Source organism: Dermacentor silvarum, chromosome 2, assembly GCF_013339745.2.
Source record: "Dermacentor silvarum isolate Dsil-2018 chromosome 2, BIME_Dsil_1.4, whole genome shotgun sequence".
Classification (NCBI taxonomy): Eukaryota; Metazoa; Arthropoda; class Arachnida; order Ixodida; family Ixodidae; genus Dermacentor; species Dermacentor silvarum.
In genome coordinates, this window is record NC_051155.1 from 231,860,523 (window position 1) to 232,103,022 (window position 242,500).

At 45.4% G+C, this 242,500-nt stretch overlaps 3 protein-coding genes and 1 pseudogene across 4 annotated transcripts; 3 read left to right on the plus strand and 1 right to left on the minus strand.

Moving 5' to 3' along the window:
* Window positions 1-10,168: 10,168 nt before the first annotated feature.
* Window positions 10,169-77,375, minus strand: LOC119442867 (importin-11). The gene is made up of 26 exons (XM_037707911.2): window positions 77,155-77,375; window positions 75,927-76,027; window positions 72,948-73,020; window positions 70,982-71,185; window positions 68,979-69,108; window positions 65,876-65,983; window positions 63,646-63,719; window positions 63,423-63,522; window positions 57,616-57,708; window positions 56,522-56,677; window positions 52,989-53,029; window positions 50,016-50,154; window positions 49,144-49,249; window positions 45,938-46,101; window positions 42,513-42,553; window positions 41,895-41,960; window positions 36,006-36,161; window positions 35,208-35,409; window positions 34,335-34,414; window positions 30,738-30,818; window positions 26,982-27,077; window positions 17,794-17,907; window positions 17,230-17,351; window positions 16,510-16,602; window positions 14,123-14,198; window positions 10,169-12,271 (listed from the first exon to the last, which is right to left on the minus strand). The coding sequence occupies exons 1-26, from the start codon at window positions 77,287-77,289 to the stop codon at window positions 12,008-12,010; spliced, it is 3,015 nt and encodes a 1,004-aa protein (XP_037563839.1). The 5' UTR covers window positions 77,290-77,375; the 3' UTR covers window positions 10,169-12,007.
* Window positions 77,376-77,432: 57 nt separating this feature from the next.
* On the plus strand, window positions 77,433-112,077 carry LOC119442868 (zinc transporter 5-like). Of its 2 annotated transcripts, none has more exons than XM_037707912.2 (16): window positions 77,433-77,578; window positions 77,927-78,027; window positions 78,103-78,225; window positions 78,996-79,062; window positions 80,291-80,461; window positions 82,844-82,931; window positions 84,973-85,049; window positions 85,975-86,148; window positions 87,811-88,090; window positions 90,093-90,304; window positions 90,630-90,787; window positions 99,063-99,192; window positions 102,304-102,463; window positions 105,451-105,680; window positions 109,635-109,763; window positions 111,773-112,077. In XM_037707912.2, the coding sequence occupies exons 2-16, from the start codon at window positions 77,957-77,959 to the stop codon at window positions 111,956-111,958; spliced, it is 2,256 nt and encodes a 751-aa protein (XP_037563840.1). In that variant the 5' UTR covers window positions 77,433-77,578; window positions 77,927-77,956; the 3' UTR covers window positions 111,959-112,077. The 2 variants fall into 2 exon arrangements, with proteins under 2 accessions (XP_037563840.1, XP_049518384.1); XM_049662427.1 differs by having other exon boundaries at window positions 77,451-77,578; window positions 77,877-78,027.
* A 20,517-nt stretch (window positions 112,078-132,594) lies between these two features.
* LOC119440746 (uncharacterized) lies at window positions 132,595-161,996 on the plus strand. The gene is made up of 6 exons (XM_049663036.1): window positions 132,595-132,732; window positions 138,233-138,507; window positions 139,760-140,099; window positions 144,741-145,064; window positions 156,781-157,030; window positions 161,203-161,996. The coding sequence occupies exons 1-6, from the start codon at window positions 132,700-132,702 to the stop codon at window positions 161,994-161,996; spliced, it is 2,016 nt and encodes a 671-aa protein (XP_049518993.1). The 5' UTR covers window positions 132,595-132,699.
* Window positions 161,997-173,271: 11,275 nt separating this feature from the next.
* LOC125943587 (uncharacterized) overlaps window positions 173,272-242,500 on the plus strand; it is a 78,894-nt pseudogene continuing 9,665 nt past the window's right edge.

The following is a 242,500-nucleotide window of genomic DNA, read 5'->3' on the forward strand; positions in this document are numbered from 1 at the left end:
TTCACACCAGCTGTATGCACTGCTTTGCTGCTTCGTGTGATATTTTCTTTACTAATTGAATTGACAAAAAAACGCGGAAGCATTGATATCAGTTATTTCTGCCACAATTTTTGGGACATGCTAATATATTCTTTTATGAAAAAATACATATTTTACTTGACAGTGGGTAGCATTCAGTAGTTTGTTTGCAGTCTCTAATATACTATGACATTGGCAATGGCAATGTAGTGATCATTGATGTATTTGATCCCTCGATAAATTCTCTAAGGAGGAGGCCGCGCTGTAACGTGAGCCCCCCACTCTTCGAACAAAATTTCTGGCTATGCCACAGTGCAGTGAAGCAGGTCTTTGAACACTGACCAGTTACAGATGATTTTCTGCATTTACACCCGTCGCTTACCAAGAGCTTAGAAAAGGTGTTCGGCTGAAATGTAGCAAATTTTCTTTACGAAGCCACTAATTTACTTTGTTCACAGGAACCTCCCTCAGAAAACTGACGTCAATCCGAGCATTTGTTGACGTGATTTTACTCTTTGCGGCGTCGGCCATTTTCTTTACGGCGCGGTTTCGCCGAGGTCACTGCCAATGGCACCGAAAATATAGCAATGCACCTAAGGCTTTCGCCTTCGAAAAACAAAAATTCCGTGGCAGTGAACATAACTCGACCAGGCACCTGCACGCAAATGCGCAAATGGACTCGTAAGCTGAGGCCAACCGAGATTAAGGGTGTCAATCGTGCGACTGCATATCCTGAAACATGCGCCCATCGCGACCATTTAGCAAGCTTACATTATTATTTTAGAATCAGCTTTCGAGAAATGAAGCGACAAAAGGGCATTTTCGCTTTTTCGATTCGATCGGACAAAAAGTTGGACGAGGAAAAGATGGCCGGAAGGCGGGGGGGGGGGGGGGGGGGCGGAGGCCGCTCTTTCAAGATTCTGCACCCGCTTTCTCGAAGCGGGGCTGAGCCTCTAAACGCCCATCAATAGCAGCAAAACTGCTGATTCACAGTAGACTAGCTGGCCACTCGTCTTATATGCGCGGCGGTTATCAGATCAGCCGTTCCTGATTCGCGCTGGTCCATGCTCGACGGTGAAAGCTGTTGGCGTGGTCCTTTTTTTTCTTTTCTTGTTAAAACGTGTATTTTGTTATCGTCCAGTACACTTCGTGCGTCATCGCGCGAATTTTGAATCTTAAAGGTCCGTACGCCACGTGGTGTAAAAGCTGTGAACTAAAGGCGATGTCCGGAATTGCTGGGGTTGTTAAGTCACGCAGCTTATAGTGATGTTTCTTTGTGCGCGAAACTGTGCTCTCTCTATTTCTTTCTCTCTCTTTTCATCCCTATACCCCCTTTCCCCAGTGCAGGGTAGCAAACTGGACGTGCGTCGGGTTAACCTCCCTGCCTTTCCTCTCTTCTATTTCTCTCTCTCTCTTATAGTGATGAACTCTTACTCTTGCATTTGATTTCATACTAGCATCCAGACTTGGGCACACTGCCTTGCGCACTGTGCACCCATTACGCTTAACCCAACAAAGCCCAAACTCCATTCCACATCCAATAAAATAAAACAAGTTGTAAACGTTTATTTCTTGCCATGGAGAGTATATTGGTACGGGAAAAAAAACTGGTGAGTTATAATTTAGTAAATATTAATTAAATTGCACGGTTATTACTTAATTAGTAAATGATTTGCTTAACTCTCCACAACCGAAAACTCCCTCCATCATATCAAAACTAGTACTGTATCTACATTGTGTTTACAGCACTAAAATCGAGAGTTTTTGCGCATCAAATTCAGCATATGAAAAATGATATGTTGGGTTTTGTGCGGCTAATGGCAGTGTAACAGCAGCGTTCAGGCAGTGACTCGTCTTTTTCACCCTGCATCTCTTCCCCCGTGGGGGACCCGCCGTGGTTGCTCAGTGGCTATGGTGTTGGGCTGCTGAGCACGAGGTCGCGGAATCGAATCCCGGCCACGGCGGCCGCATTTCGATGGGGGCGAAATGCGAAAACACCCGTGTACTTAGATTTAGGTGCACGTTAAAGAACCCCAGGTGGTCTAAATTTCCGGAGTCCCCCACTACGGCGTGCCTCATAATCAGAACTGGTTTTGGCACGTAAAACCCCATAACTTAACTCCGCCGTGGGGGAGCCTGCTTCCTTTTACAGCGCAGCTCTTAGGCGCCCGTTCCTGTGGCGAGCATCGGCGTCCCTCGCAACCGAGCGAAGGATGAAGGATGAAAGCGAAGGACTGCGAAGGATGAAAGCTAACGCGAAGCGCTGCCGCAGATGAAATACGGCGATAGCGAGGAGGAAATCACAGGAGGGAGGGTGCAGCGGAACCATGAGGCGGAAAGCGGGGGAGGGAATGGCGAAAGCGTGGGCAGAAAAAGCGTAGTGCCGCGCAAGACCGGCTTTGCGGCGACGATGCTTACGAGATGGCGCTAGAGTAGCGTGCGTCATGTGTATGGAGACAAGGCGTTGCATGTGCGGAGGTCTGTCACCCACGCGCCACCTCTCGCGATCTCCCGATTAGCGACGCATTCGCGCCACACTTCGCTCCGTTTGCAACGTGCCGCGCCAGCCAATATATCGCGAAATGAAAACGTGCGTACAGCTGCGCTCGAATTTCGCATTAGAGAGTATCGTAATCGTCGGTGATTTTTTTTTTTTTTTTGAGCCATCTTCCATAGATTTGTACCGGGCAGATTACACGGTTCAATTTCGACAACGGGTCTATTGCGAAGGTTATGTTAGTATAACTCCTAGGCCTGAGGTCGGTAAGGGTACACAAAGAAACACAATTGTATTTAAAGGAACACAAAGAAATACTAAATCAGTTTAAACAGCTAAAGCATTCTTTGAAAGCTTTATTTTAATATATTTCGTGGATAGGTTGATTATATTATTGATTGTATTGCGTAGGTTGATTATTGGAAGAGAAAATGAATCGAAAGTTAGTTTTTGAATTTCGCGGCGAAAACCCAGAGTCGGTACGTCAGTGTAACGTCACGGATTTCCAAGTGTTATTTAGTATTTGAGCCGCGCTGGCTCAGTAAACGTTCCCATACTTGCCGTGTTCAACCTTTGGCTCCTTAAGAACGCAATGCAGTCGTTTTTTACCGATTAGCAATTAAGTAGGCCCAAGCAGGCACCGCCAAAATCCGTAATGTCATGGCGAGCTGGTGCGGGAATTTCAAGGCGGCGCTGTCACCAGTATTTTTTTCATTTATAATAGCATACAACTTAAAAAAAAAAAAAAGAAACAGCAGTTGGCAACAAATGCACACGGACCGCGCGGGGTTGTGTTACTCCGCCAGCCAATCACAGACGCAAGTAAAATCGTCGTCATGCGACTTTTTCAGAATGGTGTCGTACTTGATACAACTGTACTTGTTGTACTTGTACGTTCTACTATAATAGACGAGTGAAAACGTGTAAAATTACGCGCTTATAATTTTATTTTTGTGGTTACCGCCTTGTTTAGATAACGGGGAAAGTTTGACGTACGAACTATTTGCAGCCTCGCGGAGGAGCAGTGGCTGGCGGTTATGAGGGCGTGGGCGGGGCTTCACTGCATACTTAAGTTGTATCCGAGCGCAGCTCTTAATGGACCGTTCTAAAGCCCCTCCATCAGCTTACGCTTCAGTAGTAGTATGGAGGGGCTTTAGCCCGTTCTAGCGACAAGCGTCGGATGATGGGGTTGGATGATTTTCTTCGCAACCCGCGATCACACACCGGATTTTCTGCGACACGGGGCGCTAAGCGCCATCATGTTAAAATAGCATCGCGGATGCGAGGTGGGAAGGAGAGAGGCAGATAGTGTGTGGTAGGACGCGTAGAGCTGCTGCCGACGCCGACTGCGTTTCCCGCGTTCGCGCCGAACGCGCCCGGTGTCCGTAACTGCAGCCGATGCCTCTGATTACGGCGTACTAGAATGTACTCTGGTGGCGGCTCGGCAGGTTTCGACCAGAGAACTGGACACTCGTCGCTTCCGAAAGACTAAAGCGAGAGCTAGGGAAGCTGAAACCAAGCGTCGCAAAAGAGAACATCCCGAGTTTAGATTGAGGGAAGCCGAGAGTTCGCGTAGGCGAAGAAATGAAGAACCGGAGGCTCGTGAACGTGGCCGGTTGAATTCATCGCGATACTACGCAGAACATTGCGAAGAAATCCTGAGTGCCAGGAAACTAATTAAGTGTGTGGTTTGCCCCTACTTTACTAGGTTTTCCCCAGCTCCGCTGGTTTCGGGTGTTTGCGATAGCACTGAGCCACGCATATATTTTTTTTTTCGGTTACTGTTTTTCATCGGCTAACAAATGTCAAATGTTATCCCTCGATGCACGACACGCCTGCGTGTATCAGAAGTTTCTCCAATGTTATCGATAGTTCTATCCGTTGGCTGTTGTCACGAAAGCTTTTTTGTAGTCTGATTATATGCGTGACGCGAATTGTGTAGTGCTTTCTGGAAGCCACGTGGGCACCAGCGATTGACTGACTGACTGCGCGCACCCGCAGGTCAAATTATCGGCCATCGCCGACTCTGCTCGCCGCTATCGTTGTGCTTGATTGTAACTTGTGTTGCAACGCTTCGCTCCGTCTGCAAAGTGTCGTACGAGACAGATTGTCCGCGCCAGCCAATACATCGCGAAGTGAAAACACGCATAGAGCTGCGCTCAAATTTCGCATTTGGGAGTATCGTAATCGTCGGTGATTTTCTTTTTTGTGCTTTTTTGGCCTACCAAGCCTCTTCTCGCGGTAAGAGTGGCATTTTTGTGTTGTAGAGGGGCAATTTGCTAATCCAGACGAAAAAAGTTGTCGCAGTTTCACCCGAAAGGCGAAGCATCAATTGCGATAGCAACTTAGTAGAGAGCTATACGGAGTAAGGATAGTAGTTTTATCCGCTGTACAAACTTGGACATGCAGCAGCACCGGCAACACACAGCACTGTTGTCGACGCCGTCGGCGTTTTGCCCGCGTTCGCACAAAATGCGTGCGGCGTTGGTGACTGTTGCCGGAGCCTCTGATATAAATAGGCACTTGGTGCCGCAGCTAAACGTCGCCTCCCTTCCCTGCCCCCCCCCCCCCCACGGCCTTTCGTGCGTCAGAAGAAGGCGCGTTTCCTCTACATATATGGTGATTGTAAAGGAGGAAAGAGACGCCTACTTCTGCACCCCTTAAGGGAGCACGGCACAGAACGCGCGTTTGTTCTCCGCCTTGCGTTCACTCCCCGTGAAAGCGCGCGTCCCTCGCGCCCTTTCACTCGCACATACAGCGTTCGGCGGCGCGCGGCGACGATTTCATCTCCATTGACGTCATACGGAACCTCACGGCGACGGCAACGGCGACGGCGACGCCGACGGCAGAAATCTGCTTTGGAGTGTCCATATAATTGCTATCGCAATAAAAAAAAATAAAAAAGCTTAACCTTGCACTCGGCCGCGCAACGCTTGAAATAGCGAAGCTGGGAGATCGTATAGCCCAGCATTTTCCGGAAGTGCGCGCGAACTTTTCATCTTATAACTCATAATGACGATAATTTCTTTTCGCGCGTCTCGGACTTACGGCCGTCACTGCGCGTTGCATAGCGCAGCTTGCACACCGACACCACGTTCCAGGAGACCCGCTCCGTGAATGCGTCTCTCTCTCGCTCTCATAGCACGCAAAACCTCTTCACCTCGCAGAGCACGAGCGTACGAACGCGCCAGCTGCGGACGAAGACGACAACGCTCGAACGCAATCATATGGTTCACATAAATGCACGTTCTGCAAGCGTGGCTCTATAGCCTAGCGGTTGTCTTGCTACGCACCACAAATTACGGCTGGCTTAAACAGCTTCGCTGTAAAAATTTTTCCCTTTTTGTCTCTTTAAAAGTCCACGTGGCCTCCCGCTTACGGGCCACAGTAGTGCTGCTCTGTCAAGCCAAGGCCGCTGTCAAGCTGTGAATGAACTTCAACGCACTCTGTGGCTAATCCTGTGGTTGCAAATATTGGTGAGCCATTTAATTATGGTGTGGCTGCTAAATTGCTGCAAGGGAAAATCTTGCCCGAGTTGGGTTTATGTGATCGATGGATGGATGAAGAACTAAATTAGGGTCCTTTAGCGCGCGCGCTAACGCGCAGCGGGCCACTCCCACGTCGGGACAGAGAGGCCGAGCCTCTCCGCCGCGTCGCGGGCCCGTTGGACAGCCCATAACTGTTCTTCGAGGTTGGGGCTGCGTAGAACCGCATCCCAACGTGAAGAAGTGTTGCTTTCATCGTCGTGTAACGCGGGACACCGCCAGAGCATGTGAGGTAAGCTCGCTAAATCATTGCATAGTGCACATGCATTTGTTTGAATTTCGGGGTACATTTTGTGAAGAAGTAGGGGGTTTGGGTATGCCCCCGTCTGTAAAGCCTGAGGTTTATTGAGTTTACAATGTGGGAGGGGGTAGATCCTACGAGCCAAGTACAAGTGCTTAGTAATTTCGTTGTACGAGGAAGGAGAGTCCCGATTGTCAGTATCCCCAACGTCACGCTGCCCGGCACTCGTAGCTACGCGGTTGATAATCCCTCGCGCAGCATTGTGTGCCGACTCATTGAGGTTGGGCGGGGCACCCTCGATCTGTCCCATGTGGGCTGGAAACCAGATCACTGTGTGTGGTTTGATCTGCTTGCTTCCTAGTATCCCTAGGGCCAGCTCGGATATGGTTCCTTTGGCAAATTCCCGAACGGCTGATCTCGAGTCACTGTAGACTGATGTCCTCTTGTCGTCCAATAAGGCCATCGCTATTGCAGCCTGCCAGGGTTCGTACAGGTTCCCAAGGCAAAAATTCAAGGATATTCCAGGACTTTCCAGGACCTGTCACACGTTTTTCAAGGACTCAAAGCGGCATCCAAAGTAGGATTTCTTTACTCTAACATTTGCAAAAATAACTAGTTTTATTGCACTTACAATAAATAAATGTATATCACAATTATAATAAAAATGTCTAGCCTTGACAACTTCTCAAGATCACAACACAACATGAACGCCTACAACAGCGGCTGAGATTTCTCGGGTATAGGCTAGGTAAAGTTCACCAAAAATATTCAAAACATTCAGTATAGGGTTATTGCACTAAAATAAAAAGAAATAAATGTATATCCCAATGATGGCAATAATGTCTAGCCTTGATCACTTTGCAATTTACAACATTAATAAAAAAAAAGCAAAACACAATGAATGTTCCGAACAGCTACTCTGACTTCTCCAGTATTACCTGGGTTAGTTTACCGAACATTTCGAAACCATTCAGTGTAGTCTTGCTACACATCCATTATAACAAATAGATGTATATTGCAATTTTGTAAAACATGTCTTGTCTTGATCATTTCTCAAGTCCGCTATATTAAAAGTTAACACAATGAACGCTCACAACAGCTACTCATGTTTCTGCAGTATCAGCTGGGTTGGTTCATGAAATATTTCCAAAACATTCAGCATACCGTATTTTCCGGTGTATAAGACGCGTTTTTGTTTTCTGAATTTTTCGTCGGTGCGTCTTATAGAACGGTGCGACTATGTACGTTTTTTTCCCCGGAAGAATTGCCGCCAAAATCAGATCCAATGTTATGGCCACGCGAAGCGCGCTGGTTGACTTAATTGCTGCGGGTTCTGTGCGCACTATCAAGGTGCCGGGTTCTCGTGATAAAGTCCCCGAGCGCCGTGCGAAAACGATGGAGCAGCAACGCAAACGGCGGTAGGCCGACCGCAAGTCGCTCTACACCGAAGTCGTCCCATCTGCAGATATCATACAGCGCACGCCGCTGCGCAAACTACGCAGTTGCTACGAAAGTACAGGCAGCCGCCCCCCCCCCCCCTCCCTACACCTCCTCCCTTCCCGGGCTGCCTTCCCGCTTTCCTCCCTTGTGCGCGATTCAGCTCGCCGTTGCACGCTTTCACTCGCACACACAGCATACGACGCGCGGGGACGATGTTATCGCCCTTGGACTTTATACGGAACATCGCGGCAACCACAACGGCAGAAATGCGCCTGGAGTGGAAATATATGGCACCCATACGCTTGCGTGTGACCCGATTTCACGGAGCGAAACACCACTAACTTTTTTTAAATCACTTACCAAAAGAACAGGTGAGTCTTATACAGCGGTGCGACTTATATACGTTTTTTTTTTTTCAGAAACACTGCCGTTTTGAGGGGGGTGCGTCTTATACAAAGGTGCAAATTATAGACCGGAAAATACGGTAATGTTATTGCACTTATATTATCATAAATAATATAACAAACCTCCACCCAAAGGTACTGAGCATCAGTGGTAAAGTTGCTCCACTCTTTAGCTTCACCTAACGCGCAAGACTGAAAATGGGACAAGGCAGCCCCACGGGCGAGGAGTGAAACGAACACTAGGGTGAGGAAAACAGCGTACACACTGCCAGCTGAGCCAGCACCGAAGCGCGGCACGGGTCTCTCGCTCTGCTCGTTCGCGGTGATGCTGTTTTTTTTTTTTTTTTTTCGTGCAGTTCTGCAAAACGAAACCATGCGTGATCGCACCGGCGTATTGTTTCTGAAATGGGGAGTTTGTCAGATCGACGCCGATCTACCACAGAAAGGAGGTCGCAATGTCGATATCAGAGTGTATCGCTCACAAAATTCAAGGATTGTCAAGGAAGGAAAAAATTCCAGGACTTTCAAGGGCCTTGAAAACGCACTTTTCAATTTCAAGGGTTTTCAAGGATTTCAAGGACCTGTACACACCCTGCCTGCTCTGCGATATCAGAGGACGTCGTCCGAATCTAACCGCAGAGAAGGCCTGTCCATCGGCGTAGTGCGCTGCGTCTACGAAACTGTTCTCCAAAGCCCGTTCACGAGCTTTTTCCAGGAGGGCCTTCGTGTGTGCCCGACGTCTGGTGATAAACAATTTGTGATGGGCAAGTTACTGGGAACCAAGGCACATGCTCCACTTTGCTGTGTTAGGCAAACGCAAACAGCTGCACGTGTAGCGGCTATTTCGAGAAAGGCGACACATCATAATTATAGGCCCAAGCAGGCACATTATACTGGAAGAATTAGTTTGTATGCAGTGGGCTTTCAAACAGGACGCTCCACCAAGCTAAAATGTGTATGTGTGTCGATGCATGTGTCTGTACACACGCATACTTGTGGATGTGTTTAAGCATGCAGTGTTTCTCCATGTCTGCAAAAGTACCGTATTTGCATGAACATAACGCGGGTTTTAAAAATAAATTTCAGGCCTCAGACTGTGCCTGAAGTTATATTCTAGTTTGCGACACAAATATATTGCAATATCTTTTTCTTGTAATTTTACTTGCTCACCGTCCTCTCCGTGTGCACTGCCACAACACCTCACGCAAGAACGGTGAGCTGGGAGTTGCCACGGTGCATTATTCGCAGGCTTTCTCCTTCCGATTCTCTTTACAGTGTATTAATTGCAACCTTGAGGAAGACGATCGGAGCCGTTATGCAGGCGCGTCAAGTGAACTGTCTGCGATGTCACGCAGTGCATCACCACACACTTTGTGAAATGTTTTGCCGTGTTCCATTAAGTCACGGGCGTTTCTGAAGTGCTGTTTGTCCAATAACCTTAGTTGGGGTCACAGAGGACGACGCCGTTCTCGCTGACAGTGGCAAAGACATCGGCAATCGTACTTTCATGCAATTTTTTTTTTTTTGACAGCACTTCACAGTAACGATGAATAAAGCCCTACAGGCATCCACTTTTATGCTTCGTTTCCCGTTTCTTTGAGGCATCACTTTGCGCTATAATCGTAACATATATATATTGTTTCCTTTTTCTGAGTGACTAAATGTCCGCCCCCTTGCGTTATAATTGTGGTCACATTATTTATGAGCAAACACAGTGTGCTATGAGCTGCCTCAAGTGAGACATCAGAACTGGTATAATGTAACTTAAAGATTGCTTTCGCTTGATTCTATTCCATTTTTATCATCCACTACTTCAGGACCTCAATAAAGTTTACTGCCTACCTACCTACCTACCACTCCAACTGGCTGATCCAAGTCATAGAGTAGGTGGAGCGCTACTCGGACCACTGGCGAACCCGAGAAGAAATAGCATTGGCCTTTAAAGCTGCTCTTGCAATGTAAATATGTACTTGTGCAATGCATTAATCATGCACTAGTGTCATGCAGACAAATACAAGGAGTGTTGGCGTGGGAAACATTTATTAACAACCTTTGCTTTTATGTAACAAAAACAAGCATCTCTGTCATTGGCAATATAAACAAGAGTGCAAATAAAAAAAACGTGCAGCTTTTACTCAGATGTACTGAGAGAAGACAGTGTAAATCAGGATGTAGTTGCACCAATGCCAGTACAGGTCATTCCTCCAAACAAACAAATTCGTCATAAAATGACCACTTTTACAACAACAAAAAAAAAAAAAAAAGAAATTATGAAAGCCAAATGAGGCATCAGGAGTCAATTGCCAGAGCAGTGTTGCTGCAAGACACTAGTGAAAGAATTTTAAGTATATAGCTTCTCACACTGCATGGTACAATGCCTGTATTTTCTTTTATTCCCGCTTTGTCGTTGAATGTCATCATGCCCTCCATGCTCCAGCTAATAGACACTCTTGTGCAAGACTTTGTCAATATTAAAGCAAAGAACTTACAATTTACATCATAGAAGCGCTGCATGAATTGATCATTTCAAACTGAATGAAGACTATATAAAAAAAGTCATCATATCAACAAACAGCACAAAATTAAAGCAACAGAAAAATGCACATATTGACTGTAAGCCAAATGTTCTCCAACATCTGTATAGACGGTGTCTCCTTGAATAAGCTTGAATGTTGTGCCTCTCTGAGCGGGCAATCTAAAAGTACTACAGTCGAACCCGGATATACCGAATCAGAAGGGGATCACAAAAAGTTAGATATACAAGTAATTTGATATATAAAATAAATTTTTATACAAAATGTTCATGGGGATTTTACTGCTGTTTGTTATACACAATAATTCATTATATATGTGGGTTCGATATATCTGGGTTCGACTGGATGGAAATTGCAGGAAAAAGAAAGGCTATACAATTATGATAAAGTGTTTGAACAAGCAGATTAGTCATACTACTTCAGATGAATTTGGACCTAGCAAGAAAAAAAAAAAATAGTGCGGCCGGCTACTGTCTACAGTATAAAAGCTAAAAAAAAAAAAATCTAACTGGACAAACACGTAACTTAAAATATTTTTAAACAGAGATGCATTTGCGCGCTTTTTTTGTTCCCAAATGAAATAACTGCTCAAAAAGCAAAAAACATGCAAATGCAATAGCATATGTTCATTTCATTACTAGCGCAACAACAAAAAAAAAAAATACAAATTGTTTTCGTTCAATTGATCTTATACCGCAGGAAGAAAAGCTTAAAGAGCATAAAAACCTTGCAAGTTTCTCTTGCGCAGCTACAATTAAAGCAGCTTGAAAGCAGTTCATTATCAAAAAAAAGTAACCATGTCTCTCAACACACATCCAATCACTTACATTTAGGTAGCATCCAGGTTATTCGCAGTGTGACAGCCTCAAACATTTGCAAGTTCACAGTAACGACAAAGCATGTCATTCAAGTGCCAACCTTAAAGGTCAGGGGTCCTCTACATTAGCCACAGAGAAAAATATAAAGTGATAAAAACGTGGGCTGAACAGATTAAATGGACAATCAACCAATGCCAGCAATGTTACTGTCCTGCCCACACCAATCATAGCAGGAACATGTTTCTCCTCGTTCTTCCTGAGCCACAAACTGCTAAAAAAGAAGAAGAAAAAGAAAATGGCGACTTTCTCTTGCACAGTACTGCATCAACAGTGCTATACAATGTCATAAACTCTAGCCAGCATTTGTCATTCTCCACAGCACACCTCCATCCAACCAAATATATCTTTTTACACACAACCACTCTTTCATTTTTTTCTTTCATTATTACGAAAAAAAAAAAAGTTTAAGAGCGAGAGTGGAAGTGGGGGCAGCAGAATGGCTGCAGTCCATCAGGTTGGGTGAGTGTTAGAAGTGTGGAGGGTGGCCGTGATGTTCTGGTTGCCAGAGGCAAAGAGAGCAGCGTACGCTGCGCTACCCGCGTTGGTCTGGCTGTTTCCTTCCAGGTAGGTCTTCAGCTGCTGCATGGTCTCCACGTCGACCTGGGCCATGAGCTCCTCGAAGTTGCGTTCGCCGAGGGACTCGCGCAGGCTGCGCATCTGCGAGCAAAGGTAGTCCCGCAGGGCTACCGTGTGCACTGGGTCCTGCCTGGAAAGCTGCAGAAGTGCATCCAAGAGAGTTACAAAAATAGAAACTAGTTTAGTTTGGCAGATAATTATTTCTACGCACCATCCACACTTCTTTGGAGCAACATGGTCGACTACAGACACTTTTCGCGGAGTAGTTCACTCAAGAGGAATGCAATGGCGCTTACGCAGCTGTCTAAATGAATGACATCGTGTCCTCCATGCCCCAGCAATAGATACACAATTTTGTGCTAGACTTTGGAGATATTAAGTAAAGAACTTGCAATTTATGCTATGCAAGTGCTGCATAAATTATCTATCATTTCAAACTGAAGACCTTAAATTTAATTTCCACCACCTCATTGCATTTCCGGTCTTCCCATTCAATTTGTACTCGGTTGTCCGTATATATCTCCCTCAGCAGCTACATGCAACTGTCCTCTATGCCTTCGTGCTTGAGAATATCCCATAAAAATTCCCTGTTTACATTGTCATAGGCTCCCTTAATATCCAGAAATGCTTCCCACAAAGGTCTTTCCTGAGCTATTGGAATCCTTATGCATTGAGTTAGTAGAAACATGTCTTCTGAGTGTCTGCATGATCTGGACACATTACGTAGTTCCCCCAGGACATTATTTTTCTCCACCTACTTTAACAGCTCTAATTTTATGGCTTGCATTGCCATTCTACATATTACCGACGTTACTGTAACTGGCCTGTACAACCTCGTCTTATCCTTGTCACCTTTGCCTTTGTAGATGAGGCTCTCGCGCCACCCAAACGGAATCTTCATTTTAATCACTTACTTTATCGCCTTAGTCAGCTGTTATTAGTCACTTAGGTGTATTGGGATTTAGGTTCACATCCGCCAGGTCCTGCAGCTGTGTTATTAGGGTCATTTTATTTTGCCTTTTTCCAGTAAAAGCTTTCTAAACTAAATTTTAATCTGATGCCTATAAATCATCTCCTCATCATTGCACGTTGCCTCAAGCGAAAGCTCTCGAATGTGAAACCATTACCGTTTCTACAGTGCTACTGAGCGATCAGCTGTCAGAAATGCAACTGGGTGATCGCTGTTTTTCCATTCATGCTGCAAAATGTGGAACGGCAGAGAGAAGACGTGTGCAGTAGTTGGGTGCAATAATAGTGGCTGGCATATTAAGGAACGAAATGATCCTGTGTGGCCAAGTTCATGGACTGCTACTACACAAAAGATTGCCTATGTTGCTAGCCCTTCTCGATGCATGCAGGCTGCGCATGCACTGTTGCCGATGTTCGTCATCGTGTCAGCATTATGACACACCTCGTATCTGCTAGCGCGTTATTCCTGCTGCGCAGCAGCAGTTGTCTCACATGCTGCATCACGCCATGTCGACTCCGCGTATTGTTACAACACTGTACATTGATCGCAACGCTAAACCTTGCTATTGCTGCCAATACTTTGCCTTCACAAAACTGACACTTTTTTACAAGTGTGTATAATTCATTGTGTTTACAACATGAAGTGTACATAGAAGCTTTAAATAAGATGCCTTGCCAGTTTAACTTAGCCTTTGCTTCTGTTTTTGTTAGCTGTACACTTGCTATGTTGGAAAAACTTGTCTTTTTCAATGTTTTATTGTCACTGCAGTTTTATTGTAATGTTTTTGGATACACCATCTAAGCAATGATATTTTTAAGCACGTAACAAAAGTCTACTGGTGGGCATGGGCTGCAAAATTAGGCCCGTGCACTGCTCCATTTCTCCCCCCATGGAAACCTCCCACCGGGAATAAGACTAGCCGGTTAAAAAGACCACCACAATTAACACTCTAGGAAACACAAAAGTGATGTCCATAATTTCCATACAACTTGCACTTTAAATGTCTAAATTATTGTTACCTCTATCTTACGGCGATCATGTTCACTCTCTTCTTCATTCGGTGGAATAGGTTCATTGTCCATAATAACCAGTGAACTGCATACAGGAAAAAGAAGATGGTAATTAAGAACACACTTGTGAGCTATATCTTTGATAAATATACAAGGAAGATCCTAGTTTTTCTTCGTTTACTGATTGCTTGATTGAGTGAGTGACTCCGCCTGATCGGGTTTAACATTACAAAGAGGCTATGAGGGACATTGCGGAGGAGAGCTTTGGATTAATTTTGGTCAGCTAAGGCATTGCTCTGCTGAGCATGAGACTGTGGGATCTAATCCCAGCCGCGATGGCCACATTTCGATGGAGGCGAAATGCAAAAAGACCCGTGTGCTTGCGTTGTAGTGCACGGTAGAGAACCGCAGGTAGTCAAAATTAATCCGGAGCCCTCCCCTATGGCGTGCCTCATAATCAGAACTGGTTTTGGCACGTAAAACCCCAGAAAGAATGGATTAATTTTGACCACATCATATTCTTCAATGTGCTTCATTTAACCCAATGCTCGGTACAGCTGAATCTAGATTATACGAATCTCTAGGAATGCTGCAATAATCATACCACCCAAAATTCGTATCAGCTAATCACAGTTAACGATTGGAAATGGCCAACTTGCTCAAAATTTCTGATTTGCTAAATAATTTTTTTTCTGCAATACTGAGACCTTTATGTCATGATGAAATATTGGGAATAAATACGCAGCATAACTTGAGAAGATTGAGTTAGTCTGTTGTCTTCGCGAAGAAAATCAGGCTTTGAGAAGCGTTCCATTGACACATTGCCGCCTATCTTAGTATCGCCATAAACACGAGTGATCGGAGACACTGATAGCCGTAGTGTCATATTTCTTCATGCAGAAATAAATAAAAAACAAGCGCAACAAGGGGAAACTAGTGTTACGATTTGTTACTGTAGTCAAGTGGCGCGCAGAGAGCGCCCCTATTGACTGGCACAAATTTGAATTTTACCCACTGGCGTGCTTGTCATGCGAATATTTGAGCAGCAGTGAGCTGAATACCTCACAAGTTCCGATACTGACAATTTCAAGATCTGGGGACGTATGGACGTAGTGGATTGACCTTCGTGCTGTCTCGCTTCAATGTGAACGAAATGTCGAAAGCACAGCACATACGAAGCAATTAGCACTCCGTACACTTTGTCCACATCGCACATCGCATTCAAGATATGGCACCGTGCGGCCGCGGCATACACAGCAGCCCCAAAGTAGAACCCCTCTCCCCCGCCCCTTCTCCCCCCGTGCCTCACACGCGAAAGAAGAAGGCACGCTTCCCCCCCGCCTTCCTCCCTCGCATGCATGAGATTGAGCCACAATCGTTGGCTGACCCTCGCAAGCTTTCACTTACACATACAGCATGCGGTGCGCGACGACAATGTTATCGTGTTTAGACTTTATACAGAACATCACGGAGACGGTGATGGCAGAAATGCACTTGGAATGTCCATATAATTGCTATTGCAATAAAATAAACCATTGTCAGTAAACGCTCGAGTTATAGTTTTTTCTTGGTGTCCCTCTTCCGTTGTATTCCTCTTTTGTTATAAAAGCAATAGGGATGTGCAAATAGTTATTCTTGAGACCAAATCAAACACGAATCAAATAGTGCCAGAAGTGAATTGAATCGCATATCGAATAGTTTTCGAATAATGAACAGCCATTATCACAATTAATACAAAATGTCCACATCCTAGTATTCTTAGAGTGAGCAAGTTTCTGTAATTACATAGTACGTTATGCAGCATTGTTTATTAAAAGTACAAATAGAGCATTAGGAGCAAACAAATAGTTTTTCTGCCTGCACAGGACTCTTCAGGGAGTGCGAATGACAGGTGTATAGCCTGTGAAGTATGGCTACCTAAGTGACGAAGCTTGCTCCACTACGCAAGTTCTCATGTTTTATGTCTATATTATGCTGGAGGGGGTGAAAATTTACCGTACTTTTTCTCCAATTTTATGTTTCATCGGGTGCAGTTGACGTTTTGAAATATCTGAAATGTACTTGAAAAATATTCGCATTTATGAATAGTGACTATTCGATTTGAAGACTGAATCAACTAGGACACTTTTCAATTCGTTATTCGAAAGTTTCAAATATTTGCACACCCCTAAAAAGCAACAAAGGGCTTAAAAAAAAAGAAATGACCAGGAAATGCACCAGTCTTTCATTAAAGTACTGAATGACACACTACCAGATTTACATTACTTATTCCTTTATTTTTGCACTACAATCACCCTCTTCCTGCCCAAGAAGTAGCGCACATGCAGCCCTATCACAGCACCTTGCACATATTTCAGCTGTGGTCATGTAAAGCATTAATGTAAGTGCATACTCACTCCACTTGGGCTCCCAGATTGTCACACTTTGTGACATCATTCAGCACTTCCACAACAGCCAGAAGAATTCCACATATTCGTTCATACACGGCACTGGACCAAGAAAAAGCACAAGGAAGGAAGCACACCGGTAAGAGGAAATATGTTATAACAGAGTCATAGACTGCACTACACACACAAGTGAGAAGCATGAGTTTGCCCTCAAGCAATGATGACTCATAACATGTGGCTATGAACATCTTATCTCAATACAGTCAAACCTTGTTAATATGTAGTTGGCCGGGAACAACGTTTAGGTATGCACTAAACGATGTACAAATTAACCGCCAATGCCAGTTTAGCGGCTACTTACCGGCCGGAAAAGAACTACATCACCATGCTCTCAAACACACGCACTCAGACAGGCTTTATTTGTGGGTAAGCAGCAAAAAATCGATAATCTTCACTTGCCGCTACGACGGCAAGTGAAGACACCCAGTAGCGAGATTTAATTGCTGTAACTAGTAAGGCAGCACGGGAAAATTGCAATAAGTGTTTTTTTTTACCCACAGAACACACACATAAGTTCACGGTGCCGCAGATGCTCATTGCTATTTCTGATATATTGTTAAAACTGGTATTATTATAAGTGGATTTGACTGTATTGTGGTAAATAGTACAGGCACGCGACTGCTATCCTTCAAGAAAGCAAAAAAAAAAAAAAAATACTCAGTCACTTACTTAGAATTAGATGTTAGTATAGAAGTGAGCGTAAGGGCCAGAAGCTTCTCCCTCTCGACTGGGTTAACAAGAGGCATCTTTTCAATCCACTTGTCCAGCAGGTTCCCAAAGACTTCCTCTGCCTGCACGTATGGCATGGGCTTTTATTGAAAGAAAGCATTGTGAATTCTGGAATGATTACATTTTTGTCACACAACTGTGTCACATAAAAGTGTGCACCAATTAGGCAAATCAGTGAAAATCTACATGTTGAAACAAACTTTTTTGTGAGTATTCCCCTTTGGTGTTTTATATTTATGCTGAGCCATTGCTAAGTGCATCAAATGGACCACCAGCAGAAGCACCTCCTTTGCTGCAGTGAAGTATAGAACTGCATGTTACATCAGTGAGTAGTTGATAAACAGTTAATGAGCAAGAAAATCCACTATCTAAGGCCATTTCCAGAAGGGGACTTGACTTCGTCATGAAGTGGTGAACATTGCAGTGAAATTTTAGGAATATGGCTCAAAATGTAGATCCAAATGATCAGCAAAAGAAAGTAAAGAAATGGCTGCAAGAACTCACATCACAACCCTTGCCTTGTGCCTCTTCTTGAAGAAGCTTTGTAAAGCAGGACTTGCAATGTAAGATGACTCGAGAAATGATGGACAGGCAGACTGATGTCAGCATGGAAGCTTTCTAAAAACAAAAATAAAATCAAGGGCATTCACATGAGTCAGCATAAACAGAGTAAGCGGCAAACAAAAAGAAATACTACAAACAAACAAAAAAGAAAAGACAGTGGCAATTTACAGGCAAATGGGAGAGAAATGCATTGGCATTACATTGCACCTCTTTGAGGTACCGGATCCATGATTTAAACCACATTCACCATATTGCAAAGTGTCGTTCAGAAGCTCTCTTGACACACGTTCTGCCCCTTCTAGTGAAGTGCAACTGACGGTGGTCCAGAGCACTATATATATATGTACACAGTTGCCGAGCGATAATTAAGACTACACCGGGACTACCAAAACGTTGAAATTATTGGAAGTCTGAAAAATTGAATTCACCCAAAAATAACTGACTTTATTAAACAAGTGGCCAAAAAAGGTGTGTCGCATTCTCGGATCATCAATTTGGGAGTAGCGACGGCATATTTTGTGTGACTAGTGTAAGATGCATTTGCACCTATTGACACGTACTCATGTTTATCTTTCACCGGTGGCCGCTTTCAACATTGGCTGATAAATGTTAAACGTTATCGCTCGGCGCAGGACGCGCCTGCATTGGAAGCTTCTCGGACGTTATCAATGCTTCTATCCGTCGTCTGTGGTCACCGACGCCCATGTAATCTGATTGTATGAGCGACGCGAATTGTCTAGAACTTTCTGGAAGACACGCGCGTACCAGGGATTATTCTGGAACCTTCGATGACTCGGGTATAAAAGCCGACGCGTTTTGCCGCTGATCAGATTTCGACGATCGCCGACTGTGTTCGCCGCTATCGTTGTGCTTCAAGTCTAACTTGCTTTTGTGGGCACAGGTTCGCCCAATAAAGAATCAGTTTCGTCATTCCCAGTTTTACGACTGTTTGCTTCATCGTCACTACTACGTGACATCTGGTGGAGGTGCTTTTATGTCCTTGTACCGGACCCCCCCGTCCAGCCGTGAGCCAAGCCCACACCGTCTAGAAGACGTCGACGCCTACCCCGACCAGCGAGCTAGTCGCAGGCTACTGAACCTGCCACCGGAGTTCGAACCCCTACCTGAGAAGACCAAGAGAACAAAAGTCATGACCTCGGCAGCAGCTACCATGACAGCCCCTGTGCCAACATCTGCGGTCGTGATGCAACAATCCAGGGAGCCGCCGACTTTCCGCGGTTCGCCATGTGAAGACGCCGAAAGCTGGCTGGAGGCATACGACCGGGTCGCTACGTTCAACAAGTGGGACTGCGACGAAAAGCTGCGCCATGTTTACTTCTCTCTTGAAGATGGCGCCAGAACCTGGTTCGAGAATAGGGAACGTTCACTAACAACCTGGGACCTCTTCCGAGCCGCCTTCCTGGACACCTTCACGAGCGTCGTCCGTAAAGAAAGAGCTGCAGCCTTGCTGGAAAACCGTGTACAGCTCCCGAATGAGGGCATCGGTATGTACACTGAAGAAATGACTCGATTGTTCCGGCACGCCGATCCAGCTATGCCCGAAGACAAGAAAGTTCGCTTGCTCATGCGGGGAGTTAAGCAGGAGCTATTCGCCGGACTGGTACGGAATCCACCAACAACAGTCCAAGACTTTCTCTCGGAGGCTACGACGATCGAGAAAGCACTGGACATGCGCAACCGGCAATACAATCGCCGTTCGACGCCACACTACGCCGAAGTCCAAGGACTTTCCGACGACCTACGAGACACCATCAGGGCGATAGTACGCGAAGAGCTGCGGAAGTTGCTACCGTCGTCGCAGCCTCAAGTTGCTTCCATCGCCGATATCGTGCGGGAGGAAATCCAGCAATCGCTAGGACTTCCCGAATCGCCGCAACCCCAGCCGGAAGCGATGACATACGCCGCCGTCGCCCGTCGTCAAGGCCTCCCTCCGCGCTCGCGCCAGGGCCCCGTAACGCCGCAATTCCGTCGCCCAGCGCCGCCGCCGCAGCCAGCACGCCCGCCCGTCGCCCAGCGCAGCTACCCGAGAAAAACGGACATTTGGCGCGCCCCCGACCACCGCCCGCTCTGCTATCACTGCGGGGAAGCCGGCCATGTCTACCGCCGATGCCCATACCGCGAGATGGGCCTACGAGGGTTCGCCGTCAACGCGCCACGTCCACAGCTTGGCGAGCGACCACGTGACATCGCCGACTACCTCGCCGGAGCTCAGTGGCAACCACGACGACCCTCACGCTCGCCGTCACCAGGCCGCTACATCTCGCCCCATCGCCGTCAGTACACCGGTCCCACTCAGGGCCGATCTCCCAGTCCTTACCCGGGAAACTAAAGGCAGCAACCGATGGAGGTGCGGTTGCTGTACGACGCAATACCGAAGATCCTCCGCCGCCGACGAAGAAGATTCGCGAATCACCACGACGAGGTATCAGCACACCGCCTGGCAAGAGCCCTAACGACAACACTTCGCCGCCGAAAGAAGACCTACCGACGCGACGTAGCAGCAGCGGAGCAAGCCGACGCAGCCGTGATCCGACGCCACGACTTAACCGCAACGCCAGACGACGGTCTACCGACTTAGACGTGCTAATCGATGGTCATCACGTCACTGCTCTCGTCGACACTGGAGCCGACTATTCCGTCTTCAGTGGCCCGTTCGCCGCCAAGTTGAAGAAGGTGAAGACTGCCTGGCAAGGACCCGATATCCGTACAGCGGGAGGCCACCTAATAACGCCGGCTGGAATCTGCACAGCACGAGTCACTGTGAACAACCGCACTTACCCGGCGAGCTTCGTAATCCTGCAGCACTGCTCCAGGGATGTCATCCTAGGCATGGACTTTCTAAACCAACACGGTGCAGTCATCGACTTAAGGTCCAAGTCGGTAACGCTTTCAACGCACAACGCGATACCACCGGATACAGACATCAGTTACCATGCCTTGAATGTGCTAGAAGAACAAGTCACCGTTCCGCCTCGCTCCAGCGTAATGATTTCCGTCGGTACCGAAGTGCCTGCAGACATGGAGGGCGTCATCGAGGGCGATCATCACTTACTGCTCGACCGTGAAATTTGCGTCGCTAGAGGCATAGCTGAGCTACGTGCAGGGAAAGCAAGGGTGATGCTCACGAACTTCAGCCCCGAATACAAGCACATTAACAAAGGCACCACGGTCGCCTACATCGACGAAATAGTACAAGCCAGCAGTGCTTTCGCCTTCACGGATTCCAGTGCACCTGCAACGACGACTATAGTACCTGAACCAACTTTCGACGTCAATCAGAACCTTCCCAGGCATAGGAAAGAACAACTAAAAGCTCTGCTCCTGCAATACAAGGACTGCTTCTCGTCGTCGTCAAAAGTTCGACAAACCCCTGTCGCCAAGCACCGCATCATAACCGACGAAAATGTCCGCCCACTCCGTCAGAGCCCGTACCGAGTTTCGGCGCGCGAACGCGAGGCCATAAGGCAACAAGTCGACGAAATGCTACGCGACGACATCATCCAGCCGTCCAAGAGTCCGTGGGCGTCCCCCGTGGTGTTAGTGAAGAAGAAGGATGGAACCCTACGTTTCTGCGTCGATTATCGTCGCCTCAACAAGATCACGAAGAAGGACGTATACCCCCTCCCACGGATTGACGACGCCTTGGATCGACTCTACAACGCAAAGTATTTTTCGTCGATGGACCTCAAAACCGGCTACTGGCAAATCGAAGTCGACGAGAGGGACCGGGAGAAGACTGCCTTTATAACACCAGACGGACTGTTCGAGTTCAAGGTCATGCCGTTTGGTCTTTGCTCGGCACCTGCGACTTTCCAACGCGTCATGGATACAGTACTGGCAGGCTTGAAGTGGCAGACTTGCCTCGTGTATTTGGACGACGTCGTTGTGTTTGCCTCAAGCTTCGAAGAACACCTGCGGCGCCTTGAAACAGTTCTTCAAGCTATCAAGACCTCCGGACTCACGTTGAAGCCAGAAAAGTGCCGCTTCGCATACGAGGAGCTCTTGTTTTTGGGCCATGTCATCAACAAGTCTGGAGTGTGCCCTGACCCACAGAAAACGGCGGCCATCACTGACTTTCCTCCGCCCACCGACAAGAAGGCAGTGCGTAGATTTCTTGGCCTGTGCGCCTATTACAGGCGCTTCGTCAAGGATTTTTCACGGATCGCCGAGCCACTGACGTACCTCACGAAGGCCGACGTCGAGTTCAAGTGGGAGACGCCGCAAATCGAAGCATTTGAAGAACTGAAGCGACGCCTACAATCGCCGCCCATCCTTGCGCATTTCGACGAAAACGCCGATACCGAAGTCCACACCGACGCAAGCAGCGTAGGACTCGGCGCCGTGCTTGTGCAGAGGACTGACGGACTAGAAAGGGTTGTAAGTTACGCTAGCCGGTCGCTATCGAAGGCGGAATCAAATTATTCCACAACAGAAAAGGAGTGCCTCGCCATCATCTGGGCTACATCAAAGTTTCGACCCTACCTCTATGGCAGGCCCTTCAAAGTTGTGAGCGACCACCACGCTTTGTGTTGGCTAGCTAACTTGAAGGATCCTTCAGGTCGCCTCGCACGATGGAGTCTGAGACTTCAAGCATTCGACATCACCGTCGTTTACAAGTCCGGGCGAAAGCACTCTGACGCCGACTGCTTGTCTCGCGCCCCCGTCGAACCGCCGCCACAGGATGACCAGGATGACGACACTTTCTTGGGACCCATCAGTGCCGACGAATTCGCCGAACAACAGCGAGCCGACCCGGAACTAAGGAACCTTGTAGATTACCTGGAAGGCAAGGCCGTCACAGTGCCGAAGGTGTTCAGGCGAGGATTGGCGTCGTTTTTCTTGCAAAACGACATTCTCCTAAAGAAGAACTTCTCGCCTCTCCGAGCCAACTACCTTCTCGTGGTACCCTCAGCATTGCGTCCAGAGGTTCTGCAAGCTCTCCATGACGACCCAACGGCTGGACACCTCGGTTTTTCCCGCACGCTCGCGAGGATACAAGAAAAATACTACTGGCCTCGCCTCTCTGCCGACGTCGCCCATTACGTAAGGACATGCCGAGACTGTCAGCGACGCAAAACACCGCCGACAAGGCCAGCCGGACTTCTGCAGCCGATCGAGCCACCTCGCCGACCGTTCCAGCAGATTGGGATGGACTTACTGGGGCCTTTTCCGACGTCGACGTCCGGGAATAAATGGATCGTCGTAGCTACGGACTACCTCACCCGCTACGCCGAAACAAAAGCCTTGCCCAAAGGCAGTGCTGCCGAGGTAGCCCGTTTCTTCGTTGAGAACATCCTCCTGCGTCACGGTGCCCCAGAAGTCCTCATCACCGACAGAGGTACTGCCTTTACGGCAGAACTAACTCAAGCCATCCTGCGATACAGCCACACAAGCCATCGCCGGACCACCGCCTACCACCCGCAGACGAATGGCCTCACCGAGCGCCTAAATAAGACCATTGCCGACATGCTGGCAATGTACGTCGACGTCGAACACAAGACGTGGGATGCCATCCTTCCGTACGTGACCTTCGCATACAACACGGCCGTGCAAGAAACGACGCACATGGCGCCGTTCAACCTGGTCTACGGAAGGAACCCGGCAACGACGCTTGACGCCATGCTACCGGACGTCACCGACGAAGAAAATCTCGACGTTGCCACCTATTTGCAGCGTGCCGAAGAAGGTCGACAGCTCGCCCGACTGCGCATCAAGAACCAGCAGAGGACCGACAGCCGACACTACAACCTTCGACGACGCTACGTCGAGTACCAGCCCGGTGACCGTGTTTGGGTCTGGACTCCGATACGCCGACGAGGACTTAGCGAGAAGCTGTTACGTCGCTATTTCGGACCATATAAGATCACCCGACGTATTGGCGCACTGGACTATGAGGTCGTGCCAGACGGCATTTCGCAATCACAGCGGCGCCGGGCACGACCTGAAGTCATCCACGTGGTGCGTCTTAAGCCTTTCTACGCCCGCTGACAAACTTAGGTACTTTGTTACTTTGTTATTGTTTTTTGTTATTTTGTTTATTACGCATGGTTTTGTTTTCGCTTTCGTGTTTGTTTGTAGCATCGGGACGATGCTTTTTAAGGGGAGGGTATTGACACGTACTCATGTTTATCTTTCACCGGTGGCCGCTTTCAACATTGGCTGATAAATGTTAAACGTTATCGCTCGGCGCAGGACGCGCCTGCATTGGAAGCTTCTCGGACGTTATCAATGCTTCTATCCGTCGTCTGTGGTCACCGACGCCCATGTAATCTGATTGTATGAGCGACGCGAATTGTCTAGAACTTTCTGGAAGACACGCGCGTACCAGGGATTATTCTGGAACCTTCGATGACTCGGGTATAAAAGCCGACGCGTTTTGCCGCTGATCAGATTTCGACGATCGCCGACTGTGTTCGCCGCTATCGTTGTGCTTCAAGTCTAACTTGCTTTTGTGGGCACAGGTTCGCCCAATAAAGAATCAGTTTCGTCATTCCCAGTTTTACGACTGTTTGCTTCATCGTCACTACTACGTGACACTATGAGCAATGTCAGTCTTGGCACAGTGCCAAGCGTGCATCTTAACATAGTGTGGAAATGCTGCCACCTTTTTACACATCCAATGTTAGTCACATGAATTATCGTGAAAATTAATATATCTTTTGAAAGTGATCATCCAAAAATACGGCCCAAGTTTGTCAATGCGTGCTGCTGCACAAACATATGCTTGCCCTTGGCGTAGACATTAAATGGCCACGGTTTTCAAATGCCTTTTATGCTACTTTTCACGCTTTGTCAGCGGCCAGAGCGACGCTCCGCATGCGTTATCAATGGCATCAGCCGGCCATGACCAGTGGATGATAAAGAGTAGCCTAGAATCAAGCAAAAATCATCGCTACAACATCGCGGCTCGTATCTCGACAATTGTCATGCTGTCGCTACAGCTAGACGAAAGTACAATCAATACATGCACCGAATTCTCATCGGCGACTACTAGATCGACCAGGCTTCGCTAATTTCGGTTTCGCAGGTGGTAATTCGATTTCTACTCTGAATTAGTCGTATTCAATTTGAAAGACTTTTACTATGAAAAAAAAAAGACGGCAGATCCCACGCCCTGTGGGAATCGATGTTATGCGAAGCAATGTGCGGGGAGCCTATCAAGTTACCGAAATGACCATGAGAGCACCATGACGTAGGCAGCTCTTTCATGACCTACATGACACGCATGTCATGACATTCATGTCATGAGTCCTCAGGAGTCCCTTTAGCTACGCCTAAGAGACCTTAAGGCAAAAGGCTTAGTCATGCTCATGACTATGACTTGGACCATCAACCTTTAGCCTTTTCCTTCACTTTGTACCACATCCGAACCCATTCCGTTGGTTTTTGAGTGTTAATCTTTTTTTGCCTAATCATTGCAATTTTTGTTAAGTCATGCCCATGACTATGACTTCTACCACCATCCTTTAGCGTTTTCTTCACTTAGTACCCACGTCCGAACCCATTTCAGTGGTTTTTGAGTGTTAATGTTTTTTTGCTGAGTAATAGTCATTTTTGCTCAGTCATGGTCATGACTATGACTTTTATCATCGTCCTTTGGTGCTTCCTTCACTTAGTGCCTACCTAAGAACCCATTTCAGTGGCTTTTGAGTATTAATCTTTTTTTGCTGAGTCATTATTTTTGCTGAGTTATGCTCATGACTATGAGTTCGACCAGCATCTTTTAGTGTTTCCTTCACTTTGTACCCACGTCCGAACCAATTTAAATGGTTTTTGAATGTTAATCTTTTTTCGCTGAGTCATTATGATTTTTGCTGAGCTGTGCTCATGACTATGACTTGTACCATCATCCTTTAGTGTTTCCTTCACTTAGTGCCCATGTCCGAACCCATTTCAGTGGTTTTTGAGTGTTAATCTCCTTCGCTGGGTCGTTGTCATGACCTATATGACACGCATGTTATGACGTTTATGTCATGACCATTCACTTATGTTCGTCATACACTCCTGTCATACTATGCAAATTTTGGTACCTACCAAGTTAACGAAACGGCCATGAGAGCACCAAGGTGTAGGCGGCTGTTTCATGACCTACATGACAAGCATGTCATGACATTCATTCATGACATGACATATTAGTTCGTCATATACTCATGTCATAGTATGCCAATTTTAGTACATACCAAGTTAACGCAACGACCATGAGAGCACGAAGACGTAGGCGGCTAGATAGATAGATAGATACTGTCAAAGTAGCAAATGTTCGCCAAGAAATGCAAATGTTCGCCAAGAAATGGTGCGAGTCGTGAAATATCGCGGCGTGCAACCGCCCACGCCGGCCAACGCTCGGTTCCCGATAACGGCAGCAAACGAAACTTCAGGGAGCGGACAGTGCAGGATGGCGACCGTCGAAGGGGAGGGAGGAGGGCGGCAGGGAAGCGGATTTGGCCTCGGCAACTCCGCCGCTTCGGTGGCAGTGGCTTCGGAGGCTCCCCTCGCCCTATCTCTCAGCTCCCTCGCAGCTCGCTCCCCTTCGACTGTCTCCGTGCACGAATTAACCGTGCCGGCGCCGCCGGTACAGCCGGCCGGCGCAGATTAGCCCGCTGCCTGAAGTTTTGTTTTCTGCCGTTATCGGGAAGCGAGTGTTTGCCAGTGTGGGTGCCGGCGCCAGCTTAACCCGCTCCCTGAAGTTTAGTTGTCTGTCGTTATCGGGAAGTGAGCGTTTGCCGGCGTGGGCAGTTTCGTTGGCTGGACTGGGCCTCCACCGCTGCATTAAGGGGTCTCTCCTAAGCTTTTGCTCTATGGCAGTCTCGGAGCAATGCCGGTTGGAGGCACCGCCGCGTTATTTGGCGCGCTGCTGAGAGCATTGCCGGTCCGCGGTATATTCGAAGTAACCGTCACAAATGCTTTTGCGTTCGAATTACCGAGCGTTTTCGCTTATTGAAATACACATAACTTTGACGGGACCAGAGCGTCAGTTCGAATAAACTGGCAGTTCGAATTAAGCGTGTTCGAATTAACGAGATTCGACTGTACTATCAGAGCATCTGAACTACTTTGCTCAATGGTGTCCAATAACTTAATGTTCCATAATAAACACAAATGCTCACCTCCCCTTCCAGGCACTCCTCCAATGCATGAACCAGAAGAGGGTAGAAAAGCTGAGGGCCCTGTTCTGGGAATACCCGAATTACGAGTTCCACCATCTAGAACAAAAAAATTAGGATTTGAGCACGTTATGCAGCTTTTTGATCCTCATTATAGATCATGAGCGATGAAAGGAGCTCTGTACCCAGCACAGCGTATTTGGCAAAAGTGTCTTACTGAACTCATTTATATAAGAAACACTCCAAGCACATCATGTAGTACTTTAGCAAACAAGTTTACAGCGCATTGCTCGATACATAGTGCTGATTTTTAGCTTCTCTGCAGAAGCATTTGCATTACCTAGTTTTATCAGCAAAAAGCAAGCCTTCGCATTGTCGTTGTCAATTCTTACTACACCCTGTGAAAATTGCAGTCAACCATTCACTTGAGGCCAGAGGCACACAGCGGGAGAAGCCGAGTGTGGGGGCAAAAGTCATTGAAAATTTTGACTCCCTCGCTTCAGGCAATCAGTTGCCCCTTCCAACCTCACCTGTAGCCCCTTCTTACTATACAAAGTACCAGCTGAAACTTCATGGCAGAAGTCCCAACTGGAATTCAGGATGCCATGATGACTGGGCAAGACGCAAAGAGTGAGGTGATATGTGCACCCATGTGCTACGCACATGATTTGGCAGCAGTGACGACATCTATATTAACTCCGTTGGACAGCCTTTACATGGTAATGTTATTGCAACACCTTTGCTCAGCCATCAAACTGGCACTAAAGAGTACCACTAGTAGCTTCAAGAGTCATGGTCAGCGTTCAAAGGAAGGCCAATAAACATGCAAAGTACTAACAAATGTATTGTGGAACGTCGTGTTCTGCTTCCTTATTTACGTTGTGGTGAGGCAGAGTGAAATTGTACAGAAGCTGGTGCCCATACTTTGATCAATGTACAACCAGACAGAAATCCATTAGTGCTCAGTGGATTTGTGTCAATCATGTATGTTATTGAATTTATTCCATTCGCTAATTCATTTATTCATTCATTCATCAGACTGGTTGGCACATGGAATGCGACATAATGTATCCGATCGGGATCAAACCAACAATCGTGCATTTACAAGCTGAGCATTCTAACCACTACGCCATGGTCACAGTGTGCAAGCGAACATATAATACACTTCCCTTGACCACATACAGACACAGACGGAGCAGCCCTCGCATGGGTGACAGAGCAAACACGATCGAGCAAAAAATTCCAACAATTATTTGGCTCTCTGCCGTATTGCGAATTGTTTCGCATGGATCGAGGGAGTGCCGTGGGAATGGGTGATGTATGATTACGTGATACGCAAACCGCAAGCTCAAATCACAATTTGCTCCAATGCATGAATACAGCGGAGCAGAAGCTGAAGATTATCAGCATCACAAAAGAGGAGGGGGGAACAGAGCCACTGTCCGAAGATATAATGTGGACGAGTGGTGCATCTGTGGATGCAGACTGTTTTTACAAAGATTTAAGCATTGTTATATGCAGTTATTTCGGTGGGTTATACGCGCAGAACGAGACAAATGCAACAGCTTGCGCGACACCATCAGCAGAAGTGCGCCGCACAGCAAGACAGAGAGGAAAAAAAGAAAAGAAGGCAGGGCCCGTGACGTATGCGTCACGTGATCCTCGAGCTCCAGTATGGGAGAATGTAGGGAAGGAATTTCGCTGGAGGCTAGATGGGGCAAGTGGAGAGAGTGTCATGTTGGCGGTGAAGCTCGCCTCCAGAAAACATTGGTTTGCAGCACTGAAATATTTCTATCTCGGCTATTAAAGAACCAATTGAAGAATTCTTGCGGTAGAATGCTCCCTAGAGGGCCCCCATGTAACAATTTCCAGCATATAACCAAAATTTTCTATGTGGCTTGGTGAGAGGCCCGTCAGGTGTGGCTTCACCGAAACCTTGAGGCCAGGTTCTCCGCCATTTACCGTATTTATTCGATTATAAGGCAGTCATGATTATAAGGAGAGGGTGCAACTGGGGGGACTCAAGAAAAAAAAAAAAAAAAAAAACCCTTGAGTATGCGACCACTATAAGGCGATACAGAGTAGGCGACGAATTAGTGAGACTCGGCGGGTATCTCCTGAAATACTGTGTTACTAATGCAGCCAAAATGCAAAATGGCGACCATGAAATAGACAGGGGGAAGGGAGTTTCAATATGCGGAGTGCGGGTTATATGCGAATTTTGCCTTTAGGTGTGGCTTCACGGCAGCATGGCACGCACTGCCGTAAAGCCACACTGTAAGGCGAAATTCGCGCTACTGTGAAGACACACCTAAAGGCAAAATTTGCGTATGAGGCGGGGGGCAACTTCGAGGCTAAAGATTCTGGGAAGAAACCTCGGCTTATATTCGAATCAATACTGTAGTTTCACCTCCTAGGAAGCCCACCATCTCCCCATCCTTGCGTGTAGAAGCTCCCACCTCCCATCATGGTCGCCCATTCTCGTTCGTTTCATAAATCACCATTTTGCGTTCAGAAGTTAGCGAAGAGTGCACGCGGCGCCGACAAACTAGAACTCGGACCATTGTGAGCTGCACTGAATGGCCATTCTAGCGCAGCAGAAGCTGATGATAAAGCTTTCACACAACAGAGCAAATTGTGAGTTGAGCTGCGTATCACGTAGGATTGCATAAACGTGATATACGTATGACAACCATGCCCGCGGTGCGCCCTCGGTTCAAGCAAACGCTTCGCAATATGGTTTGGCCATGTTTGCTCTGTTGCCATTTCCCAAGCGACACCTGCTCAGTCCATGCCGTCATCCTTTGTGTGAATTCTAGCCGCGAAGTGAAATGATTCACGTCACATGTCCTGTGACTGATTTGTTCATGATCACGTCCGTTGTGTGAATTCAGCTTTATCAGCATTGCTGAAAAAGGCGGGAGAAGAGCCGCTGGCCGAAGATACAACTTGGACAAGTCGTGCATCTGCGAATGAAGACTTTTTCCAAGGATTTTAGCGGTGTTGTATGCAGTTATTTCCGTGAGTTATACGCGCAGATTCCTTTTTTTCCTTACCGGGCTGTTATAATTGGGGGTGTGGGTTATATGCGGCAGTAGGTTATATGTGGAAAAATACCATAAATGCACCATCACTCGTGTGCAACTGTTAAAGGAGCGACAATTACACTCTTCCACAGCTCAGTTTCGGTTTTCTGTGCCAAGCACACTGTCTTGGCACAGTGCCAGTAACGTTGTTGCCTGTGGATGCTGATGAGTTCTGTGCCGATGCCCACAAAAGTGACCAAGAATATTACTTCCGACATTTTGGAAAGGCTCCACGTGGTCAAGGCTTCTATTTCCGTGATTTCGCTTATCATGAAAACTTTTCATTTACAGCTTCGAGTTAATGGGGTTTTACTGTATAGGGTAATTGCCAAAAATAGGATGGTACTGAGCAAAGAAGACTTCACGGAAGGCTCACTAATGGGTGTGTCTCACATGTCCAACTTGCACTAGGATGGCACTGCAGACAGCACGCCTCTGTAGCTGCAAACAAGCTGCATGCTTCTTCTGACTGCAGGCTCCGTTTAAAGTGCTATACAGAAGTTTTTTTGTCGGCACTCAATGATTTCGAGGAATATGAAAATGTTGTTCTCAAGGAGTTGGGGACTCGTAACTGCTGTTCACGGTAATTGAGTTAAGCAAATGAAAGAGTTGCTGGAGTCTGGCCATCATTTACTTCAGGCATTAAAAATAAGGTTAAAATAGTCAAGCTCACCCTCATGACAAACAGCATGCCTTCACGGTTCAGATCATTCACGAGATCAGTGGTTGCCTTCAGCAGCCGGTCACCATATGTCTAAAGATAAGCAGAAGTGAAAAGGTGATAAGAATACACAAACTCACTTAAGTTGAGTACCCAAATCAGTGTAACGCAAGCAACAGACATAATGAAAGACTAAGTACAGTCATCATTATACCGTATTTATTCGAATCTAGGCCGATAGTTTTTTTCAAATAATCACATACGAAACTCTAGGGTCGGCTTAGATTCGAGGATTTTAAAAAACGCGCCAGTTTTTAACTGAAACCGATAAATATGGTGCATAGTTAGCGCCATCTAGAAAAGTCAGTATCGCAGCCGCTACTAGCCGCGCCAGTAGCCAGCTGAAGTACACGAGCGACGTCGCCATTTTGACCTGCGTCGTATCGGTAGTATCGGTATGGTGCAGCATCGGCGCGCGGTGTGGCGTTATCGTAATGGCACCAAATAGGCGATGCCACTATAGTGCCGCTTTCTAAACGAATACTGTATTTACTCGAATCTAACGCGTACTTTCAACACTACACTAAATCTGCGTCGGCATTTCAAAATGGCCGCCTCGCACGCGCGTCGTGCCTAGCTACCGTAGCATGCAGAAGCTTCCTCCGTGTGCTGCAGTACACGTGCTTAGGCAATATAGTCTACCGTCTGTCTTCACGTTCTCAGCGTCTGCTCTATCAGCATGAAGTACCGAGTTCATCACGATGCCGCATTTAAAAGGAAAGTGATCATCTGTGCGGAGACGGACGGAAATCGGGCCGCATCACGGGCGTTCGGAGAATCCGAAACTTGCGAGCGGGACTGGCGCAAACAGAAGGAGAGGATTTTCGCCAGCAAAGCAATGCGGAACGGTTTCAGTGGACCGAAGCAGGACGTAATCTGCGACGATCCACTCCGGCGATACGATCAGGCTTGGCCCTATCTTGAAAGCAATCTGCGACTGGTAAAGTCCGCCGCGCGCCGTGTTTTCGCCGCGTTGAAGCGAGAGGCATGCTAGCACGAAGGCGCGCTTCGTCTCCAGCGTTTTGACAGTTCGTTTCCGCGGTCAGCGAGCGAGGTGTGTTCATGTTTGCTTGAGCGCGCGTGACACCGTGCTTGTTAATAGCGGTCTACTAATTTGCTACCGCATTCGATGCATCACCTTTCGGGCGAAACTGCGACTTTTTTTATTCATCGCAGCATCAGTGCATCGGGAGGAAATCTATTTTACCAAATTTTTCCTCACGGAAAACGGGCGCGCGTTACAATCGAGGAAGCGTGAGAATCGAGTAAATACGGTAGTTGTGCTAGCCGTAGAGGCATCCTCAAACGTTCAAACCGGGCGGAACTTCGGCATCGGTCTGTCGTTGGCGGGGGCCACGGGAGATGGTTTTTGCGTGCGCCGCAACGTGCGCTCCTTCCAAAAATGCAGCATCTCTAATGCGCTGGATGGTACTGAATATAGCGCACTGTTTGAAGATGTCAGCAGTAAGGAAGATGGCGACGAGGCTAGCAGCGATGGTGACAGAATGAGCTCGGCATGTTCAAATTTAATAAATGCTGTTTCATTTTGCGATTGCTGTCCTCGCTTTTTCGTTCGGCCTACATTCGAGGTAAGTTTTTTTTTTTTCGGACTTCGAACTTTTAGGGGGTCGGCTTAGAATCGGAGTCGGCCTAGATTCGAGTAAATACGGTACTTGACATGAACACACCTTAAGCACCCTGTTGCTTCTCCTGTGGAGGGTGCTGTAGACTTCAGGTTGGGGTGCCTTGAATGTGCTAGCTTAACTCTTTCCCTACCATGGGGAAAATATGTGTTTTCTGTAGGTAACGGCAGATTTTTTGTTTTTTTTTGAAGGAGCTACTGCACTCAATATTTTATGTAATACATTAACAAAAAGCAGAATGAATGCACTCTTCACGCATAAAAGTTTTATCAATGAGATTATGCCATTAAAAAAATTATAAATTGCCAAAATCAAGATTCTGGGATAAAATTGAACAAAGTTCGTAAAGACACACTTGTATCTACTAAGAAAAAAAAATGTTACGAAAATTATGAGATATACAAGATGTATTGCCGTCTAATGGCACTATCTCCGAAAAAAATCTAAATTTTTCATTGAACAGGTACAAAAATTTAACTGCAAGCCCAAATGTTGGGCATGCCGGGCTGCGGCCGCCGATGTGGCTGGTTTGCGTCGTCATCGCTTTCAGATTCAAAGTCTGATGAAAAGTCAGTGTCCGCCGACTCGCTGCTATTTGATGCATCGATAGGATTAGCCGCAGAAGCAGCGGAATCGCGATATCTGTGATCTCCCGAAGCGCGCGTGCTGCTTTCGGAGCCGGACATTTTTGCGTTCTGCTTTGACGATCGCGAAAAACTTTGGAGTGCGTTTAAAAATCACCGCCTGGCAGGAAAAAAGCAAACTGCATAGAAAACAAAAATATAGTTTCTCCTCCTTCATGTCCATTGGCGCAGTGTGTCCTTGAGTGGCGCGGAAGGTCTCGAAAGTGGTGTTTCAAACCATCGATAGCTGGCTAATAATGCCCAATGGGAGCAGTACAGAAAGAGTTAATACTTCTTTCTTCCATAGTATTCGATGTTTGCTTTTCACAGCCTGTCTTTGTTAAAGTTAAGCCGCTATAGGTGTTTTCACTGCTCGGGTCCAATCTGACAGCGGCTCTACCTCTCTACTTCCAGGAACTCCTTGGCGAAGGAAATTCAGCAACAGCCCTTCATTGTTATTTTGTTTGATGTAGCATAAATTACTTTACATGCTAAGCTAGTGGCAACAGAGTTGCATCGCAGGTTTTCGGTGTTCAGGAGAATTTTTTTGCAGGATGAACTGGCAAAATGATTCAGGCTCGACGTGGTTCACCATCATGCTTGCGGTTGCAGCAAAGTGGTTAGAAAAATTCAGAATATCAAACGCAATTAACTACAATGAGGGCCACATGTCATTCGTAGACAGCGATAAAAAGCTATCTGAGATTGACGACAATGAACATAAGTATTAATAGATTTCCATTCTGTGAGGTAAACCTTTTTTTTTTTTACCTTCAAGTTTTAATTTTATTTGCGATAGACAAAATCAGAGGCATGCCAGCATACAATATTTGTGTTATAGAGTTGTTTACCTGTTAGGTTTTGGTGCTTATTGTTGTATACATGAACTTATACCAACATAGAGTATTCAAGGTGTATTAGAATTGGATAAGTACTACCAATTGAAGCAGCAGCGTGCAGACATTTTCTTTGGCCTCTTTTAATTCAATCAGTTTGATACATTGAACCATTCTTTCGAATTCTGTAGAAGGTCGAATTAACAGAAGTTGACTGCATATAACAGTTTCTCAAAGATCATGCTGCTTCCTGCTCACTTCGGACATGAATGCACAAGCATGTTGGTGTAAAATTATATATCCAGAGTTTGATCTCAACCCAATGCAACACAGCACTCAATTTTGTTAAATGCACTGCATTTGAAGGTCATGGTGGTTTGACACAAAGGCACACTTCAGCAAGAGACTGACCCCATATATGTTACAGCTATTGCTGCTATAACTTACTTGTAGGAACTCTTTAGGAAAAAGAAGGATGTAGGCTTGTACCACTTGCAGGCACATCTTCATGTTTTCAGAGCCAAGCTCTGTAAACAAACATCAGCAGCTTTAACTGTTACCTTTTGAAGAGGGACATAGTGAAGCAGCACAGTGCTAGCATTGTACAATAGTGGCTTGTTCACTGCTTTCAAGTACTCCCTGGCACCAGTCAAAAGAAGACAGCTTTACCGACTTTGCTCAGTGAATCCTTTTCCTGAGCAGATGGAGTGAGTGCATAGTGATGCGTGAACCCCTTTACACAAAACATGCACTGTCCTTAAGTGGACATGCAGAGAGTAAACAAGTCAACCTCTTTGCATATATGAAATGGTGCCGTGCAACACTTTCTCTCACGTTTGTCTGTTCTACTATTTGCATGCAATCAATGTAAAATACAATGTATAATCACATTTCCCTAGATGCAATGAGACTGGCTAGAAGTAGTCTTTCAGTGCAGTGAAATCGCAAAGCAGTCTATGTGCCATAAATTTCTTTTTTAACACCACTGTGGGAGCACCACCACTGATGGAGAAGGATTCTGGCACATAACGAAACACTAATGTGCAGCTCTAAACAAAAGTTCATCAGTTACATGTGATGAACAGTAGGTGAACAAGCGAATAATCAGCCCAGAGTCGCTGCTGCAAGGGACTTGTCTTTATCAAGGCTGTCGACATGAGAAAGAAACATTTCCCTGTCGAAACAGCTCTCAGCTAAGGCTTCCCTTGTTTGCCCATCATTGATCAGTTAAGTCACCATCTTTCACTGATTCCTGTGTTTTGTTTCAACCAATAAGAAGTGGCCTTCTAGTAGGTGAACGAGGAACAATGAAGAACTCACCAAAGAGAGGAAAGAGATACTGCGCCAGCTGCAGCAGCTCAACTGAAGTGGAGCGTGTGTTTGCCAAAAGTGCCCACCACAAGTCGAGACAATCCTCGAGCAGATAGACGTGCGGGGACTGGCGCACATCCACCCCGAACGCCACCACTGGCAGCAGAAATGGATGCAATCGCTCAGACTGTGCGCCGAGGCCGTTCACCACCTGTCAGGAATGTGCTTCTTGTGAATCTCTACATTTAAGTGAAAAAAACTCTACAGTTTGCATGCAGAACTTGACTTTTCCCACCACTTGAGAAAAATCTTACGAGTGACATCTAAGTGGCCTTTCACCTCAAGCTGTCTATGACATGTTATGGTATGGCAAGGCATCAAAGTGCATAAGCAAATAAATTCTGCAGAAATCTGTAAGGCAGTGGAAGTTTCATAAATAGGGAAGCGTTCATTCACCTGAACATAGCTAAAGGCTAGAAGGGAAAACTGTGCAAGTTCCTCAGAAAGGAGGCTTCATATTTGAAAAAGTTAAATCTTAGTCAAACGGTTGCAACCTGCACCAATTGGCTTTCAGAAACATTTGTTTTACCAGGTGAGCTAACCAGGAATCTAGCATGTGGTAGAAAAAGAGCGGATTGACAGACAACTCAAAGAGCAGGAATACTGATTAAAAGCGAATTAGTTCTGCAGAAATCTGCAAGGTGGAGTTAAGTAGTAAGAGGGGGAAAGTTAGCATCATTTGGCAAATTTTTTGCCAGAAGAGCCGACACACATGCAGATGGTACATTTCAAGGAGAGCAACCAAACCTGGACAAGAGTGGTGACGATGGCACAACGTAGCATGTGATGCTCGCCGCACGTTTCCCAGAGGAGGGGCAGGTACTGAACCAGGTCGCCCGCAAACGGCATTATCTGGCTTCCTACTCGTTCAATGATGAACGATGTCACGTGCAGGATACTAATCTGCACCACACGTAGAGAAATGCAGACACGTAAGTGAAGTGAGCAAAGCACAAAAGTGAAGTAACAGAATCCTTATAGTACTAATTAAAAATAATATGTCAGTTACGGTTATACAGTTAAACCTGGATATAACGTAATTGACAAATTCCCGAAAACTTTGTTATAAAGAGGATTTCGTTATATGCAGGTTCGGCACGAAAATTCGAAAAAGAAACGCTTAGCGTATTTACTCGATTCTTGCCGCTTACCGATGGTGTCGTAGCATCGTATAAGGCCCCGTTTATAGTCCGACGTTATTGGCGCGCGGGCCAGCGTTGTTTGCGGCCAGTCACGCTACGCCGGTTGCGCTGCGCCAGCCGAAACGCCATCTCCTCTATACTCCGACGCGCACGCCGTCGGCTGTTATCTGCAGAGCATGCGCAGAACGCGTGCCGCTTTGAACGGCTGTCTGCTACTATCAGCGAAGCGGCGTGGGCGCCTTTATTTCTTCGCACAAAATGGCATTGTGGGTCGGCGCAGTCGGCGCGACCAACGCGCGAATGGATCAGGAGCCAATTCGGTGCCAGTTACGTTAGCTGCACCGGTGCTGATGTAACGTGCGCGTGCGCGCTCGTGTTACGTCGGACTATAAACGGCCCTTACATAGTGTCAGGTTAGTGAAGTGAAGCGCAGAGATTTGCGCAGTAACCAAAAAGTGGCGCTGCCAGCCGGTTGAAAAAAAACATTTTTTTCTTCGGCAACATCAACTGGAAAAGGATAGTGCCGGCTTGGCGGGCTAGGCCAGCTGCAGCAAGCGGCAGCATAGGGAGGGGGAAAGGTCACGCCCGCGGCGGCAAGATCGCCGGGTCGAGGGATGCAGGCCCGCCTCGCACACGCTCGCACGCACGCACACGTACGCTCGCTCTCGCCTCGCAGTCGCCGTGAATTCAAGCGCGCTTGGCGCGCCGCCACCGCTTCGCTCTGCGTCGTGGCGGAGATGATGCTTCCGGTTGCTGCTCGCGCAAAAATGACAAAATTTGGGGCGAAATCTCTAGGTTGTCGGCGGGAAAAATTCGTTATTTCGAGGGTGTGTCCCGCTGCCACTTCGTTACGTAGAGGTCTCAAATGCATGTGCTTCTATGGAGTAACGGTGGCAAATAGAAAAACTTCCGTTATATCCAGGAATTCATTATATGGAGGTTCGTTATAAGCAGGTTTAACTGTAGCGCAGGCAAGCAGAGATAGTACTTTCACTTGTTCTCAACATGACAGCTTAGTGCACTGACACATATTTTTTAAGTCGTAGACAAACTACCACACACTTCTCATTTGTAAATGAAATACGCTTATATTAATGCTCTCATATATTTGGGAAACACCAATGCCAATTTTAATTTGATATGAAGGCTGGTCTTGAGATGGTGGACACTTGCCGATTGGCTGCTCTCTCCCTCCTGTTGTCACAAATTTTGCATACTGCCACTTTGTGATGTTGCAGCAAATGAGCAGAACGCGAAACGAACAAAGATCTCCGATCGCGCCCCTGGTGTCCAAATCCACGCCCCAGTGACGATTCTCACCGAGTAACAGAAACCATTCTCAAATGCAGTCAGCAATCTTTTGCTGACTGCACGCACCGAAAGCAATCACAGAGCTGGAATTATGTCATGGACGTGCTCTCGATCAAGTCACGTCATGTTTTGACTATCCCCTATAAGCAAAGCCTATATTGAGGCTGAATTATTGTCAGATCACTTCCGGAAACACATCGTTTTTGGTGTTAACTGATTGGCTGTAAAGGAGTATGTTTATCTAGGTCAATTACTCACAAGAGACCCTTGATCATGAGAAAGAAATTTACAGAAGAATAAAATTGCATCGGAGTGCATACGGCAGGCATTGCCAAATCCTGACTGGGAGCTTACCACTGTCGTTGAAAAGTGTACGATCATTGCATTCTATTGGTGCTAACATATGGGGCAGAAACTTGGAGGTTAACAAAGAAGCTCGAGAACAAGTTAAGAACCGCACAAAGAGCAATGGAACGAAAAATGTTAGGCCTAACGTTAAGAGACAGGAAGAGAGCGGTGTGGATCAGAGAACAAACGGGGATAGCCGATATTCTAGTTGACATTAAGCGAAAAAATGGAGCTGGGCAGGCCATGTAATGCATAGGTTGGATAACCAGTGGACCATTAGAGTTACAGAATGGATACCAAGAGAAGGGAAGCGCAGTCGAGGACGGCAGAAAATTAGGTGGGGTGATGAAGTTAGGAAATTTGCAGGCGCAAGTTGGAATCAGCTAGCACAAGACAGGGGTAATTGGAGACTGCAGGGAGAGGACTTCGTCTTGCAGTGGACATAAATATAGGCTGATGATGATGATTGGCTATACCACTGACAGCAGACACGTCACTCCAGTGAGACGCTGCACTGGGCATGAGGCATCCGCAAGTGATCAGCCGAAAATATGGGCTCTGATCAGCATAAGTGGATTTGGGCTTCAGTTGCTTTGTTGTATACTTGTAAAGGTTTTTTTGGAATCCGTGATACCCATGCCCTTTTGTTCCAAAAACTGGTAATTTGACGTACCTACATTTTCATACCGTATTTACACGATTGTAGGTCGACCCATTTTTTCAAATTTGGCAATCCAAAGTTGGGGGGGTCGACTTAGAATCGAAACCGAACCGTGTACCGCTAGTAACGGCAAGAGAAACGAGAAATCAGGGGTGCTACGGCGTGGTTACAACTTTGCACCTACGTTTTTATGGTTACGGTAGAAGCGTAGCGTAATAATTTACTGTATTGCATACATTTTGATTGCGCGCACCACGAGCGCACGGCTCTTGTGGGAGCATCGATCATGGAAGAGCCGCCGCTTAGGGGGTATTGGTAGATGGCGGAAGAGCCGCCGTTTGGGGGGTATTAGTAGCTGGCGGAAGAGCCGCCGTTAGGGGGTATTGGTAGTTGGCGGAAGAGCCGTCGTTTGGGGGGTATTAGTAGTTGGCGGAAGAGCTTTTCTTTGAGATACGATTGTTTTCGACGGCCGCGCGCATCTGTCACTTCTGCTGTTGTGCTGAATCGTCGCGCCTGTCATGAGTGCCAAGAACTTTCGGCGCTCGTTCTCAGCAGCGTTCAAACGGGCTGCTATCCTCCATGTTGAGGAAACTAACAACTGCGCAGCAGGACGCAAGTCTGGAGTCAGTGAACGTGTGGTGCGGCAGTGGCGGATTCAGCGCGAGAAAATTTGGCCTCACTGGCTACTGTGTGCGGGTGGGTCCTCTCTGCGTGGGGGGCTGTATCGCGCGATGTCGTGGTGCGGTCGTTCGCGAAGTGTGGACTCACTTTTGATGACGAGGTGCTGTGGGACCGCAGCAGCTATGACGGCAGCAGTACCAGTGAGGTCAACTCTAGTGACGATGAGTAGTCTTAGCAACCCCATCAATAAATTTCCCTTGTGTGAAATGCACTCGTGTGGTTTTTCTCCCCCCCATTTTTTTTTTTTTTTTGAGACATGCAATTTTGGGGGGGTCGACCTACATTCGAGTCGACTTACAATCGTGTAAATACGGTATTTATGAGCCTTCTTACACCGCCAAATTTTGACAAGGGCCAATCTGATACAGTCACTGACTGAGAATTCAGACATGCTTGGCGGAACCCCCACTGGCGCCATAGACATAATGTATAAGGACAACCGAAATTCCGGACACCTTACAGCAAGTCCTGGGATAATTCAGACTCTGACTGCACGACCATGTGCCAATTTGGTCACCGAGTCGAGCACAAATAGAGATAATTTCGTTTTGATACGTTGCTGGCATGGGCATCAGCCACGTCGCTGATCCTTTCTTGAAACTGAAACTAGCAAAGCCTAGTGTATCTAGTAGTCGCCGACTGCACTCAAACCGCAGGACGAGTCAAGCCACTTAATCTGTAAAGACTGCATCTGTGATTTATCGTGTGACTTATGTTCTTATCATCTACCGTTCATGGCAGGCTGATCCCTTTGATAACGCGAGTGCAGCATTGCTCTGACCACTGACGAAGCACGAAAAGCATGAAAAGGACTAGCATGAAAGTCATCCCTAGAAAATTATGGCGACGGACTGTGTAAGCCAAAGGCAACCCTGCCTCCGTACGCACAGCAGCACATTGACAAACTTGGACCATATTCTAAGACATATTTTTCATGGCTAGCACCAGAGGTGTCAGTGGATGGCAGCATTTCCGAACTGTGCTAAGATAGTGTGCTTGGCACTGTTCCAAGAATGCCATCACTCGTAGATGCCGATGCGTCTTGCACTAGTCAAGCGAAAGATAGTGTGCTTCGCACTGTGCCAAGAATGCCATTGTTCATAGATGCCATGCGTCTTGCTCTAGTCACGGCAAATTAAAGGAATCTCCAAAAGTGAGAATCCGAGAATATGGCAAACCTTTTTTGGCCACTTGTGGAACCGTCACTTATTTTCTGGCGTATCAGGCATTTCGGACTCCCACTTATTTGGACATTTTGGCGGTTCCGCATCGAGTATGAATTATCGGTCATTGACTGTACTTAGATGAACGTGCCAACAAAAATGCCCCTCTTTTTCCTTACTTTTATACCTTAAACGAACATGGAAACATATGCATGATGTTGATTTCAGATGAGTCACATTTTAATAGTGTTTCATTGGCTGAACTACATAATTCATTATGTCTTGTACAATTTTGAAAACAAGCTGTGCCACTTCTTTGGGCTTATTTGAGAGGGTCATTCACTCGATGGCCTGGACTCACATGACCACAACGGTTACGATATCGTCGTGCAAAAACAATCTTGCCATTGAGAAACCATCCATTCGTGCACACTAAAAAAAACGCATTGCATATACAGTCGAATCTCGATAATTCGAACTCGAAGGGGCCCGAAAACTTGTTCGAATTAAAGGAAGGACGTATTCTTGAAGTATTCGAGCACCATAGCACGATGCATGAACAGTGCGAGTCGTGAAACATAGCGGCGCGCAAGCGCATAGCGAGCACAACCGCCCACGCCGGCCGACGCTCGGTTACCGATAACGGCACAAAACGAAACTTCTGGGAGCGGACGGCGCCGGCATGGCGACGAGCGCGCGCGCGCGGAGACAGTCGAAGGTGAGAAAGGAGGGTGGCAAGGAAGCAGATTTGGCCTCGGTAACTCCGCCGCTTCGGTGGCAGTTGCTCCCCTCGCCCTCTCTCTCAACTCCCTCGCAGCTCCCTCACCTTCGATAGTCTCCGTGTGCGCGCGCAGCCGTGCCGGCATCGCCGGTACTGCCAGCCTGGCACAGATTAGTCTGCTCCTTAAAGTTTCGTTTTCTGCCGTTATTGGTAAGCGAGCGTTTGCCGGCGTGGGAAGTTTCGTTGGCAGACAGGGCCTCCGCCACTGCTGCTCTATGGCGGCGTCGGAGCAATGCCGGTCGGAGGTGCCGCCGAGTTATTTGGCGCGCTGCTGAGAGCATTGTCGGTCCGTGGCATGTTCGAATTAACCGTAGCAAATGCTTTTGCGTTCGAATTACCGAGCGTTTTCGCCCATTGAAATGCACATAACAAAGACGGGACCACAGCGTCAGTTCGAATAAACCGGCAGTTCGAATTAACGAGATTCGACAGTAACAGGGACTACACTACTCAAAATGCACGTCCCCTTACAACTCAATGTTGCTTACGCTAACTAAGGGTACAATAAAATTAAACACCCCCATGACATGCTTCTGATAGCTGCCTTACCTTTGTATCGCACTCTGTCACTTGCTGCAACAGCTTGTATAAGAGTGACACATAGGATTCCAGGTACTGAAAGAGTAAGAAAGCAGTGCTGTTACATACTTGAAATAAACAAGGGAGCAAAAAATTATTTTTTGAAAATTAGCACTTTCAGCGATCAGTAGTGTGCTAGAAAGACCAGGGTCTGCACTTGTAAAACTTCTTTTCTGTAAGTGCCTTACGCTATTGGCAACTGCCAGGATGATAATATGGTTGTTGCACTGACTGCTAACATGAGGGATGGGTGCCCAAACAGCGGCCAATGAGGACATGATTCTATGTAAGAGAAGTCTTGTGAATACAGGCCCTGATGGTTACGTTTTGGCTAAGACTTTCTTTCGTTTCAGTTGTATGACTGACCTTAACGCCTAAAAACTGCAGGTCTCAAAGATGCCATTCAGTTATGACAGACAAAAAAGCAGAGGGCATAAAACCAATTTGGGCCACATTTTTTATTGCGCGCTGGCAGTATATGAGAAATTTTTTTTTGCTGCTATTATTGTTGTTACAAGCAAAAGTGTGACCAGAATGAAAACTTTAAAGTAAATTTAAAGTAATAGCTAAACAGCAAACAATACTTACAGGAAGAAACTGTTCTGTGTTGAACTCGAAATCATCAACAGGTGGATCTTCAAGTCAAGGCCAAGTCAACAAAGAGGTCAGTAATGTTTCAGTTATCAGGTTTGCATAGCCATAGGTAATTTAAACTATGAAATATGAGCTCTACCATGAAACAACAATTAGCACTTTCATGTGTTATTTTGCCTGTGCTACCCAAACAGCAATTAGTAAAGTGGGAATCACAAGAGCTGCGCATTGTCAGTTAAGCTCAGCAGTAGAAGTGCAAGTGCTGGAACAATGAAAATTTTCCAGGCATAGCTGAGGAAAGGTAAAAAATACGTGCAATGCATTTTGAAAAGAGCACAATACAAAAGCAACGACATAGAGAAAATAGACGCTCCTTTGTTTCCATGTTTTCCCCACTATTTGTCTAGAGCATGAAATGACAACTAGGCCGCTTAGCCGTGCCACCATCTTTGCCGTATTTCTATTGATCACTAAGTAGGAAAAATGGGTTGCAATTTGTTACCAACAGCATTCCTAACGTGCCTAACCATTATGCTCATTAATGTTCCAGAATGCATGTTTACATCTAATTATAAAACTAGCATGCACTAAACATTCCTTTTGACTGAATTGCAACCGCAATATCTTCAGAGCTTTGATTAGATTGAATTTCTCAGTAAATAACCAAGAAGGAATGTTAAATGTTTAAAACCTTGGTACTTAGGTAGGAGCATCAACTCAAGGTCAAGTCTCGTACTATGTTGAGAACTGCTGGCATTGCATCTTTACACAAAAACAAAGAAAGAAGAAAAAGTAGTGCTTACAGCAAAACTATACATTATTGAGCTTTTGTTCTGCTATACGCTGCAGTAGCTTGGATTCGAAAACATGCCATTTCAGACACAGAAAGCACAACAGTTTCTCGCTTGGCAGTCCACAAGAAGAGCAGTTTATGAACGATTGCCAACTTTTATAGTGATGCATTAGTCTTCCTTCTTGTCCTTTCATGGTACTATCAGCTTCATTTAATTTAACCCAGACGGGACTGACAAAATAGATCGAATTATCCAAAGGGTCGAATTGAACAAGTTGCAGAAAAAAATGCAACACACATCACTCATTCATTTGGCAGTATTTGCCTAATCCTAGCACACCCCCAAATCAAATGAGCACCTGCTTTCTACGAGTCAAAAGTAGAAAACTAAAATATAACTGTCATTAGAGCTCTTAATCAAATATGAAATTTATCGCGCATCCGATTTTTTCACAAGAATAAAGGGCAAGGTTCCAATGGCGGTCAGTTTCCTAAAGTCAGCTTTGCCACACAGATTTGTTTGGTTTTGGCGGCTTCGCGGCAATACAGCCATGTTGTCCAGTAAAGCATACGAACACCATGAATGCAGTTTTGGTTTCGCATCTGACTGCACAGTGTAGGCAATTTTCGGTTCTGTTAGCTAAAAAAAAAAAAAAATAAATAAAAAACGCATTAGAATCATGACATACCATAATCGCATTGCGAGCTAATATTAATGCCTAAAAATCTTCTGAGAGCAGGCCAAAAATAGGCGTTTTCGATGGGAAATGACATGTTTAATGCATTCAATGTCCTCGAAGCTCTGCCGAGACAGGCTGCCACTAAAGGAGATGCTATTAGGGTCACCATGTCACCGTCCGCTTATGCATGCTGATGGGTCAAGTTCGAATTATCCAGCGAAAGCCAATTTTATGATCGAAGTAACAAAAGTTCAGGCCCATGTAAATGGCTAAGCGCCAGTTGGGACCTTTGGTTGGGATCGAATTAACCCTAAAATCGAATTACCTGAGTCGAATTAAAGTAAGTTTACTGTATTCACTCCATGAGTGATTTCATGCACCCTTTGTCAGTTCTGCATGTCAACAGCCAAAATTTTCCTTGGACATTAGAAACAAGCTTGGAAGTAACAAGGACAAGGAAGGACACAGGGTTCTTTATTTTGTTATTCGTCGAGGTTATTTTCGTGCTCATTTCTAGGGTCAATATACCGGGTGTTTCAGCGAACACTTAAAAAAATTGATAAAGGTTTCCTGTGGCAGATAGCACAAGTCTGGTTAATGAGCTGGTCTACTTGAAGAGGCGGACATTACTTGCACAAAAAATTGAAATGCGTAACCGACTAATTAACAAAAATTCACTAATTCAGTTCTTAACTAATTAGCTTTGTGGGATCTCACACGTGCTCTTGGGACAAAGGAACGACAACACAGTAGTACAAACAATCCAAAGGACATTTATTGCACCTTTCATACACTAATACACGCTAGCCGAATTACTACGCATAGAACGGATTCCCATGGGTGCGCGACAAATCGAGGAAGTCCGACTCACCACGACCGGATAGCGAGCAAATATGCTCGCCCGCATGCTAGACACCAATTGCCTAATCGTTCACGTGTACGGTCACGCGAGTGGTGGCGGGTTCGAACGATCCGTGTTCGTCTATTCCGGTGTCCTGCTCCTAGCCTCGCGAGACGGTCTCGCGAAGCGTGGATCGGTGCACACCCGGAACGTCCGCATCGCTCACCGATCCCACGTCCAAGAGGAACAGCCTTCTCCCTTTTGCGCCCGCGTAACCCCCCCCATCAGGTGGCGTTAGCAGCGCAACACTCGCGCCCTCTCTCGTAACATCCACGCCGACCGCCGCCGGCGCTTAGCTACGCGGAGAAGCCGGATTACAGGAGACTGGAGCCATGTGAGGAAAACAACATCAGAGACGCGCGACAGTCGCGCATCCCCACAGCTCGTGGCCCATATTGCAAAAACCAATTCTAGCCGTGGAGTTCACAAGGCAGATCCGCTTGAAACGAATTCTCAGGATTACACCAGTTTCGACATTTTCATTCCCGAACTTTGCGAAGAAATGCATTGGCATTCCAGTTACTTTTATGCTTCAATGCGTAAAACAAAGTTTTGTTAAGAAAGTAACTGTAACACCAATGTATTTTTCCACATTGTTCGAGAATTAATATCTCGAAACTGGTGTCATCCTGAGAATTCGTTCCAAGTGGATCCGCCTTGCAAACTGCACGGCTAGAATTTTCAAATTGCAATATGGGCCATAATGGTAATTAGTAAAAATAATTAATGAATTTTTGTTAATTAGACGATTATGCATTTCAATTTTTGTGCAAGTAATGTCCGCCTCTACGAGCAGACCAGCTCATGAACTAGAATTATGCTATCTGCCACAGGCAACCTTTAAAAATTTTTGAAAATGTTCGCTGAAACACCCAGTATACGTATGCCTTAATGATGCACTTGGCCAAAATACACTTTGCCGATGCACTTTGCTACACATCTTTTGCTTCTTGAGCTGAGCTACAGAATTCTCAACACAAGCCCTCTCATACATGAAATCTGCTTATATGTGTTTCAGAACAGGGAATGCAAATGCAAAGGATATCAGCTTTGACGGCTCCAGCTGCTGTGAGACGAACAACAAGATCTTCAGATGGATCAAGGGACTCAATCAGAGCCTTGTACAGGACAGGCCTCAGTTCAGGTGACATTTTGACACCAACCCACTGGCCAATTAACCAGGCTACACGACGACGCACAATGCGGTACCTGCAAGCAAATACATGTGTGAGAATAACTACCAACTTTCAACACTAATACAGCACAATCACAATGAGGGATGAGTGATTCATTCATTTTTCACACTCTCAACCAATTGTAACTGATAGTGATGAAACAGACTACACATATAAAACACTCAACTTCCGATAATTCAACCCCGCTGCCAAAGAGAAACCTAAAGAATGCATTTAACGTTTCTGCCAAGCTGTACCTTCAATTGCATTAACTGACGATATCAGTCTGCATCCTGCGTCTGCACTCAGATCAGAGCACTGTTGCTACTTGGAAGATTGAGTAACCTTAGGAGAGACGACTTTCTCATACAAGTGGTGTGGATCAGTCAACTGCTGTGATACTGCACAACTAAAAAATTTGCCTTCAATGCTAAGCTCTGTTGCTACGCTTTCACTCAGGAGGTTCCAAACGAGGCTGAGTGTTAGTGCGCCTGGGGGAGCTGATGTGTTTAAAGGAGTAGCCGCCACCGATTCTTGATTGGAAGAATTAACATTTTGCAGTTGCAGCGAATTTCAATGGCTGATTCATACCAGTTCCGAAGCATTATTTTCTCCTCTTCTTGAAATGAGACTGTTTGGTATAGCAGTCAACACAGCTCTGTCAAAGCAGCAAAGAGGGCAGGAATACGGGGACCACGGAGCAAGAATTTTTCAGAAGGACACAGCGCCCGCTCCGGCGTCCTAATCAAATCACGGCGGAGAGTACGGCGCTTACGGCGCTTACGTGCCCTCTGTCGGTTAAATCCGCACGTAGGGATTGGAAAGACGTGTGCGGCATGCTCGCCGCAGAAGCTAGCCCTTTCAAGGCCATCAAGGGCCAAAAACCGATGAGAACAAGAGAGACACAAAGCCTGCAAACCGCAAAGGAAACCACTACAGTTTACTTGTTGGAGCACACCGCACCCTCACTAACTTAAATTCATCGCAACTTTAGTGCATATCGAGTAAATCTTTGTTTTTCCAAATGAGAGAAGGTTGTATTTCTGTATAAAACATGAGGTGCACAGTACTGTAGAGGATTTTTTTTTTCTTTTTTTGGTCATGGGAATCGGGTTGCATGTTACAATTGAGGGCATGTTAAAATCGAGTAAATATGGTACTGTTGATAAAATGTCCATCACTTCTGTTTCGTGACATTATTGATTCAAATCTGTGGAAATTTACGAAATACTTGACAATATCAAAATTTTTGTGCGTCATGCCCACAGAAGAGCATGTAAACGACGGGAACGTACCTGCAGCATCATTTGTCGTGCTGCAACGAAAACTGCATTTGCTCCTCACCAAACCGTGACGCTACTGCACCGCCCATGCACGCTGTCGCTGCAGGGAAGATTCCCCTCCTAAAATATTTCTTCCTCCATGACCGGGACATTGACCAACTATACAAGGATGGCGGACTGTGTCGGTTGGAACTGCGCCCTGCTGTCCTGAATAACTTTGTCACGGGATTAGCATGTGCTTTACTCAACTCCTTGCTCTGGCACAGGGGTCTGTGTGGCAATAATGGGTTTCAGGGAATTACACTACATTGAAAAGGGGTGCTTGTGCTCCGAATCTGCAAGCGAAATCCTGCAAGTGAAGTCTAAAATTCAAAATCAAACTAATTAGACTTTCCCTGCACAGTAAAACATAAACACACATAAACACATGGACACACTTGAACAATGATGAATCAAGTGAGGAAGATTTCATAATTGTCATCAGTGTTGGCTTAAAATCAGAGGTTGAGATATCTGTTACCGACAAGCATGAAACTCAACATTAACAATGGCCTCATACATTCTCGATTAACATATTGTCTCTTAGTTTGGCCAACCACAACTAAATATAATTTATCATCACTTCAAACATTGCAAGACCGTGCACGACGTGCCATAGGAAACTTCTTACGTATGGAAAACACCAAACCATTCTATAGCAAATACAAACTATTGCCAACATCAAAACTTTGCACTTATAAACTATTCCTCGAAATTTTCCAGCGATTTCAGATAGACAAATCCTCTTTCCAAAAAAAAAAAAAAAAATAATACCACGTAAGAACAACAGGATATAATTTCAGAAATAGTCTGGTAGTTACACCACGCAGTAGAACCAAATATGGTGAACAAAAACTCGCCTTGCAAATTACTCATCTCTTAATCGATTATCCTCTGGCCACAGATCTATTCTGGAACCTCCAAGCAAACTTTTAGAAAAGTGGTCAGAAAATTATTATTTGCAGAAGAAGAAAACCAAAGTTAGGCTATCATGTATATTCCTACAAAACTATTTTTTTTTTTTGTTCTGGGCTACAAGTGTTTGCACATTACGTAATATTGTTTTGCTTACCTAACTTTTTGCTTGATCTTGGTGTACTGCTGTGTATCATTTTCTCATGTTATTTTTTCGCTTCAAATGCTTATAAGATGTATAAAGCTGTATTTGCCATTCATTTTTTTTCGTTTCCTTTTTTGAATTGTGCGATCAATCTGTTTATTATAAGTATAATATTTGATTTTCACATGTGTCTTTAAAATGTTCTGTACTGTCATACTGCTGCTGCTGCTGTATGGGTGGCATGTCCCAGTCAGGCAATGTATTGCCTTTAGCTGTGCCCCCTAGGACAATTCTTATATTGTCCTAAATACATCAATAAAGAAGAAAAGAAGAAGAAAATAGGCTGCTGCAGCAGCAGCTGCTTACAGGACAAAGGCCTCTTACATTACCCCCATCCTTTCTCATTTAATCTAGCCCCCCCCCCCCCCCCCCTACATCTGTGAATTTCAAACCCTCAACCCTTTATCTAATCAACAGCCACAGTCAACTGGGTTTGCTTTTCCTTGGAATTCATTCTGTTACTCTAACAGAACACTTGCTTATCTGTTCTACACAATACGTGACCTGTGCAACTCCATTACTGATTCCATTCCTGTAATATTATCAGAAGCTAACTGCAAAGTAAATTGACCTCTCCAACTTGCAACCAAAATGTCACAGACTTTCAGAATGAATTAAAACTGATGAGCATTACCTCGGCTCAGAAACCTTCAATTCCGGAATAAGGACGTGAAGAAACCAATTGTCAAAGTCCAATTCATCATGTAAGTCAAAGGCGGCGAGTCCAACAGCTGTGTACACTGCAATAAGAAGGCAAGTGCAAAGATGCAATATATGATGTACATCTAAAACAGTGACACTAGTACATACCAGGTGCTTCTGCAAAGGCTTTAAACAATTTTTAAAGAACTGCCTGTGGAAGATAGCACAATTCTAGTCCTTCAGCTGGTTTCCTCGAAGAGGCAGACATTACTTGCACGAAAAATAAGTTTTCTCTATTTCCGGGGCTTTCATACAGTATGTAGTCTCTAGTCAGCAACATGCTTTTCCAGGCTCTTTAATGTTGCTTTCTTCGGCGGTGCTCTAACCTCAGGTAATCTGCTAGCCACCTGAAGGCAGAATATATTCCTCTCCAGAATAAAAATCACCTTGAGATTCACTAAACTATGCAAGTTTTCTTCCGTAAAAAGCATGCAAAGAAAACGTTGCCACCTGCAGCGCTGTGCGCCACGAAAAAAAAGCATGAATGAATTCCGCCGAGTGTGTTGCTAAAAAAGGTGCTGTCCTTGCATACAGACGCTACAAAGTGCAAATATCCACGGTTGAAAAAGTTTTAGAAAACGGTGGCAACAAACACTAGCACACACGTGTTCGTGTGTGTTGACCGCTTCACGACATCTAACTGAACTAATGTTTTCGCATGTCGGGATGGGCCCGACACATGATCGCGAAGGGTTAAGCACCTCAAAGCTTAAGGGTTCTCAAGGTCTAGCTTGAAAATGGCGGTTGTTCTCAAGGATTGTTACGAACCCTGGCGTTAGAGTACGTGTAGTAGTACCCTCCCACCTGCATCCCTGTTGAGCATAGCCTGAAAGCTGATGGTGCCATCAGCTGGCTGGATCCCCTGGATCATCTCAAGCAGCAGTGGAGCCAATGTCTCCCGAAACTCATGAAAGATCGTCAGGAACAGGACTTCACTGCATTGCTGCAGATGGAATATGTAACAAAGATCACATGGGCTGACCTACACTCTGCACTTAACAAAACTCAAGACTAACAGTCAAGCCTTTAAAAGGGACACTTAAAGAACAGCACCAAATCTGTTAACAGTGATTGAGCCTTTATTTCATTTTTTTTCCAGAGCAGTAGCGACATTTACAAGGTAAAAAATCAATTACCAGCAGGAAAAAATGAAAACCAAGCTTCTTTCCTTACAGGCTAAACCTAAACTGCAATCCAGGTACAGTCGACTTCTGCTAATTTGACCCTGATGGGACCAACGAAATTGATCGAATTACCCAGCGGGTCAAACAAAACAAGATGCAGAAAAAGAAATGCAAAAACCACGGAGAAAGAATAACAGGAGGTGAAACTACGGGCCGGCATGTCATGCTGGGAGAGGAGGAGACGCACTGGTGGTGAACGTTGGCGTAGTGTCCCTTGTGGCGACGGAAGGAACTACTTCCCTTGCGGTCGGAGCGTCGCGCGCGGCCACGGAAGAAAAAAAAAAAGAAATTGCTCTCCGACGGCGCCCGGCGTCGTTTGCTACTGGACGCTTGCGCTGGGTTGTCGGATGACACAAAAAAGATTTGCGCCAGCGCGGTTTCTACTCAAGGAATAAAAGATCTGTAGACTGTCATGGTATAAATATTTTTTTTTTTCAAGATTTAAATTTAGGATCCCATGCTTTTTATGCGGCAATAAGAGCAAGAAATTAGAACACTTGAAGGACCAGACAATCTGCGATCGTAGCCAGGTGCGTATAGAAAGAGCAGACGATTTGCAACCATACCCACGCGTGTATAGAAAAGTGCACTTGGTGCTTTTTTCAAGTTTTTTGGTGTAACAATAAACGAGAATTTGCTTATCTTTATTATCATGCACCATAAAAAGTGCCGATCAGAGTATGCGATACATAGCTACCATGCGGGGAAACAAAATTTAATTATATTTCTGCGGCACGTTTGGAGAGACGCGGACAGATGGAACAGCAGAGAAGAGCAGAGTCTGCCGCTAACTTCGCGCAGTCAGAATCATCCCTTCTAAGTTCTGCAGTTCCTCCACTGCTCCTCTACGATGTAAGTGTTCGTTGTGTAAGCATTTACTGATTATCGAAAATTGGGCGCCGATGCTTCGTCCCAAACTGTAACAGCGAACATAAGTACTGCGTGGAAAACGCTCGAACTTTCAAAGCTCCAAATGACATTGAACGCTTGCAGGAATGGGCGAGAGCTATAGAAATCAAGGATCGAGAACTGACGAGAAACGATGTCTGCTAAAAACATTTCCCCAGCGGAACGCTCAGCTGGCGTAAATACTATGCTGACCTTGAAGGAGGTCCTTTCAGCTGGTCTTCTCTGACCAGCTGAAAAAGTCATTGCTGCTCCTTGGGGTGGTACTGGTCAGTCCCCGTCTCATGGCACTCCGGCCAGCATAGCGAGAACACGTTGTAATAGCTGCTGTCTCGTTTAGCGACAGGCATCGTGTTCAGCTAGCATACTTGAGCTGTAGCTACCTAATGCCAGGGCGGCGCACTGGTGTCAAGCATCTGCGCGCGAGCAGACAAGACCGAGCGACCCGGCCCCGCGCTCCCCGCATCCGCTGCATCGCTTCGACAAACCGTCACGTGACCATACGTCAGGTGTCTGGCGGTTGGTAGGGGGCGCTGTCATGATGTCTGCCGCCGCGCTCCTGCGTGACATTATGACGACGCGGGAAGGAGCGGAGTTGCGCCTCCTGAATTGTTCTTTCTCCGTGGCAAAAACACACCACTGATTCATTTGGCAGTATTTGCTCCATTCTAACCCGCCTCAAATCAAACATGCACCCGCTTTCTAAATGCCCAAGGTAAAAAAATAATGTAGAAATTTCATTAAAGCTCCTAAACAAAAGAGAAATCTAATTCACAACCATTTTTATCGAGAAAAATTGGCAAGGATCTAATGTGTGTTGCACAATGGTGGCCGGTTTCCTTAAGTTTCACCACATGATTTTTTAAGTCAGTTTCCCCACAATACAGCCATATTGTGCGATAAAGCATACGAACATTGTAAACATGGTTTTGGTTTCGTATCTGATTGCACCGCGCAACCAACTTTTGGCCCAATTTTCTTTAAGAAAGAAAGAAAAAAAAAAAAAAAAAAACTAGAATCCGGTAAATACTGTCAAGAAACATTATGAGCATACCGTTATGAAAACAGGCATTTCTGACAGGATATTTTCACGCGTGTTCAATCGATTCACTGTCCCTTAAGCTCCGCCGGGATGTGCTGCCACAACAAGGGTCACTATTGGAAACGAAATAGGGGCATGTATAGGGGCACGTGCATGCATGCTAACTGGTCAAGTTCGAATTATCCAGTGAAGGCCACTTTTAGGATAGGTATAACAAAAGTTTGGGACCATAAAAATGCATAGGCACTGGCCAGGACCTTCGGTTTGGATCAAATTAACTGAAAGATTGAATTAACTAGGGTCAAATTAACCTAAGTTTACTGTACGTCAAATGTGAGGCCACGAATTTCTGGAACTAAAAAAAAAAAAAAAAAGACCACATGCAAGGGCTACCTTGGTAGTAAATTAAGACTACTGATTTCGGTGCCACCTACTATACCGGCAAAATAGACATGGACAGTAGTTTTAAAGTAGGAAGAACAGGTTTGACTCATTACTGCTATTAAAAATAAGTGGTGGAACATGCAGATGCAGCACCATATAATATGTGGCACTGAAGCTCTCCTTGTTCAAGCATCACAAGTGATAAGACACAAATAAATGAAAACTGACAGATAATATACGCAGAGATATGAATATACCTACCCTTAGGCAAAATTTCCATGCTTCTCCACCTCCGTCTGAGGCTGTAAGAGAACAAAAGGCAGTCAACTCAGGTCTGAAGACACTTCACAAGAGAAAACATGGGCACATGCCTTTCCAATCAAATCAAATTGGGTAACAGTTAAACCTCGATATAATGAAGTCGATAAAATCAGCAATTTGCTTTGTTATATTGATATATCACTGTTTCGAAATTCGACCTTTTATGCAAATAAATACAGTCGCCGATCAATTTTTTTTACACGTAAGGGGGCCGCAGAATTTTCCGAATTATCGGGCAATCGAAAAAAAACAACCTTGAACGAGAAAACAATTCATCTTGATAAATCTGGGAGTCGGCGATGAATGATACAGTTTAATGCCACAATGATGATATCTTCACATTAGCAGTACGAATTAGGCAAAGCCAGCCACACTTTCATGTGCCCTCCACCCCCGCAGCTCAAAGCGTCACCTGCACTGGGATGACTCTATCTTGAAAAGCACTAGCAGCGGGGAGCGAATGATTCGTCTGCCTCTTACTCCAACGGGTCCCCAAAACTCGAGATTACACAACCTTCAATACTAAACGTGCGCGCGGGAAGACAGCTTACATGATGCCACGCTGTCTTGGCACACCCACTCTTTGCACATGCGGATGCACATGTGCTCAGCCGCGCTTACAGCCATGTGCAGCCACGGCCGACACATGCGCAAGAAATCAAGACGCGCGCCAATTTACCACCTCCCCCCCTCCCTCGCGCACACTTGATCACATTAGCACGAGCTCGCTCTCCTCCCCCTCTTTCCCTTTGCTCGTGCAGGAAGGTGGCACTCATAAAGCCACCATCTTGTCTCACCATCGTATGCTTTCACTCACACCTAAAGCACAAAGTGCGCGGAACTTGATAGGACCTTATTGCACTCGGACTTCATACTGAACGTGATGCGGCTCCACTTCGGCGGTCGCTCTTGTCGCGCCACTTGAAAAGCACATTTGCAAGCAGCCGCTTGTAATTCAATCATTTGACCATCTGCGTCTGCGGAAGTTTCCATTTATTGTCTCGGCATTCCTTTGAGGTGGCATTGAAATTTCGTTATATTGTAATTCCATACAAACACACTTCGTTATGTTAGGTTGTAAATACATGCTGTTCTTTGGACAAGAGGTTATGAAACGTTAAATAGTTCATTATGTTGAGGTTTAACTGTATTATCTTTGAAGAAGGAGGGAGCTGTCACAAAAAACTACAGATCTCAGCAGCTCAACAAGGTGGCAGCAACAGACATGGCACCAACAGACACATAATTTTTTATTTTATTTATGCAAAATAAACCTAAAGGCCCTGAACGTGGGTATTACATAGGGGGGGAGGTAATACAATAACATGGGAACCCCTTATACAGTAGAACCTCGTTCATACATTTTCAAAAAATACCCGAAAAATACACGTGCGATCCAGGATAACGTACGATCCGAATCCATTAAAAATTGAAGCTGACAAGCCCATTTGAGGTGCAAGAGCAGAAAACATTTATTTCTTGCAAAACATAGTTACAGTCGAATCTCGTTAATTCGAACTGACGCTGTGGGAGTCAAAGTTATGTGTATTCCAATGGGCGAGAACGCTCGGTAATTTGAACGCGAAAGCATTTGCGACGGTTAATTCGAACATAACCGCGCACCGACAATGCTCTCAGCAGCACGCCAAATCACGTGGCGGTGCCTCCGACTGGCAATACTCCGACACCGCTATAAAGCAAAAGCTTAAGAGAGACTCCTCAACGCCGCGCGGTGAAATAAAAAAGAAAGAAAAAAATACCGCGGCAAAAATTTCCTCTCAAATGGCAAGGTCGCGCTTCAGCGTCGCGCCGGAACATGCGTGTATGTGCCGACGTCTCAGCCAACGCAGCGCCTGCGGCGCAGAGGGAAGCAACGCGGGCAGTTTCGTGGCCCTTGCTCGCTATGTGATTGCGCGCCGCGATATTTCATGACTCGCACCGTTCGTACGTAGCGTTATGGTGCACAAATACGTCAAAAATAAGTGCTTTTAATTTGAACAAATTTTCGGGCCCCTTTGAGTTTGAATTATTGAGATTCGACTGTATTTTCTGCTGGTGCGTCACACCCTTGGACAGGAACAACTCCTTTTGCGCACATTGCAGACCCTTGTCCGCATTTTCGTTGTCTTTCGTGCGAAAGAGGCTTTGTAAGGCTTTCAGGCCAGCAAGGGCTTCGGCGAAGGTAGCTGGTGGGCGCAAGCCTTTGTTCTCGCCGCCGTCTTCAGGCGCCTCGTCCGCCACCACCTCCGCTACGATCTTGACAAATGAGAGCGCCTCGCGCCGGGCGCGCGCAGTGTCCACCTGTTTTTGCCGCTTAGTAGTTTGCGTTGAAGCGAGGAGGGGTGACGTATCGCAAAGGTCAATTCGCTCGCCGCTGCTGCCGCGCTTCGTCACTTCGGGCGAATGAGCAATGCAGAGAAGTCGCGGAGGGGGGGAATTGAGCACTGCAGAGAAGCAGCACGGCCGCTGTGTGCCGCTTAGCGCTTCACAAGCACATGAGAGTGGTCTTTTTGCACACCTGAATGATAATTTTTCGCTGCAGAACGTATCATACGACCGCAGTTTACCGCAATGCTGAACGTTGCTGCCGAGTAATCGTATGTTCCGGGAACGTATTAACTGGAATGTATTAACACATTCCTCTATGGGGTTATGTTTATTTTTCGCGATTGCGAACATGACGTTCTAGTGAAGTTCTACTGTATACTACTATGGCCGCCAGCGGATTGGCATGCGAGAACGCTGGTTCGAGGCTGCGAGATAATCAAAATGGTGCCGGTGGTGTCTTCAATTATTGATGTTTTGGAACTACAGCAAAAAGTCAGCAAAATCAAATGGCAAAGGATTTCATTGTCCGAAATTTCGAATGTCCTTGTACATTGATTCTATGGGCTATTCGGACGCGTTTGTGGCGGTGCCACAAAGGCGTCCGTATTATCAGGCATGTCTGAAAAATCGACCGTTGACTGTACTAGAACTGAGCTGTAGTCAATGCTGGCATACTAATTTTGACTTCCCTTTATTAAAAGCAGACCGTACAATATATCTTGATTTCTATGTACTTAAGTTACTCATAGCTTTCTACATTCTTGTTTGCCAATGCTACGAGACCCCCCGACTATTTGCAGCATCGTCACATCATGCACAAAATTTGTGTAAATATTTTGGGTAAATTTTATGATATAGAATATTTTATCTATATTTGGCATATTAGTTCTTCATTTGATAGTCAATTTGAAATTTACTATTCGGTATTCACACACCTCTAAAAACAAGTGAAGTCTTGCAAAATATTTTAGTGTTAAAAAAGCAGTGATAGGCTCACTCTTTTAAAATGTTGTTAGACTAAAAACACAAGTAAGTGTAGTTAAATCAAAGGTCAATCAATACCAAGCATCATAGCTAGCTTCCAGATGCAGTCCAGTTAAGCACTTACTCCTGAAGAAAGAAAGCTTTGATTCAGCTGCTCTCACCAAAACCCTCAGGATCGTTATCCCACGTAGCCAATTCTTCCTCAGTGAGCAAAAAATAGTGCAGCACTAGCCGTCGGCACATCTCCGTCACCGTAGAGTATGTGAAAAAGGTCATTTTTATCTGAGCAGCTTCCATCGTGGCAGGGTCTTGTACGTCTGCAGAAGGCATGCAAAAGCAAGGCAGAAGACTAAGTTAATTGCGGAATTCAAATGATACAAGCAAATTAAACTTCGAGGTTTTAAAGTTGCTCTTTGACTGCAAAAAATGCTGGAAGTTTTTAACAAAGTGGGCAATGAACAGTTTGAAATGTGCAGTGTGCAGTGTAGACACTCTCTACAGAACCACAGAACCTTTCTCCCTCCTCTCCTTTTTTCTCCAGGCAGTAGCAGTCGAAAAAAAAATTTATGAAGAGGTGCAACTTACAGCATGCCAGCTCCCAAGAAGGAACATTACCAAGGTTCTCAGAATGGTGCTAAAAGCACTGTTTCTGAGCAAATGGTACTAACATTTTAGCAAAAATATGGCATATTCCTCGGTACCAGGGCTACTAATGAGTATTTCTTTCTGTATTGTAGAGCCCAAAGATAGTATTCTTTGGGAAATAACATCCTATCAGAACTAAGAAGAAGGAGATTTTGCTAATATTAAAAGTTATAACCCTCAATTAACGGCTACCTGCACTGTAACATCTAATAGCAACATATACAACTATGACAGAGCACATCTTTAGTACATGGTACTGCATGAGCAACTGCCCAAGTTACTATGAGATTCTACAAAGCATGAAAAAGCTTGCATTCTTAAAATAAGCCATTTAGGGTGCAATTTTGTCATATAACAATGGTCGTCTTCAACCTTGTATTTACTTCCTGTCTTTAATGCTGTGCAGATGGTACTTTAACTAAGGAACACAATGCATTTCTGAATATCTCATAGCATTTCTAGGAGAGTAGTAACAGGTGCATGGTATAAAAGAAAGGAAATGGGCACAAAACTGATGACAAACATGCAATAAAATTACACCATAAATTTGTAAGTTTGTTAAAGTCAAGCAGTGACACTGGTCAGTCATGGGCAAAAATTGTCTACTAACCATCGGGAATCTTTGAAGGAGAGTACTCTGCGCACAAAACAATGGCCTTGATCAAGTTGAGGGACTGGACTATAAACCTTTCAAAAAGAAGACCTGTGACAACAAAGAGATGCAGGAGTGTGTAAAAGCAACAGCAACAAACATCCTTGCTATGAAACACGAAGTAAGGTTCCTAGGTAGCAAAATAGACTGCAATGCATAAACGAGAATGCATAGGTCTTTTTAGGTACACTGCATCTGTTGCGCCACCAACATTGTACATGTTTCTCATGCTCCTATACAGTTGAACCCACTTATAACGATACCAGTTTTACCAATATATGTATTGGATATAACAATAAACAGCCGAGCTCCATGAACATTTGTACGTGTTATATGGCGAAATAAACCGTTCACTACACCACTCGTATGCCCCGTTATAGGTTGGTATAACAATTAAATCAGGCTGCTGGGCAAGTGCACAAAAGCAAAATATATATATATGTATATATATATATTGAAAAAAGTCACGGTTTTGCCCTAAATGCGAAGCACTGATTGTGACAGCAAATTAATACGCAGTAAGGTTAGTAGCTTTATTAGCTGTGTAAACTGCTGTAAACATTTGCTTACTAACTAAATTAACAAGCACGGTGTCATGCACACACACGAAAACATGAACACATCTCACATGACGACCACGGACACTCGCTTTCAGAACGCTGGAGTGGTGAAGAGCGGCAGCAGCGGCGAGCAAATTCTCCTTCATGCTGCTTCTTGGTTCAACGCGAAACCAGGCGTGCACGAAGCCATCAGCTATCTTGGGTCGGCTAGCCATCGAACCCAGTTCAGAATACCTCCAGAATAGGACATGCATTGCCGAAGTAAAAGTGGAGATGTGCGTTACCTTGCCCCCCTCCTAGTGAGCACACCTCCCTGTTCCCCCCTTTGCGCGTGCGAAAGGTCGCCCATACTCTTCCCACATTGCTCCATTGCGCATGCAAGAAGATGTCATCACACCAAGCCACCATCCCTCTCGGCTCACCTTCGCATGCTTTCGTTTGCACCTACAGCATACAGCGTGCGGTTGCGATCTCATCGCACTTGGACTTTATACGGAACTTCAGCGCGACAGCAGCAGTTCGCATGAAGTGTCCGTATACAGCCGACTTGAGTTAATTCGACCATGACGGGACAAACAACATTTATCGAATTATCCAGCAGGCTGAATTAAACGAGATACGGAAAAAAGGCTAAAACACACCGCTGATTCATTTGGCAGTACTTGCCTGATTCTAACATGCCTCCGAAGCAAACGTGCACCGACTTTCTATGTGTCCAAAGTAGAAAATTAATGTAGAAATGACACTAAGGCTCCTAAACAAAGTAAAAATCTAACGAGCATCCAACTTTTTTAGCAAGGAAAATGGGCAAGGGTGTAACATGTGTTGCACCATGGCGGCCAGCTATGCAGTAAAGCATACGAACACTGCGAAGGCAGTTTTGGTTTTGTGTGCAATTGCCCTGCGCAGAAAACTTTCCACCCAATTTTTATCAAAAAAAAAAAAAAAAGCCCGCATTAGAATCAGTTAAATTCCGTGATCAGACATTGTGAGCTACGGTTATTGTTTTAAAATCTTCCTAGGGCAGGTCAAAAATGGGCATTTGCAACGGGAGGTGATGTGTGATCAACGCATTCACTGTACCCAAGCTTCACCGAGACAGACGTTGCCAGTAAAGGGGTCGCTATTGGGGTCACCGTAGGGGTCAGGCGCGAGCATGCTGGCTGGTCAAGTTCAAATTATTCGACAAAGGCCAATTTTAGGATCAAAATAACAAAAGTTTGGGCCAATAGAAATGCATGGGAACTGGCCAGGACCTACGGTGAAGAATGAATTAACCAAATATCAAATTAACCGGAGTCAAAATAACGGAAGCTTACTGTAATTGCTATCGAAATAAAATAAACGTGCCAGCAGTCACATCCGCCTGCATGCCCCATGCCTACGCCACATCTGCCTTGTGTCGCGCACCCCACACGGCACGGCTTCATTGTGTCGCCTTCGCATTGCTCCCTTCTCTTGACCCCCTTTCATGTTGGAGGGGTCAAAGGACTATTTCGATCCCTATCAATGCTTCGCCTTTTGGGTGAAACTGTGACATTCTTATCCGGGATTTCGCGCTTCTTTTCATTTCAGTGAAAACACTCAGTAGTATGGTTTATTTGTTATTGCCAATAATAGGGCATGGGAACATTGTAGTAAGCTGGTTGTTGTTACATTAGAATATTGTTAAATCCGGTAATGCTATAGGTGGGTTCGACTACTCCTTTTTGATTTATATATTTGAATTTTTGTCCCCTCTACTTTTTTCGTGCAACCTAGTTATAACAGTTATTGGTAATAACAATGGGATTTTCTTGGCACTTGAATATTGATATAATTGGGTTCGGCTGTATGAATGTGCAAAGAAGAAAATCCTCCTGCGGGCCATGTTTGAAATTTTTTTCGTAATACGCTGGAAGATTCTAACAACGACGTTGAAGGAGAAACTGAAATTGCTTTGTTCCATCGATGATAAAGCCAAGGCGACAAACATATAAAGATACTGTGCAGTACAATAACACACCACACCTGTTCATTTCAAGGCAATGATTCTAGATACCTTCTTTCTTCCTCCGATAAGGCCAAAGATGGAATGCTCACACGTTTCTTTCATTTTGTCGATTTCATAATCTTGAATTATCTCTCGTGTCATTCTGCTTTGGGCCCTACTTAGAATGGTCGTGTTTTCGAAGACTGGGCGCAGCCGCAATTCTGGCAGTAATGCCCAATTCCTAGATGGCCTGACACTGCTTCTTTGAAGTTGTACTGGTGCTCTTTAAGTCTCTGGTTGAGGCACTGGCCAGCCTGTTTGACCTATGTACATGTGTTTACACGACAAAGGTATACGAGGGCGGTCCGATAAGTACTTAGCCTTCAGAAGAAAAACGAAAATTTTGGAATGGTGTCGATTTATTTCTCAACATAGTCCCCTTTCAACTCTATACACTTGACCCAGCGATCCTCCAACTTCTTGATCCCATCAGAAAAATATGTTTTCTCCTGAGCTGCAAAGTAGGCTTCTGTGGCGGCGATAACTTCTTCATTCAACTCAAATTTTTGTCCGACGAGTGACTTTTTCAAGTTGGGAAACAAGAAGAAATCACTCAGGGCCAAATCTGGAGAATACGCTGGATAGGGCACCACTTCGTAGCCCAGTTCGACCAACTTGGCCGTGGCGACGGCGCAGGTGTGAGCTGGCGCGTAGTCATGGTGGAAGAGCACCTTTTTCTTCACCAAATATGGCCGTTTTTTCGGCGCCGAATCGGCCCAGTAATTCGGCGCAGTAAGGTCCTGTCACCGTTTTGCCCTTCTCAAGGTAGTCGACGAAGATCACACCTTGAGAATCCCAGAAAATGGTGGCCATCACCTTTCCGGCCGATGCGACAGTCTTCGCCTTCTTCGCAGCAGGTTCTCTGGGTGCAGTCCACTGTTTCGACTGTTCTTTGGTCTCTGGTGTGTACCAGTGGATCCATGTTTCGTCGACAGTCACAAAACGACGCAGGAACTCCTTTGGATTATGCTTAAACAGCTTCAAACACTGCTCTGAAGTGGTCTTACAGATGCGCTTGTTGTCCGGAGTGAGCAAACGCGGCACCCATCGCGCCGACAGCTTTCTCATGCCCAAAATTTCATGCAGGATATGACCCACGCGGTCTTTTGAGATGCCTACTGTCTCAGCTATCTCGCGCACCTTCAGTCGGCGGTCTGCCAATACGAGGTCGTGGAATTTTGCCACGCTATCGGCCGTGGTAGCCGTTTGCGGGGCCCCTGGGCGAGGCTCATCAAAAACCGATGTGCGACCACGTTTAAACTCGTTGAACCAATTTTTGACGGTCGCCATCGAAGGAGAAGACTCACCGTAGACGGCATCCAGTCGCTCTTTGATTTTGCTGCGCGATTTCCCTTCCAAAAACAAGAATCGAATCACCGACCGATATTGCTCTTTTTACATTTTTTAAACGGACACAAGAAAAATCACCTGCTTCCTCTTCCTCAAGCGGCCAAAAACAAAACCGAGAGCCTGATTCGACTTGACCTTTGCATGTGTTCCTCTAAGAGGGACACATGCAAAGTCAGTATATGTCTCATGCGATAGCGTCGCGCCCTCACGGTGAGGCTAAGTACTTATCGAACCGCCCTCGTAGAATATACAACACCCTGAATGCAATCCACGTGTTTTTCATGGTGGTTTATGGCACAATCGGCCTTCTCTCTCCTATCTGCATTAACTTTCTTGCAGAGCCCCTGCAACCGTTCGGGAGTGGAAAGCTTACATGACCTTTGTCATATGTTTGTCTCCTTGGTTTTATTATCGATCCGCTGTCATTGTATAAACAACACGTGCGATCAAATAAAATTTTTATATGAAAGTTAGCGCTGTGTATGTGTCTTCTTATTCTTGGTCCCTGTCGTGTTGCGCTGCTCCATGTCTATTATGAATTCAAACCAACTAGCCCGGCAACGTGCCCTAACAACCGTTGGTAATTATTGGTTTCGAAGACAAATCTAGTTCATTATACATTCATAGGCAGAACAATTTTACTTTGTAAAAACAAGGCTTCAAATACATGGATCTCTATGAGGCTTTCAAGGGGAATGGCATTTACTTCGTTATATCCATTATTTCTTTGTAACGCAGTTCAAGTGTACAGTCATCGACTGATTTTTCGAACGCCTGATTTTTAAGACACACCCAATAATTTGGATGCCTTTGCGACACAGCCACGTCCACATGGCATCAATGCATAAGAATGCCTGAAATTTTTGACGCTAAAGCCTTTCGTCATCCGATTTTCCGGACGTTTTGCTGTGACAGCAGCTCTGAAACTGCCTTAATAAAAGGCACCACTGCCGCCATTTGATTACGTCGCAGCATCCTAGAACCAGCGCTCTCGCACCCCAATCCGCTATCAGCTGTAGCCACTCCCGCGGCAACGCTATGCCTAGCTGTTCGACGTTCACTACCAAGCGCTCTCGCTCGCCGATTCACAGGCAGCTGTAGCCACCGTGGCAACGTTAGGCCTAGCTGCTTTGGCGTTAGCTACCAAGTGCTCTAGCATGCTGATCTGCTGGCAGCCCGCAGCCACCACTGCAGCAACGCTTGGCCTGGCTGCTTCGACATTCGCTACCAAGCTTTTTACTGCTCAGTGCCATCTCTTTCATTGAAAGTATTTGCCGCTGTAAATAATGGCGCCGACTCCTCCTTTGTCGCCTATGCTGATGGCTTCTATGCGCTGAAAGCACAGCAAGGGGGAAGCGTTGCATAATGCCGGTTCCCAAGTCAGCTTCGCTGCAATACAGCGGAGTTACGCGGTGAAGCACACGCAATGTATTGTGGTGAAGTTTATTAAGATCGGAAAGGGGCAACTGTCATGGCACATGGATATATTCCTCAATTATACACGTGTGCACCCGCTGTTTCCTGTCACAGTATGAGCAATGATATGCCTAATAAGTGTACTGGCAGGCCTTCAGAGCTATCTTCGCACGTGCCTGTGGCAGTTGGAGCCCTTGGCTTGCATTCATTTTTTCGGACTGCTCAATTTTTCTGACGTTCTTGCAGCCTCTAGGGAGTCCCAAAAATCGGACGTTGACTGTACACACGACAACTACAGGAAGCAGTGATAGGATGCACACAGACACAACTAAAAAGCCACGTTTGCTGTAAAAAGTGCCCACAGCATGCCAGTAGCATGCTACTTCAAATATTGCAAAAATACCAACCTTCTCCTGCTTCTGTGAAGCAAAGGGAAACTGCAGTCTCTAATGACGGCTTGATGAAAGGGATGTATGAGAATGGATGCAGCTCCAAAACATCGTGCAGCTGAGTGAGATAATAGGCAACGACATCATAATGTAAATACAGCTTACTCTACTAACCCTCATAACATGGCCAAGCATTTGTCACACCCCTTATACTCATTCAAATGACAGCATTGAAACTTACCACTTTGGTAAAGAGCACTACATACTTCTCACAAATTAGCCGAAGATTGGGGTTGATACACTTCAAGGTCTTACCTGCAATGAAAGGAAAGTTCTGATTGTAATAAGCTTATGTGCTTGTAATGTGTTCCTGCTTAGCGCTGCACAACTTGCCACACTTGTATAAATAAATGTTTCTAGATTGATCTACTATGAGCAGTGGTCCATCTTAACATAGGGATGCCTTTTCCTTTCACATTTTTTATTTGCTTCACATGATACTTACATCGTAAATATTACTGCCACATATTTCTAGAACATCTGATTGATTAGGCTGTGTTGTCATTCACATCATGATCAGTTCAATTACCTGGAAAAGTTAACATTTTTTAATAATTCTGCCTTTGTTGCTTACAGACATCTTATTAGTGAGGACCCTGACATAATGACAAATGCATAAGTTCCTTTAGTGCCGCATAAAGACATACCGTATTTTTCTACGTATAACCCACCACCGCATATGCCGCACCCAACTTACAAAAGCTCAGAAAGAAGAAAAAAAAAAATTTCGCGTGTATAAGCCGTGGAAGTAACTACATACAACAACGCTAAAACCCTTGGAAAAAGTCTCCAATCGCGAATGCACGACTCGTCCACTTAGTTTCTCTGACCAGCCTCCCCCCCTCTTTCGGCGATGTTGATAAAGCCGGATTCACACAATGAATGTGCTCACGGACAAATCGGTCACGTGACATGCTCCATGAATTGGAACACTTTGCAGCTAACATTCGCATGACGGAGGGTGAGCGCGTAGAAGGAGCAGCCCTCGCATGGGTAATGGCAATGGAGCAAACACGACCGAGCTGTATCGCAAAGCACTTTGCGCGGAACAAGAGAACATTGCGGGCATGGGTGATGCATGTATGATCACGCGATACGTAATCGGCAAGCTCAAATCGCAATTTTCTCCATCGTGCGAGAACTCTATCATCAGCTTCTGCTGAGCTAGTATGGCCATTCCGCGCAGCTCATCTGAGTTCTAGTTTGCCGGTGCTGCGTGCATTATTTGCTAACTACTAAATGCAAAATGGCGATTGATAAAGAGTAGGAGAATGGGCAACCATGGAGAGAGAGGGGATAATGAAACTGAATGGTGGAGAACCTGGCCTTACGGTGTGGCTTCACAGCAGCGTGCACCGCACTGTCCTGAAGCAAGACGGCAGCGTGCACCGCCCTGTCCTGAAGCCACAACTCCTGGTTAAATTTACATATAACCTGCACCCTTAATTTACTATTAAATTTTTGTGCATTTTTGTTGCGGGTTATACAAGCAAAAATATGGTACACAACTTTGTTTCCATCGATGTACCTACCATTAAAGTTGAAATAGTGCAGAAATACTTAATTTTTTTAGGACCTATCATGTTAACATAAATGTAAACTATTCTGAGCACCCCACACTCTTCAGATCATTGTATTTCAGAAAAATAATATGGGACTCAATGTACGGATGGTTTGACTTTAAGCACCCACTTCTAGTTTTGGTTCTCGAGATTCTAAACAAAAAACAGGGCACTTCATAGATTGATTAAAGACCTATTTACTTATGCATCACACACAAGATACAAACTTTTTAAAGCTAGTATTTCTGTGAGAGAATCACCTGTTGAAAGTTTCATAAAGAAGTCTTTCACCCACTTTACATAGTAAGGACCTCTCAGAAATTCTATGGTTCCTTTATTTTCACATTAAGAAGTGGCCACTATAATACTGAGAAGAATAGCTGATAAGATAAACTGACTGAATTCAGAAGTCCAAAGCATCACAGTGGCTATGACATGCTGTAGCGAGGGCTCCATATCAACAGAGTGGCACATGCTGCAATGTAAGTCCTCCACATTATTTTTCCTAAACTTCTTTATCGCGCACTAAAAGCTTAGTACATAAAAATTTTTTATTCCATTCCCATCCAAGCGTGGCCCGGCATGGTGTTCTGGGAACTGAACCCAGGACATCATGCTCGGGAGCAGACCACCATAGCTACCACTGAATGTAATGGATAAGACATAAAGAAGTTTCATTAATTGAAGTTAAGAAACAAGGGAAGGGTCACTGAAAGACAATGCTCAACTCGTTATAGATGTAGTCTTTTAAGTATATTATTCAAACAGCTTGCACAAACATTCAATAACAGGAAAAACAAAATTCTTGTTATGTCATCAGTAACATAAGAAAGAGTTAAGGAGACTCACGGCATTCCAGCATAGGCTTCATCCATTGGAATACAAGTGTGAGGAACATTGTTGCTTCGGGTACTCGTGCTGGCTCCTTGAATCCGTGCACCACCAACTTGCGAAGCACTGGCAAGGAAGAATATAACAAGCTGATATTACTTGCTAACATTTGTAATCAGAAGCTTCCTGGAGAAATTCTGCAGAAGGACATCTTTGACAGGATAAAAAAATCCTCCAAAAAATTGACATTTCTTTGGTGTTTAATTCAACATTGAAAGGGAACAACATAGAGAGAACCATTATTAAGTAAAACCAGATAGGTAGATCATACTTGTGAAATTGATAATAGGTCAGTCTGACAATAAGCAGACTTAGTAAATGAGAAAGAATGCAATAACAAAATAAATGCCATAACAATGCCTGGCAATGAGAACAGAGTACCGGTCAAACCTAGTCTTAATGGCAAAATGCCTATGCTGATAATATTTGTTACACATGCGTACCTGTCAACCTGTGATTATTAAAATTTGTAAACACCCCATGGACATGATGTGGAAGAGTCGGTGGAATAGGATGCATTTTTAATAAGCATTTCCTGAGCAGAGACTGACAAGCAACACATTGTTTTTAGCTCACAGTAACTACTTTAGCAACTTTGATGTTGCTAATTCTGAATGCTACAGGAACTTGTTCGAATAAACTTGCTTGAAACAGGTATCTTTCTGGTGTCTTTTCACCACCAGAAGACTTCTAAGAGTATGGTTCGAGACTAGAGAACAAAAATTTTTTGCAAACAGCACATTTTGTAAAACTTAATGCAATAGTATACTCGTAAAATCGTAGAACAAGCCTAACCTTTTTAAGGCGCTTTGGAGAGAGTGGGCTGGTGTGAACACCTTGACCCATTCACCATATATATGAAAATAATTAGGGGTGTGCGAATGCCAAATAGTAGATTTAAAGTCAAATATCGAATCGAATATCAGAAAACTTAACACAAACTTTTATGCCTCCAAACCGTGTGCGAAAAACACAGTGCTGCGCATGCCCAGGAGGCTAATCACAGTACTTAACAAGAATCTTGCTAGCTATCAGTAACTTAGGTACCTATAAATCGAGATGTATACAGTAACCCCTCATTAATATGTAGTTGGTGGGGAACATAGATCATGTATGCACTAAGCGATGTACTAAACCGACAGTGGCAGATGAGCGGCTACAGACTTACAGGCCAAAAACATGTTAATTCTTACTGAAACACACGTAGATAAGTTTGATTTGCGAGCAGGCAGCAAAAGGCTGTGATTTGCACCTGCTGCCACGGCGCCCTTGCAACAATGATGATATCCTCAAACTCAGCAAGGCTGCGAGCCAATTTCTCCCTCAGGTCCCACTTCCTGCGAACGCCCTCATAACGGTCAACGCACTAGCTGCGTCGGATACGGAAGGGCCATCATCCACGTCGTAATCCATGACGACGACATGGAAGCACTAGCAGCTATGGGAACAGGAAACACGTGATGGCTACCATGTTTTGACGTCACTATCGGTGGCGACAGCAGTTCAGGAAAGGTCCCTGCGCCACAATTTCACTATCTATGGTGTGCGCGCATGGCATTTTGCAGATTCCACACTTGTACACGCCAAGAAATTAACTAAATAATACGCATTAACTGTATGGCGAGCGTTAAGTGACTATGGCTTAAGCGGTCAGCCAATACATTAGACTCAACAGAGACAGGGCGGGAGATTCATCGTGACTATAATTAAACTGGATTTACTTATTGAGCAGGTACGTATTAACGAAGTTTTACAGTAGTATGCTCTACTCTTATTAAACGGGACACCAAATTAGTACGCCAGCACTTATAACAACTCAGTTCTTATACGAAGGTCTAGAAAGTATTTTTTATTGATTGCTGTCAAATGTCTGTCAAATAGAATTAAGTGCTTTTTTTCACTCTGAAGCTGAAGAAAGAGCAACATTGTCCTAAATACCAATGGTCTTTTCAGTTTAATAGTGGGCCATACAGTGATTAATGGCAGTCTTCTATTGTTTAGAAAGTGTGGCTTTCCAGTTTTCTTCCAGAAAACAGGAGGTTTTTTTCCCGTCTTTATGGCAGGTGGTCTTTGTGGGTTAAGATCGTTACGGCCAATCTCCGCGACTGAAAAAAAAAAAAAAAAAAACACAAAAAAACAGGTACATATAACGTCACTTGGAACCGCTCCGCACAGTCATTGGCGCCATCAACCTGCCATCCGTGTAAATGCACCTGCAGCCGGGGGTCACTCGAGGCTACAAAAAGAGACCGTTGTGAGCCTACGAACAGCTTTTGGAATGAGGGGCTACCATACCATATTTCGCCAGGATGGCAGCAGTGAGCATCCAACGGCCATTCCGTGCACTCGCTTTCGTTGGCGATCTGATTTGTCGGCTTTCTGTGGGTCGTGCGACAGATGTGACTAGATTTCCATTAATTTGGTAACCGTAACTTTAGTCGCTGACACCTGACAACGCAGCTCCGATTAGGCCTAACGGGCTAGACAGTGTGGCCAACTGTGAGGCCATGATGAAAATTTGCCGCCCACCAATGTGATGACGGACCGCAAACCGTAGCGGAAAGCTTGTTGCTAAATATCCTATGGATGGCTCATCAGTGATCAGTCACAAGATCATGCATACAAATTAGATTGATGGCTGTTGAAGCGGTGTTCGGGTGCGCAGTCATCCAGCCGGCAAATAGTACAGCAAGCACGCATGCCACACAATACTAATGCTTCCGTGCATTCCACAAGAACTGGTTTTGTTGTTCCCTCTGTTTGCTTAGCGCTAGTCATTTAGATCGGTCCGGTAGACCTGGTTGAATCTTGTACAGATAAAGATCACACATCGTGGGAATGCTGCGCGCGTCGAGGGACCGATCACGGCCAGGTCATTCACCGAATGTACTGATAACTGAAAATCGAATATTAGATATTCAATTCACAAATCGAATTGTTCAAACGTTCACTATTCGATTCGAAATCGAATATTCGAGTATTCACACACCCCTAAAATAATCATTGAACGAAAGATGACAGTACCGGAAAAATAAGCATAAAGGTAATAAAGAGTTGTTACCTTTGAGGCAGAGATATGATTTTTCAAGCATAATGCCCACATTGTTCGGGTTGTTTGCCATTTGGTTAAGGAAGGCTTCTGTCTGGTTTGTCCACAGTTGCAATATAAATCCAAAGATATTGCTGGCAAGCTGCAAAAATGAATCTTGTCATTTTGTGATAAAGATGCCAGCAACTCTCATCATTAACACTTGGTTAGAGATACTTACATATTGTATACAGATGAACTGAACACAAACGGCCCAAATTTGAAATTTTGTGTCGGTCACACCATTAAGATGCTGGACATTGTTACATGCTGCCTGTCTTATGCCTCAGGAATAAAGTACAGAATAAACTAAAACTTGTAGCTTAGCGGTTCTTCGAAGAAATAATTGTTTGCTCTTTCAAGTGAATGAGCATACCTAACATAAAAGCCCAGCACCTCTAAAATCAACAAGCTCAGTGAACTCACAAAGAAAAGAAAGGGAATTATGTGCTAGCTCAATAAAGCTAAAATATGCTGCAGTAGCCATCTTGCCAATTTTGGAAAGAACCTTCACTGCTACACTTGAAATCTCCCCTTTACGTATGATCACGTAACTGTGATTACAAGTTATTTGCGGAAAGATGTCTGTGAAGAAACAATTGTATTCTAGCCAGCACGTGCAGTCTAAATACGAAAGACATGGTGTATACTCCTCCCATCACCCCCACACAACACCCCTGAACTCCTGGCTCAGTGAGGAAGCCATGTGAAGTGATCTACAGTGGTCAAACAAGGAATCCGGCTGGAGCCCAATGTTTTGACAAGTGCACTTGTCTTCGTTAGGCAAGTCCCCTTGTCGAAACGTTGGCTACAGCGACATAATTCCTTGTTCTACCACTGTTATTCACTTGAAGCCTCCATTTTCCTGTGAACCTTTATCTTTTGGAGCCACGTGAAAATTTACTTGCCTGATGACTAAATACTCCAAAAACTTGTGCGGTCGCCCAAACATTGTTGAAAAGACTTGATCTCTGCAGTTTGGTTTCTCGTTACCCAAGCCATTCACACACATAAACACAAAAAGCTCACTACTTCCTAAAATTATTCACATTGATTTGGCTCTTCCAAGTCAGTTTCCCACGAAGGACGAAGCATTGACAGCTATAGCAGGGTATTAGAAAGGCTCATAATTTTACTGGCACTATAAACTGCGGTACACATTCACTTTAGTATAACTAAAGTTGTGGTACCCGACGCCCAGAGACACACATAAAGAAAGTTAGTTCAATGACTGTGAGCACTTGTGGTTACAGTGCTGGCATGGTAAGGAGAGCCAGCAATGAAGAATGTTCCATGATGCCACCCCTTTTACCGTTTCGCCTGTGCAGCACCTTCAAAACTCAGCAGATCATGCAACCTTCCATAATGGGGGCGTGGGAAGACAGTGCGCATCAAGGCACCAGCCTTTTCATGCTAAATACTTGCCCTCACTGCTGCACTCATATGCTTGCTCCCTCTCACTCCCACAGCAGGTCACATGACTTCAGACACTTGGCATATGGGCTGTGAATACTAGTCCAACCCAGGAAAGCACACTCATGGCAGTGTTGCCATCCCGGTTTAGTAGATTGAGTAGATTCTTTACGCTGGCAAAGGACGAATTTTAAATGAAGCTTTTGCAGGAAGCAATCCAGTGCTTATTCTTAGTTCTAAAATGTGCCATCTGAGAAGCAGTGACACAATACAATGACTTCCAAAATTCTTGGTGCAATGCATGGTTTGAATAATCACATGGTGTAGTGTATCTTTTAATACAGTAACTATTAAAAAGGGGTGCCTTGTTCCAACCTTCATAATAGATTTGGAAGGGCCTCAGGTGACATCACGTACCTCCAAGTCTGAAGTGTTGAGTGTCTTTTAAGTGTCTTTTAAACTATATTCTATTAAAAAAAAAAAAAAGAGGCACATATTGCTTATGCATGGCAAGACCCTACAATTGCTGTCACAATAATAAGGTGACATAGTTAAGAACTGACCTCTTGAAACACCCTTCGGTCCCCAGCAAGGCGTTTTGATGCCAGCGATTTTGTGACATGATGAAGCACGAGCAGGCTCCTCTGTTGTGGAAGATCATCTGGGTTTCGGACAACTTGTAGCAAGGTTGGCACAAGCTCGGGCCACTCAGTCGGGCAGTCAAAGCGGGCGACTTTTGACACCAACACGGCAAGTTGTAAGGCAAGCTGCAAGAAAGCCGCACTTGCAGTATTTTCAATTTTGCTCAGACAAACATTGAATGCGTCAACCAATTTAGCAAATCCCTCTTATTTTGCAATATCTTAACTTTTGTGGATAAAATCACAAAGCCTGAGGGGAGTTCCTATGAAGAGCATACTGCTTGAACTATGAGGTGAGTACACTATGTGACAATGCTCAGTTTCTGCGCACAATGCTGTGTTTGATCAACAGTGGGCGAATAAGAGAAGCTCCACACTAGAGCCAACATTTCGACAAGAGGGCTTGTCTTTCTGGTGGCATGGGTAGCCCTAGTTGAAACTGTTAGCTCAAGCATAAGGCTTCGCTAGTTCCCCACTTTGATAGATTCCAAGTCTCCACCTTCAGTGAACTTTTCATCTTGTCTCCACATTGAGACTAACACGCAGTGTGACCACTTAATGCTCCCATTAGACACTGTGGGCCATTTTGCATGGCAGTTTCGAATCCCAGCTAAACTCTGCCGACGCGAAGCTACCCTGCTTTGTCGAATATGGCTAGAAGTGGCCTTCACGAAGACTTTTGCATTCTGAATTGGATGGGTCGACGAGGCCTCGTGTGATGACTGGTGGCAAGGAGACTCTTCAACTCTTTGACTGTCCTCGCCACAATTTACAAAGACGATTGCTCGCAATTGCGATAGCGCACTTTGACCAAAGACCTTTAACTGAGGAAATAATTTTACAATGTAGAAATCACAAGCCATCGCAGCAGAGGGCGACGAGGACACTGTTGCAGTTTTTAAGGACAACAGACTTGGACAAGTGGCTGTAGCCTGAACTGATGTTTATAGTCCTACAAGTGCTACTGTGCTGTGCGGTCATAGTAAGCGGTGACAGTGACCGACTGTGATTGTGTATTTGAGCTCCCTTTCTTTATCTATACTTTCCTGTCACTTTACCTCTCCCTCTCTCCCCAGTGTAGGGTAGCAAACCAGATCTTCCTCTATGGTTAACCTCCCTACCTTTTCCCTTTCTTATGTCTCTCTCTCTTGGCATGGCAGGGATTAGCAGCAGAGCCATTGCATCACATGAGAAGACATAATAAGAATCCTTCCCCTAATCGTTTTGATAAGTCCCCGGTAACACAATCCTTTGTGGCATCCCTCAATTTATGAGGCCAAAGTATTTTACACAGTGCAATCATTTTCCACCAGTAGATGGAGCAACTGCCACACCTGTGTTGAAAATAGGCAGTGTCCAAAACTATGCTCCAGTGCTGGCGCCCTCTGGGTTAAAAATGCGGATCTCAAAGGCTATGCTTTTGCTGGGTGCATGGGTGGAAGTGATTGCGAGAGCCGGAAACATGTCATAGACGTTGAGTTTTGGACATCACCTATTGCTCTGGTTTTCCTGCTGCTGGAGGAACTGTTTAGTTGTGATGTTAAAAGAAATCCAGCCAATAGCTAGTGTGTTTACAGATACACACAACAGGAAAAGTGGAGGGGATTTCAAGAAGTTAAAGGAAAAGCCAAAGAGTCTCAGCAAAACTGTAGGCTCCTTGCTGCATGTACAAGAATAACATTTGGCTCAGACATTCACGAAAGCACTGTCTGGTGACTAAGGCCCTTTATGTACCACGCACGGAAAGTGTTTCGAGGCTAATTTATAGGGGCCCCAAAAGACGTGTTGTCAGTGAGGCCTAAAAATTTTAAATGTGAAAAGCCTCGACACAGATATTAACAGTTCATAGACATTCCTGTCCTTGGTTTAAGTATAACGCACGACTTGCCTGGTTGACTGGCTCATGAAAATTTGATATCATTTTCTGCCTCAGAACTTTCTTCTCATCTTCTGATATTGCACTGCAAGAAAGGGATAAGGTGTGGTATTAGAAAAATGTAGGCATGACACTGTGGAAGAGAAACAAAAAAGGAAGGACGTTATTTGGCCATGCAGTAAGTGCCAACATTCCGAGTTGATGCGCTTTAGCCTTTTTCAGCCAAGATGCCTCCATGTGAGGATGTATCTTGTTTTGGGCAGTGGAGGCAGGAAAACAAGTGTAAAAGTGTTGTAGCATCTGACATTAAGCAGCAGAGGCGTACATAAAAAATTGCTAAAGGCCACTCAATGGGAGGGGGAGTTAGATAACCCCAAATTGTTAGACAAAACTAAATACAATACTATTCTCATGCACGTATTTAGTGCAAATGAAACTATGTTCAGTACATTTAGGAAATTCTTATTAGGTTGATTACACTGTTTGTTTTACCAACTCGCAACTAAGTTCTTATCCTTTTTAAAGGCCACGGCTGATACCACTAAGCCAGGGTTTGCCCCATGGTGAGCGGCGGTGGAACTGCCGCTCACTACTCCGGCTTACCGCCCACAGTTCTGATTGACCTGTCCAAATTTCTAATTCTTAATTTTTTTTCGTGATCCTCGGGTGTTCCTTTATTATGTGGGGAAACATTAGAAAGAAAAGTGATGTAGAAATTGAAAATACAGTCAAACCCAGATGTATCGAACCCACATATAACGAATTATGTATAACAAACAGCAGTAAAATGCCCTCGAACATTTTTATTTTTTTTATTTTATTATTTTTATTTATTCATACTGCACGCCAACATACTTGTATTTTTTGTTGTACTGCAGGCCAACATTTTTGTATAACAGTTTTATTTTATATATCGAATGACCGATATATCGAACTTTTTTGTAATCCCCTTCAGATTCGATGTATCCGAGTTTGACTGCAACTCACTTTACTAGTGCACTATCAACAAAAACTGGTTGGAAAATTGGGCGTTTGGAGCTGCCATCGCATTGCGGAGCGCGACTTTCAGTTCACGCAAAGCCGCCATTTTGGAATCATTGTAAAGAGATAAGACCTTCAAATAGCCATAACACCATATTTCGCTGTGCACAAATACAGCAAAAGAAGCAAACAAAAATGAAAAAGGTAGCGTCGCGATTCGTTACTGCTGCCACACGGACACAGGAAGCGCTCTTATTGGCTGACGCATATCTGCATCGCCAGGGCATGTTTTGCACATATTTTGACAGTGGCAAGCTGTGTATTTCTTTCTCCTGACGATGTTTGGTGATCGCAGTAGGATGTGGCACTGGTTCGCATTAAGTTTCATTAATGCCTCCCAAAATGCAAATTAATTCACAATTCAAAATTCCAGAATGGTCGTATCAAAAAAAAAAAAAAAAAAGCGAGAGAAAGAGGGTGAGAGAGATGCAGTTGCTGCGCGTGTGTGTCCCCTTCCCAGGTTGAAAAATGTCCACCCCTCAAAAACTTCTGGGGAGAACCCTGTGCCAAGCCTATCAATTATTGCTTGCCCTTGTTATAAATATGAAGCACAAGTTCACAGTTTATGGCTTTTCACTGCCATTACATGAGGCGTACTTCTAGCTTTTAATCCTGAGCACGAATTAAATTTACATTTGTAACCTACCTGTTATTAACAAAACCGAAACAAGTGTTATCAAAATAACATAACCCAAATGCTCACTTTTTGTTTCCCAAAGCACAAGTGCAGCTATTTTTTAAACACTGAAAAATAGTTAAACTGCATAAGCTGGTTAAACTGTAAGCTAAAAACTAAACCAAAGTATACGACTACAGCCAATTTGTAAACATGCTAATGTTGCTGTTAATAATAATAAAATTAACATTAATAATAATTTGCACCAAACAGGGCAACCATGGATGTGCCCTGTTAGGGTATATCCACGGCCAAGCTAAGCTGTGCAAAATGGTGAGAATCCATACGCAAATGTACTTGCCAGCCCGCCGTCCATAGTAAGAGATGAAAATGCATACAAAGATGAATGCACACACACGCAGCACAGATAAATTACAGGGAGCACAAGTAACCACCTCGGAGAGGGGGTCTACCTATTAGGGAGGTGTAAAAGTTCAACACTATAGTTACTGAAGCCGACTGGTGCAGAGCAAAGGGGCGGCACAATGATATGGAGCTCAAACAGACATGAGGCATCGGTGAACGTATGCCGAGAGGGGTGGCAAGGAAATTATTTATCCCTGCCAGAAAAGGTTAGGAGCTGTGGCAGTGAGTCCATGCCCAGATGGGCTGAGGCTGACCAGACTGTTTGTTCAGCCTTGATAGAGACACAACGTAGGTACTCTTCAGTGAGCCGTCAAGGAGACAAGTCAGATTCACTCTGGCAACTCTTCTGCGATTGTATGAGGGCTGCCATCGGAGGCACTTCAGCCGAGTGCCATACTGAAATGCTGGCAAGCCAATAAGATTCAAATAACGCTGCTGAACACTTTCAGGCTGTCAATTAAGTGGCTCCGGTATGGGCTCCACACTGCTTAGAAATACTCAAGGTGCGGGAGCATGAGTGCAGTGTATAAGGTCCAGAAAATGGTCGGACCGCCCATTTTCACACCCGTGAGACAAATCCCAGGAGGTGTCTGGTCTCGATGGCTGCATTGGCAGTATGCACGGAGAAGGACAGGCCAGGGGTAAAAGCGACGCCGAGGGTAGGCACTGATGTGGCGCACTTAAGAATGTCAGAGAGGGTGTATGTGGGAGTTCCAGGAGTGTGAGTGCGACTGGCCCGAATGACGACACACTTAGAATAGCGCACTTTCAAGATGGCTGAAACAGTGGTGAACATACATCACACACTCAACTGCAACTGTGGACAATATATTTACGTTGCCTGAACGTTTTTGTCCATACATTTTTACAATGAATGACTACAAAAGTAGTTAATACCATGCACTTACTTAGTTGCTGTTTTCCTCCAGTACCGTTCGATGCCATTCTTTATGTACAGGACTGCCAACCACCGCACATTAACTTCCACAGTATGGTCTGAAAAGATGGACTGGAAGGAGCAAATAAAATGCAATTAAGTGGGAACTATGAAAAGAACAAAAACCAACATAAGCCATGTAGCGCATCCATGGAAATGATGTAATGTAAGTGACCAGCAGTAGCTCCATCATACAACCATGGCTGCTCGATCAAAACACTGTGCGTCTTTGATCGAACGGCTGTGGCACAACAATGGTTCATTATAGGGACTGACAGAACACACACTTAGTTGACTTGCACATAAAATGGTCTGTCATGAATAATCGGCTAACAACTTGTGTACATACAGCTCCATCATGACCTGCTATTTGTAATGTATTATGTTGTGGCACCAAGCTTGTATAGTCAGCAACTAAATGTTCAGTGAACACTCGCTGCAAAAGGCGACACCAGATCATTTTTTTTATGGAAAAATATGTCCTACATTTGATAAGAGTTAAGCTGAAGATGACTGCAAAAGATGTGTAAAAAGGTTGTTCATCATACACTTCTCAAAAAAGTGGGTAGTTCCTACACGGCTAACTATGGCCTGAGCACAAGAAGCCTTTTTAATGCTGCAGACTAAATTCTCGTACGTTATTCAACGATAGTGAACTTTACTTTGCAATAAGTCTCCAATTCGTAATTCGTGCTGCCTTGCTTACACTAAGATGCACGTCTAAAGATCATAAACAAGGTTCAGAGTAAATTTCGTTTGTCAGAAACCAGGATTTCATGCACACAGCTTGTCTTATCTGCAATCGCTTGTCAGAAGATTGAGCGCCTAGGACAACAAGCGCGCTTTCGCAGTGAGACTTCCAGCTGGTAAGCTGCAGTGATTTTTGGTGCACCATTATGAAGAAGCCGTAAATGTGCTATGTGATCAACCATTACATAGCATTGTGTTCGACCTCCTTTATATACCTTGTGTGCGAGCTAATATGGCAATGTGAAGGAAATGAACGCCCCAACGCGTACGGATCATCAGCCTCCCCCAATTTGCCCAACCATAGCATTGTCGGCGTTTTAAAACTTACGACGTTAGCCGTCGACTTCCGATACTGTTACACCATTCAGAACTTTAAACTTAATCGAGATATAGGAAGTCTTCACGCACACACTGGCCAGGCAAGCTTACGAAAGACAACAACGGCTTACCAACAAAGCCGAGTAAAACCACTTTTCGGTTTCCCAACACTTGAGCTGCTGCTCGGCAGGCTTTAGCTGTTCAGCGTTCTGACTGGCCGCTTTGCGAAGTGTTTCTAAAACAACGGCACAGTTCTCCTGGTTCATCTTGTCACTATCATTCGGCAATTTCGTTCACTATTTACAAGAGGTCCGCATTCACGTCACTCGTGGAGGCCGCCATTACAACTACAACCCACCAAAACGAGATGCGGAAACAGAAGAAACGAAACGTCTCTGGCATATCCGGTTCCGTTTTCAGTAATGGCGACGGCCACGGCGTCTGCCTGTTTCTGAAGGTTTGTAAGGGAGTTTCAGGCATGACTACAAGGTTTTTGCCTTGGCAATTAACCTCTATTTAGAAATTTCGACGAATGAATTCGAGAAGCACACTCAGGCAAGTGTTCTTACTTAACGACAAAGTGAACTATCTACTGTTAGCGACGTTGTCGTCACGGAAACGATATCCATCTGTCGAGTGCCCCACGATTAGCCGGCTTTGATCAGTGTAAAACAGCTGTTATAAAGCTAGCACGATGTATTAACCTTGCGTTCTGACTTGCACTCTTATAGTTATTGAATTTTAGTCTAATAACACAGGTGATTGTCCCTTTGATCGAACGCAATGAGCGTACTATGACTCCGTCATCGTGCGAGGTGAAATGCTTGGCACACGCATTGATGTTTCCCTGTAGGCGGCTAAATGGAAAGAGCGCAAGGGGCCATTACGCACCCTTATGTACAGGTGCCATGTGCCCGGCTGTATAGATTAACCATGGACAGACTACCAACCCACTACGGCCGTCAGGGACAGCAACGATCCCAAGTTATATATCACTCGCCGAGGTAAGCAAGTGTCATTTTGTCGTGCTGCTGTCGCATCGCTTTTCCCTTTTGACCATGACAATTGCCTGTACGCAGGTTCAAAGGATACGTCGCCAGCCTTGTTCTCTGTAAATGCATCCTGGCATACGCATACTTCCTCTCGTACAATATCTTAAATTACCTTCACGTTGTACAGTTCCTCTTCATCGCTCGCCTTGTGTAAGTACAACATCTTATGATTTTGGCTAATCTTCATTTAGAATAATTCGCGCTTATTTGTATGCATTATGGCCTTTATCAGTTTTCATTAGAGAATGCTAAGTTGTCACCACGTTACCCAACGTGGTGCGTACGTATCATAGTGTCATATAATCAGGTTTGTTTGCAGTAGATGGAAAGCTGAAGCAAACAAAATCACTCAGCTTTCATTGCACACATTTATTTGGACAGGCACACCCTCAGTAAACTTGGCACTCTTTACTTTTGCTTACGCTTAAGTTCAAGAAATCACACTGAACTAACTTAAGGCATTAGAATGACTGCAAATGAAAACATAATATAGACTTTGCTTAAATAGAATGAGAAGGTCTGCTTAGTTACATGTAATAAGGGAACCTTCATTTAGGTTAAGCTCACAGTATTGCCAGAAAGAACATGACCATTCACGAATGCCAAGTGCTGTTAACATCAGTGAAGAAATAAAAGCAAATGGCACTGCATCCAGCATTTCACAGCACCGTGTACAAAGCATGTGTGGACAAGTGGAAGGCTGGTGCGGAATTTTTAGTCAACCTAGCTGACTTCTCTACGCTTCATAATATATTATTAGAGATGTGTGCAGCATTGATTCGAATGCAGCCCATCTTGAATGTGCCTCAGTTCTTTAACCATACCTAACTGCTTTCCTTTAATAAACTTTCCAGGAAACCACATTGCACCTGAAACTGTTTTATTCGAGCTGGGTTTGAATGCTTCCTTCTCTGTTACAGTGCTTCAACTGCGCTTGTTATAATACAAAAGCCCTTCTCAAGTGGGTCGAAACTAACTCGCTCACAAGTAAGTCCTTGTTCTTTGCAGCGTATATTTAGGGTCATATTTTAGTACCATTCAAACCAAACCACTTAAAAAATGGTCATGCATTTCCTTGCCTGAAAAGTGATCATGTTGTGTCTTTTATGATCCACTGTACTTGTAAGGATGTTATTCATTTGCTGAACAGCAAGAAATGGGCAGTGCTCACTCATCCTGCTAAAAATCTAGCTCACAAAAATGTAAAGCAAAGCGTTGGTGACCATAGTGAGATTCCAGTGTGCACTTTTTTGTTTGTTTGTTTGTGTGTGTGGTGCTGACTGCACTTTTATCGCAATATAGTTTACACATTTATGTCGCAGAAGAGAACCAGAAGTGGGCTTTCATGTTGCAATAGAAGGAGAGAAAATAAAATGAAAACCCTAATATTACTGTAGCTGGTAGCTCACTTGTTCATTATGAAACTTCTGCAACTGAATCATAGGAGTCTATTGTATTTCTTACTCAACATATCTATTGATTCAACTTTATTATTTGCATTTCATGTGTACAAAGCGTTTTCATTTTTCTGTTTTTGTTAATGCATACCAGTTATCAATAATTTTCATAACTGTACTGCTGCCGGAGTAATCCTGTAACGAAACAGATGTGATTCAGTGATGACTATCTCTAATTGTGAGAAATAAGAAATTCAAGACGAAATGATAATTTTTGCTGGCAATGTTACATAACCGTGGCAGACAGCAAATTTTGCATTGTCTGCCAATAATCTGTCTAGTTAAACTAATGAACAAGATATAGGGGAACGTTGTTTTTGTTAGCCTCAACCATATGAAGCCAAGGAATGCTTAGGGGAAAGTAACTATGGTTTTAGTTGAAATGTAGAAATAGTAAAAAAAAGGCAAATTAAAGTGGACAAAAAAACAACTTGCTGCCGATAGGAGCCGAACCCACATGCTCTACTAATTGAGCTATGGCTCATTTGTAAAGCCATAGCTCAGCTAAGTATCACTTATTAACCTTTTATTTAATAAGTTTAGTGCACATGGTGGAATTGTGAGAGGGAAGCCAGTCAGATCACTGCATCTCAAAGCCATGTGGGACTTCACCAACTATATGGAGCACCAACTTATCTAGTGGGTTAGGAAAGGGGTATGTTTTGCTAGTGTTGGAGTTGCTAATGAGTGGTCATGTCTTGAGCACTGATTGTGGGTCTTTCCCTCATGCTTTGTGTTTTCTTTTTTCTGATCGGTAGTGGCTGCGGGTCCTTCGTCATGCTGTGATCAATTCTTCTCTCACGCTTTTGGAGCTCTTTGGCCTCACGCTGTGTGGGCCTTTACGGACAATTCTGCTCACTCAACACAAAGACCTTGTGGTCATAGTTGGCGTAAAGGCACTCTTCACAAGTGCTGGTGGTCACTCCAAGGTGAGTCAGATTATGAACAGTGAAAGTGTAGTTTAGGCTTGAAGTAGCAAGAGTAGATGATATTGGCTCTTCAGGGTCCCTTGAAACTGTGTGAATAAATAAACCATTAAGGTGGTATTTATGGTGCGGGCGTGACACAAATATTATCACAGTGAACCACAAAGTGCTTATAGACAGTGCTATTTACAGGTTCAAAATTTTTCTCTGAAATCCTGTGGATGCAAAACCATCAGGAACTGTCATCATCATGTGATATACAAAATTATAGATATACAAGGTTTGTCTGGGAAGTTCTCTTGAAGTGGAAGACGCAATGGACCTCCGTAGAATTCAAACGGGGGTCTATCCAAATTTATTGCGACTGCATAAAATTTTTCCAACCTTGTACGGGCACGATTGTCCGTGGTGTCGCGAATCACCACCGACCCTCTACCACGTCTCATGGGGATGTAGTAAAAGGCCAGATAAACTGAATTCCTTACAGGATAGGTATAGACTAGAAAGCTCTCCGGAGCAATGGGAGGCACTCTTCGCTAGCTCAGACCCGGAAGTGCAACTAGCGCTTCTGGGCCACGTCCGGCTGGCGACAGAAGCCAGTGGAGCCCTGGACTTGGGGCCCCACCCATCTAGCTCCTAAACCCCTTCCCTTTTACCTCAATAAATGTTAGTCTTCTTCTTCTTCTTCTTCACAATGTTTGTAAAATTTTATTGCTTGCCAGTTAGGTTTGTTGTCTTCAAAGTAGTGTCATTCTAAGCTGATGCATTGAATCCAGTGTTTCTGCCATGAAAGGACCACTTCCTTCTTTAAGATGCTGTGTAGCTCGGCTAGTGAACTTTTTTTTGATGGTGTCGCTAAATTCAAAATTCCATCCTTCCAGAGCCGACTTCAGTTTAGGGAACAAATGAAAATCTGCTGGGGCTAAGTCCAGGGATAATGGAGGTTGGGGAAGAAGTGTCAAGTTCTTGGCCAAAAACTCTCTAATGAGCAGTGGTGTGTGGGTGGGTGCATTATCATGATGACGCATCCAGCGCTGTTTTTCCCAAGCATTCAACCTCATCCTCCTCACTGCTTCACAGAGACGTTTCAGAACTTCCAGATAGTATCCCTTATTGACAGTCTTCTTTTGTGGAAGAATTTTATGGTGAATGACAAATTCTAAATAAAAAATAAGAATGTGAGCGAGTCCTTCACATTGGACCAAACTTGTCTCTTCTTCTTGGGTCCCGGTAAAAATTGTCCCATGCACTGTGATGACTGACGCTTGGTTTCTCCACATCGTAACCGTAAACTCATGTCTCGTCCCCAGTGATGACGCTTTTCATGAATTTTTCATCAGACGTAGGCCATCTCGGGAGCTCTTCCGTGACTTTCAGTTGTGTCTGATTTTTTTGACTAAAGCCACAGAACAAATTTTGCTGCGAGGTGGTGCACTACTAACATGTCGGTGAGAATCTTGTGGTGCACAGTTTTTGAAATGTGAACCTCTTTAGCTACTTCTAGAGCTGTCAGGCGATGGTTCGAACGAATCTCTTCATTCACTTCCTTTACTGCGGAATCAGATTTTGCAGTTAATGGTCTTTCTGGCCGATCATATTCTTCAGCAGAACTGCAGCCTTCTTTAAAACATTCCCACCACTTGTGCGTTGATATTCCCTAAAGCTGATTGTAGCATCTGATAAGTCTCTGTAAAAGATTTACCAAGTTTCACAGACATTCACGCAAACGTGCTGCTTTCCTGACTGGCTCATTTTAATGTGCAGGTAAATTGTCATGAGCAGTCGGCATCAATTCACACAAACGTGCATAACAAAACAACAGGTGCATGTAGACAAAGTTGCTTTTTGCAACTGGTACACGAAATGTGCTGCTTGAGGGCAGTAAAAGTTGCATTGGGAGTCTAATTATCTGTTGAACAGCAATTTAAAACTTCACAACATTTCTAGACAGACCTCATACTTGGTTTTAATAATTACACACCCTTGCTTAGTTTGTTGGCACATACCTACTAATGAATGTGTCAACATGCATATATGTTTTTGTACTATAGTCGAACCGGGATATATCGAACCCACATATAACAAATTATTGTGTATAACGAACAGCAGTAAATTCCCCTTGAAAATTCTTGTATAGAATATTTATTTTATATTTTTGTGACCCCCGTCAGATTCGATATATCCGGGTTGTACTCTATATTGTGCCTTACTATTTTGACTTGATCAATATAGCTGCATATCGCCAAGAGGATGGTACATGTAATTTCAAGGAGTTACGAAATTCATTTTATTCACGAGGGCCTTTCTAAATATAAAAGCCGGCATTTTGAAATGCTTGCTTTTACGCTACAATTGTGTGTCATTTTGCTGTTTCTCTCACTACAGTTTAGAGGAGCAGTGTGTTTTATATTGGCGGTGTTGTCACTGCTGTTTCTGGACTTCGACGACAAGGAGGCTTTGCCGACGGAGCACCGTATCCTTATCTTATATGCATTTGATAGAAGGTGGCAGCACTCACCTTGACTGTACAGGTAATGAAAATAGGTGTGGCATTGTACGTTTACTCATAATTTTACATGATTTCAATTGTAGCATGTTAGTGGAGTTGCTCATACTCTTCTCAGTGACCGTCTACAGCCAGAGACCCTCATCGCCTTTGGGATCAGCCCAGTGCACTGCCTGCATAAGTGACACTCTGCATATTAGTAGTAGTCAAATTAGTCTTATGAGATTGTGCTGTCATGGAATGTTTTGTGCGTGGCATGGACAGAGTAATACATAGTTTATTAAACAAGATGGGAAAACACCAGTCATTTATGCCTAGCTGTTTGCAGTACATTCATTTAACAAACAGTTAGTTTCACCTTGAAGTGCATTTATGCAAGTGCATCCACTGGTATATGATAAAGGTAGGTGTGCTGTACTCAGACCACTTGTAAACCCACCCGCTGAAGTTGACAAGGTTCATTAGTATTGGTGAAACATAGCGTCATTTTCGACATATTCCTGTCACATAGTATATTGTTACGGAAGGATAGGAGGAAAGAAAAGAAGAAGATCGAGAGACACTGGCTGCTGCGTGTTGTTGCTGGTCACCTATCTTGACCACACTAACCCTACTTGTGTATATATTGTAAATACATCCAGTCTATACTCCCAACATCCCTGTAACAACATTAACTAATATTGGTCTCCTCTATTCGTGGCAACAAAATGAAAAATGCTTGTGCTTGAGCAATTACTAAGTTCCTGGTTCAATCCTGAAAGGTGTTAACGATGAATCCATGTGTTTGTAGTGTTGGAAAGAGCATTGGGTTTCTGAAAATTGGTAGTATTAGAGCTAAAATGTAAACATACCTGCAGTATAGCAGTGTAGCCATGACAGACAGTGTACTGCTTTGTGTTCAACTGGAAACATTTGTTCAAGGAAAGACAAAAGTATTTGCCCGTTCAATTTGTATTGCTGTGCAGTAACATATCTTCTGAGGGTCATAGCACGTGCAGTGACTTATCGTGGGGGAATTACTATCCGTGATTGCCAAAGGGCGTCCACAGTATCATTTAAGATTGATCTATAGTCGTGTACAACTTTAGAAAGCAGCGGCATTTGCCCCCTCAAAGGCGGATGCATACGAGCCTCCACCAATGGGCGCGCACTAAAGATTTGCATCATGAGCCGGACGGCCGGTGTCCCCGCCGACGGAGAACATGGCAGCCCGCGCTTCAAGCCGGGGCGAGTCGTGTCAGCGGGACTATTTCTTTAGTCGCATAGAAAATCGGCTGCTGCACTTCGGTCATCTGGGCGGGGCCTCTTCTGTCTTCTTAAGTTGTACCCAACTATAGTTTACTCACATGTTCATCATGGAACTATTTTAGCATTTTGTTCTATTTTGGCCTACAAGTACAGTCTGAATCATAACTTATCTAGAGTCGTCAAGTGGCCAGCTGCGGACTGCACCAGTGTCCGCATATTCTACCTCGCAGTAGCTGCTAGGTTCCACTTATGTTTGTTCTATCGTCCATGGACTTAACATGCGGCCTGACCATGCATGGTCTCAATGCGGCATCATCCTGTGCTTCTTTTTTTGCAACAGACGGTGGCCATATTGGCCGATTTACCACTCTAGACAAGTGTGATTCAGACTGTACAAGGCACAGCCTGCTTTAAAATAAACTCTGTCAACCATCAGGCTGCAAAGCTGAACAGCTTTCCAGTCCTTTGTCAAATGAATTGAGTTCGTTTCTGTTAAGCTTGACCTATGATGGGATGAGTAGATTCTCAGGGTCTCTTCATGTTGATCTTAAAGGTAATCTACAACTGTTGCTTACAGAATTTTGCCCAGTGACTGCAGGAGCTAAAATATTGCATGTAAAGACATGAATGTTACTTTGGCTGGCATCCCCAAATGAGCAGGAACACATCAGATGACAAGATGAGAATTACATGCGTCAATGAGAGTAGAGCTAGCATGAACAAAAGGAAATGTTTTTGTCACTCCTTGACAAAAACTCAGCTGAGGGCTACCAGCACCATGGTTTGAGCCACATCTTTTATTACCTGGTTTCACTTCTTGGTCTTCCAGATCACAAGGTAAGATGTGCGAGCGAAAGCGCGCGGGGTACACGCGCCTTCACGGACAGCGAACGCACAGTAGAGAGCAAACGCGACTTCCGTTGCGCGAAAGGCCGTGGGGGTATGGAAGGGAGGGAGGGAGGGGGGGCGACGCTGTGCTGCGGCACCAAATGCTTGCAACCGAGCGCAAGGGTAACTGGCGACGCAATCTCCCCACGCGAAAGGAGCAAAGCGGGAAGGTAGCGCGGGAGGGAGGGAGTGGAGGGGGGGGGGGTGCGGCTCCTACTCTGCCAACAAATGCGTTCTTGTACTTTGCGCCTGTGCCGGCTGTCGGTGTTGTCGCGCGCACCGTATCTTGAAAGCGATCTCCACACGGCTTTGACCTTTGTATGCGCTGTGCTTACGCCGCTCAGTTTCCGTTGAAGCGATAGACCGCACGAACCTTCGCTTGCTGCGGCTACTGTACTGGGGCGGCCGTGCGTGGGGAAGCGCGGCCGCCGCAGCGAGCGAAGAGACAAGAAGAAAAGCACAAAAGCAACAAAAGCGCCACCGCTTCAAACTCCTCGCGCCCAGTCGCGGCTTCCGCGCTGTCCGGCGCCATGTCCGCGCCTCCGTACCAAAAGAGAAAGGGAAAACGCGCGTGACTGCGCGCTGTTCTCTTTCGCGGCCGTCGGTGGGGCGGCGTTTATTTGTATCAACCGACGCGGGTCGAAAATCGATTCGTAACAACCGTTCTCTAGCACGTTGCAAAATAATGGGGCTCGGCCGGGACCGCAGAAAAATTCGTATCATCCGGAAATTCGTATTAGCCGTGATCGTATCATCGAGATTCCACTGTACTTGAAACCTAAATGTCTAGTGATGAGATTGGGCCAGAGTATGGAGCGTGTTTAGGTAAAAGCTTGTCAACAAACCGACTTAAACTTTTGCTTTTGCCTTTCAGGGTGGTGTGCTACTTCTTGCCCTTACCTTGTGCCTCCAGACGGGCTTTCGAACCATCTCTCGCACGTTAGCTGTCGACGTTGGTGGAGCCAAGCGTTTAAACGCACTGTCGAGTGTCATGTCTACCTTGCTTTTAGCGCCTCTCCTGCTGTTTGTTAAAGTACCGGCTTCCATGGTGAGCACTCTTTTTCTGGCGGATGGCTTTGTTCCTTTTACATGATTTCTTGTGTTTCCCAGATGCAGTAAAACAGTTATGACAATAGCTTATCCAAAAACACACTGCTTATTACGATCAGTGATCACCTATCTGCTCGTCAAATTTGGTGTGGCACCCTTCCTCCATCCTTAAAATAAAACAGCATATTATGATGCGATTACAGTCAACGTCTGATTTTTCGGACTCCCTAGGGGTCGCGAAAACGTCCCAAAAATCGGGCAGTTTGAAAAAATGAATACATACCTTTTACTGCCCCCGAGGGCTCAAATTGCCACAGGCACGTCCGAAATAGCTCTGAAGGCCTGCCAGTACACATATTAGGCATATCGTAGCTCGTAATGTGATAGGAGACGGTGGATGTACGTATGTATAATTAAGGAATACATACAGTGTCCCTTAACAATTGTCCCTTCCCACTCTTGATATGCTTCACTGCATAACACTGCTGTATTGAGGCGATGCTGACTTTTGGGAACCAGCATTATGCAACGCATCGTGCTTGGCGAATTGTTTCAATAAAAAACACGGCACCGAATAGAAAGAAGCTTAGTAATGAACTTCGAAGTAGCTAGGCCTAGCGCTGCCATGGTAGTGGCTACAGCTGCCAGCCAATCTGCGTGCCAGAGCGCTGGTTCGAGGAGGTGAGATAATCTAAATGGCGGCGGTGGTGGCTAGGAATAATGCCGTTTTGGACCTACGGTCATGGTAAAAAGTCTGGAAAAGTCCGGAAGCGCTAGAGCAACGCCGCAGACAGCAAGGAGATAACGCAAGCTGCTCGCGAGGCCGGACCAGCGGTGACCTCGGAGACGTGACGGAATGCGGGGGGGGAGGGCAACATTGACGTTGGCCAGTTTCAGTTTCAAGGAGCCTGCCAAGTGGAACAAATTGTTCTCGTAGCTCCCACATGAACTCCGCTATTCAAAATTTGATCGTTGGGATAGGTGGTGTCGAGGACGGGCCCCATAGTATTCATTTGCTGTAGCCACCCATTGTTGATAATTAGAAAGATAATTACCATAAATTCACTAATTACGCACATAAGTGCGGAAATTGCTCTGTACCTAGAGGCCGCCAATCCGTACACTCGAATGGTAAACATAACGTGACCAAGATTTATATTTTTATAGTTTTAAAAATTAAAAGAACACCCTGTATGAAGAATACCAGAGAGGCACTGCATATTTACATACACAAACTTTTATTGCATGGTTATAATTGGAATCATTTTAATTTCAGACAGTTTCAAAATACCCACGTGTATTTGTTTTTAACATACTTCATAAGGGGACGATGAATGCCTGCAAAAGGAAACAATTTTAGAAGTGGTTCTAAGCTTAGTTGGAATTCATGAAGCGTTTGAGGTGGTGTACGCATCTGCAGAACTCTCTCAAAGTTCGTGATATTACACATATGGCAGCACTTTTCTAGTGTGTGCAGTTATTGTCAGCACGTGCAAAATAAATGCCCGATCTTTATAATTTTAAGAGTTTTGTATTGAAATATTTAATTGGTACATTTTTGTAGGAAGTTAAATTATGTGATTCCAAACTGGGACTGAGTGCATATTTTGAGCCTAACTCTCTTTTTCTTTTGGCACTGGTTTCTCATGCTTGTTTGCAGAATCAGGAGGTTTTTCAGGTGCCCTTTTTTGTGCTGCCACTTGTCTTCTCTGGCCTGGCCGTCTTTGTGCTGGACTATTACGTGGAATCTGTGTGCACACTTCGTCTTGACTCGTACATCACTGCTAGGCTGGGTTCACTGACGGTATTTACGGCTGCCTTGCTTCTGGCCTTCTCGTGGGGCACAAACAGTCACACGGGCCACTCGTGGACGGGTTTAACGTCAGGGCAGCACTCGCTCTCTGGTGGTCTCATCTTTGCCTGGATCATGTTTGTGCTTGGTGAGTGCTATGAAGCTAGTAATGACTATTTTCTGAAATCTGTTGGAGTACTGGGAGCTTGTTTGCATCATTCCTTGAAATGTCCAGAGAGTATTCTTGTGCATCCCACACGATTATGTCGTTTTTATACTAAGCATATTTGTTATAAATCACCTGTGAAAGATGGCACAATTCAGTCTTTTCAGGTGGTTTACTTGGAAAGACACACTGCTTGCATGACAAATTACAGTGTGTGAATAGCTGCGTCACAAAGTTCCACTAAATAACTTTTATTAATTATATTAGGTGCCTTTTGAATTGAGGCTGAATTCAGCTGATCTCGTATTTATGTGGTATAAATTGTGGGGTCTCAAACATGCTCTTGGGACAAAGGAACAATATCACAGTAGTGCAGACAATCACAACGGCATTTATTATGCCTTTTAGGCACCAATCTGGAAAGCTGAATGATTACCAATAGAACAAGCCAATGGGCACGCGACAAATCGAGGAAGTCTGACCCACCGCAACCGGATAGCGAGCGAATATGTTCGCCCCCATGCTGGATACCAAGACATAATCGTTTGTGTGTATGGTCACGCGAACGGTGGCGCGTTCGAACAATCGTGTTCGTCTATTCCGCTGTCCTGCTCCTAAGCCTTTCGCAGGACGGTCCCGCGAACAATGAGTGAGCGTGCGACACATCAGTGCCGCTCGCCGATCCCAAGCCAAAGAGGAACAGACCCCTCCCTTTTGCACCCAAGCCGCCCGAGTAACCCTGCCCTCGAGTGGGATTAGCAGCGCAACACTGGTTCCATCTCTCATGCTAACTTCCAACCATGCTACCCGCCACCAGTGCTTAGCTGCATGGAGAAGCCAAATTACAGGAGACACAAGAGCGATGCGGCGAAAACAACATCAGTGGACGCGTGAAAGCCGAGCGTTCCCACAAAATCACAAGGCTAGCCAAAATTTTGAGATATCCTTCGCCCTATTGTGCCGTAGAATCAACGTTGCTTTAGTTGTTACAGATTTGGCACTTTCAGGAGTTGCCGTGAAATTTATTATGCCTAACTGTGGGACTCACGGCAGAGTGTACTGAAATCTATAGTTAGCTATAAGAGATTTATAGCATCTCAGTAGGTGGAATTTAACTTTACATCCATGCCACAGTGGCTGGTATTTAATATGCCTCATACCCATTGGGCTGGGTCAGTGGCTTGGGCGTTTAGATCTGAGTGTGAGATTATGATTACAATTTCTAGTGGCTGTAGCTTCATTCTAAAGGAGACTGAATGTGTAACAACTGGGTGATCTTTTTGCATAAGCTGCAACGGAAAAAATGAACTTAATTAAATTTTGAGATTTTACTGCCCAAACCACAGTCTGATTATGAGGCACGCCTTAGTGATAGACTCTGGATTAATTTTGACCATCTGCTGTTCTATAATGTGCACCTAAATCAAAGCACACGGGCATTTTTGCACTTCAAAGAGTGGCTGCTGCAGCCAAGATCGAACCCACTGGCCTCGAGCTCAGCAGTGCGATGTCATAGCCAGTGATCTAGCTTGGCAGGTAAGATGCGAAGTAAGGAAGCAGGGTAGCAAGCGTCCTTAGAAATTCAAAACAATGCAACGGCTTTGCCAGGAGAGCAGAAAATGTAGCACAAAGCCAACACTCACAAGTGAGGAAATTGGATGCATGGGGGACTATCTCATAAGCTCAGGACCATTCTCAAATACAGTAGTACTACCAGGCAAAGCAGTTCAATGCTAATGCCAACCAGAAAAAAGTAATAAGAAAGCTGCTTTTAATAAAATTCTTATTGTTTTAATTACTTCTCACATGCCTTAGGAAATCTAATTGTTTAGTTGACATTGAAATAGCTGGTGTACTGACGTACCTGTATTCTTAGCATGATATGTTTCGAGCCTCTGTAATCTCTCACCTTGACTGGTCTCTGCTTCTTACGACTACTGTGCAACTTTTAATTAGCTTTTTGCCTTTCTTTCTTTCCTAACAGCCACACTGATTCTGAGTTCACCCGACATGAAGGGCACCAAGGGTACCTTGGTAGGCTACTCCAGTGATGGCGACCCCCTTTACCACTTCAATGGGGATGCATTTCACATGGGGCCAGGCTACTCCATGCTATCTGTGCTCCGGTCTGGGCTGATGCAGATCATGAAGGAGTCGGACTCAAGGCGGATATTTTACTTCCTCTGCATCAATCTGGTAAGGTTGTTCTTCACCATTTTCTTACAATCATTATGATAAGGGGGCACATGTTACATGTTTTTCCATATAACTGCAGTATAATTTACTCATGGAAATTAAGATTAGAGATAAACTCCTTTTTACTCTGTGAGCGGAAGTCCCAGATCAAAGAGCATGTAGGGGAGTTCCCTTGAAATCCACAAATTGAATCTGTAACTCGCTTCCCAGCCCAATTATTTTTGGTGTAATGGTTAGCAGTTATCTTACCTGCTTACGCTTGTTTTGCATGCATGTGTGTTTCTGTTCTTGATTGCCCCTTGTGTGTCCCCTTGTTTCATGCCAGATGTTCACGGGTGTGGAGCTGTTGTATGGCATGTGGACGAACTCCCTCGGGCTCATCTCGGACGGGTTCCACATGCTTTTTGACTGTTCTGCCCTGGTTATGGGCCTTGCAGCTGCCTTGCTGGCAAGACGCAGCGCAACACGAACATTCCCGTTTGGGTGAGAAGCCTTAGAAACCACTTTGTCTTTAAAAAAGTCATTAGGTGGGGTCTCCCAATGGCAAAACTTGTCACAAAAAACTTGTGGACACTTGGAGGCCTCGTAGATAGCACTGAGTGGGGTTAGATACCGTGAAAATGCAACACTTAAGAAATAGTGTGCCAGTAAACACCTTAAAACAGTGTGGACATTACGCAATACCGGTAAAAATGCTGATGAAACCGCAGCAGGTACAGCATTTAGCTTTAAAGGGGTCCCGAACCACTCCTCGGCTTTATTGAAGAGACACAGTCCGCGGATAGCATACACTGCTATAAACATCTCAGCCAAATTTTGCAGTCATGCGCAGCATGTGGAGCTCACAAGCAGAATACCAAGTCAGCTTTTTCGCAAACACTCTTTGTTCAAACGAGGCCTTCTCCTCACCCGTTCTGAAGCTGCCAGCGGCTTGTATATGTCATCGGATGCAAGATTCCCAAAGAGCACTGTTGTTTGCTGATACTCACATCGATCAAAAAAGGTGTTTGGATCAGTGCAGTTGTTCCTGCTGTCACTGTATATTTATTGATGCAGTTCACTAAACAGGCTGAAGTAAGCAAAAACCTGCATTTCAAATTTCAATAAGAAGTATGTACAGTGGAATCATGATACGAATCTGCATAATACGTTTTTCGGTATAATACGTTTTTTGTTAACTTCCCGGCTAGTGTCTTATAGAAGCAATGTATTTCAGATAATACGATTTTTGGATGATACATTTTATTTTCTGGTTCCCCTGAAGATCGTATCAACGAGATTCCACTGTACTACTTTCGGAGGAAGCCGACTATTGTCTGTTCACTCACTCTCAGCTGTGCCTACCCGCGTAGGAATGAAACTTTGGCCACATTGCTTATTGGTGTCATAGCCGTCGGGTCTCGATAATTTTGATTAGTTTTGAATGCTCAACCATCCTCGAACCACGCGAAACTTAAGGTCAGACCACACAACATGTACGCTTGCCAGCATGCACTTACTCCTGGCAGCTCCTGGCTAGACGTCTTGGCAGACATCACTTTGTAGTAAGCTGTTGATAGTGCTTCAAAATGTGCTATTAATAGCTTATCAATATCAAAATGTCAGACTTTACAGACTTTAATTTCACGATGCAGACATGTCAAGGATAGAAATTATACATGCAGTACAGGTGGCATTCAGTTCAGTCATAAAAGAAGTTCAGTCGTGCAACAAGCTTGCTTTTCGAATTTAGATGCATGAAATGAAGTGCTAAAGTTAATCTGAGTTTTTGCAGGAGTGCAGGTACTTTCCTGAGCGAGTGCAGACCCTCCTTAATTGACACACTTTCATATCAAAAGCGTTTGCTTGTTATGTAAGGCATAAAGTGGTGATGCCCTGTGAGTAGTTAATCATTTATAGGTTCAGCAGCAGTTTGTATAGTTATAAAATTTGCTCACCTTGAGCCGATTATGTGTAATGAACAAAGGATGGGTTCATACAACAGTAGACTTTTGTTAATTTGTATCCATTTAATTCAGTCTTTTGGTTAATTCCATCCTGACTGAGCCCCAGTCGGCACCCATACACTCTTAAGAAAGTTTCCACCCTTTGATGTTTATCTTATCCCACAACACTAATCGTCATCTGCCTTGCTTGCATTTCCTTTCTTGAAAAGCCTGTGCTTGCTACTTTCCTGTCAAGAATGCTATGTCACGCAGATGACGCGTGACATAGCATGGCTGGGAAGTCCCGAGCATGCAGCATTAAAGAAAGGAAAGGTCCACAAGATATATGACGATTATTATTGTGGGACGAGATAAACCTCAAAGGGTGCAAACTTTTTTAAGAGTGTATACAGTGCAGTCCACTTAAGACGATATCGAGAAGAACGAGAAATCCGATCGTTATTACCGAACATCGCTATATCTGAACTGCCGAAAAAAAAAAGAAATGTTGAATATACCGTATTTTCCGATCTTTAAGTCGCACCTTTATATAAGCCGCACCTCCCTCAAAACGGCAGTCTTTCCGGAAAAGAACGTATATAAGACGCACCTGTTCGTTCGGTAAGTGATTTTAAAAAATTAGTTACGTTTCACTCCGTGAACGCGGGTCACGCAAGCGCATGGGTGCCATATATTTTCACTCCAGGCGCATTTCTGCCATCGTGGTTGCCGCGATGTTCCGTAAAGTCCAACGGCGATAACATCGTCCCCGCGCGCCGTATGCTGTATGTGTGAGTGAAAGCATCCAACGGTGAACCGAATCGCGCACAAGGGAGGAAAACGGGAAGTCAGCGCAGGAGGGGGGGGGGGCGACTTTTACTCTGGTAGCAAGTGCGTAGTTTGCACAGTGCCGCACGCGCGCTGTATCTTGACAGCGATCTGCAGATGCGACGAATTCGGGGTCGGCCGACTCGCGGTCGGCCTGCCGCCGCTTGTGTAGCTGATCCGTCCTCGCATGGCCCTCGGGAACTCGATCACAAGAACGTACCCGCCACCTCGATAGCGCGCACAGAACCCGTAGCAGTTAAGTCAACCAGCGCGCTTCATGTGGCCATAACATTGAATCTGATTTTGACGGCAGTTTTTCCGGGGGGGGGGGGGAAACGTACATAAGTCGCACCGTTCTATAAGACGCACTGACGACAAATTCAGAAAAAAAAAACAGTGTCTTTACACCGGAAAGTACGGTACCCTTGCAGTCCCGAAACCGAAATTAGCACTTGCGATAAAAAATCGACGTTGTAGAAAGTAGGCTGTGAAAAATAAGTTTATACCTCTAAATAGCCTCTCATAGGCGTGTGGAAGTTTCGGATTCACAACCGCCGTGTGCATCGTGTCCATCAGCTGCGCGAACACTGGCGGCTATAATTTAATGTGCATGAATTCAATGAGCGACTCGATCGTCGACATAGCACTTTGGTTGAACATCGGGGTTGGTGTCAAAGACGGGCCATTGTCAATCTCGTCGTCACTGTTGCTGCTGTCGTCGCCTCCGTCGTACAGCGCCACCGTCTCTCGCGACAACGATCGCCCCATCGGAGCCTTCATGATCGTGGCGCTCCCGGTTTTCGTCGATATCATCGACTGCGCGAGCTAGTACTTCTTCGAGTCTTGCAAAATTTGCAGTTTCGTCTCAAGCGGCGCACCTCCCGCTGATTCCGCGCGCGTCGATGATATCGTTAATTTTCTCGATGTTTCTGTTAATTATTCGATTATGCATTTCAATTTCTTTTGCAAGTAATGTCCGCCTCTTCAAGTAGACCAGCTCATGAACTAGAATTGTGCTATCTGCCACAGATAATTAAGAATTTTTGAAAGTGTTCGCTGAAACACCCTGTATATCAGGGTAGTTGGTCCATACTGAAAAAAGGGTAAACTGCACGATAAGAAGAAACGCATACGGCGAAGCGCAGAAGCTGTTTTTCTAAGTGTCGTGTGTTTCTTCCTGTCGTTGTAACCCTTCACGCAGTTTACTTTTCCCCTACAGCAGCTTGGCATGTTTTCTTGCTGCTTTTACTTGCTTAATTAGCACTTTGGTCTGGGGCAGTTATACGCCTGCTAGCGAGACCAAATTTATTATCCACAAAAATAAGAGCACAACGTTTTGTAAACCAATGAATGCTTTATTAAAGAAAACAAAGTAAAAAAATTTGCGCAACTTTCATTGGAGGTGCAATGCTAAAGAGACAGCGGGGCTAATGGGCACCTAGCTAGTCCTGGCTGTTGGCTGCGGACTACAAAGTCATCCCCATCATTTCCTGGAATTTATTGATTATTGATCAATTATCGATTAGCTATTGATTGGCTATTGATTGGCTATCACAAGGTATGAGATCTTGTATAAGATCGCACTATCAATAAAAATTAAAAATTGACCATCTATTTGGGCTAGGTTAAGCACTATCAAGTCATCCCCAGCATTTTCCGTAATTTATTGATTATTGATCGATTATCGATTAGCTATTGATTGGCTATCAATTGCTTATCGGTGCTATCAATTGCCTAATGCTAGTTCACAGGGGTATGTGCCATTGCGCTTGGACCCTTTCTGCACTGCCACCAGGATTGGTCCACATTTTTGGATTTAGCAGACATATTACGCTCGGCTTAAACAGCTCCACTGTTAAAGCAACTGTATGTCCCAGATATATAGCGAAGACCTAAACTGTCAGAAGGGACATAACCTAGGCAATTGATTTGCACCCACGTGAAAACCAACTCCACCTACAGCACCTTGGCACGTTTCCTCGCTGCCTTTACTTTAAGACTGGATCCCCGCTGCTGCTCCAGGAACCTTGCATAAAAATTCATGTTCTTGCAAGGTATGCGTGCATGCATGCACGTGACTATATATAAAATTTAATTATGTGTGCACTCAGTTCCTGAAAGTGCAAGGGGCACCCAACACAAGAATGCTCTCTGACAGCTCTCCTAAGATGGCCCAGAACAGGTCGCCAAACATCTCTCTTCGTATGCGTTTTTTTTTTTCTGGCTGGTTCGACAGGTACAAGGAAAGATTCGGCAACACTTTCAGCACCGAACCCTCGGCAAGTCACTTGCCTCGTGGCACCTCAACCGTCTGTCTGTTGATAATATGCACATAACACTTCAAGATGTCCTGCTCATGAAAGTGTAAATCACACACCTTGGATTTCGCGCAGAGTTCCCGGTCGGCATGAGGAATCGCTCTATTCAACGCCGAGCGAAGTGTCGCATTGCTGGGAGCACAGAAGAAGTGGCACGCTGAACTGTCGGCATCGTTCGATAGCCTCTTATGCAGCCAGGAACGCAACACGTTGGCATCGTTTGCTAATATATTTAACAAACGCGGCGAAGGCTACAGTTAACCTTCCTGAGATCCGCCGTCAACAACCAAGCACAGAATACACCAACGCTGCAGTGTGTGTTTCGTCCGGCCAGTCCGCATAGCCAGCTAGTCGGGAAGTGAAGTTGGGTGCGATTGCAGCGCCATGAAGGCGCGGGTGGGTGACGATTCCGTGCAACGCCGCTAAGTTTGACAACTGAAGCTAGTCTAGTAATGTTGGCTGTGCCATCATGGGAATGATGATATATGGATGTGTGAGGCTTGTGTTGACTGGTGTTGAGCAAGGCTTCGCTTCAAACATGGATATGGCTGCACAGATAATGTGTTCTTCAAATAAAATCTTCACAGAAATTTTTCATTCACCCGTATTTTAAATCTTTCAATGCAGTTTATTCACCTGCAGTGTATAATCAAGCAAAGAAAAGCAAAAACAGACGACAAACTGTTGCAGTGCAAGCGTGGACACCTTGTCATCTGTCTTTCAACATTAGCGGCCTGCCGTTACTTTTAACGGCGGAGCTGTTCTTCGTCGACCCTTCACCGCCTGTCTGGCTTCACGCTGGTCGCGGCACCAGGAGACCATGAGAGCCGCGCCGGGGGAGGGTAGGTCACATTACCAGCAGAGGAGGAGAGGCATACTAGGGGAGGAGGCGACCAATGAGAGTACGCACGCTGGGGCAGGAGGTGACTAATGAGAGGCCGCGCTGGGCGCAAGGAGGAGAGGCGATAAGAGAAGGTGTTTCTGTGCGGCGAGCCTTTTCGGGTTTAAAGCGTAACGTGCAGAGCTACTGCCGACGCCGTCCGCATTTCCCCGTGTTCGCACCGAACGCACATGGTGTCCGTGACTGCAGCCGATGCCTCTGGCAGCGACTCGGCAGGTTTCGACGAGAGAATTCTCCTTCCATCAAAATCACCACTACTAGTACTACACTTGTCAAGTAGCGTCGGAAGTTGCTGCCTCTCCTCGCCTCGCAACGTTGCAATATAGTATATAACTTCTTGTTGTAGATCTGTGTTTACTTGTGTTTATGCAATTGCATCACGTGCAACACATGCACATGTAACACTCAGTGTAACTAACACAGCTTTGCTGTTCAACCATCGTCACGGAGTGTAAAGGGCGGTGATTTTTTTATGTTTCATATTAATTGTACATCCAAGCACAAGTCCTCCTCATTAAATAAAACACATTTTGTGTAATAATAAAGTTAAAACAGCTTTCTGTGTGCTGTTTTAGTACAAAACGAACAATTTTGGCATACGGATAGGTGCTAGCGAGACACGTCTTCAAAGTGTACTGGCTCTTCAAGAATGATGCCTATCCGAAGCCACCATATCCCGGCATTCCCATGCATACAACAGTGCAGCAGTGCCAGATTTCCCTCTTGGTAATATTGTGAGAAACTGTATGACGACGATGACGTGCTGCTTGCAGTATGATTATAAAAAATAATTCAAACGATAAGCTATTTTACATGCTAAGCTAGTGGCAACAAGTTGCATCCCATGTCTTTAGCATTCCAGTGAATTGCACGCATCGGAGGACGAACTAGCAAAGTGGTTAATCTAGGCGTGGGCCACCGTCCTATTTACGGTTGTTGCAGAGTCGTTTAATAAATGCATACTATCAAGTGCGCAAAGTACAGTATGGAGGATGAAATGTTGTGATTGACGACAGCGATAAAGTGCTTTCTGAGAGCGATGATGATTAAGGGTAAATAAATTTCCATTTTGTGAAGGTAAAGTTCACTGGCTTAATATTTTTCTTATTTCCAGAAACAGAGATATGCTACATTTCTTTTGCTAAAGAAATGGATGTGCGTTAGGTTTCTGCTATGTTTAGAGCTCTAGTACAATTTCTTACGTCAATTTTTTGCTTTCAACCCATAAAAAGTAAGTGTGTGTTCGAGTTGGGGGTATGTTAAAATCGGGCAAATACTGCAGAAATGAAACAGGGGTGCTTAGCCTTTTTTTCTACTTCTTGTTTAGTTCAATTTGACAACTTTGTCAACTTTGTTGGTCCTGTCAGAGTCGTAATAATGGAAAATTTGGAAATTGACCGTACTAGTTGATTGTCTGTTGGGCCAATTTTTTGTGGATAATGGGAAGGAGCTTTCATCATGCCTGCATCTGGAATCCCTGGACATCCAGACCATGACACACACATTATACAGAAATGAGAGAAACATGCGGAAGCGTACTTAAACACTGTCTGTATCACTGGTTTTATTTCTACAAAAGCTCCCATATGGGAGCCAATACATTGTTAAATTTTCTGCTCTTTCAGTCACTGCTGCTCTTCATGTCTTTGTGCAGCATGTATTTTCCCGCCCAGATGTGTTGCTGTCAAGCTTTGAATTCAATTTTTTAAAATGTTTTGGACCTTCATTTTCTGTTCTAATTGGAATCAACCTATTGCCACAAAGTTAATGAAAATAGGGTTTTGAGAGATTACTTTACTAATGCAAACTAATTTGGTGATTATCTTTACTGTCTTACATGTGCTATCATTATACAGTAAAACCTTGTTAATACGTAGTTGGCGGGGAACTTGGATCAGTTATGCACTAAGCGATGTACTAATTAACCGACCACGGCAGATGAGCGGCTATAGACTTACTGGCCAAAAAAACATGTTACTTATCATTCAAACGCACGTGCAGACAAGTTTTATTTGCGAGCAGGCAGCAAAAATCTAATTTTCACTTGCCACCGTGGCGGCCTTGAAGGGACGACAGCATCCTCAAACTTAGCAAGGTCACGAGCCAGTTTCTCCATCAACCCACTTCTTTGTGAACGTCATCATGACGGTCAATGCACTAGCCGTGTTCAATGCGGAAGGGCCATCATCCACGACGTCATCCATGACGATGACGTGGAAGCGCTAGGAGCCATGGGAGCAGGAAACATGTGATGGCTACCATGTTTTGACGTCACTATCAGTGGCAACTGCAGTCCAGGAAAGGTCCGTGCGTCACAATTCCGCTATCTATGGTCTGTGTGCACATTTCGGCGATTCCACGCTTGTACGCACCAAAAAATGAAGTAAATACTATGCACTAACCGTTTGGCATGCATTAAGCAGCCACTACGGCTTAAGCAGTCAGTCAATACATTAAGTGCTGTGGCGACAGGACAAGGGATTCATTTCAACTATATTTAAACCGAAATTACTTATTAAGTGTATTAACAAGGTTTTACTGTATATATTTTTATGCACTGAAATTTACTTCCGCTTAAGTTTTTTTGTGGCCTCTGTGTTTGTATGAATGTAATTTTTTTTCCTGTCTTGTTTTTATTTTCTGACCTGATGAACAATCTTTTTTAAACTAAACAAATACAAAGGCCTGTATTAATGTCCCTGTTTAGTTCTATGCTTTAGACTTGTCAGTCATTTTATACCATTGGGCTGAAACTGGCGTGCAATGATTTCATTTTATGTTTCTAGGTACGGCCGTGTGGAGGTTCTGTCAGGTTTTATGAATGGCCTGTTTCTTGTTGTCATTGCCTTTATGGTGTTCAGCGAAGCCATAACAAGGCTTTTTGATCCTCCACAAATCAAGACTGAACGTCTCCTGGTATGTTGTTCTGTCAGCTATATTAACCTATGTTAATGTTATTCTGTGTACCTATTTCACGTTTTAGCATGCTCTTTGGAAATTTTCACACTTCCTAAAAGCGAAGGTTCCTTGCCGTCTTCCCATGGGTTTCGCGTGTAGCTGGTGTATCGTCCTCCAAGTAGGTTTTGTATATGGCACAGACTTTGGGACCAATAAAGTAATGCCTGTAAGTGCACCTCTGCTCTGTACAATGAAACCATAAATCATGACACAAAATTTGTACATATAATGTAGGCTTATAGGTATCGATCTCTCTAGCATGCATGCCTAATAATATAATAGTCCGTGATAATAAATAGCTTCTTTGATTTCCCTAATTTTCTTATATATTTGGACCACTTGGACCACTGGTTACGTACCACTGCACGTGGCGAAAGGGCTCGTTTTGGCAGCCATGGTAGACTACGCTACGCAGCACGCCGCTGCCAACTCGGAGACCTCGCGCAGCAGATGCAGCTGCACGCATTGCAAAGATGAAATTATTTTTAAATTAGTAATAATGTATTACTAAGAATGTTCTCGCGTTCACGAAATCAGCCAATAGCATTGGTCGGCCAACTGCTTTCGATGTAACGGCATTGCGAAAGCGAGGGCGTGCGATTTTTTGCTGTGTTTCACACGGAGATTGTAACTTCCCTGCTGCATGTCATGCAATAATATTTGGCTCACATGTTAACAGCAGCCTCTACAACAGATCGAAAAGGGTTTCAGGGCCCCTTTAAATGTATTTATTTACATACCTGTTATACTTCTCTGTGCATGCACCGCTTATCACCATTCTTCCCTCAGCAAGCGTCATATACTATTACCTTCCACCTCGTGACATTGCTGTGTCGACATCTCAAAGTGTGCAGCTGCCCGATTTGGTGTTTGAATTTTGGCATAGCTTGTGAACAGTGTTCTGCCTAAGCATAAATGTTGCATGATAATAAAGTTGTGACCTGTGCAGTGCATAAACTTAGACATTGCTTGAGATTACACATTAGTGCATAGAATGAAAATAAATACAATTTTGCATGTTGGATTTAAATGTATAGCATTTATTTAACCGCTTCACTAAAGAATCGCTTCACATAGATTCCAACATGTGCATTGCATCTGCACAATTTCCTAACTTTTTAAGCATAGACTCATCAGAAGAAAGCTCAGAAATGCAGAATGGGTATTTCACAATTTCAATTCATGTCCTCATATGAAAACTGATCTAAAAGCTCCTGAATATGTGCTGCCCTTCCTTGGTGGAGAGTGCTGCACTACAAGACAGTGCACCTAGTAGCATCAGTAAAGAGTTAATCTAGCATCTTTTCGCCTTTTAGGATAGAAGTTGCATTTTTAGGTGAAATTCTGATTGAAGGTTACATGAGAAGTCCGATACCATCTACTTGTGTGTCAATGGGCCAGTGGATATGAACACTCGCACTCTAGTCAATGAATAGGGAATTTTTTTTTTTTTTTTTTAGGGGCTGTTACCAAGCTCCTGAATGGCTCATGCTAGGATCAGAGAGGGATCGCATGGTCATATCAGAAAATAACTCAGCACTACAGGTTAGCCAGGACAGTGTACCAGCCAGCACACAAATTGCTTAACAAGCGACAAGAAGTAGCTTGGAAGCGACTCCAGACAAATACCTACCCCAGCACTGTAGTCTGTCGCTACTGCTACCCAGACCAATACCCGAACACCTGTAACCATTGTAAGCAAAAAGCAGATCTGTTCCACATTATGTGGTCGTGTCCAGCGGACGATCATACGAATCATGAAATAAATAATACTGAGCAGTGGGAGGCCATGTTGCTCAGCTCCGACCCTGACCTGCAGGCCAAGGTCATCAAGAGAGCTGAATAAGCTGCCCCAGGCCCAGGCCGCTCGTGGCCACCTAAACGCAAGGTCGCCCTTGAATACCTTGTTTCTCAATAAAGCCTTTACTCACTCACTCACTTTAGGGGCTGTTGACACTTTTTTGGGAGCTGTTGACACGGCATAGTTGCTGCTCAACTGTGGTGCTGGAAATTTGTGCTCAGTGCACATCGTTATGGAAAGAAGTTTTTTTGCTTTTGCCTCGGCAGTTGGCATGGTAGATGGCTGTCTGTGCAGGGAAGAAGACTTACACGAAGCTGTTTGGCAGTATACGGAGTTCAATACTGCGTGTGCAGATACGATTTTCGTTCGATGTAGCTGCAGGGTTTGTACACCTCCTTGAAATCCTTGGAAACCCTTGAATCTGGAAAAATAGATCCAAGGGCTTTTAGCACTCCGTGAAATTAAATATGCTACTTGAATTCCTTGAAAACTGGGGTTGGGCTCAACATTTGAACATTCAAAATAACAAACTCCACATAGCACTGTGTCATGAACACTGTCTATCGGGAAACAATCCTTGATATTTTCTTTTGAGTGTGTTGCCGAACGATGAGCGAGAGCTGCCAATGATAGCCTTGTTTAAATCACCATTGCCATCGTGGAGCTAGACAAAGCCAGGTTAAGCAACCTAACCGTGCCTCCATTTTGTTGATTTGCTAGTTGATTCACATTGCAGCTGTCATGGCTCGACTTTCGAGCCATAGTCTCCAGAAATGCCTGATGGAATGCAAGTTTGAGCCATTTGGCTTTAACATGAGTATCTTTGGCCGAAGTTAGACGCTGCTAACCATCATGCCAGAAGGCGGTTGACATCATTACAATGGGAATGTCAACTTAGAAAAGCCACCTGAAGTGCTTGAAATGTGTGTACTCCTCAGCAGGTGCTTAGCTGCAAGAAATTGCAGCTAAAAAGGAGATACCACTATTTTCAGTGTTTCCCCCTCCTTGAATTTTCGCCTTCAGCATGCTTGAAATGCTTGGATTTTTCTTGGATATATAAAGTCGAGTATTCTGTATGAGCCCTGCAGCTCTGTCTTTTATTATGTATTCTTGTTGCAGCCTCTCTGCATTTAGAAAATTTTCTATATATATGGGTTAGAACTTAGATGTAATCGAGTGTGTCTGTGCGTTCCCTTTGTTATACATAGTAGTAATTGTTGTATACGGTTATTAACAGTATTCCCCCCACCCCTTACTTTTTTTTTCAGACTGTTTCTGTTGCTGGTCTCATTGTGAACCTCATAGGAATCGTTGCCTTTCGTCACACTCACTCACACAGCCATGGTGCCAGCCACAGCCAGAGTCATGCTCACAGTCATGCTCACAGTCATGGACATAGTCATATGGGTGCCAACACAAATTTGCAAGGTAAGCTGCATCACTTTGTTCATTTCATCGTTACAATGGATGAGACCAAGTTTGAAATGAAGTACCTTATTGGTACACTTATACTGCTTAAATCTCTTACGAATAGGCAAAAGTTCTTAGACAGTGATGTAACTCGACATTGATAGAGCACAGACGAATGATTCATGTATAATTCAGTGGACTTGTGTTTCATGAGGTGGAGAAAATACTCAATGGTGGTGGAAGGAACCTGCATGATTGGTGGTGGTTGAATTGAAAGCGTTGATTTGCAGCTGGCCTCAATTTACAATTGTTGTTGTGCAAATTACTGCAGTTCTGTTTTTATCCTGTAAGGTGTTTAAGAAAAATTATTCTTTTGAGCTTGCTTGTTCAGGTGTGGTGTTGAGGAGCATAGTGTAGTGCTTGAATGTTACACATGCAAATGCTGACTGGACCTTTCAGTACCATAATATGCGATTCAGAGCCACTACTGTGGATATGCTTATGTTTTTTTTTTTTCTTTAATGCTGCCTTTGTAAAGTGCTACATATTTTGCCAGTACTAGTGTGTAGTTGCAGGAAAGTTGATTTGACAACACAGTCAAACTTACACACTTTTCTAGAATTTAGTGGACGACCCGTACAGCATGTAAAGAAGATGACATATTATTGTAAATACTACTATACCCAGGAAACTTAAATGAAGAGCTGGAGGTACCACTGTTTACAAAAGATTTTGGAGCACTGAATCTGCAAGAAAATAGCATATACAGTCAACGTTCGATTTTTGGGACTCCCTAGGGGCCGCGAAAACATTTGAAAAATTGGGCAGTCTGAAAAAATAAATGCATGCCTTTTACTGCCCCCAAGGGCCCAAATCGCCGCAGGCACGTCCGAAATAGCTCTGAAGGCCTGCCAGTATTAGGCGCATCGGTGCTCATACTGTGGCAGGATTCGGCAGGTGCATGCGTGTATAATTAAGGAATACATACTGTGTCATGTGACAGTTGCCCCTTCCCACTCTTCGTATGCTTCACCGCAGTACTTTGCGTATGCTTCACCGCGTATTATTATTTTTAATATTATTATTAGTATTATTGGATTTGAAAACATACATACATTTGACAGGAAAGGGAAAGCGAGGAGCAGGCAGCTTCATCGCGTAACACTGCTGTATTGAGGTGAATCTGACTTTCGGGAACCGGCATTATGCAACGCATCTTTCTTTCCGAGTTTTGAAGCCATTGGCGAGAATTACAAAGGCGGAGTCAGTGCCATTCCTGACAGCGGCGAATTCATTCAAAGATAAAGACGGTACCAAACAGCAAGAAGCTTGCTAGCGAACGTCAATGCAGGTAGGCCTAGTGTTGCTGCAGTGGTGGCTATGACAGCTACCAGAACTGTGTGCGAGAGCGCCTGTTCGAGATGGAGATTTAATCAAAATGCTAGTGGCTTCGATAACACTGTTTCAGACCTGCGGTCATGGTAAAAAGTCCAGAAAATTGGACGGCGAAGAGTTTTTGCATCTGAAATTTCAGATGTTCTTATACGTTGACTCTATGGGGTACGGAGGGGGGGGGGGGGGTGCCCGAATTATCGAACGTCCGGAAAATCGGTTGTTGACTGTATTTCAGCACAGCTAATGCATACATGTATATACCAGGATGAAAAGGCACATTGTGTGCTTCACAAAGAGAAACGCACATTGCACCAGTGAAATCAAGCATAAATGCTGAAGCTGCAAAGATATGCCACTTTTTCATACCTTCTGTGCTCCATAGCTTTAGAGGTCTGGTGCATATATGGAGAGATGTGAAAAATACAGAAACGACTATAAAAATGAAAAAGCTTTGCAACATTATTGCACTAGGCTGCCTATAAAAATGTGCAAGTATGAGCATTTACTGTCTATATTTCTTCGCAGTATTGCACATACACATGCTTCCAGTTTCTCATTATAACTCATTTGGGGTTTCAGCAACGTGTCATTACCTTTCTTAAAGGGACACTGAAGGCAAATATTACATCAAGTTAGAGTGATAGATAAATTCTCAAGAATGTCTAAATCATCAATATTATTGAGAACAGAGCTTTGCAATCGTGAAATTGACGTAAATGCAGGACACGATTTGAGACTCCACTGGTGCATTCAAGTACTAGCCTGATGGCGTAGATACTCCTCATTATAATCTTGTCACTAGTACTAAACAACTCATAATAAAAAAAAATTGCATTGCATTGCATTAGACGGAAGAAAATGCTACTTGTTTACTTCTATTCAATTCTTGGAAAAAAGAACTTTTTGACATTACCTTCGAGAGCGATGCGGGCAGTCGAAAGGTTTAGTTTTCACTAGACTCTGCACCGCCCGCACTTTCGCGTTTCAATGGTTTCATTATCGCGTAGTGCTGCACTGGTTTTGCTGGCTCATGAAACTTGCACAAACTGCAAGTAGCAGAGAACGAGGCCCATGGGGATTGACGTTGTAGATCGTGATTATGGTTTGGCACGCGCATCCCCTTCCTCTTTCGCACTGTCAGCTCTCTCTTGGCTCGGTTTCTGGTCGTGGTGTTGCGTTTTAAGCAAGAAACCATGACGCCATCTGTCGGGCACAGTGTTCCTTACCGACGGCAGTAAAGGGCAGTGCTGTTGTATGCAACATCACAACTTCCCGCTCGAGGGCGGGGGATTTGAATGGCGCTAGAGGTTTACGGTCCCTTCAGATGCAATTTTCCCTTAAACTAAGTCCTTTCTTGGCATGAAACAAGCGCTGCGAGGTTTCTGGAATGGTATTTTAACAAGCCACATGTACTTAATATTTGCCTATAGTGTCCCTATAAGAAATGGTTCAAATTGTTGGTTTTACAGCAGAACAGTGCTGGTCTTTTGCTTTCTCTGCCAGTGCGAGTACACGTTCCCATGCAGGATTTATGTAAAATTTTTGAGCTCGCAAGCGTTACACCTGGTCATTAATCACCGTATCTTATTTTCTTATTTGTCTCTTTGCAGGTGTTTTTCTGCACATTCTAGCCGACACTTTAGGCAGTGTTGGTGTGATTGTATCGTCTCTGCTCATTGACCAGTTTGGACTGCTCGTGGCGGACCCCTTGTGTTCTGTGTTTATCGCCGTGCTCATCTTTGTCAGCGTGCTGCCTCTTCTCAAGCATTCCTCCATGATCTTAGTGCTGAGGACGCCCTGCCAGCTTGAAGGCAAGAAGCTGCCGTCCGTGCTAAGCAAAGTAAGAAGCAGTCACCATTGTTTTGTTGCATGTAGTCTTCAGTATGAACTGCGTGTTCTGAGAGGGTACTCCTCAGATCGCAATAGTTCTCGGTTCAAAGGGCCTTTCAAACCAAAGTGAGCATGTACAGAGTATGCATTCATTGATTGCACAGTCTAGCACTGACTTAGATGCATTGTAGTTTAGTATTAGGCAATGTAGCGTACAAATGCTAGTGGCTTCAGTCAAGGTATTGTTTGCGTGAAGCAGCATTGACATCAGGGCTGTGGCCATTGTACACATGTAGATTCTAATGAGTTTAACCTCTCAACTACCATTAGAAATTCCTAAAAATTAATTAAAAGTGCAGATTCTTTTTTTTAAGCTTAATTTTGTGCTTTTTTGTTTTCTGCAAATATGATACCAGGAATTTATACAGCGCTCTTACTGCTCTTGTGGAAAAAAACTGCTTAATTAATTGTATATTACAGTGGAACCTTGTTAAACCGTACCTGACGGGGACACAAAGAAAGTATGGGCTAAGTGTTACCACCGCTTACCTGAAAGCCAGAAATATGCACTTACCTGCCTGAGAGAGGACTTGAAACGTGTTTTGCAAGAGAACGAGGAAAACTTTTTATTTCATTGGAAATGTTACAGACATAGGCGCGCACAATAGCCAGGAAGCTGGGAATCGCCGTAAAAGACTTCCGCGCCAGCTCCGTTAGACAACTCGCTTCATGTGACGGAATGAACTGTCGCTGAGGCGGCGGACGTTGTGCCAGCGGATCCCATCCGCCTATGAAGACAAGGTGATAGATTTTCATCGCTTCGTAACAAGGATCCGCAAAAAGAACGGCTTCCCCCTGTCACAAATAGGGAACGCCGACCAAACTCCATTGACCTTCGACATGCCCCGAAACACAACAGTGAACAAGAAGGGTGCTCGGAGTGTCCTCGTCAAAACTTCCGGTGCAGAGAAGCAGCGATGCACAGTAATGCTCGCAGTGATGGCAGACGGGCGAAAAATGCCACTATATGTAATATTGAAAAGGAAAACTATTCCGAAGGGAAACTTTCCCCGTGGCATCCACATCCGTGCTCAAGTAAAGGGGTGGATGACAGCAGAACTGATGGTCAATTGGATTAAGACTGTTTGGGGACGAAGACCAGGAGCGCTTCTGCTTCCATCGCTTCTTGTGCTGGACAGTTTCAGAGGCCATCTTGTGGATAGTGTTCGTGCTGAACTTAAGGAGCTACGCACGGACATTGCAGTGATCCCTGGGGGTCTGACGTCACAGCTACAGCCTTTCGACGTGTCCGTGAACAAACCATTCAAGGACAATGTCCGAAAAGTGTACGCAGAGTGGATGGCGGCGGGCGAACACAATTTTACGCCGAGCGGCAAAATCCGAAGGCTGTCTGTGGAGGTGCTTTGCTCCTGGATCGTAGAAGTTTGGAGCGGTATCTCTGACGAGGTAGTGGTCAAGAGCTTCAAGAAGACTGGCATATCTAACACGCTGGATGGGACAGAAGACGACTTTCTGTAGGACTGCGAAGATGCCCCCAGCGATGACACTGCCAGTTCCGACAATTAATCTTGCGCCGACAACAGTGAAGATTCAGACTCGGACTGAAGTGATAATGTAAAATAAAAGGGCAATGTGCAATTCATGTAGTGCCTACGTAATGTGTGCGTTTATTACAAAGGTAAGCCTTACTGAACTTCTATTATTTTTGGTTATGTTCATGATAGCTGTCATAAGAATTCTGACCCACAACTTGTTGGCGTTTTCGGTGCTCAAAATTTTTTTAGGAAAGTTTACCCCGCGTAATGATCACACCCCTAAATTTGCATCAATTTTTCTGATAAAAAAGTGCGATCATTATGCGAGTAAATACGGTAACAAACACCGTGCCTCGATTATTGCTGCAGAACTCGTTTACTGCGACGTGTCATGGGCGATAACGTGGGACTTGACAGCAGCGTCGCAGCCTTCTTTTTTTTATCTGTGCTTTTACCTTTCACCACGAGGTCGTGCTCTCGTCTGTCAGCATTTAGGGAACTCTGGCACTGCAATCTGAAGCTTGGGGCTTCAGACGTTCTTGTGGCTTCGTTTATTAAGCTTTATCTGGGCCTAAATTGGTCTATATTTCAAAGCAATTTATACTTTTTTTTTAATGCAGAGGCCAATAAGATTCTGTAAAATGCATAATTGCTGCTAATTGCTGTTGTTCCGCTTGTCCATGCGTCCGTGGCGTAATGGTTTCAATATTAGGCTTCTGTGCTAGAGGTCTTGTGTTCGAATCCTGCTGTTGGACAGTTTAACTAATGTTTAATGAATTTATAACACAGTATTTTCTTAAATATAATCCCCTTGCAAAGTCACGAAGCCATTTAAAGCCAGAAGGACGAAGTTTAGGCAAATCCATGTATTACCCATCGTTTTGTATCATTCAGATGCTGGCTGAACTGCCTTGCTTGCAGCTTCTCATAGACACTAGTGTCACAGCTTCCTCTAGTAATTGTATGAAACTCTATGCTTGCATGCAGGCACCCTATCGGCAATCGTTCTGCCCATGACGGGCGCCTAGATGGCAAGAAGCAAAAAAAAAAATAGTGTTCCCATCAGAAACTGCAACGTTACGAATTGTGCCGTCTGGAAATTCCCTGGTTTGCTTCTTTGGGCGGCAATAGAAGTGACGGAGGTGTTGGAGGAGGAGGAGGGGAGCTATCCCGGATTTTATTATAATCTATTAGTGCCTCTGATCGTCTCTTCTTTTTCGTGATCGACTCTTCCTATCTTGGAGGTACTCTGCGGCGGGTGCAAATATTGGGCAAGCCGAGATGGCTGGTGGCTTCACGTGCACTGTTTTTCCGTGTGCCAAGTGTTGGAGGCCATGTAATCTCAAGTTTTGGAGACGAAGCGAGAGGCAGCACGAAGCGTTCCCTCCCCTCTATTAGCGCTCTTCATCATGCCAGCATTGCGACAGCAAGTGCTTGCGGTCATCGATTTTGATTTGTTTATGTTGGCCTATGCACTGCGTGACACCATACTTGTTCATTTCATTAAGTAAGCGATTGTTAACTGCAGTTTATACGGTCGGTATAAAAATGCGACCCTTACTTTGTGTAGTTACATAATACTTTGCTATGACTATCAATGATTCACCGTTGGGGCAAAGCTGACTTTTGTTGAAGTTGCTTGAGAAGGAGTACCGGGTTCGGATATGTCAACTAGGAACGCGCGAGCGCTTGGCCGTTGAGGCCACCAATACTTCCAGCACCATCTCATGATAATCACCTGCGTTATAGACTTTACCTCTGCCTGGCTGGCAGCGCACATGCGTGTACCCTCGTCAATAACATTGGTGATTATCACGAGGCTGCGCTGTAACTATAGGTGGCCATGGCTGCCGCACAGTTCCTGTTAAATTATCCGGACCGCTATAATGTAGACGTTTTTTCTTTGTTTCGCTCGATTCTATTGATTCGACTGGCCGATCCTGTTGCGTTATCTGGTAAGGCTTTACAGAGTCGTAAATGATGGTGTATAGCCAGCTACTTTCAAAATGCTTCACATCACATTGATTCCTGCAAAGCCTGCAATTTCATTTCTTTTTCTTTTAGATACTTAAATTATGTTCTCTGATGAGACAGCGCCTATGTGATTTAGGTCCTCCTTTCGTCCATGTCTTTCGCGCTGCTTTAATATTTACAATAGCCCAAGCGCCTGTCCTGAAATACATGCATCATAACCGTGCCCCGACCCACTCCAACCTTTCCCTCGTGTCTGCTCCCTTCTCATTAACTTTGGTTGATGAGGTCTCTCTCCAGAGGTTTCTGTCAGCGGCAGCATTTACACTTTTAGCACATGAAGCTGGAGTACCAATATCCTGAAATATTGTTAGCTGTCAAATGTGCATAAAGGTGGGCTCTGAATCTCATATTTGTGACTTTTTATCTTTTTCCAGGTCTTGAAGATCGAAGGTGTCCTGTCATATCGCAACGAGCACTTCTGGTACCACACCGGGGACGTGCTGGCTGGGTCTCTGCACGTTCAAATTTCCAAGGATGCCAACTCCCAGAAAGTGCTAAGTCAGGTAGCCGCATCTGTTTCCCATGTGTCACCTGTACATCTACTATTCATTCCATGTTATAACCTTAAGTCTTATTGCTGGTTAAGAATTAATCTCTCTCTCTCCCTTTCTTTCTATAAACGCAACACATCGTGCCATTTTTTGTCCAGTTTTTAAAAGCCCAACTGTAACTTTGCAGAGTACTACCGTATTTACTCGATTGTAACGCGAGTTTTTTTCCAGATTTTTGCTAGCTGAAGTCGACCCTCGCGTTACAATCGAATACCGAAATTCAAGTTTTCTAAAAAGTGCAATGATGCACCCAATTCTAATCAACGAGTGAAATGTGCGAGTGAAAGCGCGCTTTCACGGAGAGCGAACACGCGGCAGAGAGCAAACACAAAGTCTTCCGTCGTGCGAAAGGTCTTGGGGGGATGGGAGGGAGGGAGCATAGTCAACGTTTAGCTGCAGCACTAAATGCATATCTTGCGACCAGGCGCAAGGGGTTTCGGCAACTCAATTTCGCGCGTGAAAGGAGGAAAGCCGGAAGGCAGCGCGGGAGCGAAGGGGCGCGGCTTCTACTCTGCCACCATGCCGCGTACTTGTACATTGCGCGCGGCCGCCCAGAGTAGAGCCGCCCCTCCTCCCTCCCCACCCTCCCCCCGGAGCCTTGCACATGACGGAAGACGGCGCACTTCCTTCCCGCTTTCCTCCCTTGCGTGCGTCAGGTTGAGCCACGATCGTCAACTGGCACGCTTTCACTCGCACATACAGCATACGGCGTGCGGCGGCGATTATTGACCTTGGGCTTTATACGGAACCTCATGGCGATAGCAATAACAGGAATGCACCTGGAGTGTCCATGTAATTGCTATCGCAATAAAATCGTTGTTTTGGTTATAGTCCGGTACTGCTTATAGTGTATATTCGTGACTCCAGCAACTTACGTTATATAAGAGGTCTACACTGTATTTGGTTTCTCGAACATTCAGTGTATATTAGGCTAAAGACCGGCGGTCGGGGCACAGCTGCATCCAAATTTTCCCCAACTCACAGCGCTTGTCATTACAAAGACCACTTGCATTCATGCGGTCGGTGGAAACAACCTATACACGAGGCTAATGGGGAAAACGGTGACAGAAGCAGCTTGTGTGACATAAGTGCATATGGAAATGGTGATGTTATTTGCTTCAAAGTCGAAATGTAGCAGGCTATGGGAAATTTGGATTGAGCAGCTGCCGGGAAAAAAGATTTTTATCTATCGGGTTGCAACTAAGGCCTCTGTGTTTGTTTGTTTCCCTGCTATTTTAACATTTCTTCAAGTCACTGTAATAAATACTTTACAGAGACAGATTGACAGTCCCGACACCATATGGAAGTATCCTTACATAATATATTAGAGTGCTTCAGCTTGTCCGTTATCATATTACCGTGTCCTTATTATCGGGTTGCCAGAAACAGCACCGCTGGTGACATCTCAAGGGCACAGAGTTTAATGGGAGAGTTCACGAAGCCAATACTGCAACGACCTACCATATTTTACATAACTGCTGGTGTAAAGTGTCAGTAGTGACATAATCGTTAATGTGCAGTAATTTTATGATGTTCATTCGACGAGAACTCTCACGCAACACAAAAGCATTTCGAACACATTGTATTTTGACGAAGTGTTGCGAGATGGCGCTATTAGCGTTGCTACAGCAGCCCACAGCTGCGGTAATCCGTTAACAGTAATATGGAAGACCAGCATGCCCAACACACTGTCCTTTTGAAACAGCAATAACTTTATCGGCGAGCCATGGCTTTCTATTGCGGAAACACAATGTTTAATATTACTGTATACTATAGAGCCAGAGGAATGCACATGACGTACACTGTCATGTGAGCTCCTTTGGCTCTATGCTACGTCTCTTTTGTGCCGTTTCATTGCCTTGCAAACTGAACAAAAAAAAAAAAGCAGGTGAACGTGCCTGAAGAAAAAAGTGAAAAACAATCGTTTCTCCTGTGGTGAACTTATCTCGCTCTTCACGCAGGTCACATCGCTGTTCAAGGAACTGGGTATGCAGCACTTCACCGTTCAAGTGGAAAAGGAAGAATTCTTCCAGCATATGTCCGGCCTTCGCGCTAGTACAAACTACTACAGCAATGCGCTGCTTAGGTCAGCGGCGCATCAGGCCTCCAATGGTGCCTTGTCTCTGTGTATTGTGAAGTCGATATAATTCCGTGCAGGGGACCCACATCGCAACTTCCTCAGCGTGTGCTTAATGGACCCTATTGTTTTGTACAGTGGAACTGGTGCATAGTGTATGCATAATAAAATGACGTTGTAATACTGTAACTGAGCTTTAACGTACATTTTAGCAAGATACATTTGCACAGTGTGTGAAAATTTGTGGTTAAGAGCAGCGACGTGGCCCTGCCTGTGCACCCATTGCTGCAGCGCATGGTGTTTGTGTGGTATATTTAAGCGCCATGCTTCTAATCTATGCTTTAGGAGGAGGAGTAGATTTTAATGAAGAGAAGGGAGCAGAGGGAAGCATGTCAAAATATAGATGTGCTGTATACGTGTCAAAGCATGCGTTACGAGCACACAGGCACTACACAAGCACTGTAGTGCCCCGAGTGTTGTGCGGGAAAATAACCACACATGGCAAAGCCGGTCTTGTACTTATGCAAGAAAAAAAAAAAAAAAACACACTCAGGCATGCTTGTACATAAAAATCTTGTTATAGCAAATTTGCGCCGTGCAAGGCCGTGTCGCATGTCTCGTTTGCGTTATGTCTACAGCAGTAGCTCGAACAGGCACGTATGTTGATTGGTCATGTTATGTATATAGTCTGGCTTTCGGGCCTCTGTTGGGAAGGGGTGACAGGGCTGGGATGGGAGTTACATCTCCCAGTATAGACGCTTATTGTTCGGGCGTTCGAGATTTACAGGTCGCTATATCTAACAGCAAGCGGCACAATTGAAAGGCGCCGCCTTTAACCTTTTGGCCTTTCCGCCTTTGGATCCCGTGTCAATATTACAATGACAATTTTCAATGCGAAACATATTCTTTTCATTATGCCAGGCACATTGCAGTAGGTAGGCAGGTTCCCATCTTGACTCGTTTATGGTCAAAAAAGTTAAAATATATGCTCGATGGTGGAATCGAACTGACGTTCCCCAGCATACAAGCCTGGTGCCTTGCCCGGTGCAATACCCATTAGGCCACACAGGCCTTTCTTTTCTTTTTTTTTGTTTTAATACGTCTTTATTCTTTCCTGAAGTAGGCTTAAGCCTTGCTGCAGAACTTTGGGGAAAAGGTATGGGGGAGGCCAGGGAGGGGGGATCACTGTCTTCATCAATGTCTGTTGGCCCTATCGTCCTCTCGGCAAAGAACCGGCCAGATCCCTCTGGTTCCTGGAAGTATTGTAGAAACGCCTTTCTTTCCTTAATTCATTAGGTCATAGATGCGTGCATTGCTCTCTCGTACCAACGTTAACTATCGCTTTGAGACGTTGGTGCGTTCGTCAGATTGCACAACAACAATTTTCCTAAAAACCACCACCAACCTTCTACCGCATCAACCGCCCCCGACCATAAAGATGGGTGAAAGAGCCAAAGAAAGCTATTCGCTTTAAAGAAGATACTTAGCTGTCAGGAGTGCACATTCCTTGCTTGAAGTGAGTTCGTACGTGAGCTGTCTCCAGATTACAAACACATAGGATAACTTTTGCAACGTTGCTTTATAACGTGCACGCCGTAACGGTGCAAAATGCACGTGTCTTGGATTCTTGTTGTAAGGAATGAAAAAAGTTGTCGCAGTTTCACCTGAAAGGTGAAGCATCAATTGCGATAGCAAATTTGTAGAGAGATATACGGAGTAATGATATTAGCTTTATCAGCTGTATAAACTTGGACATGCAGCAGCACCGGCAACGCGCCGAACTGTTGTCGACGCCGTCGGCATTTTGCCCGCGTTCGCTCAAAATGCGTGCGGCGTTGGTGACTGTTGCCGGAGCCTCTGATATAAATAGGCACTTGGTGCCGCAGCTAAACGTCGCCTCCCTTCCCTCCCCCTTCCCCCCCTCCCCCACGGCCTCTCGCGCATCGGAAGAAGGCGCGTTTGCTCTACATATATGGTGATTGTAAAGGAGGAAAGAGACGCCTACTTCTGCAGCCCTTAAGGAAGCACGGCGCAGAACGCGCGTTTGTTCTCCGCCGTGCGTTCACTCCCCGTGAAAGAGCGCGTCCCTCGCGCCCTTTCACTCGCACATACAGCGTTCGGCGGCGCGCGGCCACGATTTCATCTCCATTGACGTCATACGGAACCTCACGGCGACGGCGACGGCGACGCCGACGGCAGAAATCTGCTTTTGAGTGTCCATATAATTGCTATCGCAATAAAAAATTGACCGAAGGGCTAATTGTTGACAGTAATAGCAAGTTTTAGCATCGAGTACGATCTCTTCGGACGATGTTCCATCAATACGCGGGTGCAACATTTTATCACCACGCAGCGCGCAAAGCTAGTGCTGCTGGTCAGAAGGAAGAATACCCAAGCAGCTACCAGGGGTGATATTCTGTAAGAGTCCACCTAGTGGACTGTCCACTTCGGCTATCACCATTCGCGCTCGTGAAGCTGGAGCCATTTGCAGTTCGAAGTGGACAGTCCACTAGGTGGACTCCTACAGAATACCCCTCCCCCCACCCATTTGTCCCACAACGCTGACTGCAATGCCACTGGCGTTGCAGACGTCGCACCTCTATGGTGCACTAAGACAGGAGACCAACGGGAAACAGTTGGCGTTTGTCGTCACATGCAGTGAAATAGCTTGACATTTTCTGCCCGTTCCGCTCCAACCAGTGCATCCACATAGCTACTCAGCAGGAACGCTAATGCCCACAATGCTCATACCAGCCACGAAAGGCAGAACGCTGACCTGGATCCGCCACCGAGCCGATTGAGCAGAGCGCTGACGATGCGTCCACTTCGTTTCGTCATTTTAATGCGAGAGCGTTAAGGACCCCGTGTTGCAGAAATTCGGTGTCGACGTCTTGCGTCCGGCGCCGTAGCCGGCGTGGGCGTCCTGTGAGCGAAAAATATCCTATAGATATATGGCACTAAATATGTCTTCTTCCACTAACGTTGCTCACACTTTGACTAACATTCTTTATAAAGTTATTCCTCGGAACTTTGAGAATGACAGCCCACAAACAAATGTCATGAAACAACACTGACAGCGCATGTCTTTTATGTTAAATCTTCTCAAACTGAAATATTAAAAGTGCGGAACAAATACAGAAGATCTGCCCACGCAAGCAGGCCGCGTTTCTACCAGGAAGCTCGCCTTTGTGCATGTATCGTTCGCTGCCAGCGTTTCCCGGTAAACATTACGGTTACAAAAGCTGCAGTTGCCGGGAAGCGTGAGAATGCTATCGCAGTTCCGCTCTTAAAGGCGAAGCTTAAGCGTCCTCGAAATTTTTTTGCAGTCAAATGTACTACATGTCTGAGGAGACCCTCTAACCCTCCGCACGCGAGCGGCGCGTGTGTAGTCGATAGCGGGACAGCACGACACCACCAACGACGACGGAGCAAACGCGCTTCAAGCGAGTGTGTAATTGCCATTGGTATAAAATCGAAAGCATGTGTGAGCACGCGTCACAGATGCAGCAAGAATTCACGCGAATAATTGTCAACCATCACTGTCCTTTGGGCGCGTCACGTCGCATAGCGCGCCAGTTTCTAACATTGCACCGTCTTCGGGTTCGGCCCAGGTCGTAACGGAACAGGTTGTGTGGTGTCTTTGCTGGAGTACAATAAATCAGTGGTCATTCGGTCACCATAGCCGTCATACTGCTGTGGTCGCCATGAAAACTTGACACTTGCTGCGCGCGGGAGCCGCTGCGACGGTCTAAAGTGGTTGAAACATCGAATCTCGTACCCTCCGAATTCTGGCTGGGATTCTGTGTTCATTCCAACAGTTTCCTTTTATACTTAAATTAAAGTGGGTCTCGTAACAACTTGAATGGCAACTCGCAACGTCCAGCAATTATATAGCAATCAACCTTCTTGAATTGAAATTAAAATAGTCTTGAAGTTATATATACTCAGGCGCGGATCCAGGGGGGATGTCCGGATGTACTGACCCCCCCCCCCCCCCTCAGATTTCTGCATCGCCCCCTCACTGACAAGGGGATGGCCCTGTCGCAAAAAAAATATGGCCACCAGCATTCTTCAAAAGTATTTTTCGCGAGTACCAGTGGTATCAGCCATGTAGAAGTAAAGCTAGCTCGCTCACAAGCTTAGTTGTATTCCGTAGGAGTGTGGTGTCGCGAAGTTGCCATGGTTATTTTTTCTCATGAACACCTTGGACCTCCTGGCGCTGGCCGTGCCTTACTCGTCCCGTCGGTGGCGTCGAATGAACGAGGGGACATCCATTTTGCCAAACACGCCGAGGTCCGCTCGAGCGCCTTCGTGCCTAATTAACTTAGTTCTCCCTTGGGGTGTCATCGGCTGCCTCATTGGCTGTCATCGGTTCCGCGACCAACATGCTTAATGAAAGCGATCTCTTGCTGAAGTGTTCATATATAAATAATAACAACTAACAGCTAAACTAAGAACTACGCATAGGCTACTTTTTTTACTGTAGCACTCATTGTATTCACAGTTACACGTTGACAATATCCAGTACGAGCACAGTACCGTTCGTAAGCTACAAGTTTTCATTGTAACTTCGCAGTTTTATTGTCGTACATTAAGCATAGGAGGCTCAAGCCCACCGGATCCGTTTGTCTGAGTGGGCATTCTCGCGGAGCGGGGCGAAGCCTCGAGCCGCGGCTGCGAAGTGAGGGAGCGTGACGTCAGCGGCCAACGCCAGCGCGCGGGCCTAGGATGGCGTCGCGTGGTTAGAGAAACGGGAGCAGATGCGCGCCTTGTGTAAAAGGATGACGTCGCGTGGGAAACAAAACATGAAGACGCTGGCTCGCGTTCTCGCCTGCGACGCCACATCGTTATTCTTGTAGGTGGCGTCGCGAGTATTCATACGCGGTGATTCGCATATCGTAAACAACCAGCGTAGTGGTTGCTGCGTTGGAGCGGACCGTTACGCCCGTATTCAAGAACGTCCCTCTAGTCAACACACCACCACGACTCGAGAGAAAATGGCACCGTCATCCCTCCACAGAAGTGGTCACTGAGCTTCATGATCATTCACGGGAGTTCATGAGAATTGTCGCGTCTTTATTCTCGATTATTCTGCGCAGTACGACAATTGAAATTTGGAGTCTGATATCTCGGAGCACGGACACGCTAGAATAATTATTCCGGCTGATACTGTGTAGAAACTCGACTGCCTCTAAGTTTTCAATACAAACATACCCACTTACTGCAGTCAACAAAAAATTATTGTTCAATTTTAGTTAATTGGGCTGCTCACAGCGATAATTATCATCTCACGTTAGCATGCCTCCCAGTGCCTAACTTTAAGAAAATCATAAAGCTTAGGTTTTAACACCCTGTATTATCAGGCGCAGCCGCCAAGCACATGGCTGTATTGGGTAACGTCCTTTTCCTATAAGCTCGGAGAAACCGATACCTCGCTTCGCTACAGCTCTTATTCCTCTTTCTGGGGTTTTACGTGCCAAAACCAGTTTTGATTATGAGGCACGCCGTAGTGGGAGGCTCCGGATTAATTTTGACCACTTGGGGTACTTTAACCTGCACTACAACGCAAGCACACGGGTGTTTTTGCATTTCGCCTCTATCGAAATGCGGCCACCGCGGCCGGTATTTGATCCCGCGATCTCGTGCTCAACGCCTGAGCTGACTGAGCCACCACGGAGGGCTACATGTGTTGCTTTAGCCGTATAAAATGCGGTTTTATCGTGAGGAAAAACGGTAAATTTCGGTAAATAAGGAAGGCTACTATCATCATCATTGACATCAGCTGACCCCCCCCCCCCCCCCCCCCCTCAGAAAAAACCTGGATCCGCCCCTGTATATACTTTACCCGTTTAAAGTAATTTAGTGTTGCATGAATGTCCCTCTAACAGCAGTCGTCAAAATGCTCTCAGCAGGCATACAGTGCGATGATTTGTTATGGTAAAACCTCGTCCGTCACGAGGTTTTACCATGATGCCTAGCAAAAATTGGAGGACGCTAAAGCTTCACCTTTAAGAGTGGAACGCGATTGCGTTATCGGGCCCCGTTCGGATCGCATTTTTTAGTAGGCTTCACTGCAACACGGAACGTGTGAAAACCAGCTTCAAAGACCAAGCTTACACCGATCCCCTTGAAGTCGGCTTCACCTTTAAACAAAAATGCATTGCTGGGAAGACGTTTTTCTAGGGGTTTATAAGTCGTCTTATATAAAAATGTGAATGCCCTAGGACCTTTTTTATTGTATTAATTATTTCCGATTGCCCCGACGCGCGCGCGTGTCCAAAACGCATTAGGCAGGCTAAGTCCCAATTTGACCTGCCGATGATACGAGCGCCATCTGGATATGATTTTCGCAAGTAACCTACCCGAGCGCGCCGTTGTTGGTATGGTAGAAATGCTGGAAAAGGTGTTTGTGTTTGCCGCTGTTGGTATGGTAGAAATGCTGGAAAAGGTGTTTGTGTTTGAGTTTCCTCGTAACAGAATTATGTTTTCTCGTACATTAAAATTACAGTCCGACGCCACCAGGTCTGTAGGTTGTGGTTAAGTCGTACTTTACCATTTTTCTGGCGGATTTCACTCTGAGAAATTCAATTTTTGTTCACTAACACCTTGCGCCACGCGGAGGGCCTGCGCGGTCGGGGTGGTTCGGGATGGTTTTCTCCGCCACTGACACCGGCGCCGACGCCGGATTTTCTGCGACACGGGGTAACGCTATCGCGGTAAAATGCGCTGGAAAACAGCGTATGCACTAATCTATAAAATCCGTGCGATACTGAACGATATCTCGTTAGAAATTAAGTTTTCGGGTTATCAGAATTTAACTGTGTGGATACTGATTTCTTGGATACTGATTGAAAAAAAAAAAAAACACCCAGGAGCCCCTTTAGCTACGCCTAAGACACTTTAAGGCGAAAGCCTTAGTAATGCTCATGACTATGACTTCGACCATCAACCTTTTTATTCACTTATTACCACATCCGAACCCATTCCATTGGTTTTTGAGTGTTAATCTTTTTTCGCTGAGTCATTGTCATTTTTGCTGAGTCATGGTCATGACTATGACTTCTACCACCATCCTTGAAAGCGGCAAAAAATAAATTGGTAGAACCCATGTCATGATGATTGTACGTCGACGGTAATGCGTTTAGCATTGGATCAATATAGCGAGACAATGTATTGCCACCGTCGAAACGAGTTATGTATGAGGCGGGTGCTGCAGCAGGACTTTAGCGCAACCCTACAATCGAAATGCATGGCGTGCCGGGGTGTGCGAACGCATGAGAAACGCGTCATGCCGCAATCGGGCTCTTCTTTCGCCCGTCGATGATGATGATGATGATTTATTGGCATCCCCTTTGAAATGAGGCGGCGACAAATAGTCACCTAGCCTGCTTGATTTAATCAGGCATACGATACATGTTCTGTATCTAGCATTTTTGTATACCTCTCATTATTCTTTTTCTTCTCAAAAATTTACTTTGTACCGCTACCTATGATTTTAAGAGATCAGGTCGTATCCATCTTTTCCCTGCTTTTTTCCCATCAGTACTCCCGTACACGCTGCGCCTAGGGAGCCTACATACAAGCGCCGTTTTAGGGTGGTGACAACCTTTGTAAGGGTACTTGCCGCCACCAACTAAATTGGCGGGTAAAATTTCCGCCAAATATAGCATGTGGGAATCATAATGGCGAAAAGACCAGCCGACAGACCACGTTCCCGGACCAGTTGATGCCGCGAAACTAATTCATTTTTAAAATAAGGTTTGGCCTCAGCAGCCAGAGACCCATAGTGTGTCTGAGAGCAGTGCATGGCACGTCTACGTTTTAGTTAAACAGGCTTGTTAGCACAGTTTTTATTACAGCACACTTCGAAAAACACCCTTTATATAGTGTGTACAAGGAGAAGGCAACGACAATGTTCAATGCAGTTCTCGTTCTCGGCGTGAGAAAATACTACCACGAGCACGCCACCGTTCCTTATAACTTGTTGCTTTGTATGCTATTGAAAAAAATAAGCTTGATGTGCTAAAATAAAAGGAACAGGCAACTAGTATATTAAAGATGTGTGCAGGTTTCGTGTGCGCATTGCTGCAAAACTAAATTAAATAAATTTATTAGATTGCGTGCCAAAATGGGTACATCAGAGCGTGACAAAAAGAATGCAGAGATGCGCCGCGACATCTAGCGAAATTGAGAATCAAAATGGCTACTCACCAAATTTAGCGGTAAATAGCGCTCGAAATTTTGGAGTTGTCACCACCCTAAAACAGCGCTTGCATGTAGGTTCCCTAGCTGCGCCTAGGGTGCCTCGATGCCCAGCGCCGCCGTCCAGGGTGGAGACAACCCCGCTGGCGCCGCCATATTGAGTCACACCAGCTGAGACTCGGCTACGCTTGCGTTCATAAATAGTGTTATTCGCGGCGCACTTCCAAGTGCTTTGCCTTGATGAGGATTTTTTTATCGGTATCGCATCTGCACATCTTTATAACCAATAGCCGTTAACTCGTCGAAGGTCCAAGACGTAAATGTATGGCGCCGGGAACATGCCCCAAGTTGCCTCATTCAATTTACATTTAACATGCCGTGTGTATGTTTGAAATACGCACTATTTTTTTTTTTGCGCTTCGATGCTTGGTATATAAGGTTTGCGCCCCCCTGTGTCTGGAAGTTTTTCTTTTTCGCTGTTGTATTTTGGCTTACACGACACGCCTCCTTTACCGTAGCCAGCCACTCGCGCACGGTGGTTAGTTTCCCTTGCGTTGCGCGTGCTCTTCGCGTTCGTTGCAATTATTTGACGATATCTACGCGCAATTTTGCTTTTTTTTTGTCCACAAAACTGTGTGCTGGCAGGATTAAGCTGGTGTAAAAATAAGGTTTAGTTAGTGCTGTAGAGAAAAATGTAACGTAACTTGTCTGTGTCAATCTTCCGCAGTACACATAAGAAACCAAACGATGCACAAAATACATTCACTTAGTAATGTCTAGTACAGTCAATCATGAAACATGGAAAATTATATGTACTGTGTGGCGCCTGAAGGTTATGTTGAAAGACGAGATAAAAAAAAATTCGCAAGGTAGGCTCGACACACAATTCGGGATAGTGAGAGTTTTTTTTTTTAATTTATTCATTACATGGGGGGGGGGGGGGGCTCAAGTGAGTACATCAACCTTATTACACATAATATAAATCGAAAACAAGAATGCAAACAAGAAAACGCAACCGCGGGTAATATTAATCAAGATGTCCAGCCAGAATACATCAGCTACCATCGAATACGGCGCATCAGCCAAACACATCGATGGCGAGTACAAAACATTTTATAAATAACCATTAGAACACTGATAACTACATTGAAAAAATAAACAACACTGCATACATATCGCGTACAAAAACCGTAAATGAAACTAAGACAGTCAAATACAGATTAGCAATGTTTTTCACTTCGAAAATATAGTCCATGATGATGTAGGGCTGCTGACTTTAACAGACGGCGCCCATCCTGTCGATTTCCCTCGTACTGGTCCTCTTCAAAGTCAAAACAACAAAAGTGATTATTGATATGAAAAGTTGCCTTGTAAATACAGAGAACCCATTACAATGCTTAAAAATAAATTTTCGCAAAAGTAATGCTGTATTACCTCGCTTCACACGTTTCGAAGAAATGCACAGGCTACAACAGACACCATGCCAGAAAGCGCCGAAACATTTTGGTCCCATGATGCCCCTTAACTCTACTACACCTGGGCATACCGTGCACAGGCATTTAAAGACCGTCATAGTACCCACTACGATCGGGAATGAGCACGAATGACCATCGGCTTACGAGCACCACGCTACAAATATATTCGTCTAAAAAATCAGCTATATAACGTAACAACCTGAGATCCGCAAGATATCTGCTGAGAATAGAGAAAATCACAATATGCTTCGCTTGCCACGTACACAACAGCCGCTCTCCCCAGAAGAAGCACTGCGTTCTTTATTCCCAAATAACCTAGTAGCGAAAAAAGAAACTGAGGGAAAAAAAAGAAACAAGAGACACACGATGTGTGCTTCCCGTGAAAAAGTAAATTGCGATAGCAAATTTGTAGAGAGCTATACGGAGTAATGATAGTAGCTTTATCAGCTGTATAAATTTGGACATGCAGCAGCACCAGCAACACGCAGAACTGTTGTCGACGCCGTCGGCGTTTTGCCCGCGTTCGCACAAAATGCGTGCGGCGTTGGTGACTGTTGCCGGAGCCTCTGATATAAATAGGCACCTGGTGCCGCAGCTACACGTCGCCTCCCTTCCCTCCCCCTCCCCCCTACGGCCTTTCGTGCGTCAGCAGAAGGCGCGTTTGCTCTACATATATGGTGATTGTAAAGGAGGAAAGAGACGCCTACTTCTGCAGCCCTTAAGGGAGCACGGCACAGAACGCGCGTTTGTTCTCCGCCGTTCGTTCACTCCCCGTGAAAGCGCGCGTCCCTCGCGCCCTTTCACTCGCACATACAGCGTTCGGCGGCGCGCGGCGACTATTTCATCTCCATTGACGTCATACGGAACCTCACGGCGACGGCGACGGCGACGGCGACGGCAACGCCGATGGCAGAAATCTGCTTTGAAGTGTCCATATAATTGCTATCACAATAATAGGTGGTTTACATGACGATTTGGAGCTAATGTAAGGCTATTTCGCGGCGAAGCATTTTCGTCAGTTCTTAAAATAAGGGTACTACTCGCATAGACTGCGCTGATCAAAACGGCAAAAGACTATGCGACGCGCGCTCGCAAACCATAGGCTACTCAGCATCGGTGCAGTGCTTGGTTCGTGAGCGAACGTAGGCACGTGAGCGAGGATCAGAGAATACTTTCTTATTTATGAAAAACACGATGCGATAGTCTAAACTTTCTTGACACTTACCTCGCAAATGTAGGAGCTATCCGTTGCCTTCCAGTGATACCGCTTTACTTGGGCTTCCCATCTCTTCCTTCGCTCTGGGTCCCGGGGGAAGCGTTAACAACGAAGCCCTTTACGCGTCGATCCGGTACACTTGGGAACACAACAGCCCGTCATGTCGACTCGATGCACTTGACAAACTTGTCATTAATGCGGCTGAACACTGTCCAGCAAGTAGAAGCGTCAGCGAAGCATCCGCGCGCACTGTGTCTCGAACTAAGCACCGGCACCAAGCACTCGCAACCGCTCGCTGTGACTCAAGATGGCGTCGCAGCGAGAAAGCGGCGGCGCGGGTGTGGTCAAAGGATGGCACCACCCTGAACGGCGGCGCTGGCATCGAGGCACCCTAGCTGCGCCGGACACGCTGCGCCATCTAGTGGCGTTGCTAAGAAGTCCGCGCGTGGCCTCCGAGACGAGAAGCGGGGCGCGCTGGTACTTGCGAACGCTGAGAATTGTTCCCTCGCTTGCCGCATACACAGTGGCACATACATCAGTGACCCAAGTTGGCGTGAGCTTCATTGAAGAGCGGCACATACGCAGTGCATTTGTGGCACAGCTTGCTAAAACGTGGGGTTTCTGTCCTTCGCGCTGATCGGGAGCTGGAGTAGCGCTGGCGTGAGGAGGAATCGAGCGTTTGTGGGGTGGTGGCGCCCTCTCTTGCGCTGCGCTGGTACCAGACTGGCGTTTGGGAAACGATTTTCACGAGTTGCTGCTAATTAATGTACCTAATGCTTGATTATTCCTATCTCCTAAATTATTCTTAGGATGAATTATTCTTAATCATGTTAGTTTATTTTGAAACGGTTTTGATCAATTCTGCACTTGTGTTGACATTGTTTTTGCGCGTGACCACGACGACATGAGATCACATTACACACCGACAGCCCGGGCTCATAAAGTGCTTCGCACTTAAAAGCGCAATGAAGAAATGAAATTTCCTTCTCCTGCCTGTTGCTTCATTGTTGAATCTGTCTCGCTCCCGAGTCTGTCGGTTCTGGAATCACTTGCGCAAACAAGCGCCTATTATCAACGAGGAAAAGCGGAGAAGCAAATACGCCGCTGGGACTAAGGCGGTCGTTGAGGGTGAGAGGGCGATCGGGAAAAATCTGATTTATCGAGCAGGAAACGCGTTAATTGGAACTCCCAGATAGAATTTGCATACTGTGCCAATAAAAAGAAGAAACATAATAATAAACGCAATGCTTTAGCGTTCCTAACCGACAGTGACGTAAAATACTAATGAAACGAAGCGCAAGGACTCTTACAGCAATTAGTAGAAAGTTGAGCCCCTTCGCCACCTCCTTCCACCCCCCCCCCCCCCCCCCCCACGCACACACACATGTGCAGAACTCTTTACTGTATAAAACATTTGCACTTTTTTTTTCTATGGCTACACAGATCTTGGGGTAATCGCTCGTGAGAATTACAGAGCAATTCCACCACTTAAGCTCTATTATACGTGAAAGGGCGCACATGTACAATAAATCGCAACGCAGAATCGACTAACGAAATTCCACTTCCCAACTTTTATTAATTATTTAATTTATGGGTACATTTGGAATGCAGACAGAGTTAAGGAAGTCCTGTCTGTTTAGGAGAAATCCTAAGGCTTTCCAGATATCCGTCCCCCCAAAATGTGACGAAATGCATTTTACCGCAGCTGAACTACAATTGTTCTTAACGACACCTTTAAATATTTTACTATACATAGTATAGCAAGTAACCGAATGAAGGCCAACTAGAGATCTAAATGTTATTTTTTTTTACTAAAGTAAATATACGCCTTTGTCGGACAAAGATAATGTTCAATAGCCTCGCAAGGGAACAAGAATTCAGGATCGCCAGTCAGCCTCTAGAGTCTGTAAAGGAGTACGTTTATCTAGGTCAATTACTCACAGGGGACCCTGATCACGAGAATGAAATTTACAGAAGAATAAAATTTGGTTGGAGTGCATACGACAGGCATTGCCAAATCCTGACTGGGAGCTTACCACTGTCGCTGTAAAGAAGAGTGTATACAATCATTGCATTCTACCGGTGCTAACATATGGGGCAGAAACTTGGAGGTTAATAAAGAATCTCGAGAACAAGTTAAGGACCGCACAAAGAGCGATGGAACGAAAAATCTTAGGACTAACGTTAAGAGACAGGAAGAGAGTGGTGTAGATCAGAGAACAAACGGGGATAGCCGATATTCTAGTTGACATTAAGCGGAAAACGTGGAGCTGGGCAGGCCATGTAATGCGTAGGATGGATAACCGGTGGACCATTAGGTTTACAGAATGGATACCAAGAAAAGGGAAGCGCAGTCGAGGTCGGCAGAAAACCAGATAGGATGATGAAGTTAGGAAATTTGCATGCGCAAGTTGGAATACGCTAGCGCAAGGCAGGGGTAATTGGAGATCGCAGGGAGAGGCCTTCGTCCTGCAGAGGACATATATGATGATGATGATGATGATGATGATGATGATGATGATGATGATGATGATGATGATGATGATGATGCCTTTGTCGGACACACGCTGCACAGTACACAGATTCGGTCGTGTCGTCCGATGGTTCGTCATTAGTTGGGCGGCAGTTGCTTGCATGTAGAGTCGGCGTCAAAAGTTTACGTCGACCTCGGTTTCTACGAAAACGTCGAATTTCTGAGCACTTTGTGACCGCGACTGATAAAACCATACAACACCATGTTATTTGCATGTACTAGTACTTGCTGGAAATTCGGATACCAAACTGCATGCCCAGGGTGCGAAAATATTCAGCTTTCTCTCGGATCCCATGGTCCGTGTGTGTTCATAAAAGGGCTCTTCAAAACGGATATTGTCAAGCAGTCACCGCTTTCAGCACTGTGCCAATAAGGATTGCAGATGGATCATTAACTAATGACATTTTGCTACATATTGTTACCTATTATTACGTTTATTGTTACTTCGGCAAAGTTACGTTTTGTGCGCAGTCACTCTTTGTTTGGATGACAAGTATACATCTGCGCAAATGAACTTTAAGGAAATTGAACATAACCAAGACACAATGCAGGTATACGAAGGTGCAACAAATGCTTCCGTAAAACAACCCAGTTCTTCTTGTTTTAATCTGCTTGCACGCAGCTCACTGAACACTTGATCTTCTGGAGTTCCCGTTCGCACGACCTGTAGTACATTTGCTTTCGAGCCCCGGGGTGAAACGAGACGACGACAGCGTCTTTATTAAATGACGGCTCTATAGTCCGAGTCGTGTTTGTGTTGACCATGGCGCCCTCCGATAGTGAAGTGGCTACGGTTGCCGTCGTCCCGTGCACTTGGAGGACGTGGCGCACCAGTAGCAGCCACAGGGTTAGGCGCAGGTCTTCAGGTGGTGCGGCTCCAGGAGTAAGGAATAGGAGCGAGTCAACCCAACCTTTTGGTTGTCTGAAATGCCAGTATAGATTGAAAGGCACCAGCGAAGAACGACTTGCTTATGTTTCGTCTTGTGCAATTTATGATTGTCCAATATTTTGCACGAACGTAATTATCGATAAATGACAGGCAGATGGTCGGATCACGCTGAAAGGTTCTGTATAAAGTTGCACACAGAAAACAGCTGATGGAAGAGATGTGTGTATTAAACAGAAGTTGCAAAGGATGGGATCCAATTACTAGCATTATTGTGTAAACTAGCACAAATTCGAGGGAACTTTTTGAGTAACATTTGCTCATCGATTGGGTTGTTGCATAAAGTTCGGGTCATTGAACAAAATTTGCAGAAAATTGCATAAAGTTGGGTGGACTGTATTTCTATCCGCTGCGGCAGTGACTGAGCCAAGGATATACATGTAGAGAATCATTCGAGTCTGGAGTTGTTTGGCAGAGACTGTTGACACGTGAGCTTCCTTGTTGCAAACGATGATAATTTGGCATATATTGCACTGTCAGCGAGGTACTCATGTGGTAAGCGTTTCATGTGGCCTGGGTTGCCACGTTAGAAGCGACAAAGGCAACACAACAATGATCCCCATCACTGCTGAGCGCAATTTAGCATTCCAATCAAAGGTGACGACCAATTTACGACTGTTCTTCCTGTATTTCCGTAACAATTTTTAAATTTAGTACATTTCAGCCACCAACCCTAATTTTTTTGTGTGAACTCCGGCTCACATATTGTACAGTTATTAAAAAAGGAAGCGTTTAAATATATTATGTTGGTGAAATATTCTAGTCGTTTTGGGTTGTTTTGGGACAAGCGTGACACTAAGTTGGGTTTGTTTAGGAAGTGCTGTTAGCTCATAGGGTCCTATTTCACATTCACATGTTGAACATGCTTAACTCCGCTTATCTATTTTTTCGAGATAGTTAATAGCTAATTTTTATAGACAGCGTACGTATCAAAGAATACATGTTGACATGTTCAACATGTTGACATGCATGTTCAACATGTTTCACATGTTGAACTACGCTTATCTATTTTTTCGAGATCTTTAATGGCTAATTCTTATAGACAGCGTATACATACGCCAGTCTGCGTAATGTGCGCCATGCCTTATGGTTTCATGGAGTACGCCGCAGAGCCGGCAGGCAATTAAGGTTATCCACACATACTGATTTGCACGGCAGAAAGCTCGTCCGTTTTAAAGTAGTTAACTCCACTTTTATTGTTAATTGTGTCGCTGCCGGATACAGCAAACAGAAATCTATGTGGATTGAGGTCCGGCTTTTCAACAAGCAACTTTGACAACACTTAGTTTACGCAGTGCTGCGCTTACCGGTGGGTCACGTTGCCTGTAGGAGTCGCGAGCGGTTCAGTGTTTCGTGCAGGTCGATATACAACAGCTGTCGGTAGAGTTCCAAATCAGAGCTCCCTTTCCGAAAAGAAGAAAAACAGTTCGGTGCGCACCGCCGTATAGTGAATACCGGGCTGTCAGGAGTGCGCATTCCCTAGCTGCTTGAAGTGAGTGCGAGCACGAGCTGCGTATACAGGTTAAACTTCTGCAATGTGTGTTTTTTTTTTGCGATGTATGTCATAACGGTGCAATATGCACGTGTCTTGAGCTCTTGATGACTGGAATGAAAAAGTGCGCAGTTACGCCATCGTTTCCGTATCCCTCGGCGACAAATTGCTTGCATCGCGCAGTTTATCATGAACAGAACTGCAGTCATACGAATAGTCAAACACCCTCGTTTTCCCGGTAAGTACTTACGTGCGCAATAGAGGATCAGGCTGTGCGTCGTCTTGTCACGCTGTTGCAAAATAGCAGCGCATCGCGCTTTGAATGGAAGCCCTTTTCTCGAGAGGGCAAGGTACGCGTGTAGCCATTTGGCTACACGCGATGAACAGATTAGCAGATGAACAAAGGAACACAGTGTTCAAAAAATATGATACGATATCGATGTCAATGATAACGGCACACGACAAGGATGGCAACGTTGAATGGAAGAGAAAGCAAAAGCGTGAGTATTCTCAGCTGTCGCCGGTAAAAAAAAAATGCAGGTTCTACGTACATGCTGTAATCTACGTAAAAGCGAAGCGTTCATTAAGGTATGCGCTGAACTAACAGTCGCTGGAATCGTCGTTGCGATTAGTTTTGTAGTGCCCTATGGTTGTCGCTATGATTGCAGTTCGAGTGTCTGATGAATTTCATTAGACTGTACTTCGATTAAGTGTTGTGGTTGTCACTATGCTAGCTGCTATGATTCTCTTTTCGAGTGTCGTACACTTTTCGCTACAATTAGCATTTGTATTGTGTCTTTTCGTCAAGGTCGCATTAGTTTCTAGAGTGCTATATAAGCCGGTTTTCTGTGACATCATTCTGTCAGGCCAGATACCCACCGAACGACAGAGTTCAGAAGCTATGGCCAAACGCAAATTCTAATTCAGGCGGATGCACACTGCTTCGCTCTATGATGATGAGAGGGAGAAAATTGCCAGCTTTGCCGCGGCCGGACCCTGCAGTCCTGGCTCGCCGATAGTCCAGTCCGGCCCGTGGCTCACCATGCGTACCGTTGGAGAATCAACAACTATAGAAACGCTGCCTACAGTGTTGTACGACTTCTGGGACAGATGAACATTTACGTTTTCATTTCGGCATACACCTTTATTGTCTACCACCTTGTAACACAACTGTGCCTATAGGCCGCCGCAACAGCCGCAGACCACGCACAAAGAACTCTACCGCAGTTGCACCTCAAGCAGGTGGAGGAAAGGGAAGTTTGCTAGTCCCGTCGCGTGGTAGCTGCCTGGGAGACAAATCGACGCTGCGCAGTTTAGTTCGGCCCACTGAGCCACCCCTGTTCTTGCTCAGCGACGCGAGAGCGGCTTTGGCGTTTGTGTGCTTGAGCGTGTGTGTGTTTGTGCGTGCGTGCGTGTGTGTGCGTGTGCGCGCGCGTGTGTGTGTGTACAGAAACAATCGCCACCGGGTCGTGCTTCGGGAGTCCAATGAAGGGCAGCCTGTAGGGTGAAGGAGGGAGGGGGAGGGGGGGGGGGGAGAGCTCAGTTGTGGGTTCTCCTCCGCCCGGCCAATATACGGCACGGCCGCGTTTCGGGACAATCAGTTGCTCCCGCCGACAAGCGTGGGCTCCCGCCTCGAACCGAATAAAGAACCCGCCGTGCTAAGTAAATGCTCCGGTCTTCTAGAACACGAGAAAAGCCAATGCAGCTAGAAGCCATGGATGAAAGAGGATGGAGAGGAGCAAACAATTCTCCTCACGAGTCGAGGTGGTGTGGGGTCGGGTACCCACACTCTGTTTGAGCAAAACCGTGCATCCTTAAGGAAGCCACGGAGCTGGCTAAGGCAGACACCGATTCGTAGAAGAAAGCATTGTGGTGTTTCTACAATGCTCCGGTGCCCACATTTATAGAAGCGTGTGATAATATTGCCTTCTGCGCACCGGTGTTCGCCTTAGCACGTCGCGCAGTTTAAGTGCAAGGTCCTGCGGCTCTTCGAGGCGCACGCACTGTTAAAAGTATTCCAGATATCCCATCGCGCACCTTGTGCTTTCGTGTTATTGTCGTTTTTGAGAGAAGATGACACAGTCGCGAGTATGTGAATGTACGCCGCTTAAGAACATGAAGACCGGTGAGGTCGCTCTCTTGGATTGCTGGAGCGAGCCCTCGTTTCCGCAGCGCTGCACGGTGTAGGCGACGCGGCGTTGCGAAGCCCATCGGGCGCCGTGCAGTGGTTTTTTTGGTTGTGTGAAATAGTACACCGACCAAGGGCGTGGAAAATTATCAGCTGACACCATATGTCCATGGCGGGCGTGGGTGCACGCGGGTTGAGAAAGGGCACCTTCTCCGGCTATCTCCTTTAGGAGAGGAGGACACAGGCGCAACGTATGGCGTCCGTACGGCGGGTCTCGATCGGCGGCCGCCTTTGGCGTGGCAGAACGTGCGCGTGGCAGGGAGAGGAGGCTCGGGCGCCACCGACACACGACGTCCTGGTCATTTATCAAGTTGCTACGGTGGGGGTACATAAAAGAAAATCCGAGGTATATGCGATGCCAGCGTGACTCTCTCTCTCTATATATATACATATTTATTTGACGTTACGTTGTGCACCACATCGCCAGCCTCCATCCATATAGCCGCGTCTCCATCTTTTTTGTCCTCCTTTCTCTCCCGCCATGACGTCATCTATCTATATACCTCGCCTTTGTTGCTCCGGTTTCTAACTGTGCCTCTCTCGCCTCGCGAGAACAAGGCAGAGAACTGAGGACAGACAGATATGAAGGGGGTTCTCCTCTGGGCAGCGAAGCGTGGGGGATTTCGCCGGAGATCAGGAGATTGTAATTTGGGGAATCCTCCAGTGGCATGCAGTACGGTCACGGGTGTCACACGGATTGACGGGAACGTGATGTTTCTGCGTTACGCGCGCTAGCACGAATACGTCAGTCGCAGTCCATGGCGCCTGCACGCGTGACCATAGGCTCCAAAAAAGTGAGCACCGGAAGAAGGTTACGGTGCTGCCTATAAGAACGCGCTCGTCAGAAGCTGCAGCGTCCACAGAAGGCGGGTTGGAGGGTTAGCGCCAAATGTGCGCGCCGCAAGTAAGAACGACCTGCCTGCAAGAACGACGGGTGCACATAGGTTACTCGGCTTCTGCCGATAAGGCGAAACCAAAGCCTCCTAGATAGCACAAGGCCTGTGCACTTCGATTCATGAAGTCGCACTACCTTGCCTGCCTGCCGTAGAATCTAATAGGGACGTTTCCGAGTGCTCCGCGGTGATTTTGACGCCACTGCTTTCGTCTCACCAGCTCGGCAATGGAAATTTCGGTCCAAGTTGCATGACGTCACAAAGCACAGTGCACAGGCCCGCTATCTAGGAGGCGTTGGCGAAACTCAGCGATGATCATGTGAGCCATACGTCATCAAAGCGTGTCATTGAAGCTGGCAAATAATTATATGGCTCCCACGCTCTGTGGGAGTCAGTGGATGCGAAGCTGCTCGATGACTTCGTCCATCCCGCTCTTAATACTGAGGCGCCTGCTCGTCTCGCTGAGCCGGTATAATTGCAAGTATATGTATGTGTACTGAGAAGTACGAAAAGTAACGCGTGACGTCTAACGCGCCTACACCGCTTGCAAATGCATGATCAATTGCACTGTCCAATTGTGACGTTGGTAAACGATCTTTAGAATTACACTAAACTATCTGCTAGCTTCTTTTGTGATGTATTAGCTATTAGATGTACTAGCTTCTTTTGTGCGCAAGTTCTTCCTCTCTCTTCCTCACTTGAGGGTAAGTTGGACCACTCCGCCAAACACCTCCGCCCCATGCTCTGGCGACTCCTTGTGCAACATCATCCATAAAACCCAAGAAATTTCCCAACTCTAAAGGAACACGTGACGTGTTACCAGCGACGACGGCACGAATAGAGAGCCGTTTGTAAAATGAAGTTAATCTCTCTCCAAACTGATCCACGCTAACGCCGCAGCTGTTCTTCGTGCTCTCGCTATCCGTGCCTCAGCTATGCGAGAGGCTCCTCGCTACGTCGACTCGGACAGACACCGATGCCTAACTCAGAGAAAGAGGCAAATAAGATAGGACCACATTCTAGACACGATTGCCTGTAATACAATATCCTTATCAGGATCGGCCCACTCCCACCTTTACACTACCTCCGCGATTGTTGCGCGTTACAAACTGCATTAATGCTCTTGCGAGGACACATACACTGGTCCCACTGGTTTCAAGACGCAGTCTCCGGAATCGGCGCACTTTCGATTTCACTAACTCCGAGATTGGCTCACTTTATTCAGCGAGACGCACGACGGACAACGCGCCTAACTCCAAGGAAGCAGGCAACAAAGCTTCGCTTTAAAAAAGCGGAATTAGCACATATTGTTGCGCCGAGAGCTCACAGTGTGGTCAGCGTTACGAGAAGGCACAGGCGTCGCGCTTCGCGGCTGTTAGGGGTAGTACTAGTGTTCCTGTATATGCTCCCTACAGGAGCTTATACAGTAACTATAGGCAGTAGTGAATTACAACGTCACCTATGTGTTGCTCCACAATTTTGAATCAATAGGAAACAAGTTAGATAGCCTTAACGGGCGAGTCAGAACTCCTATCTTACACCGTGGCAGGGGCTGACAAAAGACCGATCAAGCGCCGTCAAAAACCCCAATGACGGGCAAATAAATTTGAAGCCGATAGGCTTTACGGTTTACTACTCGATGATGCACGCTGAAAGCGCGCGATCGAGTAACACGGGCGCGCTCACGCAAGAGCGGCGCTTGCCACCTGAGAAAGAAGACGATGCACGTGTCACGCGCAGGAGCATTCGGCGGATGTTTCATTATCGTACAGCCGGCGCAGGCTCGGATATCGGAACCGGTACACGCTAAGCTTCGAAAAGGCGAAATATTGCGTACGCCCGATTTCAGCACATTCGACGCGGAAGATGCGAAAGCTCACCGATTCGGAGATAATGCGGGTAAGCAATCTGCGCCAGCAGCATGTAGTTCAGTTCTGCTTCGTGAGTCATGCGGCTGAGCCATTTTATCCAGGGCATCTGACACAAGCTTGCCCATGCCTTGCTAGCTCAACTTAACGGCCTAAAGGTTTCTTCGCCTCTTAGCTTTGCCAGACACGCTATATTCAAGAGGTTATTCATCGACCGCGAAACCAGCTTGCAAAAGTGAAAAGCTCTCTTGACCTCACGTTATACCGCAACTTTCGTAACTTGTCCGTCCAAGTGCCGTCGCCGCTTGACCTCCTTTGCCTTGCAGGATGTCGAAATAGTCTGGATCGCTATTGCTCGCAAGGTTTGCTTATCGCTTCTCAGATTTTTGCGCAACTCCTAGTAGGCTATGGAGTGGCGTATACCGCGCCTGCTGTTGCCTCGAGAGAACCACAAACTTCATTTCTTTGACTTTTTTTTTCTTTTTCGATCACGAGGGCACTGCGCAAAGAGCGTGCGAGATCGCGCGCAAGTAACTATTGCGACACAAGAAGACGGATAAGGTATTTCGACCGCCTGCGCACGTGTGCTCGTGATGTGCGAAGTGTGCACCTGGTATAAGAACTTTTTTTGTATATATTTTTTTTGAAATCAGTATGCCAAGATTTTTCGCGCGACTTACAGACGTTGAGAGTAACTCGTTCCACCTTAGGGAATCTTCTTCACTGCTACGCTAAAGAATGCTGCAAATGTAAAACGATAAAAGAAAACCCAATTACGAATGCATGCGGGACCGAGTTACCAAACTGGGGGATAACCACCGCCGATGGAACCGCCGACCTTAATTCGGTATCGAATTCTATTTGACGTTATCTTCGTTTTTCGACACGCCGCGGTTCGCAAGAGCTGCAGCATTGGCCCTTGCTATGATCGATAAACTTACGTAGGGATAACTCTGCTCAAAGCCACTCTTTGCAGCATTGCGCCAGTATTTTCACTGTCTCCTGGAATTCTCCAACTTCGTTTCTTTTTCTTGCTCCCCTCGTATGTCACTATCTCTTTAAAGTGATCGCGCTACTGTGAAGCGTCGTTGATTAGAAGGCGAAGTTTAAGGAGGTTGTACCCCCGTGTTTATCCTGGCCTATACACCACTACCTTGCAAATGAGGGTAGTAAAAAATAAATAGAACCGAGGGATTTTTTGTTACAGGCTTAATCTCAAAATTTTTGCCTATCATACAGTTGCCACTCGTTGCTAATATCCTGACTGAGTGCTTCTCCTGTAGTAACGCTGCAACCACAGCCACAGAATTTCATCACCTGCTTTCCGTTCTATTGTTTGCTCAATTTGTATTAGGTATAGTTACGCAGCATTTCGAAATATACTTTTTCCTGCGGCGGCCGACGTTCCTGTTAGTGAACGTGTGAAGCTGTGGAGAACGACATTTCTGTATATTGCAAAATGTTTGAAAGAGTCATTTACCTGGTTTAGTATATGGTCGCATGAGCAGAGAAATTTTATGTCGACAGACCAGCTTATCTTTCGCAGTGCACGTAATGGGACCCGCGCAGCAAATAGTGTGGAGGATGAGGAGACAAATAAAGAACCTGTGAAAATAGGATGAAACTGCGTAGACGAAGCTGGGGCTTAGGCATAATAATAGATACGCATCGTTCGACGTTGTGCTCCCAAAAATTTTCTAACACATCGCACACCGGCTATGAATATGACAATGATGTTTATTTTTCGCTTCAGTACAGTGCAACGATACGAAGGGGCGTGCGGAAAAGCTGTCATTTCGACAGCTTCACAAAGACCCAGGCCCCCGCATTGACGTTCATAGCAATGACATAAACACAATCAGCCTATAACTTTTGAGAAATTATACAAAAATTACGCAGATAACAGAAGAAAGTTGTGTACAAAAAATACAAGCTTATGCAATCTTGCAGATATACATAGAATACAATCATATATTTCTACACAGGCAAATGCAATCTTGTACAGAGACGCAAAAGAAGAACTGAGCACAACAGGTACATGATTATCCAAATATGTTTTGGCTTGATGCAGAGGAAGAACAGAAGCAAAGCGAACATACTGTTCTTTTACAAAAAAAAAAGAGAACATTAGACCAAGAACAATTTCTTGCTCAGAAAAAAGAAATCCAGGAACTTCGTCTAGCTTTAACTATAAATAACTACGAATAATTCAAAGGTAGCGCTCTCCAATTAAATCGCTGCGCTGTTTAATCTATCTACTATTCTTGGTAGGTTATTACGAGGCGTCTATTGTCCATGTGTTGTTTTTACTGTTGGTACTTTTCAGCATTTCTTTTTGTGTGTTGCATACATGTATATAGTGGTATTGTTTTGTAACTTGGCAAGTTGCTTAAAAAATCCCGATCCACTTTCTAACTATTGTTTACATGCTCTACACAGTCGGTAATCGTACATTGTTGCGATTGACATCACCCTATATTTTACAAACAAACAAAAATTCGTGTGCATGGAAGTAACTAGGGACATTTTCAATTACACGTAGGAACAATTACACGTAGGAACAATTTCTTGAGTAGTGGTGGCCAAAAATAAATGACGATAATTAAGCCGATATTTACACAAACTGTTCAAAATAAGCATCAGAATTTTTTGTGGCAGTATATGGTGGTTGCGATGAACAATACAAATTACCTGTGACAGTTTTACTGCTAAACAACCGATATGTGTATTCCAGGATAAGGCTTCTTGAATACCCGCCGCAGTGGCTTAGTCAGCTAAGGCGTTGCGCTGCTGAGCACTGAGATCGCGGGATCGAATCCCGGCCGCGGCGGCCGCATTTCGATGGAGGCGAAATGCAAAAACGCCCGCGTACTTGCGTTGTAGTGCACGTTAAAGAACCCCAGGTGGTCAAAATTAATCCGGAGCCCTCCACTACGGCGTGCCTAATAATCAGAACTGGTTTTGGCACGCGAAACCCCAGAAAGAAGAAGGCTTCTTGAAAGGCGACACCCATTGTTTTAAAGCTGGGTACGGTAGCGATAGGCGAAAAAGTTTTATTAACGTCAAAGTTTTTCTTTTACTGCGAAATATCATAGCTTTTGTTTTGTTTGCAGTTTAACCTAAAAGTATTTTCGCATGCCCATTCGTCTAATTTCTGTAAGGTTGAATTGGCTTCATCAATTATTTCATCAACCGCATTTCTTATTAAAAAGATGCTGATACTATCAGCGTAAATTACATATTTTACCGCAGAGTTTATATTAATAATGTCATTATCTAAAGATTGAAAAGTAAGGGTCACAAAATGCTACCTTGTGGCACACCGCAAGATACTGCAAGCGTACTAGAGACATCCAGATTTATGTCCACTGTCTGGACACGGTACTGTAGATAGGATTTAATCAGGTATGCAGCTTTGCCGTGATCGCCATTGCGCAAACGTTTCTCAATTAAAAGACAATGGTTTGTATAGTCGAAGTCTTTGGTAAAGTCCACAAAAAATTCGCAAGACCAATTTTTCTTTAACTGCGGTTAAGAATAATTCTTTCTGAGCTAATAACACAATCTCAGTGGTAAGACACGCAAACCAAAGTGGAACCGGGTTCTAAGGTTATGTTTTTGTTTGAATTCAATAAAGCGATTTAAACTTAATTTTCCCCAGAATTATCGAAAATAAAGGAAGGATTCGTATGCGGTGATAGTCTGCGGCAGCGTCAGCATAAAAACATAATTAATGAAGTTCTGTTTTCTGGCAACGAGAATGTATAGTTGTGTGTGATATAGCGCAAGCGGGGCACGCAAGACGACAGAGAAGACGGAAGACACAGCGCTGTTAACAACTGATGGTTTATTGCTCGGGGTCAATACATATACACCATCGTACAACAGGAGGCAAAATATTTGTAAAAAGAAGAAAAGAAATTAACACTACACAACATAGATTACATTCCTGTAAAAACATCTGTCTCAGGCCGCTACCGCGAAAGGTGCAGATTTATTTTTAGGGGCGAAGCTCCTTAGGGTGTGGGTCTGTCCCTCCTCTGTATTATGTAGTAGTAGTAGGTAGCCACGTCTACTTCTATGAAAAAAAATTCCGAAAGTTGTGCCCGTAGCGCAGAATCGAACCAGGGACCCCTCCTTCCGAACGCGCGGCGCTAACCACTACGCCACGAAGCGCACATGGACACACGCACCACGATGACAATAAATACCCAACATTAACGAAAGACTGCGCGTTTCTAACGCGTTTGTGCTAGCGCGTTACGGCCCGTGTAAGAAGCTGGTGTAAGACGCTGTGGCCTCTCCGCCTTACCCCCGTATTCATAAACGCTCCTCCACTTGAACTTTACTTGCCACCGCCTTGGGCAGCGCGTTCGAAACGCGTTGAAGGCGGTGGCAAGTCAAGTTCAAGTCGAGGAGCGTTTATGAATACGGGGGTTATACTCTCTCAGCAGTGATGTGATGGCGTCGGCAAACGCGTAAACTGCTGCGTAAGACGCTGTGGCCTCTCCCCCCTACTAGAGAGTACTGCACGTTTCTAACGCGTTTGTGCTAGCGTCCCCTTAAGCGGGAGATGGTGCAATTATAGTGAAGGGCGCTGTTATAAAATAGGAATGACGTCACATATGGCGCGTGTCATTGGTGGAAGTCAATCGTTCGATTTAGTGCGGCGAGACTGGGCGAATTAGACGGAAGATTCACGGTTTACCGATGATTCCCTCCAGAGCTTCGCCCACGCATCATCATTCACCCCGTGGATATGCGGTGTTTTTTATTACAGCCACGTCGCTTCTGTGCAACATCATTTAATTTTGCGCACATAGTATAATATTTCAAAGGAATGTAGAAGAAGACGTCATTGCCAGCTTGTATCCCATATATTTTTTAGATTACGGCTATAGTTTGGTGGAGATATGGCTCAAAAACTAGTTCTTTGTTTCTAGTGACAACGAAATCAGTTAAAACGGTGCTCCGTTCACGTTATCGCCGGTGTCGCGGCAAGCCGTGAACGGTGGATGATAAGAAATAAATAAAATCAAGTGAAAGGAATTGTGAAAGGGAGTGAAAGCAGCCTTACGCTAACGTGGGGTTGACAATGCCGTTCTCTCGGACTGGGGCGCTATTGTGGACATTGTAAAATCTCTCCATATTGTCAAATTCATCATCTTGTCGCCTCTGATTGGTCCAGATGCCATCCACGGCCTCTCTGATTGGATCAAAAAGACCATCATTACAGAATTTGACGATATGGCCGAATTCGACAAAACCCAGAATAGCAGCCCTGCTGATGACCACCGATGGCGTCGGCAAATGGGCAAGCTCGCGCTTCAAAAAACAAAGTGCCGTCCTCAGGCTGCGTCCCTATCTCAGAGGACACTATCCAGATTTTCCAGCGCGAGGCTAGATTACGGAGTGGGTACATTTGCCGGTGACGCAGCTAATAAGAGGGCTATGTCAACAGAAAATGTTTCGTTGTTCGCGCTCACTTATCACTTCTCTGCCTGAGCGAACAACTGGATGCTTTCGTGCAGATCCAGGACGGCATGGCCGTCATGTCTCCGCTGGTCGGCGATTACTCGGGCGACCGGCACCAGCTGCACAAGCTGGTCACGCTGTCGCTGGCTTCGGCGGGCTCATTCGTGCTGCTGCTGGCCATCTTCCCGCTGCTGGTGGGTACCACGGCTCGCCGCTCGGACGAGTCCTGGTACGCGTCCGTCGACGCCGGCGACACGAACTCCTCGTTCGGCAATGGGCTGCGACGCTCACTCGACTACGCGGCTGCCAAGCCCTGCGACGACTTTTACGCGTACGTATAGCTGAGCTATAAGGTGAGCGTGTAACGGACTCTGAGAGGCTGAGAATCGCATTTTTGAAGATTTCTGAGCGTCCACTGTCAGCGATTGAGGACACGTTTGAGTGAGTGAGTGAGTGAGTGAGTGAGTGAGTGAGTGAGTGAGTGAGTGAGTGAGTGAGTGAGTGAGTGAGTGAGTGAGTGAGCGAGTGATTAAGTGAGTGAGCGAGCGAGCGAGCGAGTGATTAAGTGAGTGAGTGAGTGAGTGAGCGTGAGAGTATGATATGGCATGGATTAGTGACCAAATGTATGATGTAGTGATTACAAAGCGTTGAGGTCAATCGTTTGCAGAAGACACCGCATCTCGTTCAAGGCGGACACCTGAACTATTCCACTGCTCTAAGAGCCACAGAAACTCGGTATTTCTAGGTGGTATACTTCTCAAAGACCTACCAAGCCCAATGTTAAACTTTGCGATCTCCCGAGAAGAGGCGCTTTTTTTTCCAACATAGCCTATCGCCAGTGAGGTCTGGTTGAGATAGTCATTCAATTATTTATTAAGCATTAGTGTAGCTGTTTCTCTGTACCCCTTCCCTTTCATGCTAACGGCAACATAGATGCGTAAGACTAGCATACTATAGGGGAAATGTACTAGGAAAGATGTGTGTCGCAAAACTGGAATGCGTACAAGAGAGCATTAGAGCTGGTGGTGGCAACTTGTGACACAACGTTCGACCGAAGCTCACAGAGGTGTTATTGCAATGTCCAACTGTATTCCACTTATCTGCTGATGCACACATGTCGAGAACGGCGTCATCATCACAAATGTTTTTGTGTCTTCTCTTCTCTGCGCAACACAAGAACATGCATAACGCGTTATGGTGCATCACAACGTCACAAGTCACCTAAACTGGAGCTGCTGCCTTCCGTGTGCGCTTTCCGTAGACGAATATGCAGTACGTCTCCGTTTTGCTGAAGCTCCTACTTGTCATGGGCATGCTCGGTAACATCCGCAATGTGATACAGTTGTATTGCTGAGGCGCAAAACTGGCTCTCGGCGTGAACGACACGACATTTTCAAAGGGGACCTTACTCTACGATCGTTTGCAGCAATACACTGAGTAGCAAAGTAATGGAATTTATTTCGGTAGCCCGCTGGAAATCCCGCAGGATTTGCCTTTTCTTTGGTTTTAATGAGAAAATTCTGTCAGTCTTACCCTTTATATTGACGAACGCGTTGCTGCGCGACTGCTCAATGGTCGTGCAGGTTCGTATGCGGCCACTGGCCCCGTGCGTTCCCGCAGCTGGCGCACCAGTTTCACCTGCTCGACAACCACGTCAGGGTGGCGGCACTAAGGCGCGTCGCGGCGCTCGCTTGGGGCGCCGTCAACATGACGGTGACCGAGAAGGTGGGCCGTGCCCTGGTCACCTGCCTGGCCGAGCACGAGTCCGAGCACGACCACAGCAACGTGGTGGCGCAGCTGCTGCACTCGCTGGGCGTCGACTGGCCTTCGCTGAGGGCGGTCGCCAACCGGACGCGCACCTTCAACTTCCTCCAGGTCTTCCTCACGCTGTCGCAGAACATGGGCCTGCCCCTCTTCTTCCAGGTGGGTGTGCGTTGCTCGTCACAGCCTCACGTCTGCCGTTCTGAGCTCAAGTTTCGAGTAAACGTAAGCCTAAACCACAAGGCAAACTGTAGCCTATAGGCAATGGAGGCGCTGTTACGTTGATGAAATTCAACTGTTGAAAAGATGCGTAAGGAGAAAGCAGTGAATGATTGCGCTTCTTGCCTGAATTTTCACACGAGTGTAATAGGATGCCATATAAAGGAATGCTCCGGCTTACGTTGTTGAAGAGCGCGTGGTCAGTTTCAGAAATAGCTGACCTAAATCTAGCGGCTATATTGGCCCGGCGTACTGCAAGACGTAAGCAGAGTTTGGTTCTTGGCATTCGCAAGGTTGCTAACTCTACCCTTGGGTGCACTAATGCACATGTGTCTGCCACATCTAGCGTTTTCAAAAACCAATGTAGCTGCAAGTTGAAATTAAATGGAAGTCACTTAGGTTATTCAGTGAGCTCTCAAAGTTGCTCTAAAGTTGCTCTTAAGGCTGGAGCAATACAAGAGCGCAGCGAAAGGTTTCTCGTGTTTGACTGAAGAACACAAACGGGATCAGAAGGTTGAGTATCACGCATTATGTGTGCATATCTCCAAAAGATACGTTTTGGACTCTGGACGCGCATGTATACATCTTGCTCACCTAATCATTTTGCCAACAGTACTGGCTTGTTTTTGTAAGGACAGCATGGTATTGTTTTTCTCTCCCCACATGCCGTGGTAGATATGCGATGATATTTCAATTTACAAGTGACCGAAGGTAATAATATTTGCAATGAATTCTGCGTGCCATTGAATTGAAGAAAAGGACTTGAATAGTAATTATTGTGATACTCAGTCCACGTCATTAGAACTTAATTAAATAGTAAAACCGAACTCAGGTACATTGCGACCGAGCTCAGAGTAAAAGTTCTGTGCGAACAAGCCCACATGAGCCTAAATATAAATTGGCTGGCGAAATTCACTACTGATAAATGCTTAAAAGAATTGAAAAAAAAAACAACGAAAAAAAAACAAGCAACGACGTCGAGTGTCTGGGAACAAAATCAAGGAGACAAAGGGGTGCATATTACTGTTGAATTTTTTGATATTTTGTATCTCTATTGCTAGTGAGGAGCGTTCATGCGGAGTGCACGGGCGCCAAGCTTGAAATTAATATTGTATGCTAATCAGTTCTTAACCGCGGCCATGCGTTCCTGCGGAGAAAGCTGTGAGCACTTCACCTGTTTCTCCATTTCACCCTCGGCCATGACGACGCACCCACGCTTAAAACTTTAATGGAAATGAAACGCCGCGTTAGATTATTCGCGCGTATTGCACTCGGCCATTGCGAAATTAGGAACGTTCACCCAGCGCAACTTGAATTCGTTCTTGCTTTTGTTATTCGCTTTTGAAGGCTCATTTTCATTGTTAAGATCCAAAAGTAAAAAAAAAAAAAAAGAGTAGTTTCTTCTCACTTTCTGGAGGATCCAGTGCGGCAAGGCATAAGAAGGAACTTCTGAAACGGCTCCTTGTGATGTCAAGTGGGGACATTATGCAAGCGAAGATGCACTTTCTAATAAAGTCTTCTTCCCGCGCTGGGAATTCTCTCACGGCATGCGCTCTCGGCTGGCACGGTTTAAGCCATCCTCGCCATCGTGAGCGGAGTTTCGTCTTAAACCATGCGTGCGCTGTCAGATGCACGAAATGCTGCTGGTTGTCTAGTATTTATTCAAGTAGCATAAGCACGAGAGACTCTAAGCTTTATTCTTCTCATCTAATCTAAGATAGTCTTTCATAAAAGCACTACTTTTCAACAGGGATACGACTTTTGTTCCGGTCCCGTGTGTCATGTTAAAGGAGCCCTAAGACACATTTACACAAATTTAAGCAACACGCTGGATTAAGTGCGATGTCTTTCGGGAAAAATATGTCCGGATGAATTTTGTAAAATGACTTAATAGGGATGAAGATATTAGAAGTGAAATGTTTACATAACACCGTATAGTTTCTCAACTTATCGGTTCTCTTCTGCTGAGGCTTCTGAGGCGGCGCCAATGCGAGTCGATGCCAAGTATTGAGCCTTACTCAGAAAAAATCGAACTAGGAAGCTGTAATTGCCACACTATTCTGCATATTCCCCCAGGAAGTCAATTCGCTTGCGATATCTATCGTGCACCTTCTTAAGTCTCTGCAAATAAAATTCTTCTACCTGCAGGTGCAACCACTCGTTTTCAGCATTAGTCGCCTCTAGAACACTCGCAAATCGTTGTTTCCCTAGGTGATTTTTGAAATTAGGTAAAATACTATAATTAGAAGCAGCCAGGTCGGGATAATCGCTTGAATGGGGCATCATTTGAAAGCCTAAGGAGATCAGTTTCGCCATTTTTTGACTAGCAGTGTGTGACGAGGCTTTGTCATGCAAGAGGGCGACACCTTTTGACAGTTTTCCTCGGCGTTTTTCATTGATTTTTTCTGCCTCAGGTTTATCAATAAAGCACATCAATACTCTGCGTTAATGGTTTACATAAGAACTGAAAGCCGGGCGAGTTGGTGTGGATTCATTATTGACTGTAGTGAAAAAAAAAAAAGACAACGGACATGAAAGAAGTGAACTCAGAGTGCTGGAATGGCTGAGCCCAGTTGGATGTAGTCCACCAGCATAACTTCCTTCTTATCCCCCCCCCCCCCCCCCCCAAAAAAAAAAAAAAAAAAAAATGTCGCCACTTGCTTTGGTACCGACTTTTGCACGCAAAACTTCTGTGGTCTGGGGGAACCACTGTGCCTGCATTCCTTAGACTGGTCTTTTGTCTCGGGATCATAGCAGTGGATCTATTTTTTCAGATGTCAGAAGTTTTGGGATCCGCTCTGCAGCAACCTTTCTCATTTCCAAGTCGTCGCGAACAATGGCACCAACTCTTTCACGGGATATTTCCAGATATGTAGCAATAATTTTGATTGATATTCAGCGATACACCCTGATCATGTCATGGATGGTTTCCATGTTTACAGGTACACAGGCAGAAACATGTCTTCCACTGGGTTTCTTACTTTCAACAACGATATGACCAGTTGTAAGATTGACAACCCAACGTTTAACGGTATCATATGAAGGCCATGGTTGCTCAAAGATTGTGACATTTGATTAAGAATCTGCTTCGCAAGCTTCTCTTGGAGGAACAAGAGCTGAATTATGGTTCTATGCTCTTCCGCACTGAACGTTTATGCCGCTTCCCAGTTCGCTATTGAAAATTTAGAAAGGTATGCATGCGTGTACCCAGTAGCTAGCGTCTATGGACGATCGCGCTCCGTGTAACTTCATCGCTCACGTTGCATTAGGCGGGAAGAAAGCGGGGCTTCTTGAAAGCCGCAAGGTAGATTAAGCGATCCATTATGCGAAACTGTAAGCTCCTTTCTGCAAAAATTAAATTTAGATACTTGGGTTTTAAGTGCCAAAACCACAATACGAGTATGGTTATGATGCACGCCGTGATGTGGGACTCCGGAATGAATTTGACCACTTAGGGTTAACGCCATAACCACTGTGGGCTACCGCAGCGGGGACCCTGTTTCAAACAGTGGATTAATATTTAGCTCGCGTGTTTCCGGCAGCATTGTCTAGAGGTGGCAACGTTTCTCAGTTACCATTTATTAACAAGCGCACCGGTTGGAACTTCCCGCAATAATTTCTGTGTCTGCCTTGGTTGACTCGGTAGCTATGTCTTCTGCTAAAATTTTTGATCGCAGGTTTTATACCCTGTGGCACTTCTAAGTGTGTGGAATGGTGCGAAACGGCCTCGATCGTGTTAGTATTTCACTGCGCGTTAAGAAAATCGAGTAGGTCAAAATGAACCTACCTATGCTTTACATACGCCATCCCTTGATATCAAAGTTCGAATACATTGTACTCTGTGAATCAATTTTCAGCGTAATTGTCACAGAGCGGCATAGTTTCGAGTCATCGACACGCCGATTAACGGCCGCCAAAAACGTCGTGTTCCCACGGTGCGGCATATAGTTTCGTATACAACATTTCTGCGCGTTGCTGGTGCTGCTGCATGTCCAAGTTTATACAGCTGATAAAAATACTACCCTCACTCTGTATAGCTCGCTTCTTCTTTCTGAGGTTTTACGTGCCAAAACCAGTTCTGATTATGAGGCATGCCGTAGTGGAGGGTTCCGGATTAATTTCGACCACCTGGGGTTCTTTAACGTGCACTACAACGCAAGTACACGGGCTATATACACGGGCCGTATAACTCGCTACTAATTTGCTATCGCAATTGATGCTTCATCTTTCGGGTGAAACTGCAACAATTTTTTTCCCCCAAGGTTTAAGCCAATTCAGCCGCCACTCAAAATGGTTAAAATAATGACATGTAGCATAAAAGGTACTTTGCTAAAAAGAGTCGTACTTGTAATCGTATTATTAAGATATATGATATTCCGAATTGTCACCGAATTCTCCCTATTATTTTTCTTAAGGAAACGTAAGAGCAAGGCAGGTCGCGTCGCCTACTTGAGTGGCCTAGTCATTTGCTAGGCTGGATTTATCTGGTCGTCCTGCTGTGTGGTCTGGTTATAGAGCTGCATGGCCAGTGGAGCTCGCCCCTTTCCGGCTAAGCGCGTCTTTCTTGGTGCCGCACACGTGCAGTTTCTTCCCGAGCTGGACCTTCGGCATCCCAACCGGACGGTGCTGACGTTGTCGCCGGGCTGGCTGCAGGCGTCACTGGCAGACAATGGGAGCATCTCCAGTGCGTTGTTTCTCGCCGCCGTCTACGGCCGTGACGACTTGTCTCAGCGGCTCCAGAACGTGCACCGACGCGTAGAGCTGGCCGCGGCAGCCCTCCACCAAAACGCGCACCACCAGGCGCCCTTTTACACCACGGTGGAAGGCGTGGGCGGCTTCAGCAGGTACCTGCCGTCTGCCGAAGTTCTGCTGGCCATGATTAATCTCAACTTCCGCGAAAAGAACCAGGTGAGCATTACCCCATTCCCGGGACGAGGTTCCACGGAGGCATGTTAGTTGATGCTACACTGCGCCAGCCTGCAGTAGAAAGTGTCAAATGATGTATCTCAACATCGGAACTATATCTTGCCATTTGGACCTATAAGAGTAGCACAAGAGCAGCGAACATAACTAGGCAGTGACTCTAACAGGCGGCTCTAACAGATGGCTGTAGTGGCGTTTTGAGGTGGCGGTTATCAGCGCTGAGAAAAAAATATATATATACAGGAACACTAGACGCTTCCTTATTTTGGGGCAAAATCCATGTCGTAATAGGCATATGATATGGTTTTTGTGCGAGCTTGCTCAATTCGGGGGTGCAATTCTGCACACTGTCAAATTCCGTCATGTAGACATTTTCAGCCAATCAGAGAGGCCATAGCAGCCCCGTGAGCCAATCTAAACTGACAAGATGGTGGATTCGATAATATGGTGGAAGTTTATAGTGCCCAGTATAGCACCCTGGCATGCAGGCGAACGGCGATGACAACAGCACACGCTATAGTGGCTCGCACAGCTAGAGGAGTCATCGCTGTCTGCCTGCACTATGGTGGCTAGAAGCGGAGGTGGGAGTATCGCGGGGGGCAGCGCGCGGCGCCGAGTGTACTAGTAATACACGATGACAGTAGGAGGTGCTAGAGAACATAAAACTTAAATTTATACAGGCGGAGTGCGAGCGTTGGTTAGAGAGGATGGAAAATCAATGGCATACTTTAGACGAGGGAAGAAAGAAATCAGGAAGGAAATGTTCTATAAAAAGCTCAAGAGGCAGCGCACTTCTTTTTGAGGCTAGGTCGGGCTCTCTGAGAACGCGAAGTTATAAGAGGAGATTTACCCAAGATAATTACTAGTGTGTGGAATGCGGAAAACCTTCGGAAACCATTACACATACTTTGTTGAAATGCCAGGGTATACATCCAGTAGTAAATATAGAGTTAGTCTTCAGAAAGCTTTGGGATTTAGAGACGGTACCGAAGGGATAAACATTGGCGCGTTAAGCGTAGGTAAGAGACAATTGGAGGATTGGTTCGCATAAGAAGAGAGGGTGACGTGAAATAAAAACATGTAACCGCAGACTAGAACAATGCTATACAGAAAAAGGTAGAAATTAGAAACATTTGACATTAAAATAACAAACACTGAAACATTAGACTTGAGTATAGTGCCCCCCCCCCCCCCCCCCCCTAGTTTCTTTCTTAACAAAACGTCGTTTTATGCAGTGAAGCACAAAAGTAACTGGAGCGCCGCTGCATTTTCCCGCAAAGTTAGGGGATTATCTCCAAACTTATGTCATCCTGCGAATTCGTCCCGTACAAAGTGAATTTGCCTTGCGAACTCCATGGCTAGAATTTGCAAATTGAAATATGCGCCATTAGATAATTAGTTAAAATATAATTAGTGATTTTTTGTTAATTAGTCCATTATGCATGTAACTTTTTTTTGTGCAAGTGACGCCCGCCTCTTCGGGTATAGACCAGCTCAGGAACAAGAATTCTGCTATCTGCCACAGGCAACCTTTAAAAAATTTTGAAAGTTTCAGCTGAAACTCCCTGTATATTGATTCAATGCTAACGCAACACCGTCGACAGTCATTGTGAGATGGCTTCTGCCTAAATTTTTCTTGACTAGACCATCTTGAGTTAGTTGGTACATTTTTGGTGAATGAAGCTCGGATCTGTAAATAGCAGTAGGTAAACGTACTCGGCGCGCAACTTAACGGTACAAGCAGATTCATACGAAGGACAGCAAACACCTTAACCTGCTCCTATTCGCAGTTTTGAGCTCCTTCAAAGCGTCATCGAAGCGTCATCCAACTGCTAGGCATATACTCGCTTAATCTGAGTTTTTGGATGGCTGGAAGTCGTGATCTCGCTGCAAATGATGGACGTTCCTGTCTATATTTTATATGTGCGTCTAGTCCGCGCCGAAGGCTACAGTATCTATAAAGAAACACATGAGCTTAGCACCAAACACTGCCTAACGAAGTGAAGGGTGCTGGCTGATCAGGGATTCCTTCTACATTTGAAATTTTGTAAATAAGGAACCAGTTGTGTATTCTTACCAATGTATGGCTGTTAGACGAATAGTAATTAACAAGGCGACTCTCATTTCAAAGGAAATGGCCACAGAACTAGGCAGAAAGGTACATGGCATCAACAGCACTGGCTTATCCTCTGCTGGTGTACAGCAAAAGAAAAAAAAAGAATAAAAACACTATATATATACACGCTGTGCCCTTTTGCTTACTTCCACGCATGTACACGCCTCAAAATATTCACAAGCTGTATTTGGCAATATGATAATGAAAAAAAAAAAAAACAAGAAAAAATGCAAGCAGCTCATGTTTTGACGCCCACACATGCATCTATGTTGATTATCTGATAGTGCGTACGCTTCTTCGCGCCTAATTTAACAGTGCGGGCCAAACTTTTCTTAACTTTTGTTCCTGCCATCGCTGTTTTAACAACAATATTATGACATCGTATACTTCGTATGACATAATATGACAAAAAGATGGGATAAAACGGTTCAGTTCCATCATATTGTTAGCGAGTATTCTACCCACCGTTGGACTGAGATAATAAAAATTTTATTCTGCCGAACACGGCACCGATGTTTCAGCTCCTAAACACGGTCATTTATCTCCATATGGACACCACAAACGTGAAAGACGCAGTCATAAGTTTTTCTAACTTGCTTAAAGAAAGTTGCACGGTTTAAGTGCTTCATAGTTATTCCAGTGCCGCTTTCCTGATTCGTCATCCTCATTTTTTAGTCGACGTGGGAAACTGAACAATGTTTCAGTTTTGTGATGTGTGAAAAATTATATGGTCTCTGGACTGCTCATTGTTATGGAAGATGACGCCTTTACTTTGTTTAATTGCCTTCCGCGGTTCTGCGCTCAGCTAAATGCACTTGCACAGTAAGAATTTGTGCGAATAAAACGTGCTTTGGTGGTGGTAATGTCACGCAGCTCATGAGTCTGTCATTTTTAGCGGGACAAACTTACTGTTATGCCAAACCTGCGTTACTGCCGTCTTTAATCTTGCGGAAGACAGGTTCCTCGCATCGCACTCCATAATTGCTATGTTGCGAGTGTACTGCACGTTGTGTGCCGTGACGTGCTGGGGGATCCCACACGTTGTGTGCCGTGAGTGTGTGGGATCCCACATTCTTCTCTTTATCACGGCTAACTAGCATGAAAGAAAACTCCCGATTTACTTTCGAGAGGGCGTTATGTACCGGATCTTTGCAAAGAATTGAAAAAGCACTACGTGGCCCGTATTCTTCAGCACGACTGCTACATATTGTAGCAACATGGGATCAACGAGGGCACGGAGCAGCATCAACAAGGACACCTTATCAATTGTCAACAAAACCAACAACGTCTTCTTCGTCTCTACGCTTAACCTAAACGCCCGCGCTACTTCAACCTCGTCCCCACTGACACATACCCGCGGCAATATAGTTGTTCCATTGGCTCCTCCCGTAGAAAAAAAAAATCATCGTCCCGATCACAGAGGCTTGGCAAACTGCGATGAAGAAAAAAAAAACAAAAACCTGCACAGTCTTGTCAGTCTTCATAGTACGGCTTCATACGAAGCATGTGAACGACCTCGGGTAAATGCCGTCGGCGCTTTGAACAGTGAGAGCCCTCCCGAACGACTTCGTAGGTGACGTCACTGATGCGTCGAAGAACCATGTAGGGCCCGAAGTATCTGCGCAGGAGCTTTTCAGAGAGCCCACGCCGACGAATACGTGTCCAGACCCACACTTTGTCGCCGATGTTGTATGTTACGGGTTTGTGCCGACCGAAGATTGTAGCGTCTGGCGTCACAGTCCTGTTGTTCGTGGATTCGCCAACGCTCGAGCTGCCTAGCTGCTTCTGTTCGCTGTGTGATGTCTTCAGCACCCGTCTCGTTGTCATCAAATTCATGAGGGAGCATTGCGTCTAATGTTGTCGTAACCTCATGGCCGTACACGAGGCTGAAGGGTGTCTTGCGAGTGGTCTCTTGACGAGCCGTATTGTAAGCGAAGGTGACATAGGGTAAAACCTCGTCCCAGTTCTTGTGCTCTACATCGACGTACATGCTTATCATGTCAGCCAGTGTTCTGTTGAGTCGTTACGTCAGCCCGTTTGTTTGAGGGTGATAGGACGTGGTCTTCCGGTGGGCGGCACCACTTAAACGGAGAACGATGTCCAAAAACTTGGCCATGAATGCAGTACCTCTGTAGGTGATGACTACGGCGGGAGCGCCATGTCTTAAATGGCGGCTATGTACACCACATTTCTGGCAAAAAATAAGGACATGATGCGAAGAACGTGAGCCTAATAATACCGTAATATCGTTGCGCTTTCTATAGCGCTTGCACGTATATATTCTCATGCAGGAATGTGTACGTTGGCAGAGTACCTTATAGATTTGAATGACTTTCCTGCTACATTTCCTTCAAGCTATTTTATGATGAACTTCAGTTTTAGTTTTTTAAGACTGAATTCTAACCTATACCTTTACTGAAGACGGTAGTGCAAGGAATATCGTGCAGAACATTCCGTTTGCATACCGTTGTCTTGTCTGATAAATGTGGTTTTGCCGCATATGTTACACACTTGTGGTGGTGCACGCTTTACAGGCGCACAAACTGGGTGGGAATGTTTTATATTGCTATGGAAAAGATTGACAAAGAGCGTTCTAGGACTTTTGATGGTCGGCGCAGGCGAGTCTTTAAATTGCCTAAAGAAACAGTTTCATGAACAGTGATTGAGTGAGCTTGTTTGTGTGCAGCCAGTCTTGCCTACGCATGGCTTTGTGTATTAATGACTACTTAACCTCGGCATATCTGGTTTCCATGTCTCTTATTTTGGATAACTGCGATAGGTCATGTCGGTGAAATCGCCGAATAGTTGCCCGAATTATGCAGATCAACTCAGAACACCACGTACCATTTCGTGTACATCCCATTGTCGGATAAAAAAAGTGCAATAATGACGCTTTTAAAGTTTGCTTTCTTGCATACTTTGCATTATTGAGGCAGTGCACCCTTTACAGGCATTCAAGCTGCTGAGCGTGATGTCGCGGGATCAAATCCCGGCCACCGGCAGCCGCATTTCGATGGGGGCGTAAGGCAGAAAAAACACCCGTGTGCTTAGATTTAGGTGCACGTTAAAGAACTCCAGGTGGTCCAAATTAATCCGGAGTCCCACCACTACGGCGTGCCTCATAATCACATTGTGCTTTTGGTACGTTAAACCCCATAATTGTTTTTAGGCATTCAAGCTTTCTGAGGAGATCAAAGTTATCGCGACATGCAAGTAAATTGAGCTATTTTTCAGACTGTGTGACATGGGCAATGAATAGGAAGTAAATTATTGTCATTAACGCTAGCTAAGTGCAACTTGTAGCTCGTGCTTCACATCTGCCTGATCTAGCTTCTTGCCCCTCTGGTGAAAGCTACGCTGACTTATGATGCGTACGGGAGCTTTAATTGGTCGAAAAAATTCAGAGCTTGAGGAAGCAGCACCATGAACAGAATCGCGTTTGACATAATTTTGTGCTATAGGCTCTGAAATGCTTCACGTTTGCGATGCATCGTTCAAAGACGTTCGATCTTTTTTGTAAGTACACCGCTTGTTTTCTTTCCTGGAAAACTATTTTATCACATGCTAAAATGCATTACTTTTGGTATGTAGCACCATTTTGTCTTCGTGGTTGATTAATGCCGGAAGACACACAAAACTTGTCAACCGATATGCAATGACTAATTGACTGATTAACAAAATTTCAGTTATTGGTTAGCTATTGGTTATATGCGTAACTTAGTAGCCGGGTTCAAAGTTGTCCTTCTAGAACGAGTATCATTTGCGTACTTGGAGGTAACAAGCAATTGCCTTGTAATAATTCCTTTTTCAATTATTTGTCATATTTTTAGTCACTACCTTCTCCTGTGGCACCACCCGCCGCCGTTTTATTGCACACTCTAAACGTCAGAGAACGCTCCGAGAGATCTCCTTATTTCAGGGGTTTTACGTGCCAAAACCAGTTCTGATTGAGGCACGCCGTAGTGGAGGGCTCCGGATTAATTTTGGCCATTTGAGGTTCTTTAACGTGCACTACAACGCAAGCCGCCGCGGCGGCTCAGTCAGCTAAGGCTTTGCGCTGCTGAGCACGAGATCGCGGGATCGAATGCCGGCCGCGGCGGCCGTATTTCGATGGAGGCTGAAATGCAAAAACTCCGAGAGATCACCTACTCTCACGAAAACTGAGGAAATCTCCCAATACCACAGGTTTCTGGCGTTAATGAGCAACAGATTTTGGTGGCCATTAGCGGAAATTTATTTTCTGCTTATCAGTATTTCTCGCGACTTTACAAGCTTGCCAGATATATACGCCGAAGGTACACGCCGATGGCAAACGTTTGCAGTGTGTTGGTTTTTGGTCACTGTTAGAAGCATTTTATTGTGACCTTTCCCTTCTAAGATCAAAGATCTCCCTCCACCATAATCGCTATTAACAGGAAATGAGCTATAATAATCAAATATCTGCGTCTGGTGATGTTTCCTTTTGAAGGCAGTGCTACAAGCAATGCAAACAAAGTGCATCAAAAGGCAGGGAGTAGCGTACTCCTAATATTTTGAGCTCAAGAAGAGACTCCACTGGGCAGAGCGCCCCGAATTGTGGGAGGGGGTGCACACTCACTTGGTAATCTGTCAAAGTGAAGCTTTTTTCGCTTTCTCTCCCGGGTTTCGCGTGACTAGCTGGCTGCTATTGGATCGGTCGCAATCTCAGCGCAAGCCCAATAATTGTTAATATGTATACAAAGGTCATATGAAACTGCCCACGAAGTGGCTTATACAACAAGCCTTGTATGCTGGCCAAGTACTCGCACCTCTTTTGTGCGTAACAAAGAAATAACTTCCGATATAAACCCTGAACATATAATGTCAGCTCACAGATATCTCTAAAGCACACCGATTTGCTAATAGAATGGGTAATTATATTTTAGGAATTCTTTTTGATTCACTTTTTTTTTGCAATTTGGTGTGTGCCACTGAGGAAGTGCCCGTTCTTGGCCAATCCTCCAGAATGGGAATGTGCCACTGTGACACAAGAGGTAGAGAATCCTTAAATGTTGCTTGAGACGAGACGTACTTTTCTGTGCATACAACTGTCATCACCATACTTTCATCAACAAGCATTATACATCGCTTTCGTGCTTGTGACGTTGCGGCGTATACGTCTCACACTGAGCATCCGCCTGAATTGGAGTTTACGTTTCGGCATATCTTACGAACGATGCAGTGCATAAACGTAAAAATAGCGTGCCAATAAAGTTGTGACATATATGGTGAATATACACAAACCTTACATGAGATTACACGTTGAATTGGATGAAAGTAAACAAGAATTGACGCATTGCTGTTAGTTGTAAAACATTTTTATAGCCGCCTTACTAAATTTGGCCTGAGTAGCAATGTGGGCTTGTTGGTATGGCATCTTGATCTGAGTATATCAGTGCGATTAAGACTGGACACAAGAAGACACACAGGACACACTAGTGCCGTGTGTGTCCGGTGACTTTTTGTGTCCAGTCTTAATCGTACTAAAAACTGAGATCAAGCTTTACTAAAGCTCCACTGCATATAGATGGCAACATGTGCGTTGAATCTGCCTATTTTGAAGACAACATCGTCTGTGCTGACTTCACAAGGGTTTGGCGTAATCGGGATCCGGCTGTCCTGTAACAACTTCAAGAAGAAAGAAAAAGAAGAAGAAAGGAGAGTGAACTAAGGGTTGTGGCTAAAGAAGACAAGATTGACGCATTTGCGCGTGAAATACGATACGAATAAGATACGAAAACGCAGCATACTGTAGTGATGACCGACTTCAATGCAAAAGTGGGGGAAAAGCATGCTGGCGAGAAAGCAATTGGCAGCTATGGCGTCGATTCTAGGAACACTAGAGGAGAGATGTTGGTAGAATTCGCGGAAAGGAATAGGCTCCGAATAATGAATACTTTCTTCAGGAAGCGCAGCAACAGGAAGTGGACCTAGAAAAGCCCTAAAGGTGAAACAAGGAATGAAATAGATTTCATACTCTCTACCGATACTAGCATAGTGCAGGATGTAGAAGTGCTAGGTAGGGTAATATGCAGGGACCATAGATTAGTGAGGTCTAGGATTTTCCTCAATTTCAAGAGAGAAAGAATAACATTAGTCAAGAAGAAACAGGCTAACCTAGACGCAGTATAAGTAAAAGCAGACCAATTCAGCCTGGTGCTCGCAAACAAATATGCAGCTTTAGAAAAGGAAGATAAATACAACATAAAGGTAATGAATGAAACCGTAACTAGACTGATCTCAGAAGCAGCAATTGAAGTGGGAGGTAAGGCACCAAGGCAACCAGTAGGTAACCTCTCCCAAGTAAAAGGACCTAATAAAGAAATGTCAAAGCATGAAAGTATCAAACTCGAGAGATCAGATAGAGTTCGCTGAACTGTTAAAACTGTTCAACAGGAGGAAAATAAGGGATATTTGAAATTATAACGTGGGAAATCTTGAAGAAGTAAAATATGAATGCAGCATGAAATCAATGAGAAGAAAACTTGGAATAGGACAAGGCAAGATGCATGCGCTAAATGATAAGCAGGTTAATATCATCAGCAATTTCGATGACATAGTAAAACCTAGCGGAAGAATTCTATACTGGCCTGTACACTACCCAGAACAGCCAAGCTACTTTCATTCGAAGTAGTGATGAACAGGATACAGACGCTCCTTCTATAACTAGCGGTGAAGTTAGAAGGGCCTTGAAAGACATGACTAGGGGAAAAGCTGCTGGAGAAGATGGAATAACAGTCGATTTGATCAAAGATGGAGGAGATAGCATGCTTGAAAAGCTTGCGGCCCTTTATACGCAATGCCTCACGACTTCAAGCGTACCAGAAAGCTGGAAGAACTCCAACATTATACTCATCCATAAGAAGGGAGACGTTAAAGAATTGAAGAATTATAGACCCATTAACTTGCTTTCAGTATTGTATAAAATATTCACCAAGCTAACTTCCAATAGAATCAGGGCAACACTTGACTTCAACCAAGAGGCTGGCTTAAGGAAGGGATATTCTACGATGGATCACAACCATGTCATCATTCAGGTAACCGAGAAATCTCCGCAGTACTATCAACCTCTCTATATGGCTTTCATAAATTATGAAGCGGCATTTGACTCAGTAAAAAAAAATTATGGGGTTTTACGTGCGAAAACCACGATCTGATTGAGGCACGCCGTAGTGGGGGACTCCAGAAATTTGGACCACCTGGGGTTCTTTAACGTGCACCTAAATCTAAGTACATCGGTGCTTTCACATTTCGCCCCCATCGAAATGCGGCCGCCATGGTCGGGATTCGATCCCGCGACCTCGTGCTCAGCAGCCCAACACCATAGCCACTGAGCAACCACGGCGGGTATTTGACTCAGTAGAGATACCATCAGTCATGTAGGTATTGCGTAATCAAGGAGTCCAGGAGCCATAGGTGAAAATCTTGGCAAATATCTACAAAGGTTCCACAGCTACCTCGGTTCTCCAAAAGAAAAGTAGAAAGTTACCTATCAAGAAAGGAGGTCAGGCAAGGGGAGACAATCTCTCCAATGCTATTCACTGCATGCTTAGAATAAATATTCAAGTTCTTAAACTGGGAAGGCTTAGGAGTGAGGATCAACGGCGAATATCTCAGCAACCTTCGGTTAGCAGATGACATTGTTCTATTCAGCAACAATGGGGACGAATTACAGCAAATGATTGAGGACCTTAACGGAGAAAGTGTTAGAGTGGGGTTGAAGATTAATATGCAGAAGACAAAGATAATGTTCAATAGCTTGGCAAGAGAACAAGAATTCAGGATCGCCAGTCAGTCTGTAAAGCAGTACGTTTATCTAGGTCAATTACTCACAGTGGACCCTGATCATGAAAAAGAAATTTACAGAAAAATAAAATTGGGTTGGTGTGCATACGGCAGACATTGCCAAATCCTGACTGGGAGCTTACCACTGCCATTGAATAGAAAAGTGTACAATGAAGGTATTCTACCGGTGCTAACATATGGGGCGGTAACTGGGAGGTCAACAAAGAATCTCGAGAACAAGTTTAGGACCGCACAAACAGCGATGGAACGAAAAATGTTAGGTCTAACGTTAAGAGAGAGGAAGAGAGCGGTGTGGATAAGAAAGCAAACGGGCATAGCCGATATTCTAATTGACATTAAGAGAACAAAATGGAGCTGGGCAGGCCATGTAATGCGTAGGATGGACAACCGGTGGACCTTTAGAGTTACAGAATGGATACCAAGAGAAGGGAAGCACAGTCGCGGACGGCAGAAAACTAGGTAGGGTGATAAAGTTAGAAACTTCGCAAGCGCAAGTTGGAATCAGCTAGCGCAAGACAGGGGTAATTGAAGATCGCAGGAAGAGGGCGTCGTCATGCAGTGGACATAAATACAGGCTGATGATGACGATACGAAATGAGGGAACATTTCTTGGAAGCCTCAAAAAATGTATTTGAACGAGTAGGGTAGTATAGTACCTACCACAAATATATTACTAAAATAAACTTGAAAAAAATCCTAATGCGAGCGCAGACACTTCGAGCGCGGTGTTTAACCTTTAATGACCACTGTCGAAGTACATTTCGCCTACGGCGTTACGATGAGCGGGCGCGTCGCGGCACCCCGTGGCGGCCGCGGTATTTGCGTTACGCAGAAGATGCAGCAGACGCAACTATGCGCTGACTACGAGCAACTCTAAGTGCACAGCAGGGCTGGAGTGTGCGCTGTCGTGCTTCAGTCTGGCCTTGGTACGTGGAGCGGACCGGCTTTGCCCTGCACGGATAGTAGGCAAACACAGATTGCGCACTTTGTAGCACTCAATATAGAATTCAATACGAAGCACGTCTAGCCGGGAGCTGCCGGGAGTTAGAGCGCAGTAGCAGCCGCGTCCCTTGTAGATGCTAAACGCTATTTATCGCGAGACGCGGCAGGCATATCGTACGTGTGGTCTGGGCTTAAGTTTCGCGTAGTTCGATTCTAGTTGAGTGTTTCAGTTTAAATGAAATTAGCGAGAGCCGACGGCTACGACACCCCTGACTACGGCTTACGCTTCTTGATTGATGTCAGCAATTGGCCAGTAGCAGCCGTGTTTGGGAATCTGCTATATGACGAAAAATGGCAGCCACGAAAAGAAGTGAGGAGAAGGCTTTAGTTGAAGAGTGTTTCAGAAAAATGTGACTTCGCGTTCCGCTTGTGAGCCCCACGCGTCGCCCATTAGTGCAAAATTTCGCTGATATGTTTACAGCAGCGCATGCTATCCGCGGAATATTTTTTCTCACCTAGCTCGAGGGTTGGTTCAGGACCCCTTTGACGTGCATATAAATCTAAGTTACACGAGCGTTATTGCATTTCGCCGCCATCGAAATGCAGCCGCCGCGGCGGGATCTTATGAGCGAACTTGAGCTGAGCAGCGCAACGCCATAGCAACTGGGCTACCACAACGGGTCCTTTTTACCTACAAGCTTCGTCTGTTATCATGGAAAATGCTATCAATGTGGTCGCATGTTTTATTTCAATTTCACCATAAACGTATGGTGCAGGTTGAAGTGTCAGTGATATTGTTCCTCATCTTAATTGTGACAGGTTACCCTGACGGATGACGTCTACGTTACTGGCGGCGGTAAGTCAGCGTTCCGGTTAGCAGCCATGTTTGCAGCCGAAGTGGCCTTTGATGACGCCGAGGCCGCTGGCGCCTTCGTGAGCACGTTGCTTCTGCGATATCTGGCCGTGCCTTCCTCCGCCAAGCTGTCTTCCATGCTGCAGATGTCGAAGTACAGGTGTTTCGAGCTGGTCCAGGACGTGGCTCCACATGCTATGTCTTTGTTTCTGGCAGGTGGGTCACCTTTGAAGACAATGCCTTCCTTAGGTATAGTTACTCCTACTTTCCCGTATCGGTTATTTGGGTTTCTCGCCTTTTTTCGTGGGTCGATTCTGTAGATAGTGTAGTCTGCTCCAGTCCTGAATGTGGTGCAGTCTAGAAATGTGGGCCGTTTTCGCGGCTATGTGTAGTTTTAAAATGTGGGCCGATCACGAAGACAGTGCAGTAAAAGAATGTAAGCAATCCGACGCTCCTCCTCCTACTTTTACGCGAGGGGTGTCGCGATAGAGTGCCGTGCGCCGTGATTCAGCCAGACTCTCAACACAAATTGGCTCATGAATGCATTGTCTTTGATCTAATTTAACAAGAGGTTGAATCTTTCATCTTTTTTCTCATAGATATTTTTCGATTCTTTATTTACATGGATAGACAGAGGCGTTAGTTATTTGCTACGCATTAGTATTTTCTTCGCGTTAGCTCTAGATTTTGTGAACTTCCATTATTTATACACTGTGCGTGTTTTTTTTTGTTGAATGTTTTTACGCGGGAAGCGCACAATTATTTTGCACATAACAAGCTTGCAGGCCTGCCGCGCACATACGCAAAGTGTTCTGCACATGTACGCATCGTGTACCCCTGGAATTTCACGCATGAAGCCCTTTGCGTACGCTATGGTGAAAGTGGTAAGCTGTGTGCTCTGCATGATGGAGTGCCCCAGTTAAAGCCGCGAGAGTTGGTGCTCACATGAAAGCAAGACGCTCGCCCATCATGTGCAAGACTATTGTCTTGACCGCTCGGCACTCTCTATCGTCTAGCCCTATCGGCCATTATTCAGAGCAGTCAAGCCGGCACGAATATACTACCGTTCGTGAAAAGCACAGACTGTGCGACAAACATTACGGGTTGCCATCAGAAATTCAGTTTTGTCCCACTCTATCTCTGTTTGGCGACTGATGCCACTGCGATGGCAGCGCAGATCGCATAGTCTGGGGAAAATTGTCGAGCTTTGGGGCTTATCTTGTCCCCAAACAGTATTTGTCTCATGCTGATTACACTTCCATTCTTTAACGCGGCGCTCCTGGTATTTTCAGGGCACAAACTGCGTGCGCGTAAAAGTGTGATCGACATAGCGTTCCTGGCAGAAAGGTAGAGAGCGCAGAGCGTGAAAGACAAGGAGTGTGCGCAATATTAATGACGATTATTCTTTGGGGGCAAGGTAAGCCCCAAAGGGTGATTTTCTTTTGATGCAGGGGGGACGCTTTAAATGACGAGTCTCCCCGGTGATCGTGGCAATCTCGCTTTACGTATAAGTGCGCATGTACACTCACCCACTTCGCCGCAGCGCACCTTCACATACCTTCATAGGACCGGCTGGCAAACGTTCGTGATATACCCTAGCGCGGGTGCAATAGGTTGTACAACAATGAAAGCCTAATTTGAGAGACACTACGGGATTTATAGTAGGGTGCTTGGAATACTTTTCTACTGCTTAACAGCAAGGTAGACGTTCGAATTCCCGGTCTCAGCGGACGCGTGTAAAGTGGGCGAAGGCGGAAACGCTTGTGGACCTAAGTGCTTGTTAATGGAGACAACTGGGGTCTTCAGGAGGCCAGCCAGGATGTTCCCGTCCGCGAAAAAGAATTTACCTTGGTACACTGATTTTATCCCGTATTTTCACTGACACTGGTAGTCACTGAAGCTGATGAGAGAAAGCGTCTGTGTTCATTAAATGAAGTTTCAACCAATGTGCTAGCGCACTTAGAAAAGCCTGAGGCAACAGTTAAGCACGTACTTAAGAAAGTGCAAGTTTTAAGACACGAATTTGTGTTCTTTTTTGAAGTTCATTCAGTGAAATACGAAGTTCAATACATGGTTCAGTGTGAATGCAAAAAAAAAAGAAAAGAAAAAGAAACCTGCTTTAGGCAATAGCATTGATCGTATTTTTTGTATTGAATTTCTTCTCATGTTAGCTTGTAATTACTTGTTTAACTCCGTTGCACTTCCTCTTGTTCCAAGTCACTCGCCACTGCCTAATTATCCATGCAATGTAACCTGGCAGATGGCCAATCTTATCTGATCATAGTTTCAGAGTTGTTATAATGTAAAAAAATATAGCTAAGAACGAAATAACTTCTATGTTCACAAATATATAACCAGTCTTCCGGGCCACTCAATGACTTAAGTTGCTGCCTCAAGCATTCTAAAAAAAAAATACATTTATTGCAAAGCTCACTAGTTCACTCTTAACGCGACTACGAGCTTAATCCGACAACAACATCTTTTATTAGCGTTCAGTCTTTTCACACAGTTTTTTCATAAAGGTAATAACTTCCCTGGTATTAATCTTGCTTTCCTTTCTTCATTCACAGAAGGCATCGTTCCAACGTCAAATATAGATATAGTTCATTCCGTTATTGGCAACATACGCAAGGTTTTGGAAACGAGCCTCGCTATACTTCCAGAAGCAGAGAGAAAGAATGCCTCGGCAAAGCTCCATGAGATTGAAGACGTTGTTCGTAAGTGTTCTCGACAACAACTTCACGTGGATGCTTTAACATTTTGTTTGCTTGAAATAATCAAACGTGAAGTGGTTGGAGGTTAAGCTGAGCCGCACTCTGCCTCCCTAACCCAGGAGTGAGCTTTTTCATCTAATGATTATATTAGGGGGGGAAACAAACGCCCAATTTTTTGGAGTAGTTGCTTCATATCATTAACGAAGTAAACGTAAGCGGACTTCAGTAGCTTTTCTTGCTAAATGAGATTCTACACTGCAGCTCAATTTTCTTTGTACCCTGGTTTCTATTGTTAATCAATGGCACTCAATTAAAGTTACCTAATTCAGTCCTATATAGCTCGCACAGCAGCGGCTTAATGGCGGCTTTCGACACTCACTTGCTCCCCACGGTTTTAAGCAGAAAGAAAACTGTATCAGGCTCGACGTAATCCTTTATTTTAAGCGCAGCTGTCTCTCATCGATAAAATGAAAAAAAAAAGAAAGTGTTCGCAGTGCAGGTGCGGAATAACTGCTACTTTTTCCCACCACCTTCTCTATAGACCTTCCTAATTGTTTGCTAGTCGGGAAAGTTCCTTTCGTAATCCTGATCAAAACGTCACGTTTTCGTCTTTTGTGCTGTACAGCGAAGGAAAATAGATACGACGAAGAAAAAATAACATTTGGTATGTCCACGTGCGATTGAAGGAACAAATTAAAACTCATTTTTATGTGAAGAAGAAATAGCGTACGTGCGTAAAGCTGCGTAAAGGACACATCAAAGGAACGGGGAACTTAGGGTACATGTCGCCAAGTGACCTAATTTCGCCAACCTACTGAGCTATGTCGGCAAGGGACCCGTGTACCTTTAGTCTGCTTTTTTGAAACTCCCAAGCTAAGGTACGAATGACTCAGTATTGAGCTGCGAACCTACCGCTATCTGAATGGACATCTTAAGCAACAAGACCTGTAAGAGACGGTGTTAGGCAAAACACGAAGGGGTGGGAAGTGGGCACTGCGGATTCTAAATTTTACGCCGGATGCTTTTCCCAAACTTGCATGAAAGTCTTACGGGAAATTTGCACATGCTTTTGGCCCGCTTCGTACGCTGGCCAAAATCATGTGCAACAATGTAACTGTCGGCAGACTAGGCAGCATATTGTCCTGTCGCATCCTATCATTAGCGATACTAGTGTTTTCACTGATTTTGTACGGACGTCATTGCAGTAAACAAGATCTAGTACAGCTAGCAAGGAGAAAACGTGCACAACATCACCATACGCATATCTCCAGCAGCACTGTTGCTAATTTGAATCGGACAGCAGTATGGCGAGCGTGTCAGCAAGTGAAAACTTTCTACAGAAGTAACCGTTAATGCAGTTGTGATAAGCATCCTGCAGAGGTCTAGCGACTGCACAAAAACTGCTGAAAAAACAATAATTGAATGCGAGAGCTCAGGGATGGCACAGAGAGGGTTTACAATCACCAGGACTTTGAATAGGACTTCTCGAAAGACAGGCTATTCCTCTAAAATCTACAGTTTGACAGCAAACATTGTCCTGCCCACCGTATTATGTACCGGCTGATGACTAGAAGAGATGCTTTAAGTTAATTCACGTGATACGCTCAGTTCGCTTGAAAATGCGAGAAAGATACGCGGCGATTGTGAATTATAGCCACATTCATGCCCTTTCAGAGGTGCCCGACGACTTGCACGATGAGGCTCTGCTGGAGCGGCACTATGCGTCGCTACCCGTCTTCCGGTCGCCCTTCATCCGCTCGTACCTGTCCGCGCTCAGGGGTCGCGCCGACCGGGCCAAGGCGTCGCTGCACCGTCGGGTATCGACGGCGCGCCGCATGTCACATCGGCTGCCCATGCTGGCGGCGAAACCGCTGCTGCTTCCCTTCTACGGCCTGCTGTTCGTGCCCGTCGCGTCCATGTTGCCACCCATCTTGGTGCGCGAATCGCCGGAAGCGACATACGCCGGACTGGGCCACCTCGTGGCTCGCGAGCTCGTCTCCGCGTTGCATCTATCGGCTTCGGAAGCGGCTCGCAATGGGCTTTTAGTCAACAGGCGTTTCGCTGCGGCTGTATCCAACACCATCACTTGCCTCCACCAATCGCCGTCGCCATCTCAGGCACGCCGTCAAGTAGGAGCAGCAGCGCACCAGCGAATTGAAGAGGTGTACGCGGACGTTGTGGGTCTGCAAGCGGCGATGCGCGCGCTCCGCGCGGCAACTCCGAGCTACAGGCCGCTGGAGAAGACAGCGGTGATTCAGGACTGGACGAGCGCGCAGCTCTTTTACCTGAGCGCCTGTTTCAAGTGGTGCGCGTTCGATACCAACGAGGTGGTAGGCACCGTGGGCTCGCACCGCGAGCGCTGCAATCTGCCCGTCGCCGAGGAGCCTGGTTTTCTGGCGGCCTTCAACTGCAGCGCCAATTCGAAAATGGCTCGCGAGCGCAAGGGTTGCTTCCGGCACGCCTTGTAGACCACCCTTTCTAAACCCCTACCGACCCAAGGCTGACTTATTATTAATCGTAATAACGTGAAATAAATGCGCAAGGACATGCTCACAGGAGCGTGACAAAATTCAAGTCCGTGCTGGCCACGGAATGATCGCAGTGCGCTAAAGAGTAACAGGCCACAACCGAAAACACAGACTATAAACCCTAGACGCAATACAGTATGCTGTTGAGCAAAACTTGCACGAAAATGTAATACTAGACGCTACGGAGAAGCGGGCTTATTTTGGTTTATTTAAAATTTATGACGAGGCTGGCATTTCAGTCTTCGATAGTGGTTTCGGTAGTAGGAGTTGCGTTGGCGTTGCGTTATGGCGTGGTCTTTCAGCTGTTGCAGTTTAGTTTATGCGTAATGAAAACTAATACCACGGCTCCCGGAGAAAAAGAAAAATAACAAACGGCCAGCTCATTAGAACCGTGAAACTGCGTACCTTACGCAAATATATTACCGTACTTCATCACTCCGTTTACATTGTGCTAGTGGTCCTACGATACATTTTCTGGCACATTCAGTGCGCTGAAGCTATTTTAAATGCATAATGATGAACAACAGCAAACTATTTTTGGTTTAGCGGCAAATAATTGCTTCAAGTAGCACAGAAAGTATTCAACATCTATACATGTCTCTGTTTCTTAATTATATATTGCCTGAGCTCGAAGCCAGTGCACTGCCTCCATCAGCTCGGCAATACTTGAACAAGCAAATGTATCTTCTTTGGCAGACGGGAACGCTGATCATGTCTCAGATCCTCGGTTCTTGCACGAAAGCTCTATACCATGATGATGATTTATTGGCATCCCCTTTGAAACGAGGTGGCGACAAATAGTCACCTAGCCTGCTTGATTTAATCAAGTATACTACATATGTTCTTTATCTAGCAATTTTTTATACCCTCTCATTATCTTTCTTTTTCAAAAATTTAGCTTGTACCACTGCCTATGATACACAAGCTCATCTACGCGCCTCCTAGCCCTGCGCGCGCTGTCAGAAACCGGGCTGTGTGACATGGCACCCAAACGCGTCTGCTCCGCACATTCTGTATTGCAAGAGAAGGTTTTTTGTTCTTGAAAGCACGATTTTTCGAGCATATACCTTAGTGTTACACATGGGACGCCAAGATTAATAAACGTAAGCTGCCAAGAATTGACGCGGCCTACCGAAAGTAAGGTGAAATTAGATCCGGAAGGCAAAACTGTGCCCAAACAGCTCGGCTAACGATAAAGTGGAATAAGGTGTTTTGGTCAGTTCAGTGCTTCGAGACACGCGGAGTAGTACCTGCGTTCGGGCCTAGGCCATCGAGACGAGCCTCCCCCTCTGAGATGTAGTGGCGCATTAGAACATTTTAGCTGCTTGCCGCCATGACGCAGACCCTCTTACTCCAACGCTTTCAGCTTACCTCAGCCTCATCCCCTCCGGGGGTTGCACGGGAGACTCGGAAGGAAGCAAAGGAAGCAGGCGAGCCGCCAAAAACTGCGGCGAGCTCCGCGCGACGCCTTGGGCGCTCCTTTCCCCGCGGGTCTATTTTCTGGGCATCTCGTGACGCGGGCCCGAAGAGAGAGAGCTGCAGGGACGGCAACGGCGCGGCGGTAGGAAACCCGGGAGACTTCCATCCAAATTGCGGCAGCACTAACGTGATCAATTTGGTCCTTTCCATCTGCCTTGGCCCGGAGCATGACGGAATTTGCTTTCTATTTCCTTTGGTTTGTTTCATTTCCGGCGCGGTGCTTCATCTGAGATGCCGCTCCTCGGCCGAGAGAAGCGCCGGCGCTTGGCTGGCCTGCGGGCTATAGGCTCGTTCGTTCGCGACCCTCTACTGGCCTTACCCTTGCCGCTACGTACGCCATCCCTCGCTATCACCCGATAACTTTCTGCGGTACTACCTTTAATGCTGTGGGCACACGTTATGAAGGAGCTTACGTACCATTCTCTTGTTTCATGGTTAACTATTGTATATTTGAGTTTGTTATTTTATTTTTCCACGCTATGTTTTCTTTGCGTGCAAGGCGCGAATGATTTCAATTACACTATTTCGCTTGTTTTGTAATTCATTTTGTTTTTGCGTGCACTCGATGATGTGAAAATGTGTGAACGTCTTTAGTGAAACTATACCGCGCGTGGTCTCGAGCCGTTACGACCACGCATGCCCTCACTGCATTTGGCCTAACGTCAGGATCGCCAAGAACGCCTCCATGCAGTATACTTCAATGTAATGTTGGCCGCGGTTGAACACTTCTTTTTATATATTGCAACAGCGAAGTGCGCGCAACCCCTGTTCCGGCATAATGTTTTCTTGCAGCAGATTTAGCGCTACCTTTACACTGCTTCACCCTTCTCTCAGTGTAGTGTAGCAAGCTGGAAGCTATCCTGATTTACTTCATTGCCTTCTACATTTAAAGCGAAGCTTTCTCTGCGAACTCTCCTGGACTTTGCTGATTGTGATTGGTGCTGCTGGCTGCCACTGCCGCTGTCTTGCCAAATCGCTCACACACAGTACAGCACGCATAATGAACCGGTGCATGGCCGGCTCTATTCTCCACGAAGATTTGTAATGAAATAACAAACGGTATCTCCATATTCTCACTTCAACAAATAAACGCCTTCAAGCGTTAAATTTATTTACGAAAGCGAAGCTTTCTATGTTTTCTCACCCGGGGTTGCACGTATGCTGGCTGTGTTTCTCGCCGAAGTTGTCTGTTCGCGCACGCACGCAGTTGCACAAACCCAGCGGCACAAGTTGTCTACTAGGCCAGACAGCAGCCAGCAGATTTCTAGTGGCCCAAGCTAGTAGACAACTTGGATCATTGGATTTGTGAAAGAGGCTATATGCGGACAAACATACCGCCAAACGGGTATAAAGTTTGCAAAGAATGCTCATCGCATTAAAATGGGCCGATCCCGGAGAGAGAGTAATCTGCGGTTGCGAGGGTCGCGTGGTTTGCATGGTCCACGCTTCGCCATCTTCCCGGACAGGCGTGCAATTGCTATGCTGCAAAACGTGGTGCAGATGATGAACAGTCTTGTAGCAATTAACCGGCTTCAGGAACGCTTCGCTTTACGTACCCAACATGTGCGTTGGTTCTGCTTAATTGATTTCTTGTCTGTTTTTATGCCTTTGGAACAATAAATTTACCGTCACATCTGCATTTAATACGCGTTGCGGATCTCATTATAAGCTGCCGAGCATGTTCTGACCTTGGGGCAAGTTTGTCTACACGTCGTGTGTTTCAAAGGAGTTCCGAATGTTTTTTCGGAACACGGCCTTAGCCGGGCGCCTGAATTAGCCTTGTGAGTACCTGCTTGTTCTAATCTGGTGGTAAAGGGACATTAAAGCAAAACACTAATACAGTTTAGACGGATAAAGCGTTCTTTGAAAACTCTGGTGTCTTTAATTTTGAAATAATAATTATTAGAAGAGCAAATGAAGATAAAAGTCTGTTTTTTTACTTTCGCGCCGAATCCCCACCTCCGGTACGTCACTGTGACGTCAGGAATTTCAAAGTATTGTTTTCATATTTAGGCCACGGTGACTCACTAAAGGTTCCCGTAACTCGCCATGTTCAATATTTGGCTCCCATAGAACACAATGGAGTCGATCTTTAGCGTTACAGAATGAACTAGTCCCTAGAAGACGCTGTCAAAATCAATGTCGTCACAGCGAGCTGGTGCGGGAACTTCAAGGAGGGGTCGCCAACCATATTTAGTTTGGCTTACCAAGCGCCTTATCGTGGTAAGAGTGGTGTTTTTGATATTGTAGAAGGGCAACTTACTGATACAGAAGAAATGATCTTTCTCTTTAGTGTCCCTTTAAGTACGTACTACGTACGTGTTACTCATAACACTTACCGCAGTACTCCACCGTCTGCGCACCCGCTCGACCGTCACGCCTACATTCAGAGCTATTTACCTTGGCAATTCGCTCGAGCCAACCTGTGGCATATGCGACACGGGTGTGCTGCAGTCACAGCGCACCACCTGGTATGGGCGTTTCCTTGCCTATATGCACTGTAAAACATCTGATTTGCTGGGCTTCGGAGCGCAGTCGTTACAATAAATGATTTGGTCTTTCCAAAAGGGACCCCTACCCACCCGAAAACCATGTAGGACAGCGTGCTGTTGTATCTGCTGAGGAGTAAAACAAACTTAATGGAGGTACCTCTCTGGAAGCACCACAGGGGTGGAACATTATTTGAGTTAGGACCTGCAATTTTTTAGAAAAATTGCCGTAAATTTGTAAGTAAAGAAAAAAAAATAGGAGCATGAAGTTTACAAGTCCGTAACTCTGGATAAAAACCAGATATCAGAGTTTTGTAACCTGCATTCATTAAAGCATCTAGAGCGGACAAATTTTATATATTGATTTGCAGCTTACGTGAATTTGTTACTATGTCCACAAGGGTTTTGAAAAAGTCCTATTCACATAATAATGATACATTTCAGTGCAGTGTATAATACATTAATTTGGCCACTTTATATGTATTATAAGGTACAGATTACCGAATTGTCATATGATTTTTCATTTCCGGTTTACAGAGTTGTAAACTTAATAGTTCCGTCATTTTTTTAAAATTGTGCGATTTTCAACAACTTTTATATAAACATTAAAAAATGAATCAGAAATACGCTTCTACTGTCTCTAGATTTTAACTTTTTCTTTTATATGAAGCAAACCTCATCAAATTCGCTCCTGTGGTTGCCGAGGAAAACAACTTTTCTATTCCCATGCATTAGGACAGGAGCTGCCGAGCTAAAGCTTCCTCTTGAGGTAATCAAGAATCGTCTGGCATTCAAAGCCGGGTTTCCATTCGATGTGATTGAAATCCTACACATTTCAGATACTTGTGAATGCTTTCGTCTATTTCTATGAGACTGTGGGTCGCTCATGCGGAGCCACTCACTTCGAGGCCATGAATCATTTTGAGTCCTGTTGTTGCTAAAAACTGCTACAGTATGGGAAGTATGGAGACTGAAGAGCCTGCTGTACCAAAAATATAGCTTGAAAAAGAAAAAAAGAGATTGATACAAAGGTGTAGACATATAAACATCCCGCATGATTCAGAGTCGACTCATGACCTGTGATAAGCATAGGTATCCTCTACTCGTGCTGAAATAGTCATCGCGCCTACAAAAACACATGACGCTAGGCACTGAGTGATGCTACGTTGGGACGCCAATTTACGCTACTGATAGTGTGGCAAAATTACCGCAGCTGCACTCGTTTAACTGAGTTAGCTTATGTATGCCGCGCTTGGTGTGGACGGAAACAGAAAAACAGACACCACAGCGACACCCTGAAATATTTTCTGCTTGCACCTAGCTGACGATTGCAAAGTATGTGCGTGCGTTCATTGCAAACACGCACTGGCGTGACAGCGTTGATTGATAATTAACAAGCCTGACGGTGATATCTTGGCGCCTTGGTCACACTAGTCGCCTCATGACCACACTAACGACTATCTTCGCGACCTCATTTTTTTTTATTCCAAGCAGAATTAGACTCGAACGCACTTCCCCATCGTGGAGCTGCAAGTATGTATCATTCTGCATACTTGAATGGGGTACTTCATCCTCGTTTTTGTGCATTCTATGTTCATTTATATACTATCATACCCGCAGTGCCCTTTAGGCATTACAGCGGGGAACAGCATCATACAACTAGGTTACAAAACACTATGTAATGGTAGCGAACTCTACATTAACTATATACTCTAAAATAAAGAACGAAATTTCAAAAAGCGGTTGCAAAATGTTCACTAATAAGTATACCAACTATGGCAGCACGTAGTCGATTCTATTCTAAAATGTTTTTGGGAAAAAAAGTGCTTTTGCAAAACTTAGTTCTACAACTGTATTCCCTAACCTTGAGCTCGTGATCTGTTCGTCTGGATATATAATCTGGCTGAAAAATATACTTATTGCGGTCTATTCCAAATTGGCCATAAATTATATTGTGGAAAAGTTTCAAGCGTAATGTCTGCCATCTCTTTCTAAAGTGTCCCATTTTAATGTTTGTTTTGCAGTAGCAATGCTAAGGTTTCTCTCATAGTTGCCGATTACGTACCGTGCTGTTATATTCTGAACTTCTTCTTGTGCGCTTCAAAATGTGTATTTTTGCTGTCATACTTCTGTTACTGTAATTCCATCTTGTGTTTAACTGCAATCTTTAACTGAGAACCTGTGAACATGACAATAAATGGAGATGAAAAAAATGAAAAACAAACAAACAAAAACATGTTGTTTCTGACTACCATAGAATGCTAACAACGGTATAAGAGACAGTTCAGTACATCAATCACACAGCTTAATATAGAACAAAAAGGTTGAGTGATGCGACGTTTATGAAGCTAATTTACAGTACTTATGGCACGAATGACAAAGTTAACGCAGCTCTGAGTGAACCTAGCATCCCACTTCTTGTGTAATAACCCTAGCTCTAGCATTTATTTTTGATTCATGTGCCGCTGACGTGGTTGTATTGACGGAGACTTGGTTGACCGATGAAATTCTTAGTGAAGAGCTGTTCCACTGTGACAAGAACTACGTTGTTCACCGTCATGACCACGACCTAAAATCAGGTGGTGGTATTTTAATTGCCGTCGCCGACAATATAGTGTCCTATAGGATTTCACTTGCGTCGTCTTTAGAATTGGTTTGTGTTCGTATTGTTATAAAGCATTCAAACACATTGCTTTGTCCGTGTTATCGGTCGCCAAGTGCACCGTCGGCTTTTTGCGATGAACTGCATGGCACTCTGAATTTTCTCGTCTCAGAATTTCCACAGTCACCATTATTCCTCTTAGGCGATTTTAATTTCCCTAAAATAAGGTGGACTTTGCTATCGCCCTTCGTTGTCGGTACGTCCGCCGAAAGTCAATCTTTGCCTTAACTTGTGCCTAAATTTTATTCTCACGCAACTTCTTTCGGGGCCTACTAGAGCGGACACTACTTCATATAACACTCTATAGACTTGATCCTTGTCACTGACCCAAACTTAGTACATTCTTTAACTTATTTCCGCGGACTCAGCGATCACTGTTTTTCACACTTTTTTGTGTGAACGTTGTGAGAAGAACCATGCAAAATTTATCAGAGATTATGCGAGCGGTGATTACACAGTAATTAATAATGAGTTTGCAGTATTCATTGACGACTGTATACTAGAATTTTGCAGCCATACCGGGGAAGATAATTGGAACTTATTTAAAAACAAAGTGACATTACTTGTCACTAAATATGTGCCACTGTGCACACTTTCCGGAAAGAAACGCTCTCCTTGGTTTTCCACGACATTAAAGAGACTGTCAAACAAGAAAAAACGCCTTTTCCGTCTTGCAAAACGCAGTCGTTGGAATGATTATTCTAATGAGCTGCATGCTTATTCGTACCGCGTTAAAAGAAGCGAAGGACGTTTTTTAAATACCCATCTTCCCTCACTTCTTTCTACAAATCCACCAAAATTTTGGAGCACTGTTCAAATAAAAAATAAAAATAACATATCTCGTACAGATACCGATGGTAACACCATGAGCAATGCAGAATGTTGCAATGTCCTAAATGACACTTTCGCGAAATAATTTTCTGTTTGCTGTGTTGATACAGTGCCACACATGGGCAAAGAAGATTTCTTTCCCATGGATCCGCTTGTTGTCGATTTTGCGGGGATCTTGAAGTTAATTGAAGATTTAAAACTGTCGTCTTCCTGTGGTGCCGACGAATTTATTTCGAATTTTTTGAGGAATACTGCTCTCTGCTCCTCTACATTTTTATGTTCTTTTTCACCCAATCTATTGAGTGCTTAACTTTGCCCGCAGACTGGAAGGTGGGGAAGGTGGTCCCTCTGTTGAAATCAGGTAACCCGCATTATCCTCTCAATTACAGACCCATTTCACTTACCAGCGTGCCTTGCAAAATCCTTCAACACGTCATATTTTCCAATCTTGTTTCATTTCTGGAATCCAAGTCTTTCTTCATTTCAGCATGGGTTTCGCAAAAACTACTCCTGCGAAACGCAACTAATACCGTTCATACACAATCATTTCTTCCCCTTTAGGCATAGGCCAAGTCATTGACTGTACCTTTCTAGATTTTGCGAAAGCGTTTGACAAGGTGTCTCATCACTTACTGCTTCTTAAACTTAGTACTCTTAATATTGACCCTAGTATTCTGAAATGGATAGAATGTTTTCTAAACAACCGTAGCTAGTTTGTAACAGCTAATGATTTTGCATCCCCGCACTGCGCCGTGAAGTCAGGTGTTCCTCAAGGCTCCGTCTTGGGACCGTTACTATTCCTAATTTATATAAACGACTTACCTGGCGTATTTAATAGTTCTATTAAACTTTTTGCCGACGATTGCGTTCTATACCAGTGAAATACTAATCAGCATGATAATTTTATGCTTCAGTCTGATCTAGATAACATTTCAAGGTGGTGCTCACAATGGCTAATGTTCTTAAATCCGACTAAATGCAAAATTATGTCTGTCTCGCGTCGCTCAAACTCATCCACTCCTCTCGGCTATATTATCAATGAAACCACACTTGAGCACGTGACTTCCTATAAATATCTTGGAATCCAGCTAAACTGTAATTTTTCGTGGCATGCGCACATCGAACACATCACTAACAATGCAAACAGATCTCTTGGCTACATTCGCATGGATTATTCTAAAACCCCACCCCATTTGAAGTTACTGCTCTACAAAACACTGATTAGACCGCAGCTAGAGTATGCGTCATCTGTCTGGGAACCTGGTCAAAAAACATTAGCAGACACCATTGAGTCAGTCCAGAACAGGTGAGCACGTTTCATCCTGTCAAATTATTCCCGCACAGCTAGCGTTTCTTTAATGAAGTCAAACCTTGGCTTTATTAATTTGCAGCTTCGAAGAAAGATTTCCCGTCTCTGACTTTTGCGAAAAATCCTGTACCAAATAACTCACTTAAACAAGAATTCATTTCAGAACCTTCGTACATGTCGTCGCGTCTTGATCATCGGTTTAAAGTGTTCATTCCTTTCTGTCGCACAAATGTTTTCTCCGATTCATTTCGGCCAAAAACCAGTTCTGGGTGGAACCGCCTTCCCCCTCCATCGGCTGCATCGAGGAGGCCTCATCTTTCAAGATTGCCATAACTGATTATATATTGAGTTTATTACTGTAAATGCTGCTAATTGTTTGAACGTGTTGTTGTTTTTTATAGTTTATTGTACCCACTCCCTCAGTAACGCCCTTCTGGGCCCTGAGGGTAACGTAAATAAATAAATAAATAAATAAATAAATAAATAAATAAATAAATAAATAAATAAATAAATAAATAAATAAATAAATAAATAAATAAATAAAAACAAACAAACAAACAAACAAACCCTGGGAAGGGGTATTTAAGCAAATAGCTAGAACTGAAATGAACTAAAATGAGCTGAACATGGCTGGGTTAAAGAGGCAGAGGACAGCGTGAGTGAAATGTGCTTCAGTCTTGCATCACACAGTATGTGTGATTTGTCACACATACCTTGTAGTACCATAACCTTTGAGGTGAGCATCGCCATCGCGTAATTTTGGAGGCCGTGAGTGTGTGTGTGTGTGTGTGTGTGTGTGTGTGTGTGTGTGTGTGTGTGTGTGTGTGTGTGTGTGCGTGTGTGTGCGTGTGTGTGTGCGCGCGTGTGTGTGATTTGTCACACATACCTTGTAGTACCATGACCTTTGAGGTGAGCATCGCCATCGCGTAATTTTGGAGGCCGTGTGCGCGTGTGCGCGTGTGCGCGTGTGCGCGTGTGCGCGTGTGCGCGTGTGCGCGTGTGCGTGTGTGCGTGTGTGCGTGTGTGCGTGTGTGCGTGTGTGCGTGTGTGCGTGTGTGCGTGTGTGCGTGTGTGCGTGTGTGCGTGTGTGCGTGTGTGCGTGTGTGCGTGTGTGCGTGTGCGTGTGCGTGTGCGTGCGATTTGTCACACATACCTTGTAGTACCATGACCTTTGAGGTGAGCATTGCTATCGCGTAATTTTGGAGGCCGTGATCTAATTCTCACAGGAGCCTGATCACATTGCAGGCGTCACTGCTCATACCAAAATCAGAGCCTTTATTTTTCTAGTCTTTGATGTCACCTACCTGGGTGCCCTCCTCTTGTCCAATCCGAAGTCGACGCTTCATGCAGACATGAATAAGTTGCTGAATATAACCCCCCCCCCCCCTTTAATTTCTTTTTTATTTTTAACAGAGTGATAAAGCGAACAGAAAAACAGGCGCATGCACAAAAAAAGAACCATAAACATGACTGTGCAAGATCTATGCTTATTCTTTTTTTGTAACCTGCATGCAGTGATGCAAGGTTGTATGCCTTGCAGTAGACTCCATTACGCACATAGTACGACAAATGCTTGCCCACAGCATGTTACTACCCTGTCTGTCGAGTTCGGGTAAGATCAAGTTCCGAAATAAACTTTCTTCAGTGCTCGGGATTTATTGTGCAGCGCCTGCGCCTGCTGTGTCGACCTTCATTGCATTACTGAGAGAGAGACGGGGCTTATATAATATAGGAAAGCACATACTGGCTGCTGCTGCTGCTAGGTACTCTTTTACGAGGTGGAAGTCGGTTTCCGATCAAAGAAGGCCGCGCGACTTAACCAATGGAGGAAATAAATGGAAACCAAGAGGAAATGAAAGTTAAAGAAAAGAGCCGTGCTGATGTAACGTTATGTCTTGGCCAGTGGTATATCGGCCACGTGTGGACTCTGCAGACACTACTGATATTGCAAATAAACAAAAATCTAAATCGAAGAGCCGAGATATCGAAAAACCGGCGTAGAGAGGAGCTGGCTACTACAGGCCGTTTCGGACTGGTCCGCACACACACGAATCAGCAAAAAAAGAGAAAGAAAGAAAGAAAGAAAGAAAGAAAGAAAGAAAGAAGAAAGAAGAAGAAAGAAAGAAAGAAAGAAAGAAGAGGGCGAACATTGCGTAGCAACCGGGCCCTGGCCATCGATGTCGACGGAGCAGTTGCGATCGGGACAACAAGAAACGAAATGACGAAATTTCAGTTGCGAGATGGGAATCGGGAAAGAGAGAAAGATAGAGATCTGGAGCTTAATGAAAAGAGCTAGCACAGACGAAGACAAGAGAGGTAGCCGCAGAAGACAACGTGTTGATTGGCCGACCTGTATATCGTCGACGATAGGCGGCCTCGAGTAATGAAATTCGGTCGCCTGGCCCGTGTGGGGCGTCAGAATGCCGCATCCCTGACCTTTCGCCAATGGAGTCGGCGTCGCTGGCCGGATGCAATGGTGCCGTTCGCTTCCTGCCCAAACGTTGCCGGAGGAACGAGAAGGCGAGTGGGAAAGGTGAGCAAAGAGTGGAAGGGAATGAAAACTTATTAGGGGGATACACGAGCGAAGCAATGAAGCGAGAGACGCAAAAGTGAGAGAAAGTCCGCGCACCTCGGAGGGTAAAGGGGCAATGTAGGCCACCACCTTTCAGCATCGCGGCTTCTGTAGATCGTACAGCAGCGCACCTGCACACCTGAGACCATGTAAGGTGGACAGACCGGTGCATACATTGCCAGAAGTTTGTACAACACGACAAATAATGACAGAAGGTCGCACAACAGAGAGCTCCAAGTGTGAGCGAAAAAATCAACAGCTGGTTCTACTACAACGATTAGAACGAAGACGACGATGAAGGCAATGACGAGAGCACGATATGTCTTATCCTATCAAAGTCACGCATAGAAGGATTGGCTGCGGGCTGTGCACATGAACTCTGGTTCTCATTCTTGATTAGCTAATACGACACCTGTAGCTATCACTCCACGCATTTGGTGACCGGGAGCATAACTTGCTCCTCACTGTTGTTTTCCTATGAATATTTGGGTTAACACGCTTCTTCAACTAAGGCGTACATGCAATAACGGGCGGCCAAATTCTGACGCATACCCACACGCGGCGCGCGTACTCTAAACATGCCATTTTCCAGTCATTTCCGGCAGAGGATGAATAGGTCAGAGCGCAAGTATCCATTAGAAAACATGAAAAAGGTGTTTTCAAACATACAAACGTACTAGACTCTGGTCGTGAACTGCCCGTCCGTGTTTGGGAGGGTAGTTTCAGAAAGCGCACGTTTCTTGGCAACCGTGTGGCTAATTGTTGTGCTTTTTATCGTCCTCTTGGATGTGAACCAGAACTATTGTCAAAGTATCACGAAAGCACAAGAAAGTAGGCAGGATGAGCGAAGGGTGGGGCGGAGACGCTGTAGTGCAGAATGGGTGCGGAAGCAACGGTATTTTGCTACGGGCCCGAGAACCCGAAGGCAACTATTGTGTCTTTCTGAGCTGCCCTTGCGCCTAAAGTGGCTGCGTTGCTACACTTGTTTGTTTTTAAGGTGAAAGCCTTAAGTGACTTATACCCCCGATGGCCTTAAAAGAACGCGTTGTCCGTTCGAGTGGCACAAAAATAAATAAATAAATAAATAAATAATAAATAAATAAATAAATAAATAAATAAATAAATAAATAAATAAATAAATAAATAAATAAATAAATAAATAAATAAATAAAAAGAAAACAGAAAATGCGCCGACCGGTCTAGTGGTACAAAAATTGTCATCGTCCGCAATGGCTCAGGCAACGCTAAGCAAGCAAAAATGCAAGGGTTCATGCCTCTCGTAATGCACAGGCTACAAGCACTAAGCAAAGTGAGGCGAACAGTACATGCATTCATTGGAATCACGCATACAATGTACAGAAACGTGGCGTCTAGTCGAGTGGTAAAAAAAAAAAAAAAACGCGACTTCCTTAATGGCTCATGCCCCCGTAAGGGATGGCTCATACCCCCTTAAGCAAGCAAAAAAAAAAAAAAAATGAAATGGCTCATACCCCCGTAAGGGTGCGGCTACAAGGGCTCTGCAAGGTGAAGCGAACCTTGCATACTTTCATTGAAATCACCCATACAACACTGAGAACAGCATGCGTTTCAATACCCTGCTGAGAGGATGCAACTTACGAAGATAACCGTCGTTTGCGCGAGTCTGACCCCGCTATATGAGCTCGCGAAGCCACAGCTAAGCGCCGAAAACGAGCCGAAGAAGCCGAACAGCGAAAGCAGCAACGCGACGATGCGAGACAGCGCATTACCAAGTGTGCAGCAGGATGTCGCCTTCACGTGTTACAGGAGTGTAACATGCTGGCGAACTTTTTGAAACTTTCTTTAGGAATCAATTTAGCCGTTTTCATGAGATCGCACGCCCTCATCATTATGCTGGAAAATATTGCCACGTGAATTTATGATCAGAACGGTACTGCGCAACCAGAGATTATTCTTTTGCGCTCATAGGACGTCCAGTGAACTACATTCATCTTTGTAAAGTTAGGCAGTAATTGGCGGTTTAGGTGAATGACGTTAAAATAACAGAATAACGTGCCGTGCTAATTCAACTACGTGTACTTTGCTCTCGACCGGTTCCAGCACGTGCACCGCCTTTTGCCGGGTTTGTCCGCCAGCACATGCCTCGCATATCGCACGAGGAGCTCCGCCTAAGCGCTTTTTGCGTTCGCGAAAAAAGGCTGATTACGGCATTCAAAATAAATAAATAAATAACTAAGAAAAAAGAAAAAAGAAAGGGAAAAACAAAATGAACGAGAGGAAAAAAAAGGCACTATACCAATACTGTCACTGGCTGTGTAAATTCAGTTCATTATGCATGAGGAGACGCTTTTCACTTTTACTTTCTGATGTGCGTGAAAGACTGCAGGAAAATTCTCCACGATACGGCAGTGATCGCTTTGTGCCCCATGCCAGAGTTAAAAATGAGACAAGGTACAAACTAGGCACGTAGTTATGGTACAAAAATAAAATAAATAAAATGAGGGAAGTACAAAAAAAAAAAGAAAGAAAAGTGTGTGCGTGTGTGTGGGGGGGGGGGGGGGAGGTTGCGAACAACGTAAGCGTCGTGAAGGGGAAAAGAAGGGAGTCGAAATACTTTTTCACTCCTATCGGCTGTTTGTACATCGTCAAGGCAGACGAGAAGGCAGCAGAGCGCCGTGACAAGGCGTCGACATAGCGAAACGCGCGCGTGGAGCGAAAGGCGGAACAGCGAGTAACAAGGCCTGTTGTTACCCGGCGGCAGTGGAGCCAGAGCCAAGAGTCAGACAAGAAAGATTTGGGACAAAAAAATGCCCGGGGAGAGTGCTCGCGCACAAGTGGACGTACAGTGCACGCCGAATCCTGCTGCGTTTTCGAGGGCCCGCTGGTGCAGCGCGGACCGGCGCAAGCCCGACAACGGGACAGGCGCGTGTCTGCTGGCCGTCGTCATCGTCCCTTTTTTTTTTGGTCGATTTCGGGTGGTCCTGCTCTCGATCCGCCGAGAACTATCGGCCGGGTACAATACGTTGAGCACGTTATCTTGCTCGCCGTTGCTCTGGCGCGGAAACGCGCCGCTGGCGCCTGTAGGCGCGCCTTTTCCTGAACGGCTGCTGCGACCTCTCATGCGCCAACTCGGGCATGAAAAGGCCGGTAAGAAAGAGAAGGAACGCGAACCGAGAGGAGAGAACAGGACGAAAAAGAAGAAAGGGACAGTAGAGAACTACGTAGCCCGAGTCGCAGAACTCAGCGCTTGGTTCATGCGCGCTCGCGTGTGTCTCAGTAATGGTTAGTTTCTTTTTTTCTTCTTCTTTTTTTGCGAATACGTTGTAAATGTCATATTTGGCTACAGCTTATTGGTGAGCGCACATTGAAGGAACGTGCGCTCTTCTTGGCTGCTTCACGGCAAAATGACCTGAAGGAATTCTTCTGGAGTACCATTGCTTGAGAAACATATAACCGCCTGGCATTCCACATTGTAAGGAGCGCCAAAAGTAGACGCTTTTGCTACGGTATCCGGCAGGCGTAATTATTTTATCAAAAGTGTAGGGACATAATATCGGTTTAGACAAGGGGGCTACGGTTCTCATCAGTGGCGCTTCAATTTGCCTGGGTTTACAGTAATATTGCTACGCTCCGTAAGTGTCCTACAGAGACCTTCGGCGATCATGAGTGACAGTGGACGCCATTTCACCGCATACGATGTCGAAAAGGCCATTCGCCTGCGTTCGTAAAGCTTCGGGCATTCTACGGCGTACCATCCACATCAACTGGTCGACAGTGTGAACAGGACCCTTGCCAACATCATCTATATACTGACACGTGTACTTATTTATCCTTTTCTCGGGGACTGCACTTCACCCGCCAACAACTTAATGTCATTGCTCAGCGCAAGACGCGCCTGCATGATTTAGAACTTACGCGAATGTCTTCGTTGATTCTATCTGATGTGTATGCTCCTCGCTGAACCTTGTATGATCAGATTGCATGCGCGACACGAATTGTGTAGTTTCTGAAAACCCCGCCAGCACCAGCGATAACACTTGCACCTTCGACGACTGATGTATAAAAGCCGCTGCGCTTGACACGCTGATCAGATTTTTGACGATCGCCGACTTTGTTCGCGGCTATCGCTTGACTTTGAGTGTCATTTGCTTTTAGGGGCACAAGTTCGAGGAATAATGAGTTAGTTTCGTCATTCACTGTGTTATCGACCGCCACTGCAACGTGAAAATACGTATGTCGAGTGTGTTCATAAGAATTGGGATAGTATTCTGCCCTTTTTCACTTATCCCTTGAACACTGCGAGGCACGATACTTCTTATGTTCATTCTATCTTTCTATCTGTTCATTCTTCTTCGCTCGTCCGCCTTGTTACATGCCCGACACCATACTTTCATACTTCGCTCGTGAAGATTACTCCATTGCCAAGATCCTGCGTAGAGCAAGAATAGTGCGAAGTCTTCCTCGGCTGCACACCCTGGCTTTGGCGGACTGGGCCGGTATTTTGTAGCGATGCCTTTAAAGTAATAATGCCTTTTCGCGCTTATCGCGCTTTGTCACTGGTCAGAGCGACGGTCCGCTCGCGTTATCAACGTTGATATCGTGAGCGGACCATCGCTCTGACCACTGACAAAGCGCGATAAGCGCGAAAAGGCATTATTACTTTAAAGGCATCGCTACAAAATACCGGCCCTGGTCGAACATCCGCTTCGCTCGGCCGTCGCCTGCATCCTCAATCCTGGTGAGCTCGTGTAGTTATCTACGCCTTACGGAAGCGCGGCTTGTGCTAGAAGTTCCTGGCTCACTATGTTGGACCCTACGTTATTCCCGTACGACTCGAAGTGGTAAGCTACCGCATAGCGTGCCTCACAAGGTGACGCTCTGCCAACACCGAAGGGAGGTAAGTCGCCCGCCTGAGGCCTTACAACCTCCTACCGACTCACTCGGCGGGCTTCGCCTGCCAAGAAGGAAGTATCACGAGCTCTCATACAGACCGCAGACAAAGCGCGAATGGCCGTCTGGACGCAGAGTAGAGGAAGAAAACTACGTTCGGCTGGCTGCATTTGCGCACGGCCCGGACCAAGCTGTGTCATTTTTCTTTCGGAATTCGAATTTTGTAATGTGTAGATACAATTGAGTTTATATTTATATCACATAAATGTTATTTCTCACAAGTTCAAATTATCAGTTTTTGTTGAAGTTATATTCCTCAAAATTAGTATTTTTTTTAACCTTGCACCGCCTGATTCATGGCCGATCCCCCAGAGCGTGTTACGCTAGGTCATTCAGGAACAACGACAATAACAAGAACTTTAACCATCCCGAGTCGTTTCCTTCCTGACTTAGAGATATAACACCTCGTACGTAATAATAATAACGCTTCCAACTTAAGAAATGAAAACTTTCATTTCCTCCCTTATTTGTTTTATTATAAATGCTTCCAGGCCCCTGGTACGTGATATTATACGAAGAGTAATCCCATATTGAAACATCGTTTTCCTCTATGCAACATACTCGTCCTTAGCGGGATCCTAATCTTGGTCGATAAAACTAGCAGCGTGCAAATATGCTATGTCCTTCGGCTATTCATTACCAGCATGCACTAACCAAATACTTGTCAAACTAACGAAGTAGGCAGCGCGAGGCGTACTACCTCTTGCAATGAACGCAATATGTTACTGTTTTTGATGGGAAGCAGCACTGCCCGAAAATACAGTATCTACATGAGTTAGCTAGCGTGCGAAGTTTTGCGTCATTGTGTTCTCTGCTATGGTTATCGCCGGGCAAAACAACTTGCGCCTAAATGAGCTGAACGAAGCGTGGACGTAATGTGTACGCGGATGGAGAAGGGGAGGTTGCTCTTGCTACATAGAATGCAAGTAAGACCAGTGAGTGAAGGCAATTCACTTGTCGCTCATACTGTAATGTGATGCACTGCAGCGCTGTAATGACCTCGCCACTGTGTGCAACAACACGTGGTGAAAACACAGCGTTGCGTGAGAGGCTACGCATATGCATGGTAGCCGGTGTCTGCCCTCGTAGTGCAAGCACAGAACTTGGTCGGGTAACACAGGCAGTCTGCTGACTGTCATCTGCCGGTGCTGAAAATATCTGATATGCGCTGTTATCGAGTTTTGTAATCTGTGCTGTGAAAGGAAAACTTTCCAGTTGGTATTTATCGTTTGCACTTCTTATGCATCCCAGCTCCGACGCTAATAAATAAACTTGAAAGAAAGGTAAGGCCCATTCTACGAGCGATGGAAAGAAAAATGGTAGGCGCGATATAAAAAAAAAAGACCAACCCTTCCTCTACCAGAAAATGGGGGTAAACAAAGCTTGTCGTGTGTTCTTTTGGTGTTCTTCGGAACGAATTGCACTAAAGAGTACCAGGTTGTGCTCGAACCACAACCGGTCACACGTACTGCAACTGGCTCCGAAGTTGCAGTTCAGAAACTCGCGTTGAAACCTGGCCGTCGCACCGGGGAAGTTGGCGCTAGCGCTGCCGAGGCGTGCACCACCATTGTCGGGTTCCTGGAGGGCAAGACGACGCTGACGTTTGGCCTTGACATCGCGCTCCCGCAACTAGGTGTCCGCGGCTCTTCGCTGACGTTTCACCTGGGATTCTGAAGCCCTCACGCTAGAATCGGCACGTGGACGACGAGCACTTTCCCGAGCGAGTTCGCGGCGCCGTTGCTCAAACGCAGCCTGCTACTCGGCGGAACGCACCACGCGGCCTTCCCAACCGGTCGGCAAGACTGATCTAAGGCGAGGGAAGCCGGCGGAGCGCGCACCAACCCCCATTCCTTCCCTTTCCCTCCCCCGACACAAAAAACGTCCCTGATTGGCCACGCAAGTCACGTGATCCGGCGCGGGCGCAGCTAGAACAGCTGCTCCATCTTGTGAGCAGCCGGGTTTTCTTGCGTGACCATGACAACGCCACCGAAACTTGCGAATCAATGCAAGCTTCGCTTGAAAAGATAAAGACGGTGGCGTGGATTAAGGGTAAACGATTATATATGATATTCTATCTGATATCAGGAGAAATAAATGCGAAAAGGAAATATTCGGTTATCTATATGAGTAAAAAATAAATAAGCTACGCTTGTTAAGTAACGCAAAACGCAATCGAGGGTGGCTGAGTACAGATAAAATTAGAAATTGAAATTACAAATTTGGGATCATTTGTTTACCTTGGATGATGCTTGAAAGAGTATTTGGAGATCTCTGCAAGAGGCTTTCGTCGTTCATTCGTTTCCGAAATGACGACGACGATGATGATGTTGATGACGATAATTTCAATTTCAATGTTGATTTAAATTTATTCAGACATGTTTACTACATGCCAACAAAACGTGATAAATGTATCATCTGTCCAAGAAAGTCGCATTTTCGCCCGAAAGGCGAAGCATCCATTGCGGTAGGAAATTATTAGACAGCTATGCGAAGTAAGGATAGTAGATTTATCGGCCTTATACACTTGTAAACATTCGCTTACTAACTAAATTAACACGCATTGTCTCGAGCGTGCACCGGCAAACATGAACACATCTTATTCGATGAACGTCGACACTCGCTGTCAAAACGCTGGCATGAGGAAGCGCGGCTGCAACTATGAGTGAATTGACCTTCGTGCTGCCTCTCGCTTCAGCGCAACTACGCGGCGATAACACAGCATGCACGAAGCTATCAGCACTCGGCGCACCCTGTCGCCATCGCACATCGCTTTCAGAATAGGGCCCACGCAGCCGCACTCAGCCGCACCATACGCAGCGGTCGCCGTAGTATGTGCCGAAGTATGTGCCGCTACTCGATGGCTTTCGCCAAGGCTCGGTCCCGTGTAAGGGCCGCAATGTTGAAAAAGAAAAGTGCGGCCCTTACACGAGTCTGTATGGTATACGGCGTGATAATTTTTAAGTTTTTCGGAATTTTTAAAAAAGCGCCTGTTGCAGATAACCTAATTCTAGTCCTTGAGCTGGATAATTCACAGAGGCGGACATTAATTGCACAAGAAATCGTTACATATTCAATTAGTTGAATATGACCCATAATTAGAATAATCGGCCTGAATGTATTCACTTCCGTCAGTTGCTTCTATATCACAACTTAACACAACTTCTACACGAACCTCCGTGGTAAGACCACATTTTAGATCTAATTCTAACTAGCAGTCCTGAAATTGTTAACGCACGCTTACTTGAAGAAATCGGCGATCATCGGGCTGTCCAATGCTTGGTTTCACTTACACCTGCAAACAAATAAATAAAAAAGTGGTCGCAGTTTCACCTGAAAGGCGAAGCATCAATTGCGATAGCAAATTTGTAGAGAGCTATACGGAGTAATGATAGTAGCTTTATCAGCTGTATAAACTTGGACATGCAGCAGCACCGGCAACACGCAGAACTAATGTCGACGCCATCGGCGTTTTGCCCACGTTCGCACAAAATGCGTGCGGCGTTGCTGACTGTTGCCGGAGCCTCTGATATAAATAGGCACTTGGTGCCGCAGCTAAACGTCACCTCCCTCCCCCCCACGGCCTTTCGCGCGTCGGAAGAAGGCGCGTTTGCTCTACATATATGGTGATTGTAAAGGAGGAAAGAGACACCTACTTCTGCAGCCCTTAAGGAAGCACGGCGCAGAACGCGCGTTTGTTCTCCGCCGTGGGTTCACTCCCCATGAAAGAGCGCGTCCCTCGCGCCCTTTCACTCGCACATACAGCGTTCGGCGGCGCGAGGCGACGATTTCATCTCCATTGACGTCATACTGAACCTCACGGCGACGGCGACGACGACGGCGACGCCGACGGCAGAAATCTTCTTTAGAGTGTCCATATAATTGCTATCGCAATAAAAAAAAACAGCAACAAAAACAACTGCTGAACCATGCCCGTGCCGACATAACAAAGCTGATCAGTAAGCTACAGGCTTCTGCAGCCGGTTTTTATGAGTACTTTGACGACCGTACAACTCGTCAAACTGGTCCTTGTTTCATGACAAACTAAAAGAAATTGAAGCTGCTTACGTGCCTAAAGTAACAATAACTTCTAGAACAGATGACCCATAGTTCATCCGAGACAGGGAAACCTTCCCTTAACAAGAAGAAAATGATTTACAGGAAAGCGAGTTGCTCAAACTGTCCTGAAGATTGGGCAGCCTACGAAAACATTGCTGTTCAAACACAAAGTGCCATTCTACAAGGTAAAGACGAATAATTTAATGATACGCTCCCTAACATTATGAAAACGGACTCTAAAAAAATTTTGGAGTATCATGAACCCTAAAAGTATCCACTCAATGCCGGTATTGCCGAGGGAAGACGGCAGCACTATAGCGGTAGAACACTTGGCCGAGAAATTCAATAAACACTTCACTGACGTATTCCCTAACGAACTTCCACTAAATAGTTCGCAGTCGCTGTCGCAGCTGTCCATATCGCTCCCTTTCCCAGAAATCCTAATTACGGAACACGCAGTAGCTAGCGCCATCAATCGACTTCCGCACAAAACCAGTCCGGGCCCGATCGCATCAGCGCCAAACTACTTAACCTAATCTGTCATCATTCAGCTAACCTGCTCGCATCAATCTTCCAACAATCCATTGATTCTGGCTGTATACCGGACGACTTGAAATCTGCATATGTGGCACCTATATTAAAATCTGGCAGCAGCAATCACCCTAACAACAACAGGCCAATTTCACTTACGTCCATTTCGTGGAAGGTATACTAGAGCACATCATATATTCACAGGTGATGGGTCATCTCAGCATTAACAATTTACTTCTTAACACTCCCCACGCGTTATCATGGGGAGTGTTATATATCATGTCAAGATTATCATGTCAAGAACAACTTTTAGAACTTGTGACAGACATGCACACAGCGCTACATAAGTCGGTCTACATCGAGGCCATTTTCATAGACTTTTCAAAAGCTTTCGACCACGTTCCCCATAATTGACTAATATTAAAAATACCCAATCTTCGTCTCGATGAGACAACGACTGCATGGAACGAAGAACTTCTAAACAGTCGGTGTCAGTCAGTTCAACTTAACGATTACATATCGAATCCGACACGAGTAACATCTGGGGTGCCACAAGGGAGTGTGCTGGGTCCTCTTCTCTTTTTAGTATACATTAATGACATAGAATCTAACATAAGTTCGTCAATCTGTCTTTTCGCGGACGATTCTGTTATTTATAAGAAAATGCACAGCCGACGTTGCAGAACAACAATATGATCTCTAAAGGTTAAATTAATGGTGCAGTAATTGGAAAATGGAAATTAATGTCGGAAAAACCAGGCACTTAAAATTTAGAAACATTTCTTCTGTGTGCTCTAACTATTATAAAATAAATGACACAGTAATCGAAAAAGTCACGTCATTTAAGTACCTGGGCGTCATACTCACTTCGGAATTAAGGTGGGCGGCTCACATCGAGGATATCACTAATAAGGCTTTCAAGAAGCTAGGCCTCCAGAAACAACCGCCGTGGTTGCTCAGAGGCTATGGTGTTGGGCTGCTGAGCACAAGGTCGCGGGATCGAATCCCGGCCACGGCGGCCGCATTTCGATGGAGGCGAAATGCGAAAACACCCGTGTACTTAGATTTAGGTGCACGTTAAAGAACACCAGGTGGTCCAAATTTCTGGAGTCTCCCCCTCTACGGCGTGCCTCATAATCAGATCGTGGTTTTGGCACGTAATATCCCATAATATCTATCTTCAATATTTCACTCAGCGCTGCTGGGCTATTTACTAAGTGTAAAACATTGCTAACCTGTATCTGCCTGTCTTCGTTTCATATACGCTCTTTTTACGTGATACGTATGCGGTGTTATTTCCAATGTATTTATGGTCAGGGTTTTAATGTCAATTTAACAAGCTGTTCTGTACTCGTCATCAGTGTATTTAGCTGATTAAAAAAAATAGCTCGCTGCGTCTTTTTTTTTTCTTTTTTTGGTGTTAGTATTCTTGTCTTTGATTTGTATTGCTTATACATGATGCTTAGTACTTACCTGAAATCCCCCATTATGTAATGCCCGTAGAGCATTTAGGGTATTGAAATAAATAAATAAAAAATGAGAAAATCACTAATTTCTTAATAATTATTTTACGGCACATACTGCAATTTAAAAATGGTAGCCGGTGAGTTTTCCAAGTGTATCCACTTAGAATAAATTTCCTCAATGACATGAGTTTGGAGATTTACGCCATCAAACTCGCCGCAACAATGCTCTGTTGGTCGGCTTGCTTTTTCAACAAGACGCCTTTTTATGCATTGAAGTGCAAACGTAACTGGAATTCCTATGTATTTAGTTCCACACTTTGGGAAATAATATCTCGAAACTGGCTGGCATCCTAGAGATTAATTTTAAGTGAATACATCTTGCGAACTTACCGGCTACAATTCGTTTCGTTTCGTTTCCTTTTATTCGTTGCCGGTGGGTTTCTTCTTTTTCGTCCATGTCCAGTTGTTGCGCTGACAGATCATGAACACATTCCAACTTGTTGAGTTCTCTTGTGCAGTACAATTCGTAAATTGCCATATGTACCGTGAAGAAATTAATTAAAAAGTTAATTAGTAATTTTTTGTTTAGTAGTTGAATATGTGTTTCGATTTCCGAAGCTAGTAATGTGCGCATTTTCGAATAATCCAGCTCAAAGACAAGAATAATGCTATCTGTCACAGGCAATGTCTTAAAAGTCCGGAAAACTTAAAAATTATCACCCTGTATTGTTTCCACTTCCTTAGTTCAAGCATCCACACAATTTTTTTTTTTGCATCACTTGGTGCTTATCTGGCTCCCCAAAAAATATCGTACCTATCTTTCCTGTCGGGAACTCTATGTCACGCTGATACACGCATGTCGCTCGTGAGCGCAACGTCAATGAAAAGAAATTCACGTACAATGATTATTTGGGGGTGGGGAAGATAAGATTAGTCACATAGGGTGAAATTTTTCATAGGCTGCAGGGCTCTGTAGCAAGCTTCCTTATTGAGAAGAAACTGGCGTCGGACATCAAACATGGTGAAATGCTTCGCTTTGATTAGAAAACACCTTTACCAGAGCACCTTGGAAGAAGTAGCAACACATTTACACCTTAACCATGCTTCTGAATGACCTAGGAACAACATTTTATATTACTCAACACGTGTTCGGTTGAAGGTTAATGACATCGTTTGCAGCGCATTTATACAGTGCTCGAAAGCGTATGGTCGGCGTTCACGAAGATTAATAGTAGGCTGAACTGTGATTGGGACAAAGTAGGTGGTTCAAAGTCGAACCTGTCTGCTGACTCTCAAATGTCTTCTTTTTTCTTTCATTTTTTTTTTTCTTGCTTAAGGTGCCTTTACTCTTGCTTGAGCCGAAGGTTGGTTTAAGCATTTCTTCGCGCGTTTGCGCGTTTGCCTGTTTGAACACGTATGTTAAATTTGGAAAAAAATTGCATTACAACAGAAAACTTGGTAGAAACACAACCAATTCAGCCTAACAGAATTCACACAGAAGAGAGAGTCTCTACAGCACCTTATTCTTCCCTAATGATTCCGTCTGTCTCCAACGGGTATGATTAACTTTCGAGACACCGGCGCTATAGAATAGTGAGGAGCTGAGAAAACCTGAATAGTTGGAGCCTGGGGATTCTGGCGGTGGGCGGTGACGGCTACGCGACAGAAAGAAATGAAATCTTTCAAAACAAAACAAAAAAGAAAAAGGAGAGAGAGAGAGAAAAAAAAAAGTGGGAAGCGTAAAGAGTGCGCTCGGGAGGAGACAATATTTGAATCAAGTCACTTATTCTTCTTTTCCCGCTTTTTTTTTTTGCTGTTTCCTTCGGGGGTGGAAACCACGCCTTTTCCCCAAATAACCCTCACTAGGGCGCGAGGGCACCCGTGGGCTCGTTCGCCTTCGCCATTGTATTAGTCGAGAGGAAAGAGCACGCAGAGAGGCGTAAGCCACGGAGAAAGGAGGTGGTGGAGTGGAGACGACGAAAAGAAAAAGGTCGATGCGCGTGGTGGTGCGGGGCGCGTAATGCAAGTGCAGGAAGCGAAAGAAGAACCGGGCAGCCCCCCCCCTCCAATACCGAAGCAGCGACGAGAAATGGAGACAGTTGACAAATGACTCGGCGTTTCCTGGTTTTCTCAGGACGCGTTCGCTCTTTCTCCTCGGCGGCCGCGGCACAAAGTCGCCGAGCCAGAAGCGAATACGAAGCCGCCCTCTAGCGTGCGCGAGAGAGCGAGCTCGGTTTGGATGAAAAGGGGAAGAAGAATAAGCTCGTGGCGTGGACCTTGTAGATAGTTTTACGCTTTTCTCTTGGTTTCTCTCGGTACAGCGGTGGTAATACAACGGGGCCGCCACCACCGGCGCAAAATAGAAATAACCACCGCGCCGCTGCACGGTCAGCCCGTGTGGGACAGTTTAATGAGATCATTAAGGTGATTTATTTTTACAAATGTGAGCAGTCGCTGCCACTGGCCAGTCGCCCTTTCGTCCGTTTTGCTGCCCGCCGCCGCCGTTCGTCCCATGCTCGCCGCTATACGCGGCTTCTTTGCCGGGCGTTGAGAGCGTACGATGCACTTTCGCTCTCTCGACCGGTCGCCCGCATGCTTCACGCGATCGTTTTCGTTTGTCCCAGAGCCCTAGTTCGCTGACACATCGTGTTTTCCCGAGCCATCGAAGCTAATAAACACTTAAGTTCAAGCTCTCGGAAGCGTAAGAGCTGTTGTACAATGCGTCCCCCCCCCCCCCCCCCTCCCTCCTTCAGCCCTTTCTTTTCTCTTTCACACGTTTAAATCTGCCCATGCGTTGCGGGGGTCGTGACGCGAGAAGACGAAACATGGCTCTCTCGCATGCTTCATGCCAAGAGGCAAGAAGAATTGCTTCGTGTAAAGGGGCGTCGAGGTGGCGAGGAGGGAGTGGGACCGTTTGTCTTCACCCGTCGGCGAACGGGCCGTGGGTATTGCGAGAGGTCCATGTTGCGTGTACACGCCTGCTTGGTGACATTAGAGTCGTCGGAAAGAACGCGACGTTTGCAATTTAGCTGTGCGATTGCAGCATTGTACCAATTACTTGGGGTCTCTAGCTTCTCTGGGTACTTGTAGCGCCTTCGTTACATTATAAGAATAGACTCTGTGAAGTAAGAATAACATGACGGATATTCTACTGTCGGCGGGAAATTGGTTCGAGTCCGAGCGTCGCTGCTTTTTTTATATCTTCAGGTTTAACTTTCCAAGCGTGAACAATTAACTCTGTTCAATGACGATTGTCAGGGTAAGGAAGAAGTTTCATGTGCGAAATATATTTAATTTATATGGCTGTATGGCTGATCATCAGGTTTCTGTGCTCAAAGTCCTGTATTGAAAGTACCCTTGAGTGTTCTACATTTTCAGGCTTATACCGGGCAAAAAAGAACTAGAAAACTGGCGAAAGCCGATGGGGCTATGTTAACCCGAGTGTCACCACGTTAGGAAGGCCGATTGAGTGACACGGGTAATCGGCAAAATGGTGGCTTGGAAAACAAATAGCCCTTTATTCTGTTCCCTAGATTGCGTCGAAGACCAGCGAAATTCACACTGAGCCTTGCAAAATTGACGATCAAGCAGTCCAGACAAGTCTTCTTGATGTCTTGCGCGACTACAGAATGCTGCGATAGTGGCGCACCATGGATGCTATTGTTTCGTCGCTTGTTCCGCGTGTCAACGTGGTAAAAACCGCTGGTGAACATTAGAACGCCATCCCACCTCCACGATGAAGCTGCGTAAAGCCTTTGTTTTCAACAGATTTCGCTACCAGTTTCCTCTTATCACACCATCCAACACGCAGTATATAGCATGCTAGGGTCACTGCACAAGAAAGTAATTGCTTTTGGGGTACAAGAGGCAGCAGCGAAATAAAAGGTCCTCTACGAGTCGCGATCGCCCCTTCGGCTACTTCTCGCGTTTCAAGGACTACTCACGCAGCTTTTCTTTAATTAAAGCGTGAACATGGGATAGCTCTCATACGGCGCCTTCGAAGAACCGAGTTTCGAGCTTTTGTTGCTCTTTTTTATTTATTGAAAGGAAAATAAATAAAGGAGTTGTTGCCGACATTTGCTCCCGACGGCTACCCCTTTTCGCTTGGCCAATAAATGCTTGTGAGATGTCTTGCAGTACACGGCCTTCATTCGCCTCGAAGAAGAGAGCGACCAGAGCCACCATGGTTCTTTATATCATTGGATTACCATCTAAAGGTTCTTGATATAACTACATAGTAGTCTGCATCTGCGGCAGCTGTGAAGTATTGTTGCTCAAGAAGTTGAAAAAAAAAAAACACCTACAAGTTTTTTACTGATGGCTCTGTTGACATGGCACGCGAAGCCGTTGCTGCGGCTTTGGTCGGAAATTTTTGTGGCGTAAACACAAAACTCCAGGTTAACAATTGAAGGCAAGCGGCATATCTTTCTTTGCAATCAGGTATACATATACTTAGTGACGTCACCACGCTTTCGTATATAAAAGGGAGGCCCGTCTAGCAACTAATTGAGTTCATTTTAAGACTGCCATGGGTAGACCACGGAAATTAAAGGCACCAGAACACCGTGAATACAATGCTCGATCATGTGTGGTGTTTGATACAACTTCGCTGGACATTCACGTTCGCAGGGTGGGATGGCGGCCAATTTTTTTTTTATACGACGATGAGCGAAAGTGCCACAATTGAAGCTGTCTTGAGGAACCTTAAACGAGTGCAAGCGAATGTAATATTATGTGACAGCAAGCTAGCACTACAGCCATCACAGCTGGGTATTTCTGCAGAACATTTACCTGTAGCTGTGATGGCATATCTTGGAGCAGCTACGACGTTTAGGATTCAACATCTTCCAGTTCCACTTCCAGTTCACTTGCACATCGGTGTGGCTAGATACGACGCTGCGAGAAGCCTTCATCGACAAGCACTGGCATACAGGCAAACGAGGAGAGTAACTCGAGGCACCCAGCGTCTTTTGAGAACTGCTATCACGAACCTACTTTTGCTTCCTTGTGATCTCCAGCGTGCCAACCCGGCGCGACCAAAGAACTCAGCCCATAATAAATCGTATTCGATGAGATTGTTATTGCAATTATTAATTAAATAAATGCTACCGTTTTACATGCAAAACCCACGGTATGATTATGAAGTCCTCCGTAGTGGGTGGCTCCGGATTAGTTTTGACCACCTGGGGCATTTACCGTCCAATGCACAGGCTGCTTTTGCCTTCCACCCCGATAGGAATGCGGCCGCCGCGGCTGGGATTGAACCCTTGACCTCGACCTCAGCAGCGCAAGGTTATAGCCACTGGGCTACCGCGGTGGGTGCAAAACACGATTTTCAATATCACCGGTGTATTAGGTATGTCCGACTCATTTCCCATGAAACATTAGTTGCTAGACTGCGTAGAGTTCGCCGAAGAGCAAAAGGCTTTCCTTGGTGGGTTGATACGTAGAGCACCTCCATGCGTATTGTTTTGCAGAGTAGCGTTTACAATACAATAATTTATTTCTGCATAATAGATATACACTACGGAATCGCTGTAGCGAAGCGTGAACAGTCGGCGCTTCGCTGCGAGGCTGAAGCTAGTGAGAGAAAACATTCTAATGTGATAAAAACAGAGATGTTGGGCAGGAGGAGCTTTGTCTTTGGGCTGTTACTCTGTGTATAGGGGAAAAGGGGGAGGTTGGCACAGAGCAACGAGACTACATTGGCACCTTCAAAGCGCGTAAACAACATGACATTTCGGTACTTGCTGAGTGGCCCACGTCGTGAGGTCCGAGCCCCGCCCACTGGAAATACTTGGCATGGCCTTCGGATCAACTCGAGCTCACGGAGAGGCATCCATGGGCAAACCACCGGGCATGGCGTTTTGTTTCTGAGTACACGGTCGCGTTTTCGATTCCCTGCTGCGAAGGCAAGATTTCAATGAGCGCAGAATGCAAAAGCCCTCGTGGACCAAGATTTGGTGCACAATAAAGAACACTGGTGTTCAAAATTAATCCAGAGCTCCCCCACCCTATACGGGACTTCTCATGGCCATTATGTGGCTTCTGGAAGTAAAACACCATGCTTTATTTATCTATTGACTTAGCGCAAACTAAACCGTGGCATCGGGGTTGTCGTACTACAGAGCACTTCCTATGTGTAATATACACATTGCTTAATCAATCAGAATCAATTTCTCCACTCCACTGATTCGGCTTTCAATTCAGAACTAAACTTGCAAAAACGCACCATGGGCAGTACACAAGCACAGGAACAAGTATACAACAGACACAGCGCTACTTCCTACTGACGTTTACTGAAAAATTAGCACAATATATACCTAGCAGCAACCAAGATGAGAAGCAGGCACAACAGATAATCTCATCTCAGAAGCATGTGGTTAATCCCCTCCCCACCCCTCCCCCTAACTTCCCGCCGCATCTGCAAGTTACCAAAGTTCTTTAACCAATAAGGACGCGGGAGTTTATCTTTTATGACTGGGATAGCTGGCCCTTCGGTGGCCTATTTTACTACGGTTTCATCGTATAAACAACAGGATGGAGTGCTGGCGATGTTTTTTTCCTTGAGAATGATTTTAGCTGTATCGATGATTTCTCGCGTGCCCATGGTTCTGCTTCAGCAAACGGTGCAATTACCAAATAGCAGCGAGCACCAGGAACTTCTGCTATGAAGTGAGATGTTTCTGTCGCCTCCCTTGCGGACTTAGAATATTGTGCTGTTTTAGCTGGTCATTTAGGTATTGGTCCGTCTGACCAACTTAATTTGCTCCGAATGAGAGTGCGATTCCGTAAACCACGCCGCGTGTACATTGAACGTATACCGTCTGTGGTGATTGCGAGCAGCAGAGCCTTTCTTGGAAGGTAGTTTCTTTCTACACAGCTATGCCAGCTTCACGGGGGCAGTCATGGAAACCGTAAAGTTCACTCGCTGGCCGGACTTATTCAGTTTGTGCGATATGCAGTGAATACTAGGAATAGCCACTACCTTTTTTGCCGCTGTTTCATTAATTACTTATTTTCTTGGATTGATTAACGGGTTTTAATGGCGCAAGGGCCAGTCCTTGCCAAAGAGCGCTGCACCTTCCTGAGAAGTACTTTGGCAACTGCGCGAATGGTAATCCCCAGGTAGCCGAATATTTAACACAACTATAAAACAGCGCCAAGGAAGCAGACAGAGGTGCTGTTGTTTCTTTTCTCTAATGCACAAGTTCCCACCCTCTTCAATAAAGCTACGCCACGTCAGCCTTCTTGTGTGCTTGACTGACTTTGTCTGAATGGCGCATTCACAAACCTGCACCTTCTTGGAATGACTGTCTATCTTTACTGTGCCGAGTATTGTGCATTCGAAACAGCAGAATGCATTTTATGGGAATACCAAGCTCATCGGAAGAAATGAAGGCTGATTTGAACAGCATAGGCTCAATATCCCGTGAACTAGAGGAGCGGCGAAAAATAGTAAGTGTCGTGACTTACAATTTAAGGCAACGACAAGCTATAGATTTCGTGTTCTCATTCCTTCGGGATATTTATTTGAATAAAAAGGACAAGAATATCTTGCAGAAGGGTTGAAAATTGAGCTTGTTGGAACATTTTGAAACTTATTTGGAGGACCGATAAACGACGGTACGCGCCCTTGGGTTGTCTTTCCTTCTCCCGTTATTTAGGGCTCCTTCAGATAAGTTTAAAGAATATCTTATTCTTCTCTGTTATTTTTTTTCCTTGTGAAGACTGAGCGCTAAATAAATTGAGACAAAACTATCAAAACTCTATCCGTAAATTTTGAGGCAATACGTTGATTATTTAAAGAAATGAATATCCAAGATTTATTTTCAAATTTCGTGCCGAAACTCCAGCGCTGGATTTCGAAGCAATTTTTTTCGCATTTGAGTCATTGTGGGTCAGTAAAAGATCTTGAAACTTGCTATGTTTAGTTTTTGGCTTTTTTAGAATACGATGTAGTACATCTTAATTTTATACCGATAGAAAATTAACCATAGAACCGAGAAGACGCCGTCAAAATCTTTGACGTCATGGCGCCCTGGTGCGGGAAGGTGGCATCGCCCCCCGTATTTCGTTTTTGGGTCCTTTTTTGGGCGGCCTCTTTTCGTGGTAAGATACACTTTATTAGTATTGCCGAAAAATTTTTGAAATAATAAGGCTCACATTATTTTTCCCTATATATTTTTATCCCTCAGCATAAACAGCGTTGTTGCTCACATACCCTTCACGTTATTTGAAAGAATGTATCTATCTTCGCAAGGGTGTGTAAAATGCTGAGAATATGTAGCGCTTAAAAAGCATTTACTCCACGTAATTTGAATTTCAGCCTACCTTCGAACAAAACATCCACCTACAATTAAAATAGGCGTGAAAACAAACAACTGCGATACATTGTTTCCTCCATTCAAGCTACAGAGAAGGAAGTCGCAGAGTTTCTGCGAAAAACAAGGCTCCAACACCCATGCAATGAATGCAGCTTTAAAGTTGGTTTGCAACAGCGGTCTCTATAAAACGCTGAAGGTAAAAACTTAAGCGCAATTTTAAGCATCAGGAGCTCGTAGGAATGTGCGCTTTAGTTAAACAATATTTTCCGCGTTGCTTTTTTTTTCTTTTCAATGTTGTACGCTTCTTTCATTCCACCTTTCCATCCGTGTTCACATGTTTCCTCGGCCGTTGTATCGAGACCGCTACAAACACGTAGGCACGCTAGCAATTTCTTATGTATTAAACCGGAGTGGAGCTTTCTGCGTATCGTATTTTTCACGTGGAGCTGCCACCGTGATCAACAAAGGAATGCTTTATATGGATGAGCGACATTCTTGGCGAGATTACACAGCACCGGCGCTTACAATTTGTAATCGCTCGCAAACGTCGAACGCCGGGAAACTTGGCGGATGAGGTAAGGGAATTCCTCTTCAGTGCTTCAGTCTCTTACCCTGCCCTGTCGTGCCTTATTTTTACCTCAGTCACCAGCCCGTTCTACGAAGGTGACGCCAGTTGAAATCGCCCACCGTTGGCTTATACTGGCACGGTGGTCATTCCATAAACCGGTTGTTTTCAATGAGGATGTCTCCCCGAACACAATCCTCTGCTTCTTGTTTCCTTTAAGTGCACGAAGGCAGACACATTGCAATGCTCTTATTAGGTATCGAAGTGATGTTTATATTGCCGTTAAAGCTACAGTTTTTGCACGAAGCTTAGAATGCTTGTAATGCAGTTCCAAAGGGCGTATGCTGTGAAGTCAACAATTGCTGTGGCTTGTAAATATAGGGTTAAGATGCTGTTAGAGAGGCTGTCGGTTCGATTGTCGGCTGCCCTCTCCGCATTTTGGTAGGAACGGATTGCAAGAAACGGTTGTGTCCTGCGCAGGCTAGATGTTACATCTTTTTTTTTTTTTAAGATAGAGATAATTTCTTCCTCAAACGAATTGGAATACACCTGTACATTTACAACGGATGCGGAAACTGGCGACAGATATTGTTCCAGGTTAATTCGTATAAACATCTCTGACATCCCGCAACTCCGGGATGAAAGTGCGATCTTGTCCTATCTCTGTTCAACTCGTTGTCATGATCAAACACGTTCAAAGCACTACCATTCGCACCAACCACATCATTGGGATGGCCAGTGAAACAGCGTTTCAAAGTGTCGCCATGTTATGGTAAGCGTGGAAACCAGTGACCGCTCCGTTTTGTGAAAGCTCGGGCTGAAGTAGCGCTGATGTGGTTTGACATAACGCAGAAAGCAATGACCAAGAAATGGTACGTGCTTTTCAGAAAGCTTGCGTGGGCCGTTTTGAAAAAAAAAAATCCTCCCGTAATGTATACCCCAGTAGTCTCACGTTTTGCAGCCTCACCGCAACCATGAATAGAGGCGCGTGTTACAAATAAACACCATGCTTTTCATTAAACTAGAGGTTGAGTGGGTGCAAACGAAGACACGACGGCGTGCATTGGCACTCCCACGAAAACGACAGGTCCTTTTTGATCGTACATTTTTTGGTCGTTTCTCTAGCTGCGTTGCATAAAACCCGCTTCACAGTAGCTTTTCATCAACCGTTGCGAATGATAGCAACGAAGCGAGCAGAATTTTCTTGGAAAAACGGCCGACAAAATTTCGCTTAGGGTCGTCGCCGTTGACAACCGTGGGCGGTGCTCGTTTACGTAAATCGAAGATCGCTTCGCATGTTTTGCTCGCAGTCTTCAGACATGGAGCACGGTGGTACACGATATGCATTTTTTTTGTGCGCTAAGTAATGCTTGGCAATGTGTTTGACGAGAAAAACGTTAGTTGTCAATCTACGCAAGTTAACGCCATCACATGCCTTTGGAAACGTTACAGCATTACGTGTTGAAATTACTATTGGGCCTATAAAACGCACACTCGTTTCAGCGATATGGAACATCACACGACGCACGTTCTTGTAGAACGCTTGAATAGAGCTATATTTTCGGAAATCTCATCCTTAACTTGCAGCTATTGCAGACATTTATCTGAACCCACATCGTAGGCGATTGACCCCGAGTGCCACTGATAGTTAACAGAAGAGCTCCTTGCACCATAACCGGAGGTTAAAAAAAAAGAGAAAAAAAAAGAATAAACAAAGATATGAAGGTTCTCCTAGTAGTTGTTTGACGGTCTTTTTTCTTTTTGGCGGAACCAGCTAACGTTGTCACAGAAAGTTTGTCCGGCATTTCCATTGTCCGGACACAACAAAGACTGCGTGGCATTCCGTTCCTGGCGATGGGATTTCGATCGGCTTAGCTGCGACATTTAGAGCGGCCGAACGGACGACTGGCAGACGCGCTTCCGACGGAGCGATAACGACGGACTTCGGGTCCTGTTTTCGGGGGTGCTTGCGTGCGTGCGAGCGCGCACATTTTCAGTAAACAGCGCGGGAGGTATCGGATCGTTCGCCACGGCTTCAGTCGCGATAGAGGAGCTGGGCGCGCCCGGCGTTTCCCCCAATATCTCCGGCCACGCCGGCTTTGGAACGTCGCGCTTGCCAGTGCTCGGCCTAAAAGCCGATGCGGAAACGAAACCGGAACCGGAAATCAAAAACTCTGTCTGTTGCCGGATTTCACAAAAGGACAAAGGAATGGGCCCTCTAGCTCTCCCAAGTCACTGAATAATATATCGCTATGTTGTACGATATTGTTTGTGTGTACGATTTTCTGTTTTCTTTTCATTTACTCGGGAATAGCAAAATTACGCAAGAAAGAAATCGGTGAAAGTAGAAGAGGATGGAGAAGGCAGTAACTTCCGCAACGCTCCTCTGTGATAAAGAACAAGCGCGCGCTTCGCAGCGGCGAAACTGAGCCTGGCTGAAAGCGAAACGAGGCGGATAACCGAGTATACACCGAACGCAACAAACAAGCAAACGCGAAAAAAAAATAAATAAATGCCTTTACGCGATTTTGATATTATGCTCCCCCTCTTGAATGTATTGCATTCCCACTCGCGAGGTAATGCCTTCTCTTCTTCTCTTCCTCCCATCCCCGAGTCTGAGCGATTCGTTATTTGGCTTTTTAAGTGGGATGTTTTCGAGGGACGTCAGAGTGAGGGAGTGAGCGGGCCCGCCATTTCCACGTGTAGACGCACCTAGCCCATATCTATGCTACCGGAGGTAAGCGCTGAAGCGTCCGGGAAGAGGGCGACGGTGAGGAGGGAAGCTGTAGTTTTAAAGCGTCACTTTTAAAGATTTAGTGGCTGGCTGGCTAAAACGAAACAAAAAAGGAAGGAGACCGTAGCAGTCTGGTGGCGGTGGGGCAGAGCATCCATAGTCGCTTACGTGTTTCGCAGGTGTTGCCCACTTCATACGGGGTGGTGCCGGTGGTGGTGGGAAACTATACTACCACGACGTCAGCTTGCGCGTGGCGGCATTTTCCTGCATTTCTGGTTTTTCGTTATCGCTTTCACTCCTGCTTTATCGCCCCCTTTTCCTTTTGTTACACACGATGCAGTTTTATGCTTTTTCTCGCAGTCCTTTCCTTTGGGGGAGTGGAGAACGCGTAGCGGTATCTCGTGCTCGGGGTCGTGCGAGCGAGATGGGGGCGCTGCTGGCGCGCGCCCGAGCTGTGCCGGTCACAGGAGAGCTGCCGTTTGATTTACGCCGATTCGATTTTCGAGCTGGCCACTTTTAAGCCAAACGACGGCTCGTTAGGGGCAGCCGTGCCGCTTTGGCGGCGCCATATGAGGTGAAACGAAGCCGATCTCTCCATGGTCGGAGAGTAAACAGGGCACCTCGCCATTCCTCGCTTCCGCGTGCATTGGTCGTTTGGCTGAAAGTTCACGCCGAACGTGTGCCGCCACGCCTCATATGGCTCGCGCGATTCATCCAGGGGTGTACAGTGCGCACGTCATAGCCTCCAACGTGTTACGCAGTGCTCAGCGGGTTCCGTTGGCGTAGTACATTTATGAAGCAGCTAGGCGAAAGGTTTTAAATTTCAGAAAGTGGCCGTGGGGACACGATTCTCTCTCTCTTTTTTAATATTTGATAAATGCGTCAGAACGGTTTTTTATTTAACGTGCCGGAAAGAAGAAAAGACTGTCGCCTCTAACTTGAAGTTCCAGTTTGTCTATTTCTTATTAATTTAGTGAATTTGTCCTGTAGTGGCTCCATTAAGATACGACGTTTGACATCTTCAGCGACGGCGGTTCTTGAAGTGCGGTGTAATGTGTCAGTAGTACCAAGCGTGCACAAACATAATTATTGTTTTACAATGTGATTATTGATTGATTGATTTATAGATTGATTGAAGTTAACATCCCGAAAATATACACGGGCTATGCGACACGCTGTAGTGATTCCTCTTGATTGATTTTAACATGTGTTGTTCCTTAACGAGCACTGATAGCGCCGGCATGCGACCATTATTGCATTTCGCTCCCGTAGGAATGTGGTCGCCTTGATGGGGAGTCGAACCCGTTACTTACAGTATTCAGCATCGTAACGACAATGTAATGGGTACATTTTTACATATTACGTTAATAAATTACTAGCAGTACCGCCAATACATTAGGCCAAAGAAACTTGGCAGCGTTTCCCGCGTTCGCGCAACTTTTTCGTTTGTGTATTCATGACCACTACGTCCATTCTTCTTTCTTGTTATTCCTGATTTTGTCCACCGCCGAGTTAACATTGTTACTGCGCCCAAAACAAAAGCCGACGTCTGTTCAGCGCAAACGCAATAATTCGTTAAAAGCTTTGTCTGCCAAGCGTACTCACTAACTTAGTGCTTGCTTAGACGACCGACTTGCTTGCCGTCTTTCCGTCTTCCGACTTGCTTGCCGAAGTTTTATTGCTAACCCAATTTAGCGCCGAAGCAAGAAAATGGCAGTGAATATTTAATGACGTGTTTTATCCCTCTGCCTTTAAAACTGGTGAAATACCACCTGCTGAAGGAACGAGTGCCTGCATAATTCTAACCTAATTACGACACGAACTGCATTTCAAACAGCCGATTCCTCAGCTTTAGTTTTAATGTGTGCAATGTGCGAGTCAGTTTCAACATTGTGCCTTTTTGCCAAAACGAATATGAAATATATTGCAAATATTGATTCGGCTTATTTCATATTATCTTATTCTGAAAGCATAAGCTACGAGATTATGTATAAGATAGCTTATAGGGGTTCAAAGCTTGTCTAACAAGCTGGGGATGTTTGAATGGGTTAAGGCTGGTTATTCCGTCCATTTAATGCAAGAAGAAATTTGGGAGCGGCTCTTGCACATAAATGACCCCAAAATTTTGCTGAATGGTGCACGCAAATAAACAGAGAGAGAGAGAACAAGATAGCTGGTTATCTCGTAAAAGGCACGCAATAAAGAGCAGTTACAATTTCTTACCTGTGTATTCTACTGTATCCTACCTGTGGTTCTACTGTGACCTACCTTCCCACATTTGCGCAGCTAATACACTCTCACTCCTTACCTTACCCACCCGCCTTATCTTCTCCCCCCTTTAGAAGAACCCTACCTATATATACTGTGCCATGGAGAGCATATGTCGCCTGAGGAAGACAAGTCCACTTGTCGAAACGTTGGTTCCTGCTCTCACCTTGTTGTCGTGCTGCTCATCGTCTTGAACTTCCATCTCCCGCATTCCCCGTGTTTTCCCCGGTTAATAAACATATATATGACAACGTAAAAGTGCTGCATAGCACTTGGAAAAGAGCAAATGCTGCTGAGCTCTTTATTAACCGGCACGTAAGGAGATGGTGGTCGCAGTCGTTGGCGCCGGCTACTCCTAAGTGCTTAAAAGAACAAAAGAAATACAAAAGATCATTACCCGGTTATAGTAAAAAATACAAAGTGAAAAATACAGATACAAAGAAATACAAATACTCCTAACTATAGTATCAAAACGCATAACTTTGTCACAGTTAAAATAAAGCTTATAACACACACGCACACGCACACGCACACGCACACACACACGCACACGCACACGCACACGCACACACACACGCACACACACACACACACACACACACACACACACACACACACACACACACACACACACACACACACGCACACACACACGCACACACACACAGAGCGTGGTTATAATTAAAGTGAAATAAAGGAAGTAATCGCTCGTTTGGCGGTGACGTGTTAGCTGCTAAGGCCGAGCGTCAAGCGCCGTAACTAATACTGCACAAAGTAGCTCGGCTTCACATTATGGCGGCTCGCCGGGAGGTGCCAGGAATGGGACCGAGAGGGTGAACGCGGAGGTTAGCTGACACGAACAAGGACTTTCATTTCTCTACTGCTGCCGCTGCAGCCGCTCTGTTTCCTCTTCCCCGGAAATGACGTCCTCCTAATTAATAGCGACAGCTGCTCGGGCAGCGCCGACACTCGTGGCGAAGTGCGTGGTTCCGAAAGAGAGGGCGGCGCAGCAAGTCGGCGCCGAGAGGAGAAAGCCAGCAGCAAGGCGCAAACAGAACCAGCCGTGACGCGGCGCGGCTTCCGACGCGCAGCAAGCGGGATGTGTTAGGCGGCGCGAAAATTACTGACTGAATAAACCTACACGTCCCTGCCGGTTCTCCACTCAAAGTATGCGACGGCAGGTCGTTTAGTTTCTCTCTTATCGTGCTGAGTGGTTTGCGCCTTATTAGTTGGCGTTGTCACATGAACGTTTCTTTCTGTTTCCAAGCGCTATTCCCGATGATCGGCTATAGTTCTGTGCAGACGTGCTAAATGCAATGCGCCGCTGCCGGATTTATAGTGCCTGGCAGCTGCCGGAAGTTGTACTGTTCAGTGTTAACGAAAAGTGCGAGAACAAATGAGAAAAAAAAAAAGCAATCGAAGGAACGTGCTAGGCGGAGCAACAGCGCTTCTGGATTCGGGGTGCTATATATCGGAGATGGGGTGGGCGATCTTCGAAACGGGGTAGGTCGAGCGGCCGGAGCTTTAAAACTCTCTCGACTTCAACTAAAACATATAGCCCAGGTCCGAAGGGGACCCATTGCGAAGAACCCCGAGCCAGTCCACGCACCGGCCAGTCCAATGGGGCGAGCCAAATGGCGTTCACTTCCTTTCCCACTCGCCCGTTCTTTATGCCATCCTATTCTGACCTCTCTCGCAGCTATACCACCATATATAGTGGCGTTATCGGCGAAGTTACGCTCGTGCCCGTGTGGTGCGGCACTCGGTGGCCGCCAGATTTTCGAGGCGAATGCGCCTCAATATTTTGAGGAACAATATTCGTAGTTCCAGCGCGACTAGTTTAGTTTGGACCTAACCTCCTCTCACAATCTCGCGTGGCGCCTGCGCCGAATTCGCGTAAGAGCATTTTTAGCCCACGCTTTGCCGTGCGTATGAGATGCTCGCGTAGTTCGGTGCGTCGCTCTGAAGGCGAGTGGCACAATCATGGCGTTGGAAATGCCAAGTAAAATGTTTCTTTCTTTTCTTTCTTTCTTTTTTTTCTGTTATTGGATTAGGCGTACGATATTGGTTAAGGCAATCCCACTGACTTCGCGCAAGACGATGGCATTGAGTATGCTTCCAAACCGGTTTGTTTACTTGGCGAAAGCCGTCCTGCAATACAGAGGCAATCAAGCGCCTAAGGATCGTTTGCTAGAATGGGTTTTGTTTACGAACAGCTTCGCACAGTTGTTTATTGGTGTAGGGCCTTCCGACAAAAGCTTTTTATCGTATATTTCCACCTAATTTACCCATTCCCGGTGAAGATTGTTTTCTTGTTCGAGCAAATAATCCGGCTTATTGTTTAAACCAGAGCTACAAATATGGTGAAATTCGTCTCATGACGTGAGTCTCATTAAGTGAGACTGATCACGCAGTGCGTTTAACATTTTCCAAAAATGTGGCTTCATGGCAGATGCTTTCTTTTATTAGACAATAATCACATTTTTCATTTCGAATGTAGAGTTTATACCGTATACAAGCAATCCCACACTTGAGTTGGTGTCAAAGAGAGCGCAGTTTGCCTTGTGGGGTGGCAGCAAGAATCCTTACCTTGTAGAATTCCACAATAACTGTGTGTGCCTACAGTCGGCGCCGGGAAACAATCCAAATAGCAAAAAAAAAAAAAAAAAGAAACTGGGGACAGACGAGAAGCTTCAACATTTCTCCTAGCTGAAACCGTTAGTGCCTCATTGGTTAAGTATTGAGATTACTTTTAGGCGCATGTAAAGGCACGATAAATAATAAGAAGAAGATGTTTATTTTCCAGATTGTTATGCACAAGTAACAAACACTTGTCGGACCTGTAGCCGAAGGCTAGTTGAAGGTCCGATAAAAAATATAAAGGAAATCCTAGCACAGCAGGAATAAAAAAGAGCTATAGTAATTGTATATACAAAGTTGTTGATCGTCAATTCACAAATCAACTAAAAGCAAGTCAATACATCAGAGTATCAAAGAACAATGTAAGGGGCACAGTTAAAATACTGGAGAATACCTATCTCAATTTAAGGATATACACTATGATGTCAATTTCTTTTACGTATTCTACAAGAATGCGAAACAAAATCGATCAGTACTGAACTGGTTGATAAAGCATACAATTTTTAAATTCAATACGTACATAATGAGCAAAACGAGAACAATATGACGTTTCAATGCACAATGAAACAACACAATCGCGTAGCAATAATTACATAAAATAAGTAGAAAATAGTCTAAGAAATGTAATTCATCTAGCTTTGTACAGATCTATCAAGGAAATTCATGATTTACTCTGTCTTTAACAAAGAAAGGAAATATTGTTTCAGAGCACTAGCGAAATTCGAGGAATTAATGATATCCACTGGGAGTGCGTTCCAGGTTTTAATGCCTGTGAACTGTAGCATACGCTCTCCGTATACATTGCTACATGATGCGAGATTAAAATGACCTGCAGTTACATCTCTTGCACAGCGCGAAGTTGAGTAAAATGTTGATGAGCTGAATGGGTGGTTGAATCTAACAACCTTATACACACACAATGAAATCCTCTGCTGACGTAAGTAGTCAAATGGTAATATGTGATATTGGTGAAATAATGGGGCCGTATGATCGTAGTTCTTAGAATGAGACATAATTCTAATTGCGTGTTTTTGGAGCCTAATAATCGTATTTAATATGGTTTTATACGCCCATCCCCACGAGTCGACGCAATACCTCAAGTGACTTACCTCAAATGAGTGTTTATTACGCGTACCAAATGCGTCTTTATTCACACAGAGCTCTATGGTCGAGGGAATATCTATGTAAGTGCGGTCGGTTTAATGTTGGACAGTTTTAGGTTAAGGGGTGCAAGCTGTCTGGTTTTCGCTCGCGTACGCAAAGCCGCGTTGGTCCACGGGAAACCTAAGCGGATTTCGGGTTCTTGGGTGCGCAATCCGCTTGCGTTCCTAACTCTCTACTCTTACCGATGCATCCACAACGGTTTCAGAGCTCTTTCACTAAAGTATTCAGGATATTAGAGCAGCTTAGAGAGTTTGTGCATTCATAATGCCTGGCAGTGTTGCAGTTATTTCGGCGAGAGAAATAACATAGTTATAGCAAAGTGCCATTGAACGAATCGAAGTTTGCGTTTACATCTACAGACGAAGGGCTGCCGCATATATGTAATTTAATCGCAATAGAACTTCAGATTTTAGTTCAACAATGACTCACCGATGTCTTTTTTTTTGTCCGAGCTCCTTCTGCCCTGCCAATTATTAGAGTGGTTTGTGGCTTGATGTGTCTCAACAATCGTAATATTTTTTATTAGTTCAGACTATGTACTCGGTTTATTTTAGATAGGTCGAATCACTTTGGGCACCTTCCGTATAGGTCCATGTACATACACCCTCTGGCTCTCTTGACGGCGTAGACATTATAGTAAATATTATACAATACTCGTTGTTAACTAACGACTATTTTAGCCCCTTGTGCTATTAAACAAACGCGGTCAAGTTCTAATCGCGATGCCCCCGAAAGGGGGCCTTATGTGGTCTTACTGCGAAGAGGACGGATCAGTTGTCTTGCTTTCAAGTTCACACTGACCATCATATGCAATGTGCAGTTGCACCCAATGCACAGTTTCATCGACATTTCCGGCATGCCTTATGCATCACGGGCGCCTTTTTTATACAACAATTGTTATGAAAATATATGGTTTTGTACATTACAGCATCGACAAGTTTACAACTATTTGCGGTAAATAATGCTTTTGAGTGCGTCCGCCAATGACTTGCTGAAGCATAACTTCAAGAAAGTGGTCTTCAGAGACTCACGAAAGTCAGACGGCAGGACAAATTTTAAGCGCGTTAGCGAGCAAAGGACATAACGATCGGTTTGAAATTGTGGCATCGCTGATGATCACTTTAGCGGCGATACTTCTCTAAGTTTTTAGCTAAATTAATATATTATTCATTTCCACTGTTGCTGCGAGAAATCATTTCTGAGTAAGTGGAACGAAAGGGGAATATTTCGTCTACACACACACACGATATTGCAGTAACTGTCTGCACTTTCCCCGCTTGCACAAATAGTCACTTGTGTAAGCTTGTAGATGAACTTTCGCAATCTATGCGGTCCCATGCGCTACCCGCCACATTCGTGGATACGAAATAAGAAAGCGTCTATACTGCGTTTTATATTGTTGCAGGTGATGCTACCAAAGTTAGTGATGTATACCACTGCCTGCCTCCGCGACCAAAAAGGAGGCCATCTCATACTGCAATGCAGTAGAGTAGCAGTCTGGGTCAGTTGGTACATACTGAATAGTAAAAACCAGTCAAAACCAGTCGTTGTGTGTGCCACGTCTATTTCTATGTCCTTCGTCTTTTGACTGGTTTTTACTATTCATACTGCAAGTAAAAAAAAATTGAAATAAAACTAGGAAAAAACTTCGCACTGCTAAGTATGCGATAACATAGCATACTTAGAATGCTGATTTTGACGTCTCTACAGCTGCGCATGCGTGCGTCGCGGGCGACCTTGCCCACTTTGATTCATGAAAGCGACGTTATTGTACCTTATATCTTACAAACTCGCAATTTTGGGCCCACCGCGAAGCGCTCGCATACGCTATACACTCTTCGAGTTTGCTTTTAGATACAAAGAATCACCAGTACTTCCCCTGTCGAGAAAATGGGAGTAAGTGAAGCTTGTCGTGTGTGTGCCTAACCTACTACTTTTCCTTCCCTTTCCGACGACTTTTCCTTCCGTTGCGTTGTACAATTCTCGGCTTTTCGCTGTTGTCGCTTGCATTCGATGTCTCGAGTTTGCTCGGTGGCGTGGTTAGCAGCATTTGCCCGTCATTGCCGCTTGCGATTCTTCGAAATTAAATTGCTTCAAAATTAAATTTGTCCGTGACGTAAGACAATCAATGACTCATACCCCCTTAAGCAATGGCTCATACCCCCGTAAACGCGGCCTCCCCATTACGACGACAAAAAATAAGTGAAATTCTACGCTGGAATTATGAGCGGTAACGCAGCCAGCTGTGGAAGAAGACGATGACGATGAACGCATTGGCACGAGCGCGTGCCGGACACGAGCACGAGCGCTACCCGAGGGGCGCCAACCAGCCAGCTGCAGAAGAAGACGACGACGCTCGAGCCAATGCTGACGATGATAGTTTTCCGCGTACACCGACCCCGAGACACGTGAGCCAATAAAGCTTCGCTTAATAATTATTTGCGTAGCGGGTGAGACAAATCTAAAGGTACTTGACTTTAATCATGGCATTACTTTAATCATGGTATTACTTGCATAGATTTCAGGGTGCTGCACGTTAATATCACTGAGCAAAAAACCCAGTTGTGCTTTCTTCAGTACACTCCACAGATCGCTCGGCGTTCTGGAGTATGTAAAGCGATATCTCTGCCCGTGCAGTCATCGTTATAACCGATATTTAGGTTCGCAGTTTATGCTACGTTAATTTTATTGCGATAGCAATTATATGGACACTCAAACGCAGATTTCTGCCGTCGGCGTCGCCGTCGCCGTCACCGTGAGGTTCCGTATGACGTCAATGGAGATGAAATCGTCGCCGCGCGCCGAACGCTGTATGTGCGAGTGAAAGGGCGCGAGGGGCGCGCGCTTTCACGGGGAGTGAACGCACAGCGGAGAACAAACGCGCGTTCTGCGCCGTGCTCGCTTAAGGGCTGCAGAAGTAGGCGTCTCTTTCCTCCTTTACAATCACCATACATAGCCTCCTATATAATCGGAGGCTATGCACCATATATGTAGATAAGTGGTTCTTGAGGGAAAGGGAAAGGTTGACGCTATCTTCTGCAGCCCTTGAAAAGCAAACGCGCCTTCTTCCAACGCGCGAGAGGCCGTGGGGGAAGGGGAGGGGGGGAGGGGGAGGGAAGGGAGGCGACGTTTAGTTGCGGCACCAAGTGCCTATTTATATCAGAGGCTCCGGCAACAGTCACCAACGCCGCACGCATTTTGAGCGAACGCGGGTAAAACGCCGACGGCGTCGACAACAGTTCTGCGTGTTGCCGGTGCTGCTGCATGTCCAAGTTTATACAGCTGATAAAGCTAATATCATTACTCCGTATAGCTCTGTACAAATTTGCTATCGCAATTGATGCTTCGCCTTTCAGGTGAAACTGCGACAACTTTTTTTTAGCAGGTCAGCTTATTATGTTCTGGTCAGGCTCGCGCACTTTTTGAGTGCTTATATGCGGCAAGTATAAGGGTAATGCCAAATTTTCTGTTGTAGTAGATTCAAGCAGCGGATACTGCATGAATGTTACCACGGAGCATCGTTGTTATTTTTAATACCTAAAACAAAACTACGTTTAAGCTTTGACCAACCCTTTGTACTATACGTGCCAGTCTCATCAATTATTCGCGCTTATTTAGAGCGGAAAAAAGTGGCTTAAGGAGACGTTAGCGGAGTTTATTTGGCTGACTGCAAGACGATTTCTTTATAACGATCGAATGCTTGACCAATTTATCCAGCTGGCGGCGCACGTCCTCCACATAGGATCACAGGCGTGCAGTATCTCGTTCGTCAGCAAGATCTTTTGAGCAGAAAAAATAACATCTCCCTGCTCCTCACAGGTTTAAGGGTTTCGATCGAACTCATTCTTTGTTTAGTTTTCCGAGGCGTGGGGATGTGGAGCCGATTACTTTTGTTATTGCGGTGCACCAAACCTTTCTCGTTGCACTGTAGGGTGCGTTAGCCAGCATTTTCAATTGGCGGGAGATAACCATGTTTTCTCTTCGACGACAAAACATGCGGATAGCACGTCTGTAGCGAGATGTTCAACTAGCTAGCTGCATGTGTGTCGCAAAAGGAGCATCTAAAGGGCTATTCCGCATAAGCTCCTTCCCCGAAAAGGCTGCCACTGACGTCATGATCATGTATGGGGTTTAGTTGCGCAAGGACCAATGATGGTCAAACAGCGCCAGCCACTGCCGTCGTGCTTGCGCAGAAAGTGACGTCACGTGACTCTGCCTACAGCGGGCATCGCTGTTGCAAGAGCGCGCTGGACGCCGACTTGGCATTCAATCGGTTCAATTTCTTCACGCTTGTATTAACGCGAAAGCGTTAAAGGCCGTGTGTCGCTGAAAAATTCGGTGATCGGCGACGTAGCCGGCGTAGGCGTCCCGTGAGCGAAAGATATTCTATACGGCACTAAAGTTCTTCTTCTCTCACTAAAGTTGTTTATACTTTGTCTTATATTCTTTACAAGGTTATTCCTCAGAATTTTGAGAACGACAGCCCTCCGGCAAATGTCACGAAACAAAACACCGACAGCGCATGCCTTTTATGTTAGATCTTCTCAGACTGAAATATTAAAAGTGCGAAGCAATAATAGAAGATCAGCCCACGCAAGAGGCCGCGTTTCTACCAGAAAGCTCGCCTTTGTGCATAGCGTTCGCCGCCAGCGTTTCCCGGTATACATTATGGTTACATAAGCTGCAGTTGCCGGGAAGCGTGAGAAGCAGTCAGGGATCCTTGAATGCTATCGCGTTCCACTCTTAAAGGGGAAGCTTAAGCGTCTCCTAATATTTACAGCGAAGCTGTTAAGGGCTCACTCTTCGATGGTCGCGTCCGGCAATAAAAAAAAATCCTTCTCATTGGCCGTATGCTGTATGTGCGAGTGAAAGCGCGCGAGGGCGAGGGACGCGCGCTTTCACGGGGAGCGAATGCATGGCGGAGAGCAAGCGCGACTTCCCAGTAGAAGGGAGTGGTGGGCGAGGAGGGCATCGCGGCACCCTAGACCATAGAGTTTCACACTATAAAATAGTGAGAAACTCTATGCCCTAGACTGTGCGTGTGCGTTGCCCCGCTCTCCCACTGCGGCGCATGCGCGCAGCCCTGCTGGACTCTGCCGCCGACTCTCTCTGGGCTCTCGCCCGCCTATCCCCTTACAGTGTTGACAACAGCGTTTAGCCGTATAGCGTCTCTTCCTCTTCAGAGCCACAATCTCTCTCTCGTCCCGTAGCCAGCGTTTTGACAGCGGTTGTGTGCGACCGCACAAATAACGCGCACAACTGTTGTCGACGGTGGCGGTGTTCTGCCCGCATTCGCACCGAACGCGCGCGGCGTTGGTGACGTGCTTATGAAGAACGTGCCAACCTTTGCCGTACACCCTATGGCGGTGTACCGTAGCGACCATAAGGCTATGGTCCCTGTGGTCACTAAATAAATGAAAACCACCGGATCATACATATTTCTCATTCTTTAATAGTTCAAATAACAAATTACACCATCACATCTTAATAGTCATAATTGGAAATACATAATTCCCACCATAGTACAGCTTCGCTGGTCTTCCATCTCCGCCCCAGTGGAAGGGCTCAGTTTTCTTAAACAGATTTTTAACACTTGTGTGGTGTATTATGCACCAAAACGAGCTAAAACTATGGTTTGCGTGCTAATCCTTTGTGATAGTTTACTGCTCACTGCTACTTAGTACAGCAAGAGCCGACGTATTAGAACGCCCTCAGCATGTGGTGCCACTCGTCACCCGCGCACAGAGTAGGGACGAATTGCTTGGGTGAGGAATAAAGAAATTCTGCAGATCCAACACACATGTTGGAACCCGTATGATGCGAAGCTTTAGTGGAGTGGTTAAATAAATACTATACAGCTACATTGTACGCATACCATTGCGTTTATATTAGTACAATTCAGCGTGTAATGTAATGCTTACGCTGATGTTCGCAAGCTATGCCAAGATGTAAATGTCAAATCTTGTGCATGTAGTACACTGTCAGGCGTCGAAGAAGTGATGTTACGAGGACGATGACGATATATGATGTTTGTGGAGAGGAGAATGGTGAGGAGAGAGGTACGGCATGGAGGAATACCGCACATATTATAAGCTACATTTAAAGATCCTGTACTTCTTGTGTCCCCTTACCGATTTTAGAAGATTGCTCAAGAATGGGCACACACCCAGTGCATGGGTACGCGTGGCACAGATTCACTTGTCCATGCCTAAGGGCACAAGAAATTAGTAGCACAAATGTTAGAAATTTAGGAAAATGAAAGAAAGCTCCTGAATATCACCAGATACAAGATTAAGAGATATGTGTGCTTTATAGATGCCCATGACATTATATGTGCAGGTTTTATTTGTGATTTATTGTTTTACTTCGCACAGCAAAGATGTGCTTTGTGGAACTAAATTTTTTGTTATAAAATTCCGGCCTACGTAAGCCGAGGTATCCAGTGGCACTTATCCAGCTGCGCACGAATGGGGAGGCCAAATATATAAAAAAAATTAAGAAATCGAGAAACAGATCTTTGTGTTTATGAGATTCCAATGAGCCGGCAATATATGTACACGTTTTATATTGGGAATTGATGCTTTATTTCGCAGAACACTGGTGCGATCACTGTCACTGTTTTGTGGGTCAATTCCTTGCTATAGGCGTAAGCCGGTTTGCTGCATCTTACTCGATGAGACAGCGCGATAGAACGTGGAGCCAGGGAAAGAAAGCGAGACATCCATTAAAAAAATTTGCCGCGTATCTGCGTGCTTCGCTGCAAATGTCGTCGAAAGACGATAGTCTTCTGCCGGCCGTACTACATGAGTGCTGGTCTGATCCCCGGCCACCCGTGATGCTGTTCTCGTACCATTTCCGTCCTGGCATGAAGGTTTGTTTGAACAGATTTCATTTTACCGCATTATTTCATCAAGCGGCCATTTATGTTTTGCCCTGCCTCAGACAGCGCTTCCTTTATGTTGAATCGGCCGCATCTGGCTGGCATTGATAAAATTGAGGAGGCGCTGCGTGAGACATGGACGCCATCTGGCAATACATCGGGAAACATGAGCTTGTGCAGAGGGTTTCCTTCCTCCATGGCAGAGGGCGCTCGTCGGCGCGCAGTCGGGGAACGTCGTTCGTCGGCGCGCATAGCATGGCATTTTCAGCGCAGCTTAAGAAACTAGAGTCTTTAGAGTTACGTATCTATGTATTTTCTATTAAAGGAACACACCTCCTAATACTTACCTAGTGATGTTGCGTCTCAGATATGCGTAATATTTACTTTGTGATCGATAACGTTCATAAGTATGAACAGCCGTACCAGTTTAAGTAGTGTGGGCGGTAAGCAAGTGGTCCAACTTTGGCCGGGTGGCCGAATCGGGTGACAGACAGACAGACAAACAGACAGACAGACAGACCAAACTTTCAGCGTTTAAGTTCCCCAAGAAAGACTATCGTCTTTAAAAGTAACAGTGCATCCTTTATTGTACAGTTTGCAACGAATATGAAAAGAAGAATTTGTTTGCAACATTACATGAAATACGAGTCAAAAGTGTCGTATCGTGCTTTAATTTACTTGTGGAATTTATAAGATTGCTCGGGAAATTTACAATAGTTCATTCGCCGTAGATTCATAGAGGTGATGTGCCTGATGTAGTGCTGTTGAAGAGCGCTCGCGCGTTATCTTTGAAATTCAGGATGCTTTGGGCCCCAGCCGTGCTATAAATGGGAGATTGAAATTTGTGAATGAGTGCGCAACTGCGAAGATAATTAAGTCCTTCGTGTTTACGACTGGCTGAATCACGACGAAAGAAAGTTTCACTGAGCTGCGGTGCCTGAGTAGAGGTAAAACCGCAAAGGTAGAAGAGTAAAGAACACGAGCATTTGCGAAGCGTCTAAGCTGGCTTTCTCGCAATAACACTATTTGTGTAGAGAAGCCAGCCTAACAATTTCTCTTCATTTGATACATGTGATGTCATGTGGAAGTGGGTGTAACAGGAAAAATTACGGCAAAGGCAAGTGTCCTTACGAATGACTGAATGCGCACCAGTTGGAATAAAAGTTGTGAACTCTCGAGTGCTAAACTGATGCTAAACCTATTATGCCATCAGTACAACGGGAAGATGTAAGCTCTTCGACAGCGTAATGTCTCACGCTCTAACGAAGACAGTAACTGCAGCGTACTGTACTGTACCACGGCAGTTTTATGAGAGAAAGAGCAGCTTGCAAGCCTTTCGTATAACTATATTATAAGGATTAACGTACGCATTGGCGCAATATTTCTTCCTGTAACGCGTCGAAAGTTTTGAGATTGCTTTGACTAGTTTAACCACCATTGGTCAAACAACCCACTCCGGTGGCCCAGTGGCTGCGACGTTGAGTTGCTAAACCCGAAGTCATGAGTTCAATTTTTCATTGCAATGGAATCATTTTGAAGGAGGCGGGATGCAAAAATTTCGCTTATCTTTCTTTGAGCGCACATAAAAGAACCGCAAATGGTCAAAATAGTCTGTGGCCGTCTCATCTACTCTCTCCTTCTTACTGCGTCTGTAAATGCCCATGCGCTGCTTCGAGACACTGGACATCACGCGCCAGTCTTCGTTTGCCAGACACCGAACACAACTCCACAATAACAGCTGCATATTCAAACACATTCATTCATTCATTCATTCATTCATTCATTCATTCATTCATTCATTCATTCATTCATTCATTCATTCATTCATTCATTCATTCATTCTTTCATTCGTTCATTCATTCATTCATTCATTTAAACACTTAAGTATCTTACAACGTACAAACAGTACTCACTCCGTAGGATTTTTGTCGTAGTCGTCCTGCCGCTGTGTACAAGTTCACATCTTGGTTGCCATCTGTGGCGAAATGAAAAACCACTCATCTGCCTCGCTTTGGGTGCCTAAGCCCTGCCGGTCAAAATTAATTCGCAGCCCTCTATTATGGCACTTTGCATGGTCCGTGAGTTGCTTTGTGACGTTGAAACCCGTCAATCAATCAGCACAGAAGCAGCGGCAGGACTATAAAAAAGGTAGCTTCCAGGCGGGAACATAGGCAACGTAACAAGGTTGCAGATGCACTGAAAAACGAAGAGAAGTATTTTTTGTCAAGTTTAATTTAACAGTGTTCTCAGGAACACAGCACTATTGTGTGGGCGTCCGTGCTAACAAGCGCACTTATTCTCCTCGACTGGACTGTAACCTGGACTTCACTCAACTTAAGAAAAAAACGAGGCGTGGGCAAGGAACTGTTCCGCCTAATTGCCCACGTCTTCAACGGGCCAGCTCTTCTTCTTGCTCAAAGTTCAGAGGTATTTTTCTAAGCTGCGTAGAAAGATAAGACCGAAACGCTAAAGAGAAATAAAAGAAGAAAGAAAAGAGAAAGTGGGTAGCTGGCCTTTCTTGCCTACCATTGCCTCCCACCTGCGAATGGTCATGGGCTCGCACTTTAATTAAATCACCGCCCTCGAAGGTGCCGCCAGCCGTTCGGTAATTTCAACCACGTGCACTGTAATTACATTGGCCGCCCGAATGTGCTCGCTAGTCCGCATTTGCTTTTACGCGATTCTTCTTATATTTTTTCTGTCACTTTACGTTTAGAAGTTTATGTTTAACGCTGAAAGCATAATCGAATACATTTTCATTACTTCCACGATGCGGAACGGTACGTGCGTTCTCCCGCTGTGGCTTTTCGGGTCACTTAGTGCTTCGGTGCGTTCTCCTTCTTCTGGTGTCACGCCGTTTTTGTTCTTTAAATTAAGTTTATTTCACCGTGTTTCTCGAGACGGCGCTACTAACGTAGATACTTCTGGTGCGGAAGCCGAGGATATTAAATATCCTTTGGGGTGATGTCCTTACTTTTCTGCGTCGTGTCGCTGGCTAGACACGGAAGAGAATCCAGGCGAGCGCACGGATTTGTTTATGGTTTTTTGAAACCTCCTCCACGTGGCGGTACGGCCCAAACAGGAGGTGGCTGTCACGAAGGGATAGGGTTACACATTGAATTAGGCAAAATGAATGCGTCGCAGAAGCGTCAGCCTTTCAGCAAAGGCAGAATGTAATGGAATAAATAGGTTGCGATGTGCATTGCTCTTTCTGTTTTCCTGGGACTTACGTACTTTCGAGTTGAATGTTTTCTTTATTCTGCACGACTTATTCTAACAGCGATAAAGGAAATGTCGATTTTTCTCTGCTCGCCAGTGAAGCTTATATTGCTATTTCGACGCAACATATTGCTCTAGCCATAGAGTTTCCTACAAAAACTACTGGAGGGAATTTTGTTGCTGCGATTGTTCAGTAACCATGGAAATAATGGTTAGTACATGGATTTGGCTTGTCTTGATGCTTGTGGCTTCAGAGGTTCTTGTGGCATTGTTTACTACGCTTTATGTGCTTTTTCTCTGGCCTAAACTTCAAAGCAATCTGTGGCGCTATAACATAAAGGTATTCCAACTGTTCCTATTGCATTTATGCACTGCGCCCTCCACAATTGGTCAACAACTTTTCGGGCCACGCCCACGTTGCTGGTCAGTCACGCGACATCACGAAAATCGTGAAAACTCCCCATCTGATATGACGCGTACGCTCTCTATATGCATGATTAGAGCGAACAAAAGAAAAGTAATTATTCGTTTTTTTCTCTATTAGCCCATCACTATTGGTGAAACCTTTTTTGGGCTGCGCCCCCTTCGCCTGTCTGTCACGCGACGTCAGAAAACCACGAAACCTCACGATATTAAAGTGACGTGTACGCAATAAGGATGTATTATTATGCCGCACAACACAGATTTTTTTTTTCGGAATAACCATAGACTGTCCTGCTCCGAAAGGAATAGAAGATGGCTGCCCGTCAATCTCCCTGGTTCAGTCTACTCGGAGCTGCCCGGGATAATGGGTTTACTTGCGTAAAATAATTTTTTTCCGTAGCAGTATATCGTTGTCGAGCCCATGCGACCACATATGCGTCATTGTTTTGCCTACTCATCTTCGCTGCGGATCCGTTTTAGCGGATTTTTTTAGAGCGCAGCTCTTAGGCACCGGTTCCTGCATTTAGTGTCCGCGTCGGCGTGCCATCTCTCGTAACCGAGCGAACGAGCACAGCGAAAAAAAAAACTTATGGGGTTTTACGTGCCAAAAGCACGATCTGATTATGAGGCACGCCGTAGTAGGGTACTCCGGATAAATTTGAACCACCTGGGGTTCTTTAACGTGCACTTAAATATAAGTACATGAGCGTTACCGCATTTCGCCCTCATCGAAAGGCGGCCGCCGCGGCCCGGATTTCATCCCGCGACCTCGTGCTTAGCAGCCAAACACCATAACACCATAACCACTAAGCAACCACAGCGGGTAAAAGCACAGCGTAAGATGAAAGAGGGAACATGGAGCGCAGCGGCGTTTGAAAGACGGTGAGAGTGAAGAGAGCGCGAGGAGGAAAGTGGAGGAGGAGGGTGCAGCGGAACCACGAGCCGGAAAGCGGAGGTGGAGGGATTGCGAAAGCGTGAGAAGAAAGGCGTAGTGCCGCGCAAGACGTGTTCTGCGCCGACGATCGCTACGATATGGCGCCATAGTAACGCGCATCGTCTGTTCACCGATGAGACCACGGATAAGGCACGCGGCGAGCGCGCCCACCGATTCCACATATGAAAATAAAGCATGCATGAGTGGAGGTCGGTCTACGGCGGTAGCAGTGAATCGCGCCGACGCGTCATCCACGCGCTGCCTCTCGCGATCTCCCGATTAGTGAGGCAGTCGCGCCACACTTCGCTCCGTTTGAACTTCGGTCCGTTTGACTGCGGTCCGTTTGTTGTGTCATCTGAGGAATGGCGTTCCAGAGGCCGCACAAAACAAAAATCCTAGAATATCAAACCTTGCTTTCTGCATCCGCGCGATATGTATACGAGTATTTCGATTTACATAATGGAATATTGGTAGCTATATCTGGCGGGACAGGAGCCTAGCGACTTTTTGTCCTTGTGTTCTAAATGACGTTTTCGAACGACTCGATAACGTGTAAGTTGATTCGCTATAGGTTGCTATTTTGGATACGCCAATATAGGAACGCAGCGTGGGCGCCTGTCATCCTGGCAGGTCTGCAGTCGACGTGTAACAAAATAGGACTAACCTGACGCCTAACACATTTTTGCTCATTAAAAGACGGCGCATCTTGTACCATGCAGGCATCGCCATGCACGGCGAGTTTCGCTCGGGACGTCGTGGTGCACGAAATGCGACGACATACCACGGTAGGAAATATTAGTTCTGTTTTTTGACGGATGCGAGTCTGTAAAATGCTCTCTACGAGTTACGAAAGTCGCTGTGAGCCTTGGCTTTAAATCTAAACTTATCCACTCGAAATTTGAGATTGCCCTGATCATAGCGATCAGGGCTTGGTTATGAAATAATTCTGTCGAAATGTGAACACTTTTTCTGGCCTTTCGATGTCTCTATTTTCGCTGCGGCAGATGCGGGAATGTAAATTTGCTTTACGCAACCCCATGGCTAATACATTCAATATTGCTGCATCAGCTAACATTCCGAAAGAAACCTAAGTAATGTTGCTCCCAAATGCCGAGCAGACTTATCCTTAAAGCCGAAGCACGCGCTCTTGTTCTCAGAGGAGAGAGAAAGAAAGGAGAACCATCTGCACCGCATGTGTAACTACTTGCAAAGATGAAATTCTTCTTGTGCTTGTGCTGTTATAGTAGCAGATGGAAAGTGAAGGGCTTGTAGGCCTAACAACACCCTACCGCATTTGATAACCGACGCTCGGGTGGAGAAATTACCAGCACTTTTTCAAGGCTAGGTTCGCCTTCAGCAAGCAACACGCTTCAAGATCTGTGCATTATGATCACTTGCTCACGTTTAATTTTTGCTGGTATAGCTAATTCGCACGCTTCCAAACTAAAAGAAAGGACGTCTTGCCTCCAAAGAGCGTTGTCGTTTTCATTCTTGAGCTCAGTTAGTAAATAAAAAGTAAAATACTCAAGCTGAAATGAAGGTAGCATTTGCTTCATTACTATTATTCCCCATTTACTCAATTCAGGAACGTACTACAGCATTTGCCATACATTTTGCACTGGGTAACTCCGATAACTCATACAAAAATCCTTTTGTGAACGCTGCTTGACGCTACTTTTACATATAAAGTCCTAAACCACCGGTTAGCAGAAAAAATAAATGCAGTTTTATAGCATGCTTGCGTCCCTTTTTTTGTCCCTAAAATATGCACGAGTTATTACGGAAGTAAACGCGAGTCGCTATTTTTTCCTTTTAAATGGCGAATCTCGCTGACTATGTTTGATGCTATGTTTATTAATGTGGCGTAGAAAGCAGCATGGCAAAACCTATTTTATTTGTTTTTTTTTGCCGTCCACAATAGAGCAGTTTTCTCGAGAACAATTCTTGATTTCGTCAGACGATGGGTCGGTGTGCAGATAAGCATGAAATATCTTCGGCTTTGCAAGTATGCTTGGGAGGATACTTTGGCGGGGAGGGAGTGCTTACCTGATATGCTCCAGACAAAGGCAACACGACCATCGAAACAATGCAAAGAAGTCTTGCGTTTTGTCTTCTGACGTTACTGTCGAGTTCACCTCTTTCTAATAAAATGAAGAAATTTGAAGATTTCGTTTCTTGCGAAGCGTCCCTAGAAACTAACGTACGTCTCTGTGAATAAGGGATAGAAATAGAGCATGTAAGACTCACATTATTTAGCCGCATCGTGTAAACGAAGGGTCATCGTGTGAGCGCCCGTACTGTAGCACTACGGAAGCTTCTGTTGAGCAATGTCTCAACTGAGTGCTCACTACAGAACTAACAGCGAGAGAGCTTTCTCAGTCGTCTGAACGTTTTAGATAGGCGCCCTTTCTCTGCGCGAAAAGTGCTTGGACCTTGGTCGTGCCCCAACTTGCAGAGATCAGCTTTCAGTGCTCTACAGGATAGTTGTCGCAGTTTTAATTTATTTTCTCTATGCTTCCATGGCCTGCCAGTGCTTGCGTTAACTTTGTACTCTTAAAAGCTTTTTCTCTTTTTTTCTTCTCAATTTTCTCCGTGATTCATGGACTCGCTCTGTTAGCATATTGTTATCTCGTTATAGATTTTGGGCAGTGTTTTGTAATTTCATCGCTCTTTTTGGTTAGCTAAGACTTTCAGATAGGCGGCCCTTCCTCTGGCCAAAATTACCGTGTTTCACATCTAATAAAGAAGAACACTTAAATGTGAGACGCATGAATAGAGCATTTTCAACACTTGCGTATACGTAGAGCTTTTGTTTCTGTCAAGGGTACGCGGTTGAATAAGTTTGCTCGACATAATTCTGGTTCCAGTGAAAGAAAAGAATGTTTTATTTTGTTCTGTTTGTTTGTCCCTTTCTTTACCTATTAAGCAGCATGATGTGAATCGTTCCGACTTCATTCGAACATGGAGTTTTTTCACGCAACAGAAATAAGCCTAGCGATGAGCACGGACCATTTGTGGACGGCCAGGAACAATAGCTTTCATTTCTTTAGTTCATTTCAAATGTTCATTGGCCCTTGGTTACTCACGCGCCGAGTTGTAATGTGCAGCTTTGGTAAGACCTTACCTAAAAAAAAGAATACACAAGTGACACAGCCTTCAGAGCCAGATAGTCCACTTGATATCAACGGCATATCAGGCTAGAAAAAAAAAATAAACACCTACTCAGACCGCATTCTTGAAAAGTAGGACTATGAATAAGAAATGCTTGCGTGTTGACGACAGTATCCTGGGAAGGCATAGTCCGTGATATTCTAACTAAAACACAGAAACTTACGTTTACGTTCGTACGTATTAAAATGAGCGTACTGTAGGTTTTAACGCAATGACCTAATACAGATGAAGAGTTCTCCATAAGCGCTGTTTCGGGGTTTGTAATAGGTGATGTCCAAATCCCCGCCCCAGTAACGCATGGGGCGGGGATTTGGACACAACAGCACAGCCTCTGTTGCCCCTCTTTGGGGCAACAGAGGCTGTTATCGAAGGCCATGCTTTTGCAAATTGCATGTGCCGGAAGAAATTATGAGGCCGGAAACACGTCATGAACGCTTCGTCTTGAAGTACACTTATTAGCGTTGGAGTAACCCCATCCCTTAGGCAATGTACTCAAAGGCGACAGCGGACTGCTGCTGGCCGGTGCCAGTGCACAATGCGCGTCCTCGCAAGAATTTTAATCATTATACTGAACAAAATTTGGTCTTCAGTGAAGCAACTGGTGGGGTGAAAGCGATGTATACCGGGAGAGATGAAGGAACGGAGTGGTGTGGACTATAGAGAGGCACGTGACACTGGGTGTATAGCGGCGGGCGCGCTGGAATACGCACCACACGGTGCTGTACGGAAGTCGTTGTAATTTACGTGCACGTGCTTACACAACGACAGGTGTGGTCATTGCGTAGTGAGTTATGTACTGATAGGTGCGCGGTACGTTGTCTAGCGATAACTGTGGTGTTAACTGTGCGATAACTGTATCGTGTTAAAAAAGTACAGCTTTTTCACGTGCCAAAACCACGATCTGACTATGAGGCACGCCTTAGTGGGGGACTCCAGATTATTTTGAGCACTGGGGTTCCTTAACGTGGACCAAATGCATGGTACACGAGCGTTCTTGCATTTGGCCCCTTCGAAATGCGGCCGCCATGACAGGGAATCGAACCACGACCTCGTGCTTAGCTGCGCAACGCCATATATATAGCCACTGAGCCACCACGGCGGATTGTATCGCGTTTAAGAGCAAAAAAAAAAAAAAAAATCAGTCATTGCGTTATTAATGCGATAGCGTTAAGGGCCGCGTGTCGCAGGAAAACCGACGTCGGCTTCGGCGTCAGCGTTAAGCATCGGCGTCTGGCGGAAATAATTTTTTGAATTTGAAATTGAATTTTATTTCTTGTTCATTCAAACGAGGGTAGGCTGAGACTAAAGGCATAAAACCTGACAAAGGTCTCAGCCCCCACGAACGACAGGGTTGACAGCAGATCACACACATATGCACAATTTTGCGCGTTACAACAGCGTTGGTTACAGTGAAAGTTCATGGTTGCACTGTCCATGGTCATTAGACTCTTCAAATTTATATATAAACAATCATGCCGAACCAAATCATCCGAACCAAATAAAAAAATAATCATGCCGAACCAAATCATCCCGATCCACCCCCACCACACAGACCCTCCGCGTGGCGCAGGGCACTAGTGAACAAAAAATTGAATTTCTCAAAGTAAAATCCTTCAGAAAAATCGTTAAGTACGACTTACCTACCACCTACAGGAGTGATAGCGTCGGATTGTAATTTGAATATACGAGAAAAAATCCTGATAAGCAGTCAGGGAGCTTTGAATGCTATCGCGTTCCACTCTTAAAGGCGAAGCTTAAGCGTTTGGCTGTACTTTGGTTCTAGGCAACATTGATCGGAATGTTGAAAAGTGAGCCTTTCTAAATTTCGGACGCGCGCGCGCCTCGGGGCAAGAGCAAACAAGTAATAAAATAATAAAAAAGTCTTAGGGCCTTCACATTTAGATATAAGATGACTTAAATTGCTCCTGTAAAAATGTCTTCCCAGCAATGAATTTGTGTTTAGAAGTGAAGCCGACTTTAGGGGATTAGTGTAAGCTTGGTCTTTGTAAGCTGGCTTTCCCACATTAGGTGTTGTAGTGAAGCCTACTCACAAAGAAAAATGTGATGCGAACAGACTTTCCCCTTCCTCACAAGAAGTTAAATAGAGCGCAGGCATTGACCCTCAGATTATTGCAAACAGGCTCGTATCCCAGCCCGGCTTTATTACACAAGCTTTATCCCGACAAAGGCATACTCTACATTAATTGGAGTGACCGACAGTGCAGCATGCGAGGTCTGCGGCACCGACGAAACTATTGACCACCTGCTGTGCCACTGTCCACGATATGCTCAAGAAAGACAAGATCTTGCTAACGCGCTAAGAAAACTGGACGATCGGACGCTTTCCGTGCAGGTGCTGCTGGAACACCGCCCCCATCGCTCGTCGTCCCATAAAGCGGTGAAGGCACTTTTGTGCTTCTTGAGGACGACGGGCTTGTGTCAACGTCTGTGACTATTAGTGCACTAACACACGCGTCAGCGAACTAACCGCTCATTTCTCTTCTTTCCTTCCCTCCTCTCTCTCCCTGTCATCTTTGTGTTCCCTCTTCCCATTCCCCCGGTGTAGGGTAGCCAACCGGACGTTATCCTGGTTAACCTCCCTGCCTTCTGCCTTTCTCTTATTTCCTCCTTTTTTATCCCGACACTTATGCCAGTAGTTCTTGCAGGCACTGCAATGACTTCGCTAGCTTAGACCATATGCTCTGGCGTTGCCCCTCGTTACGAGGCACGGAACAAATAAATGAGGACAAGTGGCTCTCCGCTATCAAGAGCCCCGATGCCGGGGCGCAACTATGGGCTGTCCAGAGGGCCCACGATGCGGCGGTCGGGCATGGCCTGACTGTCCCAACGTGGGAGCGGCCCGCTGCGCGCTGAGTCGCGTACCTCAGGACGTTCATTAAAGTTTTACATCCATCCATCCATCCATGCGAACGGAGCCCAATAACGCTATAAGGCGACGCTTAAGCGTCCTCCAACTTTTGTGTTTAGGTTGACCGCAGATGACGTTGTCAACTCGTAGAAAGCCACTATACGTAATCGCATAATGGTCACATGTCAATGTTTCATGGTCACAGGTGACCATGCGATCGGAGAGGTCATGCGGTTGTCGGCAGATAACCATCCGACGATAGTGTTTCATAATGCCGTCGCACCATCCCACGCCGTACCACCTTGATAAAATGTATCCAGAAAGAGAGGTCAAGAAAGATTGTCATGCGTGTAATTGCATCATTGGGATCAGACACATGCTCGCGGGATGCCCTGCGACTCTCACCAACCCTGAAGAAGAATGGCTCTATTGGAAGAAGATGCTAGAGAGTTCATCTTTTCAAGATCAGCTACGGGCTGTCCAGAGGGCCCACGATATCGCTGAAGGGCTGGGCCTAACGGTGCCATCGTGGGAGCGGCCCGCCTCGACTTGAAATAGTCGAGCCTCAGGACTTTTGTAAATAAAAAGTTTTTACACACACACAGCGACTTGCGCAAAGCGCGAGTATCTGTTGGATTTATTTTTCCCTTCTTTAATTTATCGATGTGCGTACTTGTGCCACCATAGTCACTGTAGTCGCCTTCACTGATTGACGTTCACGCTTTGGAGCTACACATAATGATGAGGGACGACGTATAGTGGACGGCTTCCGATGAGTCCGGCTAGCTCCAGTTCTTTAACGAACCCGTAGATTTAAGCACAAGGCCGCTTTTAACTTTCTAACTTTCGTCGACAAAGGAATGCGGTCTTCGTGGCGGGAAATAAAGCAGGTGGTGCCGCGTTCAGCAGGGAGGGTGCAGCAGGTGCAAGGCAGCAGGCGGACAGCACACAGCCGGCATATCTGCTGAGTCCCAGCGGTGGATTTCGCTGAATTATTTTTCACAGCTACGGAATGTAATGATGAGTTGATGCTTCCCACACGTTCGCGAAATGCATTCAAAAGAGCTGGATACTCTTAGGCACGTTCACTCCTCGCCTTGTTTTCAACAATCATGCCGTTATTGTCCGTATTGGTTTGCTCTCAGTCGTCTTCTGTATACGGCAAGCAGCCCTTGAGCTTCTAGTTCGTAGCCAGCTACACTCCGTCTCAACATCTCCGTGTAGTGCAACGAAGGCTAGGGCTCGTGTCAGCCCATCGGTAACAAGAGCCGATTGTGCCTTATGACGGGAGAAGGAAGTCTCGCCCATTGTACGGTGCCAATCCTCCCGACAAGCTTTCATTAATTCGGCGTCGCATGGAGGGCGATTACAGGCAGGCATTGGAGGAGCCGTTCTTCTGGTTCGCTATTAAGATTGCTTGATCCGACCCGTAGCTTTTTGCTGCACTGTATGCTGTTGGAGAAACTGAGCGTATGTGCGATGCCAATGATGCACATATTTGTTACCCCCTGCCCTACCTTTACGAATCGTCGTTAAGCTTGCCGCAGTCATTTTTCTTAACTGACCCGTTCGTAGATAGTGAAATCGTGGGTTAGAACAGGCTACTTATGAAGTTAACGTATCTGTGGGCATCCGGAAGGTTTTCGAAGGAAATGGGCGATTTATTCTGTGTGTGGAAGATATGCAATATGATTTTAATGAGGCGCGATGCTGTCGAATATGCAGTGCCCCAAACATAACAAACACCTTCGAGGTATTCTTACGAAATACAGCTCGGCTATGTAAAATGGCTTTCTTCGAAAGAACAACCCCAACAACAACAAAAGAGACACGTGTGCATACAAGTGTGCTGGGGTTCTTTTTAACATATCGTGGTGAGTTCATCCTGCATAATAACGGAAATGCACCAGGCTCGTGTTGTACATTGCAGAATAGAGGGAGGAGTTCACTTCTGCCCTAGAGCGCTTTTCGCCCTCGTATCTTTCTTTATTCTTCTACAAGAAGGACCAAGATGACACATGAAAGAAACGAAAGCAAAAACAAAATAGAAAGAGATAGAGAAAAAAAAAAACACGCCTTCGATCCTATCTATAAAGACGCAAATCCCGACCCCTGGTGGAAGATTACTACTTGTCCGTCCTTCTCGTTTTGCCTCAAGGGGGCATATATTGTGAGGGCGGAGACCTTGTTACATGGGGTTCGATCTCATGCTGTCTCATCCTCTTCCAGAACCTCTTACGCGACCCACCGAAATCCTGTGGGTTGCGGCTTTCCCAAGAGGACCACCGGAGCAGGCCGTGTTCATAGAGCGTTTTATTGACGGATTGGATTACATGTAACTCTTCTTCCCCAGAGCCTTCCCATCACGAAGCCGCGTTTTGACATCGGTCTGTCCTCTCGCATGCGACGACGCCTAACAAACAAGCTCTCACACAAGGGCGACGCCAACCCGTGCTACTCCTTCGGCCCGCCTAATACCCTCTGTCATGAAAAACGTGCAGCGCTGTCAGAGCTAGAAATGACGTCAGCTAATCAGGAGGCGGACGCGTGCAGCAATCTCGAGGACTGGATCTTACCCCAGGGGTATAAAGCCGTGAGTCCAGAAGTTTCTAGTCGCCTATATTTCGTTATCTGTGGCATGCAAACCTGAAGAAGCGGTAGTTGGTACATCCATAAGTGACCGCTCTGGCGAGGCGCAGCAATCGACGTAGCAGAAGGACGACTAATTTCGCAGTACCGCGCTCAACCATACATGAATCTATTTATAGATTCACAAAGCTGTTCACATGTAAAATAGGTTCTTTGCAAGAACATGTTCGGAGAGTCCACGGGGCGTCTATAGACACCTTATAACCTGTTTTGCCTTTGTAGAACCTTTTAATTTCGTCCGTGCACATGATATAGACGCAATAGCGGAATAATTGCGTGAAAAATAAATCTGTACCCGGTGTGTGAACCTTACCAACTCCTATATACATATACATTATCTGTGGACAGCACATGGACTCCAGACAGTCCAAAGAAATTACTTAAGGAGAGTTCTTAAATATCGTATACATAATTGCACCTAACATTGCTTTGAAATAGTAGCAGAAACATTTTGTTACTTGGGATCGTTTCGTACAATGGCTGTCGTATAACTGACCACGGTGATTATTCGAGTCACAGGTACCGACTAATAAGGGCCGTCTCTTTAGCGAGAACAGCCTATAGAAATTGGCTCCCGATTGGCTGACGCCCGCTTTAGGTACAGTGGCGCTGCACAATTCTAGCTGGAGTATAGGAAGCAGATGCCTTATCTCTTAAGCGCTCCGCGTCGCCATCGCCCCGGCTTTTGGCGCTCATTACGTCGTGTGTGCACAGAGCGGCGGCTTCTGCTGCAGCTGCCATGCAAATGGAGAGGGGTCGGGGGGGGGGGGGGGTATTCTAGAGTGGCTTGGGCCATCGCTGAGGAGGCTGAGAGCAGCGGCGTTCCGCAACACTAGAGAATGGCCAAGAAGAAAGGAACGGGTTCTTGGAAAAAGAGAGCTTTAAGAAGCGAACATGCTCTCAGAAGGTTCTTACAAACGAGTTTCTGTTTACAGCGAGAGAGTGAGCTGCCGCCGCCGCTAGGGCTTATAGCACAATGACACCCTGGATCCGGTCTCGAAGCGAGGCGCCGGTGGCTGCAGCGCCGTTACGATTGCTTTCTTTATTTTTTCTTCGGCTTGTCTGAAGCAGCAGCGGCAGCCGAGATACGAACGTGTCTGGGGTTTGGAGATTGTGTTGGGAAATGTATGAAGGTTTGCGGCTCGACGGTGTGGAGGGGCGGGAGCGGTTGTCCGACCCTGTAACAAGAGGTGAAATCGCGAAATGCATTTTCCAAGATTTCGGGATTCTTGTGTAACAACAGGTCGGACTTTAGCCTGTGATTTGGAAGCATTGTGGAATTTCTTGCGCGAGAAAGATAAGTGCACCACGTCTGCTTGTGAAACAACAGTTTAAGAAACAGCGAGTCCTGTCGAAATTGATGGGCCGTGTTTGTCGTTTTTCCAAGTGATTCCATTTGGTGTAAGCAATTGAATTCTATACACTGAAGATGCCACAAGTTTTAAGGCACTACGCCTGAAGTACTGTCATGTTCAGACCTTTTCAACTAACATGCATGATAGTGGACTTGGTGGAACCCTGTACATCTATAAAGAAATAATGAAACTCATGTGTGCGAACTGAAGTTAGCGGAAGATGGATAAAGAAAAGCGAAACGAAAAAAAAAAGTATTCTGAGTTTTTACTTACCAAGATCGCGATCTGAGTCTCTCATCCTTATTTTACAAGAGAGCCATGAGAAGCTTTAACATCATGTTATTCCTAACGTGATCTACTATAACGCGAAAGAAAGGTAACAAGGATAAGGTAAGACACATAGGAAACGCTGCTTCTTCGTCTTACGCTATTATTACGCGAAATCTGGTTCGTCGCCAACCTCGCCAGATTGAACAGTCGGATGCGCAGAGAGTAATGAAACAAACTTCATTTCAGCTCGGAAACACATGCACAAAGAATACCAAAACAGTGAGAAGAGAGAATACCATTAAATACAGCATCTAGTTATGTTGCTTCTAGGTTACGGTCACTCGCGGGGGATACACTAGTATTGGGAACTCGAAACTCTATGCATGAACAGAACATGCTGCCCTCAAACATGATTAGGTCTCGAGTGTTCTCAGCCAACCAAACTGTACATATTCACCGGTGGTGAGTCCGCAATGCCTCGGCACGGCACGTTCCCTGACGTGGCCCGCGGATTCCTGGCACTTGGCGCTTGTGTGACGTAAACACGCTGCCAGACGGAAAGCCGAGCACTAGTCCTGGCTGACGACGGCGGCGCCTCACCGAGACATGACCTCGGGACGACTTGGGTGACGACAGGTGCTGGGGCGGGACCCAGACCAGCACGCCAAGGCCTCGGCGTCTGTTCAGCTTTGAGGACCATAGTGCCAACAGCCTTGCACTGTCCGTCTATGAGCGTGGATTTATACCTGTGCTATGATCCGCTTCGGTTATGTTTGCCGAGGAGGCTTTTGTGTATATTCCGGTGCGGAAACTAAATGTTTTCGCTGGTGCCGCTGAGACCTAGAATATTGCTGCCGCTGAGCTTTAATTTGCAGTCGATCCCCGCGGCCCACACCGGACACCAGGCAAGCTGCACTGACGATCGCTTCGGCCCTGCTGTATCCCAGTATTCCTGTGAAAGAAGACTATTGTAGCCTGCGCGTCTCTCCAAGAACGCGCAGTAGATACCCTACTGCGTTAATGACCGCGACATTTCGGCACCTCGAGGGCAGTAAAACCAAGCTTGGTTTAGCCGGTCTTGACCCTGTCCACGAAGTGACGCCATTCTCCTTCTCATCAGGCCACAAGTGGAGGTTTAGTGGGTTCCCCAGAGATACAGAAAATGAATGGGAGCAACTGTCTGTCTGGAAGAATGTCTTCACGCACAGAGCATTGGTTCCAAAAGTGGGTAGCGGTGCTGCTTACGGAGCTACAAGGGCTCGCACATCACGACCGCCGGCTGGTCCATACAGACCTCGGCAAGAGGCATAACGGCTTCGTGGATCAAAACCGAGAACTTCAAATTTTCATCCGAGTATTTGTCTTGGTAATCTACGCAAAACGTACCGCATGGTTAGCTACACGCGTATGAGACGTACAAGCGTCCTGCGCAGGCAGTCTCCGTTTGAAGAGAAGGGCAGCCTTTGTTGAGAAGACCGTTCACGTGGACCGTTTGGTTATGATCCGCAAAAGAAAAACCACACGACATAGGTAAACAGATGTTTGGTGATATTTCTTATGCTTCAGGCAGGAAATGCTAGCCGCGCTCGCTTCTATACAGGTTCACGCAAACGCCGTTCCCTCGCTTTCTCAGTAGGGCTAGCAGCGTATCTTTAACGCCTACTTATACGACACTGGTAGGGAGTGGATGTATGCAAGGTGGTTCTGAGCTTTCCAGGCTAGTATTCCCTCTTGAAACTTTGGGTAACAGCGCAAACAGACGACCACAAGAAGAGAGACACGGACGCACAGGCGCTGGCAGCGCCTGTGTGTCCGTGTCTCTCTTCTTGTGGTCGTCTGTTTGCGCTGTTACTCAAAGTTTCAAGATGTATCAACTCGCCCAAAAAGAAGTATTGATGTAGTATCCCCCACGGGTTTTAAGGTATCACGCTCTAAAACACATGAATATGCTATAGTCGGAATGTGTGACACAGGTAATGCAGTGAGAACTCTACGAATGTAGAATGCAAGGACCCTCCGAGGTATAACTCGACACCTGAGAACCATATAAGAACGGAATAACCCTTAAGGTGTCAAGGTTAGTTTGTTCGTGACGCCTACTTTAAGCGTTTTAGTTGGAACAATAGGCTCCTTACTCATGCAGTAATGATGTGAGCACTGCTAGGTTTCAGAAAGCGTGGAGCAGCGTCCAATGTTTGGCGGCTGATTAGCAAATGGCAATTTTTTTTATGGAAACCGCAACAAAGAACGTGCGGAACTTGGCTCCTCATTAGGAAAGATCGTGGCTACCCACACCTATTGCCTAGGCACTGTATACTCTCTCTAAGACTGGTGGGTATCAGGTGCTTCGACTCAGTGTGTCGTTTCCAAGTAAGCAAGTCGTCCTTAAGGCCCATTCCTTGCTCGAACACAGCCCATCGCATACCTTTTCACCCCTCCGTTTCCCGCTCTTTCCTGTCGATGCACGTGCAGACGTTTTCGTACCGATAACGGGAACCCGCGCCGCCTGCCTCTCGTAACCGCTTTCACAGATGCTCCAGCCGAACACTCCCTGCAGGCTTCCGGTGACAGTTAAGCCAAATGCCCTCACGGGCAGCGGCGCATTGTAATTGGCTTTCGCTCCGAGAGTTCGTAAACTGGGCTCCGACGACAGTTCTTTGTCGAAAATACTTCCGCCTCTGTCTCCGTCCAGCTTACGACTCCATGCGTGGGTGATTTTGCCGAAGACACGACTGCGAGTTCGGCCCAATATCGCCCACGTTCAGGGAGAATCTGCGTGCTTCGTGGGCTCAGCTCATCTATGCGTTAAATCTGCTGGTTCGAGTGAAATCGTGTGTAGAGTATTATAACGCTCCTAGCTTGAAAACTAGACATGCACAGCTTTAAGCAGACGGATGCGGCCGCCATCTTATTCTACTCAAAACTGGGCCTTCGTCTTCATTTTCCTCCCAGCCCGCTTCTTCTTTTATTTCTGCTAATAAATCGATCATAGCGCGCTTCAAGTATATATGTTGCGTACTTACTGCGTAAATTGAAAGCAAAGACAGATTGAAGGGAAGATTTCAAGTTCTTTTATCAGCGAACGCAAGTATACCGCAGTAGATTTGAGGCCACTCGGGGGATTGTTTGATTCTATGCACAGCGTCTTGGAGTAAAATGTTCACCAAAAAGAAGCATGGATCTCCGACTGCAATGCGTATTGATACCTAAGTAGTCGTTGCGGTTGTAAATATAGAAAAAAAAAAACATGATAAGACGATTACTAGAGACAAGTAGGAGACAAACAAGACAAGCTCTGGCTCACGGTAAGGACATTAGAATGGAAACGGTGCATACATTAGAACCCGTATAAAGGCATAAATTGATAGACAGAGCCTGATAGACAGAGCGTTTAGTCCTTTCCCTTGAATTTTATTTTCCTACAGCACGCACGGTAAACCCACGTATCGGGTCAATCGATGTTCGTGCAAACGTCCCGTGGCATGGAAGTAGATAAAAAACACTTCCGCATAATTTTTATGCTGACAGAGAATCTATGAATCGGTACAGCGAAAAAAATGTCAGAGGTTTCAAACACTGGTGACACTTCAGTGTTCGTCACCATTGCTACCTTTTTGGAATTGAGGTAAGCCGGCCTGGTCTACATACTGAAATGTGCTAGAAAGCAGCCAATCAGGGTTACGTTCAGTTTACAACTGGATTTCTCTTCTGCGTTCGTCCCGTTGGTCATGAGAGTAGTTTTTTTTTTCTTTTTCTTTCCTTCTTTCTTTATTGATACTGTCAGCCCTTTTTTAGGGCCATTACAGGAGTGGAGAAAAAAATAAAACAAGCAATGTCAACACATCTGAATTAGGCAGAGCGCACAGTACATCTGAATACAACGTGCAAAAAAGAAATTGCAGTGCATTTACATTGTAATAAAGAAAGCAGAAAAACAAATCATTATCCCTTGAGGCATGTAAAAATAAGAACATACGCAGATAATAACAAAAGCATAAAATCAGATGATTCACAAAGTAAGATGATTAACACACCGCGCTCTCAGAATAAATAACGGCATGCAAATTACTCAGAAAATTATTAAAAGAGGCAAACTGAACTACGAAATCGGGAAGAATGTTAGACTCTTTTGTCGTTCTGGGAAAGAAGCTATATTGAAATGTGTCATTACGGGTTACTGGAGGGGGAATATACATGCTGTGGCGATGTCTAGAAGATTCATTAGCAGAAATTTCAAAATAGTTCGTCCCATTAATTTTTATTTCATTACGAATAATAAGGAACAGGAACTTCAGCCTATCATACTTTTTCCTTAATTCTGAATTGGAAATATTTGCAAGCTGACATAGTTTTAAAGGGGAGTGAAGTCGACCGTATTTATTGAAGATGAATCGAGAAGCTAACCTCTGAACCCTTTCCAGTTTATTACGGTTTTTCTCTGTGTACGGATCCCACACAATTTTCGCGTACTCAATGATTGGTCTGACCAGTGTTCTATAGGCCAAGTTTTCAACTTCAGAGGTTGCTCTGTGTAAATTTTGCCTTAGGCTCCAAAGCGCATTATTCGTCTTCTTACTTACTTTCTCTACATGTCTATTCCAGCTTAAGTCACTTCTAAATAATAAACCCAAATATTTGTGCTCCTCTACCTTTTTAAGCTTGTTGCCATGTATATTATAAGAAAGTTGCAGTATCTTCTTTTTTCTTGTAATAGATATGCTTACTGATTTAGTTGGATTTATAACCATTTGCCAGTCAGAACACCATTTCATAATGTTTTCAAGGCTGCATTGCAATTTAATTTGGTCACTAGAAGATTCTATAGTATTATAAACAACACAGTTGTCAGCAATAGTCTTATTAGAACAGAAATGGGGTGTGGCAGGTCATTAATGAAAATAAGAAATAAAAGAGGTCCTAGGACACTTCCCTGAGGTACTCCAGATAACACCGTTTGTGGACTGGACCTATGCGCGTTTATTTCAACGTACTGCTGACGGCACTGTAAGTACGAGGTAAACCACTTTGTGAGGTTAGGATTCTTAAACACTGTATTAATTTTGAACAAAAGTTTGGAGTGGGAAACTTTATCGAATGCTTTGACAAAATCCAAATAAATGAGGTCCATCTGTCCACGAGAATTTATCGTTTGTGAAGTGTCATGAACCAGTTCAACTAGTTGAGTGATAGTAGGTAGTCCTTTACGGAATCCATGCTGCACAGGGGATAACAAGATATACATTTCCAGGTATTGTGACAAGTGTTTGAGGTGATGCGTTCCAGGAGTTTAGAGCATGTACTTGTGAGGGGAATTGGCCGGTAATTGCTAATGTCTGAAGTGTTCCCGGTTTTATGAACTGGTACTACTCTCGCTAGTTTCCATGCGGTAGGAAAAGAACCATTCAATACTGAGGAATTAAATATATAGGTTATTTGGTTCCGCAAGTTAATTAGTAGTTTATTAGATCAGTTCAAAATTTGTAAGCAATCTTATTTCGTTTGAATGCACTAAAAAAAAAATGAGAGCGAAGCAGCTATTTCTCAAGACCTGTGTCAGCGGCAACAGGAACAGCGACAACAGCAAGGCTTGCTTACAGCTGGGAGTGCATGAAATGTGAGAACTTGGTGACACTACAGATTTCGAGCACCGCATCTGCGAAACAGGCCAAAACGCACCATAATTAGAAGCAAGAAGGTTCAGCAGCGGTAATTCCATTAAAGGTCGGCTGGTTGTCAGATCCAGAACCGGAGCTTAGTTTCACACGGCCGCCCATTTTACTACACCGGGCACGTAGGACAAAAGACAGCCGCACGCATGCGGCATTGCCGATTGCGCTGACGCATTCACACATACATACACATAAAGGCGCAACGGGGAAAGAGCCAGCGCAACCGCAAGAAGCCTAATTCTTGCCGGGAACGGTGCGACCAGCTTCTCAGGAAAATTGTTTTGCCTCGTGGGCCATTCACAACAATGAACCTGATTAGCATTCGGCGCAGATTTCGTTTGAGCCGTGCGTCGGGAATCAGGTCACCGTGGCGCAACGGCAGCAGCAGCAGCGCCCTACGTCTCACGCATACACCCGCACGTCGGACGTGCGGGTGTGCTAAACCCTTTTTGCGTAGGAGAGTTGGAAGAAAGGAGCGCCCCATGGAAGCTCGCACAGGACGGAAGAAATCTAACCTCACGGCGACGACACTGTCTCCGTCTAGCGGAGGAGTCGGGCAGCGGCCGTGAAAGGCAGGAAGTCGTGATCCGGTAGGAGCTGACTGGGCCGTTGTCATGGAAATGAGACAGCGGCGCTGAGCCTCCGCCTCTGTACCTTTACGGCACTAGGGATGGACAAGAGCGAGGGCGGAAGGCCGCGTGAGATCGCAAGAAATAAGTAAAGGCTGCAAAGAGGCAAATGAAGAGCGCTGTTGTGGAGCAGGAGAAAAGTATTCGGCACGGAGGAAAGGGCGCGCGGCATTTGATTGGAAATTCCGTTGGGCTCTTCGGGAACGGCTCCACAGACGGCTCTTTTCAGGCTGTCCGAGTTTCTCGAAGCGTGAACATCCGGGAACAGATAACTTACTTGCACTGCTTCATACGGCTCCTTCAGAGGTGGGAACTGCTCGAAGTGAGCAAAGGAAAACAGCTTGCTTAATAGATCTTGCGAGGAAAGTAAGTGATACGAATGAAAGGCAACTATGTTTGTGGAACTGCGATCACTTAGTTGACGTGCAAGAGGTGAAAGAGATTAAGTGCTCAAAACTTTAGGAGAATGACAAATAGAACGGCAAGTTATGTCAATACGTTCTAGACTGCTAAGAGGCAGCTTAATTTCGGTAACCAGTTTTGATTTCCTTGTTGAAACGTGCATAAAAGGCATGAAAGACGTCTCCAGGCAAATGCTGAATAGATTTCAGTATAATGTCCTGCGTTTGAAAGAAAATGTTACACTATAGTTAATATTATTGTTATATCTATCATTTAGGACCTCAGGTTTCTTACGAAGTTTGCTGAAAATTTGTAAGCCATGCAAAACACCATGGAGAACCAATTCTATGTTGAAATTTATTGACGAGAACCTTGTTTGAGTTAGCTGAGTAGCAGTAACATCGCATTATAACGGCGCAGATCATCGTCGCCTGTAGCTATTAGCTCAATTACGAAGACGAAAGCGATGTAGAACCTCGGTGAGAGTTGTATGCACGAAGATGTCGGACAAATATATAGACACATTTAAGGCATCTATAACTGAGGTGTTAAAGTGGTACATGCCCATTCTGGGAGATTGTCAAGAACGAGCGCATACGCAGGGACACACACTGCGACAACATTATCGCCTAGCACGTGTCACATTGTAGGTCAACATACTCATATATGGGTCATGTAGGCCTTGCTTACTAAGCATTTGAATTTGGCGCACATACAACTTTCGTAAATATTGTTACGGTTACTGTTGAACCGGCTTTATTTGATTGGAAATTCCGACGAGGTTGATGATGAAGTAAAGATGGCGTCCAGAGGCTGCGCCAGCTAACGTCTTCCTCCTCTTCTACTTGCCCGGCTCATGCCGTAGTGATCCCCGGTTGCCAGACGAAGCCCGCTGGGCAAGTCCAAATCACTCGGAAAGTGTGGGACTTGAGCGTGGACTCACCTGGGACTTGAGCGCGCTGAAGAAATGTCTGCTCCGCCCACTTCCTTTTCGTCGTGGAATCGTCAAAGCACTCTGTGAGGTCAGCAACGAAGCTTTCCCACGTTGTGAAGAAATTTTCATGGTTCTCGAACCACACTAGCGCAGTGTCTGCTGTGAGGAACAGAACGACATTGTCGAGCTGAGACGTGGAGTTCCAGCCGTTGTACTTGCTCACACGCTTGTAGCGGGTGAGCCATTCCTCCACGTCCTCGCCGAATTTTTCTGAGAAAGGGCGGGTTTCCATCTGATGCATCCAGGTGTTTTTCCGAGCGTGAAAGGAGTGCCTCGAGCGACCAGTCGCGTGGCAATTTTGCGTGTATTCGCGGGCACCTTTCACGCTCGCAAAAACACTTTTATCTAGCACGCACTGAGCAACAGAAAGCTGTATCGGGAGTTTTTCATGTTTCTCTACACTTTTCTCATTGACACTTTGATAATTAGGACAGTACTTCTCGAGTTATATAATTAATTACAATTAGCTAATTAAATCTCAGTAACGAAAAAATTACTGGCAACACTCCAATGTACTGGCAACAATACGCACTAGGTTTGCTTCACGTAACGCCGTTCCTCTTTTTAAAAATCGTGCTGCGTGAATGCTGGGACACCCTGTATATTCGGTTGTCTACTAAACGTATCTTTATTCCACAGATATACCCGCCCATAGACCAACGTCGACCAACCGACCGACCGACCGACCAACCGACCGACCAAATTTTACTTCGCTTTATTATATAACTTTACTTCACTTTATTATATAATTTTACTTCGCTTTATTGTATAATTAGACGTGCTACGGCATTCAGAACATAGAATAAAGTTTTTGCATGATTTTCTGACACGTGGCAGCGTTTTTGAAGACGAGAATACCACTAAATCTGCATTAGATTGGTTTTTAAAGATTTATATTGCTTTTATATTGCGACGGTCATCTGCAATTCTTGTCTCTCATTCGCAAGCGCCGGCGTGAAAAATAAAAGATATAAAGTTCCAGAAGGCGGCGAATTCGTGATCACCCGCTTAGTCAGTGTAGCTCGCAAAAATTTGAATCGCCAGGATGATTGCAACCATCTTGCCTTTGCTCGCATTACCGTGGAAAATATCATACGCGGCCTATATTTCGACACACACATTCTCGCAGAACGGCGCAGGGATAGAGACAGCTCTATAGAGCGGTGCCGCCTTTTGGCCTTATCAAGCGTGAGGCTTGCGGGTTACCACGGAGCTGGAGCAACAAGTAAGCGATAAATTAGCGTCAACGCGTGGGTGGACGAGCCGGTTACTTCATCAGCCGCCTAAACCAATTAGTTAGGCAATTAGAGTGAGGGAAAAAAAAGAAGACGAAGAAAAGGATGCGCACCATGCGTGCCGATATCTTCCTGTATTTAAAAGGAAACGAGATTGTGTGGCCTGCCGAGCGATCCGAGATACGAAAGACGACGACAACGACGCTGGAGTTCTCTGCCGAGCTAGCACGCTCCTTTTTTCCAGTCCGTATTCTCTCGGAATGGGCAGACACGCGCCGATCGCCCACTCCATTGCCCCTTTGTGCGGCACTTTTCCTCTTTTAGCCATCACTACTGTCCCCTCTTTTCGCTTTCATTGTCGGGCTGGATCATTGTGAGCGATACGCGGATACTCTCTCCAGTGCTGACGCCGCTGCTGCTGACGACAGTGGCGTGTACGAGGTCTGCCCCTCAGTTCGCTTCCGCCGCCTCTTCGGACGCGCAGTGGCTTCGTCGTCGCTATATATGCATACATTTTTTTTTCTATTCGCGCCACTTCTCCGCATTCCGCCTTCTTATATGCGCTGATTTTATCCGGTAAGTGCACATCCGAGCGATCACCATTGAGGCCCTCTTGATTTGGCCCAACTGCGCAGAGAATAGAGCACTGGCGGGCAATGACGGCATCGTTTATGCAGCGACGCTTAGGAGGCGAACGACGTGACTCGTTCGCTAGCGGAGTTTCTCGGTCGTCATTCGGGTTGTAAGCGATGTCATTTGCTTTTGATGCATTGTGATCGGCGAGAATATGAGGCGTCAAGGAGACCTTGAAAGATAAGATGCCGAACGGTATAGCGCGTTGTCCAGACCTTGAGCCCCAATACTCCGCCCTCGTTCGGCGTTTTTTATTCTTGGAATGTAGATGCCTGCTGTGGTGTTTATTGCAAGCTATAACAAAAAGAAGATGACCACGGTTCACACATTCTGGCCAGCACGCGGCTGGCGGCAAAGGACGATTGTTTGTGAAATCATAAAGAATAAAAGGAATCCCTACAATGCTGCTCTCTCTTCTGTTATTTTTCAGATCCCATATTTTGACATGCATTGTACTTGTATTTGACTTAAAGCATGTTCCAGTCATGCTCAGCGTTAATGTACACCCGCACTTGCAGTTTACAAGATTTTAATGATGGAATGTGACAAGGCAATCAAATATAACTAAGAACCTATGCTGACAAGTTGAATTTATTGTGTTTAACTCGCCAGATAGGCAAGGTTAGATGGGTTAGGTTGATTGGTTAGTTAAGGTGTTTGATATAGGCTGGGTAAGTCTGTAGCATTCTGAGCCGGCAATTTCCTCACCGGTGCATCTCTTTCACTGTTCACGAACTTGTTACCACATGCCAGGAGTTGGACTCAGTGTTTGAATTTATCCCTCCAATTTATTCTCGGAATTCTTTAATAGCAGTTCCAATATTTCCCCGCTTACTAATTGAATTTCCCCAAGTAAGGGTCTCCGTTATGCTGTGGTCTTGTATAAACTGCGTATATATCCCTAGGAATATCACACGAACCGCATTTCCGAGACTGCATCTATAATGCCTGCGATTCAATGCGACATGTATATCATTTCACAGTTTTGAATCGAAGGACGTTTCTGAGCTGGGCACTCGTGCTTTTCGTTTGCTAAAGTCTCGCTTATATTAGTCGCCGTTTATAGGGGTGAAAACGATCACATCGCGCTACAATAGAGGAAAATGACAGGGGCATAGGACGCGAGAGAAACAATGCTGACGACAACAGCACCCTCAGTTCCCATAGCCTTCGCTGAAGAATTCAGACTCCCGCACTGAAGCGTTTGTGGATGAACGTAGCACCCACACACCCACCCACACAGACACAAACATACACAAACGCCAAAAAAAGCAAACACCAAATATCGGCCGCAAATACTAGACGCCAAATATCGTCGTCCACGATATAGGGAGGAGGAAACGTGGAGGTTGGGAGCGCAGTGTAGAGGGGGTGGCTGGAAATTGCCTCCCACCGTCTGGGCGCAGGGCAAACACGCGACCATTGATCTCTCATTTACGTGGCGGCGCCGGTCGGTAGCCCGGCGAACCATCTATTCTTCTTCGGCGCGCAGAAGGCGATTCGCCGCGGCGGTGGCGTCTCTGCGAAGATGGCGCGGCGGGGGAGCACCCAACGAGAACAATAAGAAAGGCCAGGGACGAGAAATGGAATGAGGGCACGTAAAAAAAAAAAAAAAAGATACACGCAAAAAAGAAAGTGCGATTGCTGGCGCGGCAGATGAGAGCGCTGTGATTGAATAGCTGATATCGGCGCGCGGCCACAAAAGCTCAAGCTCGCTCGCTTGCCGTACCGAAAATGGGACGCCGGTGGGGCGAAAGCTTTGTCTTGGTGAGATTTGACGCGCTCTCTCGTCGAGGTCAGGGATCCGGCAGAACCGTACTAGAAAAACTCTTGCCCCGAGAGTTTTCGTTCCCCGTTTTGCGTTCTGCGCTATATACGGCGCTTGCGTACACGAGTTTGACTCTTCTGAAGGATCGTGTAAAAAAAAAAAAAAAAAAAAAGTGAATGCTGTAGGCTGTCTTAATTGTCACTAGATTAGAATTAACGTGGCATGGACGCTTTCCGTTCGCGTATCTAGCTTAAAAGGACGGTCTTGCTCTTCTCACTTCTTAAACTTTAGTAAAACTAGGTTAGCATAAACTTGCTTAGGACGCGCATGGCGAAATACTGGCAGCGCTGCGTATCACGTAACAGCCTCTTCAGGCGGGGAAGCTTTATGTAAATCGAGTCGTTTTTATTTCAAACATGTTTTGAGACTATTTAAAACACGCTTTACATGCTTCGTTCCACTTTTGGCACGATGAATATTGATCCGATGTTTGAAGGTTGGAGTGGAGTAGATAGTTTGACCACGCCTTTTCAAGTCATCTGTAATCCTATTGCGAAAGAGCATTTGAATAGAACGATCTTACAAACTTCCTTAAGGTTGTGGGAATGGTCGCGGCCACCAGTTACAGACGGCTGGCTTTGGTCATTAGCACGTGTATGGATGTTCTCTATAGCGATATTGGCTGCCACTTTGTTATTCAGCTGAAATGTTGCTGAGTTTCTTTTAGCCTTGCAGCTTCTCTCTCCTCGGTAATACCGCTGGCCTCTGATTAACCATCGGTGCTTCACGACATTTGGGGCTTGGCCCGTTACTTGTAGTGACTACAGACGGGTCATGCCCAAGCGAGACCTATAGGTCGTCCAGGGCTCTAGATTTACTTATTAACTGGAGTACTTCACAGGATCCAAATGGTGTGTTGCGTGAGGGGGTTCACCTAATAACATAGACGGAGCCTAAAACAAGTTATAAATATAAACAGCAACGAGAAATATGCAACAAAGTAATATATTTTCCAGAGAACACAAATATTAAAATTCTAGTAAAGTAAAACCCTTTCTGTAGAAATTAAGGCTATACAGGTAGTACCGTGGTTACATAATTACATAATTTAATGAGTTATGTACACAAGAAATAAAACAATTGAACACTATAGCCAGATATTGCACAGATTTTTTCTCCAATGGTTACATGATCGTTAATGACAGCAATGTTATCGAGAACTCCATCTTAATGCTTAAACGCACGTGGCAAACCAGACGAGTTAAATGCATCGATCTGACCAAAAATGATTGCCCAGATGATTGAGTGTGCAAGCGCCTAGATGTGGGGGATGGACGAAAGAGTGGCAAGGTGGACGGGTGCTCTTGTTTACATTCCTGCGTGATTGCAAGGATGGTAGTGAAGTTGACAATTTAATATTAGTTACACACAAAATATGGGCTGTAATCTATGGCAATAAGACGTGCCCGGCACGGATTACCTTGTTTCGACTCGAGAATGTGAATTACATATGCCTGGTGAGATGACCAAATTGAAGCCGCGAATTCTAGTTGGTGTCGGAGTGATGTCTGGTACGCGTGCTTTCTGGTAAAGTAAGCAGCGCCACGAAGGTTGTGTTATAGATAACCTAGCGTGCGCGAGGCATTAGCTGTTATGTTCTTTAATGTGAGCCGCACGCAAGCTGAGTGGTGGCTTCTGGGGATAATGGTAGCACCTTGGCGTGCTAGACGAGCCAGTGTAGACTGTATTTTGAGGTATCACGGGAACTCACGCGATTGCGCCGTAGTTTGGGAGCTAATAATAGCACGTCGCACCTTCAAATGGCTCCAATGCAGCAAAATATCACAGAAAGCAATATAAACCTGCCTTCTCCTTTGTAGTGGAGTTGGCAATTTATTTAAAAAATGCAGTGGCGGCTTAGTACCGTGCACAATCAGGAGCATAGACTCTCATATGCGATTTTTTGTTGGCAATGTAAGAATGTTAAATTAAGAATGTTAACTCATTACTCTTCTTGCTCCTTTCATTGCAAAGTGCACGTCAAGAAGTGGAACAACGCCAGCGAGGCCGCCACTGAACTCGGAACTTCCATCTATAGCACATATAACAAAAGATTCCCGTCCAGTCTAATCTGCGCTCGTTTACATGCTTCTCGTTCCAGAGAAACGCTGGGGCCCGCGTGCAGCGGCAAAGTTTTCCGCGTTCCGCGAGCCAGAACTTCTAGCCCAAAACTTATGCATATAGATTTAAGGAAAACAACCTTTCGATGGCAGCTTCATCTCATCACGGCATAGCTCACTCTCACCTCCTCCTCCTTCACCTTCAACGCACTCCTAAAACAGATACGCCCATGCGAGAAGCCTAGGTAATAAGCCTCGCGAGCAGCAGCAGCGGCGGCGGCGGCGGCCTTGGTCCGCCTGGAAGCAGCACCACCTCCCGTTTCCAAGAGCGCACATTAGGGCTATTCACTCGCGCGCAAATAAACAGCGGCGCAACAAACACGCCAAGTTTGGCACAACGATGCGGGCATTCCGGCTGATTAGGGGCCGCAGGGAAGGACGGGTTGGCAGGGGACGGGCGGGCAGCTACTTCACAGTGCGCCATCGAGAGTGCGTCAGACGAGGGAGAGAGAAAACAGCAGGGAGAGAGAACGAGAGAAAAGGAAAGAGTGGAGGGGTGGCGTCGCATGCGGAGTCAGCAAAGTAGGACGCCAAGGGAAAGAGCGTCCAGACAGTAAGGGACGAACGCACACATACTGTTTCGAGCTCTCCTCGGCTTTCCAGGGGAACCAAGGCATTACCAATGCATGGCGAACGACTCACTTCCATGACGATGACCGGGCACTGTCCGCTTGAGGATTGGTGGGTTCGCCGGGCCGCGAGTTCGCTCTGATACAAGAGTGGCGGTGGACGATAGAGAGAAAGAGGAAGAGAAAACAACGTCGCACGGAAAAGCGGAACAACTGCAAAAGCAGCCGCGGCGCGACGTCCAGGGGGGAGCGAAATTGCGGCCGGAGACGAAATAAAAGTTGGTCGGACAAGAATCCTCTGCTACGAGGCGCAAGAAAAGATCAAGGGAATAGGTGCGCGAACGCGAGAGTATTGGTTCGGCGGTGTCTACTTCTGCTAAGGGGCGCCGATCAGCGGGCCTGTATAGAGCCATCTAACTTATTGACGCTAACCCACGGTGTGCAGCGAACGCTTCTTTTTCGCGCTGACTGGAGCGACCGCGTATTTCTGTTGCAGGATTTGAACACAGGCTGCTTGTTTCGCATCCACCTAACCGTGCAGCGTCCCGAATTCAACGCAACGAAAGTGCGCGCTTCGTCAGCAGTAATGTCGGCTAGTTACAGTGCAGTCGCTTATTATATTTATCTATTGCCTATCCAGCATCACCTACCTCTGCTTGGCGCTCGCTATAAAAAGAGCGAAGAAAAGGAAGAGACAAGGAGATTAACCGGGGGGGTACCGGTTGGCTGCTTCTGCGCTGTGGCCAGCAGATATAGGGACTGAAAGGTGAGCCGTAGAGAATTGCAATAATTGTGCCTGCAACCGAGAACAGCAATAGTCATAGCCCGCTTCGCAATCCAGTTGCCCAAAAGAATATTGTTTCTTACTAATAGTCCAGCTTTTCCTTGCCTTTTTTACTTTCTGGAATTCCTCATTTTTTTATAATTCAATAAAAAATGCCTTCTATATATGTGTTCCAAATCAGGAGTTTAGGTTAAGGGTGCTAGCCTTTCCTGCCCCAACTAAATGTCGGAGAGAATTGAAAGCAGCAACAAGAATGGAGGGTTTCGCGCAATCTATCGATCTCTCTCTCTCTCTCTCTCTCTATATATATATATATATATATATATATATATATATATATATATAGTGTAAAGGAACAGACACAGAGACAGCACCCGTTCCTGGGCCGGCTGTTCCATATCCTCCTTCATCCGACGTACGCTGTACTTGCACAGTATATTTTGCTAGCGTTTCGGCTGGTGGATCAGCCTTCGTCACAGCAACAGGTACGTGCCATCGGGTTTCCTTATAAACACGCTATACATGAGATAGTGTTGTGTACAATAATGACAATACAACGTAAAAATGGCGATAACAACGGTGAAGCTGATCACACGGTAAGTGATAGAAAATTTGGCATTATTTCAGTTCTCGCGACAGTACAGTCAAATCGCACGTGACGGAAAAAGATACACTTCACAACAACACTATATGCAGACTTGTTCCGGTCGGAACTAATCAAGTAACATAAGCAGGGGTGGCAGCACAGTACCCACGTGGCACACAGCGCAGATATCAATCGTTAGCTTACAATGCAATGCAAGCCACTCGAAATCAATAACAAACATGGAAGTGTGGCTCACACGTGGCATACAGTAAGAAATGAATTTTTAGTTTACTTAATATTACAATGCAAACCACACACAAAAGAAGAAGGAAAAACCGTGGCGATAACAAAGCGCCATGCGACAGTACAATGCAGGTCATACGCACTACTCAGTAACCGCCATAGTGAGCAGGCTGACTGATGAGTGCTTTTATTGGCATGTGTGCGGTGGAATCCTGTGTACGTGCCGATATTATGGGCACGAGTGACATATAATTAACGTGACTGCGCAGAAAACAAAGAACAAAAAAGAGGGTTTTTGATAGAAAGCTGCGACTAATGGAATACATAGGGAGTGACGGCTCATGTCTAGGATGCTTAGTATAGGAAACAAATTAGTAGGGACGCTAGTTAGTGTGCCTGTGCTTTCGTTAATGCTAGATGACACGGTGTTAAACTAACAGATCATGTAAGACTCGCGGACTTCGAAATTGTGATGGGAATGAAAGCCTGATTCAAGTATAGTGGCCCTGAGTTTTTCGAAAGAATGCCCTGGTAAGCGAACATGTCTTGATAATGGTAGGTTAGGAAGCGTATTAGCATGCGGTCTGTGGTTGTTAAAGCGTATTCGGGACGAGGTTTCTGTTTGGCCAATATACTGTTTTCTGCAAACGATGCACTCAAGCATGCATATATCGTTGGAGGTATGGCAATGAAAGGATCCGCGATTTTTTAAGGTAAGGTCTGTAAACGTACTAATCGCTTTCTGGAAATCCAAAATCAAAAAAGATGGCTGACTAATGGAGTAGCACACGAGGAATAAGGATTATAAACAGGGATAAGGTGCCTCAGAAAGGCTTTCTGAGGCACCTTATCCCTGTTTATAATCCTTAATCGCTTTCTGGGTGGTTTGCATATGCGCACACACATTGCAACGTGCTTTGTTGCGTTATATATATATATATATATATATACAATTAGATACACACACACACATTTGTGTGTGTGTGTATCTAATTGTGGAGGTGATTTTTCTTGTTTTGAGTTCTAGAGGAGAATGTTTTATCTCCTTCTCCTGTGCATTTAGTCTAAGCATTACAGCGATTTATTGTTTGCGTACGCTTGCACACCCCTGGCATATTTTCTTTTTCTCCCACGGACCATTCCCATGAAGCTTGAAAAGAAACTCACACACAAATCGCCTTTGCTATTCATATAGGCACAGATATTATTGCATTTCAGAGTAGGTGCCCTACGCAAATCTGGAGGTTTACGAGATGCACTGTTTATTCTGCATTTCGTTCATAATTAATAATTGTTGCGCACAAACTGAATGACGAAGGACAGGGATTTGACGAGCACAAGCGCTTGTGTTCGTCAAATACCCGTCATTTGTCATTCAGTTTGTGCGCAACAACTGTTTATTACGGATTGCTACCAACTCGACCAAACCAATACCCTTCTTTGTTCATAGAGTCATGAACTTGGGAGGCAACGGCAAACTACTGTAAGTACCAACGTAATGAACTAAAAACGCGAATGGGGGAAATGTAAATTTGAATGGGTGTCACGCACGACTGCTTCAAATTAAAATGTGAAATAATTCAAGAATGTGAACATGCGGTAGACCCGCCGTGGTTGCTCAGTGGCCATGGTCTTGGGCTGCTGAGCATGAGGTCGCGGGATCGAATCCCGGCCATGGCGGCTGCATTTCGATGGGTGCGAAATGCAAAAAACATCCGTGTACTTATATTTAGGTGCACGTTAAAGAACCCCAGGTGGTCTAAATTTCCGGAGTCCCTCACTACGGCGTGCCTTATAATCAAATCGTAGTTTTGGCACGTAAAACCCCATAATTAAATTTTTTGTGAACATGCGGTAGCTCTAACAATATGCGCTCTAGTATAAATCACACAATAGTCATGCACAGCCATGCCACACAGCCGCAAAAAGCGATACACTAATAACTTTTTCTCTTTTTTTTATTGTGCTTTGGTTTGTTCGCAATTAATTTCTTTTGGTAGTACGAAGAAACATGACTGGCGCTGGCTGCACCTAAAAAAATAAATAAATGAGTGCTTAATAGCGTTTTGCCTCATCACGATGACGGCGGGATGCTGATCCCATTTACTAATCAGAAAAAGAAGAACGCAGGTGATAGTACTTCGACTAGCCATGGGGACTTAGTGGATGTGGCGGGTTCGACTCCCTCCCGAGAGGGCTAGAGTTTGATGGAAGTGAAATTAATAAATGCTCTCTCATTTAAATTTAGGTGCACGTTAAAGCAGGTGGTCAGAATAAATCCGGAGTCCCCCACTATATATACGGGGTACCTCGTTATCTTTCTACACGTAAAACACCTAAATTTAACAGTGCCTAATTTACTACGCAGTAACTGATGCATTCGCGTGCTCACTGAACAAAGACAAAACATAGGCGATATTTCGAGAATGTTATCGGGTACAGTAAACAAAGCCCGCATAAACCCAATTCAGCGCTTGCCTCACATTTTAACACTAGGAATTCGACCAGCAAAATTTTCCCATCGTATCAAATACAAATATTGGCAGCGTGTTCATTTTTTTTATTTAATGCTCTACAAGACAAAATGAGGACCAACTGTAACAAGGGATGCATGCTCTCGAGATGTGCTTTCCTTTCTTAGTGGTTGGCGTATCATTAAAGCTTCTATCTTTCTCTCTCTGTCTTAATGGTTGGCGTAAAGTCAATAGATGTTATCGGTACAGTCTGCAACTGATAAGTACCCGCTTTTTCCATGAGGGCGAAACGCAAGAACACCTACTTACCGTGCATTGGGTTCACGTAAAAGAAGTCCAAGTGGTCAAAATTAACCCGGAGCCCCCCACTACGGCGTGCCTCACAGTCAAATCGTGGTATTGGCATGTAATGCCTCGGAATTTAATTTTGCAATTGGTAAGTCTCCAAATCTATATTGTATGACATCTAAATATAATTTGCTTAAA

Bases quoted from the DNA above. Each gene is read 5' to 3' on its own strand.
- LOC119442867 (XM_037707911.2), bottom strand. From the start codon at position 77,289: ATGAACCAGGAGAACTGTGCCGTTGTTTTAGAAACACTTCGCAAAGCG. The intron at 73,021-75,926 runs GTAAGTGCATGG...CCTTTCTTGCAG, and splicing joins TGGAGGAAAACAGCAACTAA to TGCAATATCAGAAGATGAGA. The intron at 63,720-65,875 runs GTGAGTCTCCTT...CTTTCATTGCAG, and splicing joins GAAGCCTATGCTGGAATGCC to GTAAGACCTTGAAGTGTATC.
- LOC119442868 (XM_049662427.1), top strand. From the start codon at position 77,885: ATGGAAAGAGCGCAAGGGGCCATTACGCACCCTTATGTACAGGTGCCA. The intron at 78,028-78,102 runs GTAAGCAAGTGT...GCCTGTACGCAG, and splicing joins GTTATATATCACTCGCCGAG to GTTCAAAGGATACGTCGCCA. The intron at 82,932-84,972 runs GTATCCTTATCT...ACAAAAACTCAG, and splicing joins GGCTTTGCCGACGGAGCACC to CTGAGGGCTACCAGCACCAT.
- LOC119440746 (XM_049663036.1), top strand. From the start codon at position 132,700: ATGCGAAAGCTCACCGATTCGGAGATAATGCGG. The intron at 132,733-138,232 runs GTAAGCAATCTG...GCTTTCGTGCAG, and splicing joins CCGATTCGGAGATAATGCGG to ATCCAGGACGGCATGGCCGT. The intron at 157,031-161,202 runs GTGGGTCACCTT...ATGCCCTTTCAG, and splicing joins TATGTCTTTGTTTCTGGCAG to AGGTGCCCGACGACTTGCAC.